This window comes from Lygodium microphyllum, chromosome 3 (assembly GCF_053477565.2).
Source record: "Lygodium microphyllum isolate KBCC chromosome 3, Lygodium_microphyllum_v1.1.10, whole genome shotgun sequence".
Taxonomy (NCBI): Eukaryota; Viridiplantae; Streptophyta; class Polypodiopsida; order Schizaeales; family Lygodiaceae; genus Lygodium; species Lygodium microphyllum.
This window is the reverse complement of record NC_141137.1, coordinates 184,155,453-184,443,810: the sequence shown is the minus strand read 5'-3', so window position 1 is coordinate 184,443,810 and position 288,358 is coordinate 184,155,453.

Here is a 288,358-nt window from a genome sequence, read left to right as displayed (position 1 = left end):
TGGGATGCTTAATATTGGTAAATGAGTGATTGGGAGCATCAAAACCTTACCTCGGAGGGGGTTTAAGAGCCAAGAGGCCAAGGGAGAGCTCATTTGCAACCATTGCACAGAGAGAGAGAGAGAGAGAGAGAGAGAGCCCTTGCAAAGATTCGATTCGATCTCGTCATCACAGAACCTACCGCTCACCTCAGGTATACCAATCACTTCCCTTGGCACCTTAGTTAGGATCTGGAAGTTTGTGCTTGGAATGATTGTCTAAATCGTGAGATTTGATCAAAATTGTCGTAGCATGGCATTCATCGCGCTGCGTTCGGCCCGTTCGAGCGGCCGTTTTTGAGCCGAGTCCCAGACTCGGCCCTCAGCCCTTTCCATTCGGTCGACTCGGCCCAGAAACCCTAATTGGCCCTTGGCCCAAAGTCCACTCGGCCCCATTTACCAATTCGGCCCTCGGCCCAAGACCCAATTCGGCCCTTGGTCCAAGACCTGACTCAGCCCACGATCTGACTCGGCCCGTTCGAGTGACGCCACTCGACCCTCGGGTGAAAAGTTCGGTCTTCGGACCAGTGTGATTCGGCCCGTCTGAGTCACCCACTCGGCCCCTGCAATTCGGACCAGTTGGATCGAGTGTGAATTTGTCTCAAACTTTCAGAAGTTTGACCTGACTTGGCTAGGGCTTAGTAGTGCAAACTGTCGCAGGTCCTCCTGACACTCAGAACTTGATTCTGGCACACGGAATAGACAAAATCGTAAGGCACAGCCGCTTAGCAGCTTGAGTGGGTTGTCGCTGTTGAGATATCGAGCTCCACTCGTGATATGCCAGGGTGACCATTGTGCATTTATGTCACCGACTTGTTAGTTGCAGATGCGGTTGGTACACCGCCCATGAATAATAGCTAGATGACAGCTATCCTTATCTACTCTAGTTCGTGGTTCAGTTAGTATGCCACCTTAGTTAGTTGAGTTTTGTTTGAGACCCATATATAGGGTTCTTCTATTTCTCTATATAAGAGTTTTTTTGGCTTACACAACTAAGAAGAGGAAAACTGTTTTCAGCCTCCACCTCTGTGTGTATTCCCCCATTGTGCAAGCAAGAAAGCTACAAGTGAGACTCCTTCCTTCTCTCCCACAATCTTGACATGGTATCAGAGCCTTGTTTGTGGTAATAAGCTCAAGAAAGCAAGGCAAGTTTGCAGTGTTTTGGTAAGAAGATCGGTGTTGCTTTCATTTTTCTAGTGTGGGAGTAAGTCTCTGCAGGTAGCACAGCCGGAAAGTGCAGGAGTGCATTGTCTCAGGTTGAGACGCCCTTCGCGGTGAAGCAAGAGGGCAGTATGTGCTGCGGGAGATGGCTTTAGCCCTTGGTGACCTTGTTTTTTTTATTTGAGGCCATTTCGGGGCCTGTTTTGGAGGCAGAAGTTTTTTGCACGCACTCAGGAAAAGGCCCTGTTTTATGCTGTGCGACCACTGTTCTATAGGTTGGTGAAAAGTTACCACAAAAATTGCATCGTATGCTTGTGTGTAGAGACATTGGGAGTTACAAAATCATCCTTGGTTCCTGTTAATGCAAAATCGTCTCTAGGAAGTGACTGTGTGGTCAAATACCACTTTCACCAGTTTTGCAGATTTGCCCTTGTGAGGGTGAAGTTGTGTTTTTTGCAGTGACAGAATTTTTTGCAGTGTTCTGTAATGGCATCTGATTATCTTTCACAGATTGTCACTGAAAAGCTTGACAAGAACAACTTCCTGTAAAATATTACACGGCGCAGCGAACAGAATCTGAGAAAGAGATAGAGAGTACACAACAGATAAGAGGAGAATCAGTAAATTCTTTAACTCCAAACAACTGATACAAAGATGGCTTTGTCCACCCGTGCGCTTCCACTGTGTGAAGCTTAGATAGCGATCTAGACAGAAGATAGGTGAAGAGCTTAAGGCTAGCTGGAATAACAACTCTGACTGGGTGAAAGATGAGTGTGAGATGGCTGCGAAAGGGTTTAGCTTTTATAGCCCGCGAAGGTCGTTAGGTTGGCCTACTGACCGACCTACCATATGAGCCTCCACTAGTCGGCCAGGGAATATTCCAGGGAATATTCCCTTTACCATCGAGCCGGGGGCGCTACCCCCGGACCCCACAATAGGGGCCCCTTTTAACTCCCTTATACTGCAACTCGATGCAATGCGCCTCGAGTTGCTACCAGCTTAACCACTCCGTCTAACCCAAAGATTAGACCCACAATGGTCACCTTTTTGCCATCCGGTCACATAGACCTCATCTGATATACAAGTCAGGAGTCCACCAATGTCCGGGCTCACACTTGGCTTCTCCTCATAATGGGGGCCTTACAACTTTGAGCACCATGGATCATTGGTAGCACCTAATGAGGGTGGGGCATTGATCATATCTAACACTTCCAAGCATGGAAGTTTAGAATGACGAATTTCCTTATGGGAAAAGGATATTGGGAATTTGTTGCAAGAAATGAAGAAGAACCAGTTCTTCCTTATGTTCCCAATCAACAGCAAATGCAGGCATTTAAAGCATGGCATGAGAGAGCCAGAAAAGTTATGTATTGGCTGTCTATCAGCATTTCAGACTCTATGATTGTGCATATTCAGGATGCAAGTACGCCAAAGGAGGCATGGGATACTTTGTCAAAAATGTATAGCACAAATACGCAAGCCAGGAAAATGCAGCTCAAGCAAGAGTTGCACAATGTGCAAAGAGAAAGTATGAGGATCAATGACTACCACATGAAGGTGAAGAAGATTGCAGATGCACTTGCTTCCATTGGGTCGCCAGTGAAAGATGATGATTTAGTCTCGGTGACCTTGAATGGTCTAGGAAAGGATTATGTACAGTTCCGAACATCCATTTCCGTCCGTGAAAGATTTCCTAATTTTGAGGAGTTGATTGCTCTTCTAATTTTTGAGGAGCAGAGAAATGGTGGTGCATCTTCTTCAGGAGGAACTTCAAAAGAAGCTGTATTCTACTCAAATGCTGGAAGAGGTAGAGGCAGAGGTAGAGGAGGCCGATTTGGAGGCCATGGTAGAAATCAAAATATGCAGCAAACTCAAGAAAACCAGTCCTATGGAGGAGGACGTGGTAACTCTAGAGGCAGGGGGAGCCAAAGAGATCGTGGTGGATGGCAAAGAGGGAAAAATGCAAACAGTAATGTTGAATGCTACTACTATGGTAAAATGGGTCATATGGCTAAAGACTGCTATCAAAAGCAGAATGACATCATGAATGGAAAACTACAACAAGGAAATTATGCATCTTCTAGTAGACAGGGTGATGACAGAAATGAGCATTTGTTTATGGTGCAACACATGAACAATTCTGTGACAAGTGTAGAAGAAAGCAACGAAGTGTGGTATGTTGACTCAGGTGCTTCAAACCACATGACAGGTCATGCAGAATGGATGGAGGATGCAAGGAAAATGGAAAAACCAGGATTTGTGGAGACTGGTGATGATACTGCACATCCTATTGTGTAGATTGGAAAAATTCCTTTGTCTATGCAGGATGGGAAAAAGAAATACCTGTCTGATGTATTTCATGTCCCGAATATCACCAACAATTTTCTTTTTGTTGGTCAAATGGTTGAGCAGGGCTTGCAGGTCAGATTTAATCCTCATGGATGCTTTGTTGAGGATATGAAAAATAAAGGTCACTTGATAGCAAAAGGAAAGAAGAAGGGCAGAATGTTTACGTTGGATGAAGACATGCCTGAATTGAGTGCAACAATGTTTGCACATGGGACCGGTGTTATTGCAGATATTGATATCTGGCATAAACGCATTGGTCATGTTAATGTACAATGACTTAAATCAATGCAGACCCAAAATATTGTTGCAGGATTGCCTAAATTCAAGGTTGCAGAAATGCATAAGGTATGTGAAGCCTGCCAATTTGGAAAACAGGCAAGGAAACCATTTCCTAGACATGTTCAAGAGAGTAAGAAGCCATTTGAATTAATCCACTCTGATGTGTGGACTACTAAAGCTGCATCTCTTGGAGGCTGTCATTATTTTGTCACTTTTATTGATGACTATAGCAGAAAAGTTTGGATGTATTTTATGAAAAAGAAAAGTGAAGTTTTTGGGCATTTCAAAACTCTTAAAGCTATGGTTGAAAAAGAAACAGGCCTGCAAATAAAATGCCTAAGGTCAGATGGAGGGGGAGAGTACCTCTCAAATGAGTTTGCAAGGTTCCTACAAGAGCATGGCATAAAGCAATAATATTCATACAGTCATACCCCACAACAAAATGGAATTGCAGAAAGGAAAAACTGGCATATTGGAGAGGTATCTCGTGCCATGCTCAACGAAAAAGACTTGCCAGATTTTTACTAGGCTGAAGCAGTTGCTACAGCAGTCTACATAATGAACAGGACTCCCATTGCAGCAATACATGGGACAATTTATGGGATTAATTAGGAAATATGTAATTTTCAAAAATTTTAGGGTAGGCAATTTCCAGCGGACACACTCCCAAAAATTGGAAAAAAAAAAGGAATTTTTAGATATTTTTTTGAATTTTTTTATGGAAAAATTAAGTTAGAAATTAATTAAGTCACATAAATCATATTAATCAAATAAGTCATGTAGGAATAAGTCAATTAAGTCTGGTTAGTGGGGGTAAGTCATGTTAGTCATAGGAAGTCAAGTCAGGTAGGTTAGGCAGGTTAGGTTAAGTTAACTAGGTTAGTCAACTAGGTTAGGTTAGTTAGGTTAGGTTAACTAGGTAGGGGTTAGTCAACTAGGTTAGGTTAGTTAGGTTAGGTTAACTAGGTAGGGGTTAGGTTAGTTAACCTAACTAAGGTTAATTTAGGGTTAGGGGGTGGGGCTAGGGTTAGTTAACTAGGGTTAGGGTTAGTAAACCTAGTTAGGGTTAGTTTAGGGTTAGTTGAACCTAGTTAGGTTTAGGTAACTAACTAGGTTAATTTAGGGTTAATTTTAGGTTAAACGAGTTAGGGTTAATTAGGTTAGTGATTAACTAGCCAGGGTTAGTGACTAACCGTAGTAGGGTTAGTGGAGGAGGTGGTTAGGGGAAGTGGTGGTGGTGGTGAGAGGAGGTGGTGGTGGCGGCGGGGAGGGAGGCTGTAGGCGGTGGCGCTGCGGACGTCGCGGCGGCGACGGCGGGGGACTCCACGTGCGGCGGGGACGGCTGCTGAGGCGCGACAGCCTGCGGCTGGGGGCGGCGATGACGGGTGAAGAAGGGCGGTGCACGACGGCTGCTGGGGGGCACACGACAGGGGAGGGCGAGGCGGCGTCGGCTGCAACGGGGGGCGGCACAGACGGAAGAAGAGAGGGAGAGGAGGGGGAGACAGGCGGCAGAAGAAGAAGGTAGAGGAGGGAAGAAGAAGGTGGGAGGAGAAGAAGGTAGAGGAGGGGGGAGAGGGAGAAGGTGACGATGGAGGAGAGGGAGAGGGAGGGAGGGAAGGAGGGAAGGGGTGGGCGGTTGGGGGGAAGGGGTGGACAGTTGGGGAGAAGAGGTTGACAGTTGGGGGGCAATGGGCGGGCGGGGTGGTTGGGCAGGGACAAGGGTAGGGTAGGGTAGGGGGTGGACAGGGTAGGGGAGGGACCAAGGGGGGGTAGAGGTTGGGCCAAGGGGGGGTAGAGGTTGGGCCAAGGGGGTGAGGCAGGGCCCAAGGGCACATACCCCCGTCCCGCGCACATGCGCGGGGCGGGGTAAAAAAATTTGCCGTGACGGGATTGAAATGGCACTGGGATGACGGGGCGGGTCATACGGGCACGACCGGGGCGCGTGGAGACGCGTAAAATCGAAAAACGGCGCGTTCACGCGCAAAATGGGCGCATGAATACACGTAAAAATAAAGAAAAATTAATAACGCCTAATCCGGACGTCAAAACGAAATAGCGTAAAAACAAAAAGTGGGCAGGACGGCAGGCGGAAAACAAGAAAAATATATGACGGAGATTCCGGGAGGGGTAAAGGGCGGTCACGTGCAAAAAACCCAAAAAACGAACCAAAAAACGCAATTAAAAATTAATATCAAAAAATCCGTGCATCGGAATGAGGTGCAAAAAAAAGGAAAACTGTGCAGAAAGATGTTCCCGACAATCCTATCACATCAAAATATAATTTTGACGGAGATAAGATGCGTTCACATGGAAAAAACCCAAAAAACAAACCCAAAAATGGAATCGGAAATTAATATCGGACTAAGCGTTCACCGGAATGACATGCAGTATGAAGGAAAAATGTCCGCAAAAAGGAGTGGCACAGGGGTATCATGTTAAAACGTAGTTTCGGTGGAAATAGGAGGGGTTCCTATGCAAAAAACTCCAAAAATACGCCCGAAAACTCATTTAAAAATTAATAATAATAAATCCGAAAGTCGAAAAAGGGTGGAGGAATAAGGAAAAAGGTAGGGGAAGGCATAGGGGACACGGCTGTCAAATCAAATTGGAATTCCGATGCAAATAGGGCAGATTCACATGGAAAAATGTCAAAAATACGCATGAAAAAGTCTTAAAAAATCGGAAAATTAATAACGGACAAACCGTGTAGCGGAATGATGCGGAATAAAAAGGAAAAATGTCAGGGGAAAAGTGGTGGTCAGGGCTATGAACGTCAGAGCATGGTTCCGAAGCAAGAAAAGTGCGTTCACATGGAAAACCGGCTAAATTACGCAAAATGCTTCAAAAATTAATAACTCAAAAACCATGCACCGGAACAAAGGTAGGTAAAAAGGAAAAATGATCAGTTCAAAGGGAGGAACAGGGCTATAAAGTTGGATTTGGACTTCAGTGAACATAGGGTGCATTCACATGGAAAGACCTCAAAATCAGGGAATGAAGGAAAACTGTAGGGGAACAGCCCCAAGGGTGGGTGGAATATAAACGGGTGGGTGGGAAGGGATCCCATTAGGGTAAAAGCAAGGCAAGGCATACATGCAGGAGCAGGGTAAGGCATATGCAGAGGATATGCAATGTAGACGCCCAGGGACGCGTCCCCACACTTAAGACCTCAATGGATAGGGTTAACCAAACAACAGGGACCTAGGACCACGCCACAGACCATCCACTAACGTCCCCACACTTAAAACATGAACGTCACGAAGAACCCAAAGTGTAGGGTTAGAAAAACTTGGCCTGTTTTGTTGAGGATCAAAGTAAGGGTGAGTGTCGATGGCACGTCCAGTGTTGTTGTCGGTGCTGGAGGGACTAAGGCATCTTTTCGGCACACGTGCGTCATGGTAGGGACCACGTGGCAACACCTAGGGAGGTAGCTGATGGAAGGAGTCGCAGGAAATGCGTCGATGATGAGGGATATTTCACTCAACTCGCAATCACTCAATTGCAATGAAAGAACAGTCACTCGCCCCATGACTAATATCACTTAAGGAAAAAGGATTGAAACCCATATCGCATACCCGGTTGAGGAATCGACAAGGGGGGAATGGTGCAGAAGGAGTATGCCAGGGTGCACAGTTGATGGTGCAGTAGTGCGTCCAACCCGTTTGGCATAGGTGCAAGGAGGAAGGCAAGGGAGCCTTACAGTGCAGTGTACAGAACAGGGTGATGTGTCTTGTGATGACGGCAAAAACCCATCCCGTGGGTGCATAGGGAAACGGGAACATACCTAACTCCAAGTGTCGTAACGTCCCTCAATCTCACCTCTCGGTAATGGATTGAAGAAACTCCAGTCAAACTCAACCCACCCTCTGTCTCACGCTCTATTGATAAATACAGGAGGGCAGCCTTTTCCTGAAACCCATTGATGTAATCCTCACAGCCACTTGTGCAAAGATTGTATGCCTTGTGCGCATTTGATGGTGCAACTATGTATCCCGCCCTGTGCCGGCATACGGTGCGAGAAGGAAGGCCAGGGAGCCTTATGGTGCAGTGCACAGAAACAAATTGTGTGTTGTGCATTGAGAGGCCCATCCCGTGCGTGCAACACTTCATTCACACTACTCACCTCTCATTTGATTTGAAGGGAAAAGACTGGTCTCTCGGCCCACCCTCTGTCTCACTCATTGTTGATAGATACAGAGGGCAACCATACTCACTTCCCCATCCGGTTAGGATGAAAGCTCACATCACTCGATCGTTTGTCGATGAAGATCGCGTCATCAGTTGTTGAAGAGGCGTACCCCGGGGAGGTAGCCACCAAATCGAACGTTGTATTGGACAGGAACATGTCGTCTGCTAGAGGACAGGTAGACGCTTTGCAAAGAGTCCCAGGACACAGCGTACCAAGGGAGGTAGCGTCGGAATTGGATCCTAGGGATATCAATCAATCAATCCACTTTCTGGACTGTTGGGTGTTACCACCTTTTCCACAGCTAGCTTCTCGCCCAAGGGTGTTTATCACCTTTTCTCGGAACGAGGCCTGCTATGACATGGAATTGCTTCCTTTTCTCTCATAACAGACTTGTTTGTCTTGTTTTTTTTTCTTCTTTGGTTTTTTTTTCTTTTTCTTATTTTCCCCTATTCCCGAGAGTGTTTCCACCTTTTCTCAAAGAATAGGTCGGCATGACAGGGACCTAAGTCCTTTTCTCCCATGACCGATATGTTTTGTTTTGTTTTTTTTTTTTTTCTGCAAATTGAGCAAGGGAATGGTAGAAAGACCATGTATCAAGACCAACCTCACCACTGTCGCTGGTGGAAAATAGAGGATAAGAGATCAAGGCTGAAAGGGGGATTTGACAGGACAGAGGGTTGCGTCCACTTCATCAGGAGTGACTGAAGAACGACTATCAGAAGTAACATCATAAGAAGTACAATGCCGCGCCAACGAGGGAAAGGATCAAGTGTCCGTAATTGTCAAGATCCCCAAGGAGGGAAGTACTTCTTCAAGCGATATCCATTGATCAGAAAGGGATCATCAGAGGCATCAAGGGTCTGTACTTGGACAGAGCCATTAGGGTTGACTGCAAGTACCTTATAGGGGCCCATCCACCGCTGTTGGAGCTTGCCAGGAAACTTGCCAAAGCGTGAATCATAGGCTAGGACCAAATCACCTTCTTTGAACTCCTTATGCTTGATGAAACTGTCATGGTAAGCCTTACGTCGAGCTTGCGTGGCTTCCATGCATTGTAGAGCCATCCTACGAATTTCGTCCAAACATTCCAAGTGCAGGAGACAGCGTTGCAATGAATCATCCTCCCCCAAACGCTCTTTGATGGCCACTCTCAAAGAGGGTAGTTCCAATTCAACAGGAAAAACAGCTTCTGTACCATACACCAGCTGGAAGGGTGTTTGTTCTATTGCTGCTTTATGGGAGGTTCTGTACGCCCAGAGGGCCTCTGTAAGTCGATTGTCCCAATCACGACGATGTGCGGCAATCGTTCTTGTCAGAATCGAGCAGAGGATGCGATTGGTGACTTCGACTTGGCCGTTGGCTCTGGGGTAATAAGGAGTGGACTTGCAATGGCGGATCTTATACAACTCTGTCAACTCTTCCATGACTTTGTTGAGGAAATGAGTGCCTCTGTCACTTACCAGCTCTAAGGGACTACCAAAACGGGTGATGATATTCTCGTACATGAACAGGGCCACGCTGTTACCATCATCCCGCTTGAGGGCTTTAGCTTCACACCACTTTGTGACATAATCCGTACATACGAGGATGTATCGGTTCTGTTTCCTTCTGGTAGGAGGGTCGATCGGACATACGAAGTCAATGCCCCACTTCTCAAATGGCTTCAAAGGAAGGATAGGTTGCAGTGGCATGGCACTTGTCTTGGTGGGTTTCCCCATTCTTTGACAAGCATCACATCTTTTACAGTAATCATAGGCATCCTTGTGAATGGTAGGCCACCAATATCCTGCTAGCAGAGCCTTCCTAGCTGTAGCTTCTCCTGCAAAGTGACCTCCACATGGCTCGTCATGGCAAGCCTTCAGAACAATCCCAATCTCTTCTCCTGCAACACATCTTCGGAGCACTTCATCTTTGCCTTTCTTGTACAGTGCACCACCTAGCAGGGTGTATGGGGCTGATTCTAGCATGAGCTTCTTCCTTTCCCGACTAGAAATACCAGGAGGGTACTATTGGGTTGCCAGCAGATTAGCAATGTCTGCATACCAGGGAGTTACAGTTTCTACCAAGAATAGGGAAGCATCAGGGAGGTCTGGATCATCCTGCTCCTCGTCTGCAGTTTGTGGGATACGCGACAGATGATCAACCAGAACATGGGAACAGCCAGGCTTAGTAATCACCTCAAAGTCGAACTCCTGGAATAGAAGGAGCCATCTCATCATTCGTTCTTTCACATCTGCTTTGTTCATCAGGAAGGATAGGGCCTCATGATCCACATAAAATTTAAAGTGGGTAGATAGGAGGTAATGGCGGAACTTCTCTAGGGCAAACACCATTGCCAAGCACTCCAGCTCTATCACTGTATAGTTCCGTTCCCTATCAGTGACTTTTCAGCTTGCATAATAGATCGGTTGATCTAACTTCGAGGAGCCCTTTTGGCAGAGGACTGCGCCTAAGCCTTCAATAGATGCATCAGTGTGTACATGGAACTCTTTCGTCCAATCAGGAGGTTGCAGAATGGGTGCTTCTATCAAACACTGCTTCAGAGTGTGGAAGGCTTTGTCACATTCTTCTGTCCAAGTAAACTCTGCATCTTTCCTCAGAAGCTTGTGCAAGGAAGTTGCCTTTGTCGCAAAATGGGCTATAAACCTTCTGTAGTAACCCACATGGCCTAGGAATCCCCTCAACTGTTTGAGGTTGGTGGGTGCTGCCAGAGCTACGATCTTTTCAATCTTTGCAGGGTCTGTGGATATTCCTTGTGCAGAGACAATGTGGCCCAACAGAACTCCAGAAGAAACCCCAAAGATGCATTTGTCGGGGTTTAGGGAAATCCCATACTCCCGGCATCAGTCAAAACATTGTTCCAGGTGTTCCCAGTGTTCACGGATCAAACTATAGACACAGAAGTCATCCAAATATACTTCAATAAAGTCATGCAGATGATTTTGAAATGCAGCCATCATGACTCGTTGGAAAGTAGCAGGGGCATTGCAGAGCCCAAATGGCATCACTCGGTAAGCATAGGTCCCCCATTCTGTGGTGAAGGTTGTTTTGGATTGGTCTTCTTCTGCGATCTGCACTTGGTTGTATCCGCTGAATCCATCCAAAAGAGAATAAAGCTCATGTCCTGCCACTGTGTCCAACAGTTGGTCTGTGAAAGGGATAGGAAAATGATCCTTCTTCGTTTTGGAATTAAGCTTTCTGAAATCCACACATATTCGCAATTTGCCATTCTTCTTGGGTACAACCACGATGGGTGAAACCCACTCACTATTTGCCATTGGATAGATGAACTCGGCTTCCAGAAGCTTCAGCAGCTCCGCCTTCACCAATGTGGAATAATTCGGGTTCATTCGCCTCTGTCGTTGCCATACTGGCTTGGCATCAGGCTCCAAGTCAATATGATGTTGACATATTGTGGGATCAATCCCCTTTAGGTCTTTGTAAGACCATGCAAACACGTCCAAATTTTCTTTCAACAAGTTGTACAAGGTTGACAACTCCTCTTCTGGGAGGCTGCTACCCACCTTCAAGTAGCGTTCAGTGCCTTCTGCATTCACAAAGGTTAACTGCCTTTCACCTTCTACTTCACGGATAAAGGTCCCGCGGACTGATTCTGGGTAGAGATCCGACTCCTTCAAGGGAGTGGTGTCCTCTTCTGATGTCCCACTAGAACCAACTTCTTCTTTTGGTGGAGACTTAGGTTGCTCCTTAAGACGTTGGAATGGGATTAGAGCTGTTTCGGGTTTGGTGTCAAAATTAATTACCTCTTGGCTTGAGGACTCCTCTTCTGAAGATGACACATCCAGGAACGTCACATAACAGGGACCTTCTGATGCCTGTTGGGTTTGTGGGACTGGTGCTTGTTGGCACGGTGCATCATCATCATCTTTCTTTGGCAAGGATGGGTTAGGACGGCAGGAGCCACTCTTGAAAGACGGCTTGTTCTTCTTAATCCATTCCTTATAAAGGTTTTGCATATGAGAAGATCCATTTACCAGACCAAATGGTATCATCACCATTCTGTCCCATAGCATGAGCTCATCGGCTTCTGATGCTTCTGGAACTTCTTCCTCAAATGTATCCTCTTCAGGTGGGATAGACTCTTCCGGATCAAACCCGTCCATATCAAACCCAACCTCTTCTGTCTCTGTTTTTGCTTCTGCTTCTGTCTCTGTTTCTGTTTCTGCTTCTGCTTCTGCTTCTGCTTCTGTTTCTGTAGGAGCTCTGTAACAGAAGAACAGATTCTCTGTTTCCTCTCCTGCCTCTGTCTCTGCTGTGGCCATGTAACAGGGAGAGCAGTACATCCATGCTTCTATCTCACTGTCAGAAGTGATTTCAGAAGTCATTCCCGGTTCAGGCAGAAAGTATTCACCCATTGATAATGGCTTTGCCTCTTTTGGAAGTCGGCTTACAGTATCCACTGTTAAGGAATGTGCCACTGTTTTCTTGGGAAGGATCTGTTTGACAGCATCCTCGTCTACTGACGTTCCATCCGTAACCTCATTAGGGGAGTCAGAAGATAATTCCAAGGAGGTGGATCCATGTCCTTTTTGAGAACCATACAGTTTCAGCACCACTTTATTGGGTCCTCTGCCCAAGGTCAAGGTTCCTTTGAACCAATCCGTCCTTGCTCTAGCTTCAAAAAGCCATGGTCTGCCCAGTAACAGAGGATAGGATGTACCATAAGAGTTTGGCTTCACCACCAAATAGGTCAACCAATAATCTTTTCCAGCCACTATAGTCTTCACATATGGAAGAATGCCCAAAGGCTTGATTCTACTCTGATCCGCCAGTCTGATGAGCCATTGGGTGGGTTGCACACCTTGTAGGCCTAGATCCTTCATTGTCACATCCGTCATAATGTTCACTGACGAACCACCATCAATCAGTGCGTTTGAAATGAAGCAACCTTCTATCCATACACCAGTCTCTGCAGTACCCGGATCTAGGAAAGCATTAGCCACATCCACTTCTTTTACAGGCTCTGGAGCCTTATTGGGATTTGTTGCTGTTGAGGGAGCAATCCTTAAACCACGTCTTCTTGTCAGTATACTTTTGAACCTTTTTCGGCAACTGGGAGACAACATCAATAATTGTCAGAATGTGAGGTTTGGTTTAAAGGTATCTAGATCTCTACCCAGATCGTATTCCTTAATAGGATCCACTGGCTTCTCTAACCGATTAGGGAATGGGGCAACACCCATTTTCATTTTCCCTCTTTCTTCCATCAGAGGAATCATGGGAACTTCTTCTGCCACTTGTGGCACTACCTCCTCTTCTGTATCCTGGACCTCTGGTCCTGTCTCTGTAACTGTCTCTGTAACTCTCTGTGGCACTGTAGGGCTCTGTACGGCACTGTTAGGCTCTGTTCTGTTCTGTTCTTTTGGTGGAAGATTGAACTTCACTGTTCTGGCAGGAGGGTTATTTTCTTTCTGGATAGGTGGTTCCTTCTGCTTTGCACGCGTGATGGCAGCAACTTCCAATTCCACTAATTTGGAGGTAGGCTCTTGGGCCTTGGCTGGACTATCAGTAGCACTGTTTTTCACTGGGGCTGGGCTTGGACAATCTTTTGCAGTGTGGCCTTCTCCTTTGCATCGACTGCATAAGGGCTTGTAATCCACTGACCTTCAAGGATTTGGACAATTTGGTGAGATGTGTCCCTTTTCTCTGCATGTGTAACATTCCACTTCTGATCTCTGACCACCGCCAGACTGTCTTCCTCTGTAACTTTGGGAAGGAGATCTTCTGGGTCTGAAATTAGGACCAAACTCTCTAGGCTTGGGTCCAATATCTTGTGTTGTCATTTTGGATTCCAGCAAGTTAAATCTTGCGTCTTCTTCCTTCCTTCTCCTATCATGCATCTCCTTCAGAGAGCAAATGTCCTCTGTATGATTCTTCCGCAAACAGTAGGAACAGAAGGCTCCAGGGATGGTTGGTTTTCGTGTACATTCAGTGGCTAAATGGCCTGCTTGATGACACTTACCACACCAAGTATTTGACCGCATCACATCTCTTCCTGCTCCTGCAACATTGGATATGCTAGCGGTATTCACTTTCAACGTCTGTAGCTGCTCTGTAATCACATCCATCAACTCCTTTTTGATGTTTGCAACTGAGTTGGATAAATAATCCTTCAAGCTTTCTCCTCCTGACGTACTAGCAGGAGGGTTTTGAGGAGTTTGTGTAATCACTGCATAAACTGGTTGGGCTGGTACAGAGGGATCTCTGTTCTGGTTCTGATTCAGTGCTCCTGTTTGAACTGTTGGCTGTTGACTCCAATTGGTAGGGTTCCACTGTTGCTGCTGATTTTGCATTGAGGAAATTGATTGGGACCATTGTTGTTGTGGTTGAGCCATCATTTGAGGCATGGATTGTGGCCACTGTGGATTTGGTGCACTGTACTGTGAGACCGGGGGCATCTGTTGGTAGGGGTAGGGAACAGTCCCTGGGACTGCATTTGGTGGATACATCATTCTTGGCATCAGAGAAGGCAGGACTCCTCTTCCCGAATTCATCGCTAATCGAGCTTCCACTTCATCGTACAGTCTTGCACCTTCTCTTGCAGCTTGCAGGGTGGCTGGTCTTTGCAGCTCCACAAACTTACGGACTTCTGGTTGTAATCCTCTGAGAAACACTCCCTTCTGAATGCCATCATCTAGATTATGATTAGTCCATCTCTTCAGGATGGATTCCATTCGTGAGACATAGGCTTCCACTCTTTCTCCAGAGGACTGACTTAGGTTCATAAATTCCTCTCTCATCCGCTCTTCAAAACCTTCACGCCTGAATTTAGTGAGGAAGGCCAACTTCAGGTCGTCCCATGTGCCAAAAGTTCCTGCTGCTTGTCTCTCATACCACTAAAACGCCGCGCCCTTGAAAGTGGCGGGGAATATTGCTAACCAATGCTCAGGGGTTCTGGCATTGTTAGCCACACACGCTACCATAAACTCTGCTACATGAAGATCGGGGTCTTCATTGTACTCTCCCTTAAAAACTGGCAATGGGACTACATTCGCTGGTCTGTCATCAATATTTCCAGGATGGATCTGGCTTGGAAGTGGACCTCCAGCAGGAGGAGGAAGGGCTTGATGTGCCATTGGGACTTCTATAAAGAGTTCCGCAAGGGCGTCAAAGGCGACTTCTGCTGCTAGCTCGTTCTCAGCCTTGATTTTTGCTTTCTCTCTTCTCACGTACCTCTGGACTCGTTCTAACGCTTGCCTCTTTATTGCGTCATTCATCAGGGGGTTGGCTCCACTATGTTGTTAGTGCTCCACAGAGGGTTAACAGAAGGCCTCAGTCTCTGTAGGACTCTCTTGCCAACATTTCTTCTACTTCTTTCTTTTCAACGTCCCTGAATTCTGCTTTCATGCCACTACACAGGGGAAGGTATTCGGTTCTGAAGGTGTCAAAATGCATACGTCTGAGCATTGTGGTGGTGCCATCATCATAGTAATGCCAGCTTCTGATGGTTTCAACAGTGTATGTTGTGAAAAACACTCTGTCTACCAACTTCCAGTGGGTTAACAGAAGGCCTCAGTCTCTGTAGGACTCTCTTGCCAACATTTCTTCTACTTCTTTCTTTTCAACGTCCCTGAATTCTGCTTTCATGCCACTACACAGGGGAAGGTATTCGGTTCTGAAGGTGTCAAAATGCATACGTCTGAGCATTGTGGTGGTGCCATCATCATAGTAATGCCAGCTTCTGATGGTTTCAATAGTGTATGTTGTGAAAAACACTCTGTCTACCAACTTCCAGTGGGTTGCTAATTGAACAAACAGAAGATTATCAGTACACCAAGCATCCCATGTATCTTGCTGTTGAGCATCCACGAATAAATTCCAACTCTTTTCCTTCTTGTCCCTGTGAACCTCTACAGACCAAGACTCCTGAAGCTTCTTCACAATCTCCCACTTGATATTGTCTGGAAACTTTTCAATGAATGCCAAATCTTCCATGGATGGTCATTCTCTCTATTTCTGCTCTTCTGTTTGTTCCCAAACAGTTTGCCACCAAGATGCAAGTTTCTGCTGCTTCAACAGGAAGAGGAAACTGTCCACCACATAGAGCATGCATCATGATGGTGATGTGTTTCCGCCATTGTGGGATGAACTTCTTGTGGAAAGTGGCTTTGATTATGAGAAATTCCAACTCTTCAGTGTAAGAAGGAATTTTACAAACATCCATTGAATTCTTCTCTTCTTGGCAACGCCATTTCCTTCATTTTCAGCCTCTTTTGGTGCTTGTTGATGGCAAGTTTCCCCGGCTGCGCACCAAAAACATGGAGCCCGAGAGGAACACCAAGGAAAAAGGGAATTCTCTTGCAAGAAAATCTATCTTGTAACATCAACAAGCTTGTTTATCATGTTTCATATTATCACAATGAAGAAAAGAACACCAGGCACAACAAATCTTCATGCAGCATCATGTAGATCTCCCACGGTTTTTAATAGAATCAACCATATGCTTCAATATCTTCATAAAATCCATCAATAGAACAAAGAAAGCAAAGGAATACACCATCTTTGAATGGAAATACATCACATAGTATTCAACTTCAATATCTTCATAGTCTTCTCTCTCAATCTCTCATATACAATCACTTTGTTTGAGTAGAATTGGCTATCTCTGACTCTCTCTCTCTCTCTCCATCAATAATACATCATATCCTTACTACAATCTCTCAAAATCACCCTCAATAATCACTCTTAGGTCGTGGATACCCCTCCCAAGAGGTATGTCTGATATGAAGAGTCACCAGAGCCACTACAGTGTCTTTTCATAGCTCACTACTGTCACTTCACTCTAGTCTTCACTTGAGTCTTCAGCAGCTACTTCTTCCACTTCTTTCAGCTCTTTTGCACTTGTATTCACCTCTTTCCAAGGCTAGAAAACTTTTCCAAAGTCACACATACATTCCACAGAACACTTACAGAAGCATACAGAACAATCTACAGAACAGTACCAGAACAGCTACAGTACAGAACAGAACAGAAGCAGAAGCTCTACAGAAGACCTACAGAAGGTTACAGAAGGTCATCAAAACTACATAACTCATTCTCAAATCATTCCAAACTCTCACAAACCATTCAATAAGCTTTCACAATATCTCATTCTTCATCAATCAATACTCTATCCCTCTTCACAGAAGACAATCAGAACAAAACAGACCAAAACAGAGCAAAACAGAAGGTATACATAACCAATCAGAACCCATCAGAACATCACAGAACCACCAACAAACATCATGATCTTCCAAAACACAATCAATATCATCTAAAACACTCTCAAACCACTTCTAAATCAATCAATCATATCATAAAATCAACCATTCAGCTCTCAAAAACAACAAAAATCAGCCAAAAAATAAGTCATTTCAACACTCAACATACTGCATAACAAATAGATGCTCATTTTTGTCTTTATTCTATCGTGAAGACGATGCATAGTTTCCTTGCTGCAATTTACCACTGCAAATATCATCCTTCTTAGCATAACAATTGGCTACAATATGTCCTATTTTGCCACAATAATGGTAAACAACAGCAAAATTTCTAGAGCCTCTATTCTGCCATCCACCTCTTCCTCTAGAGCTCCCCCTACCTGTAAAGTTTCCTCGGCCTCTTAAAACCTACATTTCACCAAATTGTTGATTGAACCTGTTTTGCTAGTTATCGCCAGCACGCCCCATAACAGGGCCTCTCGAAGAGGATCTACCATGTCCCCTTCCTGAACTCGAGTAAAATCCTTGGACTTGTTCACCATTTCTTTCAGACGAATCACCCTGTATATTGATCTCTTTAGTAATCATGAGAGAGATCAGCTCATCAAAATCTAGAAATGGCTTTCGTACATATACTGAAGTAACAAATGATTTCCATGCCTTCTCATTGTTAAGGCCACTCAGAGTGGATAAAACCAAATCATCATCATCTGGCATTGCATCAATCGTTGCTAAAGCATCTGCAATGCTCCTCACCTTCAACCCATTCTCATTAACAGACATTTTCCCTTTCTTCAAGGCATTGAACTCTTGCTTGAGTTGAATCTTTTGTGCCTTTGTATTTACTAAAAACATGCTCTCAAAAATTGTCCAAGCTACATGTGAAGTTTCTGCATTCCTGATATGTCCCAGCATAGTATTATCAATGACTGTAGATAGCAAGTACATCACCTTTTTGTCTTTCGCATTCCACTCTTTACATACTTTTAACTTATCTTCAGTCGGGAGAGATACCCAGCTCTGGCTCCTTTTCTTCACCAAAAACAAACTCATAAAGGAACTTTCCAATGAGGAAGTTTGTCACATGAAACTTCCATGAAGGGTAGTAGTTCTTGCCAAGCTTCTCAATAATGGGATTTCCACTGTTCTCTGCCATTATCACAAACAAGGATACAACACAGCAAGCTAGTCTTCTACAGTCTTTCACAACACGTGCACAACAATACATCAAGCAACCTTTTTCACTGATTGCTCAATAGTACATGTAATTTGCAACTTGTTTGCAGATAAACCTTATGTTTTCTTCCTGCAAACACCTCAGAAATTACAAATTCGCAATCTGTAACCTATGCACCCACTTACGGTCAATACAGCCGAAATCATAGTGTATCCTGAAACTGCTGTCCGCAACCTTGCGGCTCTAAAACGGGGCTTGAAATGGCCTCGGATGCCCAAAATAATTGCGAAAAAATCCTAAAGGGCCAATCTGCAGAATATACAGTGATCTGATCACACACTAAATCTCACAGCAATCTGAGATTTTTGCTCGACCCTGCTTCCGGTGCCTCCACATGCACTATCCAAGAGAGAGAGTGGAAGAATGGGAGAGCTTCTTACCTATTACTTGCTTGCTCAAACCTTGCTTCTTATCCTTCACTTCAGCCTTCAAAATCAGCCTCTCTCAGTGGTACCGCTTTGATACCATGTCAAGAATCGTGTGATGGGGGGATTTGCTTGACTTGTTGTGCCAGACACACACTATATACACAAGAGGAAGCTCACTCAAGAACACAAGAAGAGAGATGGAGGCCAAAACGTTTTCTTGTTGGTTTCTTCTTCTTCTTCCACACACTGTACAATGTGCACAAAGTATAGATAAGATACAACATAAAGGAAAGTGGCCTTCTAAGTCAAACAGTGCATACCCGACTATACTAATCGGCTGGCGTTATATCTTTGCCAGCTATAGGTAAGTGTAATAAACTAAATATAATAAGTGATAAGTCAGTGGCCATGTGAGTATCATAATGACCACCAACTAAAACCTTGACTTGTAAGGGAGAGAATGACCCCAAATGAATGCAATGCTCATTACACACAAGTAAACGTTCCCATGCACCCTTAGATGCACACATAAATGCATATACACAATGCTAATGCACTTCCTCTTCTTAAAATGTAATCCATCTTCATTTATATGTAACTCCTTGGTTCTTATTTACACTCTTATACTTGGCAAACATTCCTTCCCCCTTCATAACTTGTATTGCATGTACCAAATATCCTATCATAGTACTCTGATCACCCCATTAAGTGATGCAGTAGAAATACTGGTCTCTAAATGGTCTCATGGCCATGCTAGATCATCATCAACACTCAAAGAAAAGTGAGTCAATATTTTTATTGATATAAATTTACTAAATAGAGAATGCATAATAAGCAATCGATTTACTGACAGTTGGTGTGATTGCCAAACTCTCAACAGCTTCCTCATTGGAAAGGGCCTTTATGAATTCATTTCAGGAAGAAAATGATCCAAAGCTCAGTATCCATGCAATTGAAAATGAATTAAGGGTGTGGAAAGAATGGAATGCAAAAAGACAAAAATGTGATGTATTGGCTATTTGCAATCATTGATAATACTATGCTAGGATATATTAAGAATGTACAAACTTCACATGCATCTTGGAAAATTTTTGAGAATATGCTTTCAGTAAATACAAACAAAGGCACAAAAGATTCAACTCAAGCAAGAGTTGAATACCTTGAGGAAAGGAAATTTTTCTATCACCAATGAGTATGTTTTAAAGGTGAGAAACATTGCAAATGCTTTAGCAATGATTGATTCAATGCCTGATGATGATGATTTGGTTTTATCTACTTTGGATGGCCTTAATAATAAGAAGGCTTGGAAATCATTTGTCACATCTGTATATGTACAAAAGCCATTTCTAGACTTTGATGAGTTGTTCTCTCAAATTATCGAAGAGATCAATATGTAGGGTGACTCATCTGACAAAAATAGTGAATAGGTCAAAGCATTTTACTCAAGTTCAAGAAGGGGATGTGGCAAATTCTCTTTGAGAGGCTGTGGTATGGGATGTGTTGGTGATAACCGACAAAAAATGTTAAATCAGCAGTTTGGTAAAATGCATGTTTCAAGAGGCCATGGAAACTTTAAAGGCAATGGGAGCTCTAAAGGAAGAGGTGGATAGCAAAACACAGCTTTTAGAAATTCTGCTATTGTTTTTCATTACTATGACAAAATAGGTCATATTACAACCCATTGTTATGCTAAGGAGGATGATATTTGAAGTGGTAGATCTCGTCATTTTTTATAACCCTTGCGGGCCATTTTTAGAGATCGGCTTTCTATCACAATATATTTTAAAAATGGATTCACCGTATCTATTTTAAGAAAAATATATTTTTAAACTGTACTCTTAACTTGTGGTCCATGCAACCACCTTGAGCCATAGATAAGGAGGGTTCATTAGATTGCCTTGGGCCTCAACCTTAAGATTGACTTCCACACAAAAGCTTGTGTCATTTTAGACCTTAGAAAGGGAAAATCACTTCTCTCCTCACTTCGAGAGGATCACGTCTCTCATCTTTCTTAGTGAGAGAATTATCTCTCTCATATTTCTTAATGAAAGACCTTAAAACCTTGACTTGTAAGGGAGAGGATGACCCCAAATGAATGCAATGCTCATTACACACAAGTAAACATTCCCAGGCATCCTTGGATGCACATATAAATACATATACACAATGCTAATACACTTCCTCTTCTAAGAACTTAATCCATCTTCATTTATGTGTAGCTCCTTGGTTCTTGTGTACACTCTTATACTTGGCAGACACTTCCTTCCCCCTTCATAACTTGTACTGCCTATACCAGATATCCCCGTCATAGTGCTCTGATCACCCCATTAAGTGATGCAGTAGGAATACTGGTCTCTAAATGGTCTCATGGCCATGCTAGATCATCATCAACACTTAAAGAAAAGTGAGTCATTAGTTTATTTATATAAATTTACTAAATAGAGGATACGTAATAAGCAATCAATTTAGTGACATCCCTCTGGCTTCTAAACAGTTGACCTTAATTGTAGAGGGGGATACATAGTCCTTAAGAAAATCTAGAAAGTCTTGTAGTTCTCTCTCAGTCATAAATTGAGCATCCAATGGGGGATAATTATTAAACTTAACCAAATACTTCCATAATACCTTACCTGATCTTAGAGTATTATCCTGATGGTGTAAGAACTCTTATGTTTCTTGTATGTTGTCAGGTAAATCTTCCTTGATTGGTTCCATTGGAGGTTCTCCAATGGAACCAATATAGGGACGTAGCAAACCTATATGGAAAGCATTATGAATGTTCCAATGACTTGGTAGATCCAAACAAAAAATCACATCGTTTTTCTTATTGGTGATCTTGAAAGGGCCATAATAGCGATTAGAAATCTTAACCACTTTACCTTTTTGACCTTTCTACTTCTTTAAGAGAGCCTTTTCAAACTTAAGAAGAACATGATGTTCCAACTTGAGATCTAACTTACGACGATGCATATCAACTTCATGTTTATGCTTCTCTTGAGTCCTTTGGATAGCATCTTTTACTTGAGTGAAAGATGTATCAATGTCTCTAACAAACTCATCTACTACAAAGATCTTATCCTTCGTAAGAAGAATGGGTGGTAAATGAGGCTTACCATAGATGATCACAAAGGGTGCCTTACCAATACTAGAGTGCACCATATTATTGATCACAAAGGGTGCCTTACCAATACTAGAGTGCACCATACTAGAGTTCAAGAATTGCAAAGTTAACACTTTCACTCTGCCCATCTATTTGAGGATGATAAGAGGATGAAAACTTTAATTGAGTCCCGAGGTTCTCAAAGAGAGCTTGCCAAAAGAGGCTGGTCATGTAGGGATCTCGATCACTTATAAAGGACTTAGGCATGCCATGATACTTGAAAATATGAGCAATGAATAGCTTAGCCATATGATCAGCTTTGATTGTCTTTTGCATAGGTATAATGTGAGCTTTCTTACTGAATCTATCAATGATAGTCCAGACTGCATCGTTGCCTGCTTGTGTGCAAGGAAGCTCCATGATAAGTTCCATGGCTATACTTTCCCAAGGCTCATTGGGAATAGCTAATGGCTTCAGTAGACCAGGTAAACAAATTTCTTGATGATGATACAAGTAACCATCTCAAATCGAGTAAGGTGTAATCGATTGACTTGAGCTAAGCTAATCCCATATGGTGGAGAAGTCAGAATCATCTGCATACATTTTGGGTAAATCCATGAACTCGTTATGGTAAGCAGTTGTGATTACATTCACTCGAGGTCACCATGATGGAGCATCTGCTACCACACTCTTAGTTCCAGCTGTATGAAGGATTTGAAAATGAAACGTAGATAAGAAATTTGCCCAGCATATTTGTTTCTCTAAGAGCTTCTTTTGAGTGAGGAAGTATCTTAGACTTTGGTGATCTATTTTAATAACAAAATTTGCACCAAGTAAATAGTGTTTCCATACTTGAAGAGCATGTACCACCTCCATAATCTCTTTCTCATATATGATCCTTGAGGCGTCAGCTCTCAAATGCTACTACATGATGCTCTTGGTTAAGCACAACTACAATGCAATCCCCAGAAGCATCATAGTGAGCTTCAAATGATTTTTGAAGACCCGAAACTATGAGAACTGGTTCTTGAGTCACAAGAAACTTAATTCTTTCAAAGGCTTGTAGTTTCTTTGATCCCTAGTGAAAAGGCATTCACTTCTTAGTAAGGTCATGTAGAGGAGATGCAACATACACAAAACCTCGTATAAACGTCCTGTAGTATGAATATAGACCCAAGAAACTTCTAACTTCATGTACAGAAGTAGGTGTAGGCCAATCAACAATGGCTCAAATCTTCTTAGGATCCATTCTCACCAGATTGTGAGAAAAAATATGGCCCAAGTAATAAATTTTCGAAATGAAAAAATCACTCTTCTTAGCATTGACCTATAGTCTATGCTTGCGAAGTTCTTGAAAAATAATAGATAGATGTTTTCTATGCTCTTCTTCATACCGTGAAAATATTAGAATGTCATCAAAGAAGACACCTATGAACTTTGAGTGAGGTTTGAAAATTCTCTCCATCATTTTATTGAATGTGGCGGGTGCATTAGTAAAATCTTTCTTATGAACTTCTTCAAGTGCTATCCATATCTGGTGATAGCCGCTCTTGAGATCAATGCAACTAAAGATACTAGCCCCTTGCAACTTATCCAAGATATCATCTATCCTTGGGATAGGAAAATGATTCTTGATTGTGATCTTGTTCAAAGATCTGTAGTCTATGCACATACGGAAAGAACCGTCTTTCTTTTGAACAAGTAAGACTGGGGAGCAATATGGAGAAGATCTAGGTTGAACTAACCCCTTTTCCAATAGTTCATTTACTTTTTTTAGGATCTCCTCTTACTAACGTGCACTTATTCAGTAAGGCAGTTGGTAAGGTCATGAATTGCCTAGGATAAGATCAATTGTGTGATCTTCCGGGTGCTTAGGAAGTAACTCTCCTGGGAGCGAATCACTAAAACAATCTTCATATTGTTTAACAAAATCATGTCTGGCTTGATCAATTAAAGAGAGAGGTTCTTTTAAAGTCTGAGACTTGGAAGCTGTGGGAGCTTTCGCTCAACCGCCAAGACCCACGGACCGCTTATTGTTTCAAGCGTTCTAAGTGAGCTCTAATGGCTATCTCTCACCTAGCCGACGCGCCATCGATCCTACGAGTGTAGCGAGCTTACCTTAGTGCCGATATTGGTTGCCTCATCTCTCCCACACACGGGTAGCTCCACGATCCTAGATGCTAGCTCAAGCATCCTCAAGCCTCCTCCACCTCCAAGCTCCATTCTCCATAGCCGCGCGTGCAAGAAGAGATAAGGGAAGAGAAGAAGAGAAGAGAAGATGGTGAAGAGCTTCACCCTCTTGATCCCTCACTCTCACACACACTCACTCCCTCACACTTTCACACTCCCTCTCTCAAGAGCACACACAAGCAAGAAGGTGAGGAGAGAAGAAGAAGAAGACTCCTTTTGCCACACGCCAAAGAATGATCTCTTATTCACTTTTTGAACTTTATATATACAAACCCTAAAATCCCATGGACACCCATCCCTTTTTTACATGACCAGCCATTATGGCAAGGTCCTTTTTCCGTTTCCCTCTTCTAGCCTTGTGCCTCTAGCCTACACTCATCTAATATTTTACAATTGGCACAGAAGGGAGCCTGGCGCTCTTTTACAATAATTTTCTGAGTTTTTTTTTTTTGAGGTGCCTTTTCTTTTAAGGTTGTAGGTTGCGCTTTTTGCCCCGGTTCATCTTTAGAGGTCGCCTACATGTCTTTGCTCTTTTCTCATCTTCCTTTTGCTTTTTCCTCCATTCTTCCACCATCTCGACTTAGGGTTAACATTACCCCCCTCCTAGACGGGTGCCAGTCCCATGGAACTTTGGCATGGGGGTAAGGGTGAGGGCCACATGTAGACTCAGGTGCTTGTGGAAGCTCAAGAATGATGTTTGTCGAAGCAGCTCACTGGATTGCATGGGTGGACGAGGGCCTCCGAAGTTGGTGGTTGGGCGTTTCTGGTGTACCTAAAGAAGAAGGTGCAGTGCTCTACCTAAGGGGAGTGCTGTCCTCAACGTGTTGGTGCAGTGTGCTCGTGCTAGTGGAATGGGGAGGTGGGTCTACCCGCAAGAGCCAAGGTGATGTCCCACACTTGAGGATCCCATTTGTGCCAAGGGGGTGTGGTGCCAGTGGCTTAGGGTGACAGGTCTAACCATAGGTGAGTGTTACCTCCCTAGGTGTGTCCTATCATTGATGTGCCCTAAGCGTGATGTGGGGGATCAAAAAGGGCTAGGGGGTTAGGAGCGAAGCCGACCGACCGAAGCCACTGGACACGCCTAACTTAAGGACCCCTAGGTGCAGTGATTGTGCGCTTCTTTGCTTCGTTTCTTGTCTTTTCTTTGCTTTTCTTTTCTTCTTCTCTTTTTTTTTGGATACATTTAGGGATAGTATTACATCAGGAGTAGGACAGCCAAGTCTAATTCTCATTGTCGGAATGAGGGGGGAGGGAAGGATGGATGGATTTGCATAAAAATTGATGGCTTTGCATGTACCCTTTCAGGTTCATGCAGACGTGGAGAGAGGTGATGGATAGGAAGGGGTGATTACACCTAGTGAATTGGATGTCGCTCATATCCTCTAGGAGAGCTAGGCAAAAGGAAGGTAGTAGGCTAGCTCTCATCATTAAGCAGGTCATAGCGCAGCTATCAATAGCATTAGGATCAAAAAAGAGGGGAGGTAAGCCATTTTCTTGCGGTGCCAAATCTTGCTTAAGTAGGAGCTTAAGGAGCCTAAGGTAATTACAGGTGGTTATGAAAGTGGGATCTGGATAGGAGGAGAGCTCAGCGAGGAAGCGCGTCATGGAGGCAGGTAGGCTTCCTAGATCAAAAAGTAGAGCGTCCTCAAAGGAGGTGGCATTGGAATTGTAGATGACGGGGAAGTCATGCCTCCCATGGAGGATGGTGACAAAATCCATGCCTACCCTACGGGGATACACCATGAATGTGGGGTCGTTCCGCTCATAGGGTAGGGTGTTACAAAATGCCATCCAGGCGAGCATGTTGGTATTACATATTCGCCTTCTCCAGAGGGGTTGGCATTCATAGCCCCTTACTGTGTGTGGCACTTCGTATACTTTGTCTTGCCAAAATTCGGCCTCCTCCGTGCCCCACAAAGTGGGGGTCCTTGCCCTGTCATCCAGCCATCTTTGGCCTAGTTGGCTGCCAGCCGCGATCACCTCCTCCATCACTTTGATTAGCAGGACCCTTCTCAAGCTGTCAGGAATAAGAAAGCTGAAAGAGAAAGGGTCCTTTTCGATTTTCTGCCATTCCCAAACCACTAGTTTTGCGTGGAATTGCATTGGGAGGTCTTTGTGGCATGGTGGGAGGGATGCGGATGGCCACATAACTGGCTTGGCCTGCAGCCTTTTTCTGGCTTCTTCCACCAGCTTTTTCCGTCGCTCCTTGAGGGTGGCCTGTCTGTTTAGGGGTGGGTCGGGTTGTTGCTGATGATCTTGATCGTGCGGGAGGGGGGCTGCAGGATTACATCTTCTCTAAATCTGTTCATGTCAACTTCGAGTTCGACTTCCTCCCCCTGTCGGTTTTCTTGTGGTGCTCTTTCTTCAAAGCCGAGGGCATCTACCTCCTGGGGGGCTAGGCCGGCCAGTAGTAGATACTTTCGCTACTCTTCTAATCCCAGCCTAACCTCCGCAAGTTGGGGTGGCATCTGCAGCCCCGCATGTGATGCTTAATTTCTTCTTCACCACCTCCAACGGCTCCTTTCCCTCTGGTTGAGTTGTATCCAGTAGTGTATTGAGGAAGGCCTGTTGTTGGGCAGTGAAGGATGTCTGGGTAGCGTCCGCTTTGCTTTCTGCCAAGATTTTTTCCTTCTCCACCAAGGCAAGGTGCCATGCCAGTGCCTTCACCCATGTCTCGTTCTGTGTAGCCCATTTCTCAGCCCTTTTGCACATTCCTTCCATGCTCTCCCCCTGCTTTTGAGCTAGGGTTACGAGCTTCTGCTCCTGGGCCATGAGCTCTTTGCTCATGTTGTCTTGCTCTTTCTTCCCGAGGCATAGGTGATCGGTCATGGACTTGATCTCCTTTTGTTGTTGCTCCCTCTCTTGTCTTCCCTCCTCTTCTTTGGCACTCAGCTCCTCCATCATCTGCTCAATGGTGGCAGTCTTTGACTCCAGTTCCTTATATTGCATCAGGAGAAGCTTGTACTCCTGCTGCATCTGCACAAGTTCCTGATTCTCGTCCTCCAGCCGTTGCTTGTAGCTTTCTTCCCTGTCCTCCTTGGCTTTCAACTCTTGCTTGAGTTTGAATATCTGGCATTGCTGCATGGCGATGATGCGGGTTTTCTCCTGTTGGAAAGCCGCCACTGACTCTTTTTCTGTCACCAACTCAGCCATCACCATTCTTTTTTCCTCCTTCACTCTCTCTAGTTGGGAGAGCAGCTCAGCGACGTATTCATTGTAACTGGCTGGTGGCATCATTATTGTGTGGGTGGGGGTGGTTGAGGCCTCCATACACAGACACTTTTGGTCCTGCCTCGATTCTGCATTTGCAGCTGGCCTTTTTGGCCCCATGGTCATGGTTTCCGTGCTTTTCCCTTGGGCCATTTCCTTGCTGATGAAGTATTGCATCCAGGCCACCAGGTTGGACACTTCCAAGCTGGTGGGGATGCTAGGGGTGAGCATAGTGGCAGGGGGTGCCATGACGGTGGGGATAGGAAGGAGGGGTGCTTTGCCTTTTCCTTCTGGAAGTGCGGGGGGCGCGGGTTCTGGTGCCTGCATGTTGGGGCTAGGCCTCTCTTCCCTTGGCTGATTCCAGGCTTCTGGGTCGTCTGCCCTGCACTGCTACTCGATGGACCGGCGTATAGCCTCAGCCAGGTCCTCCTCCTCCTTTCTTCTTAACTCCTCTTCCTCCTCCGCAACTCTTCTTTTCCTTTCCTCTTCGGCCCTTTTGTATTCTTCCTCTAGTTTTTCTTTTTCCTCCTGCTCTTCTCTTCTTCTCCTTTCAGCCTCTTGCTTGGACGCCTTTTTAGCCTGCCTGACTTGCTTCGTTGTTTCTTCCTCTTCATGCTTCCTCTTCCTTTCTCTCTCCTCTGCCTCCCTGAGGGATTATTGTTTCGCTTTCTCCAAGTCTTCCCTCTCCTTTCTACGGCCTTCATCTTGTTTCTTTTTCTTTTGCGCTGCTTTTTTCTTGGTCTCCTTGACCTGCTTTTTGCTTTTTTGTTATTCCCCTTCTTCCTCGGTCTCCGTCCTATCACTGGACCTCTCCTGGTGTTGATGAGGAGGTGATCTGTCGGGTGTTTCCCCCTCCCCCTCTTCTACTTCCTTCATGGCCTCTTGGATAAGTGCCGTTAAGATGCCCCCATATGCGATGAACGAGGCTTTGGAGGAGGCCCTCTTTCTTTCTGCGGCCTTCGACATCGGGGATTCTCCTCCTACTGGCATGCTTCCTAAGGCTAGCGCTCGAGCTACTTGGTCAATAGTCTTGTGCAGTAGCCATTCCAGTCGACTTCGTGCAGGGTATGGACCACTACACTTTCCAGTATTAGTATGCTGATCCGGTGCATCAATGCGTTGAAGCGCTGGTTGGAAAAGAGCGCATGTATGAGTTTCACATGTAGCCTGGTCTCTGCATTGGGGATGTCCTGGATACTGATGCCGTCGTTTGTCAGCACATCCTCCTTTCTCATCCCCAGCATGGCGTATATGTCCCTCTTCTGCTTCTTTTCCACCTTTGGTTCTAGTCCCAGTGCCTTCTCCACCAAGGCCAGGGTTAGACGAACCAATACTTGCTTAGCATTCTGTCCTCTTCCCACTGTGATAGTGCCGCATTCATTGTCGGGGTTGTAGGACCTGAGAAATTCCACACAGCTCGTGTGGTTGGGTTCTTGCACGAAACTTTCCAAGTACTTCTTGAGGTTGCAACTTTCCACGACGCTCCTGGCCACCTCTTCCTTGGCCACTAATTCTTCCAAATTGTGAATAGTTCAAAATTTCAATTGATTGTAGACGCGGCTCTCCAGGTTGATGCTGTACCGCGTTCTCTCCTCCTCCGTGAAGGGGAGTCGGTGGACTTGGTCCTACTGCGACATTTTTTGTTCCTGTCATAAACCATAATTTTCATTAATGCTTGCGACATAATAATTGCTAAAAAAGAAAAAACTCTATGCTTTTGAATGAATTCATTAAGGTCTAATGCAGACTCCCTTTTTCAAACTTTGACTTTTTTCCCTTTAATTCAAGGTTTTCATGCCCTTTTCCTACCCCATCCGTTTTTCACAATGTATGTCTACGTGCTTCACTGACTTTGATTTGATTTACTGATTCTGATCTGATTCACCTTACCCCTCCCCTTCCAGTTTGAGAAGAATCCTTCCTAGGATTGAGGGTTAGAAGGTGAAGGGCTTTCGGCATGGAGGTATAGGGGCTACTTGTGAAGGAGCCAAGTATAGAAATTGGGGTTGTATTTCAAATGGGCTTCGCGGTCCAAGTCGGAGGGTTTAATCCCCACTTGGGTGATGTATGTAAGAACATCAGTTAGGAAGTCGCCCGAGTTGACTCGGCTAGCAATGTGTAATTCCTCCTCGGTCAACAAGCGGTCGAGGTAGGGATGTCCCTTGATGTGTTCTTTTATAGGATGGCCCCACAGCATGGTTAACACTCGATATGAGGTGGGCGTGACGTATGTGGGGTCGTACTCTGCTATTTTGATAGCGTGTCACTGCTCAGTATTGGTCATTATTCGGCATCCTTCAACTTCCCATTGCAGCCTAAGCTCGTACCAATGCCTTAAGAACTGGGATTTCGTCTCAGCAAGTTTTGACAGCTCTTCCACTTCTTGATCGGTGATGGCAGAAGTGGTTCATTGATCATACGACGTGATGAGGCATTGTTTGATTGCTTGCTCTTTTGCGATCTCACTGCTGAGCAACTTAGCAACGGAGGTAGTACCTTTTGCAAATGCGAATTCAAACGTTTTCAAAGAACAAGGCATCGTTTGAACTTCGACTACGAAGGATTCATCCAATAGGCCTAAGTCGAGGCGATCGTAGCTCAGAGCTAGCGACACAAAAGTGGTGTCCAATCTCTTAATGCAATCCACCACATCATCCCCTGTTTCTTTAGCTAAATCAACTGCTAGTGAGAGAAAGGATTTCCTCTCATAAGAGGGCCTAAGGCCTGTGGGTGGTTGAGGTTTGGTGGGACTTGAGCCTTTGGTGATGGAAAGTTGCAGTGATGAGTGTTCTTGAGCTTACGATTGGGTCGCTGGGAGGGAGGCTGGGTTAGCAGCGGCCTCGAGTGATGGCCTGTTGCTTTCAAGATGGATTTAGAAAGTCAGATAGTTTTTAGCGGGTGATGATTCTTGAGCTACCGGTTGTTGCTTGGGTTGATAGGCTTGGGCGATTCGCGTAGGTTCGCACGTGGATGAACTTGATGGTTGTAGGTCAAGGAAGCTCCGCAGCTTGTGGTTTTGAGATTCTATGATTTTTGGGATGATCAAGCCTGAGGGTGACGTACGAGTGGTGCCTCTGGCCGTATGGGTCTTAGGTATCCATAGCCAAGAATTGCCCTCATAGTAGCCTTGTGTGCGCAAGAGGGCCTTGGGGACCCATCTTTAACTGATTACACGTCTATTCCTATAACTACGTTTGGGCCTCCTAGGTTTAGAGTTTCTAGTCTTATGAGGGAAGAAGCGTCGACTCCTAGGCGGCTATTGTGGTTGTTTAGGCATCCATTGAAGGCGAGGATGTGGGGCCTTAGCTTTGGCTACTATGGGCTACGGTCTGTGAGACTCAAGGAGTGGCGGCCACGTACTACCCCCTCCTTAGACTTGCCTACAGGTGTTTCTATCGGTGGCTTGGTGGCTTGTGATGAGGTTGCGCAACCCTTGCTGAAAGCTGTAACAATGCTAATGTCACCTATTGCAAGGTGGATGCGTTGTGACGCGTAGTCAACATTCAGTGGCTCTACTTTTTGAAGGTTCACCCCAGCAGTGACTCTGTGCCTGCATTTTTAGCATTTGGCAACATGTAAAAAATCATTGGAACAGTCTCAAACTCGATAGAAACAGTTGCTCTGCACTTGTCGAGTAGTGCATAGGAATGGGCCCCGTATGGGCTTAATTTTGCAGTGGTGGGTTAAAGTTGTGGTTGGCCAAGTTGAGTCCAATGATTGTAGGTCAAGATGTTGAAGTCTGCTCCCTCGTCGATCAAGGCGGTGAAAGCACATGTTTGTTTTGTCGTGACCATGATACGGAGGTATGCGGGTTCCACGGCTTCCTTGTCATCGTCGTCGATTTCAATGATTGTGGCTACTCGTACTTTGACAAGTGGTTCTAACATCGGTGGCTCGTGCAAAGGATGCGTAGGAGGGTAGTACTTCTTGACACGACTGCCGTTGAAGAAGCCTATTCCTTCACCGTTTAGGGTCTCAAGTTCGACATTGCCTATTTGGCTGATCGCACGAACTTTGAAGGGTCCAAAACCTCTAAATTTCATCTTTTGCTTATGCCCCTTAACCGAGTAGAGGAGCACTAAGTCACCCTGTTCGAACTCGCGCTACTTGATGTGCTAGTCAAACCAGCTCTTGCATCGAGCTTTCTCATAGATCAATGCATGTGTGGCGAGAAGACTAGTCTCTGAGAGGCGTTCGAGCTCAACTAGTCGTTGCGCCCATGCCTCCTTCCCTTCCCATCACTCTTGAAGCGCTATTCTCAGGCTAGGAACAAAGAACTCTAATGGTAGAATCGCTTATGTTCCATATGTTAGTCTAAAGGGGGTTTGATCGACAACTATTTTATAAGCGGTTTGGTAATCCCATAAGGCTGCCATCAACTTGTTGTCCCAGTTGCTGCGTGAAGCATAGACAACTTTGGTTAGGACATTGACAAGAATCTTATTCGTTAATTCAGCCTGGCCATTTTCCTGAGGGTAGGATGGCGAGGATTTGCGATGGATGATGAGGAAGGTGGACATGAGATGCGCGATCACTTCATTGATGAAGTGTGTGCCTTGGTCATTGTGTCTCTACTAAAGTGCCCTCTGGCAATGCCGCCGTGTGCTTCTGAGAGCACATCGTGCATCTCATATTCACACACGCATCTACGCAACAATCTATCTTGCCCTAGCCTATAGAGTTGGCCTGCAAATCAACTGATAGGGTTGGATCTTAAGGATTAATTGCTTGAGTCGGGATTTTTCTATTGGTCGGTCAGGCAGCCCGTGCTCAAGCACTTGGACTATGTCATATGCCCAATACGGTAATAGATCTCTCTCACTATAAAGGTTAAACAGATGGGCGTCGGGTAGTTCATCAATAACACCTTGTCCAGCAGCTTCTCTGGTGGGAATGCGCAACATGTGATCAGCCATGTAATGCTATTTTCCCTTTTGTACCACTACGGAGAAGTCAAACTCTAAAAGCAGAAGGAGCCATCAAGCTATGCGTCCTGTAGCACAAGGTTTGTTTACTAGATAGAGCAAGGCTTGATGGTCCACAAAGAGGTGAAGGGCGTGGCCAAAAGATAATGTCAGAATTTCTTCACTGCGAATACCATGGCTAATCCCTCTCTTTCGATCGTCAAGTAATTCATTTCCATCTCAATGAATTGTATGCTAGCAAAGCTCACTGGATAGTCTAAATTGTGTTCACCAGGCTGGCACAACACTACCATCAGGGCAAACTTAGAAGCATCGATATGCACGTGGAAGGTGATGGTCCAATCTAGGGCTCGTAGGATTGGTGTTGTAGTAGAACCTTCTTCAACTCTTCGTATGCCCGTTGGCGTGCTTCAGTCTATTCGAAGACAATAAGCAGCTTGTACAATGGTCTAGCGATCAACGCATAATTGAGTACAAACCGTCGGTAGTACCCAGTATGGCCTAGGAACCATTGAACTCCCCTGTAGTTGGTTGGGGGTGGAAGGTCAACAATGACCCTGACCTTCGAGAAGTCAGTGGAAATGCCGTTCTTCGACACCACATGCCCTAGGATGCATCCATGCTTCACCCAAAACTAGCATTTTAAGGGGTTCAAGGAGAGACGGTATAAATGACACAGCTTGAAGACTGCTCGGAGTTTGTCTAAGTGTTCGCGATCCAGGTCGAGTGGACACAGAGATCGTTGACAAAGACTTCTAACTCCTTGTGAAGCATGTCCTTAACGATGGTGCACATGAGGTGTTGGAAAGTGGCAGGGGCATTAGTCAACCCAAAGGGCATGTCTATATAAGCAAAGACGCCCCACTCAGTGGCAAAGGCAGTCTTATGCATGTCCGTAGGATGCACTTGCACCTGGTTGTACCCTAAGAAGTCATCCAAAAAACTGTAGGCTTCCTTGCCTGCCACTCTCTCAAGCATGTGCTCGGTGTACGGCAACGGATAGTTGTCCCTCTTAGTGGCAGCATTTACCTTCTTGTAATTGACGCACACTTGGATTTTTTCATTCTTCTTCATCACAATGACTATGGGTGATACCCAGTCTGTGTGCTCAATTTCATAAATGAATCCTGCTCTCATCAGCTTATCAATCTCTTCCTTGACAGCATGAGCATGTTTTGGATTCATAGGGTACGGTCACTGCTTGACCGGTATTGCGTCTGGCATCATGGGTATGTTGTGAGTCACGATACTCGGATCTACCCCCTTAGTCAAGTCATCAGCAATGAAGACTGGTCGGGGTGGTTCCCCTTCTTGGGCTAGGTCCACCTCCTTGACCTTGGCTAGTCCCTCCATTGGTTTGCTTGTCTTGATGTTTGGCACCTAACAGAACTATCACCCTATCCCCTTTTTTGAATTTTGTAAATCATTTAGGGAGGTCCTACGGTTTTTGATGTTCTTCCATTCGAGTATCCCTGGGCTGTTTTGCATTTTCCTGTCTTAATTGTTTGCACCTCAAGTGGACAGGTAGGTCCCCCTTGGTGCGTCTGGTTGTGGGTGGCCTAGGGATCTCTAGATCACTATCCGAACTAACCTCCGATTCAGAGTCGAATCCCCCACCTTCGCTAGAAGAGGTGGTCTCCCCTGGTGGGCGCAGTTCAGATGGTGATTCAGTTCTAAATACTGATGTCATTCCTGGCTGGGCTAGTCTTGCTTGCTCAAGGTCTATGGCTCCTACGTGTTCCAACCAAGCGCGGTCACATTCCACGCGCATGACTCCTCACTCCATCCTGAAGATACTCTTTCTTTGTGGCTTGGAGTCTCCTCGTATTTGCTCTATTTCTTGTCCTTCAGTGTCATATTCCATGGTATCTACCTCACCCTCACTTTCATCACTGAAGGATTGGCAGTCTCTGTATTCATCGTTAGAATTCCCTTCATCGGACTGCTCGTCGTCTCCTAGGACTAGGTCTACCTCTGGTCGTTGATCAGGAACCAGGGCCCAGCTATACATGAGGTTTAAGTCATGCACTCTGGTCCATTGCCACTTGGATTCATCTAAGAGATCCTGGAGTGGTTTGAGATTTGCAGCTGGATTTCTAGCTAGCTTGTCCGATAGATATTCTAGTACCTCCTGGAGTTCCCTTTTATTGGCTGGGACGTGGGAGTTGACGGGCTTTAGTTTCCCAAGAAGGCTTCCTGCCATCATGCAGACTAGTACGGAGGGTGTGTCATTAGCCTTGCCAATTGTTTGGATGGCTTGCTCATATGCCTCGTGATCAGATAACGGTAGGTCGATTGTAGCAAGGACATGTATCCAATCCCGCTCATCCTCTGGGCATGGGATATACTTGGTCAAGGGCCCATAGGACTTCTTGACCTGAGCATTACCCTTGAGCATAGCAGAGATGGCATCTAAGTCGACTGGTGAGGTCTTCCAGGTGTCCATCTCTACTCTCGCGGCGTCCGTCCTATTGCCAAGGAAGATTAAGCCGTTACCCCAATCTTCGATGACTCTAGCATTGAGCATCTAGGGGCGGCCTAATAGGATGTCGTAGTCCACTCCCTTCATGACTATAAAGTCAACAGAGAACTGGACACCTGCGATCTTCACTAGCCAATTCTTAAGCACCTCGAATGGCTTGACTCTCATACCATTTGCTAGTGTGACATTAAACCTAGCAGTCTCAATAGGTGGGTTTCCCCAAGTCTGAAGCACTGCGTGGCTAAGCACACTAACCCTAGCCCTAGTGTCTACAATTCCCTTCCTCGTCATATCGCCTAGGGCTAAGACCAGTAACACTGCATGCATCTCGGAGCCTTCCCAGAAGGCATTGATGTGCAAGGATTTAGGCATAGAGTACAGCATCAAACTCGGTATTTGCGTTTCTACCTCATAGTCATGAGGGTTTGTCGTGACTTGCTCTTGCGACCCTTCAACTCACTGCTTAAGATCTTTCCATAGGGTGGGGTGCCGCCTAAGCAGATCTCCCAGGCCAAGTGTTACAGGGGTAGTCACCAAGGTGGTTAGGAGATCATTGGGTGTCCGTCTCTCTCCTGACCTGGATTGTCCTGGACAGTGGTTGTGACTGAACCGCGGCCCTATAGCAGTGCCGAGGCTTGGCCTTAGCGGCACCACTTGTGGTGCAGTTGCTCTCTTGACTTTGGTTGTAGGGGCAACATTGGTGTACTTATGATGGAGAGATCATCGATCCCATCCTCTATGATGGGCTCAACGTCTTTTAGATGTTCTTGGGCTTCCTTCACCCATTCTTTCACCTTTTCTATGGCCTCTAATTGTCGCTTAGGGTGTGGGTATTCCCCTACCTTAGCGCTTCCCTTTTCGGTCATCTTAGGGGCTGACATCTCTGCTTCTGCGTCAGAGACCTTGGGGCAGAGTTGTAGCACTCTCCGTTTTTAGTGCGATTTTAGCTTCCGACTTCCTCCTCCACTGTATACGGCTCTTCTTCCCTATCGAGGCTGCATCGAGATTGCTAGGTCCTGGCAGAGATATGCCGGCCTGCTTCGTTTGGGTCATGACCCGCAATGGGATAGGCGTGGCCTCCCCATCGTGGTTCTCAACACCAAACAGCCCCAATGGGACAGATGGCTTGTTGGCTGAGCTAGATGATGGCTTTCGCCTTGGGCAATCGACAAAGAGATGGGTGATTCCGCATTCAACACACTTTTGGTCAACCTTGTCTCTGTTTTGCTACTTCCTTTTAGGGCAACGTGATGAGACATGACCTGGGTGCCAACAGGTGATTGGATCATGCATCTGCCCTCCTAGGCCTTTACCTCGTCCTCTTCCTAATACCATTACCAGTACGGGGCGATAATCCATGAGGACAGCGTTGCCCTCGTCGTCATGCGAGACGTAAGGGTATATATAAGATTCATCCTTGTTTGGTTCTTCCACATAGTGGACCAGGAGTGTCACTCGGTGGGTGGATTACATAAGCACCAGGCGGTCTAGGAATGCTTGTAGGATTTATTTCCATCCTAGGAATGGCTGGCTTAATGTCGTTAGGCGCAAAAAGGGCCAATGGGGCTCCCCTTGTGAAAAATGGCTACGGTCTGTTCACTAGGTAAGGTTGGCCGTATGGTTGTGAGTATGGAAGTCTCCTTGGCAATCTACAATGTGTGATGATGACTGAACCTACCACAGTTAGCACAAGGTCTTGACCTAGGGTCTTGACACTCGGCTGGCAAGTGGTTTCCACCACAGTCACGCATTGGATGTGTGGCCGCATTGGTTGTCTCAACATATCTTGCAACTTGGCTAGTTCCATCCTAACGTCAACCAAGTCTTGGCTCGTTTCGATGGTTTTCCCTTTATCCTGGGATGATGGGGCTGATCGCTCACTCGAAGCTGACGTTCTCTTTGAGCTTCATGAGTTGGTCTCCTCTAGGTTGGCGCTTCTGGAGCTCCGCTCCTTCAGCTGATCGTCAACTCAGATGGCTTCCTCAAAGACCCTGGCTAGCATGTCTTGCTGCAAGCTCGAGATGCCTGCCAAAGCCTTGTATAGTTCCTCATTTTGAATCCCGCTGATGAATACAGTTGATACTACTCTTTCAGTCGATCGCTCTCCAGTAGGGATTCTCTTGAAGAGACTCTGAACATGGGTCATGTAATCACAAATGTCCTCCTTCTCTTTCTACTTGACGTTCATCAAGTGCACTAGTTGACTGGCCAAAGACCAAGCCATTTTTACCCAGGTTAACAAGCCAACTCCTAAGAGTTGTTGCACTAAACAAGTGATTATTTGCACTAATGGTTTTAATTTAACTTAGCCTTCCCTAAAATCTACAACGTTGTTTGTAGTAGTCCAACAGCAAAGATTCTAACCTTCGATTAATTATACTGGGCACTAAATTACTAAACCTAAGATAACTATGGTTTCTCCCCATCTCTCAGAGGCAGCTCCTCATAATATTCTCCTGCCATGCTAGTGGCAGTTTATCCAGGAAAGGTTTTTAATGTTTGACTTTGGAAAGGTTGTTTCAGGGATATAGATCTCTTAGATCTATTTGTATCTCTCCGTTTAAAATTCATTTTTATGTTTTTCTCCACCTGATTAAAATTAGTTCTTTTTATTTGTTTAATTTTAAACAAACATTCAAATCAAATTTTCTGACGTACCATAAACCCCTAAATTTTAATCTCCCTTGGTAGACGTTTCCCACTCCGTATATAAATTTCGTCGTTGCTTTTAATTTTTAAATAACTTTTTCGTTCTGCGAAAATCACGTCCTTTCTTTTCCTCTTCTATAACCAGTATCAAGCATGATAAAACAAGTTCTTTCCACACTCTTATGGTTCACATACCACGTTCATTTTAAATCCCGTATATCCCCTTAGTTTTCTTTAAATTATCCTAGTGGCCCTCCACTCCATATATTTAAGAAATTGGTTTTAAAATGAATAACATATAAAAATTTAATATAGATGCTGAGGTTTTTTTCCCCATGCCATCCAATCGTTAAATTATTTGATTTTATTTTGGTTTTAATTTAAACTAAATTTTATAACTGCAACCTAACATTATTAATCATTATAAAGTGTTGTCAAACTTTTTATTTGTAATTTCCCATGTTTCCTAAATGCTCACACCGCGTATAATCTCTCCTTTCAAAACCAGAACACCATATCTTTATACGAGCATTTCTTAAGTAAAATATTATTAAATTATTATTTCTTTTCTTTAACCCTTACAACAAAAATGCACTAACAAATCAAAGATTTTGTTTCCAATACTTCACTAAGAATCCATAGTTTATATCAATAAATAACACATTTTACGTAAAGGAAAACTATGCTTTTTCCCTAAATATAACTCTTTTCTAATTTTTAAATATAACAAAACATATTTAAAAAGTATGATAGAAATTCAGTAAATTCCTTGACTCATAAGCTTTATAGGAAAAATATCAAAACTTATAGATTTTCAGTCAGTAATTTTATAAAATTTTATTTATGATAATTTTGAGTCATTTTTTAGTGTTTTCGACTATTTTTGATTTTTAATAAATAAAAACCAGTTCAGATAAATGCAAACAACCATGGAGCATGAGAAAAAAGGTTTAAAGACATATTTTAAAAATTATAAACTAGAGAAATTTTCATACCATATCATTTATTTTAGATAAATCAGTTAGACACTTACTTGCAAAACCGCGGGTCGTCGTCACGTCCTTGGAGACCGTGTCCTCTTTCTGTCTAGCCACTATCCAGCCATTGTGCATCGCAAGCTCAACATTTCTCGTCTCTTGAGAGATCTTATCACTTCAGATTAGATAAGTATATTGAAACTCCAGTTTAGCGTCAAGAAAAGGACATGGTGATGATCTTCAACAACAAAGTATTGATTTCAATTCTCCGCTCTTATTCTCCTCTTACATTCTTTTGCAAATTTTTTCTTTCATTGTGCTCTCCAAACCCTCCTATCTCTCCCTCTCTCCAATTCGTTCAAAAATATGGCACCCTCTTTCTCACGACTATTTCTTTCTCTCTCTCTCTAGTCTCTAGATGCTCTTCTGCCTATGACTCCCACAATTATTCTTCAAACTCCATGTTAGATAGAACACAAGAAGGATCTCCCATTCGCCTTTGGTCCACAAAAGAACATATCCCACAACAAAAGAAGAATGACTTGAGCACCATAATCCCCCCCGTGCAAATATGGCTCCATAAATCAATTTTATACCATAGCACGCCCTTGCTTCGCCAACCACGGAGAACTTGCAGAGCCTATGGCTGTTCAATTAGACATGCCCATGGCCATTGGATGCCTGGTCGATTACTTGCTTTGACGTCTGGTGGAAACGGGTGACTTTGGAGCGGAAAGAAGAGCAGGCCTGCAGCATTTCACGAGTCTTTGATAAGTCGAAAGGGTGCAAGAGGCGCATGATACCGGAATCATCCACGATCACAGACGTAGTGGTGGCTGCCATAACCACCCCTTCTGCTGGTGTTTCTGCTTCTTCTTCTTCTTCTTTGGTAGTTACAGGCTCACCCGGACAGCCATTCGTTTTACGGACTCAGGAGAGAGAATGTAAGCAACAGCCAGGAGATGGCCAACATAGATCAGCCGGACAGAACTCGCCTTCAACGGACATTTTCATGGATTAATCATATCTCGGCGAGTCAGCAAACACTCCTGCGAGAGACACCCATCCCATCCCCCCAAGATGGTTTTCCATCTAGAAGCTCTTCATGCCCTGAAGCTTCGAGTGAGAGCCGCTCCACTGGCAATGGCGTTTGCTTCGTCCTGCTTCAACCAAGCCTTTCTGCTGTGTCCTCAAAGGTTGCCCCTCCTGGACCGCCAGGAGTGCTGCTACTCCGACGCCAAGCCTTTGCAAAGCAAATGGCAGTGCAGCACCTGTGTCCTCCAATGCAGGCTTGCCTTGTCACATTCCATCGTCCGAAGTACGACGGGAGATAATGATAGTGATGGTGATGGTGATGGTGATGATGATGAAGATGACGATGGAGAAGAGCTTCTACCAAGGATCAGCCGCAGGAAAATGCATGCCTTGTCTGAACACCGCCAAGCATAGGCATTTCACTCTCTTCTCTTCGATGATCAACAGGCAATGGGCGCCTTCCCATCCTTCTCCCTCTCTCTCCCTGTGATAGGCGCATTCCGTTTCTCACGATGGTTTTTTTCCAACTGCTCTCTCACACTTAATATCCTTTTTTTCTTTTTCTTTTTTTTCTCCTCTCATGACATTTCCAAAGAAATAATGACGTTCCCCCAAGCTTGCAATACCATTGAAAGCACTTGTAAGAAAGCTTGTTATTGATGACAATATACTTGATATAAAGCTTGTACTCTCTATTGGATCTATGTCCTTATTTGCAAACTTTGATACAATGATGTATGTTGTTGTTGTAACCATGACCATTGTTGATACCTTGTCCAAAACTTCACCCCCTGAGTCCTTTAACCTAGCTACACATTCTATTGAACTAGCTTATCACTTGTGGTGGTTAAAGCAAACTCATAAGTTTCTGGTTTGTTAGGTTGTAAGCTAAGTATCAACTTTGGGGAAGCCCTTATTCCAATTGAACAATTCATACTTAGATTAAAAAAACAGCTACAAGCTCCCCAACGTTAGACACCACCAGCTTTGCAATTCCATCTCGTGAGAGTGCTTCAAATTTTTACGAGACCCCTGATATGATTTTCCTTGGACTCCTATTTATAATAAATTTGACATCATCTGCATTGAGTTCCAATGTGATAACAAATTTTGTGACATCTTAAAAAGGTAGAGGTAAACGTGTAAAAGCACCTTCATCCTTGAAACCAAACTCTACACCATACTATATCACTGCATAACGAGGTTTTAGTCCCTTTAACACTCTTTCATAATCCTCCTCTATATAGTCTTGAATTTGAAATCTTAAATAGTTGAAGCCTTATGTACATCGATTTAACTGATCACAAAAGGCATAGTATAATGTTCCAACGTGATCACACAATTGCCCATTGAAGGAATATTTTAGCTTATCAATCAAAAGCCCTTTTGATTCATTCAAAAGTCGTCTCACGTAATTAACTGGTTTTGACAGATACACACTTGGAAAAAACTAGAAATTGTGTATAGAACACAAGATCTCCATGTAGCCTCGCAATTACTGTTCTGTTTTCAGTTGTAGCAATAATATCTGATGGAGTTACTGTTATGCTGGACAGTAGAGTGTCAAAGCCAACAAATACTCCGATTGTGATATTGAACTCTATTGTTCCCAGTCCTATTGCATATGTTGAAAGCCACTGTGGATCCAAACCCAAACAGTGTCGAGTTCCAACAACCTTCTTGCTAAATTGACTTTTTGCAGTCTCAATAAATAGACAATAATCACAATCATGATGCTATGTGTTCTTCATAAGTAATTTAATCCTTGGGAGGTAGGAGGTAGTATAACTGGTGAAATCCCTCATCCCTTAAATTAATACTAAGATATCCTATCAACTTGTCCAGACCTTGCCAAGTCTAAAATTCCCCCGAAAACCCCTAATTTATAACAAGGTCTTATCTCCTCTAAGTGATAATAATCCCTACAGGAAAATTTTAAATAGTCATAGCTGAGATTCACTAAGTAAACCTATCAAATTTTGTCTAAAACTCCACCTTCCTCTCGTACAAGAACTTCCTTGTACCACATCTCCTAGCTAGACTGCAAGGACACGGCCTCCAAAGACAGCAACAACGAACACTGCATCTGCATTGAATTCATGTAAAATTTTAGTAATAAGGTGTCAATTGTATACAATTTTGCCAAAAAATTGTTGCAATAAATGGCATGTTTTTAGGTGTTGTCATTTCTCCCCCACTTAAATGCGAAGCGTCCTCGCGAGCACAGCTACATCACGAACCTTCAGCATCACGAACACTGCTACCACGAGCACTGCTACGCAACTTTGAAAGAAAAATATACTCTCCTCCACTTAATTGCGAAGCATCCTCGCGAGCACAGCTACATCACCTGCAAAACCGCACATGGACAACTAGTAGACACTAAAAAAAATAGGAAAAAATACTTGTTGGTGTTCGATTAAAACACAAACCATACAAACATTCCAAGTAAATTGTATAAAAACTTATGCAAACTAACATTCTCCCTTACTCACTCTCCCCACTTAAATGCATAACAGAGCTTCATCCATTGCATAGAATATACCAACTAGGAAGCTGTCTAGAGCCGCTAAACAACAATAATCCCTCTAGGCAATAAATTGCCACACTACTATCCTACTAAAAATATTGCTTCTGAAATAGCATCACCGATAAGGTCGTTACTTAGCAAAGAACCCAAAGAAGGTAAACTAATACTACAACACTAAATAGGACTCCTAGGGTTTAGCTGCTAACCCTCCATGTTCTACTAGAACAACCAGCCAATGGTTCATAACTTCTAATTGTCCAAGGCTCTTCTTTTAAGTTTATGTTTAATTGGCATTTTTTTTTTAAATGTCAAAAGAGTATATACATTGATTCTCTTTCCCAAAAGGTCCCACCCCAAAGAGATACAAGGCATCGGATGCAGGGCACCCGTCAAGGAAATCCCTACAGCCTACCAGGACCTCAGAGGCGATGGTTATCTTCTTTTGGTTGTTTTTTTTCAAACCCTGCAGTCTCAGGGTGTTTTTTCTTTCTTTTCTTTTCTTTTTCTTCTTGCTTTCTTTCTTTAAAAGAATAAATATATAGACTCTTCCGAACTTTTAATATTTGGATTGGATTTTAAGGATTGTTTTGTTGTTGTTTTTTTTAAAGGATCAACTAAAAAGCTAAGAATACATCACTTAATTGAACGATCAAACATTTCAACTCAACAACTTTGCTCGAGGAATCTAATCTAGCGCATAATACTAGTCACTCTGCCTAGGCAAATGATAAGCAAAGAATACTCACCAGCTTAGCATCTTTCTTCCATGCTACTCCTAGTCAAAATTTCGTGGAGAGAACCTTGTTATTCAGCTATCCCACATATCGCTAGAAAAGCGACCAAAAGATAGGGAAAAACTCTATAGGATTCCTAATCGGACACCTATACAATGAAATTCACTATGTTATGCACACATGTCACCCCCCTTTTAATCACTCCCTAATGCTAAGTCCCATCCCTTGTGAGTGGACTTCATATAGAGAGAATTGTATATATATATCATTTATATTTGTTTAAAATATTTATTTATAATTCCTCTGTAATTTACTTAAGTGTTTTTTCCTTTTTTTCTTCTTCTTCGACATCTCTAATTTCATTCCATCAATTTTTTTATTCATGTATTTTTTCAAAATGAATATGAAATAAAAAGTTTAGGTATGAAACAACCTTGTATGTTCGTGGATATTGCAACTCCAAGAATCAATCAGAAACATACAACAGTGTGTAACGCAAAATCATAGTCAAATCTGCACATGAAACATACACTAGCCAGTACAATGTTAAAGGGTTAGATAAATAATAAAACTTTTCCCGGTACAAAAGAATTGTCAAATATTCATGTCACAATCGCGATCAACTAGACTGTCGTAACGCTCCCACTGCTTGGTTGTTTAAGAAGCAGTATATTTCTCCACTTGATAACCATTCTTGCATATAGAACTGTCCATCTTACTAACTTAAATATCCCAAACTCCAGCACTGAGAGGAATATCCTGACCGTGCGTGCAACTAACTACCTAACTACGTGGAAAATAAAACTAAAGTGCATGAAAACCTACAGGATATCAATATCTCAAAGCATTTTATGTTTTTTTTAAAAACGATATATTTGTTTGTTTGTTTGTTTTTTTTTTTCAAAATGTAGAATAAAAGAAAAACATAAAAGACTAAGAAAACAAAATATCTAGACTAAAATCTTCAAAATCTCTGAGATCTTCTAGTAAAAACAATAATCCTAATCCGAAATCATCAACTCCATCTAAGTCAAACCTATTAACTAAACTATCATCTATAGGATGCTCAAGAATAGCCTCTAGGGTAGACATATCAGAAGTCACAGATCCGCTATCAGGTGCATCACTAAGAACCTCCATCACATCATGGAGCGAAGCCGAAGCTGCATCATCATAGTAGGTCATAGGGGCCACTGGTAAAGCATCTAAGGAATGCCCCTCGGTCGCATCCATGTACCAACAAATATAATCCCAACATGGACATGGAACGCTAGTCTGCAAATCATGGTAAGATGGAGTAAGGCGGTAGACAGTGGAACGATATCTCGCAAATTCTGCTTGCTCTCGGCCTACCCTAGACTGACCAGCTCCGCGCTTAGGAGAAAAAACACTATTATAATCATGACGCTGGTAGGTATAACCAATCATTTCCTGCATGGCAGTGGTACCATAGCGTCGAAAGTATGTGCGACACTGCCAACACAAGAGCTGAGCACGCACAAATAAATGCCGCTGACAGGACCTACAACCAAAAGGTGGATGATACTGTAAACAAAAAATAATCACAAAAGAAGAACCACAACAGGCCTCCCCTCTCGGTGCATATAAAAACTTGTCATGCGTCTGAAAACGTGGAATATCGTAAGGTCCAGCATGAACAGGATCAGTACTATCGGCATCAATACGAGGGTAAAGCGCATCCATCCACAAAAAGGCCATACCTGCATCCCATTTAAAAACCCCCCAAGAAAGAAAAGATATCCAAGGGTGGATTAGACAAAATATTATTGTAACTACTAACCTAACTATACCTAGCTAACCTAAGTCACAAAATGTTTAAGGCGCAGGCCATTAACCCTAAATATCTCATTTTCAGCATTAATATCCTGCACATCAAGAGAACCATTATCATAAACATTAATCACCTTAAAAGGTCCCAACCAACGAATTTTAAGCTTCCCAGGAAATTTATAATAACGACTGTCATAAAGTAAAACTAAATCGCCTTCTTTAAACTCCCGTACTTTAATATTCTGGTCGTGCCATGCTTTACGACGTTTTTGCATTGCTTCTAGACTTTGTAGAGCTAATAGTCTTTCCTCATCCAACTTTACCAATTGTAAAATCCGTTGTTTCAAAGATTCAACCTCACCTAGTTGTAATGATAGAGCTACTCGTAAAGTGGGCAACTCTTGCTCAATAGGGAATATAGCATTAGTGCCATAAACTAAATTGAAGGGTGTATTTTGCACTGTCACCTTATAAGTAGTTCTATAGGCCCATAACGCTTCATATAAACGTTCATCCCAATCTCGCCTGTGGGAAGCAACCGTTTTAGTTAAAATCCCACATATAATGCGATTGGTTACTTCAACCTGACCGTTAGCTCTGGGATAATAAGGTGTTGATTTGCGATGTTTAATTTTATAGATTTCCATTAGCTCGCTGATAAGACCATTCAAGAAATGGGAACCTCGGTCACTTACTAATTCCAGTGGGCAACCAAAACGTGTAATAATATTCTCATACATAAACTTAGCCACATCAATGGCTTTATCCGTTTTAAGCGCTTTCGCTTCCACCCACTTTGTAATATAATCAGTACAGACTAAGATATAACGATTCGATCGATATCTAGTAGGCGGATCGATTGGGCCTACAAAATCAATTCCCCATTTCTCAAAAGGTGCTAATGCTAATATAGGTGTCAAAGGCGTAGCAAAACTCTTAGAAGGACGACCAGTTCTTTGACATACATCGCATTTGCGACAATAATAATAAGTATCTTTAAATAGAGTAGGCCACCAATAACCAGCTAATAGAACTTTTCTTGCAGTCAATTCACCGGCAAAATGGCCACCACACGGCTCATCATGCAATGCCTTAAGAACCACTGGTACTTCATCTTCCCTTACACAACGTCGATAGATACCTTCGCGTGAAATTTTTTTATAAAGGTAACCCCCTAATAATCCGTAGGAGCGTGATTGCATTAATATCTGACGTTTCCTACGCTTATCAGCACCAGGTGGATATCGAGCAGTACTAAGAAAATTCGCAATATCAGCATACCATGGAACTTGTGTCTCCACAGTAAAAAGTGATGCATCCGGCAAATCATCTTCCACACCTTCCTCTTTGTCTGATGTTAATAATCGTGATAGATGATCTGCTAGCACATGAGCTCTACCAGGACGAGTAACTATTTGAAAATCAAACTCTTGGAATAACAACATCCAACGAATCACACGTCCTGAAAGTTCTGCTTTATTAAGCAAATACTTTAACGCCTCATGATCAACATATATAGTAAACTTATTCCCTAATAAATAATGACGAAATTTCTCCACCGCAAATACCATTGATAGGCATTCTTTCTCAGTGGTGGTATAATTCCTTTCTGCATCACTTAAATTTCGACTCGCATAATAAATTGGATGATCCACCTTATTATCATCTGCTTGGCACAAAACAGCTCCTACAGCATACATAGATGCATCAGCATGAATATGGAATTCTTTTGTCCAATCTGGAGGTGCGAGTACTGGTCCTTCAATTAACTTATGTTTAAGAAATTCAAATGCTTTCTGGCAAACATTATCCCAAATAAAAGGAGTATCCTTTCGTAGTAGATTTGTCAAAGGTGATGCCACCTTTGCAAAATCGGAAATAAATCTCCGATAATAATTTAGATGTCCTAAAAATCCACGCAATTGCTTAAGATTTGTTGGAGGAGGAAGTGCAGAAATCTTAATAATTTTAGCTGGATCCATGGCAATACCTTCTTTAGAAACGATATGCCCCAATAAGGTTCCTTTTGGTACTCCAAAAACACATTTATCAGGATTCAAGGATATACCTACTTCATCACTACGTTCAAATACTTGCGTTAGTAGCTCAGGCATTTCTTTTGCCGTACCATAGACACAAAAGTCATCTAAGAAAACTTCCATCCACTGACGTAGAAAATCTTGATAGGCTGCAATCATAACCCTCTGAAATGTTGCGGGTGCATTGCACAAACCAAAAGGCATTACTCTATAAGCAAATGTACCCCATTCAGTAGTAAATGTAGTTTTGGATTGATCTTCAGGATGAATTAGTACTTGGTTGTAACCGCTAAATCCATCCATGAAAGAATACAGCTCATGACCAGCAACCTTATCAAGTACCTGATCAGTAAATGGCAAAGGAAAATGATCTTTACGTGTTTTGCTATTTAGCTTTCTATAATCGACACAAATGCGAATCTTCTTACTATTCTTCTTGGGTACTACCACAATAGGAGATACCCATTCACTGTATGCAACAGGATAAATGAATCCAGCATCTAAAAGCTTAGTAATTTCAGCTTTCACTAACTCTGCATACACAGGGTTTGTTCGTCGTTGACGTTGACATACAGGTTTTGTGCCTGGTTCTAGATCAATAAAATGCTGACATAATTCAGCTTTGATACCCTTAAGGTCCCTATATGACCAAGCAAAAGCGTCAACATACACTCGTAAGACTTCTTCGAATCTTTCACGATGTGGCGATTCCAATTGGTCTCCTAAATTTAAATATTTTCCTTCTGCCATTTTAAGCTTAACTACTTCAACTTCAGGCTCTTCAATAAATAGAGAGTCTATTCTTCGTGGCTTAATTGTGGGCACATCTTCAGATATCTGCATCAATACGTTTTCAAGCAGGTTATTCTTAGTACTTGATTCCAGTGCTTCTTCTCCTGCACTCACAGAATTTACTAAGGGTAAAGCCCTATAAGGAATAATAGCCAGGTTATCTTGCATAGCACCATCAACTTCTACTCCATAGACATTTACTAACTCAGGAAAGGATTTTTCAGTATATCTCTTCCCATATTTATCTAAACCGCCATTACTGACATTTACATTTTTACGAGATTTCATGGTAAATGAGGTTCTTACAGAGTCAATTACGCTAGGTATCTACTCTGAAGTACATGGATATTGAGCATGTAACCTACGGCGATATCGACGTAAAATTTCGTTATTCTTTTCTAGACATTCCTGATCATCTAAACTCCAAAACCATTGATTATCTTTAAGCTTGAAAATTAATGAATGTAGATTCTCATCCTCCTCGCCCTGAATTCGACAGCCCAAATAATGTATAACTTGTTTCAGTTCCACAAAATTCCTAGGTGCTGCAGGTTCAAACCATCTAAGTTGTGGCTCTTGCCCATCCCCATAAATAGTAAAATCCATTACTCTTTCTTTTGGATGAGGCAACACCACCGCTTGCATATTGTGCAATTTAACCTTAGTAGGTTCAGATTGGACTCGTTGATAACCAATTATCGGTCCCCTAGAACAGCGATAAATCTTCTGCGCAATACCGGTCGAACGCCTAAAAGAATGACACAACCAGGGAACATTTGTAGGGTTTTTCTCTTGAGTCTCTGGTTCAAAAGTATTCTTAGATTTATTTTTTTCCAAAAACCTATCAGTGTTTTCATGTTCTTCCCAATAATTTGTATCCATAGATAACGCTTGGTCCATCTGTAACTCACCCCTACTGAATTTAGATTTCTCTTCTTCTAAATAAAATTCTAAAAGCGAGATTTCATCTAGATATCGCCTTTCTCTAAACTGAAACTCTGCCTTTTCCTTTTGCAACTCAGTAATCTTCTTCATTGCTTCATTTACAGCAGTCAACGCTGCCTCACGCTCTACTTCCAATGCCTCTTCCAATTCTCTAATAATCCTAGCGTAATTATCATGATGTTCACGAGAAGTCTGTGAAAACCTGTTAAAAGCCGAAGCTGAATCATCCTCATCCTCACGAGATAGTGGTCTTTGTAAGGGTTTGCACCTATGCCTACTTCTCCTTTCTCTTTCCTTTGCTTCTAGCTGGTAGTAATAAATCCTTTTAGCTCTATCTGGCAATTGTCCAAATCCAAAGGATAAAGCAGCTTCTAAAATCCTACTCTCAAGCATACTATTATGATTATCAGTAACATCATCTTCTCCCATACCTTCTGAAGAGGTTATTGAAATGTCAACCTCATCAGATATCATTAACTCGAGCATTTCTTCCTCCTCTAATTCATCCATAGAAATCACTTCCGACCTGTTGTAAGCAGAAAATACATCTTCTTGATCATTTCCTTCTTGATCCGTAGATAATTGAAAACATGTTTCAAGCGAATCATCAAGATATTCTGCTTCTTCTGCTGAAAGCATTAAGCAATCGAGAGTTGTATCTTCGGATGTGGATAACCACTGAGTAATATCACTATCCGAATCATTGTCAGATGAAAACGCTACAGCATATTCACCAATACCCATCTGTTCTACCTTGTGAGGCTGATGTACTATATTGACCTCCACTTTCTCTGCTGTTGCTGGGTATGGTGTTTTAAATAACCAGGCATAAGGCCCTTCATGATCAGTCCCCTCCATACCCGAATCATAAAACTCACTGTTGGATTTCTCATCCATTTCACTAACTGCTTCATCTCCTGAATCTTTCAAAAATCCTTTTGAAATAACTTGTATTTTAACCCTATCATTTCGAGGACCAATCACAATTGCACCTTTATACCAGTCTTGAATGCATCTTGCTTGGTATAACCAAGGTCTTCCCAATAGCACAGAATATGATGAAATATTTGTTTGCGAACGAACGATCAAATAGTTCACATGAAATTCTAATCCAGCTACTACAGATTTCACATTCCGCAGTAACCCCAAAGGAGTTACTTTTCTTTGATCAGCCACACGTAAAACAATATGAGTAGGTTCTAGATCCTTCAACCCTAATTCTTGCATTGCCTGTTCTGTCATCAAATTAACTGCTGAACCGCCATCCAACTGCACTTCATGTAGCAAGTGGCCATTAATAGTAGTATCGATAACTGGAGCTCCTGGGTCCACAAATAAGTCTACTATTTTTACATCCTTAGTTGTTTTTCCTTTGGAAGAATTTTCACTGACTTTAGAAGCGTTTATCTCAATCCTCTTCCTTCGACGCCGAACTAATTTATGGTAAAGTTGTTTCCGACAAACAGGCGCTATTTCTAGCAATTGCCGAAGGTTAATAGTCAATGATATTTCTTCTAATGCAGCCCAAAGATCATAGGTCTTATTTACGGATTCTACATAATCTTTACTTCCTTCCTTAGAAGGAACCAATCTTTCGGGAAAAGGAGCTACTCCCACTTGAATCTTAGGATTTACTAAAGGCACAGGTAATAATGGATGGTCAGAGGAATGCTGCGGAGAATCCGATTCAGGTAGTTCTATATTAGGATCTATGTCCTTAGACTTATCCTTCACTGCTCCGTTTAATTGTGGACTCTCTTCCTCTAAACCTTACTCCTTTTGCTGTTGCTTTTGTGCCCGAGTAATAACACCAATCATAGGGTCAGCCCTAAAGGTCACCTTACGAGGTATAAATTTTGACTTAATTCCAATATCTTTCCTTATTGTTTCTACTTCAACTAAATTTGCAGCAGACGTTGAAGGTTCGTTAGAGGTTTGTTTCCCTTTGTCAGACATTTTATTATCCTCTCGCTTAGGACAATTCTCTTCATAGTGTCCTTCACCACTGCACCTCCTGCAAAGAGGAGTATAGTCTTGATTTTTACGCGCATTTGGACAATATGTGGCTATGTGACCTTCTTGTTGGCATCGATAACAAATTACTGGTCCCCTAGGTCTTTGTTGACCACCTTGTCCCATTGGATTATGAAAATTTCCATCATTTCTTCTAAAAGGAGAATTTCTCCCTCGATTACCATCACTGTTGTAATTGTTTCGAGGCACTGGGGGTCTACCCTGAGTGGGCAATCCTCGTGGCCTAAAAGGTTGATTGGGTGGTCCAATCTCATAAGTCCTATTATTACGATCCATGTAATTGTAATTCGTTTGCATTGAACGAGCTTGTTGTTGCTCTTGACCTAATTTATGCCAACAATTTGTGTCTAAATGACCAGTCTTGTGGCAAAAAGAGCAAAACGGTGGATGATCGGGCATTAACCTTGAAGGTGTCGGACACTCTGTAGCCACATGGCCGTAACCATGACACTTGCCACACCAGATATTAGATCGAGGTGGGTTTGAAGTCGAATTTCCCGACGATTGTTGAGCACTAGATCCTTGCGTCGTTATCGAATAAATTTCCTTCAAAGACACTTGAACTGCAGTCATAATTTCTTCCTTTAATTTTCCTAGAGATTTCGCAATAATATCTGGTACTTTTGCTTCATCCAGAGGAGATTGAGATTGCGGCATAGAAGGCATTCCTGTCTGCATCATATAGGCTGGAATTGAAGTGTACGGATTTAGAGGTACACTCGACATGTTTGAACTTGCGGTTACCGAGGGATTTAAAGGAACGGTCACATAAGACACGTTCTTAGGTACCCCACCTGAAGTGCTTGGGTATTCTGTCCGAGATTCTTTGAATAGATCTCTCCGTCGTTGTTGACTAAGCTGCACTTCTTCCCACCATCTAGCATGTGTTTTAGCATCTGCCAACGTAGCTGGTCGTTGTAAACTAACATGCTGATGAACTTCAGGATTAAGTCCATCAATAAACTTACGTTTTTGCGTGGGATCGTCAGGAGCAGGATTCATCTTACGAATGATCGTCTCCATGCGCTCAATATAATGTTCAACACTTTCAGTTGCTCCTTGGGACAGATAATCCAGTTGAAGAGCCAATCTATCTTGAAAACCTTGTCGTCTAAATTTTTCTAGAAAAGCTCTTGATAAGGCATCATAGGTCCCTTTATGTTGAGCATCTAAATTCCCATACCATTTCGCTGCTTCATCTTTTAATGTTGCAGGGAAGATATGAAGCTTTTGGTCGTCATCTATTATCTCATTGGCGACGCAAGTCACCTCAAATCTTTGCGAATGGGCATCGGGATCTTCGTCCCATAGCCCCCCGAATTGTGTGAAATCAGCTAATCTGACTGGGTTGCGAGCCATTGTTTCTCTAAATAGTAGCCCTAACCCTAAATCGTTGATAGTATCAAACCACGGAGGTTCCTGAGGTTCCTTAAATAATTGACGCAATCCGAAATTTGACTCTAAATCCCAGTCAAAGAGCAGTTCAATACTCCCGACCGTAACATTAGCTTCACTCTCCCTATTTTCACTATTTTGCCTACCTCTTTCCCCAGTGACACTGCTAGTACTGGAGACAACTTGATCCCATTGATATGAAGCTGCTTCACTTTCTTTCGATGGTGTTCTATCAGTTGATAAGCTAGGCTGAAGAGGTTCTACCGTTGAGTCTGACACAGCGTCTACTCCCAAATTCAGCAATGCGTTGACCCTCTCTAGCCTTTCTAATAGCCAAGCCTCTTGTCGCACTGCTCGTTCTCTAACTCACTGATCCCTAGCTTCATTTTGCTGCTTCCGTCTCTCTTCTGAATTCATCCACGAGTACAAAACTAGCTGTTACTGTCATACTCCAAAATTACGCTCGTTCTATTTGAAGCTATAAAATTAGGTTGTCGCTTGTATGCACACTTAGAAGGTTCAAAATAGTCGGCAGCTCTGGGTCTATCTCCCCAAAAGGTAACTTTTCTTCTTGCTCGGGGATTAAACCTAGAATTTCAGCAACCTCTCTAACGTCTTTCGTGTCGAAAGTAATTTTTAAACCTCTGGATACACGTATCCAAGGCAACACATCATCCCACACTACTCTTCTAAACGTCCGATAAGCTGTGCGGTGATACCAATCAAAGTGGTACGATACACTGATTGTATTTATCTCTACCGCGTCTATTAACCCAAAGTGTGTCGCTAGTAGAACTATGGTTTGCGCACAGTCGTTATAACCCCAGCTCCAAGAAGATAATTGTTCAACGTCCACAGTTAATTGTGGCCCAAAATATGTGCCTCCCTCTACTAACTCTGTATCTCTCGCCCAGTCTAGCACTTTTCTTTGGCACTCTTGGGGCAAATTAGGAAAATAGTCCCTTAGAAAAGAGACTGCGTATTCACTCATAAATAACACTTAGGAACTAAAATACCCTCTGAAGATTTATCACTCGTTCGAGCGCACTTGGCTCCCGGCAGACGCACCAAAAAATGACTGGCCAAAGACCAAGCCACTTTTACCCAGGTTAACAAGCCAACTCCTAAGAGTTGTTGCACTAAACAAGTGATTATTTGCACTAATGGTTTTAATTTAACTTAGCCTTCCCTAAAATCTACAACGTTGTTTGTAGTAGTCCAACAGCAAAGATTCTAAACTTCGATTAATTATACTGGGCACTAAATTACTAAACCTAAGATAACTATGGTTTCTCCCCATCTCTCAGAGGCAACTCCTCATAATATTCTCCTGCCATGCTAGTGGCAGTTTATCCAGGAAAGGTTTTTAATGTTTGACTTTGGAAAGGTTGTTTCAGGGATATAGATCTCTTAGATCTATTTGTATCTCTCCGTTTAAAATTCATTTTTATGTTTTTCTCCACCTGATTAAAATTAGTTCTTTTTATTTGTTTAATTTTAAACAAACATTCAAATCAAATTTTCTGACGTACCATAAACCCCTAAATTTTAATCTCCCTTGGTAGACGTTTCCCACTCCGTATATAAATTTCGTCGTTGCTTTTAATTTTTAAATAACTTTTTCGTTCTGCGAAAATCACGTCCTTTCTTTTCCTCTTCTATAACCAGTATCAAGCATGATAAAACAAGTTCTTTCCACACTCTTATGGTTCACATACCACGTTCATTTTAAATCCCGTATATCCCCTTAGTTTTCTTTAAATTATCCTAGTGGCCCTCCACTCCATATATTTAAGAAATTGGTTTTAAAATGAATAACATATAAAAATTTAATATAGATGCTGAGGTTTTTTCCCCCATGCCATCCAATCGTTAAATTATTTGATTTTATTTTGGTTTTAATTTAAACTAAATTTTATAACTGCAACCTAACATTATTAATCATTATAAAGTGTTGTCAAACTTTTTATTTGTAATTTCCCATGTTTCCTAAATGCTCACACCGCGTATAATCTCTCCTTTCAAAACCAGAACACCATATCTTTATACGAGCATTTCTTAAGTAAAATATTATTAAATTATTATTTCTTTTCTTTAACCCTTACAACAAAAATGCACTAACAAATCAAAGATTTTGTTTCCAATACTTCACTAAGAATCCATAGTTTATATCAATAAATAACACATTTTACGTAAAGGAAAACTATGCTTTTTCCCTAAATATAACTCTTTTCTAATTTTTAAATATAACAAAACATATTTAAAAAGTATGATAGAAATTCAGTAAATTCCTTGACTCATAAGCTTTATAGGAAAAATATCAAAACTTATAGATTTTCAGTTAGTAATTTTATAAAATTTTATTTATGATAATTTTGAGTCATTTTTTAGTGTTTTCGACTATTTTTGATTTTTAATAAATAAAAACCAGTTCAGATAAATGCAAACAACCATGGAGCATGAGAAAACAGGTTTAAAGACATATTTTAAAAATTATAAACTAGAGAAATTTTCATACCATATCATTTATTTTAGATAAATCAGTTAGACACTTACTTGCAAAACCGCGGGTCGTCGTCACGTCCTTGGAGACCGTGTCCTCTTTCTGTCTAGCCACTATCCAGCCATTGTGCATCGCAAGCTCAACATTTCTCGTCTCTTGAGAGATCTTATCACTTCAGATTAGATAAGTATATTGAAACTCCAGTTTAGCGTCAAGAAAAGGACATGGTGATGATCTTCAACAACAAAGTATTGATTTCAATTCTCCGCTCTTATTCTCCCCTTACATTCTTTTGCAAATTTTTTCTTTCATTGTGCTCTCCAAACCCTCCTATCTCTCCCTCTCTCCAATTCGTTCAAAAATATGGCACCCTCTTTCTCACGACTATTTCTTTCTCTCTCTCTCTAGTCTCTAGATGCTCTTCTGCCTATGACTCCCACAATTATTCTTCAAACTCCATGTTAGATAGAACACAAGAAGGATCTCCCATTCGCCTTTGGTCCACAAAAGAACATATCCCACAACAAAAGAAGAATGACTTGAGCACCATAATCCCCCCCGTGCAAATATGGCTCCATAAATCAATTTTATACCATAGCACGCCCTTGCTTCGCCAACCACGGAGAACTTGCAGAGCCTATGGCTGTTCAATTAGACATGCCCATGGCCATTGGATGCCTGTTCGATTACTTGCTTTGACGTCTGGTGGAAACGGGTGACTTTGGAGCGGAAAGAAGAGTAGGCCTGCAGCATTTCACGAGTCTTTGACAAGTCGAAAGGGTGCAAGAGGCGCATGATACCGGAATCATCCACGATCACAGACGTAGTGGTGGCTGCCATAACCACCCCTTCTGCTGGTGCTTCTGCTTCTTCTTCTTCTTCTTTGGTAGTTACAGGCTCACCCGGACAGCCATTCGTTTTACGGACTCATGAGAGAGAATGTCAGCAACAGCCAGGAGATGGCCAACATAGATCAGCCGGACAGAACTCGCCTTCAACGGACATTTTCATGGATTAATCATATCTCGACGAGTCAGCAAACACTCCTGCGAGAGACACCCATCCCATCCCCCCAAGATGGTTTGCCATCTAGAAGCTCTTCATGCCCTGAAGCTTCGAGTGAGAGCCGCTCCACCAGCAATGGCGTTTGCTTCGTCCTGCTTCAACCAAGCCTTTCTGCTGTGTCCTCAAAGGTTGCCCCTCCTGGACCGCCAGGAGTGCTGCTACTCCGACGCCAAGCCTTTGCAAAGCAAATGGCAGTGCAGCACCTGCGTCCTCCCACGCAGGCTTGCCTTGTCACATTCCATCGTCCGAAGTACGACGGGAGATAATGATAGTGATGGTGATGATGATGAAGATGACGATGGAGAAGAGCTTCTACCAAGGATCAGCCGCAGGAAAATGCATGCCTTGTCTGAACACCGCCAAGCATAGGCATTTCACTCTCTTCTCTTCGATGATCAACAGGCAATGGGCGCCTTCCCATCCTTCTCCCTCTCTCTCCCTGTGATAGGCACATTCCGTTTCTCACGATGGTTTTTTTCCAACTCCTCTCTCACACTTAATATCCTTTTTTTCTTTTTCTTTTTTTTCTCCTCTCATGACATTTCCAAAGAAATAATGACGTTCCCCCAAGCTTGCAATACCATTGAAAGCACTTGTAAGAAAGCTTGTTATTGATGACAATATACTTGATATAAAGCTTGTACTCTCTATTGGATCTATGTCCTTATTTGCAAACTTTGATACAATGATGTATGTTGTTGCTATAACCATGACCATTGTTGATACCTTGTCCAAAACTTCACCCCCTGAGTCCTTTAACCTAGCTACACATTCTATTGAACTAGCTTTATCACTTGTGGTGGTTAAAGCAAACTCATAAGTTTCTGGTTTGTTAGGTTGTAAGCTAAGTATCAACTTTGGGGAAGCCCTTATTCCAATTGAACAATTCATACTTAGATTAAAAAAACAGCTACAAGCTCCCCAACGTTAGACACCACCAGCTTTGCAATTCCATCTCGTGAGAGTGCTTCAAATTTTTACGAGACCCCTGATATGATTTTCCTTGGACTCCTATTTATAATAAATTTGACATCATCTGCATTGAGTTCCAATGTGATAACAAATTTTGTGACATCTTAAAAAGGTAGAGGTAAACGTGTAAAAGCACCTTCATCCTTGAAACCAAACTCTACACCATACTATATCACTGCATAACGAGGTTTTAGTCCCTTTAACACTCTTTCATAATCCTCCTCTATATAGTCTTGAATTTGAAATCTTAAATAGTTGAAGCCTTATGTACATCGATTTAACTGATCACAAAAGGCATAGTATAATGTTCCAATGTGATCACACAATTGCCCATTGAAGGAATATTTTAGCTTATCAATCAAAAGCCCTTCTGATCCATTCAAAAGTCGTCTCACGTAATTAACTGGTTTTGACAGATACACACTTGGAAAAAACTGGAAATTGTGTATAGAACACAAGATCTCCATGTAGCCTTGCAATTACTGTTCTGTTTTCAGTTGTAGCAATAATATCTGATGGAGTTACTGTTATGCTGGACAGTAGAGTGTCAAAGCCAACAAATACTCCGATTGTGATATTGAACTCTATTGTTCCCAGTCCTATTGCATATGTTGAAAGCTACTGTGGATCCAAACCCAAACAGTGTCGAGTTCCAACAACCTTCTTGCTAAATTGACTTTTTGCAGTCTCAATAAATAGACAATAATCACAATCATGATGCTATGTGTTCTTCATAAGTAATTTAATCCTTGGGAGGTAGGAGGTAGTATAACTGGTGAAATCCCTCATCCCTTAAATTAATACTAAGATATCCTATCAACTTGTCCAGACCTTGCCAAGTCTAAAATTCCCCCGAAAACCCCTAATTTATAACAAGGTCTTATCTCCTCTAAGTGATAATAATCCCTACAGGAAAATTTTAAATAGTCATAGCTGAGATTCACTAAGTAAACCTATCAAATTTTGTCTAAAACTCCACCTTCCTCTCGTACAAGAACTTCCTTGTACCACATCTCCTAGCTAGACTGCAAGGACACGGCCTCCAAAGACAGCAACAACGAACACCGCATCTGCATTGAATTCATGTAAAAATTTAGTAATAAGGTGTCAATTGTATACAATTTTGCCAAAAAATTGTTGCAATAAATGGCATGTTTTTAGGTGTTGTCACTAGTAGATTATTGGAGTACCCGAGCTCAGCAAATCTCTTAATGAAGAGATCCTTGAGGCCATCGAAGTTGGCACGCTCGACGTTATCTAAGCTCGTATACCACGACCTACCCTTGTCACCCAAGCAAAGCCCAAACGCTTGAGAGCGTTGAGTCAGGTCGTTGAGGCCGTTGGCTTTGCAGACTTGCTCAAACTGCTCAACAAAGCTGTATGGATCGTCATGGGGTTGGTACTTATCGAGTTGCTTGGCAACAATAGGGATTTTGGCTTGGCTCTTTGAGCCCTGGTTTGCTCCTAATCCTACGAGTAGCGATGTCGCTAGAGCCGTGGCACTTTGCTCTGCAGAGCCGTGTTATCGAGTAGCTGCTTCATGAGAAGCTCACTCAGCGTTAAGTCTCCTTCTATTGCTCTCTCATGGTCCGTTCGATTCCTACCAGCCAAGTTCAGTACCCGCTGCACCTCTCGCAACTCCATGCCTTGCCTTTAGCTCCTAGCCTGTTGATCCCTATTGTACTCAACCACGCTTTGCAATGCTTTGTGAGCCAGCTTTCTCTCCTCTTCTAGATCTGCGATGATAGCGTCTGTTATCCTACCGCGGTGCTCGTACCGAGCATGAGCGTCGTAACTGCTGACCAGCTACTAAACAGCATCTGGAAAGGCTTCTAAGTCGAATTCCTCGTTAGATCTGTGGTCTAAACTTTCTTCTGCCATTGTCGAGTTGTCGTGCTCCACCAAGCTATCGATCAGGTTCAGTAGGGTCGTCAGATCCACTTCGTCGGTGTCCCTTGCTTAGTCCTACTTCTGCGCGTTGATGGTTTGTATTGGGTTCTCTCCTACTGGTGGGTTCCTTGAGTGGTTTATTTGGGTGAGTTTCTTCTGTTATTTAATACAGTCCTCAATTTATGGCCACTCAATGTGTCTTTCCTTGTGTACTTGTGCTCAATCAGGCTTTTAGTTTCCTTAAGTGTACTTCAAGTGTGAAAATTCAGGGTGAGTGCAGCAGCCAATTCCTAGACGTCTTATGCACTCTCGCGTTGTTTTGGGCCGAATAGGCTTGTTGGTCAATTTCCTGGCCGTCTTGTCAGGGTTTAGGGTTTCTCTAAGGTGTTGCCTCGTTCGTTTTTGGTCCAATCAGGCCTTACAACTCAGCGGTTCGCGTCTAAGCCTCCGAGTCTCGCAACTGCCCACTTCTAGCTGCTAAGCAGCAGAGCGCCCTACGATTTTGCCTATGCCACATTCCAGAATCAAGTTCTGAGCGCCCTACGGGCTTTCGACAATTTGCGCTACTGAGTTCTAGCCGGGTCAGGTCAAATTCCTAAAAATTTGGTAAAAATCTACACTCGGCCCAACTGGTCCGAGTGGGTTACTTGGACCCGAATTTGGGACTTGGATAGGGTGGACTCGGACAGAGTTACTCGGATGGATTGGCTCGGACGGGCTGAGTGGTTGATTCGGACAAGGTTGATCAGACGGGCCGAGGCAAGTGGGTCGAGGGCCGAATTTGACACGTGATAGAGGGCTGAATTTGTCCACGGTCCAAATATAGACTCGGACGGGCCGATTAGGGTTTTGGTCGGATGGGCCGAATGGCAAGGGGCCGAGGGCCAATTCTGGGACTCAGTCCAGAAGTGGCCATTCGGACGGGCCGAGCACGACGCACGTAAACAGCGCGAGCTCGATTTCAATCGTTTCTTGTGCTTCACTCAATCATACCAGGCACAATCCTCCAGATCCTACCTAAGGGGATAAGAAAAGGGATTCATATACCTGGATGGAGTGGCGGGCTCCTCGTTGGTGCGATCGAATCGAATCGGGTGGTAGCTCTCTCTCTTTCTCTCTCTCTCTCTCTCTCTCTCTCTCTCTCTCTCTCTCTCTCTCTCTCTCTTTCACACTGAAATGGTTGCAAATGAGTGCTTCCTTGGCCCCTTGGTCTTATACCCCTTCCTGGGTATGGTGTTGATGCCCCCAATCGCTCACTTGCTGATCTTAAGCATCGCAATCGAGTTTTTTGCCATTTTTGCACAATTTTTTGCCATGTTTTGCAACAATAAATCCTACCCTTCTCCGGTGTGATTTCCTAATCCTATCCTACTCTAAATGCAACAAGAATCGAAAGCAAAATACTGAACTGGTTTCTCCATGTTTCCTAATCATCAAACAAATAAAATAACCCAAAATACTTACTTGTTTTGAAGATCAAAAACACCCAAACTTCCTACCTATCTCAAGCTCCGATTCGGGGATGAATCCCTTACTTCGATGCTCGATATGAGGTGCACAAGTGCTCAAGCTTGAGTCCGTTGGTCCCGGCAATGGAACCAAAATGTGAAAGCTTTCGCTCAACCGCCAAGACCCACAGACTGCTTATTGTTTCAAGCATTCCAAGCAAGCTCTAATGGCTATCTCTCACCTAGCCGACGTGTCGTTGATCCTACGAGTGTAGTGAGCTTACCTTAGTGCCGATATGGGTTGCCTCCTCTCTCCCACACGTCGGTAGCTCCACGATCCTAGATGCTAGCTCAAGCCTCCTCCACCTCCAAGCTCCATCCTCCATAGCTGCGCGCACAAGAAGAGAGAAGGGAAGAGAAGAAGAGAAGAGGAGATGGTGAAGAGCTTCACCCTCTTGATCCCTCACTCTCTCCCTCACACTCTCACACTCCCTCTCTCAAGAGCACACACAAGCAAGAAGGTGAGAAGGAGAGAAGAAGAAGAAGACTCCTTTTTCCACACACCAAAGAGTGATCTCTTACTCACTTTTTGAACTTTATATATACAAACCCTAAAATCCCATGGGCACCCATCCCTTTTTTACATGATCGGCCATTGTGGCAAGGTCCTTTTTCCGTTTCCCTCTTCTAGTCTTGTGCCTCTAGCCTACACCCATCTAATATTTTAAAATTGGCACAGGAGGGAGCCTAGCGCTCTTTTACAAGAAATTTTCAAGTTTTTTTTTTGAGGCGCCTTTTCTTTTAAGGTTTCAGGTTGCGCTTTTTGCCCCGGGTCGCCTGCGTGTCTTTGCTCTTTTCCCATCTTCCTTTTGCTTTTTCCTCCATTCTTCCACCATCTCGACTTGGGGTTAACAGAAGCATTAGTTGGTATTGTGTGTTTATTAGAGGCATCAAGTGCCCTTGAGTCATTAGCTTCTTTTGACTCTCTCACAAAAATCATGTACGCAAAAATAACTTTCTTCATTTCTTTAGAAATGCTAAGATGACTAACCATTGGCACATGCCAATCTCTAGCATACATCAGCAATGCATACTATGTTCTGACCCTTGAATTGAAATGCAAGGGTCTTCTTAACAAAATCAAGAAGAGGTATAATCTTGAAATGCCAAGGCATACCTAAGATAACATCACAGTTACCAATGGGTGCAAGTAGAAAATATTCTTGGGCATGGTAATCTCCAATTCTACGATTCAACTTCCCTTGGATAGGAGTAAAATTGGTTGTAAGTCCTTCAAATGCCAAACCTAATCCAATTGGTGTTCCCAATCGATCCAGTGGAATTTGTAGCCTTTCAACAGTATCTGTTGACACTGCTAACACAAAAATATATGTGGACCCTGGATCAAAGAGTATCAAAACTCGTTGATTGTTGAGTGTCTCCCAACCCTTTAAGAGTTGTCTTTTCTTCTCATTTGAATGTGTTAGCTTGCACATCCGAAATATAATTTGAGGATGGTGGAGGAGGATCTCTAACCACATTAGCTTCCTTCCTTTTGTGAGGACAATCATGCTTCATATGCCCTAACTCACCACAAAGAAAGCACCTTCCTTCCTCTTTGTACTTTTGTATCTCAGAGGGCGAGAGATACTTGCACTTCTTCTTCTTACCCTCTGGCTTTGAATATTGGTCATGGGTAAAGATATGTATTGTTTGATTAGTCCTATCTCTTGGTTGATCATAGAGCTTCTCTTGTCTAGCTCTATTAGAACTCATCTCCAACTTTTGAGATGTACCAGGTGTATGAAAACTTTCAGCTATGATGGCAGACTCCATCATGCGAGATAAGGTTTCATTTGGATACACCTTCATAGTTCTATGTAAATGAGGGAGTAAACTAGCTTTAAACTTCATTTTCTTCTCTTCATCAATGATCTCCATTAAAGGAGTAACCTTGAGAAGAGTAGACCAAAACTTGTCCACATAACTAATGACCTTCTCATGCTCTTTCTGGCCTAGCCAATTCCACTCCTTCTTAACATCATTCTCAAAATCATGAGGAAAGAATTGAGCATAAAACTTCTTCTTGAACTTTTCCCAAGTCGTAGGTTTCCTTCCCTCCAAAATGAGAGTCAACCACCAATTGCTAGTGGTGTCTTTCAAGTGCATGCCTATATGCTTGAGCTTGGAATTTTCTGAGAAATTACCATCAGAAAAAGCAACTTCAAATTACCTGACAAAGGCTAATGCCTTAGCAGTATCTCTCTTACCGAAGTAAGAGTCAAACTTTATGTCCTTAACCCTAGACTTGAAATTCTTAGTCTTCTTAAGCTTGCTCCTCTTATGGTCCCTCTTTGTCCATTTGCGGATATCTCGAGACTTAGAACCAAGAGATTAGGAACTAGAAGATAATGAGGAGGAGAAGGAACTTGAGTAATCAGGGGAGTAGCTGGTTGCTAAGGGAGATGACTCCCTCCTTATTCACCTCACTCGAGGTGAGGTCTTTTGACTCTTCATGACCCAAAAGTCCTTCATTCTAGGAAGCTTCTCAGCACAATTGGATGCTTTGCATCTTCACCATCAATTGGTGCAATGGTGTTTCCTCCAGTGTCACCATCTTTTGGAGGATTCGATCCTTCATAAGTAGCTTCTTCCATTGCCCTTAAGCTGTCAATCAATTGATATAGGATCGCCTTTACTTTGAGAAAAGTAAAGAGACCTGCTCTAATACAACTGCTATAAGATCCGAGATACACGCTCGACCTTCTTATATACTTAAAAAGATATATGGTGAATATTATACTAGCCAAGAGAGAGAATAGATGAGACAAAAGAAAGATGTAGAGAGATAGAGATATTGACCACACACTATGGACTAGGGAAGATGGGCGAGTCCCCCCCTTGTGGAGTTATATTATTCACAAGGAGCAAGCTCCTCTGTTACACATAAACTAGTTCTTAACTTGTAGATCTTGGGAACAAGATCACGGTTCCTTGCATGGTATACAACCGGCTAACACTTGCACAACTTGAAAGTTGGCACCTTTTGATCCTTCTTGAGTCTCTCCTTCTCTACTACACAATATGTGTAGGGCTTTCCTCGTGGAGCTTGATTTCAACAAAGTTTCCGCAGCACTTGCACCTTCTCTTCTCCTCTTGGAACTTGATTTTAGTGACATTTCACAACACTTGTACCTTCTCTTCCCCTCTTGGAACTTGATTTCAGCAAAGCTTCCACAACACTTGCTGCTTCTCTTCTTCTCTTGGATGCATGCAAACTGATGCTTCCTTCAACTCTCCCACACCCAATGAGAGCCTCCTCTTTTATAGGCTTCAAGTGCTTCTCTTCTTGGAGAGAGACTTGAGCACCAAGATTGGAAAGGTTGTTCTTCATGCAAGACGTAGCTGTTCCATGACCTACTCTGCACAGTACCAATTTTGAAATATCTCTCTATGCATTGTTTGGATGAAAAAACATCCCCAACATGAAAGTTGTAGATCTCACCATTTATGATAACCCTCGTGGACCATTTTTAGAGATCGTCTTTCTTGTCAAGAATCGCGTGATGGGGGGATTTTCTTGAGTTGTTGCGCCAAACACACACTATATACACAAGAGGAAGCTCACGCAAGAACACAAGAAGAGAGATGGAGGCCAAAACATTTTCTTGCTGGTTTCTTCTTCTTCTTCCACACACTGTACAATGTACACAAAGTATAAATAAGATACAGCATAAAGGAAAGTGGCCTTCTAAGTCAAACAGTGCATAACCGACTACACTAATCGACTAGCATTAAATCTTTGCCAGCTGTAGGTAGGTGTAACAAAATAAATATAATAAGTGATAAGTCAATGGCCATGTGAGTATCATAATGACCACCAACGTGCTAAGTGTAGACGTGCGGACTCATCTAGCCAAGCGGTCCATCATCAATGTCCACACATGTTGAGCTTGCCATCTCAACACTCCCCCTCAAGCTCAATTCTATCTCTGCAACTCCAAGTAAGATTTGAAACTTTCGAAGCTTCTCTGCACCCAATGCCTTTGTGAAAATGTCAACTATTTGATCTTGTGTGCTAACATATACCAAGTCAATATCTCCTGCAAGTACCTTCTTTCTCACAAAGTGGTAGTGCACCTCAATGTGTTTTGTCCTAGCATGGAACATTGGATTCCTAGCTAACTGTGTGATGCTCATGTTCTCACAATGAATGACAACTGGACCATCTCCTTGCACATCCAAATCACCTAATAACTTTTGTAGTCATACCACCTCACATGCTACCATAGCAGCACCTCTATACTCAGCCTATGTACACTCGATAAAGCAATTGTAGGTTGATTTTTGCTGCTCCATGTAGTTGCTACACTACCAAGGAAAAACATGAATCCACTTGTAGATCTTCTGTCTGACATGCTACCAGCCCAATCTGCATCTGTGTATCCAAAGACTTGTATGTCCTTACCTGCCTCATAAAAAAGTCCATAATGTAAAGTGGACTTCACATACCTCAATATACGTCTAACTGCATCCAAATGGGGCTTTTTAGGCATCTGCATAAACTGACTGACAAGGCCAATAGCATAGCTCAAATATGGCCTTGTGATAGTCATGTAAATCAAACTCCCTACTATCCTCTTGAACATAGTAGGGTCTTCTATCTCATCCCCAACGTCAACACTCAACTTCACATTTTGCTCCAATGGTACTGAAAGAGGCTTACATGCTATCATACCATACTTGGATAACATATCCAAGCCATACTGCCTTTGGGACAGCCATATACCATCATCACATCTTATTACCTCAATACCAATAAAGTATCTCAAGTCACCCAAATCTTTTATCTCAAACTTCTTCTTCAAGAATTCCTTAACTTCAACAATCCCATTGTCACTGTCACATGTAATAATCAAGTCATCCACATAGATGACTATGATGACCAAACCTGTATCTCCCTTTCTCACATAAAGTGAGTGATCAGCATTAAAAATACAAAATCCAATATTGATAAGATACTTTCCAATCTTGTCAGACCATACTCTAGGTGCTTGCTTCAGCCCATAGAGCACCTTCTTTAACCTGCACACATATGTGGGATGCTCTAATCCTCATAACCTACTGGCTGCTCCGTATACACTTCTTCGTGCAATTCACCATGCAAGAAGGCATTCTTAACATCCTTTTGCTGCAAACTCCAACCTTTGGCTACTACCAAGGCAATCACACACCTAATAGTTTCTATCCTAGCAACTGGAGTGAATGTCTCTTCATAATCTATGCCATATGTTTGAGCATAGCCTTTTGCAACTAGCCTAGCCTTATACCTGCTAACTGAACCATCTACATTATGCTTGACTTTGTAAACCCACTTACAAAAAATAGCTTTCTCACCCTTAGGTAAGGGTATCGAATCCCAAGTCTTATTGGCTTCTAATGCAGCTATCTCCTCATCCATTGCTGCATCCCAATGAGCATGACCAACAGCATCCTCAAAACAAGTGGGCTCAACATCCTCAACTAGTTTCACCATATAAGCATAATGGTGAGCTGCATAACCTTCAAAACCAAATCTTTTAATAGGGTATCTGACCGTGCTAGATCTACGTACCATCGGATCACTCAATGGAGCCTTTACATTACTATGAGCTCTCTGTACACCTGGTGTCCTGACTGAAGGAATACCAAGCTCATCATCCAAACTCTCTGAACCACTGGAATCTCTGTCAAATCCCAAATGACTGGTAGATGCATCATTACCATCCAGCACTTTCTTCTTTCCTTTGTCCTTCCCTGCAACACTTATAGATCCACCTGAAGATGCGGGGCTACTCCTTAGTCTCCCAGACCAAGTGCTCACTATAGGTGTAGTACCAGATGATGTTTTTGGTCCACTAAGACTCCGTAATTCTTGTTTTTCTTTCTGCACATAATTGTCATGATCATTATCATCATCTAATACATCACCAGTAGGTGTATATCAGTTGCCCATCTCATCAAAGATAACATCCATGCTCACTCTGAACTCACCTGTGACAGGGTCATAACATTGATACCCTTTCTGCTCTAAAGAGTACGCAATAAAAATACATTTTTCAGTCTTTGGATCAAGCTTCTTCCGTAGCTCATCTGGCACATGAACATATGTAACACATCCAAATACCTTCAAGTGCGATACATCGGGCTTCTTGCCACTAAAGCACTCTTCAGGAGTCATCCCATGAATTGCAACTGTGGGAGTTCTATTCATAATGTAGACAGCAATATGGATAGCCTTAGACCAAAAATATTTGGGCATATTCTTTTCAGCCATTAATGCCCATGCGACTTCTGTAATATGCCTATTTTTTCTTTCTGCAACCCCATTTTGCTGTGGGGTATACCTACAAGTAAATTACCTCTTTATCCCATAAGTCCTCAAGAAGCCAGTAAACTCATTAGAGAGGTACTCTCCCCCTCCATCTGATCTCAAGCACTTCACTTTTAAGCATGTTTCTGTTTCAACAGCTACCTTAAAAGATTTGAGGTGCTCAAACACATCACTCTTTTCCTTCATGAAGTATACCCATAACTTCCTTGAATAGTCATCAATAAATGTGACAAAGTATTTGCTGCCACCAAGAGATACATTCTGTGTAGGCCCCTTAACATTTGTATACACTACATCAAGTATTTTTCTACTCACTTCTCTGTCATACGAGAAGGGTTGTCTTGCCTGCTTACCAAACTGGCATGCTTCACAAACTTTATGCAATCCTCCAACTCTAAAAGAAGGCAAACATGTAACCAATCCTCTGGACTGCATTAAATTCAACCTTTGCATATTTTCATGTCCAATATATTTATGCCATATTTCAATATCTGCAACTACTCCTTTTCCTTTAGCATACATAGCAGCATCCATTGCAGGAATTCTAGCATCTAAAGTAAACATTCGACCAACTCTACTTCCTTTTGCAACCAACCTGCACTTATCATTAAAGTCTTCTACAAAACAACATTTTGTATTAAATCGGACCTGCAACCCCTGCTCTACCATTTGGCCAACAGACACTAGATTCTTTGTAATTGATGGCACACATAATACATCTGTCAGACTCTTTGTCTGGCCATCATACAAGGACAAGGGAACCTTTCCAATGTGTGAAATTGGGTGGCATGAATCATCACCCGTCTACACATAACCTGCATTTTGTAAGTCCTACATCTCTCCAAACCATTCAACATGACAAGTCATATGATTAGATACACCTGAATCGACATACCATACATCATCATGTGTCCCCTTTCCTATAACTGCATTCATCATATACTGTGGAGCCCGAGAGGAACACCAAGGAAAAAGGGAATTCTCTTGCAAGAAAATCTATCTTGTAACATCAACAAGCTTGTTTATCATGTTTCATATTATCACAATGAAGAAAAGAACACCAGGCACAACAAATCTTCATGCAGCATCATGTAGATCTCCCACGGTTTTTAATAGAATCAACCATATGCTTCAATATCTTCATAAAATCCATCAATAGAACAAAGAAAGCAAAGGAATACACCATCTTTGAATGGAAATACATCACATAGTATTCAACTTCAATATCTTCATAGTCTTCTCTCTCAATCTCTCATATACAATCACTTTGTTTGAGTAGAATTGGCTATCTCTGACTCTCTCTCTCTCTCTCCATCAATAATACATCATATCCTTACTACAATCTCTCAAAATCACCCTCAATAATCACTCTTAGGTCGTGGATACCCCTCCCAAGAGGTATGTCTGATATGAAGAGTCACCAGAGCCACTACAGTGTCTTTTCATAGCTCACTACTGTCACTTCACTCTAGTCTTCACTTGAGTCTTCAGCAGCTACTTCTTCCACTTCTTTCAGCTCTTTTGCACTTGTATTCACCTCTTTCCAAGGCTAGAAAACTTTTCCAAAGTCACACATACATTCCACAGAACACTTACAGAAGCATACAGAACAATCTACAGAACAGTACCAGAACAGCTACAGTACAGAACAGAACAGAAGCAGAAGCTCTACAGAAGACCTACAGAAGGTTACAGAAGGTCATCAAAACTACATAACTCATTCTCAAATCATTCCAAACTCTCACAAACCATTCAATAAGCTTTCACAATATCTCATTCTTCATCAATCAATACTCTATCCCTCTTCACAGAAGACAATCAGAACAAAACAGACCAAAACAGAGCAAAACAGAAGGTATACAGAACCAATCAGAACCTATCAGAACATCACAGAACCACCAACAAACATCATGATCTTCCAAAACACAATCAATATCATCTAAAACACTCTCAAACCACTTCTAAATCAATCAATCATCTCATAAAATCAACCATTCAACTCTCAAAAACAACAAAAATCAGCCAAAAAACAAGTCATTTCAACACTCAACATATCCCCACACTTAATAAGGAAGCGTCCTCGCGACCCAGGAAAAAGGGAATACAAGTTCATGGAAAAGCTCAACTTTGATCTTCAATAGCTTTTCACAAAGAATCCATCCACCACGACCCCAACTTAGAACCTGTTTCTGATATAAAAATACAAAGAAAGGAAAACCCTTTATACATTAACACCTCTTATCAAACTAAAAATCACAACAAATTTGTAAAGGATATAAGAGTTTTCTTCTTCTTCATCTGCATCATCTTCAATTCTCCAACCACGACCCCATCACCACAAATCTCCAAAACGTAGCTCGTACATGAAATTCCATAGGAAACCACCACATTCGTTTGACATAAATGAACTCACAACACAAACACTAATACACAACACAACCATCTGAATGACTCCTTCAAAAAGAGAGTTTTTCATTAAAAAGCTTCCACCATACATTGGAAAGGTATCAATGAAGATGATCCCTCTTAAAGGATTGATGTTGGCGGAATCGATCCATAGATAAGGATTCATCTACAAAGTTTTTAGGAGGATTTTGAAAAAATTGGAGACAGCACATCCTTTCCAACAGGACCAGGTATCTGCTAGGCAAACAGAGGGCATGAAAATACAGTATCTCCAACTGTTGGGAATCAATGCTAACATTGACATTCATGCACAACTTTGGAATAGGCTTGGAATCATTATGAGAGTGCCTATGCATATACGCCAGGTACCAAGCAAAGTGAGCAGTTAATCTCACTGAGGGATCTGCAGACTGTGAATACTGCTGGGCAAAATGAACATACTTTTGATAAGCTTGACTGGAAGCTGTCCATTCTCCTGGAATTACTGGCCAATTAATCTGCGGTCCTGTAAGGCAATCATCCGAACTCCATCCCCTTCTTCTGGAAATCTGATTATCAAACCCGTCACAGTCACTGACCAACTGAGGTGGATGAGATATGGAAGTGTTAGGAGAGGGTAGTGAAATAAGGTAAAGTGGATGAAGGGAAGGATAGGAAAAATCATAAAAGGAAGAAAAGGTTAAAGAAGGAGTGGTAGAAATTTGTAAGGAATCACTAAGGAATGGTGTTAACTGATAAATAGGAAATGTGGAGGGTACATTAATGAGGGGTGAAGGACAGGGTGGAGAAGGGGAAAATACCCTATCCTCAATAAAGGAACAGTATGTGAAAATGGAAATTTGAGGGAAAGATGAAGGTTGGAAAAGATGGGGTAAAATTATTGTGGAATTAGACTGACAAAGGGAAAGATATATAGCATAGCGGTGAGCCATTTGTTGATAATAGAGGAGGGTAGGAACAGAAGGTCCTAAAAGAGATCGTCTATGATAAGCATCAAAGAAGGGAGCATCAAATGGATTATGTTTGGAAAGATAGGTTAAGAGATCCATCCTCAGTTGGGTAGTACTCTGGGCAAAGGTAGGAGCTGTGTTTTGTCTTTGATTTAGGACCACCGAATCAATCATGGGATGCCACGAATTATCATGACAATCAGCTACTTTGGAGGAATAACTCTGGAACATGTCAGCTATGCGCAACTCCAAATGATTGACATATAAAACAGCCTGTAAGACCACATCCCCCACATACCATGCCATATCTACCTCATCTGGAATTAACAAATCTCCTCGGAGATACATGTATGACATCAACATGGTATCTGGTGTGACAGAATCTTCAAAGACCATTCTGACTACCTCTGTCAACAACTCAGCAGACCAAGCCCCACTCCAACCATCCTCTGGAAAAGGTAAATCCATCGTGGAAAGCTTCATATAGAAGACCAACTTCTGTAAGTGGTAGTGGACAAAGAAAGAATGGTCTGGTAAGACATATTCCTGAAACTGCTCAAAGGTAGACCATAACAAGTCCATTCTGGACTGCAATCTTTCCACTTTTTCTTGGAATAAAGGGCACAAAGTAGCCTGTCTCTGAAGAGCAGCCAAGTCCTGCTGTGAAAGAGAAGGAATTAATGGAACAGGAGGGCTTGGAGGAACAGAGCGGGACTTCGCAAGCTGATCTTGCAACTGCTGGAGTTGGGAGGCTTGGTTGGCCACTGTGTCATTAGCCATCTGTAAAGCTGAAAGCTTGTCATCTAAGATAGCGTGGAATTCTTTCGCTTCTCTGGACATCCTCTCCTTCTCTGCTGAAAGGTTAGTAACTTGTGACTGAGCCTCGAATAACTGGGTCTTTAATGAAGAAATCTCATCGCTTTGGGTGGCAACCAGTTGGGTTTGCTGTTCCATTTGCTTAAATAAATCTGCTAGGGTATCCTTAGCAGAAGCTAACTCAGATATTGCCTTATGCAACTAGTCTTTGGACTGCATGAGTTCTTCATAGAAAGATACATACAGCTGTTGAACACAGGTTGTCACTGACAACTCAATGGAACTTTGAATATCCTTGCAGAGGAAAGAAATGGCATCTCCTGAGACAAGACTGTTCAGGGAAGGAACTGAGATCTCCAAGGATCCTTCTCGATGTGCTCGGAACAAGTTATTACAAGTGAGATACCCAGGGAGGTCACTACCAGAAGTAGCAGGGATAGGCATTGAGGGAAGTACAGAAGGGGCTTTATCCGCTACCCTCTTCAAGTGTTTGCGCTGTATGACCAGGGGAGGCGGAGAATCATCATCCTCTATGTCAATGGGTGCTGACTCTTCTGAAGGTGAAGGAGGAGGTACTGGATCTGATGGAGGAGGTGGAGGCACAGTCTTCTGTAAACCTGAATAGGTCAAGAAGGCAGACAAATATGATCCGTATGTAACATTGGTAACATTACCCCTGGTGACTTTAACAAAATGCTGATCCATTTTAGTAAGGAGGTATGTGCTCCAATCAATAGCAACTCCTTTCAGCACCATCGTGGAAGCTGTAAAAAGCTCTTTGGACAAATAGTGGGATGGCGTTTTGGCAGGCATAAACCTGTCCTGAAGAAACTGACACATCGTCTTCCATACGGGATCAGTAATCATAGAAAAGGAAACTCCTGAAGAGTTTATCACCTTCTTAACATCAAGGATTTCCCTTGTCTGCTTCTGCAACAGCTTGAGAATCTCTTCATTAGAGAAGAGCTAACGAGTGGTCACAAAAGGTTCTCCTTTGGAGGGAAGAGACAGAGCCTTCCCTAAGCCTCGAGATGTCAAAGTCATAGACATGCCCTGGACTACGCCTGTCTTCTTGCTGTAAGAGGCCAGGAACTCATCACATAACGACGGATCCTCTGGAAGTAATGGAAAAGGAGTGGCCACAAAAGCAGCAAGTCCCGCCTTCATGAGGGGCTCAAAAGTAAGTAGGGAAGAGTAATCCCTACTAACTAATGGGACGTACTGGATAGGGGGACGAGCATGAGAAGGCGCCATTCAGATGGTTACACACACACCACAAACACAGACAATCAAGGAGAATGCCTGCAAAGCAACAGACAAAAAACCAAGGATAAGAGAATTACCAAATAAGACGTGACATGACCAACTAACCCCAAGCAAACCACATCCTAGAAAAAATTTGACATGACCTTGAGACAAATGCGACTGAAAGCTTCATGCGATGCATCAGACAAACACCCGAAACCCCGTAGCAGGCAACAAAAGAAAAAAAAACTGCATACCGTACCCGTAACCGTAACTAAGACAGGAAACCAAAATAAGACCACATCCGACACATATCAAGACCATATCTGTGATAAACCAAGACTGGACCATGGAAAACAACTCGAATGACTGCGCAAACCCATCCCACGAAACGGTTCATTGAAAAGGGGAAGTAAGTGCAGTGAGGGGGGATTAATTTAATGAAGGGTTGATTTGAATAAATTAATAAGAATGGGTGAATTTTTATTAGGTGATAAACCTTAGTAAGAAAACGGTGGTTCCTTATTATAAATTTAATTACCAATTATTAGGTGAAAACGGTGCTTTTATTCGATTCCCGGACTTCGATTCCCGACTACGTCTCTAAATGCAATTCATTGATTACAAATTAAGGTGATGTGGAGCGCTTTTTTGCCAGCGCGTGCTCATGTGACGGCTGGTTTATTTTATTTTAAAAAATTAAAGTGCCTCTGTAGCGCACGTAGCACGTGCTAAGTGAACGGTTGGTTTATTTTATTTTAAAAGTATGTGTGTATAGCGCGAATGCGCGTGGAAACTGTGAGTGAATTAAAGGGTTCATTTTAACAATTAATTTGTGATTAAGGGGGAAATGAAAATAAATAAAGCACATAAAATAAATACCTGGAAGGGGTGTATATGTAATGCAGAAATGGGCACGAAAGAGTCTCCCAAAAGAAGCGAATCCAGTAAAGGAAAAGTAAAGATTACTGATGAAACAACAATAACAACACCTTAGCGGATGTGTGGATTTGGTTTATGGGATGACTCCAGAGGAGAGGTATACTCGTAGGAAACCAGATATTTCTCATTTGAAAATTTTTGGTTGCATTGCCTATGTTCATGTGCCAGATGAGTTGAGATCCAAGTTGGATCCAAAAGCTGAGAAGTGCATCTTTATTGGTTACTCTTTGCAGTAAAAAGGGTATAGATGCTATAACCCTTCTACTCGTAAGTTTACAGTGAGCAGATATGTTTTTGATGAGATGAGTAGCTAGTATAAACCAGTAAATGTGATTGATGATGTAGATGCACAAAATGGTAATGCTGCACAGAATTCACAGCAGCAGTCACAAAATATTAGTGGACTTGGAGTGTCCTCTAGCAGTGGTTCACATTCTTTGCCATGGATAGGAAGATTGAGATTAGGAGAATCTTCTCAAAGCAATGTAGATAGTGGTATGCAGGTATCACGAAAAGGAAAAGAGAAGGTAGATCATCCCATGTTTGATGTGAATGCAGGTCACTCTTATGTGGATGGTGAATCCAGTGGCTCAGAATAGAGCATTGATGATGAGTTGGGTATTCCTTCTATTGTTACACCTAGAGTAAGGAAGACCAGGGATGTTTTGAGAGGACCCGGGAGTGAACCTACTTTGCGCAGGTCTACCAGAGCTAGGTATCCTGTGGATAGGGTGAAATATGATGTATTTACAGCCATTTACTATGCCTATATGGTCAAAGTGATACATGAACCAGAACCCACTTCTTTTGAGCAAGCCATGGGAAAAGAAAAATGGGAGAAAGCCATGGATGAAGAAATGGATGCTTTGGAAGCAAATGCTACATGGGAATTGGTACCTTTGCCTAAAGGTAAGAATGCAATTGGTTGTAAGTGGGTTTATAAGGTGAAGCACAATGCAGATGGTTCTGCAGATACAAGGCAAGATTAGTAGTCAAGGGGTATGCACAAACATATGGCATTGATTATGAAGAAACATTCAGTCCGGTTGCAAGGATGGAAACTGTAAGAGCAGTCATTGCTATGGTCGCATCAAAGGGATGGTCTTTACATCAGATGGATGTAAAGAATGCCTTCTTGCATGGTGATTTGCAAGAAGAGGTCTATATGGAGCAGCCACCAGGTTATGTGCATACTATTCATCCTGAGTTTGTTTGCAGGTTGAAGAAAGCCTTGTATGGCTTGAAGCAAGCACCTAGAGCATGGTCTGACAAGATAGGACAGTATCTTATCACTATTGGCTTTCAGATTTCCAATGCAGATTTCTCACTTTATGTGAGAAAAATAGAGAAAGGTATTATGCTACTTGTCATTTATATTGATGATTTGATTATGACAGGTGACAGTGATGAAGATATCCTTCATGTGAAAATGCTATTGAAGCAGAAGTTTGAGATGAAGGATTTGGGAGAGCTGCGTTATTTCTTGGGCATTGAGGTGATTAGATCACCAAGTGGGATACAGCTCTTACAGAGGCAGTATGGATTGGACATGCTGTCCAAATATGGGATGACAGGCTGTAAGCCCATTTCAGTTCCTTTGGAGCAGAATGTGAAGCTGAGCGCAGATGCAGGTGAGCTTCTGGAAGACCCTACTATGTCCACATGCATAGTAGGAAGTTTGATTTATATGACTATTACCAGACCGGATTTGAGCTATGTTGTTGGATTGGTAAGTCACTTTATGTAGGCTCCAAGGAAACCACATTTGGCTAGACGAATACTCAGATATGTGAAGTCCACATTGCAGTATGGACTATTTTATGAGACTAGGGTTCAGATACAGTTGCATGGATACGATGATGCTGATTGGGCTGGTAGTATTTCTGATAGACGATCTACCACTGGATATGTGTTCTCTTTTGGGAGTGCTGCAATCACTTGGAGCAGCAAGAAACAGCCTACAGTTGCCTTGTCGAGCACAGAGGTTGAGTACAGGGGTGCAGCAATGGCTGCATGTGAGGTAGCTTGGTTACATAAGCTACTTTATGATATGCATCAGCTTACAGATGGGCCAGTTGTCATTTATTGTGACAACATGAGTAGTATACACTTGGCAAATAGCCCAGTCTATCATGCTAGAACAAAGCACATTGAGGTGCATTATCACTATGTGCGGGAGAGGGTTTTACTAGGTCTTATTGATCTAGTTTATGTCAGCACAGAGGATCAGGTAGTTGACATATTTACGAAGGCATTGGGCGCAGAAAAGCTGCACAAGTTCAGAGACCTGCTTGGTGTGCAAGAATTGGGATTGAGCTCGAGAGGGAGTGTTGAGATATCGAGCTCCACTCGTGATATGCCAGGGTGATTGTTGTGCATTTATGTCACCGACTTGTTAGTTGCAGATGCGGTTGGTACACCGCTCATGAATAATAGCTAGATGACAGCTATCCTTATCTACTCTAGTTCGTGGCTCAGTTAGTATGCCACCTTAGTTAGTTGAGTTTGGTTTGAGACCCATATATAGGGTTTTTCTATTTCTTTGTATAAGAGTTCTTTTGGCTTACACAACTAAGAAGAGGAAAACTGTTTTCAGCCTCCACCTCTGTGCGTATTCCCCCATTGTGCAAGCAAGAAAGCTACAAGTGAGACTCCTTCCTTCTCTCCCACAATCTTGACAGTCACAAGACCTAGAGATTTAGAGGCAACCTGTTGAGCCATAAAACCCTGATTGGACCAAAAAAAATGAGCAAGGCAACGTAACAAAAAAACCCTAAACCCCATCAAGATGGCTAGAGAATTGATCGACAAAGCCTATCAGGCCCAAAATGAAGCGAGAATGCACAAGACGGTTAGAGATTGGTTGCCACACTCACCTTGAATTTCCACACTTAAAGTACACTTAAGGAAAACTAAAAGCCTAATTAAGCACAAGTGCACTAAAAAGAACTCACACTGAGTGGAGATAAATTGAGGGTTGTATTTAACAAGTCAAGGAACTCACTCAGATAAACCACTCAAGGAACCCACCAATAGGAGAGGACCCAAAAACATAGACAAACCATCAACACGCGAAGTAGGACCAAGCAAGCGGCGCCAACGAAGTGGATTTGACAAACCTACTCAATTTGATCAATAGCTCACGGGAACTCGACTGTGGCAGAAAAAAGCTGAGACCGCAGGTCTAACGACGAACTTGACTCAAGTGTCTTCCTAGAGGCCATTTAGTAGCTGGTCAGTAGCTACGATGAGCACGCCAGGTATAAGCACCATGACAGGATAGCAGATGTTATCATTGCAGACTTAGAAGAAGAGAGAAAGCTAGCCCACAAGGCACTGCAAAGCATAGTTGAATACAATAGAGATCAGCAGGCCAGGAGCCAAAGGCAAAGCATGGAGTTGTGTGAGGTCCCTAGAAGGGGACTTAACGCTGAGCGAGCTTCTCATGAAGCGACTGCTAGACAACACCGCAGCAAAGCAAAGTGCCGCAGCATTGGCGACATCAATACTGTTAGGATTAGGAGCAACCCAAGGTTCTAAGAGCTAGTTTAAAATCCCAATAGTCACAAAGTAGCTCGACAAGTACCAACCCTGTTAGAATATTAAGCTCCCATTACTCTCCTATCATTATGTATGACCGACATTAGCTATGTCCAGCTGTATCAGCAAAGTGTGGGACATTAAATAAGTCGGTGGTCTTAGACCCAGTGTGAATGGTCCTACGGACCTTAGTACTATTGTATACACTTATGTCATGCTAGTAGTCTATGAAATAATGGAAGATGATGAACGACCTGAAGGTGAGGTTGTTGCTCCATTACATTGTCTCTCTCCCTCTCTCTTCCAATATGGTATCAGAGCTATCATGGATGGGATCTTGAAGGCATGAAGCTGTGAGAAAGACCTACAGCCTGAAGACTCAGGGCAGTGGTTGAAGAGAAGCAGGCTGTCATTGTATCTGTGAAGGTATGCATTTTGTCATTTTGGGTTGTCATTATACAAGAGGGTTGTCCTAGCCTATTTTAAGCATTGTAGAGGCTTCATTGAGCACTCAAGAGCAATCATCAACTATCCTTGTGGAGTATACCTACTACTGAAACCCCCAAGGCTGCTGCCGTGTTTGCGCCTGATCTTGAATGGTCATTTTTTGCTGCTAATGAAGATATCAATCACTATCTAGTTGATCTCCAGCTTGAAAATGCTTCTTGGAAGGTCCTTTGATGCCTTGATAAGCCATTGCTTGGTCTGGATCTGATGTATAAGCTAGAATAGTGAGCTTCAGATCTAAAATACATTCCAGGTCTGTTACAAACAGGGAATACACAGCATATATGTATCTCCGACATGAGATTTGAGCATAGATATGCTTATGCAGACATATGTATTGGTTGGTATGCTTATGAGCTGAAGTCTTGGTGGCAAAAATATTCAAATATGGAATTTTTTAATGGCTGGAAACTATCATTGAACAGAGCAGCATACACTAGAGTCCTCCTGAAGATTTGAAGCCATTTGATGAGCATTTTGAGCTCTACTGAAGTGAGGGTTCATTCAGGAAGCATATCTACTGAGTTTGATGCATTTGGGTTGCATTTTACTGATAAAATATTCAGATCTAAAATTTTATGATAGGCTAAAAACGGTCATAAAGCTGTCATCATTATACTCATTGCCTTGAAGAAGTACATGCCTTTTGTTACCTACAGGGAGTTGTATGGTACGGGATATGATTGTTGAATGCTATGATCATTGAGATGAGCATTGAAGGCTCTTAAAAACTGAAATCTGAATCTAGAAACAAGTGTATTCACAGGGTATTGGTTGGTCGTAAATAGTGAATGCATTATATGATATTGCCTCTTATTACAGATAGAGTGTCTGCGGATGCTTGTTTGGTCATGTATTGACCTGTACACATAGTGGCATATGTATGAAGTGGCTTGAGGATCTCTTGGGCTGAAATACATCTTGGTTTGACAGTTTATTGGCTGTATACAATCTGTGAGTAGATTTATGTCACTTGTACTTGCTGGATATGCATTGTTTTGTGCTCGTATGACTATGTCTAGTTGCCTACATATACTAGCAAATGTTTGGGAAAGTTTGGAGCATGTATAACATGTTTAAAAGTGGTTTTTGACAGTAAATTCACTGTTGGTTTGAAAAATTACAGGTTTCAGACTGCGTATTCTCTTTACTACAATAAGCTTGCATGACACAGAGTTACAATACCTACAAAGTCTATGTACTGACTGATGTACCTACGGGTTATACCACATGTTTGTGGATGTTTTTGAGGTTGTAAAGGGCTGAAATACCCTGGTTTTCTGTAGAGAATAGTTGCAAAAAACTATCATAAATAGTCAAGGACTGAGGTTGGTTAGAGTGACTTGTTGGCTTGCAGGAAGTCAGGCAGTGACTAAATAGTGTCTGATACAACATGGCAAATGCAGAAAGGACTGACAACATAACCCAGATAGTGGGGGAAAATCTTGATAGTAACAATTATGCCATATGGAAGTTCCGCATGGAGAACTTCTTAATAGGGGAAGGCTATTGGGAGTTGGTGACTGGAGCGGAAGTTGAACCTGAGCTCCCAGATCGACCTACGGCTCTGATCAGAGATGATCACACCGAGCTTGGACAGAAAGAGCTCATAGAGTCTTGCACTGGCTCTCTTTATGTATCTGAGATGCAATGGCAATGCAGATAATGAACTGCAGCTCTCCTAAGGATGCACGGGACATTTTGGTCAAGTATTATGGCACAACCACAAGTGCCAGGAAGATACAGTTGAGGCAGAAGTTCAACAACATGGAGAGGAAGAGCAAATCTATACAGGATTATGTCACGGAGGTTAAGACCATTGCGGATCAGTTGGCATCTGTTGGTTCACAGGTTGAAGATGAAGACATGGTTGCTATGACCTTGAATGGCTTGGGGCATGAGTATAATTCTTTTGACACTTCTGTGTCTGTGCGGGCTGAAATGCCTAATTTCAATGAGTTGGTTGCATTGCTTATCCATGAAGAGGTTAAGCTTGGTTTGGCTGCAGGATCTAACAGTTATAAAAACAAGGATGCAGTTTTCTATTCCAATCAATGTGGCCGTGGAAACTGTGGTAGAGGCTATGGATTTGGCAGAGGAGGCCAGCAAAATGCATCCTATGGCAATAACAATCAGCAAATATCAAATGTAAGAGGTGGTGGAAACTTTAGAGGCAGGGGGAGATCTAGCCCTAGAGGTAGAGGCTCCTTGCAACAGCAACATCCATCTGTCAATCCGAACAAGGATAAGGATTGTCATTACTGTGGAAAGTATGGGCATATTGCCAAGGACTGTTGGAAGAAGCACGGCAATCAGAAAGGCAAACAACATGGGCATTTTGCTACATCTAGTCAAGCAGATGATACTTCAGGAGATAGATTGTTTGCCATGCAGTATGTAAAAGACAGAGTTGCTGAAAAATCCACTGATGATGTAGTTTGGTATATTGATTCAAGGGCATCAAACCATATGACTCCTCATGGTGATTGGTTCACTGATATGGTGGCTGGAAAAAATGGCTATGTTTGTACAGGTGATGACACGTAGCATAGCATTGAGTATAAAGGCAAAGTGCCTCTTGTGGTTCATGATGGAAAAAAGAAAAATTTGCATGATGTATTGCATGTTCCTTCGATTGCAAAGAACCTACTGTCTGTTGGTCAGGAGCAGAACTTGTAGGTTAGATTCAACAAGCATGGTTGCTTTATTGAAGAGTTTGGTAATGGATGCAAGTTAATAGCTCGTGGTCACAGGAATGGCATAATGTTGACTCTTGATGCTACCTTGCCAGAGCTGAATTCAACCATGTTTGCCCATGGTTCTGGCACTATCAGAGATTTGGAAATTTGGCACAAGAGAGTGGGGCATGTAAATTTGCAAAGGCTACAAATTATGCAAAAAAACAGCTTGTTACAACTTTACCCAAGTTCCAATATTCAGATATTGGTCATGTATGGGATGCTTGCCAGTTTGGTAACCAGTCAAGGTTGCCATTTGTCAGGCATGTAAGGTAGAGTACATGTCCATTGCAGTTAGTGCACTCTGATGTTTGGGGGCCAGCCCATAATGCATCCATGGGAGGCTTGAAGTATTATGTTACATTCATTGATGATTACAGTCGCTATACTTGGGTTTACCTTCTGAAGACAAAGGATGAAGTGTTTGCTATTTTTCAGCAATTTAAAAAGCAGGTTGAAAAGGAATTTGACTGCTATATCTCTTGCTTGAGATCATATAGCGGTGGGGAGTATGTGTCAAATGAGTTTGACAACTTTCTGGCTGAAAATGGCATACGTAGGTAGCTTACCTGCAGCTACACTCCTCAGTAGAATGGGGTAGCTGAAAGAAAGAACAAGATCTTGATGGAAGCTACTCGTGCCATGATGAATGAGAAGAAGATGCCGCTCTATTATTGGGCCGAGGCTGTTATGACAGCCATGTATATCTTGAATCGGACTCCCACTGTAGGTATTCATGAGATGACACCGTTTGAGAAGCTGTATGGCTATAAGCCGGATGTAAGTTACATGAAAGTCTTTGGCTGTCTTGCTTATGTGCATATTCCAGATGAAAAAAGAAAGAAGCTGGATCCAAAAGTGCATAAGTGTGTTTTCATTGGATATTCGCAAGAGAAGAAGGCATACAAATGCTATGATCCCTCTACCAGGGAGACCTTGGTGAGCAGGGATGTTATTTTTTATGAGTTGGGTTCTTGATATGTATCACCGGCAACAGTGCCATTGGATATGCCTTCCACTCATGTATCTATAGTTTATATGTAGCAAAGCACTGCTATGACAAGACCTAGTAGTCAGACAGTATCTCCATGGACAAGGAGATTGAGGAGCTCACCGTCCACTGACACTAGTATGTCAGTGAGGGGGAGATATGATGTCGTGGACAAAGGAAAATAGAAAGTTACTGAGGATGTATCTGGGATGATGACACCTGGTAGGATGACTTCTGGATATGAGTCTACTGACACTTTAGACAGTGAACTTGGTATTCCGACTGTCTATACGCCTGGCGCAAGGCAGAGCAGGTACATTCCGCCTCATGAGAGAGGGGAATCGAGTAGTGCACCACAGCTTAGACACTCACAGAGGATTAGATACCCTGTTGATAGGTTGACATATAGTGGCTATACTACAAAGCATGATGCTTACATGACAAAAGTGATGGAGGTCAAAGAACCAAGTACATATGTTGAAGCAGTGGAAAATGAGAACTGGTGTACAGCTATGGATGAAGAAATGAATGCCTTGGCTGAAAATAAGACATGGGATCTTGTGCCATTGCCTGAAGGAAAAAAGACCATTGGCTGCAAATGGGTCTACAAAATCAAATGCAAGTCAGATGGCAGTGTGGAAAGGTACAAAGCCAGACTGGTTGCTAAGGGGTATGCCCAGCAATATGGACTTGATTATGAGGAAACATTCAGCCCTGTTGCCAAAATGGCAACCATACGCAGTGTGATTGCTTTGGCTGCTGCTAGAGGATGAAAATTACAGCAAATGGACATTAAGAATGCATTTCTTACGGTGACTTAGCAGAGGATGTCTATGTGGCTCAGCCAGAAGTGTATGTTCACCCTGATTTTCAGCATTATGTATGTAAGCTGAAAAAGGCACGATATGGGCTGAAGTAGGCTTCGAGAGCTTGGCATACTAGGATCAGTAACTACTTGTAGAGGTTGGGTTTTACTGTTGGTAGGGCTGATCATAGCCTATTTACAAAGAAGATTGACAGTGGCTTGATAGTGCTGGTCATATATGTTGATGATTTGATAATCACTGGTGATGATGACTTGGGCATAAGGCATGTAATGAAGATGCTGAAATCTGAATTTGACATGAAAGATCTAGGCAAATTGAAGTACTTTTGGGGTATTGAGGTAATCAAGGATGAAAATGGTTTATGGCTGATGCAAAAACATTATGCCATGGAAATGCTGAAAAAGTATGGCATGGCTGAATGTAAACCATTGGATACACCCCTTGATTAGAATGTCAAGCTGGACATCAACATTGGAGCTGAAATTCAAGATGTGACTATGTACAGGTAGATGGTTGGAAGTCTGATCTACTTGACCATCACTAGGCCGGATTTGAGTTATGTAGTTGGGCTCATAAGTTAGTTTATGTAGAAGCCCAGGAAGTTACATTTGGATGCTATTAGGCAGATTATGAGATATGTTAAGTCCACTGTAGATGATGGGCTGTTCTATATGAGAGATAAGCCCTTGAAACTAGTTTGATACATAGATGCGGATTGGGTAGGATGCTCATATGATCGTAGATCTACGAGTGGTTATGCTTTTGGCCTTGGAAATGGCATGATCAGTTGGAGCAGCAAGAAGCAACCAATGGTTGCATTGTCTAGCACAGAGGCAGAGTATAGGGGTGCTGCATTGGCAGCATGTGAGGTTTCATGACTGCTCAAGATTATGGCTAATTTGGATATTCAGGTGGATGCTCCAGTGACCTTATTATGTGACAATCTCAGTAGTGTACTCCTGGCAATGAATCCAATATACCATGCCAGGAAAAAACACATAGAGGTACACTACCATTTTATTAGAGAGATGGTTCTTGCAGGGAGAGTAGATCTTATGCATGTGAAGACTGATGAACAGATTGCATATATTTTTACCAAGTCTTTGGGTAAATATAAGTTTAGTAGTTTTAGACAACTACTTGGAGTTCATCAGATGATTTGAGCTTGAGGGGGAGTGTTAGAATATCAAGCTCCCATTACTCTCCTATCAGTATGTATGACTGACATTAGCTGTGTCAAGCTATATCAGCAAGTGTGGGACATTAAATAAGTCGGTGGTCTTAGACCCGGTGTGAATGGTCCTATGGACCTTAGTACTATTATATACACTTATGTTATGTTAGTAGTCTATGAAATAATGGAAGATGATGAATGACCTGAAGGTGAGGTTACTGCTCCATTACACTATCTCTCTCCCTCTCTCTTCCAATAAACCCCACGACGATCCACACAGCTTTGTAGAGCAGTTCGAGCAAGTCTACGAAGTAGCCAACGGCCTCAGCTGTCAAGATTGTGGAAGAGAAGGAAGGAGTCTCACTTGTAGCTTTCTTGCTTGCACAATGGGGGAATACACACAAGGGTGGAGGCTGAAAACAGTTTTCCTCTTCTTAGTTGTGTAAGCCAAGAGAACTCAAGTACAAAGAAATAGAAAAACCCTATATATGGGTCTCAAACCAAACTCAACTAACTAAGGTGGCATACTAACTGAGCCACGAACTAGAATAGATTATATATGGGTCTAGCTATTATTCATGGGCGGCGTACCAACCACATCTGCACTGACAAGTCGGTGACATAAATGCACAACGGTCACCCTGGCATATCACGAGTGGAGCTCGATATCTCAACACTCCCCCTTGAGCTCAATCCAAATTCTTGCACACCAAGCAGGTCTCTGAACTTGCGCAGCTTCTCTGCGCACAATGCCTTCGTGAATATGTTAGCTACCTGATCCTTTGTGCTGACATAAACTAGATCAATAAGACCTAGTAAAACCCTCTCCTGCACATAGTGATAATGCACCTCAATGTGCTTTGTTCTAGCATGATAGACTGGGTTATTTGCCAAGTGTATACTGCTCATGTTGTCACAATAAATGACAGCTGGCCCATCTGTAGACTGATGCATATCATAAAGTAGCTTACGCAACCAAGCTACCTCACATGTAGCCATTGCTGCGCCCCTGTACTCAGCCTCTGTGCTAGATAAGGCAACTGTAGGCTGTTTCTTGCTGCTCCAAGTGATTGCAGCACTCCCAAAAGAGAACACATATCCACTGGTAGATCATCTATCAGAAATGCTACCAGCTCAATCAGCATCAGTGTATCCATGCAACTGTATCTGAACCCCAGTCTCATAAAATAGTCCATATTGCAATGTGGACTTCACATACCTGAGTATGCATCTAGCCACATCCAAATGTGGTTTCCTTGGAGCCTGCATAAACTAACTTACCAATCCAACAGCATAGCTCAAATCTGGCCTGGTAATAGTCATATAAATCAAACTTCCTACTATGCATCTTTACATAGTAGGGTCTTCCAGAAGCTCACTTGCATCTGTGCTCAGCTTCACATTCTGCTCCAAAGGAACTGAAATAGGCTTACAGCCTGTCATCCCATATTTGGATAGCATGTCCAATCCATATTGCCTTTGCAAGAGCTATATCCCACTTGGTGATCTAATCACCTCAATGCCCAAGAAATAACGCAGCTCTCCCAAATCCTTCATCTCAAACTTCTGCTTCAATAGCATTTTCACATGAAGGATATCTTCATCACTGTCGCCTGTCATAATCAAATCATCAACATAAATGACAAGTAGCATAATACCTTTCTCTATTTTTCTCACATAAAGTGAGAAATCTGCCTTGGAAATCTGAAAGCCAATAGTGACAAGATACTATCCTATCTTGTCAGACCATGCCCTAGGTGCTTGCTTCAAGCCATACAAGGCTTTCTTCAACCTGCAAACAAACTCAGGATGAACAGCATGCACATAACCTTGTGGCTGCTCCATATAGACCTCTTCTTGCAAATCACCATGCAAGAAGGTATTCTTTACATCCATCTGATGTAAAGACCATCCCTTTGATGCAGCCATAGCAATGACTGCTCTTACGGTTGCCATCCTTGCAACCGAACTGAATGTTTCTTCATAGTCAATGCCATATGTTTGTGCATACCCCTTGACTACTAATCTTGCCTTGTATCTGTTCACAGAACCATCTACATTGTGCTTCACCTTATAAACCCACTTACAGCCAATTGCATTCTTACCTTTAGGCAAAGGTACCAATTCCCATGTAGCATTTGCTTCCAAGGCATCCATTTCTTCATCCATGGCTTTCTCCCATTTTTCTTTTCCCATGGCTTGCTCAAAAGAAGTGGGTTCTGGTTCCTGTATCACTTTGACCATATATGCATAGTGAATGGCTGTAAATCCATCATATTTCAGCCTATCCATAGGATACCTAGCTCTTGTAGACCTGCGCAAAATAGGTTCACTCCCACGTGCTCTCAAAACATCCCTGGTCTTCCTTAATCCAGGTGTAACAATAGAAGGAATACCCAACTCATCATCAATGCTCTGTTCTAAGCCACTGGATTCACCATCCACATAAGAGTGACCTGCATTCACATCAAACATGGGCTGATCAACCTTCTCTTTTCCTTTTCGTGATACCTGCATACCACTATCTGCATTGCTTTGAGAAGATTCTCTTGATCTCAATCTACCTGTCCATGGTGAAGAATGTGAACCACTGCTAGAGGACACTCTAGGTCCACTAATATTTTGTGACTGCTGCTGTGAATTCTGTGCAGCATTACCATTTTGTGCATCGACATCATCAATCACATATACTGGTTTATACCAGCTACTCATCTCATAAAAAACAACATCTCTGCTCACTGTAAACTTACGAGTAGAAGGGTTATAGCATCTATACCCTTTTTGCTGCAGAGAGTAACCAATAAAGATGCACTTCTCAGCTTTTGGATCCAACTTGGATCTCAACTCATCTAGCACATGTACATAGGCAATGCAACCAAAAAAATTTAAATGAGAAATATCTGGTTTCTTACCAGTATACCTCTCCTTTGGAGTCATCCCATGTATTGCTACAGTGGGAGTCCTATTCATTATGTAGACTGCTGTAGCAACTGCCTCAGCCCAGTAAAAATCTGGCATGTCTTTTTCATTGAGCATGGCACGAGATACCTCTCCAATATGCCTGTTTTTCCTTTCTGCAATTCCATTTTGTTGTGGGGTATGACTGCATGAATATTGCTACTTTATGCCATGCTCCTGTAGGAACCTTGCAAAATCATTTGAGAGGTACTCTCCCCCTCCATCTGACCTTAGGCATTTTATTTGCAGGCCTGTTTCTTTTTCAACCATAGCTTTAAGAGTTTTGAAATGCCCAAAAACTTCACTTTTCTTTTTCATAAAATATACCCAAACTTTTCGCTATATTCATCAATAAAAGTGACAAAATAATGACAACCTCCAAGAGATGCAGCTTTAGTAGTCCACACATTAGAGTGGATTAATTCCAATAGCTTCTCACTCTCTTAAACATGTCTAGGAAATGGTTTCCTTGCCTGTTTTCCAAACTGACAGGCTTCACATATCTTATGCATTTCTGAAACCTTGAATTTAGGCAATCCTGCAACAATATTTTGGGCCTGCATTGATTTAAGTCGCTGTACATTAACATGACCAATGTGTTTATGCCAGATATCAATATTTGCAACTACACCGGTCCCGTGCACAAACATTGCTGCACTCAATTCAAACATGGCTGCATCCAACGTAAACATTCTGCCCTTCTTCTTTCCTTTTGCTATCAAGCGACCTTTATTTTTCATATCCTCAACAAAGCATCCATGAGGATTAAATCTGACCTGCAAGCCCTACTCAACCATTTGACCCCAACAGAAACCAGATTCTTGGTGATATTCGGGACATGAAATACATTGGACATGTATTTCTTTTTCCCATCCTGCATAGACAAAGGAAATTTTCCAATCTGCACAATAGGATGTGCAATATCATCACCAGTCTCCACAAATCCTCGTTTTTCCATTTTCCTTGCATCCTCCATCCATTCTGCATGACTTGTCATGTGGTTTGATGCACCTGAGTCAACATACCATACATCATTACTTTCTTCTGCACTTGTCACAGAATTGTTCATGTGTTGCACCATAAACAAATGCTCATTTTTGTCATCACCCTATCTACTAGAATTGCATAATTTCCTTGTTGCAAATTCCCATTTATGATGTCATTCTACTTTTTATAGCAGTCTTTAGCCATATGACCCATTTTACCACAGTGGTAGCATTCAACATTGTTGTTTGCATTTTGGACTCTTTGTCATCCACCACGACCTCTTTGGCTTCCCCTGCCTCTAGAGTTACCACGTCCTCCTCCATAGGACTGGTTTTCTTGAGTTTGCTGTATATTCTGATTTCTACCACGGCCTCCAGATCAGCCTCCTCTACCTCTGCCTCTACCTCTTCCAGCATTTGAGTAGAAGACAGCTTCTTTTGAAGTTCCTCCTGAAGAAGATGCACCACCATTTCTCTGCTCCTCAGAAATTAGAAGAGCAATCAACTCCTCAAAATCAGTAAATCTTTCACGGACGGAAATGGATCTTCGGAACTGTGTATAATCCTTTCCTAGACCATTCAAGGTCACAGAAACTAAATCATCATCTTCCACTGGCGACCCAATGGAAGCAAGTGCATCTGCAATCTTCTTCACCTTCATGTGGTAGTCATTGATGCTCATATTTTCTCTTTGCACATTATGCAACTCTTGCTTGAGCTGCATTTTCCTGGCTTGCGTATTTGTGCTATACATTTTTGACAAAGTATCCCATGCCTCCTTTGGCGTACTTGCATCTTGAATATGCACAATCATAGAGTCTGAAATGTTGATAGACAGCCAGTACATAACTTTCCTGGCTCTCTCATGCCATGCTTTAAATGCCTGCATTTGTTGTTGATTGGGAACATCAGGAAGAACTGGTTCTTCTTCATTTCCTGCAACAAATTCCCAATATCCTTTTTTAATAAGGAAATTCGTCATTCTAAACTTCCATGCTTGAAAGTTGTTCTTGTTAAGCTTTTCAGTGACAATCTGTGAGAGAGAATCAGACGCCATTACAGAACACTACAAAAAAAATTCTGTCACTGCAAAGAACACAGCTTTAGCCTCACAAGGGCTAATTTGCAAAACTGACGAAAGTGGTATTTGACCACACAGTCACTTCCTAGTGACAATTTTGCATCAACAGGCAACAAGGATGATTCTGTAACTCCCAATGTCTCTGCGCACAGGCATACGATGCAATTTCTACAGTAACTTTTCACCGACCTATAGAACAGTGGTCGCACAGCATAAAACAAGGCCTTTTCCTAAGTGCATGCATGAAACTTCCGCCTCCAAAACAGGCCCCGAAATGGCCTCAAATAAAAAAAACAGGGTCGCCAAGGGCTAAAGCCCTTGCCCGCAACATATACTGCCCTCTTGCTTCACCGCGAAGGGCGTCTCAACCTGAGACAATGCACTCTACCTGCAGAGATCTGCTCCCAAAACAGAAAATGAAAGCAACACTGCTCCTCTTACCAGAGAACCGCGAGCTTGGCTTGCTTTCTTGAGCTCCTTACCACGAACAAGGCTCTGATACCATGTCAAGATTGTGGGAGAGAAGGAAGGAGTCTCACTTGTAGCTTTCTTGCTTGCACAATGGGGGAATACACACAAGGGTGGAGGCTGAAAATAGTTTTCCACTTCTTAGTTGTGTAAGCCAAAAGAACTCAAGTACAAAGAAATAGAAGAACCCTATATATGGGTCTCAAACCAAACTCAACTAACTAAGGTGGCATACTAACTGAGCCACGAACTAGAGTAGATAAGGATAGCTGTCGTCTAGCTATTATTCATGGGCGGTGTACCAACCACATCTGCAAACAACTGACAAGTCGGTGACATAAATGCACAACGGTCACCCTGGCATATCACGAGTGGAGCTCGATATCTCAACATCAGCGACCTGACTCAGTGCTCTCAAGCGTTTGGGCTCTACTTAGGTGATAAGGGTAGGGCTTGGTATACAAGTTTAGATGCTGCAGAGCAAGCCAATTTCAATGGCCTCAAGAATCTCTTCATCAAGAGATTTACCGAGCCTGGATACTTCCACAATCAACTAGTACAATTGATGAATGTCAAGTAGAAAGAGAAGGAGGACATTTGCGATTATGTGACCCACGTGAGGAGTCTCTTCACGAGAATCCCTACGGGCAAATGACTGACTAAAAGAGCAGTTTCGACTGTATTCATCAGCGGAATTTGAAACGAGGAATTGTATAAGGATTTAGCAGGAAACTCGAGCTTGCAGCGAGATGTGCTAGCTAGGGTTTTTGAGGAAGCCATCAGAGTTGACGATCAGTTGAAAAAGCGGAGCTCCAGGAGCTCCAACTCAGAAGAAACCAACTCGTGAAGTTCAAAGAGAGTGTCAACCTCTAGTGAACGACTAGCCCCATCATCTCAAGTTAAGGGGAAAGCCACCGAGACAAAGGCTCATGTCAAGATGGAGATAGCCAAGCTTCAAGACATGTTGAGATGACCAACGTGCCCACACGTCCAATGCATGTATTGTGGCGGAAACCACTTGCTAGCCAAGTGTCAAGACCCTAGGTCGAGACCTTGTGCTAACTGTGGCAGGTTCGATCACATGTCGTGCATTGTAGATTTTCGAGAAGATTCCCATACTCGCAACCATATGGCCAACCTTAGCTAGCAAACAGGCCGCAACCACTCTTCGAAAGGGGAGCCCCATTGGCCCTTCCTGTGCCTAATGACATTAAGCCGGCTGTTCCTAGGATGGACATAAACCCTACAGGCATACCTAGACTGCTTGGTCCCTACGTGACCCATCCACCAAGTGACGCTCCACTCCACTACGTGGAAGAGCCAAATGAGGAAGAGACTTACATATATCATTATGTCTCTCACAACGATGAGGGCAATGCAGTCCTTATGGACTATCGACCAGTACTGGTGATGGTGTTAGGGAGAGGATGAGGTAGAGGCCTAGGAGGGCAGATGCAGGATCCAATCATCTGTTGGACTTGTGGTCACCCAAGGCATGTCTCATCACGTTTTCAGAGGGAGCAGTAGAACAGAGACAAAGCTGAACTAAGGTGCATTGAGTGCGGAATCACCCATCTCTTCATCGATTGCCCAAAGCGAAAACCTTCTTCAAGTTCAGCCAACGTACCATTTGTCCCATTGGGGTTGTTTGGTGTCGAGAATCTCAATGGGGAGGCCACACCTATCCCATTGCGGGTCATGACCCGGGCCCAAACGAGGCAGGTCGGCATATCACTACCAAGACCTAGCAACCTCAATGCAGCCTCGATAGGGAAGAAGAGCTGTAGGCGGAGAAAGAAGAGGTCAGAAGCTAAGATTGCACTAAAAACTAAGAGTGCTACAACTCTGCCTGTTGGAAAGAAGGTCAGGACGTAGAGGCAGAAACTTTAGCCCCCAAGATGGCCAGAAAGGGAAGTGCCAAGGTAGGGGAATACTGGCATCCGAAGCGCCAACTCGAGGCCATAGAGAAAGTGAAGGATTGGGTGAAAGAGTCACAAGAGCACTTAAAGGACACTGAGCCCATCCTAGAGGACGAGATCAATGATCCCCCTAGCATAAGTACGCCAGTCTCACCCCCTTGACCAAAGTCAAGAGATGCGACCGCACCACAAGCAGCACCGCTCTTAGGCCAAGCCTTGATGCTGTAGGCTTGCAAATCAGTCATGGCCATTGGCCAGGACAATCCAGTTTAGGAGAAAGACGAGCAGCCAACAACCTTCTTACCATGCTAGTGACCACCCTTGTGACGTTAACCCTGGGAGACTTGCTTAAGCAGCATCCCACCCTATGGCAAGACCTCAAGCAGTGGGTTGAGGGGTCACGAGAACAAGCTACTAATCTGCATGACCATGATGCACAAACACAAATACCGAGTCTAACGCTATACTCTGTGCCAAAATCCTTGCACGTTAATGCTTTCTGGGAAGGCACCGAGATGCATGCAGTATTACCGATTCTAGCCTTAGGCGACACAACGAGAAAAGGGGATCGTAGACATGGGAGACGAGGTTAGTGTGCTGAGCCATGTAGTACTTCAGACTTGGGAAAATCCACCTATCTAGACTACTCGGTTTAATGCACATTAGCAAACAGCATGAGAGTGAAGCCATTCAGGGCACTTAAAAATTGGCCAATGAAAATTGCAGGTGTCCAGTTCTCTGTCGACTTTATAGTCATGAAGGGGGTGGACTACGATATCCTATTAGGCCGACCCTAGATGCACAATGCCAGAGTTATCGAAGATTGGGGTAACGGCTTGATCTTTCTAGGCAACAGAATGGAAGCTGTGAGGGTAGAGATGGACACTTGAAAGACTTCACCAATCGACTTGGATGCCATCTGTGCAATGCTCAAAGGTAACGCTCAAGTCAGGAAGTCTTATGGGCCCTTGACCAAGTATATCCCATGCCCAGAGGATGAGCGAGATTGGATGCACATCCTTGCTACAGTCAACCTGCCGTTCTCGGATCATGAGGCATATGAGCAAGCCATCAAGATGAGGGGCAAGTCTAGCGGGGCACCTTCCGTACCAGTTTGCATGATGGCAGGAACCCTTCATGGGAGACCATAGCCCGTCACCTTCCAAGTGCCAAACAACAACAGAGAACTCCAGCAGGTTCTGCAATGCTTAACGGACAAGCTAGCTGACAATCCAGCAACAAACTTCAAACCACTCTAGGATCTCTTAGATGAATCCAATTGGCAATGGACTAGGGTGCATGACTTAAATCTTATGTACAACTAGGCCCTGGTCCCGAATCAATGACAAGAGATATACCAAGCCCGAGGAGACGACGAGCAATTTGGTGTAGAGGACTCTAATGACGAGTACGAAGACAGACCGCCAATCCTTCAGTGACGAAAGTGAGGGTGAGATAGATACCGTAGAATAAAACACTGAGGGACATGAGATAGAACAAATACGGGCAAAATCCAAGCCACAGAAAAAAGTATCTTTAGGATAGAACGGGGGGTCATGCGCATGGAGTGTGATCACGCCTGGTTAGAACACATAGGAGACATAGACTTGGAGCAAGCAGGCCTAGCCCAACTAGGAATGACACCAGTGCTTAGGACAGAATCACCATCTGAGCTACAACCACTAGGGGAGACCACCTCTTCTAGCAAAGATAGGGAGTTTGACTCTGAGTCGAAGGTCAGTTTGGATAGTGATCTAGAAATACCTAGGCCCCCCCAAGACCCAAAGCACCAAGGGGGACCTACCCATTCACTTGAGGCGCAGTCGATTGAAGCAGGAAAGGGCGAAACAATCCAGGGACACATGAACAGACGAACAACAAAAACCATGGGACCTCCATAAAAGATTTATGAAATTCAAGAAAGGAGATAGGGTAGTGATCCTGTTGGGTGCCAAATGGCACGGGCAGACGAGCGAACCAATCGAGGGACCAGCCAAGGTCAAGGAGGTGAACCTAGCCCAAGAAGGGGAGACACCCCAACCAGCCTTCATTGCTAATGACTTGACCGAGGAAGAAGAAACAAGTCTTGTCATTCTCTTGCAAGAGTATGTAGACATATTTGCTTGGTTCTTGGAAGAGCTTAAAGGGGTAGATCCGAGTGCAGTGACTCATAATATATCCATGACACTAGATGCTACGCCAGTGAAGCAGTGACCATACCCAATGAATCCAAAACACGCTCATGCTATTGAGGAAGAGATTGATAAGCTGATGAGAGCGAGATTCATTTACAAAATTGAGCACACGGACTAGGTATCACCCACAATCATCGTGATGAAGAAAAACGAAAAAATTAGAGTGTGCATTAATTACAAGAAGGTGAACGCTACTACTAAAAGGGACAATTTACCCATTGCCATACACCGAGCACATGCTTGAAAGAATGGCAGGCAAGGAGGCCTACAGTTTTCTGGATGGCTTCTCACGATACAATTAGGTGCAAGTGCATCCTGCTGACAGCAAAAGACTTCCTTCGCCACCGAGTGGATGTCTTTGCTTACATAGTCATGCCTTTTGGGTTGACTAATGCCCCTGCCACCTTCCAACGCCTCGTGTGTACCATATTTAAAGACATGCTTTGCAAATAATTGGAAGTTTTTTTCAATGATCTCTGTGTTCACTCGACCTGGATGGAACACTTAAACAAACTCCAAGCAGTCTTTGAGTGGTGTCACCTATATCATCTCTCCTTGAACCCCTTGAAATGCCAGTTTTGGGTGAAGCATGGATGCATCCTGGGCCACATGGTGTTGAAGAATGGCATTGCCACTGACTTCTCGAAAGTCAGGGTTATTGTTGACCTTCCACCCCCAATCAACTATAAGGGAGTCCAATGCTTCTTAGGCCATATGGGATACTATCAGTGGTTTGTGTTGAATTATGCATTGATAACTAGACCTTTATATAAGCTGCTGATTGTCTTTGAATGGACTGAAGCATGCCAACGAGCATATGAAGAGTTGAAGAAGGCTCTAACCACAGCATCAATTCTACGAGCCCTAGATTGGACCATTACCTTCCACGTGCATGTCGATGCTTTTAAATTTGTTGTGGGGGCAGTGTTGTGCCAACTTGGCGAGCACAACCTAGACTATCCAGTGAGCTTTGCTAGCAGACAACTCACTGAGATGGAAATGAACTACTCGACGATAGAAAGAGAGGGCTTGGCCATGGTGTTTGCTGTGAAGAAGTTCTGGCATTATCTATTGGCTACACCCTTTACCTTTTTTTTGGACCATCAAGCCTTGCTATATCTAGTGAATAAACCTTGCACTATAGGACACATAGCTCGATGGCTCCTTCTACTTTTGGATTTTGACTTCTCCATGGTTTTACGGAAGGGAAAAAAACACTACATGGCTGACCATATGTCATGCATCCCCATAGGAAAAGCTGCTAGAGAAGGCATTGTCGATGAATTGCCAGCAGACGCCCTCCCTTTAACCTTTCCAGTGAGAGAGATTTATTCAAGGCCGATCTAATGCTGTATTGGGCAGATGACATAGTCCAAGTGCTTGAGCATAGACTACCTGAACGCCCGATAGAGAAGGCAAGACTAAGGAGACTCATTCTCAAGATCCAACCCTACCAGTTGATAGCAGGCCAACTGTATTGCCTAGGGCAAGATGGATTGCTGCGTAGATGCATGTGCGTGCATGAGATGCACGACGTGCTCTTAGAGGCACACAACAAAATTTTTGGTGGATAATTTAGCGGAGACATGATGGCCCACAAGATGCTGAAGTCTCAACTATGGTGGCCAACAATGTTTCGTAATGTAGCATGATTTGTTAAGAATTTTGACAAGTGTTGGCAGACAAAGGTCCCAATTCGCAAGGATCAAATGGAGTTGACCCCAATCATTGCACGACAACCCTTTAAAAAATAGGGAATCAACTTCATAGGACCCATCAGCCCCACTGCATAGTATTTGCAAGCCAAATACATTATTGTGGCCACAGACTACCTAACGAAATGGGCAGAGGCGAGAGCAACACAAAAGAACGATGCTCGAATGATTGCCAAGTTCTTGTGGGAGCAAGTGATCTCACGATTCGGCTTCCCCATCGAACTAGTTAGTGACCAGGGCACACACTTCATCAATGAAGTGATAGCACACCTCCTATCCACCTTCCTAATTATCCATTGGAAATCCTCTCCATACTACCCTCAAGCAAACAGGCAGGAAGATTCCACGAATAAGATTCTTGTCAATGTCTTAACCAAGGTAGTCTCAGCCTCGCGCAAGGACTAGGATAATAAGCTGATGGCAGCCTTGTGGGCTTACCACACAAGCTGATGGCAACCTTGTGGGCTTACCCCCTTTAGGTTGACCTACGGAATTGAAGCAATTCTCCCTGTAGAATTCTTCGTGCCTAGCTTGAGAATTGCACTTCAGGAATGATGGGAAGGAAAGGAGGCATGGATGCAACGCCTAGTTGAACTCGAATGCCTCTTGAAGACTCGCCTTCTAGCCAGTCATGTGCTCATATGTGAGAAGGCACAATGCAAGAGATAGTTTAACAAGCACGTCAAGCAACACAACTTCAAACAGGGTGACTCAATGCTCATATACTTAGTTAAGGGGCATAAGCAAAAAATGAAGTTTAGGGGTCTTGGACCTTTTAAAGTTCGTGCAATCAGTCAAACGGGCAACGCCAAGCTCGAGACTCTAGACGTTGAGGGAATAGGCTTCTTCAATGGCAGTCATATCAAGAAGTACTATCCTCCCACGCATCCTTTGCATGAGCCACCAATGTTGGAACCGCCTATCAAAGTGTGGGTAGCCACAATTACTAAAGTTGATGAGGCGGATGAGGAAGCCGTAGAGCCTGCATACCTGCACATCATTGTCACTGCCAAGCAAACATGCACCTTCAATGCCTTGATTGATGAGGGAGAAGACTTTAGTGTCTTGACTCATGATCATTGGACCCAACTTGGCAAACCACCATTACAACCCACTAATGCCAAATTAAGCCCATATGGGGGCCGCTCATACGCACTTCTCGGCAAGTGCAGGGCCGCCGTTTCTATCGAGTCTAAGACTGTACCAATGATCTTCTACGTGTTGACAAACGCCAAAGATGTAGGCATGGAGTCGCTGCTAGGGCGAACCTTCAAAAAGCAAACTCGTTGCAACATTGATTATGAGTTGCAGCGCATCCACCTTGCCATAGGCAATGTTTGTTGGGGGTAAAGGCACCTTCACCTAGCCACCCGTGTATTACTACACTGACAGTCATTGCCACTGCACACTGCAGGTGGCGAGTGCCCGTCATCGTCACTTTATTCTTTATTCTTTTAGTGACAGTTTGAATAAAGGAAGGCCCGGTCACACATTGTGACTATTGGAGTTCCCATTTCTTGTCTCTCTCTTTCTTGATCTTGCTCTCTCGCCATAGCTCTCAAGTGCAAACTTCGATCCTTCTCACCTTTCAACTCGTATCAGAGCTCGGCTTCCCGACTCTTGAGCTTGGTTCATGGCATTCTCAGCTTCCCATCAACTCCCCACTTGCATTAGGTCTCCTTCCCGGCAGCCATATCCAACTCCTTCGAGCTCCCATTACTCCCCGGCTTCCCGAGCACCTTCTCGGCCCCTTTGGGCACCCTCAAGGCATTACATCAGAGGTATTGCTTCATTCTCCACATGGTTTTGTATTATTTTCCAATTACACAGGCTATGAACAATTTGGGGCAGCCACCATTGAAGCTCCCTTGCTTCATATCTACATTGCCCTTGATCAAGACCTCTTGAGGCTTGTTGTGTGCCCCCTTGGGCACCTACTTGAGCCCCTCCTCAACCCAATTTATGCCACATGGGCTGCAGGGCACCCAAGATAGAAGCACACTATTTGGGCCTAATTCCAGGCTGGTCTCCATCTACATCACAGGGTACTACTCAAGCTCCAGGCCATTGGGCACTTACAGACTTCATTTGAGGATTTTGCACATGCTTTGATGCTTGGTATCGAGGGTTTGAGCTTTGACATTGCTTATGGTCTAATTTAGCACTATTTTGGGACTATCATAATAGTCCACAGGTAGTTCATAACAGTGCTACAATAACATTTGATGTTTATGCTTGCCCGGCATTGTCATTTGATGCCCAGTTGGTCCCGTATGATGCCTACATGTTAAGGGAATGTATGCCTATTGACCATTTGGAGCTGATTTTGCATGCTGAAATTTCTTATTTTGACAGTCATTCTTGGTTGTAATAAAAGCGGGCTGAAGCTATTACACATGCCTTGGGTTATGCCTATTGGTTCCGGCCTATGTCTTGGATATATGCCATGAAGTATTGATCTTCGGGGTATGACTTCAAGCTTGGGTTCCATTCTAGATGCTTTTGGAAGAGCTTTGACATTACACACTCATTGACATGGTTCATGCTTGACAGTGGTATATGCTTTGATAGTGACGCTCCTTGGATTTATGCATACCCATTGCCTACGGCTTGATGCTCATGTCCCAGTTGATTACCCTATGCATATGTTGAGCTTGAGTGCTCATTGAAGCTCTACCTTGGATGCATTTTGGATTACCTGGAGTTGTCTTGGATGTTTTTTGGCTTGTTAGAGTTTGGATTGGGATGTACTTGATGTCTTACATGCTTATGGATGCTACATACGGATGCTATACCACCTACATGTTTGGGATGTACTATTGATGTATTGTCTTGGACTTATGTCATTGGCACTGTGTCTTGCCTTGGTTTGAGCTCTTGAGCTTGTATATACGGCTTTTGTGCCAGTGGGAGCATTCTTGAATGCTTATCAGACATTGAGCAGGTGGTGCTTTTATGCATTGAGCAGTTACATGCTATTGAGCAGTTTATAGACACTTGAGACTTTGGGATTTCTTACCCTTTGGGATGATGGATGGTTTATATGTCTTCGTTCACTGTATGCTTATGAGCTGAGTCTCAGATTTGGATCCGTATCTTTGTGAGCTGATACCTACTTGTGTCAAGTTTTGGTAGTGGTAGGAACACTTTGCCCCGTTGACTGGGGGTGTGCCTACTCATTGGCAGATGTTTGTATGACATGTTTGGGTGTTGGATTCATGCTTATCGACTGTCATATGCTTATGTTATGCCCACATGATGTCGGCTTTGGTCTTGGCAGTATCTGATTGACTTGGGATCTGCTTTTGGAGCTGTTAGCTCTCATTTACTCAAATTTGTAATTTATTACAGCAAGCATATATGTATGGATTGACATGGATCTTTCATACTGAAATATTCTAAAATGATGTAAGTACACTAGTACTTGGTGGGCAGCAGCTTGGGTTACACTTTTCTCGCCATTTTCTCTCGATTTTGGTGATTTTTTTGTCATTTTCTACAGTAAACAGCAAGCAGTTTTGAACTGTTTGCAATGTTCCAACCTGCATTATGGTGAGTTTGTCCACTAATCATGCTATTTTCAACATTACTAGGCTTGATGGTACGAATTACTCTTACTGAAAGAGCCAGATTTGGTAGGTGTTGGTGCCAAAATTGCTGATAAAACCATTGAGGTTGAGCGAGCATCCGCCTGCAACTATGCCAGATGAGGAATGGCTTGAGCTTGATGAGTTATGCAAGTCTACTATTGTATTGTCTCTCACAAAACAGGTTCATTACAATGTCTTTGAGGAAGAACAGAGTGCATGGCAGTTGTGGGATAAAATCAAGAATCTCTATGACAAGAAAAGTCCAGTGAGTCAAATGTATTGGCTGAAGTAGCTTATGGATCTGCGCATGAAGGAGAATGTGAATATGTTTGCTCACTTGAGCCAGTTCCATGCTATACTCAAGAACTTAACTTCACAGGGCATCACTTTTGCAGAGGATGTCACTCCTCTTTTCTTGCTTGGTACTCTTAATGAGTCATGGGATGTATTCCGCACTGCATTATGTGCCTCTACTGCTACCTTGAAATTATCTGATGTTGAGAGTGCTCTTCTGCAGGAAGAGGTTAACCGTAAGAATTTGGATGCCTCTCGTGTGTCGCATGCTATGACAGTTAGAGGCAGGAATGATAGATATGGAAAGCATGGCAGTGGCCGTGGATGGGATTCTTAGAAATCTTGGTCCAAGTCTCGTGGGAAGTCACATAGCAAATCCTGTGGTAGGAATGCAGATGTTACTTGTCACCATTGTGGGAAAAAGGGTCATATTAGGCCATAATGCCATGAACTGCGCAATGAAAGGCGCAAAGATAAGGGGAAAGACAAAGTTTAGGATAAGTCTTCTGATTGCAGCATAGTGCCGGCAAAGTCCAGTGTTAAAATTGAAGAGATCAATGTTATGTAGCATGAGGATATTGATGATGATGATTATATCCTTGTAGCTTCTTCTAGTGCTTCGCAGATGATAGAGATACACTCTATGTATGCACAATGTTGGCTCTTGGACTCAGGTGCATCCTTTAATGTGACACCTTGCCAAGAGTGGTTTCATTTATACCGTACTATTTCGGGTTCTGTGCACTTGGGTGATGACAACTCTCTTGATATTGTGGGCATTGGTGATGTTAGGCTACAGTTTCCTTCTGGCAGCAGTTTTGTTATGCAGGATGTACGTCATGTACTTGCTTTGACATGCAGTCTCCTGTCAGCTGGACAGCTTGATGACACAGGATATCATGTATGTTTTGGAGACTCTGCATGGAAGATCACTCATGGCAGACTTGTGATGTCGAGAGGTGCCAAGGCTAGCAGCCTCTATCCCTTGATTGTATTAGCTTCTTCCCTTGATCATGTTTTTTCTGTGGGTTCTATCCCACATGTATCTCTTTGGCATGCCCGTTATGTCTTTGAAGGGAATGAAAATGCTTTCTGGTTTACAGTACTTACCGCCCCTTGATTATGCATGTTTTGATTCATGTGAGCATTGTCTTTATGGGGGCATGCAGACTAGGTCTACGCATAAGAAGTCTGGTAAGCCACACATGAGTGAGCCCTTGGCATTGGTACATTTGGATGTTTGTGGGCCCATGCGTTGTCAATCTATGGGTGGTGCAAAGTATTTTGTTATGTTCATAGATGATTTTTCATGAAAAGTTTTGGCTTATCCCATTAAGCTGAAATCCAATGTCTTGGCTGTGTTTCAGAGATGGCTTGCATTGGTTGAGAACCAGTCTAGTTTGGGTTTATCCCATTAAGATGAAATCCGATGTCTTGGGCTGTGTTTCAGAGATGGCTTGCATTGGTTGAGAACCAACCTAGGTATAGGCTAAAATGCCTTAGGACAGATAATGGGGGTGAATATGTCTCATGTGCTTTTGAGCAGTTATGTGATGAGAGGGGTATTAAGCATCAGTTGACCGCCCCCTACACCCCCCCAGAATGGTTTGGCTGAGCGGATGAATAGAACCATCTAAGAGTGTGTACGTAGTATGCTTAGCCACACAGGCCTACCACAGAGCTTTTGGGCTGGGGCAGTTAGTACAGCTGTGCATGTCATAAACAGATCACCTTCTAGTGGTTTGGATTTCTAGGTTGTAGAGGAGGTATGGATTGGAAAACCTCCCTCTTATATGCATCTCTGCGTCTTTGGATGTGAGGCATTTTGCCATGTGCCCAGGGACAAGAGAAGTAAGTTGAATCTTAAGAGTGTCAAATGCATTTTCCATGGTTATGGGGATGCAGGCGAGATGGGTTACCGTCTCTGGGATCTGTAGGTGTGCACAGTCATCCGTAGTCGTGATGTAGTCTTCCATGAAGACAAGATGCATTGGCAGCCTGAGAGAGTTGTTGAGATCCGTAGGGTCATATTTCAGGAGGAGCGGAGAGCTCCCACACAGCTAGTTGGACAGCCTACAACTGCAGTAGATGCTCATGGTCAGGGTGTTGGATAGGCAGCTGGGCAGGCAGCAGAGCCTACCGTGAGGCGGTCTACTAGAGAGAGACATCCACCTGATAGATTTCAGCCCTCGATGCATTATGTCTTGGTTATAGATGTAGGAGATCCTTTCACTTATGATGAGGCTATGCACAGGGGTGACAGTCACTCCTGGGAGAGGGCTATGCAGTCTGAGATAGACTCCTTGCATAAGAATGAGACTTGGTATTTGGTTTCCTTGCCTAAGGGCAAGAACGCTTTGCCATGCAAGTGGTTGTACAAGTTGAAAAGTACCCCTGGACACCCCAAGCCGGCATATAAGGCTAGATTGGTAGCAAAGGGTTTTAAGTAGGAACATGGTGTGAACTTTGATGAGGTATTTTCTCATGTGGTTAAGATGACCACATTGTGCTTAGTCTTGGCTTTCGTTGCTCAGCTTGACTTGGATTTATACCAGATAGATGTCAAGACGGCTTTCTTACATGGGGACTTGCATGATGAGATTTATATGGAGCAACCTAAGGGCTTTGCAGAACCTGGCAGGGAGCACCTAGTGTGCAAATTGAAGAAAAGTCTTTATGTCTTGAAATAGGCACCTAGGGAGTGGTATCATAAGTTTGATGCCTTTATGCAGTCACAGGGCTATAGCAGGAGTGCTATGGATCTGTGTCTTTACACGAAGAAAGCCCGTGATGGTTCTTTACTGATTTTGGTACTCTATGTGGATGATATGTTGATATCAGGGAAAGCTCATGATGAGCTAGATTCTCTTAAGGCTCAGCTCAAGAAGAGCTTTGAGATGAAAGATTTGGGACAGGCCGCTCACATACTTGGTATGTGCATTAGAAACAACAGGCATCAGGAACTCCTCTACTTGTCACAGAGGGAGTACATTCATAAAGTCCTTGAGCGCTTCTACATGCAAGACGTAAAGCCTATTGGTTGTCCATTGCCTTCTTATGTGAAGGTATCACAGGCTGATTGTCTGTAGACAGATGAGCAGAGGACGGAGATGGCCTAGATTCCCTATGCATCCACAGTGGGTAGTCTTATGTATGCCATGATAGTCACTCGTCTAGATATTGCCTTTGCAGTTGGTGTTGTGGCATGCTATATGGCTACACCTGGCAAGAAGCATTCGGATGTCGTGAAGGATATCATGAGGTACCTGAAGGGCACTGCAGATATGTGCATATGCTATGGTAGCCAGGATACAAGAGTCGTGGGGTACACTAACTCTAATTATGCAGGACATGCAGATAGTAGGAAGTCCACTTTTGGCTATGTATTCACATATGCTGGAGGTGTTGTTTCTTGGATGTCCAGGGTGCAGAAATGCATGACCCTTTCTACTACAGAGGCCAAGTATGTTGCAACCACCACTGAGGCTTGCAAGGAGGCCATTTGGTTGGGTCGTTTGGTTGCTGACCTTGGTATTGATGCTATCCCTACACTGCATTCGGATTCTATGAGTGCTATTCAGTTAGCCAAGAATACGGTCTTCCATGCGAAGATGAAACACATTGAGGTGAGGTATCCCTTCATATGTGGGGTCATTGAGGATAAGTCTGTTGATCTTGTCAAGATCTCGACTGACCAGAATCCTATAGATCTGCTCACAAAAATCCTCTCTACATAGCCCTTTGCCTTCCTCAGGAGGTTGATGGGCATGGGATGAGATGACATCTTTCCTCATCCTGTTGTATATGTGTACATGTTGTATTGTCTTTTTTTTCTTTTTCTTTTTACTCCTCACTAGGAAAGATTCGCCTTTAAGTGGGAGTTTGTTGGGGGTAAAGGTGCCTCCGCCTTGCCGCGCGTGTATTACTACACTGATAGTCACCGCCACTACACACTACAGGTGGCGGGCGCCCATCACCATCACTTTATTCTTTATTCTTTTAGTGACAGTTTGAATAAAGGAAGGCCCGGTCACACATTGTGACTGTTGGAGTTCCCATTTCTTGTCTCTATCTTTCTTGCTCTTGCTCTCCCGCCATAGCTCTCGAGTGCAAACTTTGATCCTTCTCATGTTTCAACGTTCGCATTGTTACGTCTTTCATCAAGGGCTGCGCGATCTCATCATAGTCCGCAATACCACCGGTAGAATTATTAGCAACAAAATCTAAGGAGGGGATAAAGATACAGGGGATGACATGGTTGATTGCATTAGACGACTAGAAGCTACTTTCAGAGAGCTAACTCTGAGCTATGACCGCTTGGACTTAGGCTTGTTGCCCGAACCTTTTGCAACCAAAGTTTGCACGATGCCTTGTTTTTGGGAGATGTTTGAACTTGCCTTCACAAAAGTAGCTAACTCCACTATTGAATTACTCAACAGTGACATCTTTAAAGAGCAAGCCCTCAAACAGCACCTCATCACGTCATATGATCAGCGAACCACTTATGCCATCACCGACCAAGAAATTACAGAATTATCAAAACTTGCTGATATTGAATCCCTGTTCTTGAGGCACTGGTACACTCTTAGGTTGCAATGGGAAGTTGAAGGGTGCCAAGTCATGACAAATGCTAAGCAGCACCGCCCAATCAAAACAGCGGAGTACGATCCCACTTACGTCACGCCAACCTCGTATAGAGTGTTAACCACTCTCCGTGGCCGATCCTTGGAAGAGCACATCAAAGGACACCCTTACCTCGATTGCCTATTGATTGAGGAAGAGCTACATATTGCTAGCCGCATCACTTCCAGTGACTTTCTAACAGATTCTCACTTACATCACACATGTGGGCACTTGACCTTTTGATCTAGACTGCGAAGCTCAATTAGAGTACAACCCCGATTTCTACACTTGGTTCCTTCTCTGGTAACTCCTAGACCCATGGAAAATTTCCCCTGACCCCCTAACCTTCAATCCTAGGAAGAATTCTTCTCGAGCTGGGAGGGGAGGGGGGTGAGGTGAAACGCATAAACACGTAAATAATGAACGAGGTAGGAAAAATGGCACGAGAACTTTGAAATAAAGGGAAAAAAGTTAAATTCTGAAGGGAAGATTCTACATTGGATGGGATTCTAATGCTTTCATTCAATAAACATATAAAGTATTTCTTTTTAATTATGACTTTTCCAAAGAATTATTAACTTGGAAGCACTAATGGAAACTTGGGATCATGACAGGAACAAAAAATGTCATAGCAAGACCACGCCCACCGACTTTCGCTCACAGAGGAGGAAAGAACGCAACATCGCATCACCCTTGAAAGCCGTACCTACTACCAGCTCAAGTTTCGAACCATTTATAATGTAGAGGGTGTGGTGGCCAAGGAGGAAGTGGCCAAGAGAGTCATCGAGCAATGCAACCTCACCAAGTACCTCAATAAATTTGTGCAAGAGCCTGACCACACAAAGTGTGTGGAGTTTCTCAGGACATACGACCGTGACCATGAGTGCGGCATCGTGATGGTGGGAAGGGGAGAAAATGCTAAACAGGTGCAGGTTCACTTAAACCCAGCCTTGGCAGAGAGGGCGTTGGGATTGGAGTTGAAGATAGAGAAAAATCAAAAGAGATCCGTGTATGCCATGCTGAAAATGAAAAAGGAGGATGTGCTAACTAATGACAGCATCAACATCCAAGACATTCCTGATGCGAAAGCCAGACTACAAGCGAGGCTAGTGCACGTGCTCTTCTCCAACCAGCGTTACAATGCCTTAATGCATCAAATCAGCATGCATGTGCTGGAGAATGTAGCAGCTCACACCTTGCATGAAGTCGACTGGAACGAATATGTATGCAAAACCATTGACCAGGCGGCTAAAGCACTAGCTTTAGGAAGTACACCAGTAGGTGGGGAGTCCCCAGCTTCCAAGGCCACAAAAAGAAAGAAGGCCTCATCCAAGGCCTCATTCATTGCCTATGGAAGCATTTTGATTGCTCATCTAGAAGGTAGTGAAGGAGACACAAGGTGCAGAAGAAGGAGAAGGAGAAACACTTGATAGGTCATCCCCTCACCAGGATCGAGAGAGGTCCAGTGACAGGATCGAGAGTGATAAGAAAGGGCAGGAATAAGAAGAACAATGGGGCAAAAAGCAGGCCAAGAAACCTAAGAAGAAGATGGCACAAAAGAAAAAGAAGCAGGATGGAGGCTGTGAGAAGGAGAAAGAGGATTTGAAGAAGGAAAAAAGAGAATCCCTCAAGGAGGCCGAGGAGAGGAAAAGAAAATAACAGAAAGAAAAAGAGAAATTGGAGGAAGAGTACAGGAAAACTAAAGAAGAAAGGCAAATAAGAGCTGCTGAGGAAGAATGGGAACTGAGAAGGAAGGAGGAGGAGGACTTGGTCGAAGCTACACGCCGGTCAATCGAGCAGCAAAGTAGGGCCAATGATCTGGGAGCCTAGAGCCCACTGAGGGAAGAAGGGACTGGTTCCAGCATGCAGGTACCAAAAATCATGCCGCCCGCTGTCCCTAAAGGCAAGGGCAAGGCCCTTATCCATCCTATCCCTACCCTCATGGTTCCTCCCACCGAACCAACCACCCTTACCCCTAGCATCCCCACCAGTGCAGAGGTCTCCAACTTTGTGGCATGGATGCAGTATTTTATTAATAAAGAAATGGCCCAAGAAAAGAGCACGGAGACCATGGCACGGGGCAAAAGAGACCAGCCGCAGATGCTGAGTCAAGACAAGACCAGAAACATCAGAAGGTGGAGACCTCGACCACTCCAATCCACACAACAGTGACACCACCAGCCAATTACAATGAGTACCTCGCCAAGCTGCTCTCCCAACTGGAGAAGGCTAAGGAGGAAAAGAAGATGGCGGTGGCTGAGTTGGTGGTGGAAAAGGAGTCGGTAGTTGCATTCCAGCTCGAAAAGACCCGCACAATAGCCATGCAGCAACGATAGATCTTTGATCTCAAGCAGGAATTAAAGGCCAAGGAGGACATGGAGGAGAGCTACAACTGGAGGATGAAAATCAAGAATTGGTGCAAATGCAGAGAGAGTATAAGCTCCTCCTAATGCAACATGGGGAATTGGAGGCGAAAACTGCCAACATTGAGAAAATGATGGAGGAATTGAATGCCAAAGAAGAGGAGAGGAGATCGAGTCTATGATCGATCAGCTATACTTGCGAAGGAAAGAGCAAGAGAACATGAGCATGGAATTGAAAGACCAAGAGCAGAAGCTCGTAACCCTGGTACAAAAGTAGAAAGAGACCATGGAAGAAATGAACAAGAGAGCAGAGGAATGGGCAGTGCAGAACAAAAAAAAGGGTGAAAACACTAGCACGACGCCTCGCTTTGGTGGAGAAAGAAAAAATCCTCGTAGAGAGTAAAGTAGAAGCCGCCCAGACAGCCTTTAGTGCCCAGCAAAAGGCCTTCATTAACACATTAATGGACACCACCCACCCAGAGGAAAAGGAGTCAATGGAGGTGGTACAGAAAAAACTCAGCATTGCACGCAGAGCTCTGCACGCAGGGCTGCAGTTGCCACCCCAACCTGTGGAGGTTAAGCTAAGCCTAAAAGAGCAACAAAAGTACCTGCTCTACTGGCCAGCCTAACCCCCAAGGAAATTGTTGCAATGGGCTTTGAAGAAGGAGCAGAACAAGAAGACTGGAAGGGGGAGGAGGCTAAGCTTGAATTCGATATGGGGAGATTCAGAGAAGAGGTGATCCCACAACCCCCCTCGCTGCATTTCCAAGAGCAACAATAGGTTGGTCCATCTACGGAGAGACAAGCCACACTAAGGAAAAGACAGAGAAAGTTAGTCAAAGAAACTAGGAAGCAACTAAGAGCCAAACCAGTCGTGCAGACGTTCACACCCCTCCCACCGTGCCCTGATGGCATCCCCGCTAGATTCCACGCAGAGCTGGTAATTTGGGAGCGGCAAGAAAGAGAAAAAGACCCATTCACCTTCAGCTTCCTCATGCCGAATAGCCTATGGAGGGTCCTACCGCTCAAGGTGATGGAAGAGGTGATAGCGATTGGCAGCCAACTGGGATAGAAGTGGCTGGAGGAAAGGGAGAGGACCCCCACTCTTTGGGGAAATGAAGAAGCTGAGTTTTGGCAAAACAAGGTGTTTGAAGTATCACATACTGTACACGGATATAACTGCCAACCCCTATGGAGAAGGCGGGTATGCGACATCAGCATGCTCATTGGGATGGCTTTTTCCAACACCCTACCCTACGAGAGGAACAACCCCACATTCATGGCATACCCTCGTAGGGTAGGTGTGGATTTTGTTGCCACCCTCCATGGGCGTTATGATTTTTCTATCATCTACAACTCTAATGCTGCCTCCTTCAAACATGCCCTCCTCTTCGACTCGGGAAGCCTGGATGATTCCATGACGTGTTTCCTTGCGGAATTCTCTTCATGCCTCGATCCAGCCTTTGTAACTACATGTAATTATTTTAGGTTACTTAAGTTATTACTTAAGCATGACCCGATCCCACAAGAACTTGGCCTACCTCCCCTCTTCTTTGACCCTAACACCATCGACATCTGTGCCATGGTGCGTTTGATGATGAGGGCTAGCCTCCTCCCCTCTTTTTGCCTAGCTCTCCTAGAAGATATGAATGACAGCCAGTTCACTAGATGCAATCATCCTTTCCTACCACCACCTCCCTCCACGTCCGCATGAATATGAAAGGATACATGCAAAACTATCAATTTTTTAGCAAATCCATCCGACCCCCTTCTTCACTTAAATCAGACGAGGAGAATTAGGCACTGGCTGTCATTCTACTAGTGTAATACTATTTATATTTTTTTAAAAGAAGAAGAAGAAGAAGAAGAGAAAAAGCATGAAAGGAAAAGCAAGAAGAACATTAGACACGGAATGGACAAAAAAACTCACTTGCAGAAGCACTTAGCACCACATAAAGCACGATCACAGCACCTAGGGGTCCTCAAGTTAGGTGTATCCAGTGGCTTCAGTCAGCTGGCTCTGCTCTTAACCCCCTAGCCCCTTTTTTCTCCCCCACTTCATGCTTAGGGTCCGTCAAGGGCAAGACATACCTAGGGAGGTAACACTCGCCTATGGTTAGACCTGTCACCCTAAGCTACTGGCACCACACCTCTCTTTGCACAAATGGGGTCCTCAGGTGTGGGACATCACCCAGGCTAAACCCAACTCCCCATTCCACCAGCACGAGCACAATACACTACACAATAAGGTAGACACCCCCCTTAGATAGAGCACCACACCTTTTCCTTCTAGGCATCACAAAGGCGACAAACCACTGACTTCGCAGGCCCCCGTCATCCACTTGCTATCCATTTGGCATCTCCAACAAACCTCACACAACTACTTTGCCAATTGCCTATTAAACCCCAACAGCAGCCAAGAGTGCCAACGGACTGGTACTTGTCTCGGAGGGGGGTAATGTTAACCCCAAGTCAAGAAGGTGGAAAAATGAATGAAAAAGTAGGAAGAGGATTGAAAAAGAGCAAACACATGCATGTGGCCTCTAAAGCTAAGCCAGGGCCAAAAGCATAATTTTAAATGAAAGGCGCCTCAAAAAACTCCAAAAGCTCATGTAAAAGAGCACCAGGCTCCCTCCTGTGCCAATTGTAAAGTATTAGACAGGTGTAGGCTAGAGGCATAAGGCTAGAAGAGGGAAATAGAGAAAGAACCTTGCCACAATGGCCGGTCATGTAAAAAAAGGGATGGGTGCCCATGGGATTTTAGGGCTTGTATATAAAGTTCAAAAAGTGTATGGAAGCTCATTCTTTGGTGTGTGGCTAACAAGAGTTCTCTTTTTCTTCTCTTCTTTTCTTCTCCTTACTTGTGTGTGCTCTTGAGAGAGGGAGTGTGAGAGTGAGAGTGTGGGAGTGAGGGATCAAGAGGGTGAAGCTCTTCACCATCTCTTCTTCTCTTCTTCTCTTCTCTTCTCTTGTGCACGCGGCTATGGTGGATGGAGCTTGGAGATGGAGGAGGCTTGAGGATGCTTGAGCTAGCATCTAGGATCATGGAGCTACCGGTGTGTGCCAAGGAGGATGCAACTCATATCGGCATCAAGGTAAGCTCACTACACTCTTACAATCGACGGCGCACCGGCTAGGTGAGAGATAGCCATTAGTGCTCGACTTGGAACGCTTGAAACAATAAGTGATCCGTGGGTCTTGGCGATTGAGCATGAGCTCCCACAGAGAGAAGAGAGAGAGAGAGAGAGAGAGAGAGAGAGAGAGAGAGAGAGAGAGAGAGAGAGAGAGAGTGAGTGAGAGAAAAGAGAGAGAGAGAGAGAGAGAGAGAGAGAGAGAGAGAGAGAGAGAGAGGGAAACTCCCCTTGGATACTTCTGAGCTTCCCCTTTCTTTTTCCCCCTCCTTGAGAGGGTTTTTACAAACGAATTCCTTCCATGAGGAGTCATCTCTCTCGTAACCTGGGTGCGTAGCCACGAAGAAAAAGTCGAGTTGTACGATGCCTCCCAAGCGAAGTAAGGTTCAATCAAGCACGAATCTCGCTTCAACCAATGAGCTGCGGGGTCAAGGAACCGCGACGCTTGGTAACTAGGTGCATCCCATAAATCCTACCTTGATGGAATCCCTTAAGAACATAGATCTATTTCATTGGGAAGGGAGAAGTATTTGGGAAAAAGTCTATGAAAACTAACCACCATTTAGGTTCCATTATTCAATCATGTTGGAAATTGTGTTTTATTGAACTTTGGCATGTTTTGAACGAATAAATTGCACAAAAGATTTTGCATTCATGCACACAAAAAAATTCAACGACTTCATTGATTGTGTTCGTAATGCTTTAGATTATGCACTAGCATTGGCATGCTTGAAGGGTACTGAAAAAAAATGGGTTGTTAGGATGCTTAAGTATATTCTTCATTAAGCAAAAGTCGTATTTTTTTGCATCGTGAAAATTGTGAAATTGGAAAGGTAGGAGTAAAGGCTTGAGTGAAGTACATGAGGATCGTGAGTTGCTATGATGACGGTTAAGTATATTTAGGTCATTGCAATGCTAGGCCAGGTATTAGGCTTCTATAACCCGTTAGAGGGATGTAGCTCGCACATGCATTAGACCTGATGACTTCGTGTTCCTCGCACAAAATGAAAATACAAGCCTCTATTTATGATTTGCGTAAGTACATTGAAAAGAAATTCCCAAGAGTAGAAATCCACATTGCATCATCGATCTAAGAAGGACTCCTATTTCGATTACGTGGTATCACAGATGGTTTCAGCTACATTGCTCAATGATTCATCTTAAAGATAGTTATAAGACTCGCATATGAAGCATTAACCTCAATTGCTTAGGCAGTTCAATGAGATAAATCCTATATAAAGCTTAACTCAACTTATTTAGGGAATAAAGGTAATTGAGCCAATCTATTGTTACAAGGGGACCTTGGGACAAGTAAAATACTCACTAGTCTCTATTCTACATCTGGCCTCGATAAAGCTGAAATAACCATGAAGATATTACCTTTAACCATGACACAATTCGACCTTAATACAAGAGAGTTCGAGTGTCATTTTTTCCAAGACAAGAACCTTGGATTAAAGGCTAGCAAGCTAGGACAAATACCATCTGTGGATATAGATCCAATTGCATAATTGCTTGCTTGCTCCTATATCACACAGGAGCGGGGTTAGAAAGAAGGGATTCCCTATTCCCCAGAGGATATTGAAAATTGCCACCAAGGCAAGAAGGACAATCTCTAAGTGTCAAAGATAGGGATCCCACCTTAGCATATGTCCCGAGCACTTGCCTGCACGATTGTTTGTGCTTGTAAGTTTAGGAACACCGCTTGTAAAAGATTGTATAATCCCAAACTCATAAAAGAAATGGGAATAATTAATCAGATTGAACTTTTGGAGGGCATGCCAAACCACCCCCAGCTAGCCGCCAACCCTAGCCAAGGGGATTCTAGATAGCTGTGACAGGAACGTGGACCGAACTCGCACGAGAGGTCTCTCTGCGGGTTGGTTTGATTGTAGGAGGACGCTTGGATGCAAGGGGGGGCTCTGGCTGTAAATTCCCTACCTCCAGGTCGTCCTACTCAAATGATATGCGTGACTCGAGATAGATTCTTGAGGGCCCTTGTCACTAATGCAAGGCAAAATCTTGGAGGAAATAAAGTGCATCCTCACGGATTGTGAATATTATTCCTTTTGAACAAGACTTGTATCTTTGATAAAATGCTAATGTTAATTTTACTTCCAATGAACCTATTTGAATTTGTTTTTGTGTGAGTGCCATAAGATTACGTGAATGAACCCTGTTCCCTAAAAGGCTTAATTAAAAAAGCTGCTTTTACATGTCCCACATAAATTTGATAGGGCTAATTAGATAACTAAAGTATGCCTATTGAGTGAAGCGGTTGGGCAGAACCCTCAACGAGTCTGTCCTATGGCAGGGTGGTCCTAAAGAACTGGGAGGCTTTTCACAAGATTTACCATCATTTGACCTTCGGGCAATGCGGGTTAATACCCGAATTCAATTGAATTCATTGGACCGATCAATCCTGTAGCATAATACTCACAGGCTAAGTACATTATAGTTGCCACACAGATTATCTCACGAAGTAGATAAAAGCATGAGCCACTAGATAAAAATGATGCTAGAACCATTGCTAAGTTCCTTTGGGAGCAAGTGATCTCATCATTCAGCTACCCCATTGAACTCATTGGTGATCAAGGCACACACTTATTAATGGAGTGATTGCTCACCTCCTGTCGACCTTTCTAATCATCCATCGAAAATCCTCACCCTACTACCCTCAAACGAATGGCAAGGCCGAGTCTACTAATAAGATCCTAGTGAACATCATGACCAAAGTAGTCTCTGCCTCACATAGTGACTGGGACAACAAACTAATGGCAGCCTTATGGGCCTATCAAACAGCCTATAAAATGATGGTAGGACAGACTCCCTTCAAGTTAACCTATAGGATTGAAGCTATTCTAGCTATAGAGTTCTTTATCCCAAGTCGGAGAGTAGCCATTCGAGAAAGATGGGACAAAAAGGAGGCATGGACGGAGTGCTTAATCGATCTAGAACGCTTATCAGAGGCTCAACTTCTAGCCACCCATGCACTGCTTTGTGAAAAGGCACCATGCAAGAGCTAGTTTGACAAGCAATGATGATGTTCTCGTACAGGAACAAGGCCATGCTATTACCATCATTCCACTTCAGAGCTTTAGCGTCACATCACTTGGTTACATAGTCAATACAGACCAAGATGTATCTATTCTATTTCCTTCGGGTTTGCAGGCCAATGGGACCCATGAAATCAATTCCCTACGTCTCAAACGATTTTAGGGGAAGAATGGGTTGCAAGGGCATGGCATTGGATTTGGTAGGTTTTCCCATTCACTAACAGGCATCACACCATTTGCAATAATCATAGGCATTCTTGTGGAGGATTGGCCACCAATATCCTGCAAGTAAGGTCTTTCTAGCTGTCACTTCTCCTGCAAAGTGTCCACCACAAGGCTCGTCATGGTATACTTTCAATACTATGCCAATCTCTTCCCTTGCAACACATCTTCGCAAGACTTCATCCTTGCCTTTCTTGTACAGAGCATCCCCTAACAGGGTGTAGGGGGCTGATTCCAACAATAGCTTCTTCCTCTCATGGCTCGAGATACCAGGGGGATACTGTTGGGCTGCCAAGAGGTTGGATATGTCTACGTACCATGGGGTAACTGTTTTGACTAGAAACAAGGAAGCATCAGGAAGGCCTGGATCATCTTGCTTATCTTTATCATCACTTTGAGGGATTCGCGACAAATAATCAGCCAAGATATGAGAGCAATCGGGTTTGGTAACCACTTCAAAGTCAAACTCTTGAAACAAAAGAAGCCATCTCATCATTCTTCCCTTCACATCAACCTTGTTCATCAAGAAGGACAGGGCTTCATGGTCCACATAGAATTTGAAATGTTTCAATAGCAAATAATGTTGGAACTTCTCCAAAGCAAACACCATTGCTAGACATTCAAGCTCCGTCATTGTGTCATTCCGCTCTCTATCGATTACTTTTCGGCTTACATAATAGATTGGTTGATCTAACTTAGAGGGGCACTTTTGGCATAAGACTACACTTAGGCCTTCAACTGATGCATCAATGTGCACATGAAACTCCTTCGTCCAATCAAGAGGTTGTAAGATAGGTGCTTCAATCAAACACTACCTCAGGGTGTTGAACGCCTCATCACAATCAATAGTCCATGTAATCTCGGCATCTTTTCTCAAGAGTTTATGCAAAGGGACTATCTTTGTCACAAAGTGTGCAATGAATCTTCTGTAATAGCCCACATGGCCAAGAAATCCCCTCAATTGTTTGAGGTTGGTTGGGGCTGTCAAGGTGGCAATCTTCTCAATCTTAGCAGAATCTATTGCAATGGACTGAAGGCACACTGAGTAGTCTCCCAAATGCAAGGAATCCAGTAAAAAAAACAAACACAGCTGACTAGAAAAAATAAAGCACATTAGTATTTTGATTGATTTTTATTTTATTTTTATTATTTTATTTTTTTGTGGTTTTTTTTTTCATCTTTGAATTTTAAGTGTGTTTGTATGTTTAAAAAAACACAGCTGATTAGAAAAAATAAAGCACCTTAGTATTTTGGTTTATTTTTATTTTATTTTTATTATTCTTATTATTATTTTTTATTTGTGTTTTTTTTTCAGCTTTGAATTTTAAGTGTGTTTCTAGTTTGTATATTTTTTTATTTTTTATTATTTTTTCCTTTTTTTAAATAATTAAATCAAAATATATAACACATGAATATGTTATGAAGTGTAAGAGTAGAATTTCAGCAATTTAGCAAGTTTCAACAGTGTGTTTGAATTTATTCATGATTTTTCAGCTAATTTTTGAAATTTAAAATGAATTTTTATGAGGAAAAGTATCAAAATTAGGGTTTTTGACTTCAATTAATATTTTGGCCTTTTATGGAAGCATTTCCAATTAAAAAATTAGTAGCAAAATGGAAAAGGGGGTTTGTGGAATTTTTTGGATTTATTTGTGAATTTTTACTAATTTTTAATGAATTGTACTCATTTTACATGTATTTTGAAGTAATTTTTAGATTTTGAATTTTCTAGAATTTATTTTTTTCAATTTTATCTTTTTAAAAATATTCCAAATAATTTTAATAATGTTGGTAAATTTTTAGAAATTGTTATGTAATTTTTTTGAATTTGAAATGAATTTTAATTAATTTTTGGAGTTTTTATGTATTTTATGTGTATTTTTATGTATTTTGCGGGCTGGAAAATAAAAGGTAGTAGCCGGGCTACGTGTGAACATCGGAGGATGACTGCGTGTGAACGGCTGACAGCCTGACTGCAATACCCCACCGCACGGACAAGTCGGAAGCGCGTCCTCGCGCGTGAACGTCTGCTAGCACACCCGTACATAGCGGAAAAACAATTGAGGAAAAAGGGCAGGAATGGGGGCTGACTGAGTAGGTTAAGTTAATGAAGTTAGCTTAGTCTGAGAAAGTCAATTAAGTTAGTTTAGTGTGTTAAAGCAAGTAGGTTAGTTTGTTAAGTTAGGTTAGTTAGGTCAGTCTGATTAATTAGGTCTGTCTGGTTAAGTTAAGCAAGTTAAGTAATGTTAGTTAGTGTAAGTAATATAAGTTATTTAAGCTAGGGTTAGTCAGGTTAACTATAGGTTAAGTAAGTCTAACTAGGGTTAGTTGTCTAACTAAGGTAAAGTTAATCTAACTAGGGTTAGCGAGGCTAACTATGGTTAGGTTAGACTAACTATGGATAGGTTAATCTAACTAGTGTTAAGTTAGGCTAACTGTGGTTAGGTTAGTTTAACTAAGGCTGAGTTAATTAACTAGGGGTGATTTAAATTAACTAGGGTTAATTTAAGTGAACTAGGGTTAGTGTAAATTAATTGACCAGAGGGGGAAAGGGGAGATGGCCCGCCGCACGGCGGAGGAGGAATGGGCGGCGGGCGTTGGCGGCACTGTCGAGGCAGCGGGCGCAAAGGACGGCAATCACAGCGGGGGGCGGCAGTGACGAAGGCGATGGAGAGGAGGAAGGGCCACCACGCACTACAAGGATTTGAGCTAGCAGCGACGCTGATTAGCGACGACGGATAGCGGCGTCGCTACTAGCTCAAATCCTTGTAGTGCGTGGTGGCCCTTCCTCCTATAGCGGCGTCGCTATTGGCGTCGCTATTTGCGACGCAAATGGCGACGCTCCACAGGGAAAAAAAGCGGCCGAAACCGAGCGCGGTTTTCATTTCGCGTATGCGGCTTGTGAGTTTTGAGAGCGAGAGCAAGGGAGAGAGCGACCGTCGTGAGAGAAGGAGAGGAAGAGGACTTGCCGCCGCCGCCGCCGCCGCCGTTGTTTGCGAAGGAGAGGAGGAGCCTTCATCGCAAAGAGGAGTCACCCTACGCTCGCCATATCTCATCAGTGAGTCTCCCTCTCTCTTTCTTTTGCTTGTTTAAGGTTTAAATCACTTTCTCTTTTGCTTGTTTAGGAGAGGAAATGAGAGAGAAAGAGAGGGGGAGGGAGAGGGAGAGAGAGAAAGAGAAAGAGAGGGAGAGGGAGAGGGAGAGGGAGAGGGAGAGAAAGAGAAAGAGAAAGAGAAAGAGAAAGAGAAAGAGAGGGAGAGGGAGAGGGAGGGGAAGGAAATGAGAGAGGGAGAGAAAGAGAAAGAGAGTGAGAGGGAGGGAGAGTGCATTCTCTCTCTCCTTCTCCCTTTTGCTTGTTTAATGTTTAAATCACTTTATTTTTTGCTTGTTTAGGAGAGGAAATGAGAGAGAAAGAGAGGGACGGAAAGAGAGGGAGAGGGAGAGGGAGGGGAAGGAAATGAGAGAGGGAGAGAAAGAGAAAGAGAGGGAGGGAGAGTGCATTGTCTCTCTCCCTCTCCCTTTTGCTTGTTTAATGTTTACATCACTTTATTTTTTGCTTGTTTAGGAAATGAGAGAGAAAGAGAGAAAGAGAGAGAGAGAAAGAGAGGGAGAGGGAGAGGGAGAGGGAGAGGGAGAGGGAGGGAGAGTGCATTCTCTCTCTCACTCTCCCTCTTGCTTGTTTAATGTTTGAATCACTTTCTTTTTTGCTTGTTTAGGAGAGGAAATGAGAGAGAAAGAGAGAAAGAGAGGGAGAGAAAGAGAAAGAGAGGGAGAGGGAGGGGAAGGAAATGAGAGAGGGAGAGAAAGAGAAAGAGAGCGAGAGGGAGAGGGAGAGGGAGAGGGAGAGGGAGGGAGAGTGCATTCTCTCTCTCCCTCTCCCTTTTGCTTTTGGAGAGTGTTAAGATATATTGTGAGAGGGAGAGGAAATACGAGAGAAAGAGAAAGAGAGGGAGAGAAAGAGAAAGATAACATATATTGGAATGATAGCATATCCATGATTATGGTAATGGTATCCACTTTACTTTTTTTATGGGTACCATTACATCGACTCCTTAAGGGGGCTAAAAATTAGTCATACTGTTTATAAAGTCTAATTAGGAGATTTAAGATGCACGATAATATACTTATCGATAATGGTATGCAATGTGCTTTGCCATGGGCCACGTACATTGGTGACTCTTTAAGATGGCTTAAAATTGGTCATGTCCTTCATAATGTCCAAGTAGGGGATCTAATTGTGATGTGTATAATTCATTGTTTTTGTATTAACTTTATAGGCATAACAAATTAGAAATCATGCTAACTAGTCAACGGAAGGACTAAAAGAAGATGATACCCTAGCTAATGGCCATTACGGTACTTCATCAAAATGAACCCAAAAGTATTCTTATAGAAGAAGAATCCCTTAAATTGAGTATAGGATATTTTCTCTCAGGTCTTATGACTATGAGTATAATTGATTGAAATAAATTTTATTACTATAGTTGATAAAATTCATAGATGGCATTAATTTTAATACGCGATCCTAGGATAAAAAAACCACATTTCTAAGATGCTTTTTGTTGAGACTGATTTATTATTAGACTAAGAGATCCTCAATGATGCTCATAAATGGATTATTTATACTCAAAGCCCTCTAGTGTAGTTTTTTGCAATAACGAATAATTATCTACCGGGACAAACAAATCCTTGAGCATGATACAAGGCCGAGATATAACATCAATAAATCTCTCAACTACTATGTACAATGCAAGATTTATGGTCAACTTGCAACTTGACGTACATCTCCATAAAGCTATCCATTTAAGCCTCGTTTGCTGTAATGTAGATAAGATGGAAAATGAAGAAGGTCTTATTGTTCAAGATTGCGAGACGTATCTTAATCAGTGTGTCCCATGTCCTTGCTCTCAATGCAAGTTGGCAATTAGACGAAAACGTCGATTGTCTATAGAACATGTACGACGATTTGGCGAGTTTCAATCTAAGATCATTGATCAGGCGATTGCGGATTTTCAGCAAACGGTAATTTGAAGTTAATATTAATCATGCATTGTACTCGCAAGCTAATTGAAAACCATACACAATAAGATTGGGTCTTGTTGGCAAATTTTCTATCCAAGGGGGTGATGTCTCGACCCAAGGGGGAGTGCACCCTTTGCGGACAATTAGAAGAGTTCGTGGATGTGCGATGGATGGATTGCAGAAGCCAATCCACCATTCGCAAGGCCCATCTATACCGTCAATGCCAGAGGAGACAGACAACCTTCCCCTACAATCTTGGAGCCTGAGATGGAGGCAATGATCGATGCATTGATTCCCATGGATATTGAGACATCTGACCTGCTTAGAGAGGAAGCATCCATACCATTATATGATGGGTGCCGAGTATCTCGGTTGAAGACATTGCTTGCACTCTTAAGTGTGCAAGCAAAATACGGTTGGAGCGATACGAGTGTGACCGAGTTATTCAAGTACCTTGCACATAGGCTTCATTGATTTTTTTTAAACTAGTATTATTGCAAACATTTGTGCTTTTTCAAGGTGTTTTATGATTTTTTTCAGGTTATTGAAATATCATATATTACCACCTGCAAATACCATGCCTGAGTCTCATGATGATGCACGACATGTTTTACGGAAGCTTGGCATGGACTACAATAACATCCATGCATGTATCAACGACTGCATACTGTTTCGAGATAAATACGAGACTATGGAGACATGTCCAAAGTGTGGTGCTCACAGATATCGACAGGACTTGCAAGGGCAAACCATCCCTCAAAAAGTTCTCAGACACTTTCCGCTCATCCCCCGCATAAACCACATGTTTCGCATGTCTGGCATAGCAAGCTTGACAACGTGGCATGTGCAGAATAGGTCCACGGATGGAGTTCAACGAATATCAGTGGTTTCGTGCGCATGGAGCCACATTGACTCTACCTTCCCAGGATTTGCGTGAGAGCTAAGGAATCTTCGGCTCGGTCTTCCCATGGATGGTGTGAACCCATTCGGTCTGCGCTCGACTTCTTCTAGTGTGTGGCCTATAGTGCTTGTCAACTACAACATCTCTCCATGGCTTTCTACGAAGAAAGGACATCTCATCCTTAGCTTGCTCGTCCTGGGCCGCTACAAAGTAAAAAATATGGATGTGTATCTTCGTCCATTAGTCGATGAGCTTAAGATTTTGTGGGAGGAGGGGTTCACTGTGCAAGATATGAGCAGGCGTGATGGTCGGCGGTCTAGCCAACATTCGAGCCATTCTCATGTGGACGATGCATGACTTTTCGGGATTGGGAAAGTGCTCTGGTGAGCAGACCTCCGTTCTCGCTGGTAATATCTATATTTTATTTCATTCAATCAAGTATTCACTAGGTTGTGGCTCGCCTTACAGGTCTGGTTACCTCAGGTTATCATGCATGTCCATTGTGTGGGCCACAGTTAGACTCCCAAAGGTCACGAACCATGAAGAAGATGGTATATCAAGGACACGCCGCTTTCTTGCCGGAGGATCATGAACTCAGGGAAGGTTTTCTTGGATGACCTCCAACACGTATGAACGCTACAAGCTGGTACGAGCTGAAAATGGTAAACCCGAAATCACATCCAAATGGAATGCGACGGTTCTCAGTTTTCTACGAGTTGCCATATTGGACCCACTTACAGGTCAACCACTTGTTGGATCCCATGCATATTTTCAAGAATGTAGGCAGCTTGCTATGGGACCATATCACAGGAAAGAGAGACACTATAGGGTCACGAATGGATTTGAAGGAGGTAGGTAAGATGGAGGCGCTTTGGCCGCAGTTGAGTGCTGAAGGGGGAGTGCAGCTTCCTCGCGCTCCTTGGGTTTTGTCCACCAAAGAAGAGCGCATTGTGAAGCAAGTAATCAAGTCTATCCGCACTCCGACGGGTATGATGCGTTCTCTCAGGTCCGCATTTTCTAAAGATGACCAATTGTCGGGGCTAAAATCCCATGATTGGCATAAGATATGTCAGGTTTGTGAACAGAATGGATTGTAATTAGCGTGGGCATCTTGCAATTTGAAAAGTTATCATTATTCATAATGCTTTCTCATTTGTGGCAGTTTGTCCTACCGATCGCGATCGCAGGATGCCTTACTCCATAAGTTCGCGGGGTCATTTACAAGTTGTCGACTTTGGTGCAATGGATCTCATAAAAAGAGATTAAGACGTCCTCTATTGAATCTGCAAGGCGGGGAGCAGTGGAGACGGTCTGTCTCTGATGCCAGGAGGCATATTTCACAGTGGATTCCGTGCCACGGTGGATTCCGTGAGGTTTTACGGTAGATTCCGTAAACTTTGATGACCGGGGCTCATACACAAAGTGGATTCTTTGTACGAGAAGTTGATGGGGATGCCTGTCCTTTTCGGACATTTCATTAATTTAGTGTGTACATGGGTGATTCCATAGCGGGTGATTCCACAAAATGCATATTAAATTAATAAACGTTTATGAGTTTAGAGTGCGCACTCGTAATAAATTAAGGTTAGGATTTATTTCTAACCAGTTGATCTATTTATGTAGCTGAAGACTGCTAGGTATTCACTTTTGTCGATTTAATTGTATTATTTTACTAACGATTGTGAATGCTTCAGTTGATGTGTAGAGATAGCAATAGTGGCAGAGGAAAGCATTGGAGTCTACCGAGTATTCGACCTATGGATTATATTTTGATAGGCGCCACGCCTATATTTTGTTATGTCTATTGAGGCATCGATTATTTATCATTATTTTGTATGCGTCTATGCGTATGGATATGTTATTTCTATTTGGACATTGTATTGGGCGTGCTAGACTCTTTGGGCACCGTCCATTAGCTTTATTCCTATTTTTGTAAAAGCAAACTCAAAAGCTAAAAGCTTGAAATATTTTTGTAAATTGGGCTATTATTGAGCACGAAGAAGAAATATACATAAAATACATGCTTTGTGAAGCGCTCACACAAGACATGGGGGGAGATTGAATCCAATTGGTCTCTTGTTCTTGTCGTTCATGCTTTTTACCTTGTAACTTGTGCAAAAAGTAGAGTTCATTGTTCTTGGGGACCTTTTGGGATTCACTACGTGAGCATAGATACAGCGACCGATCTGCGCACCAGTGGTATCAAGCGGAGCTGAGATCAAGAGCTTCCAATCGCTACCCATCTCGTACGAAGGCGGAGCTCCTGGAACGATCGGGCTCTACGGTCAATCTCGTGGTGAACTGTTGATACAGGCAGACTTCTGGCGATCAAGAACCCCTGTTTTTGTCATCAGATCGAGAAGGATCGGGCTGTACAGGCGGAGGACCACTCCTTCATCTCCATTATCAAGTCGTGGGCAAACAATGAGAAACTCCATATCTTATCTCTTCAAAAGTTTAATCCTAAAGCTTATAAGCTTTAAAAGAAGCTTAAAAGCTTCATAAATTCTCATTGAGGTCTCAGAGGGACCTCCGATTTTTTCGAGTGGCGAAAAAAACGGCCCCTCCCCCCACGAATTTGCCGTTTTCTACCATAGCCCCCCCCCCCCCCCCCCCCACTAAGCTTAAGCTATTAAGCTTAATCAAACTAAGCTTAACTCTGCAAGCCACCTCTGGTCAATAACTCCAGGTCACGCACCTCAGAAATCAAGTTCTGCAAGTAATCTGTGATCAAGTTCTACAAGTTCACTAAGTCGGCTAAGTTCTGCAAGTCTGCAACTCTGCAAGTCACATAAGTCTGCAACTCTGCAAGTCAGACTAATCAACTGGAGTCAGAACTGACTTGTGCTCAAAACTCCTAGAAGGGCTGTTCTTGCGCAGAAACTCCGAACTGCAAATTTGTTCGTTGGAAGGTACTCTACCCATACGCAGGTTTGCTGAAGCATTTTCAGCATACGAAGAAGGAAAAATCGCAGATTTTCTGAAGATTGAGAAAGAAATACCCAAAAACACATAAGCCTTGTAACCCCGAATTTGAGCTACGCTCATCTCGCTAACCTGATTTTGAGTGAGAAAGGTCTTTTGAGTTTTACAGGATGACGGAACCACATATGGATGGTCTTATGGCTGAAGACGACCTACTTGAGCCTACGATGGAGCAAAAGCTGAACTTAATCATGATGCAATTGGAAGAAGAACGAAGGGCTAGCCAAGCATTGCAAGCGCAATTGGCAAAATTACAAAGAGCGTCTACTGACAAAGAAGAACCTCAAGCTAAAGATTTGATTCGACGTACCATCGACGCCACTCTTGAAGCTCAAACCATTCGCAGGGAATCAAAGATAAGTAAACGAAGTTTCAAATTTCGTACTTTCAATGGCATACGAGAAGGAAAGACTGTTCTAGCATTCATTAGTTAGTTTGATGACTATTTCCATGAGGAAACCTATGCAGAAAAAGATAAAATCAAGTGTGTTACTAATCATTTGGTAGACAGAGCATCACTTTGGTGGACTGTAGTACACAAGAGCATAGAATGTCCTGCTACTTGGAAAAAATTTCAAGAAGAAGTTCATGCAGAATTTCCTTCCACCGCAATTTCATGAGAAAGCTATTAAGCAATGGGATCTTCTCCAACAACGGGATCGTGAGCCTATGCCTCAGTATACAGAGCGTTTTTGGAATGCACTCCTCCAGCTACGCATGCTTGAAGACGTACCAGAGGCGACACATAAGCGGAAGTATATGTCTGGACTCCTTGGCATTACTACGCTGAAGTTAACATGTTCAAGCCTGCTACTCTTGAAGACGCCATTTCACTAGCTCACGACACTGAAGATAAGCTACGTGGTAAAGACAGACGACCACAGCAATTCCAAGCCAATGGTAATTATGGATCTAAACAATTCAATTCCAATTTTAGAAGATTTAATCCAGGTCGTTTCTCTTCATCATCTTTCCGTAAGAATTGGGCAAAACCACCTGCATTACCATCCAATGTCAATCAAAACCCTAAGCCTATTCCACAACCAAATCCTAATGTACCTAGACTTCCCGCCATTGCAAATAATGTAACCAAAGCCAAGCCAATAGTATTCTATAAATGCCACCAGCCTGGACATCTAGCAGCAAATTGTCATTCAAAGAAGCCACCAGCTCATATAAACTATCTTGGAGCCATGGACGAAGACGAACATGAGGATATGCCTGATTTCACTGAAGATGAGGACGACACTACTACTACTTCGGATACTTTACCAGGTATTCCTACTCCACATTCATTATTGACTATGAAATGTTTGGTGCATGGAAAGGAAAAGACTATTTTGCATGATGACGGTAGTACTCATGATTTTATTTCAGCAAAATTGGTAAAGGAATTGAAATTACACACAGTACCTACGCATTGTCGCATAAAAGCTGCATTTTTAGGCACTAGGTATAATGGTACATAGGAAGTGCAAGACTTAGAGATTCAAATTGGTTCATACACTGAAAGAAGAACTTTCTTAGTTGTTCCATTACAATCGAGTGACATTATTTTAGGTATGCCTTGGCGACACCAGCATAACCCAGATATAGATTATTCCACACACACAATGAATATTAATTTTCAAGGAAAATCTATTATATTATATGGTATGCATGCATCTAATGTTTTTCCACTGCTTTCGCATACTCAAGCTAAACGTGCATTACACAAGAGTAGTAAATCCTATCTCATTTGGGTGAATGAATTGCAAGTAAAGGAAAATCATATGCACCCTAGGCATAAGGAATTTCTTGCATATTTTAAGGACTATTTTGCAGAAGACCTACCACCAGGTTTACCTCCTTCACGTCCAGAAGACCATAAGATAGATTTGATCCCTGGCACACAACCACCTTGCAAAGCACCATATAGGCATAACTAGATAGAGCAAAAAGAAGTCCAGAGTCAAGTTGAGGAATTACTAAATAGAGGTTTAATTCGAGCTAGCAGTTCTCCATTCAGTGCACCTGTATTGTTAGTCAAGAAAAAGAATAATACCTATCGTATGTGTATTGACTATCAAGCTTTAAATAAGATCATTGTAAAGAATAGGTATCCTATTCCTAGAGTTGATGACCTTATGGACAAACTGCAAGGATCTACTATATTTAGTAAAATTGACCTTAAGTCTGGTTATCATCAGGTGAGGCTAGATAAGTCTGACATATTCAAGACTGCATTCAGAACATAGTTTGGTCATTACGAATTTTTAGTCATGCCATTCGGATTGACTAATGCACCTGCTACCTTTAGTAGAATGATGAACCGTATCTTTTTGAAATATCAGTATTGTGTAATTGTTTTCTTTGATGATATTTTGGTGTTTAGTCTAAATGAGAAAGAACATTATGAGCATTTGTCATTGGTTTTTTAGTTATTGAAAGAAAATCAACTGTATGCAAATCCTGAAAAGAGTGAATTCCTTAAAACAAAAATTGAGTATTTAGGTCATATTGCATCATCTGATGGAATTAAAGTTGATCCTAAGAAAATTGATGCAATATTGAATTGGCATGTTCCTAAAAACGTGCATGAGTTACGCTCATTCCTTGGTCTTGCTAGTTTCTATAGGAAGTTTGTACGTAATTTTTCATTACTTGCTTTACCATTAACCAAACTTCTGAAGAAAGAAATTGCTTATCAATGGATTGAAAATCAACAGAAATCCTTTGACTTACTGAAACATGCATTAACCAATGCCCCTGTTTTACAGTTGCCTGACTTTAATAGACCATTCTTTCTAGTAGTGACCGATGCTAGTGGATCACGAATAGGAGCCGTACTTATGCAAGACAATCATCCTATAGCATATTCTAGTTGTAAGCTGAAACCCTCTGAGCTGAAATATTCCACATATGACAAAGAACTATTAGCAGTTGTACAAGCATTAAGACTGTGGAAACACTACTTAATGGGTTCAGAATTTATGATAAAGACCGATTAGCAAAGTATTAGACATTTACTTAGCCAACCTCAAATTTTTGACCGTCATATCAAATGGGTTCCTTTATTCAAAGTTTTCATCCTATCATTCAATACCAACCTGGAAAAGAAAATGTAGTGGCTGATGCATTGAGTAGAAGACCTGCCATTCATAATATTTCTATCATATCTTTTGATTCTTTGATTGCTATGAAAGATACATATCACCAGGATATTACTTTTCATTCTGATTGGAATAAATTAGTTCAAAATAATTTCATTCATATTGATTCATTGTCATATAATGATGGATTTATGTTTTATGAAAAGAGATTGTGTGTTACAATTCCATTCCGATCTTTTGTTTTGAATAAAATTCATTGTCCCCCATATCAAGGTCATAGAGGTATCATATCTACCTTACGTATGTTAACTGAAGATTTTTATTGGCCGCATATGGATGCTGATGTATCTAACTTTGTTTCTAAATGTTTGATTTGTCAAAGAATTAAAAGACATCATGGTAAACAGTATGGATTACTTATGCCTTTGTCTATTCCATCTAAACATTGGGAACAAATTTCTATGGATTTCATTACTGGTTTACCAAATACTAAATCTAACCATGATATGATTTGGATAGTTGTAGATAGATTTAGTAAACAAGCATATTTCATTCCATGTAAGAAAACTTTAACAGCATCACAAGCAGCACAATTGTTTTTGAAAACTGTTTTTACTAACCATGGATTGCCAAAAGTTATTATTTCAAATTGTGATTCTAGATTTTGTAACAACTTTTGGATTACTCTATTTGCTAACCTAGGCACAAAGATTGATTTCTCATCTGCATTTCATCTAGAAACTAATGGACAAACAGAAGCCACAAACAGCACCATTCTAGATCTTTTACGTGCATATACTATCTCTAAACCTCAGACATGGGACACTCATTTGCATTTATTACAGTTTGCATATAACAATACACCGCACACATCTACAAAGAAAGCACCGTTTGGAGTCATTTATGGATATAGATTATCTACACCTGTTGCATCTTTGTCTAATAGAATTCAGAGTGCTGATGATATTGCTAGTATGCATAACAGTATATTTGATGAAGTTAAAGATATGATTGCTAAAGCCCAGCAATCATATACCAAACAAGCCAACAAGAAAAGATAAGCCATGAATTTCAAAGTTGATGATTATGTTTGGCTGAGAATAGAAAAATGTAGATTGCAAAGTGTAGATAGACATCCAGTTGTCAAATTAGCTCACAGATTCTATGGACCATTTAGAATCATTCATATAGTTAATGACAATGCATTCAAGTTAGAATTACCAACTCATTGGAAAATTCACAATACATTTCACATTAGTTTATTGAGACCATTTAGAGGCCAATTACCTGTCCACCCTGTTTATGAAAACCCACCTTTATTAGAGGAAGAGACTGAAATACTTGAACCAGAAGCTATCATAGACACTGATTTTATGACCACTAGAATTGCCCAGATATCTAGTTAAATTTAAGAACCATCCTGTAGAAGAAGCACAATGGATGCACACTAGAGACTTAAATGCTTTCCCCACTCTATTAGCTCCACATTGAGCTAATAGCAATTGAGGTCAATTGCTATCCCACCCTGGGGGTATGATGCCAGGAGGCATATTTCACGATGGATTCCGTGCCACGATGGATTCTGTGAGGTTTTACGGTGGATTCCGTAAACTTTGATGACCGGGGCTCATACACAAAGTGGATTCTTTGTGCAAGAAGTTGATGGGGACGCCTGTCCTTTTCGGACGTTCCATTAATTTAGTGTGTACATGGGTGATTCCATAGCGGGTGATTCCGCAAAATGCATATTAAATTAATAAACGTTTATGAGTTTAGAGTGCGCACTCATAATAAATTAAGGTTAGGATTTATTTCTAACCAGTTGATTTATTTATGTAGCTGAAGACTGCTAGGTATTCACTTTTGTCGGTTTAATTGTATTATTTTACTAACGATTGTGAATGCTTTAGTTGATGTGTAGAGATAGTAGCAGTGGCGGAGGAAAGCATTGGAGTCTAGCAAGTATTCGACCTATGGATTATATTTTGATAGGCGCCACGCCTATATTTTGTTATGTCTATTGAGGCATCGATTATTTATCATTATTTTGTATACGTCTATGCGCACGGATATGTTATTTCTATTTGGACATTGTATTGGGCATGCGAGACTCTTTGGGCACCGTCCATTAGCTTTATTCCTATTTTTGTAAAAGCAAACTCAAAAGCTAAAAGCTTGAAATATTTTTGTAAATTGGGCTATTATTGAGCATGAAGAAGAAATATACATAAAATACATGCGTTGTGAAGCGCTCACACAAGGCATGGGGGAGATTGAACCCAATTGGTCTCTTGTTCTTGTCGTTCATGCTTTTTACCTTGTAACTTGTGCAAAAAGTAGAGTTCATTGTTCTTGGGGACCTTTCGGGATTCACTACGTGAGCATACAGTGACCGATTTGCGCACCAGTCTCTTTGAGAAATACCTGCCCACTAGCATGCTCACGATACAAGTTCACCTTCTTATGCATCTTGTGGACGAAGTGGAGATTGCTGGACCTGTCCATACGCGATGGATGTTCTTCCTCGAGTGCTTCATGAAAGCCCTGAAAGGCTTTGTGCGACAACGAGCTCGTCCAGAAGGTAGCATGGCGGAAGGTTGGTTGGTGTCAGAGGCGTTAGTACATATCTCACAATGGCTACCAACGGTGGAACCAGACAATGAAATGCTATGGACGCTGAAGGACGATGATAGACTGACTGGAGATGTGGTGGTTGGAAATGGGGTAGAAAAAAGAATGGATGCTTCAATGGAAGAGAAGGTGAATCACTTTTGTATGTTGCACCATGCCTCCATGTAGACGTGGCTTGCCAAGTACCAGATTGCAAGGCAAGATCGAGAGGAAGCGCGAGTTGAATTCCGACGCAGTACGCGTCATCGACCGATTCGATATCCCGAAGGCATGGAGGAGATGCCGCGGTTTATGTCAACACAATGGTTGCATGGAGCCTTGACCGCAGCATCCAGCGAAGGGACAGAGGTCTCAATGGAGGAGTGGGAGTTCTCGAGGGGATGTAGTCCAAAGGTGATGAGGGGTTTAGAATATGTTGTATCTAAATTTTATATGCGACATCTAATTTGAGTGTTTCAATGTATAGTACAAAATATATAGTGCAGCGTGGTCGTGCGGACGGCATTTTCATGTGGAGCGTATTGACAAAATGCGCTCCACAATGGACTGTGGTGTCATGGCAAGGTTTGAGCAAGAGATCCGAGCAATGGATCCAAACACGGTTGTGGATGAGATGGAGTATTTTGGGAACTTGCAAAGTATTATTACGGTGGATTACCGTAGCTTCTCCATGATACTATTCGATGTACAGTGGTTCAAAGTGGTACTTGGAGGAGCTGGAGCAACAGTTCGACGAGGTCCATCTGGATTTCTCGAAATAGATTCCGAAAAAAAATGGACAGATTTACGCGAGACATTTGTGTTGCCGGCCCATTGTGAACAGGTGCATAGAGTCATTTGCTTGCTAATTGAAATACGACATGGTTTATGTCACAATGGTTTGAACTCGCTTTGTACGTGTTTGTGAACAAAAAAACTTCTATCCAAACCCCCGACAACCTCGATGGTGGTATGTTATACCTTCAACTCCTCGAAGTGCGAGAGTATATGATCAAAGCGATGTTCTGGACATGGATGAAGATAATATACAAATAGAGGGGTCGATATTACAAGGGGTGGAGGCCACCGTAAGCTTGGAGCCCGTATCGGCTAACAATGATGAAAATACAGGAGTCCGAGAATTTTTTGAGAACGAGGTAAACTCATTCTTTTGTGGTGACATGTCTATCGACCTTCAAGTGTATGCAGAGTTGTGTTAGGAGATTAACATGGGACCATAGGATACTTCATTCTTGGAGAATTGTATTACTCAATTCGTTGTTTAGATCTTCCATAAAGGTACATAAGATATGCATTTTAAGAGGGATATTTCAAAAATGATTTATATTACTGTGCTTTGTATAGTTTAAATTGATTATTCTAACACCATTTTTTATCTGTGCAGGTGACATTTTCAGGATAAGTCAAGGGATGAGCGATGAGGAGTTTCAGGACATGATGGCATGCATGTCTCTAGACCAGCTCACGAGATTCAGAGAGATGGTAGACCAGGAGTTGTCTCGTTCTTCGTCAGGGCGCTCTGCTAGATCTGCTTTAGTGCAATCAGATGCTTCGGCTTCGAGCAGACGATCTTGACGCTCACGACTTGGGCCAGAGGGAAGGACTGCATTGGGATCAGGGGGATGTTGCTGTGGAGACACGGATGTGGTGTCTCCGTCTCGTCGTTCAGCTAGAGCTGCGTCACCTCCAGGATTTGTCACACCTGTGGGGACGTCTACTCCAGTTACTCCGGCTTTTGCGTAGCCGTCAGCAGGTGGCACCCCTTTTGGTGGCACCCCCTTTGGTGGCACCCCTTTGAGTGCCACTCCGAGAGAGGTTACCCCCGTCGGTACACCGGATGTAGAGGGGTCTCCTGGATATGCCCAGGAGCGTGAACGGAGATGGGAGAGGACCCATCTTAGGCAGACTCCTAGGGGTTATGGATACCTGGTTGATAGTAGGTCAGGAGCCATCATCATGAATGATGAGGGGAGGAGGGTGATGGCTCGCATGAGAGAGTTGTGCCAACAAGTTTTTCGGCACAACGTCCTGGATCATTGGAAGAACATACCAGAGGGGAGCAAGGACTACATAGTAGCATCCTTGCACGAGGAGTTTCCGGTGCCAGCCGCAGTAGATAGATTCTCTACGGGCTGGATGATAGATTGCATGCATGCATACATGTCACATAGACGATCCGACGCACGCAAGGCAATCAAGAGTGGGGCTGCAAACCCCGAGTGGTTAGATGCAGACGACTGGCGCCGACTGAGGGAGGAGGCTACAGATTTGCCAGGACGTTGGAGTCAGCAGTGGGAGGTGGCGAGGGCACGACTCGAGGCTGGAGTGGTCCATCATCTTGGGAGTGGCGGCCACATGACATATTTGGAGTACTTTGTAAGTTTCTCTTTTGTTTTGCTTGTTTGTTTTTTTGAAATATTCTTTGTACTGACAATCATGTTTCTAACAGTTAGCATTTTGTTTTCTTTGCAGTACTCCATTACAAATCGCGATCCGCAAGGCCTTGAGACTCTATATGCAGAGAGGCACGGTCTCAATGCATCGATCGACAGATTGTATAGACGCGGCGGCCCTGTAAGTCACTCATCTTTTTTGTCCATAGTTACCATGAGATATTTGAATGCATTATTGTATGGTGGATTGATGTGTTGTTTCTTTTTCTGCAGAATCCGTTCGATGCTTCTTTGCGGCGGGACGAGCTTTCGGGGGACGAGGATTTGTAGCTCGCCCTTGGATCCTTGGAGCTCACACACCTTTAGTTTTTAGTCACCTAATCTATGTAGACATTTTCTATGTATTAATGATATCCTTTCATGATTGTACGAATCGCATTTTATGCGATCATGTATTTATTTCATATATCAGTTTTATCATTTCAATATACATTCTTTTTGTTTGCAAGCACTTTGTATGCAGTAGTGCAGAAACTATTTTGTATGGCTCTCATACGACACACGGTGCCCTGCCACAAATTTTTTTTTCCCCTATTACCGTTGCTATTTGCGTCGCAAATTTACTGCTTGCATCACTATTGGCGTCGCTATGTGCATTGCAAATTTATTGGTTGTGTCGCTATATGTGTCGCTATGTGCATTGCAAATTTACTGGTTGCGTCGCTATATGAGATGCATATAGCGACACATATAGCGACACAAATAGCGACGATTCTATGGCATCATCAATAATGACGCTTTTTGCGACGACGGGGGCAAATTTTGTTGTTTGTATTTTCGTCGCTTTAAACGTCGGTATAAGGTTTATATCTTGTAGTGACGACGGCGGCAGTGACAAAGGCGAGGAAGAGGAGGAAGGAGGAGAAAGGAGGAGGAGGAAGAGGAAGATAGTGACGAGAGGACGGGCGCGACTGTCGAGGCGGCGTGCATCCACGACGTAGGAGAGGAGAGAGGGGGAGGATGATGATGACGACGGCGAGGAGGGACAGGGGCGGCTGCATCAAGCGCGAGGGAAGAAAGAGAAGGGGAGAAGGAGGTGGGCGGAAATGACAAGCAAGTACGTTTTTTCTTTTTCTTTCTCTTTTTTCTTCTTTTGTGTTTTTTCTCTCTTGTTTTTTTCTTCTTTTTTTATCTCTCTCTTTGGTTTTCCTTTTTGTTTGTTTTTTTTTGTCTTTTTTTTTCTCTCTCTTTTTTTAGTATTATTACTCTATGTTTTGTCTTTGTGTTCTTTGGTTGTTTGTTATAATTTTTTGCTTTTTTTTGTTTTAGTATTATTATTATTATGTTATTTGTTATTATTATGTATTTTTTAATGTTTATTTTTATTGTGTATATTTGATTTGTGGTGTGTTTGATTTTATTATTTGGTTTTTTTAAATAATAAAAAGAAATTGAATAGGGGTATGCAAAAGAATGCACCCCCTTTGTCCCGCACGCATGTGCGAGGTGGGAGTAAAAAAAAAATTGTAGTGACGAGACCAAATGGGGCAGAGACGGCAATGCACAAACCATAGATGCCAGGGGGCGTCCCAAGGCGTGTAAAACCAGAAATAGGCGCATTTACGCGCGACACGAGAAACACGGCCACACGGCAAAAAGGAATAAAAATTAATAAAATCCAAAACCGTTCATCGGATCAAAAAACCATAAGAAGGAAAAATGTACCAGGAGATGAGGGGGAAATGATGGAAACATGCAACACTGGTTTCGGGACCAAATCAGGGTGTTCACATGGGAAAAACACAAAAAACAAGCCCAAAAACACATACATGTATTAATATCGAAAAATCCGCACATCGAAACGAAGTGCGAAAAGAAGAAAAATTGCGCAAAACAATGTGTCCAACAACCTATCATGGCAAAACACAGTTCCGAGTAAGACAGGACGCGTTCACATAGGAGAAACCGCAAAAATGGGCTTGAAAATAGACTCAAAAATTAATACGGGAAGAATCGGGCACCAGAATAGAGGATGGTAAAAATAAAAAATGTCCTAAAGAAAGGGATTCATAGGGCTCCCACATCAAAACTTAGTTTGGGGGAAATTAGGAGTGGTTCACATGGAAAAAACACGAAAAACACATTCGAAAACACTCAGAAAAATTAATAACTAAAAATCTGACAGTTGGAAGAGGGGGGAGGAAAAATGAAAAAGTGGAAGAAAGGCTGGCAAGACATGGCTGTCAAATTAAACTGAAATTCGGATGAAAATAGGGTAGGTTCACATGGAAAAATGTAAAAAATAGACACGAAAAGGGCCCAAAAACCCGCAGAAATTAATAACAGATGAATCGTGCATCAAAATGATAGGGAGTAAAAAAGAAAAATGTTAGGGGGAAGGGGGAGGACAGGGTTGGTATATCAGATCAAGGTTCCGAAGCAATAAAGATGCGTTCACATGGAAAATCGTCCAAGTTACGAGAATTGCTTCAAAAATTAATAACTCAAAAACCGTCTGTCGAAATAGGGGTTGCTAAAAAGAAAAAATAAGAAGTTCAAAGGGACGAGCATGATGTAAGGTTGGATTGAGATTCCAGTGAACATAGGGTGTGTTCGTATGGAAAAATCATAAAACAAAGAATAAATGTAAACGGTTAAGAAAAGCCCCGAGGACAGGATGAAATAGAACAAAAGAGTGGGAAAAGGACCCTAGCAGAGTAAAATAAAGTCACGGCAGAGATGCATGATCATAACAGGGTATATGCATGGGGGTATGCAACATAGACGCACACGGACACGTCCCCACACTTAGTACCTTGGCAGGAAGGGTAAGGCAAGCATCAAGGACCGAATACTACACATCAGACTAACCACAAACGTCCCCACACTTAAGACATGACCGTCACTGAGAAGCAGAAGGTGTAGGGTTAGAAAAAATTGGCTCATATTGCCGAGGAGGAATGTCGACTATCGAGGCTGCAGGAGGTACCTAGGTGTCGTCACAGTACACATTCTTCGTCCTTCATAGCAGGGACCACGCGGCAGCACCTAGGGAGGTAGCTGGTTAAAGGAATAGTAGGAAATTGGTCGATGGCGAGGGATATTGCACTCAACTCACGATCACTCAAATGGAATGATAGAACAGTCACTTGCCCCATGACTAACATCACTGAAGGAAATAATGATGAAACCCATAGCTCACACCCAGTTTAGGAATCGACAAGGGGATGGTGCAGAGAGAGAGTATATCAAGGTGCACAATTGATGGTGCATCAGTGCATGCAACCCGTCTGGCATAGGTGCAAGGAAAAAGGCCAAGGAGGCTTATAGTGCAGTGTATAGAACAAAATGATGTGTCCTGTGCTAATGGCAGAGACCCATCCCCTGGGTGCATAGGGAAACAGAAACATACCTAACTCCAATGGTCGTAACGTCTCTCAATCCTCATCTCTCAATAATTGATTGAAGAAACACCAGTCACACTCAGCCCACCCTCTGTCTCACGCTCGGTTGAAAGATATAGAGGGCAGCCCATTCCTGAAACCCATTGATGTAATCCTCACTGTCACTTGTGCAGAGGTTGTATGCCTTGTGTGCTTTGATGGTGCAAATGTGCATCCCGCCCTGTGCCAGCATACAGTGCAAGAAGGAAGGCCAGGGAGCCTTATGGTGCAGTGCACACAGGAACAAATCGTGCATTGTGCATTGAGAGGCCCATCCCATGCATGCAACACTCTATTCACACATCTCACCTCTCATTTGATTTGAAGGGAAAGATTGGTCACTCACCCCACCCTCTGTCTCACGCTCTATTGGTAGATACAGAGGGCAGCCCATACTCACATCCCCATCCTGTTAGGATGAAAGCTCACATCACTCAAGGGGTTGGTGATGAAGATCATGTCGGCTGTTGTTGTTATGAGGATCTTGAAGAGGAGGCATACCCAAGGAAGCAACCTACAAATCTTGTACTTCAATGACTTGTAAGAAGAGTCGTCTGTTAAGAAGGACAGACGAACTAATATTGCAGAAACAACGCACCAAGGGAGGTGGCTTCAAATTACTTGCTGGAAAGATTCTGCTGGTGAGTCAGCTATCTTGAACAGTAGGGTGTTACCATTTTTTCCACAATCAGCTTCTCTCCCTAGGGTGTTTTCACCTTTCTTGGAATGAGGCCTGTTATGACAGGGAATTCCTTCCTTTTCTCCCATAACAATTTTTTTTTCTTTTTTTAAATTTTCCTATTTTTTCATTTAAGAAAGAAAATGGTAGAAATACCATGTGTCAGGACCAACCTCGCCACCGTTGTTGGATCAGACGAGAAGAGAACAAGGTCGTGTTGAGATGTTTTTGTGAGGGATTAATAGAACGAGATCGCCTCATGAGGAGAATCATAAGGACTATCAGAAGCACAATGAGAAGAACAGTGCGACACCCAAAAGGGAAAGGGTAGATCGATTGCGATTGTCAAGGTCCCCAGGGAGGAAAGTACATCTTCAAGCGATAGCCATTGATCAGGAAGGGATCATCAAAGGCATCAAAGGTCTGCACCTAAACAGAGCCATTAGGATTGACAGCAAGTACCTTGTATGGACCCATCCACCATTGTTGAAGCTTGCCAGGAAACTTGCCAAATCTCAAATCATAGGCTAGGACAAGATCATCTTCTTTGAACTCCTTGTGCTTGATGAAACTGTCATGATAGGCCTTGCTTCATGCTTGAGTGGTTTCCATGCACTCTAGGGCCATCCTCGTATCTCATCCAAGCATTCCAAGTGCAGGAGACGGCATTGCAGTGACTCAGCATCATCCAAGCGTTCTTTAACTGCCACTCGCAAAGAGGGCGATTCCAATTCAACAGGGAAGATGGCTTCTATACCATAAACTAATTGGAAAGGGGTCTGTCCTGTAGCTGCCTTATGGGAGGTTCTGTATGCCGAGAGGGCCTCTATAAGTCAATCAACCCAGTCGCGACGATGTGCTGCAATCATTCTTATCAGAATCGAGTAGAGGATGTGATTTCTGACTTCAACTTGACCGTTGGCTCTGGGATAATAGGGAGTGGACTTGCGATGGCAGATCTTATATAGCTCTGTCAACTCCTCCATGATTTTGTTAAGGAAACGAGTACCTCTATCACTTACCAGCTCAAGGGGACTGCCAAAATGGGTGATAATATTCTCATACATGAATAGGGCTATGTTGTTACCATCATCCCGCTTCAGAGCTTTAGCTTCACACCACTTTGTGACATAATCCGTACATACTAAGATGTATCTGTTCTGCATCCATCTAGTGGGTGGATCAATGGGACCCACAAAATCAATCCCCCACTTCTCAAACGGCTTTAGGGGAAGAATGGGTTGTAGTGGCATGGCACTTGTTTTGGTGGGTTTCCCCATTCAGTGATAAGCATCACATCTTTCGCACTAATCATATGCATCTTTGTGGAGGGTCGGCCACCAGTATCCTACTAATAAAGCCTTCCTGGCTGTGGCTTCTCCTGCGAAGTGTCCACCACATGGTTCGTCATGGCATGCTTTCAATACTATGCCGATTTCATCCCTTGCAACGCATCTTCGCAATACTTCATCTTTGCCTCTCTTGTACAATGCACCGCCTAGCAAGGTGTAGGGGGATGATTCTAATATAAGCTTCTTCTTCTCATGGCTTGAGATGCCAGGAGGATACTTTTGAGTTGCCAGAAGGTTGGCTATGTTTGCATACCAGGGAGTAACTATTTCAACTAGAAACAAGGAAGCATCAAGAAGTTCAGGATCACATTGTTCCTCTTTTTCTATTTGAGGGATCTGTGATAAATGATCGGCTAGGACATGGGAACAGCCAGGCTTGGTGACCACTTCAAAGTCGAACTCCTAGAATAGGAGCAACCATCTCATCAATCGTCCTTTAACATCTACTTTGTTCATCAGGAAGAACAAGGCTTCATGATCCACGTAGAACTTGAAATGTGCTGACAATAGATAGTGTCAAAACTTCTCCAATGCAAACACCATTGCCAAGCACTCAAGCTCTGTCACTGTGTAGTTCCGTTCCCTATCAATGACCTTTCAGCTTGCATAATAAATTGGTTGATCTAATTTAGAGGGGCTCTTTTGACATAGAACAGCACCTAGCCCTTCAACTAATGCATCTGTGTACACATGGAACTCCTTCGTCTAGTCAGGAGGCTGTAAGATAAGTGCTTGGATAAGGCACTATTTTAGGATATTAAAGACCTCTTCATGTGAGAAATGCGGGATCTAGAGCATGGCAGTGAGTTATGGTGGATGAAAGAAGAAGTGTGGACTCATGATGAAGAAGATAAAGACACTGTTTGTTACACAAGTGAATTAGGTTCCAAGATTGAGACTTGGACTCATAAACACAATCTTGTGTATGTGGACAATGACATTGACACTTCACTGAAATGAAAAGAGTACTATCATTGCATTAAGAAAAGGAAGCAAGTACAATGCTTTATAGGAAAGTAGGAAACTGCAGTAGGCACCATTGTGCATATGGGATAGGTTAGCCTGCATGTCCTTGACCTTGAAGCTCCATACAAAGAGGCTATTTAGTGAGTGTGATTGCTGAATCTCAACACCCTTCCTCAATCACAACTAGAAAGGCACAAAGTGTGTAGAGGCTGTAATGAGAACCACCTGCAAAGTGTGGGCACACCACAAACATGGTAGACACTAGAGGCTGTTGCAGAAAAGGCTAAGTGTGGGCACCAAAACATGATGGACATCCAGAGGCTTTAACAGGGGCCTCACAAAGTGTACAGGGACTGTAATGCCAAGTTACATAAGGAGTTTACAAAGCTTATGGCAGGAAGCATTAGGGCAAGGAAGTACAAGGCTTTTAAAACAGTATATCAGAGTTATGAGAGTAGAAGGACTGATGAGTCTTGTCCTTCCGATCCTAGCGGTCTTCATCTTCATCTTCTTCTTCCTTTGCTCCATTTTCTTCTTCTTCTTTGACTGTGACTAGATAGGCCTTTTGGGATCTCTTTCTTGCGTGGCAGAACTTCTCAGTGTGTTCGGTCCTTTTGCAGAAGTCACAGAAGAGCTGATCCTTCTTGCCTTTGTACCTGTTGCCAACATATAATGCATCCTCATCTCTAGAAGTACTTAGTTCTTCCTTAGTTTTTAGCTTCTTTTCCTCTTCTAATAGTGATGCCTGGATATCAACAAGTTCAGGATTTGGCATGTTGATTAAAGTTGTTGATACATTATTATATTCAGGAGGCAAACTCTTAAGTAGAACACCGATGCAAACATCTTCATCCATTTTAATGTTGATTCCTACAAGTTGGGTTAGGAGTCCTTCCATGTAATTGAGATGTGTGGCAATTGATGTGCTGGACTTCATTTCAAGCTTGGAAGAACTCAATTAGGAGACCATACTTTGATGATTTAGATTCTGCACCGAACAGGGTGTCAAGTCTTTTCCATGTATCCTGTGAGGTCTCATAGTTATCCACATGGTGGATATAACTGTCGTCTAGCTCCAGTTTGATAATGGCATGGGCTCTGTCATTATTCTTTTGCCAAGTAGTTGCAAGGTCCGCGTCCCAAGGTTTCTTCTCTTTGCCATTTGTGATGGCCCAGAGACCCTTTTTCATCAAGATAAGCTTGATGCGAGTTTGCCAGGTGTGAAACCCGACTCCTTTGAATCGAGCATTTGGAGAGTCTTTTCCCATGTTGAGGTTGCAAGATCAGCAGCAGCAAATCAACACCAGAATTCTGAGATTTTATCAGTAGAAGAGCAGAATGCAGTGTGTCAAGAGACACATTTAATGACAGTGTGAAAACACACTATGTCAGTGTTGATGTTGAGCTTGATTCTTCTTGTTCATTTGGTCGTTCTTCAATCTTCTCAGGTCCTTCCCCTCCTTGATTTGATGCTGGGTTAATGGATTAGAGTGGGCTTTAGCTTGGTTTAGTGTCAGGAGTGAGAAAAACTGAGGAAAAAAAAGCTTGAGAAATTTTGGCTATGGTGGAATTAGGGTTTCTGAGACAGGGGCCTGGTTTTTCTCAAATTGCAGGAGCTATACTTGATCATTTTCAAAAATTTTTACATGCCTAGGAAGCTGACTTCATGGGCTATCAAATCCCTATGAAAATCGTCCAGATCGTGGACTGTATGAAGCACGCAGGGCACTCGATCAGATTCAGCGCAGTTCAGGATAGGTTTCCGCGATTTCTGTAATGCCAAGGTCAGAGCGCAGAAATGTGGTCGATTTATGTGCTAGGATGAAGCGCCTTGAGTAGAAGAATAATCCCCTAGAAGGAATCAAGAGCTGAAGTGGCCTGGTTGAGAAGTTCTTGAAGCTCCAAGTGAGGTAGGTCCTATTTGGCTATGGCAGACACAAAGCAGAGATTGAGAATTTTCACAATGTTGAGCTTCAGATAGCTCAATGTCAGCTCATGACTTCATCTCCCAACTCTACTCTCACTGAAGCTTCCATGGCAGCCATAGCCAGCAGCACCCTGTCAGATTGAGCTGCTTATATCTCACTCCACAGGTCAAATCTCTTGGAGCTTCCTTTTGGAAAAGTATTCCCCAACTCACAAAGCTTCCCTGTATCACATCAATCCATGACAGTGAGAAATGCGGGATCTAGAGCATGGCAGTGAGTTAGATTGAGGTTGAGAGGAATCAAGAGAGGCTGGAGAAGCAATGCCATGCCCAACTGGGCTCTGATAGCATGTGAGAAATGCGGGATCTAGAGCATGGCAGTGAGTTATGGTGGATGAAAGAAGAAGTGTGGACTCATGATGAAGAAGATAAAGACACTGTTTGTTACACAAGTGAATTAGGTTCCAAGATTGAGACTTGGACTCATAAACACAATCTTGTGTATGTGGACAATGACATTGACACTTCACTGAAATGAAAAGAGTATTATCATTGCATTGAGAAAAGGAAGCAAGTACAATGCTTTATAGGAAAGTAGGAAACTACAATAGGCACCATTGTGCATATGGGATAGATTAGCCTGCATGTCCTTGACCCTGAAGCTCCATACAAAGAGGCTGTTTAGTGAGTGTGATTGCTGAATCTCAACACTTCATAGTCATCAGTCCAAAGGAAATCGGCATCTTTCCTTAGGAGCTTGTGCAGAGAGGCTGCCTTGGTTGAAAAATGTGCAATAAATCTCATGTAGTAGCCCACATGGCCAAGAAATCCTCTCAATTGCTTGAGGTTTGTTGGAGCTATTAAAGCAGCAATCTTCTCAATCTTTGTTGAGTGTTGAAATGACTTGTTTTTTGGCTGATTTTTGTTGTTTTGAAGAGCTGAATGGTTGATTTTATGGGATGATTGATTGATTTGGAAGTGGTTTGAGAGTGTTTTAGATGATATTGATTGTGTTTTGGAAGTTCATGATGTTTGTTGATGGTTCTGTGATGTTTTGATAGGTTCTGAATGGTTCTGTATACCTTGTGTTTTGTTCTGTTTTGGTCTGTTTTGTTCTGATTGTCTTCTGTAAGGAGGGAAGGAGTATTGATTGATGAAGAATGAGATATTGTGAAAGTTTATTGAATGGTTTGTGAGAGTTTGAAATGGTTTGAGAGTGAGTTATGAGGTTTTGATAACCTTCTGTAGGTCTTCTGTAGACTGTTCTGCTTCTGTTCTGTTCTGTACTGTAGCTGTTCTGGTACTGTTCTGTAGACTGTTCTGTATGCTTCTGTAAGTGTTCTGTGGAATGTATGTGTGACTTTGGGAAAGTTTTCTAGCCTTGGAAAGAGGTGAATACAAGTGTAAAAGAGCTGAAAGAAGTGGAAAAAGTAGCTGCTGAAGACTCAAGAGAAGACTAGAGTGAAGTGACAGTAGTGAGCTGTGAAGAGACACTGTAGTGGCTCTGGTGACCCTTCATATCAGACATACCTCTTGGGAGGGGTATCCACGACTTAAGAGTGATTATTGAGAGTGATTTTGAGAGATTGTAGTGAGGATATGATGTATTATTGATGGAGTGAGATAGAGAGAGAGTTAGAGATAGCCAATTCTACTCAAACAGAGTGATTGTATATGAGAGATTGAGAGAGAAGACTATGAAGATATTGAAGATGAATACTATGTGATGTATTTCCATTCAAAGATGGTGTATTATTTTGCTTTCTTTGTTCCATTGATGGATTTTGTGAAGATGTTGAAGAATATGGTTGATTCTATTAAAATCCGTGGGAGATCTACATGATGCTGTATGAAGATTTGTTGTGCCTGGTGTTCTTTTCTTCATTGTGATCATATGAAACATGATAAACAAGCTTGTTAATGTTACAAGATAGATTTTCTTGCAAGAGAATTCCCTTTTCCTTGGTGTTCCTCTCGGGGCTCCATGTTTTTGGTGCGCAGCCGGGGAAACTTGCCATCAACAAGCACCAAAAGAGGCTGAAAATGAAGGAAAGGGCATTGCCAAGAAGAGAAGAATTCAATGGATGTTTGTAAAGTTCCTTCTTCCACTGAAGAGTTGGAATTTCTCATAATCAAAGCCACTTTCCACAAGAAGTTCATCCCACAATGGCGGAAACACATCACCATTATGATGCATGCTCTATGTGGTGGACAGTTTTCTCTTCCTGTTGAAGCAACAGAAACTTGCATCTTGGTGGCAAACTGTTTGGGAACAAACTGAAGAGCAGAAATAGAGAGAATGACCATCCATGGAAGATTTGGCATTCATTGAGAAGTTTCCAGACAACATCAAGTGGGAGATTGTGAAGAAGCTTCAGGAGTCTTGGTCTGTAGAGGTTCACAAAGACAAGAAGGAAAAGAGTTGGAATTTGTTCGTGGACGCTCAACAGCAAGATACATGGGATGCTTGGTGTACTGATAATCTTCTGTTTGTTCAATTAGCAACCCACTGGAAGTTGGTAGACAGAGTGTTTTTCACAACATACACTGTTGAAACCATCAGAAGTTGGCATTACTATGATGATGGCACCACCACAATGCTCAGACGTATGCATTTTGACACCTTCCGAACCGAATACCTTCCCCTGTGCAGTGGCATGAAAGCAGAATTCAGGGACGTTGAAAAGAAAGAAGTAGAAGAAATGTTGGCAAGAGAGTCCTCCAGAGACTGAAGTCTTCTATTAACCCTCTGTGGAGCACTAACAACATAGTGGAGCCACACCCCTGATGAATGACGCAATAAAAAGGCAAGCGTTAGAACGAGTCCAGAGGTATGTGAGAAGAGAGAAATCAAAAATCAAGGCTGAGAACGAGCTCGCAGCAGAAGCCGCCTTTGACGCCCTTGCGGAACTCTTTACAGAAGTCCCAATGGCACATCAAGCCCTTCCTCCTCCTGCTGGAGGTCCACTTCCAAGCTAGATCCGTCCTGGAAATATTGATGACAGGTCAGCGAATGTAGTCCCATTGCCAGTTTTTAAGGGAGAGTACAATGAAGACCCCGATCTTCATGTAGCAGAGTTTATGGTAGTGTGTGTGGCTAACAATGCCAGAACCCCTGAGCATTGGTTGGCAATATTCCCCGCCACTTTCAAGGGCGCGGCGTTTCAGTGGTATGAGAGACAAGCAGCAGGAACTTTTGGCACATGGGACGACCTGAAGTTGGCCTTCCTCACTAAATTCAGGCGTGAAGGTTTTGAAGAGCGGATGAGAGAGGAATTTATGAACCTAAGTCAGTCCTCTGGAGAAAGAGTGGAAGCCTATGTCTCACGAATGGAATCCATCCTGAAGAGATGGAGTAACCATAATCTAGATGATGGCATTCAGAAGGGAGTGTTTCTCAGAGGATTACAACCAGAAGTCCGTAAGTTTGTGGAGCTACAAAGACCAGCCACCCTGCAAGCTGCAACAGAAGGTGCAAGACTGTACGATGAAGTGGAAGCTAGATTGGCGATGAATACAGGAAGAGGAGTCCTACCTCCTCTGGTGCCAGGAATGATGTACCCACCAAATGCAGTTGCAGGGACTGTTCCCTATCCCTACCAACAGATGTCCCCAGTATCACAGTACAGTGCACCAAATCCACAGTGGCCACAATCCATGCCTCAAATGATGGTTCAACCACAACAACAATGGTCCCAACCAATTTCCTCAATGCCAAATCAACAGCAACAGTGGAACCCTACCAACTGGAGCCAACAGCCAACCGTTCAAATAGGAGTTCTGGATCAGAACCAGAACAGAGATCCCTCTGTACCAGCCCAACCCGTTTATGCAGTGATTGCCGAGACTCCTCAAAATCCTCCTGCCAGTGCCTCAGGAGGTGAAAGCTTGAAGGACTACCTATCCAACTCAGTTGCAAACATAAAAAAGGAGTTGATGGATGTGATTACAGAACAACTGCAGACACTGAAAGTGAATACTGCTAGCATATCCAACGTTGCAGGAGCAGGAAGAGATGTGATGCGGTCAAACACTTGGTGTGGTAAGTGTCATCAAGCAGGCCATTTAGCCACTGAATGTACACGAAAACCAACTATTCCTGGAGCCTTCTATTCCTACTGTTTGCGGAAGAACCATACAGAGGACATTTGCTCTCTGAAGGAGATGCATGATAGGAGAAGAAAGGAAGAAGACGCAAGATTCAACTTGCTGGAATCCAAAATGACAACACAAGATATTGGACCCAATGCCTAGAGAGTTTGGTCCTAATTTCGGACCCAGAAGATTTCCCTCTCAAAGTTACAGAGGAAGACAGTCTGGCGGTGGTCAGAGATCAGAAGTGGAATGTTACAGATGCGGAGAAAAGGGACACATCTCACCAAATTGTCAAAATCCTCGAAGGTCAGTGGATTACAAGCCCTTATGCAGTCGATGCAAAGGAGAAGGCCACACTGCAAAAGACTGTCCAAGCCCAGCCCCAGTGAAAAACAGTGCTACTGATAGTCCGTCCAAGGCTCAAGAGCCTACCTCCAATTTGGTGGAATTGGAAGTTGCTGCCATCACGCGTGCAAAGCAAAAGAAACCACCTATCCAGAAAGAAAATAACCCCCCTGCCAGAACAGTGAAGTTCAATCTTCCACCAGAAGAACAGAACAGAACAGAGCCTAACAGTGCCGTACAGAGCCCTACAGTGCCACAGAGAGTTACAGAGACAGTTACAGAGACAGGACCAGAGGTCCAGGATACAGAAGAGGAGGAAGTGCCACAAGAGGCAGAAGAAGTTCCTGTAATTCCTCTAATGGAAGAAAGAGGGAAAATGAAAATGGGTGTTGCCCCATTCCCTAATCGGTTAGAGAAGCGAGTGGATCCTATTAAGGAATACGATCTGGTCAGAGATCTAGATACCTTTAGACCAAACCTCACATTCCGACAATTATTGTTGTTGTCTCCCAGTTGCCGGAAAAGATTCAAAAGTATACTGACAAAAAGACATGGTTTAAGGATTGCTCCCTCAACAGTGACAAAGTCCAACAAGGCTCCAGAGCCTGTAAAAGAAGTGGATGTGGCAAATGCTTTCCTAGATCCGGGTACTCCAGAGACTGGCGTGTGGATAGAAGGCTGCTTCATTGCAAATGCACTGATTGATGGTGGTTCATCAGTGAACATTATGACGGATGTGACAATGAAGGATCTAGGCCTATAAGGTGTGAAACCCACCCAATGGCTCATCAGACTGGCGGATCAGAGTAGAATCAAGCCTTTGGGCATTCTTCCATATGTGAAGACTACAGTGGCTGGAAAAGATTATTGGCTAACCTATTTGGTGGTGAAGCCAAACTCTTATGGTACATCCTATCCTCTGTTACTGGGCAGACCATGGCTTTTTGAAGCCAGAGCAAGGACTGATTGGTTCAAAGGAACCTTGACCTTGGGCAAAGGACCCAATAAAGTGGTGCTGAAACTGTATGGTTCTCAAAAAGGACATGGATCCACCTCCTTGGAATTATCTTCTGACTCCCCTAATGAGGCTACAGATGGAACGTCAGCAGATGAAGATGCTGTCAAACAGATCCTTCCCAAGAAAACAGTGGCACATTCCTTAACAGTGGATACTGTAAGCCAACTTCCAAAAGATGCAAAGCCATTATCAATGGGTGAATACTTCCTGCCTGAACCAGGCATGACTTCTGAAATCACTTCTGACAGTGAGATAGAAACATGGATGTACTGCTCTCCCTGTTACATGGCCACAGCAGAGAGAGAAGCAGAAGCAGAGACAGAGGCAGAAGAGGAAACAGAGAATCTATTCTTCTGTTACAGAGCTCCTACAGAGACAGAAGCAGAGACAGAGACAGAAGCAGAAGCAGAAGCAGAGACAGAGACAGAAGAGGATGGATATGATATGGACGAAGAAGATTATGAAAGTGAAATGGAAGAGTCTATCCCACCTGAAGAGGATACATTTGAGGAAGAAGTTCCAGAAGCATCAGAAGCCGATGAGCTCATGCTATGGGACAGAATGGTGATGGTATCATTTGGTCTGGTAAATGGATCTTCTCATATGCAAAACCTTTATAAGAAATGGATTAAGAAGAACAAGCCGTCTTTCAGCAGTGGCTCATGCCATCCTAACCCATTTTTGCCAAAGAAAGATGATGATGATGCACCGTGCCAACAAGCACCAGTCCGACAAACCCAACATAAATTAGAGGGTCCCTGTTATGTGACGTTCCTGGATGTGTCATCTTCAGAAGATGAGTCTTCAAGCCAAGACGTAATTAATCTTGAAACCAAACCCGAAACAGCTCTAATTCCATTCCAACGTCTTAAGGAGCAACCTAAGTCTCCACCAAAAGAAGAAGTTGGTTCTAGTGGGACATCAGAAGAGGACATCACTCCCTTGAAGGAGTCGGATCTGTATCCAGAAGCGGTCCGCGGGACCTTCATCCGTGAAGTAGAAGGTGAAAGGCAGTTAACCTTTGTCGATTCAGAAGGCACTGAACGCCACTTGAAGGTGGGTAGCAGTCTCCCAGAAGAGGAGTGGTCAACTTTGTACAACTTGTTGAAAGAGAATTTGGACGTGTTTGCGTGGTCCTACAAAGACCTAAAAGGGATTGATCCCACAATATGTCAACATCATATTGACTTGGAGCCTGATGCCAAGCCAGTACGGCAACGACAGAGGCGAATGAACCCGAATTATTCCATATTGGTGAAAGCGGAGCTGCTCAAGCTTCTGGAAGACGAGTTCATCTATCCAGTGGCAAATAGTGAATGGGTTTCACCCATCGTGGTTGTATCCAAGAAGAATGGCAAATTGCGAATATGTGTGGATTTCCGAAAGCTTAATTCCAAGACAAAGAAGAATCACTTTCTAATCCCTTTCACAGACCAACTGTTGGACACAGTGGCAGGACATGAACTTTATTCTCTTTTGGATGGATTCAGCGGATACAACCAAGTCCAAATCGCAGAAGAAGACCAATCCAAAACAACCTTCACCACAGAATGGGGGACCTACGCTTACCGAGTGATGCCATTTGGGCTCTGCAATGCCCCTGCTACTTTCCAACGAGTCATGATGGCCGCATTTCAAAATCATCTGCACGACTTTATTGAGGTATATTTAGATGACTTCTGTGTCTATAGCTTGATCCGTGAACACTGGGAACATCTGGAACAATGTTTTGACCGATGCCGGGAGTATGGGATTTCCCTCAACCCCGACAAATGCATCTTTGGGGTCTCTTCTGGAGTTCTGTTGGGCCACATTGTCTCTGCACAAGGGATATCAACAGACCCTGCAAAGATCGAAAAGATTGCAGCTCTGGCAGCACCCACCAACCTCAAACAGTTGAGGGGATTCCTAGGCCATGTGGGTTACTACCGAAGGTTCATAGCCCATTTTGTGACAAAGGAAACTTCCTTGCACAAGCTCCTGAGGAAAGATGCAGAGTTTACTTGGACAGAAGAATGTGACAAAGCCTTCCACACTCTGAAGCAGTGTCTGATAGAGGCACCCATTCTGCAACCTCTTGATTGGACGAAAGAGTTCCAATTACACACTGATGCATCAATTGAAGGCTTAGGTGCTGTCCTCTGCCAAAAGGGCTCCTCGAAGTTGGATCAACCGATCTATTATGCAAGCCGAAAAGTCACTGATAGGGAACGGAACTATACAGTGACCGAGCTAGAGTGCTTGGCAATGGTGTTTGCCCTGGAGAAGTTTTGCCATTACCTCCTATCTACCCACTTTAAATTTTATGTGGATCATGAGGCCCTGTCCTTCTTGATGAACAAAGCAGATGTGAAAGGATGAATGATGAGATGGCTCCTTCTATTCGAGGAGTTTGACTTGGAGGTGATTACTAAGCCTGGTCGTTCCCATGTTCTGGCTGATCATCTGTCGCGTATCCCACAAACTGCAGACGAGGAGCAGGATGATCCAGACCTCCCTGATGCTTCCCTATTCTTGGTAGAGACTGTAACTCCCTGGTATGCAAACATTGCCAATCTGCTGGCAACCCAACAATACCCTCTTGGTATTTCTAGTCGGGAAAGGAAGAAGCTCATGCTAGAATCAGCCCCCTACACCCTGCTAGGCGGTGCACTGTACAAGAAAGGCAAAGATGAAGTGCTCCGAAGATGTGTTGCAGGAGACGAGATTGGGATTGTTCTGAAGGCTTGCCACGACGAGCCATGTGGAGGTCACTTTGCAGGAGAAGCTACAGCCAGGAAGGCTCTGCTAGCGGGATATTGGTGGCCTACCATCCACAAAGATTCCTATGATTACTGTAAAAGATGTGATGCTTGTCAAAGAATGGGGAAACCCACGAAGACAAGTGCCATGCCACTGCAACCTATCCTTCCCTTAAAGCCATTTGAGAAGTGGGGCATTGACTTCGTAGGTCCAATCGATCCTCCCACTAGAAGGAAACAGAACAGATACATCCTCGTATGTACAGATTATGTCACAAAGTGGTGTGAAGCTAAAGCCCTAAAGCGAGACGATGGTAACAGCGTGGCCCTGTTCATGTACGAGAATATCATCACCCGTTTTGGCAGTCCCTTAGAGATGGTAAGTGACAGAGGCACGCATTTCCTCAACAAAGTCATGGAAGAGTTGACGGAGTTGTATAAGATCCGCCATTGCAAGTCCACTCCTTATTACCCCAGAGCCAACGGCCAAGTCGAAGTCACGAATCGCATCCTCTGCTCGATTCTGACAAGAACAATTGCTGCACATCGTCGTGATTGGGATGATCGACTTACAGAGGCCCTCTGGGCGTACAGAACCTCCCATAAAGTAGCAACGGGACAGACACCCTTCCAGCTGGTGTATGGAATAGAAGCTGTTTTTCCGGTTGAACTGAAATTACCCTCTTTGAGAGTGGCTATCAAAGAGCGTTTGGGGGACGATGATTCACTGCAACGCCGTCTCCTGCACCTGGAATGTTTGGACGAAATTCGTAGGATGGCTCTACAGTGCATGGAAGCCACGCAAGCTCGACGCAAGGCTTACCATGACAGCTTCATCAAGCACAAGGAGTTCAAAGAAGGTGATTTGGTCCTAGCCTATGATTCACGCTTTGGCAAGTTTCCTAGCAAGCTCCAACAGCGGTGGATGGGCCCCTATAAAGTACTTGCCGTCAACCCTAATGGTTCTGTCCAAGTGCAGACCGTTGATGCCTCTGATGATCCCTTTCTGATCAATGGATATCGCTTGAAGAAGTACTTCCCTCCTTGGGGATCTTGACAATTACGGACACTTGATCCTTTCCCTCGTTGGCGCGGCACTGTACTTCTTATGATGCTACTTTTGATAGCCGTTCTTCAATCACTTCTGATGAAGAGGGCGCAACCCTCTGTCCCCTCAAAACCCCCTTCCAGCCTTGATCTCTTATCCTCTATTTTCCACCAGCATCAGTGGAGAGGTTGGTTTTGACAAATGGTCTTTCTACCATTCCCTTGCTCACTTTGCAGAAAAAAAAAAGAAGAAAAAAAAAACAAAACATATCGGTTATGGGAGAAAAGGACTTAGGTCCCTGTCATGCCGACCTCTTCTTCGAGAAAAGGTGGAAACACCCTCGGGAATAGGGGAAAACAAGAAAAAGAAAAAAGAAAGAAAAAAAAAACAACAAACAAACAAATCTATTATGAGAGAAAAGGAAGCAATTCCCTGTCATAGCAGGCCTCATTCCAAGAAAAGATGATAAACACCCTTGGGCGAGAAGCTGGCTGTGGAAAAGGTGGTAACACCCAGCAGTCCAAAAGGGGATTCATTAATTGATATTTCCAGGATCCAATTCCGAAGCTACCTCCCTTGGTACGCTGTGTCATGGGTCTCTCTACAAAGTGTCTAACTGTCCTCTAGCAGACAACATGTTCCTATCCAATACAATAATCGATTTGATGGCTACCTCCCTGGGTACGCCTCTTCAACAATTGATGGCGCGATCTTCATCGACAACCCCTTGAGTGACGTGAGCTTTCATCCTAACCGGATGGGGAGGTGAGTATGGGTTGCCCTCTGTAACTATCAATAGAGAGTGAGACAGAGGGTGGGTCGAGAGACCAGTCTTTTCCCTTCAAATCAAATGAGAGGTGAGTAGTGTGAATGAAGTGGTGCACGCACGGGATGGGCCTCTCAATGCACAAAGCACGATTTGTTTCTGTGCACTGCACCATAAGGCTCCCTTGCCTTCCTTCTTGCACTGTATGCTGGCACAGGGCGGGATGCACAGTTGCACCATCAAATGCGCACAAGGCATACAACCTTTGTACAAGTGACTGTGAGGATTACATCAATGGGTTTCAGGAAAAGGCTGCCCTCCTGTATTTATCAACAGAGAGTGAGACAGAGGGTGGGTTGAGTTTGACTGGAGTTTCTTTAATCACTTACCGAGAGGTGCGTTTGAGGGACGTTACGACACTTGGAGTCAGGTATGTTCCCATTTCCCTGTGCACCCACGGGATGGTTCTTTACCATCATCACAAGACCTATCACCCTGTTCTGTACACTGCACTGTAAGGCTCCCTTGCCTTCCTCCTTGCACTTATGCCAGACGGGTTAGACGCACTAATGCACCATCAACTGTGCACCCTGGCATTCTCCCTTTGCACTATTTCCCCCTTGTTGATTCCTCAACCGGGTATGAGTTATGGGTTTTAATCATTCTTCCGCGAGTGATATTAGTCATGGGGCGAGTGACTGTTCTTTCATTCCAATTGAGTGATTGTGAGTTGAGTGTAGTATCCCTCATCATCGACGAATTTCCTGCGATTCCTTCCATCAGCTACCTCCCTGGGTACTGCCGCATGGTCCCTGCCATGACGAACATGCGCTGTAAGATGCCTTGGTCCCTCCCGCGCCGACAACCACACTGGACGTGCCATCGATACTCAACCTTGCTTCTTGACGAAACGGGCCAAGTTTTTCTAACCCTACACTTTGGTTTCTTCGTGCCGGTCATGTTTTAAGTGTGGGGAAGTTAGTGGATGGTCTGTGGCGTGGTCCTAGGTCCCTATTGCTCGGTTAACCCTATCCGTTAAGGTCTTAAGTGTGGGGACGCGTCCCTGTGCGTCTATATTGTCTATCCCCTGCATATGCCTCAACTTGTTCCTGCATGTATGCCATGACTTGCTTTTACCCCCTTGGGATCCCTTCCCAACCACCCGGTTATGTTCCACCCACTCTTGGGGCTGTTCCCTTGCAGTTTTCCTTCATTCCCTGATTTTGAGGTTTTTCCATGTGAATGTACCCTACGTTCACCAAAATCCAAATCCAACCTTATAGCCCTGTTCCTCCCATTGAACTGACCATTTTTTTTTACCTACCCCTGTTCCGGTGCACGGTTTTTGAGTTATTAATTTTTGAAGCATTTTGCGTAATTTAGCCGGTATTCCATGTGAACGCGCTTTTCTTGCTTCGAAACTAGGATCTGACATCCTAGCCCTGCCAACCACTTTTCCCCTGACATTTTTCCTTTTTATTCCGCATCATTCCGATACACGGTTTGTCCATTATTAATTTTCCGGGTTTTTACGACTTTTTCATGCGTATTTTTGACATTTTTCCATGTGAACCTGCCCTATTTGCACCGGAATTCCAATTTGATTTGACAGCCGTGTCTCCTGTGCCTTCCCCTACCTTTTTTCTTTTTCCTCCACCCTTTTTTGACTTCCGGATTTTTACTTATTAATTTTTAAATGAGTTTTCGGGAGTATTTTTGGCATTTTTTGCATGTGAACCCTTCCTACTTCCACCGGAACTGTGGTTTAACATGATAACCCTGTGCCACCCCTTCCTACGGATATTTTTCCTTCTTACTTCATGTCATTCCGGTGAATGGGTTGTCAGATATTAATTTCCGATCCCATTTTCGGGTTTGTTTTTTGGGTTTTTCCCATGTGAACGCGTCTTATCTCAGTCGGAATTATGTTTTGATGTGATAGGATTGTCGGGCACATCTTTCTGCACAGTTTTCCTTTTTTCTGCACCTCATTCCGATGCACGGATCTTTCGATATTAATTTTTAAATTGTGTTTTTGGTTCTTTTTTGTGTTTTTTGCACGTGACCGCCTTTACCCCTCCCGGAACCTCCTTCATATATTTTTCTTGTTTTCCCTCTGTCGTCCTGCCCACTTTTTGTTTTTACGCTATGTCGTTTTGACGTCCGGATTGGGAGTTATTAATTTTTCTTTATTTTTACGTTTTTCTCGCGCCCGTTTTGTGCGTGAACGCGCCCTTTTTCGATTTTACGAGTCTCCACGTGCCCCGGTCGTGTCCGCGTAACCCGTACCATCTTCCCCGCGTCATTTCAATCCCGTCACGGTAAATTTTGGACGGGGGTACGCGCCCTTGCCCCCCACCCCTTTCTCCTAACTGCCCACCCCATGGCCCCCCCATGGGCCCCCACCTCTTTCCCCTAACTCCCCACCCCTTCCCCCCAACCGCCCGTTTCTTCCTCTCTCTCTCTCTCTCTCTCTTTCTTTCTCTCTCTCTGTGCGTTTCTTTTTCTCTCTCTCTCTCTTCCTCCCTACCCCCCCGACCTCCTGCTCCTCCCCGTCTTCCCCCAGCCCGCAGCGCCTTCCTCCCAACCCCCCTCCGCCTTCCTCCCAACCCCCCCGACTTCCTCCTGCTCCTCCCCGTCTCCCCCCAGCCCGCCTCCGCCTTCCTCCCAACCCCCCCCCCCCCCCCCCCCCCGACTTCCTCCTGCTCCTCCCCTACCCCCCCGACCTCTTGTTCCTCCCAACCCCCCCGACTTCCTCCTGCTCCTCCCCGTCTCCCCCCAGCCCGCCTCCGCCTTCCTCCCAACCCCCCCGACTTCCTCCTGCTCCTCACCGTCTCCCCCCAGCCCGCCTCCGCCTTCCTCCCTACCCCCCCGACTTCCTCCCTCTCCTCCTCCCCCAGCCCGTTTCTTCCTCCGCCGCCGTCCGTCCTCCCCCCCGCTGCCTCCCTCCCCTTCCCCCAGCGCGACCGTCCCTCTCCCTCCTCCCGCCAGCCTCCCGCAGCGCTTCCCCCCCGCCCTTCTGTCTCCCGCCAGCGCCGCCCCCCCGCCCTTCTGCCTCCCTCCTCTACGCCTCTGCCCGCCCCCCTGTTGTAGTCGAGCCGCCGCGCCCGTGGAATTGCCGTCGCTGCCGCCTGGAGCCTGCCTCCGCCGTCGTCGCGCCGCCGACATCGCCACCCTGCCGCCGGGTCGCCGCCGACACCACCACCTCCTCCTCCTCCCCCTCTCTAACCCTCATTAGGTTAGTTAACTAACCTTTAATTTAGTTAACTAACCCTTAATTTAGTTAAACTAACCCCTAATTAAGTTAACCTAACCCTAACTTAATCTGAGTTAGGTTAACTAATCTAACCCCCACCCCTAACCCTAACTTAACCCTAGCTAGGTTAGTTTTAACCTAACCATAGTCAACCTAGCTAACCTAACCATAGTCAACTTACTTACCTAACCTCAACTTACCCTAGTTGACTAACCCCTACCTAGTTAACTTAACCTAGTTGACTAACCTAACTTAGTTGACTAACCTAGCCTAGTTGACTAACCTAAGCAACCTTGACTAACCTGACTTGATTTAGGTAGACTAACATGACTTACCCCCACTAACCAGACTTAACTGACTTATGCCTAACTGACTTATCTGATTAATGTGATTTAGGTGATTTAATTAATCACTACATTAATTTTTCCATAAAAAAAATTCATGAAAATTTCGAAAAATTCCTTTTGCCTTTTGCCAATTTTTGGGAGTTTGTCTGCTGGCAATTGCCTACCCTATAATTTCTGAAAATTCAATATTTCATAATTTCACCTCCAAATTGCCCATAAATATAGAAAATTCATTTAAAAATTCTACAAAATTCTAAAAAATTTCCCTCACCTCCCTTCATCATTTTCTCTTTATTCAAACATAAATAATCACAACTTAACACAAAAAAATAAAAAATAAAAAATATAAAAATAAAAAATAAAAAAATAAAAAATAAAAAATAAAAATCAACATAAACAACCAACACAAACCAAATCCACCCATCCGCTAAGGTGTTGTCATTGTTATTTCATTAGTGTTCTTTACTTTTCCTTTCCTGGATTCCCTTCTTTTGGTGGACTCTTCCGTGCGCATTCCTGCATTACATACACACCCCTTCCAGGTATTTATTTTATGTGCTTTATTTATTTTTCATTTCCCCCTTAATCACAATTTAATTGTTAAAATGAACCCTTTAATTCACCCACAGTTTCCACGCGCATTCGCGCTAAACACACATACTTTTTAAATTAAAATCAACCAGCCGTTCACTTAGCACGCGCTACGTACGCTACAGAGGCACTTTAATTTTTTTAATTCAAATAAACCAGCCGTCACATGAGCACGCGCTGGCAAAAAAGTGCTCCACATCACTTTAATTTGTAATCAATGAATTGCATTTAGAGACCCAGTCGGGAATCGAAGTCCGGGAATCGCATAACTACACCGTTTCACCTAATAATTGGTAATTAAATAACTAATAAGGAACCGCCGTTTTCTTGTTAAGGTTTATCACCTAATAAAAATTCACCCATTTTTAATAATTGATTAAAATCAACCCTTCATTAAATTAATTCCCCCCCTCACTGCACTTAATTCCCCTTTTTAATGAAGCGTTTCGTGGGATGGGTTTGCGCAGTTCTCAGTGTTATTTTCCTTGGTCCAGTCTTGGTTTATCACAGATGCAGTTTTGATATGTGTCGGATATGGTATGGTTTTGGTTTCATGTCTTTGTTACGGTTACGGGTACGGTATGCAGTTTTTTCTTTTATTGCCTGATACGGGGGTTCTGGGTGTTTGTCTGATGCATCGCATGAAGCTTTCGGTCGCATTTGTCTCAAGGTCATGTCAAATTTTTTCTAGGATGTGGTTTGCTTGGGGTTAGTAGGTCGTGTCACGTTTTGTTTGGCAATTCTCTTATCCTTGGTTTTTTGTCTGTTGCTTTGCAGGCATTCTCCTTGATTGTCTGTGTTTGTGGTGTGTGTGTAACCATCTGAATGGCGCCTTCTCATGCTCCTCCCCCTATCCAGTACGTCCCATTAGTTAGTAGGGATTACTCTTCCCTACTTACTTTTGAGCCTCTTACGAAGGCAGGACTTGCTGCTTTTGTGGCCACTCCTTTTCCATTGTTTCCGGAGGATCCGTCATTATGTGATGAGTTCCTGGCCTCTTACAGCAAGAAGACAGGAGTAGTCCAAGGCATGTCTATGACTTTGACATCTCGCGGCTTAGGGAAGGCTCTATCTTTACCCTTCAAAGGAGAACCTTTTGTGACCACTCGTCAGCTCTTCTCTAATGAAGAGATTCTAAAGCTATTGCAAAAGCAGACAAGGGAAGTCCTTGATGTTAAGAAGGTGATAAACTCTTCAGGAGTTTCTTTTTCTATGATCACTGATCCCGTATGGAAGACGATGTGTCAGTTCCTTCAGGACAGGTTTATGCCTGCTAAAAAGCCCTCCCACTATTTGTCCAAAGAGCTTTTCACAGCTTCCAGGATGGTGTTGAAAGGAGTTGCTATTGATTGGAGCACATACCTCCTTACTAAAATGGATCAGCATTTCGTTAAAGTCACTAGGGGTAATGTTACCAATGTTACATATGGATCATATTTGTCTGCCTTCTTGACCTATTCAGCTTTACAGAAGACTGTGCCTCCACCTCCTCCATCAGATCCAGTACCTCCTCCTCCACCTTCAGAAGAGTCAGCACCCATTGACATTGATAAAGCCCCTTCTGTACTTCCTTCAGTACCTATCCCTGCTACTTCTGGCAGTGACCTCCCTGGGTATCTCACTTGTAATAACCTGTTCAGAGCACATCGAGAAGGATCCTTGGAGATCTCAGTTCCTTCCCTGAACAGTCTCGTCTCAGGAGATGCCATTCCTTTCCTCTGCAAGGATATTCAAAGTTCCATTGAGTTGTCAGTGACAGCCTGTGTTCAACAGCTGTACGCGTCCTTTTATGAAGAGCTCATGTAGTCCAAAGACCAGTTGCATAAGGCAACATCTGAGTTAGCTTCTGCTAAGGATACCCTAGCAGATTTATTTAAGCAAATGGAACAACAAACCCAACTGGTTGCCCCTCAAAGCGATGAGATTTCTTCTTTGAAGACCCAGTTACTAGACGCTCAGTCACACGTTACTAACCTTTCAGCAGAGAAGGAGAGGATGTCCAGCGAAGCGAAAGAATTCCAAGTTCTTTTAGATGACAAGCTTTCAGCTTTACAGATGGCTAATGACACAGTGGCCAACCAAGCCTCCCAAATCCAGCAGTTGCAAGATCAGCTTGCAAAGTCCCGCTCTATTCCTCCAAGCCCTCCTGTTCCATTAATTTCTTCTCTTTCACAGCAGGATTTGGCTGCCCTACAGAGACAGGCTACTTTGTGCCCTCTATTCCAAGATAAAGTGGAGAGATTGCAGTCCAGAATGGACTTGTTATGGTCTACCTTTGAGCAGTTTCAGGGATATGTCTTACCCGACCATTCTTTCTTTGTCCACTACCACTTACAGAAGTTGGTTTTCTATTTGAAGCTTTCCACGATGGATTTACCTTTTCCAGAGGATGGTTGGAGTGGGGCTTGGTCTGCTGAGTTGTTGACAGAGGTAGTCAGAATGGTCTTTGAAGATTCTGTCACGCTAGATACCATGTTGATGTCATACATGTATCTACGAGGATATTTGTTAATCCCAGATGAGGTAGATATGGCATGGTTTGTGGGGGATGTGGTCTTACAGGCTGTTTTATATGTCAATCATTTGGAGTTGCGCATAGCTGATATGTTCCAGAGTTATTCCTCCAAAGTAGCTGATTGTCAGGATAGTTTGTGGCATCCCATGATTGATTCGGTGGTCCTAAATCAAAGACAAAACACAGCTCCTACCTTTGTCCAGAGTACTAACCAACTGAGGATGGATCTCTTAACCTATCTTTCCAAACATAATCCATTTGATGCTACCTTCTTTGATGCCTATCATAGACGATCTCTCTTGGGACCTTCTGTTCCTACCCTCCTCTATTACCAACAAATGGCTCACCGCTATGCTATATATATTTCCCTTTGTCAATCTAATTCCACTATTTTACCCCTTCTTTTCCAACCTTCATCTTTCCCTCAAATTCCTATTTTCACTTACTGTTCCTTTATTGAGGATAGGGTATTTTTCCCTTCTCCACCCTGTCCTTCACCCCTCATTAATGTACCCTCCACATTTCCTATTTATCAGTTAACACATTTCCTTAGTGATTCCTTACAAATTTCTGCCACTCCTTCTTTAACCTTTTCTTCTTTTTATGATTTTTCCTATCCTTCCCTACATCCACTTTCCCTTATTCCACTACCCTCTCCTAACACTTCCATATCTCAACCACCTCAGTTGGTTAGTGACTGTGACGGTTTTGATAATCAGATTTCCAGAAGAAGGGGATGGAGTTCGGATGATTGCCTTACAGGACCGCAGATTAATTGGCCAGTAATTCCAGGAGAATGGACAGCTTCTAGTCAAGCTTATCAAAACTATGTTCATTTTGCCCAACAATATTCACAGTCTGCAGATCCCTCAGTGAGATTAACTGCTCACTTTGCTTGGTACCTGGCGTATATGCATAGGCACTCTCATACTGATTCAAAGCCTATTCCAAAGTTGTGCATGAATGTCAATGTTAGCATTGATTCCCAACAGCTGGAGATACTGTATTTTCATGCCCTCTGTTTGCCTAGCAGATACTTGGTCCTGTTGGAAAGGATGTGCTGTCTCCAATTTTTCCAAAATCCTCCTAAAAACTTTGTAGATGAATCCTTATCTATGGATCGATTCTGAAAACATCAATCTTTTAAGAGGGATCATCTTCATTGATGCCTTTCCAATGTATGGTGGAAGCTTTTAATGAACACCTCTCTTTTTGAAGAAGTCATTCAGATGGTTGTGTTGTGTATTAGTGTTTGTGTTGTGAGTTCCTTTATGTCAAACGAACGTGGTGGTTTCCTATTGGATTTCGTGTACGAGCTATGTTTTGGAGATTTGTAGAGATGGGGTCATGGTTGGAGAGTTGAAGCTGATGCTGAAGAAGAAGAAGCAAACTCTTATATCCTTTACAAATTTGTGGTGATTTTTAGTTTGATAAGAGGTGTTAATGTATAAAGAGTTTTCCTTTCTTTATATTTTTTATATCAGAAACAGGTTATAAGTTGGGGTCGTGGTGGATGGATTCTTTGTGAAAAGATATTGAAGATCAAAGTTGAGATTTTAAATGAACTTGTATTCCCTTTTTCCTGGGTCGCGAGGACGCTTTCTTATTAAGTGTGGGGATATGTTGAGTGTTGAAATGACTTGTTTTTTGGCTGATTTTTGTTGTTTTGAAGAGCTGAATGGTTGATTTTATGGGATGATTGATTGATTTGGAAGTGGTTTGAGAGTGTTTTAGATGATATTGATTGTGTTTTGGAAGTTCATGATGTTTGTTGATGGTTCTGTGATGTTCTGATAGGTTATGAATGGTTCTGTATACCTTCTATTTTGTTCTGTTTTGGTCTGTTTTGTTCTGATTGTCTTCTGTAAGGAGGGAAGGAGTATTGATTGATGAAGAATGAGATATTGTGAAAGTTTATTGAATGGTTTGTGAGAGTTTGAAATGGTTTGAGAGTGAGTTATGAGGTTTTGATAACCTTCTGTAGGTCTTCTGTAGACTGTTCTGCTTCTGTTCTGTTCTGTACTGTAGCTGTTCTGGTACTGTTCTGTAGACTGTTCTGTATGCTTCTGTAAGTGTTCTGTGGAATGTATGTGTGACTTTGGGAAAGTTTTCTAGCCTTGGAAAGAGGTGAATACAAGTGTAAAAGAGCTGAAAGAAGTGGAAAAAGTAGCTGCTGAAGACTCAAGAGAAGACTAGAGTGAAGTGACAGTAGTGAGCTGTGAAGAGACACTGTAGTGGCTCTGGTGACCCTTCATATCAGACATACCTCTTGGGAGGGGTATCCACGACTTAAGAGTGATTATTGAGAGTGATTTTGAGAGATTGTAGTGAGGATATGATGTATTATTGATGGAGTGAGATAGAGAGAGAGTTAGAGATAGCCAATTCTACTCAAACAGAGTGATTGTATATGAGAGATTGAGAGAGAAGACTATGAAGATATTGAAGATGAATACTATGTGATGTATTTCCATTCAAAGATGGTGTATTATTTTGCTTTCTTTGTTCCATTGATGGATTTTGTGAAGATGTTGAAGAATATGGTTGATTCTATTAAAATCCGTGGGAGATCTACATGATGTTGTATGAAGATTTGTTGTGCCTGGTGTTCTTTTCTTCATTGTGATCATATGAAACATGATAAACAAGCTTGTTGATGTTACAAGATAGATTTTCTTGCAAGAGAATTCCCTTTTCCTCGGTGTTCCTCTCGGGGCTCCAATCTTCGCCAGGTCTGTTGCAATCCCTTGTGCCGAGACAATATGGCCAAGAAGAACTCTTGATGAGATGCCAAAGACACTTGTCGGGGTTGAGAGAAATCCCATACTCTCGACATCTGTCAAAACATTGCTCTAGGTGTCCCTAGTGCTCGCGGATTAAGCTATAGACACAAAAGTCATCAAGATACACCTCAATGAAATCATGCAAATGATTCTGGAAGGCAACCATCATTACTCATTGGAGGGTGGTAGGAGCATTACAAAGCCTGAATGGCATCACTCTGTAGGCATAGGTCTCCCATTCTGTGGTGAAGGTTGTTTTAGATTGGTCCTCTTCTGCAATTTGGACTTGGTTATATCCAGTGAATCCATCTAAGAGGGAATACAGATCATGGCCTACCACTATGTCCAATAGTTGGTCTGTAAAAGGGATAGGAAAATGATCCTTCTTTGTCTTCGAGTTGAGCTTTTGAAAGTCGACACATATTCAAAGTTTCCCGTTCTTCTTGGGTACAACCACAATGGGCGAAACCCATTCACTATTAGTCACGAGATAAATGAACTCTGCTTCAAGAAGTTTTAATCATTCAGCCTTCACCAAAGCAGAGTAATTAGGATTCATACACCTTTGCCTTTGCCTTACAGGTTAGGCATCAGGCTCTAGGTCAATGTGATGTTGGCATACTGTGGGATCAATCCCCTTTAGATCTTTATATGACCAAGCAAACACATCTAATTTCTCTTTGAGTAGGTCTCATAGGACCACTAATTCTTCTTCTAGAAGATTGAGATCCACTTTCAAGTGACATTCAGTAACGTCAATATCCAGGAATGTTACTTGTCTTTCACCTTCCACTTCACAAATAAATGTCCCACGGATTGCTTCTGGATAGAGGTATGACTCTTTCAAGAGAGTAGTGTCCTCGTCTAATGCTCCGCTAAAACCAGTGTCCTCCTTCTGAATAGATGAATCATTCATCTGTTGAGGTTTTTGGAAGGGTATCAGAGCTTTGTCTGCTTCTATGTAAGTTGTAATTTCTTCTGGACTTAGGTATTTATCTTCCGAGGATATGTCTAGGAATGTCACATAGCAGGGTTCTTCTAGGGGCCGTGGCTCTGAGGGCTTTGGCTTCTGTTGACAGGTAGTATCATTATCATCTTTTCTCTAGACTGAACGGTCAGGGCGACAGGAACCATTGATGAACTTAATTTTTATGCTTTTAATCCATTGCTTATACAGATTCTGCATACTTTGTGGTCCATTAATCAACCCAAATGGAAGCATGGTCATTTCATCCAGCATCTTGAGATCTTCGGTCTTTGAGGTCTCTGTTGGGACATCAACAAGATCATCCACTATCAGAGGAAATTCTTCATCTACGCTTTCATAACCAACTTCATTTTCTTCCTCATCATTTTCATCCTCTTCCTCTGGAAGCTCTGTCTCTGCTTCTGTAGAGGCTCTGTAGGAGAAGAACAAATCTTCTACCTCTACATCTGCCTCTGCTTTTGTCACAGCTTTTGACTCTGCTTTTGCCTCTGGCTCTGGCTCTAACTCTGGCTCTGTGACTGCTTACTGTCTCTGTAACTATCTCTGTTTTGTCTCTGCTTCTGTTCTACCTCTGCCCTATATCTGCTCTGTATCTGTATTGTATCTGTCAAGAATTGCGTGGTGGAGGGGGTTGCTCAAGATGATGCGCCAAACACACACAGAATGCACAAAGAGAAGCTCACTCAAGAGACAAGAAGAGAGATGGAGGCCAAAACATTTTCTTGCTAGTTCCTTCTTCTTCTTTCACACTCTTTACAATGTACACCAAGTATAGATAAGATACAACATAAAAGGAAAGTGGCCTACTAAGTCAAACAATGCATAACCGACTACACTAGTCGACTGGCGCTATAACTATGCCAGCTGTAAATAGGTGTAACAACTTGAATATAATAAGTAATGAGTCAGTGGCCATGTGAGAGTCATAATGACCACCGACGTGCTAAGTGTAGATGTGTGGACCCATCCAACCAGGCGGTCCATCATCAATGTCCACATGTGTTGAGCTTGCCATCTCAACAGTATCTACTCTATCTCTGTATCTCTCTCTGCTCTGTATCTGTTCTGCCTCTGTTCTGTCTATGCGGCTGTCATGTAACATGGAGAACAGTACATCCATGCTTCTATTTCACTGTCAGAGGTGATTTTAGAAGTTAATTCTAGTTGATGCAGGAGGTATTCTCCCATGGACAAGGATTTTGCTTCCCTTGGCAGTTGGCTTACAGTGCCCACTGTTAGGGATTGTGTCTCTGTTTTCTTAGGAAAGATCTGCTTAATAGCCTCTTCGTCTCTTGATATGCCATCTGTTACCTCGTTGGAGGAGTCAGTTATGACTTCGATGGATGTGGATCCATTGCCTTTTTGTGATCCATACAACTTCAACACCACTTTATTGGGTCCTCTGCCTAGGGTTAGAGTTCCTTTGAACCAGTCCGTCCTGGCTCTTACTTCAAAAAGCCAAGGTCTTCCCAATAGCAAAGGGTATGAGGTCCCATAAGAATTTGGTTTGACCACCGGATATGTCAGCCAATAGTCTCTTCGTGCAAGGGTTGTTTTTACATATGGGAGGATGCCCATGGTTTGATTCTACTTTGGTTTGCCAATCTGATAAGCCACTATGTAGGTTGAATTCCTTGCAACCCTAAGTTCTTCATTGTCACATCCCTCATTATGTTTACTGATGAGCCTCCATCAATCAATGCATCTGAAATAAAGCATCCTTCAATCCATATACTTATCTCTGGGGTTCCAGGATCTAGGAAGGCGTTAGCCACATCTACTTCCTTTACAGGCTCTGAGGCCTTATTGGTCTTGGTCGTTGTTGAAGGGGCGATCCTTAGTCCACGTCATCTTGTCAATATGCTTTTGAATTTCTTTCGGAAACTCGAAGACAACATCAATAACTGTTGAAATGTTAGGTTTGGTTTAAAGGTGTCTAGGTCTTTAACCAAGTCATAATCTTTGATAGGATCCACATGCTTCTCCAGTTGCCTGGGGAATGGGGCTACACCCATTTTCATCTTTCCTTTTTCTTCTAATAATTGCAGCATCGGCACTTCTTCTATTTCTGGAAGTGCTTCTGGCTCTTCTATCTCCTAGGCCGCTGGTCCTGTTTCTTGGACTCTCTGTGACTCTATGTGGCACTGCAGTTCTCTATACTGCACTATTCTGTTCTGTACTGCTATGTCCCTATGTTGGTAGGTTGAACTTCACAGTCTTGACAGGAGAGTTATTTTCGTTCTGAACAACTAGTTCCTTCTTCTTGGTGCGCGTAACAACGGCAACTTCCAACTCTACTAAATTGGAGGTAGTCTCTTGTACCTTCTGTTGGTTATTAGGGCCATTGGCCTTTACAGGGGCTGGACTCGGACAGTCCTTTGCAGTGTGGCCTTCTCCATTGCATCAGCTATATAAGGGCTTGTAATCCATATATCGTCTAGGATTTGGACAATTTAGGGACATATGACCCTTTTCTCCACACCTATAACATTTCACCTCCGATCTTTAACCATCTCCAGACTGTTGTCCTCTGTAACTTTGAGAGGGAAACCTCCTTGGACCGAAATTAGGACCAAACTCCCTATTGAGATACTTGCAATCACACCTACTCTAGTCCCTTTGTATAGGATAGCTAGGCTAGGAAGATGCAGTCCATTCTAGGAAGAGAGACAAAATCCCATATGCACAGTGGATGTTAAGTACTACCAAAGAACTCTATATAATGATGTACTTGAACTATCACTTTTATATGATGATAATGCAATAGTACTTGTCTCTTATGTCAAGTGTCTATGTCATTATTGTCCATACATAAGATTTTGTTTATGAGTTCAAGTCTCAATCTTGAAACCTAATTCACTTGTGTAACAGTTGTCTACATTATCATGTCAATATGAGTGATAACCAGGAAATCAGTGCAAACATAGGCACGAAAATGTGCTCACATGGAAACAACTTTTTGTAAATTGATACTTTGCAAATGTACCCCTTTGTCAAAAATTTCAAATATGAAGCAATGTAAAATGTCTAGTCCAAAAGGCTCACATTAAAAAAAATGTTGAAAGGAAAAGGAAAGGTCAAAAATCCTTTTGTCTCATTCCAAAAATTGAAAGGTCTTTAGACCTTAGCCAATGTATGCAACTTGATTTTATAATATTAAGAAAGGAAAAGGAGGAGGCTTGTCGGGTGATTTGGGGAGGTGGGAGGTTGAGGTGGTTACAACCTCTCTCTTCCTTTCTTTATCTTCTCCTCTCACGCTTCATTCCTCTCTCTCCCTCATTTTGGCACAACACTTGCCTTCTTGTTCTTGCTTTCCTCTCTTGTGCTTCTTTGCCAAATCTAATGGAGATTGAGGAAGAGGAAGAGGGTGAGGATGGAAGAATTGTCAAATTTCTTGTGTGCCTTCCTCTTGTGTGTCTTGAGGATATGGATTCTTGATGAGAAGAAAGAGAGTTTTCTTGCAGGTTTTCATGGCCAGCAATGTATTTGCAACCTCTACCTAGCCGGTTCGTGGTTCGATTTGTGTCGTGGCAGGGTGCTGTTCAATGAGTTGTGTCTTTATCTTCCATCCTCCATAGCTACCACCTTTGTCATGCTCTAGATCCCACATCATTAACATGGTATCAGAGCTCAGCTGAGCATGGCTTAGCTCTCCTCTACTCTCTCTCAGCTCATCTTAACCTCAGCTCAGCTCATGGCTCCATTTCTCACCTCCATCTCTACTTGACCTTCCTTGGCAGCCATAGCCAACCTGCACCTTGCCTGACTCAAGCTCTTGAGAAGTCATATCTCAACCTGCTCTCTTTTGGATATTTGTTCCTTAACTCCCAAGGCTTCTATGTATCACTTAAGAGCTCTACATTGGCCACTCCATAACTCAGCATTGACAATTTTCTCAATCTCTGCCCTGTGTCTGCCATAGCCTAACTAGACCTGCAGTACTTGGAGCCTCCATATCTTTCTCTACAGTCCTTATCTCTTCACGCTTTCTTCTGAGAATATCTTCTACATTCTTAGGCGCAACTGCCCAACACAAAAAGCACCAACATTGTGCGTTGTACTACTCACCATTGCTGATCTCCCCAAACTGGAATTTTTTTTCGTAGATATCTAAATGACCTATTGTAGCTCGGCATAGGGGCAGCCATTGAAGGGGCTTTTATGGGGCTTTAGTAGACCATATAGTGGGCCAACTCCATCTAAGAGGGCTCTCAAAAATTTTACTTCTACGAGCTGCTACAGTGGAAAGAACAGTCGGGTCTAGGAACCCTAAACTCAGGAAGCCATAGCTTTGAGCTTCAAGCTCAAAAATCCATCAGTTTCTCTCTCCTCAGGACTCAAACAAAGCACTTGCCACTCTGATTTGATCAACCTTCCCATCAAATCATCAAGGAGGGGAGATCTTGAACATTTGGAAGAATTGAAGACCAAGCCACCATATCCACTTTAATTCAAGCTTCTTCCTTCACTTATCAATTGAAGCATTTGTTACTCAGATCTATTGTCCCAGCATCAAATCAAGGAGGAGAAGGACCTAGAAAGATCAACAAAGGATCGAAGACCCGAACAGGAAGATTTAAGCTCAACATCAAGTCAGACATAGTGTGCTTTTCACACTACCATTACTTGTGTCTCTTGACACATTGTAATCTACTCTTTCACTTGTAAAATTTGAGAATCTTGAAACTGATTTGCTGCTGCTCCAGCTCTCCAGCATGGGAAAAGACTCACTGACAGCTCGGTTCAAGGGAGTTGGGTTTCACACCTAGCAAACCCGCATCAAGCTCATCTTGATGAAGAAGGGTCTCTGGGCCATCACAAATGGCAAAGAGAAGAAACCTCGGTGTGCGGACCTTGCAGCTACTTGGCAAAAGAATGATGACAAAGCCCAGGCCATTATCAAATTGGAGCTAGAAGACAGTTACATCCACTATGTGGATAATTGTGAGACCTCACAGGATACATGGAAGACGCTTGACACCTTCTTCGGTGCACAGTCTAAATCATCAAAGTATGGTCTCCTGATTGATTTTTACGAGCTTGAAATGAAGTCCAGCACATCATTGCCACACATCTAAATTACATGAAAGGATTTCTAACCCAACTTGCAGGAATCAACATTAAAATGGAAGAAGATGTTTGCATCGATGTTCTACTTAAGAGTTTGCATCCTGAATATAATAATGTATCAACAACTTTAATCAACATGCCAAATCCTGAACTTGTTGATATCTAGGCATCACTGTTAAAAGAGGAAAAGAAGCTAAAAGGAAGAACCAAGTACCTCTAGAGATGAGCATGCATTATATATTGGCAATAGGTACAAAGGCAAGAAGGATCAGCTCTTCTGTGACTTCTACAAAAGGACTGGACACACCGAGAATTTCTGCCACGCAAGAAAGAGGTCCCAAAAGGCATATCTAGTTGCAATCCAAGAAGAAAAATAAAACAGAGCAAAGGAAGAAGAAGAAGAAGAAGACCACCAGGAGAAGGAAAAACCTCATCAGACCTTCTATTCAGATAGACTTTTTTAGTTTTGTGTTTCCTAGTCCTAATGTCTCAAACATAAACTTGTAAAACTCCTCAGTTATCCTTATGCTACAGCCTCTGTACACTTTGTAAGGCCCTTGCTATAGCCTATGGATGTCCATTATATTTGTGGTACCCACACTTAGCTTTTTCTGCGACAACCTCCTCTGGTGTTTTGCAATGTTTATGGTGTGTCCACACTTTGCAGGTGTTGCTTTTACTAAAGCCTCTACACACTTTGTACTTTTGGTTATGATTGAGGAGGGGTATTGAGATACTTGCAATCACACCTACTCTAGTCCCTTTGTGTAGGACAGCTAGGCTAGGAAGATGCAATCCATTCTAGGAAGACAGACAAAATCCCATATGCACAGTGGATGTTAAGTGCTACCAAAGATGTACTTGAACTATCACTTTCATATGATGATAATGCAATAGTACTTGAACTCTATATAATGATGTACTTGAACTATCACTTTTATATGATGATAATGCAATAGTACTTGTCTCTTACGTCAAGTGTCTGTGTCATTGTTGTCCATGCACAAGATTGTGTTTATGAGTTCAAGTATTAATCTTGAAACCTAATTCACTTGTGTAACAGTTTTCTACATTGTCATGTCAACATGAGTTGTGTCTTTATCTTCCATCCTCCATAGCTATCGCCTTTGTCATGCTCTAGATCCCGCATCATTAACACTCCCTAGTCTTTGGTCCAATATCCTGTGTTGTCATTTTAGATTCCAGCAAGTTAAATCTTGCATTTTCATCCTTCTATCTTCATTCATGCATCTCTTTCAGAGAGCAAATATCCTCTGTATGGTTCTTTCACAAACAGTAGGAATAGAAGGCTCTAAGAATGGTTGGTTTTTGGGTACATTTAGTGGCTAAATGTCCCGCTTGATGATACTTTTCGCACCATATATTAGAGCGCATCGCATCTCTTCCAGCTCCCACAAGAGTGGATATATTGGTGGTATTCACCTTCAGTGTCTGTAGCTGCTCTGTAATCACATCCATAAGCCCTTTCTTGATACTTGCAATTGAGTTGGATAAGTAGTCCTTCAAATTTTCACCTTCTAAAGCGCTTGTAGTAGGGTTTTGGAAAGCTTATGTAATTACTGCATACACTTGTTGGGTCGATCCAGAAGGTCCTTTGTTCTGGCTCTGATTTAGAGCTTCTGCTGAGACTTAGGGTTGTTGATGCCAGTTGGTAGGGTGCCACTGTTGTTGAGTCGCCATTGGAGGAACTGTTTGGGCCACTGTTGTTGTGGTTGAACCATTAGTTAAGGCAATGTCGTCTGCGGGGACCATAGTGGGTTAGGTGTATTATATTGTGGCACTGTTTGCATCTAGGGATAGGAGTAGGAAATTGTCCCTGGGACTGCATTTGGTGGGTATACCATTCCTGGCATGGGAGGAGGTAAGACTCCTCTTCCTGGAGTCATTGATAGCCTTGCTTCAACTTCATCATACAATCTTGCACCTTCCACTGCAGCTTGTAGATTGACTGGTCTTCTCAATTCCACGAACTTGCGAACTTCTGGTTGTAGGCCTTTGAGAAACACTCCTTTCTGAATGCCTTCGTCTAGATGATGGTTAGTCCATCTCTTCAAGATGGATTCCATTCGCGAGACATAAGCTTCTACTCTTTCTCCAGAGGATTGACTTAGGTTCATGAACTCCTCTCGCATCCGCTCTTCAAAACCTTCACGTTTGAATTTAGTGAGGAAGGCCAACTTCAAATCTCCCACGTGCCAAAAGTTCCTACTGCTTGTCTCTCATACCAATGAAACGCCGCGCCTTTGAAAGTGGCAAGGAATATTGCTAACCAATGCTCAGGGGTTCTGGCATTGTTAGCCACACATGCTACCATAAATTCTGCTACATGAAGATCAGGGTCTTCATTGTACTCTCCCTTTAAAACTGGCAATGGGACTACATTTGCTGGCCTGTCATCAATATTTCTAGGACAAATCTAACAAAGGAGGGGACCTTGAGTTTCCATGGGGACTTCTGTAAAGAGTGCTTTTAGGGAGTCAAAGGAAGCTTCTGCTGCTGCAAACTCATTCTCAGCTTTTATTTTTGCCTTTTCTCTTCTCATGTATCTCTGGACTCGTTCTTTCATATACAATTACACTGTTTTGATAGAATTGACTATCTCTAGCTCTCCTTCTCTCTCTCTCTCTCTCTCTCTCTATCTCTCTCTATCTCTATCAATAATACATCATCTCCTCACTACAATACTCTCATAATAACTCTCAATAATCCTTCTTAGGTCGTGGACCTCCCAAGAGGTATGTCTAAAATGAAGAGTCACCAGAGCCACTACAGTGTCTCTTCCCAGCTCACTACTATCACTGTCACTCAGACTTCTCTTTAGTCTTCAATAGCTACTTCTTCCATTTGTTTTAACTCTTTTGAACTTAGATTCATCCTTTCCAAAAGTTAGAAAAATTTCCCAAATTCACATATACATTCTACAGAACACTTACAGAAGGTCTACAGAATAGTACAGTATAGTACCAGAGCAGCTACAGAACAGTTACAGAGATAGAGACAGAGCAGAGATAGAGCATCTACAGAACAGTTACAGAGCAGAGACAGAGCAGAGATAGAGTAAAGACAGAGGCTCTACAAAAGGTTTATAGAGGGTTACAGAAGGTCATCAAAACCTCATAACTCATACTCAAACCATTCCAAATTATCAAAAAATAGGCTTCCAAAAGATCTCAATCCTCATCAATCATCAATCCATGCTTCATACAGAAGAAAATCATAACAGAACAGAAGCTATACAGAAGGTATACAGAATCAATCAGAACCTATCAGAACATCACAAGGCTTCACATTTCTACTAAGAATCATCATGATATTCCAAAACATAATCAATATCATCCAAAACACTCTCAAACACTTCCATTATCAACCATACATCACTCTAAATCCATCAAAAATCAATCATTCAAACCTCAAAAACAACAAAAATCAGTCAAAAATTCAGTCTTTTTTCACTCTCAACATCTATTGCTATCCCTTGTGCATAGACAATGTGGCCTAGAATAACTCCTGATGAGATGTCAAAGACACACTTGTCAGGGTTGAGAGAAATCCCACACCCTCAACATCTATCAAAACATTGCTCTAAGTGCCCCCAATGTTCACAGATGAGGCTATAGACATAGAAGTCATCAAGATACACCTCAATGAAATCATGTAGATGGTTTTGAAAGGTAGCCATCATCACTCATTGGAAAGTAGCATAAGCGTGTTAGAAATCAAGCTCACCGTGTGTCTTCATCTATGACCGACATCTATGACAGCTAGTGTGTACAGCTGTCTACATGTGACTACATTAAATAAGTCGGGTTAGTAGTCAACTAGAGTTAGTCAGTCTAGTCTACATTTACACTAGGTCACTTTATCTTGTAGTGTGTATGTGCTTTTCAGTTTAGTGTGTGGAAATGAAGGAATAAGCTTGAGAGCCTAAAGGCTCATGGATATGGAGTCTTTCCCTTTCTCTCTCTCTACTCTTTGAACATGGTATCAGAGCTTCATCCATGAGGCTGTGGGAGAATGGGCATGACAACTTGAAAATGAAGCCATAGTCAAAGGAAGGAATCAGCGTGGACTGCCTTCTGAAAATCGTGGACTGCCTCCTGAAAATCAGCAACCTGTGTTTGAAAATTGTGGACTGCCTCCTGAAAATCAGCAACCTGTATCTAAAAATCTGCGCCTACTGATCTGAGTGGACAGCAACCTGTCAATCTTCAGTGGGGCACTTGGACAAGGTTCATAGCGCATGTATGCTCACTATTGAAGGTATTTGAAGTGTGCAAGGAGTAAATGCTTGTGTGGGAGCTCTGTTATGAGCTGGAGTGACAAACACAGACCTGTAATCATTTCTGAACTGCTGTAAACATGAATGGACAGCATGCATTCAGTCATCATTACTGATACAGAGGAGCCTTGTACTACACTCAGAAGGCATCTTTGGAGCACAAGAATGTGTCAAAGCATGTATACATTGGATCAAATGTCTTGGAGCTGAGATCTCTTGCTCAGAATACTTAGATTTGAAAATCAATGACAGGCTGAAAACTGTCATACACAGTTGCTCAGAATACTCAGATCTGAAAATCAATGACAGGTTGAAAACTGTCATACATAGTTGCTCAGAATACTCAGATCTGAAAATCAATGACAGGCTGAAAACTGTCATACATAGTTGCTCAGAATACTCAGATCTGAAAATCAATGACAGGCTGAAAACTGTCATATACAGTCAATGACAAGTACTGTGCATTACTGAAGCAATACAGGTCATCTTGGGGGTTCCATCATCTATATGAACTAGCCTATACATGCTAAATGCATGGAGAATTGAAGCAAGCAATGAGCATCATTGAAAACTGAATTTTGAAGCTGAAATAAATGCAGTTACACTGTCCTGGTTAATTACAAACAACTCATGAGGTTTATGCCATTGGTCAATGAAGACAGGTTGTCTATGCCTACTCAGATGTTCATGTATTGAACTTGCCACTACAAAGTAAATGTATGACATGGTCAAAAGACATTTTGGAGCTGCTTGGAGCTTGGTATGCTGAATTCTGGTTGACTGCAACCTGAAACTGAATTTGTTGACACACTCAGTTTTGGACTTGAAATTGCTATTGGTTACTCACAGTTTACAGTTTTCAGACTGCATGTATGTACCCTGGCAGTGAGGTTACATAAGCTTAAGCTGAAGCAAACACATAGCTTATGTATTGACAGTTATATCTACAGTTGAGACCACTTGTTTGTGGGTTGTTTTGGGGTGTCATTGGGCTGAAATACCTTGGTTTTTTCTGCAATTTAGTGCAGAAAACTGTCATAAACTGTTATGGACTGAACTTAGTCAGTCATACTTATTGGACTGCAGGGAGTCAGGCACTTGATAGACAATCTATTGCATCATGGCTAATGCACATGGGACTGACGATATCACTCAGATAGTTGGAGAGAAGTTGGATAATAAGAACTTTACATTATGGAAATTCAGAATGAAAAACTTTCTGGTTGGCAGAGGTTATTGGGATTTATGTATAGGAGATGAAGTTGCTCCTAAGTTGCCTGCACACAATCCAACAAATGAACAGAAAAGAGCCTACAGGCTATGGAATGAAAGAGCATGCAAGGTGCTGCATTGGTTTTCCTTATTTATATCTGATGCTATGGTAATTCAAATCACTGGATGTGAGACTCCGAAGGATGCTTGGGACATACTGATGAAAAATTATGGAACCATGACACATGCAAGAAAGATCTAGTTGAAACAGCAGTTCAACAACATGTCTAGGAATGGCAAGAGCATCCAGACGTATACCACGGAGATTAAGACCATAGCTGATCAACTTGCTACTATTGGCTCAAGTGTATCAAAAGATGATATGATTGCTGTTGCTTTGAATGGCTTAGGCAAAGAGTACAAAGCTTTTGACACTTCCATTTTTGTCAGAGAAGAGCCCCCTAGCTGGGAAGAGCTAGTTGCTTTGTTGCTGCATGAGGAAGTCAAACTTGGTTTGAATACAGGTTCTAGTGCATCTCAGAGTAGAGACACTGTGTTGTACTCTAGCCAACGTGGCAGAGGATCTAGAGGTCATGGTTCATTTCGAGGTCATGGTGACACTTGTAATACTTATGGACAACAGCAGCAGCAGAGTAATTGGCATGGTGCAAATACACAAGGCCAACGTGGATCTGGTGGGTTTAGAGGCAGGGGGAGATCACCCCGAGGTAGAGGTGGTGGTTCTGGTTCATGGCAGTCATCTGATCAGTCCAATAGGGACAAGGATTGCCATTATTGTGGCCGGTATGGGCATATTACAAAGGATTGTTACAAGAAGCAAGGATATATGAAGGCAAAGGGTAGACAACATGGGCACTATGCATCTTCCAGTGGTGCTCATGATGAGTCAGTTGATAGACTCTTTGCCATGCAGCATGTATCTAAAAATGCATCAAGACATGATAGAGATGACAGATGGTACATTGACTCTGGAGCGTCAAACCACATGACCCCGCATGGAGAGTGGTTTGATGAGATGGTTGCAGGTACACATGGTCATGTATGTACTGGGGATGATACCCAACATGACATAAAGCATAAAGGGATTGTTCCATTTATGATGCCTGATGGCAAGAAGAAAGGCCTGCATGATGTCTTACATGTACCGACCATAACAAAGAATTTGTTGTATGTGGGTCAAATGGCAGAACAAAATCTACAAGTGAGGTTTAACAAGGATGGATGTTTCATTGAGGAGTATGGAAATGGCTGCAAGCTAATTGCCAAGGGCAGAAGGGATGGCTGGATGTTTACTTTGGAAGCAACCATTCCTGAACTTAAAGCAGTTATGTTTGCTCATGATGAGAGTGCCATCAGAGATGTAGAGATCTGGCACAAGAGAATCAGACATGTCAATGTACAAAAGCTGAAATCTATGCAGCAGAAAGAAGTAGTACTTGGATTACCTAAATTCAAGTATAATGATTTTGGTCATGTATGCCCTGCATGTCAGTTTGGGAAGCAGGCACGGTTTCCTTTCATGAGACATGTAAAAAACAGCACTAGGCCTTTACAGTTGGTACACTCTGATGTATGGGGTCCTTCACATAATGCTTCCTTTGGCGGTGCACGATATTATGTCTCATTTATTGATGATTTCAGCAGGTACACTTGGCTTTATATCTTGAAACATAAGGATGATGTGTTTGATGCATTCAAAGACTTCAAGAAACATGCTGAAAATGAATTGGGCTGTTACATATCATGTTTGAGATCAGAAGGAGGAGGTGAATATGTCTCAAACTACTTTGATAGGTATCTTGCTAAACATGGGATCAGAAGACAGCTCACATGCAGTTATACACCGCAGCAAAACGGTGTTGTAGAGAGGAAAAATAGGGTTTTGATGGAGTCAGCTAGAGCTATGCTGAATGAAAAATGTCTGCCAAATGGTTATTGGGCTGAAGCAGTGATGACTGTTGTATATGTGCTGAATCGAACCCCTACAGCAGGGATTCATGATGTCACTCCGTATGAACGGCTGTATGGTCATAAACCTGATATTTCACACTTGAAGGTATTTGGCAGCATTGCATATGTGCATATACCGGATGAGAAGAGGAAGAAATTGGATCCTAAGGCAGTGAAAAGTGTGTTTATTGGATATGCACAGAAACGGAAAGCTTATAAGTGTTATGTACCTTCTACGCATGAGACACTCATAAGCAGAGATGTGGTATTTGATGAGTTAGCATCTTGGTATGGGAATCCTGTTGCAGTGCCTACTGATGGCTCACCTAGTATGAGTCATGCTGAAAATACTCCTGCAGAGAGTACTTCCATGACTGGTCAGATAGGTGATGTATCATCTACAGTGAGTCCTTGGACAGGATGATTACGGAGTCGCACTACTGCATCCATTGACACGGATATGTCAGTGAGGGGGAGAACATATAAGGGAAAAGAAAAGTTTTTTGAAGATGTAATAGGTCCACTCACTGCAGGTTATGATTCATCTAGCAGTGACAGCTTAGATAGTGAATTGGGGATTCCGTCTGTTATGACGACAGGTGCTAGATAGTGCCATTATGTGCCGCCTCATGAGAGGCAAGCTCACAGTGAGCCACAGCTCAGGAGATCAGAGAGGGTCAGACGACCTGTTGACAGGTATACTTACACTGGATATTCAGCCCGTCATTATGCTTATATGACAAAAGTAACAGGTTTTAGAGAACCAAGTAAGTTTGATGAGGCAACTTCAGATGAGAATTGGCGTGCTGCTATGGATGAGGAATATTCAGCTTTGGCTGAAAATTGTACATGGGATTTGGTATAGTTGCCTGAGGGAAAAACACCTATTGGATGCAAGTGGGTGTATAAGGTAAAATGTAAATCAGATGGATCATTGGAAAGATATAAGGCCAGGCTGGTTGCAAAAGGGTATGCGCAGCAGTATGGTCTTGATTATGAGGAGACTTTTAGTCTTGTAGCAAAGATGGCTGCAGTTAGAATTGTGATTGCTTTGGCAGCAGCTAGAGGCTGGAAACTATGGCAGATGGATGTAAAGAATGCATTTCTCAATGGAGAATTACAGGAAGAGGTTTAGATGGAACAGCCTGAAGGCTATGTACATCCAAAATTTCCAGCACATGTATGTCAACTGAAAAAGGCATTATATGGGTTGAAACAGGCACCCAGAGCATGGAATGCTCGCATCAGCAGTTATTTACAGCAACATGGTTTCCGATTGGGAGATGCTGATCATAGTCTGTTTGCGAAGAAGACATATAGTGGCTATGTTTTTCTAGTTGTCTATGTTGATGAATTAATCATTACAGGAGATGATGAAAATGGGATTGCAGAAATAAAGACATGTTTACAGGCCGAGTTTAAGGTCAAGGATCTTGGAGAGCTGAAATATTTTTTGGGGATTGAGATTGTCTCTACACCTCGAGGCATATGGCTACTACAGAAGCAGTATGCTCATGACATGTTACAGAAATATGGTATGGCTGATTGCAAGCCTATGGATACGCCTTTGGAGCAAAATGTCAAGCTGCAGATTGATGTTGAGACAGAGATTGAGAATGTTACTATGTACAGACAGATGGTAGGCAGCTTGATCTATCTCACAATCACTAGACCTGACTTGAGTTATGCTGCGGGGCTGATCAGTCAGTTCATGCAGAAGCCTCGCAAACCACACTTGGATGCAGTCAGAAGAATTCTGAGATATGTAAAGAGTACCACAGATCATGGGCTGTTTTATGCATATGGGAAAACCCTTGACTTGATGGGGTGCACTGATGCTGACTGGGCTGGTTGCACATATGACAGGAGGTCAACCAGTGGCTATGCATTTGGATTGGGTAGTAGCATGATCAGTTGGCAGAGTAAGAAACAGCCTACAGTTGCATTGTCCAGTACGGAAGCAGAGTATCGTGGTGCGGCCTTAGCGGCCTGTGAAGCTAAGTGTTACAGAAGTTGCTGAATGACTTGGGAGTACACTTGGACAGCAAAGTCAAGCTGTATTGTGACAATTTGAGCAGTGTTATGTTAGCAAGCAATCCTGTTTATCATGCAAGATCAAAACACCTTGAGGTTCACTACCATTTCATCAAGGAAATGGTTTTAGCAGATTAGATTGACTTGGAGCATGTGAAGACTGAAGACCAGGTAGCAGACATCTTTACCAAATCACTTGGTAAAGATAAGTTCATTCACTTTAGACAGCTACTTGGAGTGATGCAGATGATATGAGTTTTGTTTTTTAGCTTGAGGGGGAGTGTTAGAAATCAAGCTCACCATCAGTGTGTCTTCATCTACGACCGACATCTATGACAGCTAGAGTGTACAGCTGTCTACATGTGACTACATTAAATAAGTCGGGTTAGTAGTCAGAGTCTAGTCTACATTTACACTAGGTCACTTTATCTTGTAGTGTGTATGTGCTTTTCAGTTTAGTGTGTGGAAATGAAGGAATGAGCTTGAGAGCCTGAAGGCTCATGGATATGGAGTCTTTCCCTTTCTCTCTCTCTACTCTTTGAACAAAGTGTTATACAGCTCGAATGGCATCACTCTGTAAGCATAGGTTCCCCATTCGGTTGTGAAGTGAAAGGAGAGAAGGATCGAAGCTTGCACTCCATAGCTATGGCGGGAGAGCAAGAGCAAGAAAGAGCGAGACAAGAAATGGGAACTCCAACAGTCACAATGTGTGACTGGGCCTTCCTTTATTCAAAATGTCACTAAAAGAATAAAGAATAAAGTGACAGTGATGGGCACCCGCTACTTGCAGTGTGCAGTGGCGGTGAATGTCAGTGTAGTAATACACAAGCGGCTAGGCGGAGGCGCCTTTACCCCCAACAACCTCCCACTTAAAGGAGAATCTGCCCTAGTGAGAAGTGAAAAGAAAAAGAAAAAAGACTATACAACATGTACAACAGGATGAGGAAAGAATATGTCATCTCATCCCACGCCCATCAACCTCTTGAGGAAGGCAAAGCGCTCTGTAGAGAGGCTTTTTGTGAGCAAATTTATAGGATTCTGGTCACTTGAGATCTTGATAAGGTCAACAGACTCGACCCCACGTATGAAGTGATACCTCACCTCAATGTGTTTTGTCTTTTCATGGAAGACCGACGGATTCATGGCTAAGTGAATAGCACTCATAGAATCCGAATGCAAGGCAGGGATATTATCAATACCAAGGTCAGCAAACCAAATGGCCTCCTTGCAAGCCTCAGTAGTTGCAACATACTCAATCTCTGTAGTAGAAATGGCCGTGTATTTCTGCACCCTGGACATCCAAGAAACAGCACCTCCAGCATAGGTGAATACATAGCCGGAAGTAGACTTCCTACTATCTGCATGTCCTGTATAATCAGAGTCAGTGTACCCCACGACTCCTATATCCTGGCTGCCATAGCATATGCACATATCTGCAGTGCCCTTCAAGTACCTTATGATACCCTTGATGGCATCCCAATGCTTCTTGCCAAGTGTAGCCATATAGCGTGCCACAACACCAATTGCAAAGGCAATATCTAGACGAGTGGCTATCATGGCATACATAAGACTGCCCACTGCGGATGCATAGGGAAACTTGGCCATCTTGGCCCTTTTCTCATTTGTCTGCAGACAATCATCCTATGATACCTTCACATAAGAAGGGAATGGACAGCCAATAGGCTTTACGTCCTGCATGCGGAAGCGCTCAAGGACTTTATGAATGTACTCCCTCTCTGACAAGTAGAGGAGTCCCTGATGCTTGTCGCGTCTAATGTGCATACCAAGAATGTGAGCGGCCTATCCCAGATCTTTCATCTCAAAGCTCTTCTTGAGCTGAGCCTTAAGAGCATCTAGCTCATCATGAGCTTTCCCTATGATCAACATCTCATCCACATAGAGTACCAAAATCAATAAAGAATCATCACGGGCTTTCTTCGTGTAAAGACACAGATCCATAGCACTCCTGTTGTAGCCCTGTGACTGCATAAAGGCATCAAACTTATGATACCACTCCCTAAGTGCCTACTTCAAGCCATAAAGACTTTTCTTCAATTTGCACACTAGGTGCTCCCTGCCAAGTTCTGCAAAGCCCTTAGGCTGCTCCATATAAATCTCATCATGCAAGTCCCCATGTAAGAAAGTCGTCTTGACATCCATTTGGCATAAATCCAAGTCAAGCTAAGCAACCAAAGCCAAGACTAAGCACAAGGTGGTCATCTTAACCACAGGAGAGAAGACCTCATCAAAGTACACACCATGCTCCTGCTTAAAACCCTTTGCTATCAATCTAGCCTTGTATGTCGGCTTGGGGTATCTAGGGGTACTTTTCAGCTTGTACACCCACTTGCATGGCAAAGCCTTCTTGCCCTCAAGCAAGGAAACTAAATCCCAAGTCTCATTCTTATGCAAGGAGTCTATCTCAAACTGCATAGCCCTCTCCCAGGAGTGATTATCACCCATGCGCATAGCCTCATCATAGGTGAAAGGCTCTCCTGCATCTGTAACCAAGACATAATGCATCAAGGGCTGAAATCTATCAGGTGGATGTTTGTCTCTAGTAGACCGGCTTTGCTATTTGCCCAGCTGCCTGTCCAACACCCTGACCACAAGCATTTGCTGCAACTGTAGGCTTTCCAACTGGCTGTGTGTGAGCTCTTGGCTCCTCCTAAAATATGACCCTGCGTATCTCAATAACTCTCTCAGGCTGCCAATGCATCTTGTCTTCATGGAAGACTATATCATGACTATGGATGACTTTCTGTGCATGCGGATCCCAGAGATGGTAAGCCATATCGCCTTCATCCCCATAAGCAAGGAAAATTCATTTGACACTCTTAGGATCCAGCTTACTTCTCTTGTCCCTGGGCACGTGGCAAAATGCCTCACATCCAAAGACACGAATATGCGCATAAGAGGGAGGTTTTCCAATCCATACCTCCTCTGCAACCTGGGCATCCAAACCACTAGAAGGTGATCTGTTTATGACATGCATAGCTGTACTAACTGCCTCATCCCAAAAGCTCTATGGTAGGCCTGCATGGCTAAGCATACTGTGTACACACTCCTAGATGGTTCTATTCATCCGCTCAGCCAAACCATTTTGGGGGGGGCGTAGGGGGTGGTCAACTGACGCTTAATATCCCGCTCATTACATAATTACTCAAAAGCATGTGAAACATACTCACCCCCATTATCTGTTCTTAGGCATTTTAGCCTATACCCAGACTCGTTCTCAACCAACGCAAACCATCTTTGAAACACAGCCACCAAGACATCAGATTTTAGCTTAATGGGATAAGCCCAAACTTTCCATGAAAAATCATCTATGAACGTAACAAAATACTTTGCACCACCCATAGACTGACAAGGCATGGGCCCACAGACATCCGAATGTATCAATGCCAAGGGCTCACTCATGCATAGCCTACCAGACTTCTTATGGGCAGACATAGTCTGTCTGCCATAAAGACAATGCTCACATGAATCAAAACATGCATAATCAAGGGGCGATAAGTACTACAAACCAAAAAGCATTGTCATTCCCTTCAAAGACATATGGCCCAAAAACGGGCATGGTAAAGAGATACATGTGGGATAGAACCCACAGACAAAACATGATCAAGGGAAGAAGCAAATACAATCAAGGGATAGAGGCTGCCAGCCTTGGCACCTCTCGCAATCACAAGTCTGCCACGAGTGATATTCCACATAGAGTCTCCAAAAGATACATGATAACCTACGTCATCAAGCTGTCCACTGACATGAGACTGCGTGTCAAAGCATGTGCATGACATATATCATGCATAACAAATCTGCTGCCAGAAGGAAACTGCAGCCTAACATCACCAATGCCCACAATATCAAGAGAGTTGTCATCACCCAAGCACAAAGAACCCAATATGAATGAAACCACTCTTGGCAAAGTGTCACATGAAAGGACGCACCTAAGTCGAAGAGCCAACACTGTGCATACATAGAGTGTATCTCTATCATCTACAAAGCACTAGAAGAAACTGCAAGGATGTAATCATCATCAACATCCTTAGGCTGCATAACATTGATCTCTTCAATTTTAACACTGGACTTTGCAAGCACTATGCTGTGATCAGAAGACTTATCCTGCACTTTGTCTTTCCCCTTATCTTTGCGCCTTTCATTGTGCAATTCATGGCATTGTGGCCTAATATGGCCCTTTTTCCCACAATGGTGACAAGTAACATCTACATTCCTGCCACAGGATTTGCTACGTGACTTCCCACAAGACTTGGACCGAGATTTTTGAGAATCCCATCCACAGTCACTGCCACTGCCATGCTTTCCATATCCATCATTCCTGCCTCTAACTAACATAGCATGTGACACATGAGAGACATCCAAATTCTTACGGTTAACCTCTTCCTACAAAAGAGCACTCTCAATATATAATTTCAAGGTAGCAGTAGAGGCACATAATGCAGTGTGGAATACATCCCATGACTCATTAAGAGTACCAAGCAAGAAAAGAGGAGTGACATCCTCTACAAAAGTGATGTCCTGCAAAGTCAAGTTCTTGAGTATAGCATGGAACTGGCTCAAGTGAGCAGACATATTCACATTCTCCTTCATGCGCAGATCCATAAGCTACTTCAGCCAATACATCTGACTCGCTAGACTTTTCTTGTCATAGAGATTATTGATTTTATCCCACAACTGCCATGCACTCTGTTCTCCCTTAAATATATTGTAATGAACCTATTCTGTGAGAGATAATACAATAGTGGACTTGCATAACTCATCAAGCTCAAGCCATTCCTCATTTGGCATAGTTGTAGGCGGATGCCCACTCAACCTCAATGGTTTGATCTACGATTTTTGCACCAACACTTGCCAAATCTAGCTCTTTCAATAAGATTAATTCATACCATAGCTTAGTGATGTTGAAAATACCATGACCAGTGGACGAACTCGCCATAATCCAAGCTAGAAGACTGTAGACAGTTCAAAACTGCTTGTTGTTTACTGCAGAAAATGACCAAAAAATCACCAAAATCAAGAGAAAATGGCAAGAAAAGTGTAACCAAAGCTATTGCCCACCAAGTACTAGTGAAAGTACAACATTTTAGAATATTTCAACATGAAAAATCCATGTCATTCCGGAGTTATATGCTTGCTATAATAAATGACAACAGGGTACTATGAGAGTCAATTTCTGACCAAATCACTGCACCAAGTCAATAAATGACAACCAAGACATGACCAGCCATAAATGGGCATAAATCAACACCAAACAGTCATCAAGGCCCTGAGCAAACACCCAAATATGTCACCAAAGCATCCGTCAGTGAGAGTAGGCATACCCCCTGGACAGTAGGGCAAAGTATACATAACACTGGCAAGACCTGACACCAATAGGTGTATGCTCACTAGAGTGCAAAGCCCAAGCTCAGGTCAAAAGCAACTCCAAGATATCAATACATGAACCATGCAACATTTAAGTGTAAGAGATCCCAAAGTCTCAAGTATTTGCAAAATGCTCAAAATAGCATAAACCTCCCGCTCAATGTCAGTCAAGCATACAAGATGCTCCCACTGGCTCAAAAGGCAAATAAACGAGCTCAACAACTCAAGCAAACCAAGTCAAAGTACAAAAGACAGGCAACCAAGACAATTCCTCAATAGCATCCAAGGTCATAATGGAAAAAGCCAAGTCATAACGGAAAATCCAAGTCAATGTCCAATTGCTCAAGGGAATACTCAAATGAATGTCGAGACGAGCTCAAACAACTGCCATCCGCAGCCAAAGCATAAAGCATTCACCAAGACATCGTAACCCATACTGGGTAGCCTAAGCATAAACCATGTCATAGATGAAATGCCAGCTGCAAAGAAGTGATAGTCAAACCCAAATCGAGCTCTAATCTCAGCTCAAAAGCATTCTGGAGCATAAACAAGACAAGTGGCATAGTCCAAATACATCATGACATCATACCGAGTAGCTGAGAGCACCCCATGACCAATAGGCATAACCCAACTGTAGGATAAATAGCTTCGGCCCTGAAGTTTTCAGCAACATATAACCTCTGTAAACTAAGCAAATCAGTGCTCAATCCAAGCTCAAATCCATAGGCAAACCATAAGCATACATTCTCGTATGTATAGGCACCAACCAGGCATAATCGGGCATCAAATGCCAAGACCTGTAAGCATAAAATTGAAATAACAGGTGGCTGCCCTATTTTGGACAAATCTAGGATTGTTCAAAATAGTTAATGGCTGAGGTAAATCAGATCCAAATGCGTCTCACATAAGAGGCATAACATTCACAAGTGATCTGGTATCAATAGACATCAGTCGAAGCATCACATAAGCCATAGGCATACAAATACATGCTATATCAGACCTGAAATCTATTGCAAAATATTCTGCAATCAGAATTTGGCAAATCCAACATCACCATCGCATCCGAGTGTGACGAAATCCCAACTTAGACTCTTACCTTGCCTGAATCGGGTTTCGAATACCTAAGATATGACAAAAAGAGTGATTTTTGGGCCAGATTTTGAAACAGGCGCAAAAAAAACGTGAGCTAGTTGGAGGGTCTGCTATCTCACGTGTCAACAATGGGGCCCTAAGGGGGCACAAATGAGGGCCAATGAGGCCTACACCAAGCCTCAGCAAGCCTTGATAGGCTAGAAGCAAGATCTAGGTGAAGGAAGCTCCAAGAGATGTGAGCTATGGCTACCCACAACCTGTGAAAACCCTGTTTACCTAGACTGATGGGACCTGAAATGGGCTGTCACTGGCTATAGTACTAGCCGTACCTCATGCTCATGACACACAAACACCCTCACGGCCTCGCGGACCAAGAGCATCAATCTAATGCTAAAGGACAAACTACCCTAATGCTTAATCTATGCGTTTATAGTTTATAGTCCAACATTTCCCTTTTTTATAAACTCCTCAAAGGGAGAACCCTTACACATTGGCAATGCCACGATCACACACATGGAGGCAACCTCTCGATAGAAACACCGCAGCCCCACTGCAGCTCTCCTACATCGCAGGGATTAGCCCTTTGATGCGCTGCTAAACATATAAAACAAATGAACACAAACTCCTCTCTTTTATATTTCTCGTATTTCCAGGAGATATACCATGTGTCCTTACTTAACAGTCCTTAGGAAACCGACCCTCTATCCTACGGCAAGGGATAACCTCACACTCTCAATCGTGGGTCAAATTCCTAAGAAAACAATTGCTATGCAGTCTAGGAGATTTTCCTTTGATACCATGAACCATGTATATTGCATAATGTGAATGGTTTAGTGCACAAACAGAAGAAAATCAACATTGTGCATCGTGCAAAACCAATCTTTTCATGATTTCCATGCTAACGTTTATGTACTAAAACGAGGAGAGACACCGAGCCTTACACTCATGCTGCCTTTTCCTTTATTTTAAAACAACGGCCTATAGGCATGATATAATACATAAATCAGATTTTAATTCATATTTTGATGCTCAACCTCCCCTCTCACCCTACCGTTTAATGTTTTGCATTCGTTGATGGGTGAAAAGGTCGTTTTATGTGTATTTCTTTATAAAAAAAGCGATAAACACGGACAGAAACATAGAAATGAGGGTAAATCGAGGCAACCTCGTGCTTTACCTTCATTATACATTACAGAAACACACATGTAATTTTTTGAAAATTTCCTTTTACCGTTTCCTAATTTTCTCCCATTTAAAATCCATTTTCCACCATTTTTGGTATTTTTTCTCTATTTTCTTCAATAAAAAATGACTAAAAATTAAGATTGATTGTGGGTTGTGGCCCTTAGGTTCTTTGATAGCAAAATTTCAAGTTTTGTTGATGTTATGTCTCATATTTTCCATTTATTTGGTAAAAAATCCCATTTTACCCCTTAAACGCATGTTTTACAGGTTTTATACCATTAATTTCTGCCATATCACTTATGATTTTCTGATTTTTTTATCATAAACTGATAAAACTCATAGAAAACAACATCATGATGCATAATTAGCCCATGGGAACAATGTTTCATCAATCAAATAGCATAAAAACTCATTTTTACTTCATAAAAAATGAATTAGTGCTTAGGCTTCATGTCTCGGGATCTCAGTTTTGCTACGGGACTGCGGGTCAGCCCACATTCAATGTCCAGCATCTTCACAATCAGAAATCTTCATGTCTATGCCGATCCGGAAGCAATCTGGTTCCAACCGGACAAGCTTTCCTTCACCATTCTTCATTTTCCTCTTGCGCACAAAAACATCCCCTTAGGGGAGAGAGAGGGAGGAGAGAGAAATATAGATCTGGTTCTTCTCATTCCCACAGCCATTTCACGGGTGAAGACAGGCGATAAGATCGGCAAAGAGGGAGAAGGTCAGGGGTATCATCGATTGGATAGGATGTTTGTAACCTGCCATCACCCCCATCATGAGAGAGGGCGCAAATTTCGGCGTGATGTTGGCGCCTCCATCTCCACCTTCTTCATCTTCTCTCTCCATGTTTTTTGCTTCATAAGGTGCATAAAAATTTTTTTCGGGGGGGGGGGGGGGGGGGGGGATCCAAACTCAAAAGGCATGCCCAAATTTGGCCTCCTAAGTGTCCACCTTTTCATATCTTGACCATTTTGTGGCCATTTTCTCGTCTTGGCTACGATTTGAGCTCTGAAAAATCCTGGGCATCTGGCTTGACATCCCGGACTGCCTCAACTCTTGACTTCCTGCACGACAGTCTGAAAAAGTATAAAAAATCAACAAGTGTCGCTCGGGCGCCTTTTAAAAGTCGTATTTCACTTGGTGCTTAAAATCGTCCTAGCTAGAGCCGCCACCTTCGATGTTGAATATTTTTCCCCTAAATTCCAGATTTTTTGGCAAATTTTTGGCACATCCCGAGCTCAAAACTCTGCTCTCATTGGCGACCACGGGATAGGGTGACTTAGCCCGTCGAATCCCATAATAGATCTGCACAAAACAACCAAAGGAAGCATCAAACTGATACAAAATAGACATATAACTAAAAACACAGCACAATGCTCACCCTACCCCTTGACAAAACCAAGGCATGACATCCACAAGGAGTAGGCCTAACATAATCTGATAGAAGGTCCGAAGCTAGTCACTAACCAACTACTCCAACACGGCCAGACTAAAAATAACTATCAAAGAGGTTGCCCTAAGTGGTGGTCTGAACCACCTACCTAACTAAGGACAACACAACCAGGAGCTCCTACTACGCGAGGACTCCTATAGCCTGATCAAGAAGTATTTTCTTTCAGCACATTTCTTCTTTTAGGATTTTATGTTTCCATATTCGGGCATGTAAAAAGGAGGGAGCTGAGCGTAGTGACCCAAGGAGAACAGGGCATCGGCCTCAGGTCCTGTTTGGGTACCCAAGAACCTACCAAGCCCTCGCAAGGCGACACTTAATCCTTTTTTGATGCTCACTTTTATTTCCGCTCCAACCTTCCTTACTTTGTTCTTTTCTAGCAAGACGCCACCCCTAGGAAGACAAGGCATTGGCCCCGGGTCTGACTCATCCCCAAGAACCTGCCAGACCTTCACAAGGCGATGATCGACTGCTTATAATTTTTTTTTCTTTCTTTTCTTTTCTACTTTGATAGGGGTTAGAACCACTTTTTACACACCTTTGTATATATTTAGTTCTTTTAAGATATTCAGGGTTTCTTTTCATCATCATTATTTTCTTCTTCCGGCAGGCTTCTCTAACTGCCTCACAACTAACAAGAACTCCTAGAACGGCTGCCTAGCAGGCTAGCAGAACAGGGTCACTAGGACTTCCTTCTAAAACAGGTCTTTAGATGCCTGGCAATGTCTTTACAGGAGGCAACGACTACTGAAACCTCCCTCAGAAATACCCAACCTAAACCTTGGACTTCATGCCTTGGACTCCGGTCCCCAAAAAGAAAAGAAAAATCCCCCAACAAGTAGATAGACACATAAAGCATAAAAACCATGGTACTCGTAAAGGAGAGATATCACCTGGATAGGGCCACGAGAAGCTTGCGCACAACAAAAGGCTCATTCCAAGCTCTTCTTCCGAACCTGTCTAGCACAAAACTAAAACAAGAAACCATTAACCACACCTGCACTAAACAGACAACTGGCCCTCTTGGCCTAATGAAATAAAGCACTTCACTACAAAACTTGATCGGTCCTCTTAGCCTAATGAAATAAAACATTCAAAACCTCGCAAAACGTGCCCTCTTGGCCTAATGAGATCAAACAGAATAGCACCTACACATCCCTCCCCGAAAGAGTATAGATATACAATAATAGACTCCTTTCCAAGGAGGAAAAACCAGGGCTCCCAGCCCTAAACTAAATGCATAAGGTTATGACCCATCCCTCCTGCATATACAGCAAGAGGCGTACACATAACATGTTGTCTAATCAACCTATGGGTCCAGGATAATAACGGTAGATTGGTCTCGGCTACTCTTTGCATCACCCATATCAACCATCATCTGCCATATATTGCATGCTCTGATAACATTCCCCACAAGCGACCGGGTCCTGTTTCATCATTGATAACAATATCCAAACTAGGACCACAGTTAAAGAAAATGTCTTCTTCATAAGCAAGATTTTCCAATGAATCCGCAAACTGATTCCAGTAACGTGGAATCAGCTGAAAATACACTCTCTCAAACTCCTCAAGTAGGGTCATCGCAGTTCGATGATACATGCAAAGAATGGGATTCCGCACGGTGTATGTCCCATCTAGCTGATTCAGGATCAACTGCGAATCCCCTTTTACTAACAACCACCGAATACCACCTTGTTTGGTAATATGCAGTCCCATAATCAAGGCTTTATACTCTGCCATATTGTTAGTGAATCCTATCCCAAGATAAGCAGTTAACTTCATCATAACTCTACGTCGGGGATCTCAGATTACTACTCCAACACTCCATTTTTTATTAGGGCCCCTGGACGCTCTGTCAAAATATAATGTATATGTCCACAATGGATTTACACAGCCTGCCATCATGAACTCGTCTATTCGTAATTATGGTAATCAAAGTTTAGCATGTTGAGAGAATGAACTGACGGCTCCATCCCACCTTCTTCATTGAACTCAACAGGGATACTTGTCAATAGTCTTAAGCAATGATGGCAAAAGACTTTGATCTCCCACACAAAGGTTCCATCTTCTTGCTCAATCACTTTGTATCCTTTGCTCCACCAGATAAGTTTCCCCTGATGGTATCTCAGCTCCAGATATGGGTGCTCCAAATAAGGAATTAACAGACCCATCAATGAGCTTTAAGCTCGTTTGCAGGTCTCAAATCAGCCCCAGCATGGACCTGCAATGCATTATTAAGATTAACCTTATTTTTAAACTCTACTCCCTGCAGATCAGCTAGTAAAGCCGTAGACCTATTTTTCCCTATCCTGACAATCTTGTAGGGGCCATCCCATCTAGGTTCCAGCTTCCTTGGAAACAGCTCCCTACGCGCATCGTAGTACAGAACTAATTTCCCTTTTTTAAAGGTATACTTCTTTGCTCTAAGGTTGTGCAATTGCTTCATCCAATGTTTAGCTACCTCCTAGTGTAATAAGCTCTGTAACTTCAATTCATCTAGATGGGCTATGGTTGTAAAACGTTCAAAGAGCGAATCCTCATCTCCCAAAGAGTGGTTAATTGCAAACCGTATGGTTGGCAACTCAATTTCAAGGGGTAACACACACTCTTCCCCATAAACTAATTTAAATGGAGTATGGCCGATAGCTCGCTTGAACGTTGTACTGTACGCCCATATTGCCACATACAACTTCCTGTCCCAGTCTCGTTTCTTCTCAAATACTATTTTAGACAAGATCCCCACAAGCTGCTTATTAGTACTTTCGATGCCCATTTGCCTGCGGATTATAGGGGGTGGTTTTATTATGCTTGATTTGCCAAGCTTAAGCTTTTAATCACTTTATTCAAAAAATGGGTTCCACGGTCCAACACTAATTCCTTTGGTGGACCGAAACAGTAGATAATCTGCTCTAAAAGAAAACTTGCAGGTATGTATTGGGTGCCAAAAACAATATTGAAAGATCTCCCGACTTTCAAAAAACTCATTATTAATTTCATCACATCTCTGTCATGTATTTTGTCAGATTTGTAAGTAAATAACGTCTTTGGGACTCCAAAACATGTCAGACTTTAGGGGTTTTGGCTAAAAAAGAAGAGAGAATCACGAAATGGACTCGACTATCTCTAAAAAAGAGGAGACAAGAATACCATATTCTTGCACACGTGCCGAACTCTCTTTGGCCCTTTCCTTAATCCCGTGATTAACAAAAGTGCATTTTTTGAAGCGTTTTTGGCCCTAATGAGTAATAAAAGTTATTTTCAACTTGTCCTCTTCTACAATTGCCATTTGGTTATATCCTGCAAAGCAATCCATAAACGAATATATTTTCCTACCCGCTAATTGATCCAAAATCTGGTCAATAAATGGCAACGGGTAGTAATCCTTAACCGTCTGCTTATTCAGCTCTCTAAAATCTACACATAGTCGGATCTGGTTGTTTTTCTTCTTCATGATGACAACTAGTGAACACCATTCTGTGTGTTGTATAGGGAAGATTAAACCAACTTTTCTTAACTTCTGTAATTCCTCAAATATCCCATCCCACATACGTCTTACCTTCTGACGCACAGGATGACAGCCTTCTTTTACAAGAATAGTATGAACAGCCAAGTTGGGAGGAATGCCTCTCAGCTCATCATAACTCCAAGCAAAGATGTCGCGGAATTCTTGAATCAAGGACACATAGTCCTCCCTTTCTCTTGAACTGAGCATGGAACCTAATTTAATTGGCCGCGAATCATTCGGCGTGCCAAGGTCTAACTCAATCACATCTGCATCTCTTATCCTATCTTGCGGCTCTATTGGCTCATTTAGAGTTATCTAATAAATATCCTCTGTAGTGAACCCCTCTTTGGATTCGTCACACTGGTGAATGATGTCTCACTACCAGATGGATCATTTGCTATTTCTAATTCAGTAGAGGATAAAGGAGCTCTCTCACTCTGAGGAGACTCAGGGTAAGCATAGACTATTACTCGATTAGCACCTCTACCTAGAACCACTCAACCGGCAGGTATATCGACTTGACAGTCTGTTCGTAAGATCCAATGCCTACCTAGCAAGACTCGATAGCTAGGACATCCTGCGAATCTTATCACCCTAAAGTCCAAGAAGCATTCTACACTTGCCACTGTAACATGGACCTTAGTAACGCAACCTTCTGGTTGCCTTAGACTATCATCAGCCATTCTAAGAAGGGTGGAGCTATCTTTTTGGATGCCTAGACCTAGCCTCTCCATCAACTCTGAACTCATGATATTGATGGAGGACCCAGTGTCTACAATAGCATGTTCCACTAATATTCCATCTACATATGCTGGAACCCTAGGGCAATTCTTTTCAGCATGATCAAACCAATCTTCCCCTACTCGTGCTATGCCTAAAGGTTCTACAATATACCCAATACGCAGGATCTTCTTAAATTCCTTGCGTACTCCTGGAGATAATTTGATCAACTGTAGAAGTTTTACATCTAGTTTGACTTCGCAAAGAGAACTTGCTAAATCAAAATCATGATAGGTAGCCAAAGCTCTCTTTTCTCGCCAAACCATTCTTTCTTTTGGTCTCGGGACCGGCTTTGGTGCTTCTTTTTTAGCTCTTGCTATGGGAGCTTTCACTCAACCGCCAAGACCCACGGACCGCTTATTATTTCAAGCGTTCCAAGCGAGCACGAATGGCTATCTCTCACCTAGCCGACGTGCCGTTGATCCTACAAGTGTAGTGAGCTTACCGTGATGCTTCATCGAGTACCTTCCTCTCTCTCTCTCCCTCCGGTAGCTCCACAATCCTAGATGCTAGCACTAGCATCCTCAAGCCTCCTCCATCTCCAAGCTCCATCCTCCATAGCCGCATGCGCAAGAAAAGAGAAGGGAAGAGAAGAGAAGAAGAGGAGAGGAGATGGTGAAGAGCTTCACCCTCTAGATCCCTCACCCTCACACACACTCACTCCCCCATACTCTCACACTCCCTCTCTCAAGAGCACACACAAGCAAGAAGGAGAGAAGAAGAGAAGAAGAAGAGGACTCCTTTTGCCACACACCAAAGAATGAGCTTCACATTCATTTTTCAACTTTATATACAAAACCCTAAACCTTTTCCGGGCGGTCATCCCCTTTTCCTCTTTTACATGGCCGGCTGGAGCCTAGGCCCTCTTTCCCATTTCCCACCATCCTAGCTTACCCTCTTCATTCTAATGCATACACTTTGCACAGGAGCGAGCCTGGCACTCTTTTACACAGGTTTGGGGGCACTCCCCTATTTTAATGGTGCGCCTTTCCTCTTTTATTGCCGTGGCCCCATACCGAAGCCTTTTGAGGGTCCTGTCTGAATATTTGAATTTTTCAGGGATTGGTTGCCAGTCGAGGCGCCTTTTTGCTCTTGCGCCTTTTTTGCTCTTTTTTCCTTCTCCCAGTTTCTGCTTTTCTGTGCTGTGGTAACGCGGTCGGAAACACGGTAACATTACCCCCCTCCTAGCCAAGTGCCAGTCCCATGGCACTACGGTGGGACAAGGGGTACGTTAGGTCGGCCAGTCCGGCGGAACAGGTAGGTGGGTGGTTAGGGATGATGACCCGGAGCGAGTTCGGCGTATAGTAAGCTGCAGGGAGACACTCGGCATCAGTCACATTGTTGGAGCCGGTCGACTTGTGGGTAGGAGAAGCGCTGAAAGCAATGCAATGGTGGTGTGGGGGATTTTATTCTGGTAAAACACCCCTTGAGCTCGGTTTGGCTTTATCCCCATGGCTGTGATTGAAGATATGTGCCTTGGATTTGAAGGTCCTCAGGCCGATGGGAGCAATAAGCTATCCGCGGATCTTGAGATGTAGGGCATGGATTGTGGACGATACATATCCAAGATCTATGACAATGGTGGAGTCACCTTGAGCTGGTTTGATCATAGTGGCCATCAGCACCAGGCGGGTGGCTGGAGGTCGGCGCGCTCTGGGTCTTCAAGGGGTGCTGGTTGACGGTCTTTCGCGGGTAGCAGGCCTTTGAGAGTCGATAGAACCTGCAAAAAAGATTGTGCACTCCCTAAGGGATGTGCTGCTTATCGTGTAGGGTGTCATGCGCGTGGCAGTGAAACTGGGAGATGGGTCTAACCTTGGGCAAGCCCTTGGTAACGTCCCACACTTGAGGACCCAGCTTGTGCTTTGTTGGTGGTGCGGTGCGAGCCTTAGGGTGACAGGTCGGGAAGTCCTGCCCTTGATGTGCCCTAGGCGTGAAGTGGGGAAGGGGGCTAGGGAGACCCCTAGGTGCCCTTTTTTTTTTTTTTTTGGGAGACATAGGCCCAAGTATCTTAGTCGGAATGAGGAGGAGAAGGTGGGTGGAGAGACTTGCTCAAGAATTGGTGACTCTGCATGTAATTCTGTAGATTCATACGGACATGTAGGGATGTAGTGGAGAGGAAGGGGTGGTTGCATCTGGTGAACTGGCTATCGTTCATGTCCTCTAGGAGGGCTAGGCAAAAAGAAGGGAGGAGAGTAGCCCTCATCATGAGACGAGCCATGGCACAATTATCTATAGCATTAGGGTCAAAGAATAGGGGAGGAAAGCCACGCTCTTGTGGAGTCGAGTCCTGCTTAAGGAGTAGCCTAAGTAGCCTAAGATAGTTACAGGTGGTTATGAAGGCGGGGTCAGGGCATGAGGAAAAATCCACAAGGAAGCGTACCATGGATTCGTCTAGGCTTTCTGCGGTAAAAAGAAGGGCATTGTCGTAGGATGTTACAGTGGAGTTATAAATGACGGGGAAGTCATAGTGCCCATGGAGGTTGGCATCAAAATTGACTCCTACCCTTCGAGGATATGCCATATAAGTAGGGTCGTTCCGCTCGAATGGTAGGGTATTACAAAAAGCCATCCAGGCAAGCACGCTTATGTCGCATACTCGCCTCCTCCATAGGGGTTGGTCCCTATAGTTTTGTATAGTGTAGGGGATTTCAACAACTTTATCGTGCCAGTAGTCGTCTGCTTCAGTGCCCCAAGAGGTTGGGGTCTTTTCCCGCTCTTCCAGCCACCTTTTCCCCAGCCGACCACCGGCCGCGATCACCTCGTCCATCACTTTGAGGGGCAGGACCCTGTGTAGATTGTTGGGTAGGATGAAACTGAAGGAAAATGGCTCCTTTGCTAGTTCCTGCACCTCCCACACCACCAGTTTTGCATGGAATCCTGTCGGGAGATTATCTGGGCACGGGGGGAGAGGCGCGGATGGTAGTATGGCTGGTTTGGCTCTTAGCTTATGTCTGCCCTCCTCTACCAGCTTTTTTGCCTTTCCTTAGAGATGGCTTTCCTTTCTACAGCTGGGTCTGCTTGCGGTGGATCTTGGGCCTGTGGCGAGGGGGGTTGTGGGACCACCCCTTCCCTGAAGCGATTCACATCAATTTCTGGCTCAGCTTTTTCCCCCTACCATTCTGCAAGTACTGATTCTTCCTGGAACCCAAGGGCATCTATTTCTTGGGGGGTGAGGCCAGCTCTCGTCAGATATTTCCGTTGTTCCTCCAGACTCAGCCTCACCTCCGCCGGCAGTGACGGCATCTGCAATCCAGCATGTAGAGCTCTTCTCGCCATGCCAAGCTTCCTCTACACTGCTTCCAGCAATTCTCCTTGTACTGTGTGGGTGGCGTCCAAGATGGTGTCGAGAAAGATCTTCTGTTGAGCACTCAAGGCCACTTGGGCTGCCTATGTCTTGCTTTCCACCATGATTTTCTCTTTTTCCGTTAAGCAAGGCGGCGCACCAATCTTGTTCATCACTTCCAAGCCTTCCCCTTGTCTCAAGGTCAACATCATGATTTTCTGTCCATAATCCTCTAGTTCCCTGACCAGCATCTCTTGTTCTTGTCACTCATAGATCAGCTGATCTGTTAGGCGATTGAGCTCCTCCTCCTGCTTCTCCATGCCTCGTTGCCATTCTTCGTCTTTAGCATTCAGCTCTTCCCTAAGTGCATCCAACTTAGCGGCTTTTGCAGCAAGCTCCTCGTATTGGCCTATGAGAAGCTTGTGCCCTCTTTGCATATTCACCAACTCTTGCGTCTCATCCTCAAGTAACTGCCTCCAATGTTCCTCTCTTTCATCCTTAGCCTTCAGTTCCTGTTTCAGCTCTACAATTTCGCGCTGCTGCAAGGCCACCATTCTTGTCTTGTCCAACTGGAAGGCGGCCATGGTTTCCTTCTCGGCTGCCAACTCCGCCATGGCCATTTTGCATTCCTCCTTCGGTCTCTCAACTAGGAGAACAGCTCAGCAATGTATTCGTCGTAATTAGTCGGTGGCATCATCATTGCGTGCGTAGGTGAGGTGGAGGCTTCAACTTTTTGCTTTTTGGGTTCCTGCCTGGATTCTGCATCTACAGCTGGCCTTTTTTGTCCTGTGGCCATAGTTTTCGTGCTCCGCCCCTGGCCCATTTCTTTGTTGATAAAATATTGCATCCACGCCACGAAATTTGACACATCAGCGCTAGTGGGGATGCTGGGGGTGACGGTGGTGAGTTCCATGGGAGGTACCAGGAGGGTAGGGATTGGATGAAGTAGGGCCTTGCCTTTGCCTTCAGAGACTGGGGGTGGCACGAATTCTGGCACCTGTGTGCTGGATCCAAGACCCTCCTCTCTGCATGGGCTTAGGTTCCTCAGTTCGTCCACCCAGCACTGTTGTTCGATGGACCGTCGTGTGGCCTCTGTCAGGTCCTCCTCCTCTCTCCTTCGCAGCTCCTCCTCTTCTTCCTCCGCTTTCCTCTTCCTTTCCTCCTGCCTTTTCTTTTACTCTTCCTGCTATCTTCCTTTTTGTTCCTTTTCCCTCCTTTTCTCTGCTTCCGCTTCTTGTTTGGATGCTTCCTTGGCTTTTTGCAACTCCTCTCTTTCCCTCTGCTCCTCCTACTTTTTCATCCTTTCTCTTTCTTTTGCTTCTTTCAGGGACTCCTTCCTTGCCTTTTCCAATTCCTCCCTTTCTTTCTTTCTACCTTCATCACCCTTTCTCTTTTCCTGTGCCGCCTTTTTCCTTGTTGTCCTGATTGTCCTCTTACTAGTTGGTCCTCCCCCCTCTTCTTCTGTTTCTGTTCTGTCAGTGGACCTATCTTTGTCCTGTCGAGGGGGCGACTTCTCCTATGTTTCTCCTTCTCCCTCCTCCGGCTCTTGTGCTGCCTTTACTGCCTCCTGAATTAATGCAGTTAAGACTCCTCCGTAGCCTATGAAAGAGGCCTTGGAGAATCTGCTCCTGTTGGTGCGCTTTGCAAGGCTAGTGCTTTGGCCGCTTGATCAATAGTCTTCCGCACATAGCCATTCCAATCCACCTCATCTAGAGTGTGGATTGCTATATTCTCCAGCATGGGTACACTCATCCGATGCATTAAAGAGTTGTATCGCTAGGTGGAGAAGAGCACGTGCACCAACTTGGCCTGCAGCCTGGCATCAGTGTCGGGGATGTCTTGGATGCTTATGCCGTCATCTGTAAGTACCTCTTCCTTCTTCATTTTTAGCAAGGCGTAAACATCCCTTTTTTGCCACTTTTCTTTCCTCTGTGCTAATCCCAGAGCTTTTTCCACCAAGTCTGGGCCAATCGGACCAGTACTTTCTTTGCGCCCTCTCCTCGGCCCACTGTTATAGTGCCCGCTTCCTGGTCCGAATCGTATGTCCTGAGGAATTCCACGCATTTGAAGTGATCAGGCTCCTGCGAGAATTTTTCAATATATTTTGTCAAGTTGCACTGTTCCACCACTCTTCTGGCTGCCTCCTCCTTTGCCACCACGACTCCGTTGTTGTGGATGGTTCGGAACTTCAGCTGGCGGAAGGCGCGGTTTTCCAATGGGATGCAATATAGCTCCCTTTCCTCGTCAGTGAATGGGAGTCGATGAGCGCGGTCTTGTTGCGACATTTTCTACTCCTGCCACAATTCATAACTTCCATTAGTGTTTTCCATATAGCACTTTGCTGTTTTTAAACTATTAACTGAATTTTTTAGAAGCCATTTTTCTCATGCTAATGCTTATGCCTGTCGCTACTTTTACTTTACCATACCCCCATTTTGTTCATTTCCTATCTAATTCCTTCCATTGTATTTCCCTCTTTTCTTTTCACCGGGTTTTTGTACGTACATACATACCACCTTCTTCCGGCTGAGAGAAGAATCCTTCCTAGGATTTAAGGGGTGGCGTTGGTGCAGTTGGGGAAGGAGGTTACGGGTGAAGGAGCCACGTGTAGAATTGTGGGTTGTATTCCAGTTGCGCATGGCAATCGAGAGCAGCCGGTTGGATAGAGACTTGGGAGATATAGGTCAAGACATCATGAAAGAGATCCCCAGTATTAAGGCGGCTAGCGACATGTAATTCCTCCTTGGTGAGGAGTTGGTCAATATAGGGGTGGGCAAGCACATGGTCATCCAAGTGCTGATTGCGGGTGATGGCCAAAACCCTAAATGAGATGGGTGCCACATAAGTGGGGTCATATTCAATGGTCTTAATTGCCCTGCGTTGTTCAGCATTGGTCATTATTCGGCAACCTTTTTTCTCCCATTGGATTCGCAGAGCAAACCACTACTGTAAGAACATGGAGGGTGAGCTTGCCCACTGCATGAGCTCGTACATTTCGTTTTCAGGAGCAGAGCGGGGAGGCTTTCAATATGAAGTGACTAGGCATCTAAGCGCCGCTTGCTCCCTTGAGATTTCATCGTTTGCTATGACTTCTGCAGTGACCTTGGGGAACTTAGTAGTTATGAGTTCGTATTGCTCCCATGTGCAGAGTAATGCACGAACCTTCGAAGCAAGGGTTCTATCAAGGAGGCCTAGGTCTAGCCTCTCATAGCTTCTAGCGAATGTGGTGAAAGTGTCGTCCAATATCCTGATGCAGGTTATTAAGTCATCCCCAGAGGTCGTGGCAAGGTCGTGGCAAGGTCGTTACCCAAGGAAAGGAAAGGTCGTACTGCATACGAGGGTCTAAGACCTGCTGATGGGATTGGTGCAGCTAGACTGGAGAGTGGTGACTCCCTCATCGGTGTCACAGGTTGGGTTTTATTCGCAGAAGCACATTGAGGTGCTGCAGGGAGCTCTGGGGGCCCAGGGGTTGGGCTGGGTTTCGAGTGAGCAGTCATAGGTTCTTTTAAGCCCTCTGGATTAAGCAGGTTTAAGGCTTGTGGCGGTTGCTTTGGTCGATAGATAAGTTGAGGCTTACTAGCCGTTTTGCTGGCAATGGTGTGCTGATCATATGCTGGTTACCCCATGTGCAAGCCTTCCTTTCTAGGGCGATATCACAAGTAGATGATCTTTTTTTCTGGCCATTTTTAGGCACCCAGACCCAGGGGTTTCCCTCGTAGTATCCTTGTGTCCGCAAGAGATCCTTACGAATCCATCGCAACACGGTTGTTTGGCTATGGCAATAGCATCTATACTACCTTCTAAGCTGGGGCGGCTGACGTTTCTGGCAGTTAGGATCCCGTTTGGGTGGTGTACCCAAATGCGGTTCCTGCCATTTTGGCACCCACATAAGTCTGGACTGCTTGGCCTTGTTAGCACTCCTGGTGGATTTGGGCCGTGGGTCGAGTGCGTGACACGAAGCCATAGGTTTCACCCGTTTAGTCTGGGTATGGGGCATGGTTTTAGGGGTTTCTACCGGTGGCGTCGTGATGGTGGAGGGATCATGACAGTCCTTGCTGAAGGTTGTTACTATATGGGTGTTGCCAATGGCAAGATGAATGCGGTTTAGGTTGTAATCCACATTACAATGTGTTAGCTTTTTGAAGGTGCGACCCAATAGTGACACATTACGGGCTTCTTTAGTGTTAGGCAACACATGGAAGAAGGCTGGTAAACTTTCAGTCTCAATGGAAACAAGTGCCTTGCACTTCCCCAGGAGTGGATAGGCGGCGGGGGTGAGGTTGGCATTAGTGGGCTGTAGCGTCCGTTGACCAATACGTCTCCAATGGTCATGCGTCAAGATGTTGTAGTCAGCCCCTTCATCAATCAGGGCGTCAAAAGAATACGCCACGCCTACTGTGACTGTGATTCGTAGGTACGCCGGTGCTACGGCTTCCTCGTCCTGATCCATAAGATCGATTACAGTTGCCATTCGAACGTTCAACGGGGCTTCTAGCATGGGTGGCTCATGTGATGGATGGAAAGGAGGATAGTACTTCTTTACGCGGCTTCCGTTAAAAAAGCCTACTCCTTCGCCGTCAAGTGTCTCCAACTCAACATTCCCGGTTCTACCAATCGTGCGTACTCTAAAAGGGCCTAGTCCTCGGAACTTCATCTTCTGTTTGTGTCCCTTCACTGAGTATAGCAAAACAATATCTCCTTGTCCGAAGTCTCGCTGCTTGACATGCTTGTCAAACCACGTCTTTCGTCGAGCCTTCTCACAGATGAGTGCGTGGGTGGCTAGAAGACGAGTCTCTGACAGGCGTTCTAGCTCAGTTAGGCGTTGCGTCTATGCTTCCTTTCCTTCCCATCATTCTTGGAGTGCTATTCTCAGGCTAGGAACAAAGAATTCTACCGGTAGAATTGCTTCTGTCCCATAGGTCAGCCTAAAGGGGGTTTGACCGACATCTGTTTTATAAGTTGTGCGGTAGGCCCACAAGGCTGCCATCAACTTGTTGTCCCAGTCGCTTCTCAAGGCGGAGACCACTTTAGTCAGGATGTTAATAAGAATCTTGTTAGTCGATTCTGCCTGGCCATTAGCCTAAGGGTAGTATGGCGAGGACTTGCGATGGATGATAAGAAAGGTGGATAAGAGATGTGCTATCACTTCATTGATGAAGTGTATGCCTTGGTCACTGACGAGTTCGATGGGGCAACCAAAGCGCGAGATCACTTGTTCCCATAAGAACTTGGCAGTCGTTCTAGCGTCATTTTTTCATGTTGCTCTTGCCTCTGTCCATTTTGTGAGGTAATCCGTGGCCACCATGATGTACTTGGCTTGCGAGTACTGCGCCGCGGGGCTTATTGGTCCTATGAAGTCAATTCCCCATTTTTTGAAGGGTTGGCGAGCAATGATTGGGGTTAACTCCATTTGATGCTTACGAATTGGAACTTTTGCCCGCTGGCACTCGTCACAATGCTTGACGAATCGCTTGGCGTCGTGGAAAAGTGTGGGCCACCATAGTTGGGACTACAACACCTTCCGTGCCGTCGTGTCTCCGCTAAAGTGTCCCCCTGCAATGTCATTGTGCGCTTCTGAGAGCACATCGTGCATCTCATGTTCACACACACACCTTCGCAGCAATCCGTCTTGCCCCAACCTATAGAGTTGGCCTACAACTAGTTGGTAGGGCTGGAGCTTCAATATCAAGCGCCTAAGTCGTGCCCTTTCTATTGGTCGCTCAGGCGGTCCGTGCTCGAGCACTTGGACTATGTCATCTGCCCAGTATGGCGTCAAATCAGCCTTAAATAGGTCTCTCTCTCTGGACAGGTGGAATAAGTGGACGTCAGGTAACTCGTCCTTGATGCCTTGTCCATCTGCCTCTCCTGTGGGTGGAGCCATGGAGGAATGACTCTCCCAGGAACACGATCAAAGCAAAATCTATGCCGAGATTTCATCTCTCTTGCTCATGGAACATAAAGAAAAGAACACATATCTGCATCATCGTCCTCTTCATCCTCATCGCTTTCCATTATTATCTTTTTTTAAAAACACACGAGAGAGAGAACTTCTTGTTTGACACACAATGGGGGGGGATATGCATGAGAGAGAGAAGGGGTGTATATGGAAAGAAGCACACCCCTTCATCCCCCACATCCACCCCTTCGTATAAAATTTATTAATGAATAATATTTTCTTTTACATTGGCCTTAGCCATTGTTTCCTTGGGGATCTCAAAACTTATAGGCTTGCTTTATGAATACACCATTTTTAAAACCGTAATAAGACTTCATTGATATGTGATATTATTAATGTAGATGCGATAGGGTGCTAGATTTTGAGCATATTTAGGCTTCATCATTCTCCCTGGACACAATTGCGAAGCCGTCCTCGGCAAGCACGAAGAAAAAGAACCAGAACACTGTTGAACATGTCTTTAGCGTCGATGACGAAGCCGAGCCATAGGAGACCACCTAGGGACCACCACACCAAGGATGCTATCCCCTGCTTTGTCATGAGCTTGCACACTCAAAAATCTCAAAGGGATGACCATCTTCTTCATGCTCATGAGGATTCTTCAATTGAACCATGTGTTGAGGATGTGTCGAATAGAAACACTAGTATCAATGGCCCTTCTTAAATATGTATATAACATAAAATATTGTGATTTGATATTTCATAATAGAAAAGTTGTTACGCATGATGATCAAATAGTGCAATAGAACTTCTGATGGAACACGAAACTGCACATCCCAGATGTCGACAAAAAGAAAATAGACCCGTCGCAGATTGGCGGCCTTGTTGCGATGATTAGGGAGGGAGATGAACACTTCGAATAGGACGTCGATGGGGATGCCCGTCGAAGTGACGCTGCTAGATAGTAGTACAAGCCTCCGAACAGGACAGTTGCTGCGATGATTCTTGATCACATTAGAGGAGACCTGATGATGGCGAACTGATGCACCCAATTTTCTGAATCGCCTTTTTGTAGTCAAATCGAATAGTACCCTGCCATTAATGTCTTGAATCTCTTCCCCATGAGCAATTGATTTCCCGGCCAGTGCACCAAAAATGGAGCCATGGAGGAATGACTCTCCCAGGAACACGATCAAAGCAAAATCTATGCCGAGATTTCATCTCTCTTGCTCATGGAACATAAAGAAAAGAACACATATCTGCATCATCGTCCTCTTCATCCTCATCGCTTTCCATTATTATCTTTTTTTAAAAACACACGAGAGAGAGAACTTCTTGTTTGACACACAATGGGGGGGGATATGCATGAGAGAGAGAAGGGGTGTATATGGAAAGAAGCACACCCCTTCATCCCCCACATGCACCCCTTCGTATAAAATTTATTAATGAATAATATTTTCTTTTACATTGGCCTTAGCCATTGTTTCCTTGGGGATCTCAAAACTTATAGGCTTGCTTTATGAATACACCATTTTTAAAACCGTAATAAGACTTCATTGATATGTGATATTATTAATGTAGATGCGATAGGGTGCTAGATTTTGAGCATATTTAGGCTTCATCAGTGGGTATACGGGACATGTGATCAGCCATGTAATGTTGTTTTCCCTTTCGTACCACCACGGAGAAATCAAACTCTAGGAGCAGGAGGATCCATCGAGCTATGAATCCTATAGCACAAGGTTTGTTTACCAAGTAGAGCAGGGCTTGATGGTCCACGAAGAAGGTGAAAGGTGTGGCCAGTAGATAGTGCCGGAATTTCTTCACGGCAAACACCATGGCTAGTCCCTCCCTTTCCGTCGTTGAATAATTCATCTCCGTCTCAATGAGTTGCCTGCTAGCGAAGCTCACTGGGTAGTCCAAGTTATGCTCACCCGGTTGGCACAACACTGCTCCTACGGCAGACTTAGAGGCGTCAATGTGGACGTGGAAGGTAGCCTACGGCAGACTTAGAGGCGTCAATGTGGACGTGGAAGGTAGTGGTCCAGTCTGGGGCTCGTAGAATTGGTGCCATTGTTAGAGCCTGTTTCAATTGTTCGTATGCCCGTTGGCATGCTTTGGTCCACTCAAAGACGATCAGTAGCTTGTACAATGGCCTAGCAATTAGTGCGTAGTTCAGTACAAACCGCCGATAGTATCCTGTGTGACCTAAGAAGCATTGAACTCCCTTGTAATTACTTGGGGGTGAGAGGTCAACAATAACCCTGACCTTCGAGAAGTCCGTGGCAATGCCATTCTTTGACACCACGTGTCCCAAGATGCATCCGTGCTTCACCCAAAACTGACATTTCAAGGGATTCAGGGAAAGGCGGTATAAGCGACACCATTCAAAGACCGTGCGGAGTTTGTCTAGATGTTCAATCCAGGTCGAATGGACACATAAGGCATCCACAAAGACCTCCAACTCCTTGCGAAGCATGTCCTTGAATATGGTGCACATAAGGCGTTGGAAGGTGGTGTGGGCATTGGTTAACCCAAAGGGCATGACTACATACGCAAAGACGCCCCACTCAGTGGCGAAGGCGGTCTTTTACAGGATGCACTTGCACCTGATTGTACCCCGAGAAGCCATCTAGGAAACTGTAGGCTTCCTTACCTGCCACTCTCTCAAGCATGTGCTCGGTGTACGGCAAGGGGTAGTTGTCTCTCTTTGTAGCAGCGTTCACCTTCTTATAATTGATGCACACTCGAATCTTGCCATTTTTCTTCATCACAATGACTATGGATGACACCCAGTCTGTGTGCTCAATTTTGTAAATGAATCCAGCTCTCATCAGCTTGTCGATTTCCTCCTTGACAACATGAGCGTGCTTTGGATTCATGGGGTACGATCGCTGCTTGACCGGCATTGCATCCAACGTCATAGGTATGTTGTGAGTCACAACACTCGGATCTGCCCCTTGTAGCTCATCTAAGGACCAAGCAAATACTTCTATGTACTCCCGCAAAAGAGTGACAAGACTGGACTCTTCTTCAATAGTCAAGTCCTCGGCAATGAACACTGGTCGGGGCACTTCCCCTTCCAGGGCTAGGTTTACCTCCTTGACCTTGGCTAGCCCTTCGATTGGTTCGCTAGTTTGCCCTTGGCACTTGGCACTTAGCAGAACCACTACGATGTCCCCTTTTTTGAATTTAGAGAAGTGTTTAGGGAGGTCTTGCAGCTTCCTTTATTCCTCTAATCGTGCATCCTTGGGACGCTTTGCCTCATCCTGCCGCAACCGTCTGCGCCTCAGGTGGACAGGTAAGTCCCCCTTGGTGCGTCTGGTCATGGGTGGCCTAGGGATTTCTGGGTCACTATCCGAAGTAACTTCCGATTCAGAGTTAAACCCCCCATTTTCACTAGAGGAGGTGGTCTCCCCTGGTGGCTGCAGTTCAAATGGCGATTTGGTTCTAAGCAGTGCTGTCGTTCCTGGTTGGGCTAGGCCGGCTTGCTCAAGGTCTACTGCTCCTATCCGTTCCAACCAAGCACGATCACATTTCGTACACATAACTCCTTGGTCCATTCTAAGGGCATGTCTCTTCTGCGGCTTGGCATCTGCCCGTATCTGCTCAATTTCTTGCCCTTCAATGTCGTATTCTATGGTATCCACCTCACCCTCACTTTCATCACCGAAGGATTGGCAATCTTCGTATTCATCACAGGAATCTTTATCGCTCAACTGCTCATCGTCTCCCAAGGCTTGCTTTGCCTCATCTTGTTGGTCGGGAACCAAAGCCCAGCTATACCTGAGGTTCAGTTCGTGTACCCTAGTCCACTTCCACTCGGACTCCTCCAAGAGGTCCTGGAGTGGCTTGAGGTTGGCAGCTGCGTTGCTTGCCAGTTGGTCCGTTAAGTGCTCTAGTATTCCCTGGAGTTTCCTCTTGTTGGAAGGCACTTGGAAGGTAACAGGCTCCGGCCCTCCATGGAGGCTTGCTGCCATCATGTAGAGTGGTGCAGGAAGTGTTTCGTTTACCTTGTCGACCACTTTGATGGCTTGCTCGTATGCCTCCTGGTCGAAGAACAGCATGTCAATTGTAGCGAGGACGTGCACCCAATCCCGCTCATCTTCTGGGTATGGAGTATATTTGGTCAAGGAGTCATAGGGCTTCCTGACCTGAGTATTCCCTTTGAGCACAACAGAGATGGCATCCAGGTCAACTGGTGAGGCCTTCCAAGTGTCCATTTCTATTCGTACGGCGTTAGTTCTATTGCCAAGGAAGATCAAGCCGTTACCCCAATCTTCGATGACTCTAGCGTTGCGCATCCAGGGTCGGCCTAACAAGACATCGTAGTCCACTCCCTTCATGACTATAAAGTCAATGGAGAATTGGACTCCTGCGATCTTCACTGGCCAATTTTTCAGGACCCCGAATGGTTTCACTCTCATACCGTTTGCTAGCGTAACGTTAAATCTAGCAGCTTCAGCAGGAGGGTTTCCCCAGGTTTGCAGCACTGCGTGGCTAAGCACACTAACCCCAGCTCCCGTGTCTACCATTCCCTTCCTTGTTGAGTCACCCAGGGCTAGGATCGGCAGGACTGCATGCATCTCAGAGCCTTTCCAAAAGGTGTTGATGTGCAAGGATTTAGATACAGAGTGTAGCGTGAGGCTGGGCAATTGTGTTTCTGCATCTTGGTCTTGCGGGTCTACCGTGACCTGCTCTTGTGAGTCCTCAACCCACTGCTTAAGGTCTTGCCATAGGGTAGAGTGCTGCTTAAGCAGATCTCCCAGGCCAAATGTTACAAGGGTGGTCACTAGTGTGGTCAGGAGATTGCTAAATACTCGTCCTTCCCTTATCCCAGGCTGTCCGGGCCAACGGCCGCGGCTGATCTACGACTCTGTTGTGTCCAGGCTTGGTCTTAGTGGCACTGATTGTGGCACAGTAGCCTCGGCCGACTTAAGTGAAGGTTGTGACCTTGGCATGCTTATGCTGGAGAGATCATCAATCTCGTCCTCTGTGATGGGTTTCGCATCTTTGAGGTGCTGTTGAACCTCCCTCACCCATTCCTTCACCTTTTCTATGGTCTCCAATTGTCGCTTGGGGTGCGGGTATTCCCCTATCTTAGCGCTTCCCTTTTCGGCTGTCTTAGGGGCTGAAGTCTCTGCCTCTACATCTGAGACTTTCTTCCCAGCGGTTAAAGTCATAGCACCCTCGGTCTTCAATGCAACCTTAGCATCCCACCTCTTCTTCTTCCGCCTACGGCTTTTCTTCCCTACTGAGGCCGTGTCCAGGTTGCTAGGTTCTGGTAGAGAGATGCCGGCCTACTTGGTCTGGGCTCGGGTCATAACTCGTAAGGGAATAGGTGTGGCCTCCCCATCGGGGTTTTCGACACCAAACAACCCTAATGGGACGGGTGGCAAATTAACCACGCTAAAGGACTGCTTCCGCTTTGGGCAATCAACGAAAAGATGGGTGATTCCACACTCTGCATACCTTTGATCAGCCTTGTCCCTATTTTGCTGCTCTCTTTTAGGGCAACGTGATGATACATGTCTGAGGTGTCCGCAAGTCCAACAAGTGACTGGATCCTGTGGCTGCCCTCCTAGGCCTCTACCCCATCCTCTTCCCAACGCCATCACTGGCATGGGTCGATAATCCATGAGGACCGCATTACCCTCGTCGTCATGCGAGGCGTAAGGGTAGATGTAGGTCTCTTCATCGTTTGGCTCCTCCACATAATGAACTAGAGTGTCTCTTGGTGGGTGGGTCACATAGGGATCAGGCGGTCTAGGAATGCCGGTGGGATTTATGTCCATTCTAAGGGCGGCGGGTCTCACATCATTAGGCGCGGGTAGAGCCAATGGAGCTCCCCTTCCGAAGAATGGTTGTGGCCTGTTAGCTAGATAAGGTTGGCCGTAGGGTTGCGAGTATGGAATGTCAAGAATCGCGTGGTGGAGGGGGTTGCTCAAGATGTTGCGCCGAACACACACAGAATGCACAAGGAGAAGCTCACTCAAGAGACAAGAAGAGAGATGGAGGCCAAAACGTTTTCTTGCTGATTTCTTCTTCTTCTTCCACACTCTTTACCATGTACTCAAAGTATAGATAAGATACAACATAAAAGGAAAGTGGCCTACTAAGTCAAACAATGCATAACCGACTACACTAGTCAACTGGCGCTATAACTATGCCAGCTGTAAATAGGTGTAACGACCTGAATATAATAAGTAATGAGTCAATGGCCATGTGAGATGTATAATGACCAACGATGTGCTAGATGTAGACGTGTGGACCCATCTAACTAGGCGGTCCATCATAAATGTCCGCATGTGTTGAGCTTGTCATCTCAACACTCCCCCTCAAGCTCAACTGCATCTCTGCAACTCCAAGTAAGCTTCGAAACTTTTGAAGCTTCTCTATACCCAATGCCTTCGTGAAGATGTCAGCTATCTGATCCTGTGTGCTGACATACACCAAGTCAATCTCACCTGCTAGTACCTTCTCTCTCACAAAGTGGTAGTGTACCTCAATATGTTTTGTCCTGGCATGGAACACAGGGTTCCTAGCCAACTGTATACTGCTCATGTTGTCACAATAAATGACAACTGGACCTTCCACCTGCACATCCAAATCAGCCAATAGCTTTTGCAGCCATACTACCTCACATGCTGCAACAGCAGCACCTCTATACTCAGCCTCTGTACTCGACAAAGCAACTCTAGATTGCTTTTTGCTGCTCCATGCAACTGATGCACTACCAAGAGAGAACATGTATCCGCTGGTAGATCTTCTATCAGACATACTACCAGCCCAATCTGCATCTGTGTATCCAAACACCTGTACATCTGTACCTGCCTCATAGAAAAGTCCGTAATGTAATGTGGACTTCACATATCTCAATATGTGTCTGACTGCATCCAAATGTGGCTTTCTAGGTACTTGCATAAACTGACTCACAAGACCAACAGTGTAGCTCAAGTCTGGCCTTGTAATGGTCATGTAGATCAAACTCCCCACTATCCTCCTGAGCATAGTAGGGTCTTCTATCTCATCCCCAACATCAGCACTCAACTTTACATTCTGCTCCAACGGGACTGAAAGTGGTTTGCATGTAGTCATACCATACTTGGACAACATATCCAAGCTATACTGTCTTTGGGACAGCCATATACCATCATCACATCTGATCACCTCAATGCCAAGGAAGTACCTTAGCACACCTAAATCCTTCATCTTAAACTTCATCTTCAAATAGCCCTTGACTTCAGCAATCCCACTATCACTATCACCTGTAATAATCAAGTCATCCACATAGATGACTATGATGACCAAACCTGCTTCTCCCTTTCTCAAATAAAGTGAGTGATCAGCATCAGAAACATAAAAGCCAATATTGACAAGATACTCTCTGATCTTGTCAGACCATGCTCTAGGTGCTTGCTTGAGCCCATAGAGTGCCTTCTTCAACCTGCACACATACGTGGGATGCTCTAAATCTTCATAACCTGCTGGCTGATCCATATACACTTCTTCCTGCAAATCACCATGCAAGAAGGCATTCTTTACATCCATTTGCTGCAACCTCCAACCTTTGGTTGCTGCCAAAGCAATCACACATCTGACAGTTGCCATCCTAGCAACTAGACTAAAGGTTTCATCATAATCTATGCCATATGTCTGGGCATAGCCTTTTGCAACCAGCCTAGCTTTGTACCTGCTAATAGAACCATCTGCATTGTGCTTAATCTTATAAACCCACTTACATCCAATAGCTTTCTTTCCCTTCAGAAATGATACTAGATCCCAAGTCTTATTGGCCTCTAATGCAGCCATCTCCTCATCCATTGCTGCATCCCAATGAGCATGACCAATAGCCTCCTCAAAACATGTGGGCTCAACATCCTCAACTAGTTTCACCATATAAGCATAATGGTGAGCTGCATAACCTTCAAAACCAAATCTTTTAACAAGTATCTCACCCTGCTAGACCTACATACCACTGGATCACTCAATGGAGTCTTTGCATTAACGCGTGCTCTCTGCACACCTGGAGTCCTGACTGAAGGAATGCCAAGCTCATCATCTAAGCTCTCTGAGCCACTAGAGTCTCCATCAAGAACTGCATCAATGCCTTCTGACACTTTATTCTTTCCTTTGTCTTTACCTGTAGTGCTACTAGATGCACCTGAAGATGTAGAGGTACTCCTTAGTCTCCCAGACCAAGGACTACTAGATGATGTCTCTGGTCCACTAAGAGTCTGTGATTCTTGCTTTTCAGCCTGCACATGAGTATCATGATCATCATCAACATCCAATGCACCACCACTGGATGCATACCAACTGCTCATTTCATCAAAGATGACATCCCTGCTCACTCTGAACTTACATGTGACAGGGTTGTAACAGCAATACCCTTTCTGCTCTAAAGAGTATCCAATAAAGATACACTTTTCAGCCTTTGGATCCAGTTTTCTCCGCAACTCATTTGACACATGAACATACGCAATGCAGCCAAACACTTTCAAGTGTGAAACATCAGGCTTCTTACCTGTAAAACATTCTTCGGGGGTCATACCATGAACTGCAGCTGTGGGAGTTCTGTTCATAATATGAACAGCAGTATGAACAGCCTCAGACCAAAAATGCTTAGGCATATTCTTTTCAGCCATCAAGGCACGTGCAACTTCTGCAATATGCCTGTTTTTCCTTTCTACAACCCCATTTTGCTGTGGGGTATACCTGCATGTGAACTGTCTCTTTATCCCATGAGACCTCAGAAAATCACTGAACTCATTTGAGAGGTACTCTCCCCCTCCATCTGACCTCAAGCACTTTACTTTCAAGCCTGTTTCTCTTTCAACTGCAGCCTTGAAAGTTCTAAAGTGCTCAAATGCTTCACTCTTTTCCTTCATAAAATATACCCACAGCATTCTAGAACAATCATCAATGAATGTGACAAAGTATGAACTGCCTCCAAGAGATACATTTTGTGTAGGCCCCCAAATGTCTGTATGCACAACATCAAGGATATTTCTGCTTACATCTCTGTCATGTGAAAAGGGTTGTCTTGCCTGCTTACCAAACTGACATGCTTCACATACCTTCTAAAATTCTGCAACTTTAAAAGTAGGCAAACCTGTAACCAACCCTTTGGACTGCATTAATTTCAGCCTTTGTACATTTGCATGTCCAATGCGTTTGTGCCAAATTTCAATGTCTGCAACAACACATTTTCCTTTGGCATACATAGCAGCATTCATAGTAGGAATTCCAGCATCCAGAGTAAACATACATCCAACTCTACTTCCCTTTGCTACCAACCTGCACTTGTCATTGAAATCTTCTACAAAGCAGCCCTTTGCATTAAATCTGACTTGCAGCCCTTGCTCTACCATTTGACCGACTGACACCAAGTTCTTTGTAATAGATGGCACATGTAATACATCTGAAAGACTCTTTGTCTTACCATCATGCAAGGACAAGGGAACTTTTCCAATGTGTGAAATTGGGTGGCATGAGTCATCACCCGTCTGCACATAACCTGCATTCTGTAAATTCTGCATCTCTCCAAACCATTCTGCATGGTTGGTCATATGATTGGATGCACCTGAATCAACATACCAAACATCATCATGTGCTCCCTTTCCTGTAACAGCATTCAGCATATGATGCATAACAAACAGACGTTCATTTTTGTCTTCATTCTGTCGTGAAGACGATGCATAGTTTCCTTGCTGCAACTTACCACTGCGGATATCATCTCTCTTAGCATAACATTGGGCTACAATATGACCTGTTTTGCCACAGTAGTGGCACACAATACCAGAGTTGTTAGAACCTCTGTTCTGCCATCCACCTCTTCCTCTAAAGCTCCCCCTACCTCTAAAGTTACCACGACCTCCTGAAACCTGCATATCGCCAAATTGCTGATTCAATCTATTTTGCTGGTTGTCATTACCACGTCCTGTACCACGGCCTCTTGAAGAGAACCTACCACGTCCCCTTCCTGAACTGGAGTAGAAAGCTTGGACCTGTTCACAGCTTCTTTCAGATGTCTCACTCTGCATGTTGATCTCTTCAGTGATCATAAGGGAGACCAACTCATCGAAATCTGGAAATGGCTTTCTGACATATACGGAAGTTACAAAAGACTTCCAAGCCTTTTCATTATTAAGTCCACCCAAGGTAGATGACACCAAATCATCATCATCGGGCATTGCATCAATTGCTGCCAAGGCATCTGCAATGCTCCTTACCTTCAATGCATACTCATTGATAGACATCTTCCCTTTCTTCAATGTATTCAACTCTTGCTTGAGTTGAATCTTTCGTGCCTTTGTATTTACAGAAAATATACTTTCAAGTATGGTCCAAGCTGCATATGCATTCTCTGCATTTCTAATGTGTCCCAACATATTATTGTCAATTACTGCAGACAACCAATACATGACCTTCTTGTCTTTTGCATTCCATTCCTTTCGTGCCTTTGTCTCTTCTGCAGTTGGAGGATCACTCACCTCCGGCTCCTTTTCTTCACCTGAAACGAACTCATAGAGGCCTTTTCCAATAAGAAAGTTCGTGACACGGAACTTCCATGAAGGGTAGTTGTTCTTGTCGAGCTTCTCAATGATGGGGCTTCCACTATTCTCTGCCATTATCACAAGAATAATACCAAACAGCAAGCAAATCTTCTGCAACCCTCGACCTCTAGTGCACAGCAATACACCAGACAGCCTTTTTCACTGTCTGCTCAACAATACATGCAATCTGCAACCACTTTGGAGATAAACCTTGTGTTTACTCACTGATAAACACCTTTGATCTTACAGATCTGAAATCTGTAACCTGCGCACCCACTTTCGGTCGATACAGCCAAAGTCACAGCGTACCCTGAACCTGTTGTCCGCAACCTTGCGGCTCTAAAACGGGCCCTGAAACGGCCTCAAATGCCCAAAATAACTGCGGGCAAGCCGTAAAGGGCTTATCTACAGAATATACAGCGCTCTTCGCGCACACCAAATCTCACAGCAATCTGAGATTTTTGCTCTGCCCTGCTTCCGGTGCCTCCACAGGCACTATCCAAGAGAAAGAGTGGAAGGATGGGAGAGCTTCTTACCCATGGCTTGCTTGCTCGAACCTTGCTTCTTCTCCTTTGCTTCAACCTTCGAAATCAGCCTCTCTCAGTGGTGCAGCTCTGATACCATGTCAAGAATCGCGTAGTGGAGGGGGTTGCTCAAGATGTTGCGCCGAACACACACAGAATGCACAAGGAGAAGCTCACTCAAGAGACAAGAAGAGAGATGGAGGCCAAAACGTTTTCTTGCTGATTTCTTCTTCTTCTTCCACACTCTTTACCATGTACTCAAAGTATAGATAAGATACAACATAAAAGGAAAGTGGCCTACTAAGTCAAACAATGCATAACTGACTACACTAGTCGACTGGCGCTATAACTATGCCAGCTGTAAATAGGTGTAACGACCTGAATATAATAAGTAATGAGTCAGTGGCCATGTGAGATGCATAATGACCACCGACGTGCTAGGTGTAGACGTGTGGACCCATCTAACCAGGTGGTCCATCATCAATGTCCGCATGTGTTGAGCTTGTCATCTCAACATGGAAACCTTCTTGGGAGTCTAGATTGTGCGGTATCGTGGCCGAACCTCCCGCAGTTGGCACAAGGTCTTGACCTATGGTCTTGACACTCGGCCGGCAAGTGGTTTCCCCCACAGTACACGCATTGGATGTGCGGGCGCGTTGGTCGTCTCAACAGGTCCTATATCTTGCTTAACTCCATCCTGACCTCTGTCAGGCCTTGGTTTGCCTCGGTGGCTTTCCCCTTGTCTTGGGGTGATGGGCTCAACCACTCACTAGAGGCTGGCATTCTCTCTAAACTCCACGGGTTGGTTTCCTCTAGGTTTGAGATCCTGGAGCTCCGCTCTTTCAGCTGGTCATCGACTCTGATGGCTTCCTCAAAAACCCTAGCCACCACGTCTCGCTGCAAGCTTGAGTTGCTTGCCAGTGCCTTATACAATTCCTCATCTCGAATTCCGCTGATGAATACAATCGATACTACCCTGTCAGTCGGTCGCTCGCCTAAGGGGATTCTTTTAAGGAGGCTTCTCACATGGGTCACATAGTCGCGGATGCCCTCCTTCTCCTTCTGCTTGACGTTCATCAGGTGTACTAGCAGGTTGTCAGAGTATCTGGGTTCGGCAAACCTCTTGACAAAAAGGTCCTTGAGGTTATTGAAGTTGGCTCGTTCTATGGCGTCCAGGCTTGTATACCACGTCCTACCCTTATCGCTTAAGCAAAGTCCGAATGCTTGCAAATGTTGAGCCTGGTCGTTGAGGCCATTGGCTTCGCAGACTTGCTCAAACTGCTCGACAAAGCTATACAGGTCATCAAGTGGCTGGTACTTGTCGAGTTGCTTGGTGACAATAGGTATTTTGGCTTGGCTCTTTGAGCCCTGGTTTGCCCCCAACCCTGCAAGCAGTGACGTTACTAGCGCAATGGCACTCTGCTCTACCGCGGTGTTATCGAGCAGCTATTTCATGGGGAGCTCGCTCAGTGTCAGGTCTCCCTCTAGTGCTTTCTCCTGGTCCGTACGGTTCCGGCCAGCCAAGTTTAGCACTCGCTGCACCTCATGTAGCTCTATACTTTGCCTCAGGCTCTTGGCTTGTTGATCCCTATTATACTCGGCTATGCCCTGCAATGCCTTGCGGGGTAGCCTTCTCTCCTCCTCCAGGTCTGCAATGATTGCATCTGTCATTCTGCCATGGTGCTCGTACCGGGCATGCGCATCGTAACTGCTCACCATTTGCTGTATAGCATCTGGGTATGCGCTCACGTCGAGCTCCTCGGTAAATCGATGGTCCGAGCCTTCCTCCGTCATGGTCGAAGCCTTGCGCCTCACTGCGCTGTCAACCAGGTCACTAGTAATGATAGGCCTGTGTTGTTGGCGCTCCTTGCTTGGTTCTTCTTCTACATTCTGCATGTTCGTCTACGTCTTGGGTCTTCTCCTATTGGCGGGTTCCTTGAGCGATTTATCTGAGTGAGTTCTCTTAACCTCTGATTACAATTCTTATTTTACCGCCACTCGATGAGTGTGTTGTTCCTTGTGCACTTTTTCCCAATCAGGCTTTTAGTTTCCTTAAGTGTACTTCAAGTGCAGAATTCAAGGCGAGTGCAGCAGGCAATTCCTCAGCGCCCCACTCACTCTCGCTTGCTTCTGGCTTGATAGGCTCGCGGGTCCATTTTCCAGCCATTTAGTCAGGGTTTAGGGTTCCTTGGTTGTTTCCTTGTTCACTTGTGATTGATCGGGTCTTTGTGGTTCAGCGGCTTGCGTTCTAGTCCGTGGACCCCTCACCTGTCTACTGCCCACCACTAAGCGGCTGCGTACTATGATTTCTCTTATCATGGGTGCCAGAATCAAGTTCTGAACGTCAAAAGGGTTTCGACAAGTTGTGCTAATACGTGTTTGTCGGTCGGGTAAAATTTCTGACAACTTTGGCAAAAGGCTGCATTCGAACCAAGTGGTCCGAATTGCAGGGTCCGAGTGGATCACTTGGATGGGTCGAATGGCATGGGGTCAAAAATTCGAAGACAAAAACCTGGAACAACCAAAATATCCAAAATACTTACTTGTTCCGAAGATTAAAAGCACCCAACTTCCTACCTATCTCAAGCTCCGTTTTGGGGATGAATATCCTACTTCAATGCTCGATGTAAGGCATGCAAGTGCTCAAGCTTGAATCCATGGCCCCGACAACGAAACCAAAATGTGGGAGCTTTCACTCAACCGCCAAGACCCACGGACCGCTTATTTTTTCAAGCATTCCAAGCGAGCACGAATGGCTCTCTCTCACCTAGCCGATGCACCGTCGATCCTACAAGTGTAGTGAGCTTACCTTGATGCTTGATCAAGTACCCTCCTCTCTCTCTCCCTCCGGTAGCTCCACGATCCTAGATGCTAGCACTAGCATCCTCAAGCCTCCTCCATCTCCAAGCTCCATCCTTCATAGCCCCGTGTGCAAGAAAAGAGAAGGGAAGAGAAGAGAATAAGAGGAGAGGAGATGGTGAAGAGCTTCACCCCCTAGATCCCTCACCCTCACACACACTCACTCCCCCACACTCTCACACTCCCTCTCTCAAGAGCACACACAAGCAAGAAGGAGAGAAGAAGAGAAGATGAAGAGGACTCCTTTTGCCACACACCAAAGAATGAGCTTCACATTCATTTTTCAACTTTATATACAAAACCCTAAACCTTTTCCGGGCGGTCATCCCCTTTTCCTCTTTTACATGGCCGACCGACGGAGCCTAGGCCCTCTTTCCCATTTCCCACCATCCTAGCTTACCCTCTTCCTTCTAATGCATACACTTTGCACAGGAGCAAGCCTGGCACTCTTTTACACAGGTTTGGGGGCACTCCCCTATTTTAATGGTGTGCCTTTCCTCTTTTATTGCCGTGGCCCCATACTGAAGCCTTTTGAGGGTCGTGTCCGAATATTTGAATTTTTCAGGGATTGATTGCCAGTCAAGGCACCTTTTTGCTCTTGCGCCTTTTTTGCTCTTTTTTCCTTCTCCCAGTTTCCACTTTTCTGTGCTGCGATAACGTGGTCAGAAACACAGTAACACTTGCCTTCTTTCTTGGCACTTCCTCATCCTTCTTAGGATCGACTTTTTTGTCAACAGGCCTTAGAGGTTCACCTTCCACGCCAGGATTCATAACTTGCGTCCCCTTATCCCCTTGCTTAGAGTTTCCCTCAACTAATTTTTCATTATCTTTATCCCCCTCTTTAGCCTTTTGGCCTCTTGTCACGACTCTTAAGTTAGAGCTTTCAGCGTCATTGACGCGTACAGCCTCAATAAGGCTGACTCCATTGCCTTGTGGCAACTCTTATATGGTAGTCTTTTCCCTTTGCAGTATTTGTATTGGTCCATCATTTTGTTGCAAGTTATTATCTTGCACTCTATGATTAACTGAACCTGGCTGTTTACTCCCTTGTTGGAGAAAACTAATCTTACTCCAACAGGTAGCAGCTAAGTGACCCGACTTTCCACAAATATCACATTTAACATTTGGACAGTTTCTAGGGAAATGTTGTCCACCACACCACTTATAACTGAATCTAGAGGGTCCACCCTCTTCAAGGCGTCGACTCCCTATCGGATTCTGCTGCTTCTTCAAGAAATTGATGTCGACAGCTATTTGCCAATATTGTTCGAAAATCATATCGGTATAATGCTTCATCATATCCTTAACTTCTCCAAGGACATTAGATGCACTCGACTCATAGCCTCGATCGTCTACCCGTCGTTCCATTGGCCTAACAATTTTATTTGGCATTGGTTGTTGACTCACAGGAACAACATTAGGGTTCAAAACTTAGCCTCCAACATTTGGTGGAGCCAACTAACTTGCCAAAGGCATAGTCACACTGGGAGGGGCTCGTAACAAATGTACATTTTGAACCATGCTTCCTCTCCTATTAGGGTTAGTCATAGGCATCCCTTGACTTCCATTTGTCAATGGTAGATTGCTTCCATGTACTAACTAAACCCGCATTAACATTTATTCAAGAGGAGTAGGCCGTTTGTAATCGTGCTTCTACTCCCTCTGTCAACGTAATAGCAGTGTCTATATCAGCCAAAGACACACTGCTCAATTGCACCTGAATATTGAAATCCAATCCATGCAAGAAGTATTGCAATTAGGCAGCCGACGGAATAGGAATGTAAGTTTGTAACTTATAAAACACTTCCTTAAGCTTCTTGGCATAGGCTTTCACATTCTCATGGGGGTCTTGGTGTGTTACATTCAAGACACGCAACCAGTATTGACCACCTCTTTCAGGGGCATATTCTCCTCAAAAAGATGCATAGAATTGATCGATTGTGGTTACGGTTCCAAACTCTATGTTATGATACCATACCGCAGCCCTTCCTTTTAACGTCATGTTAAAGAACATCATGAGATGTCCCTCATCTTGGATGCGATAATTAAACATTAATCTTTGGAATTCACAAATATGAAACTCCACATCTTCTTCAGCTAACCCATTAAAAATGGGCAAAGGAACTCCTAAAGCTGGTAAATCTGGCATCCCTGCAGGAATTGCAATGGGTTGTACCATGGCGACAATCGGATTGACACTAGGAGTTTGAACTCATGGAGTCACACCCCCACTTGAAGTGGGTTGACTTTGTGGAAGAGAGGAAGAACTTACGCTTCCTCCTACACCTAAAGGACTATGTGTAGCAGTTGGGTTACTAAGACCACTGCATCTTATGCGTATCGGGCTACTCCTTTGAGGAGAATAACGAAATACGATCTCCAACCACTGTCTAGCCCTCTCAGCACGTTCTGCTTTTTGTATTTCAGCTTGATGGTCCTTATCAGAGGACATAAACCAACTTTTGGCTCCCTGAAAACCCTAGATTTGAGAGCCACTACTTACTGGTAGCTCCCGGCAGATGCACCACTGATGGGATCTAAAATAGGCTGGCACTGGCTATAGCACTAGCCGGACCTCATGCTCATGACACACAAACACCCTCACGGCCTCGTGGACCAGGAGCGTCAATCTAATGCTAAAGGACAAACTGCCCTAATGCTTAATCTATGCGTTTATAGTTTATAGTCCAATGTTTCCCTTTTTTATAAACTCCTCAAAGGGAGAACCCTTACACATTGGCAATGCCATGATCACACACATGGAGGCAACCTCTCAATAGAAACACTGCGGCCCCATTGCAGCTCTCCTACATCGCAGGGATTAGCCCTTTGATGCGCTGCTAAACATATAAAACAAACGAACATAAACTCCTCTCTTTTATATTTCTCGTATTTCCAAGAGATACACCATGTGTCCTTACTTAACAGTCCCTTAGGAAACCGACCCTCTATCCTACAGTAAGGGATAACCTCACACTCTCAATCGTGGGTCAAATTCCTAAGAAAACAATTGCTATGCAGTCCAGGAGATTTTCCTTTGATACCATGAACCATGCATAGTGCATAATGTGAATGGTTTAGTGCACAAACAGAAGAAAATCATTATTGTGCATCATGCGAAACCAATCTTTTCATGATTTCCATGCTAACGTTTATGTACTGAAACGAGAAGAGACACCGAGCCTTACGCTCATGCTACCTTTTCCTTTATTTTAAAACAACGGCCTATAGGCATGATGCAACACATAAATCAGATTTTAATTCATATTTTGACGCTCAACCTCCCCTCTCACCCTACCATTTAATGTTTTGTATTCGTTGACGGGTGAAAAGGTCGTTTTATGTGCATTTCTTAATAAAGAAAGCGATAAACACAGATAGAAACATAGAAACGAGGGTAAACCGAGGCCAACCTCGTGCTTTACCTTCATTATAAATTATACAAACACACATGTAATTTTTTGTAAATTTCCTTTTACCGTTTTCTAATTTTCTCCCATTTAAAATCCATTTTTCACCATTTTTTGGTATTTTTTCTCTATTTTCTTCAATAAAAAATGACTAAAATTTAAGATTGATTGTGGGCTGTGGCCCTTAGGTTCTTTGACAGCAAAATTTCAGGTTTTGTTGATGTTATGTCTCATATTTCCCATTTATTTTGCAAAAATTTCCATTTTACCCCTTAAACGCATGTTTTACGGGTTTTATACCATTAATTTCAGCCATATTACTTATGATTTTCTGATTTTTTTATCATAAACTATTAAAACTCATAGAAAACAATATCATGATGCATAATTAGCCCATGGGAACAATGTTTCATCAATCAAATAGCATAAAAACTCATTTTTCCTTCATAAAAATTGAATTACTGCTTAGGCTTCATGTCTTGGGATTTTGGTTTTGCTACAGGACTGTGGGTCAGCCCATATTCAATGTCTAGCATCTTCACAATCAGCAATCTTCATGTCTACACCGATCCGAAAGAAATCCGGTTCCAACCGGATAAGCTTTCCTTCACCATTCTTCATTTTCCTCTTGCACACAAGAACATCCCCTTAGGGGAGAGAGAGGGAGGAGAGAGGGAAAAGAGAGAAAGACTAGATCTAGTTCTTCTCATTCCCACAGCCATTTCACGGGCAAAGACAGGTGATAAGACTGGCAAAGAGGGAGAAGATCGGGGATATCATCGGTTGGATAAGGTGTTTGTAACTGCCATCACCCCCATCATGAGAGAGGGCGCAAATTTTGGTGTGATGTTGGCGCCTCCACCTCCACCTTCTTCATCTTCTCTCTCCACGTTTTTTGCTTCATAAGGTGCATAAATTCTTTTGGGAAGGGGGGGAGGGGGGTGGGGGGGGTGGGGTTTTCAAACTCAAAAGGCATGCCCAATTTTGGGCTCCCAACTATCCACCTTTTCATATCTTGACCATTTTGTGGCCATTTTCTCATCCTAGCTCCAATTCGAGCTCTGAAAAATCCTGGGCGTTCGGCTTGACATCCCGCACTGCCTGGCAACTCTTGACTATCCACACGGCAGTCTAAAAAATTATCAAAAATCAACAAGTGTCACTCGGGCACCTTTTAAAAGTCGTATTTCACTTGGTGCTTAAAATCGTCCTAGTTGGAGCTGCCGCCTTCGATATTGAATATTTTTCCCCTAAATTTCGGATTTTTTGGCAAATTTTAGGCACATCCCGGGCTCAAAACTCCTCTCTCATAGACCTGTGGACTGAGATAAATCTCTGAAATAATGGAGCAATACCTCAATGTCAATGCCCTGATGGTGCCTCAATAGGCTGGAAAGAAGCTCAGGAAGCCGAGGAGTGGCGGTAGCTCAAGAGAATGAGCTATGGCTATCGAGAAGGAGATCCAATGCGAGTGGGGAGTCGATGGGAAGCTGATAATGCCACGAGCCAAGCTCAAGAGTCAGGAAACCGTACTTTGATACCAGTTGAAAGGAGAGAAGGATCGAAGCTTGCACTCAAGAGCTATGGTAGGAGAGCAAGAGCAAGAAAGAGAGAGATAAGAAATGGGAACTCCAACAATCACAATGTGTGATCGGGCCTTCCTTTATTCAAATTGTCACTAAAAGAATAAAGAATAAAGTGATGATGATGGGCACCCACCACCTGCAGTGTGCAGTGGTGGTGACTGTCAGTGTAGTAATATACAGGCGGCTAGGCGGAGGCGCCTTTACCCCCAACATGAAGGTTGTTTTGGATTGGTCCTCTTCTGCGATTTGGACTTGGTTGTATCCGCTGAATCTATCCAAGAGAGAATAGAGCTCGTGGCCTGCCACTATGTCCAAGAGTTAGTTTGTAAAAGGCATAGGGAAATAATCCTTATTCGTCTTGGAATTCAACTTTTGGAAGTCCACACATATTTGAAGTTTCCCATTCTTCTTGGATATGATCACAATAGGTGAAACCCATTCACTATTAGCCACTAGATAAATGAACTCAACTTTAAGGAGCTTCAATAATTCGGCCTTCACCAGAGCAAAATAATTAGGATTCATACGCCTCTGTCTTTGCCTCACAGGTTTGGTATCAAGCTCTAGGTCGATGTGGTGTTGGCATACTGTGGATCAATCCCCTTTACATCTTTGTACGACCATGCAAACACGTCTAAGTTCACCTTTAGTAGGTCTCGCATGACCACTAGTTCCTCTTCTAGAAGATTTAGACCCACCTTTAGGTGACGTTCAATACCGTCAGCATCCACGAATGTCACTTGCTTTTCACCTTCCACTTCACGGATAAATGTCCCGTAGACTGCCTCTAGGTAAAGATCCAACTCCTTCAAGGGAGTGGTCTCATCTTTTGATGATGCACTAAAATTGACGTCCTCTTTTAATGGAGGCCTAGCTCGCTCTTTGGCAGGTTGAAAGGGTATCATTGAGGTTTTGAGTTTGGGTTGGGGAAGAGTTACTTCTTGGCTCGAGGATTCGTCTTTTGAAGATTCATCCAAGAACATCATATAACAAGAACTTTCTGCATTCTGTTTGAGCTACAGGGCTAGGGGTTATTAGCAAGGTGCATTTTCATCATCTTCTTTAAGGAAGGCTAACTTTGAATGACAAGAGCCACTACCAAAGGAAGGCCTATTCTTCTTAATCCATTTCATATAAAGGCTTTGCTAATGACGTGACTCATTAATCAGTCCAAAAGGTACCATACTCATTCTGCCGATCAGAGAGGAATCTTCTACTTCTAAGGCTTCAAGAACTTCTTTCTCATCTTTACCTTCTGTGAGTAGGATATATCCTTCTAGCTCACTTTCATAATCTTCTTCTGCATTATCACTTTTGTCTACTTGAGGTTCTATTTCTACATCGGTGAGTGCTCTATAAGAGAAGAACAAAATCTCTGTGATGTCCTCTACTTCTGCTTTTGCTTCTGTCTCTGTCTCTATTTTTGCTCCTATCTTTGTCTCTGTGACGACTGCCATATAACAGGGAGAATAGTACATCCATGCTTCTATTTCACTATCAGAGGTGATTTCAAAAGTCAATTCGGGTTCAAGCAGGAGGTACCCTCCCATGGACAAGGACTTTGCTTCTTTTGGTAGTTGGCTTATAGTGCCCACTGTTAGGGGCCGTGCCTCTGTTTTCTTGGAAAATATATATTTAACAGCCTCTTCGTCTCCTAATGTACCATTTGTTACTTCATTAAAGGAGTTAGCTATGACCTCAATGGATGTGGATCCATTTCCTTTTTACGATCCATACAACTTCAATACTACTTTATTGGGTCCTCTGCCTAGGGTTAGGGTCCCTTTGAACCAATCAGTCCTTGCTCTTGCTTCAAAAAGCCAAGGTCTTCCCAACAGCAGCAAAGGGTATGAGGTCCCGTAGGAATTTGGTTTGACCACCCAATATGTCAGCCAATAGTCTCTTCCTGCGAGGGTTGTCTTTAAGTATGGGAGAATGCCCAATGGTTTGATTCTACTTTGGACTGCCAACCCTTGATAAGCCACTATGTAGGCTGCATTCCTTGCAAGCCTAGATCCTTCATTGTCACATCCATCATTATGTTTACGGATGAGTCTCCATCAATCAATGCATCTGAAATAAAGCACCCTTCAATCCACATGCCAATCTCTGGGGTTCCAGGATCCAAGAAGGTGTTAGCCACATCTGCTTCCTTCACGGGTTCTAAGGGTCTATTGGACTTGGTCACCATAGAGAGAACAATTCTTAAGCTTCTTCTTCTAGTCAGTATGCTTTTGAATTTCTTTCAACGGCTAGGAGACAATATCAATAACTGTCAAAATGTTAAGTTTGGTTTCAAAGTGTCTAGATCTTTGACCAAATCATACTCTTTGATAGGATCCACAAGCTTTTCCAATAGGTTGGGAAATGGAGCCACTACCCACTTTTATCTTCCATTTTTCTTCTAGGAGCAGCAACACATACGCTTCTTCTCCATGAGGAGGTACTTCTGCATCCTCTATCTCCTAGGCCTCTAGTCCTGTCTTTGTGGCTCTCTGTGGCTCTGTAGTACTCTGTACTTCATTATTCTGGACTGCATTATTCTGCTTTTCCCGTGGAAGGTTGAACTTCACAGTCTTGGTAGAGGTAATGTTCTCTTTTGGAACTACATGTTCTCCTTTCTTTGCATGTGTTATTGCGGCCACTTCCAATTCCACTAAATCGGAAGCGGGTTCTTGGGTCTTCTATTGTGTATCAGAAGTAGAGTTCACAGGGGCTAGACTTGGACAATCTTTTGCAGTGTGGTCTTCTCCTTTGCATTGATTTCATAAGGGCTTGTAATCCATAAACCTTCTAGGGTTTGGACAATTTGGTGAAATATGACCCTTTTCTTCACATCTATAACACCACTTCTAATCTTTGACCACCACTAGACTGTTGTTCTCTATAACTCTGAGAGGGAAACCTTGTCGGACCAAAATTAGGACCAAATTCCCTAGGCTTTTGTCCAATGTCCTACATTGTCATTTTGGATTCTAGCAAGTTAAATCTTGCATCTTCATCTTTCTTTCTTCGTTCGTACATCTATTTTAGAGAGCAGATATCCTCTGTATGGTTCTTCCTCAAATAGTATGAATAGAAGGCTCTAGGAATGGCTGGTTTTCGAGTACATTCAATGACTAAATATCCCGCTTGATGGCACTTTCCACAACATGTATTAGAACACATCACATCTCTCCCACCTCCCGCCGCAAGAGTGGATATATTGGCAGTATTCACCTTCAATGTCTATAGCTGCTCTGTAATCACATTCATAAGCTCTTTCTTGATACTTGCCACTGAATTGGACAGGTAGTCTTTCAGATTTTCACCTCCTGAAGTACTTGTAGTAGGGTTTTGGGAAGCTTCTATAATTACTACATACACTGGTTGGATTGACCTAGGAGGTCCTCTATTCTAGTTCTAATTCAGAGATCTTGTTGAGACTTGGGGTTGTTGATTCCAATGGGTAGGATTCCACTATTGTTGAGTCGCTATTTGAGAAACTATTTGAGACCACTTGGGGTTATTGATTCTAGTGGGTAGGATTCCACTGTTGTTGAGTCACTATTTGAGAAACTATTTGAGACCACTGCTATTGTGGTTGAACCATCATTTGAGGCATTGTCATCTATGGACACTGTGGATTAGGTTCATTGTACTACGGCATTGTTTGCATCTGGGGATAGGGATAGGGAACTGTTCCTAGGACTATATTTGGTGGGTATACCATTCCTGGCATGGGAGGAGGTAAGACTCCTCTTCCTGAGATCATTGACAACCTTGCTTCAACTTCATCATACAGTCTTGCACTTTTCATTGCAGCTTGCAAATTAACTGGTTTCTCAATTCCATGAACTTGCAAACTTCTAGTTGTAGGCCTCTACGTCAAGAATCGTGTGGTGGGGGGACTTGCTCAAGATGCTGCACCGAACACACACAGAATGCACAAGGAGAAGCTCACTCAAGAGACAAGAAGAGAGATGGAGGCCAAAACGTTTTCTTGCTAGTTTCTTCTTCTTCTTCCACACTCTTTACAATGTACACAAAGTATAGATAAGATACAACATAAAAGGAAAGTGGCCTACTAAGTCAAACAATGCATAATCGACTACACTAGTTGGTTGGCGCTATGACTATGCTAGTTGTAAATAGGTGTAACAACCTGAATATAATAAGTAATGAGTTAGTGGCCATGTGAGAGTCATAATGACCACTGACGTGCTAAGTGTAGACATGTGGACCCATCTAACCAGGTGGTCCATCATCAATGTCCTCATGTGTTGAGCTTGTCATCTCAGCACTCCCCCTCAAGCTCAACTGCATCTCTGCAACTCCAAGTAAGATTCAAAACTTTTGAAGCTTCTCTGTACCCAATGCCTTCATGAAGATGTCAGCTATTTGATCCTATGTGCTGACATACGCCAAGTCAATCTCACCTGCTAGTACCAAAGTGGTAGTGTACCTCAATATGTTTTGTCCTGGTATGGAACACAAGGTTCCTAGCCAACTATATACTGCTCATGTTGTCACAATAAATGACAACTGGACCTTCCACCTACACATCTAAATCATCCAATAACTTTTGTAGTCATACTACCTCACATGCTACTACAACAGCACCTCTATACTCAGCCTTTGTACTCGACAAAGCAACTGTAGGTTGCTTTTTGCTGCTCCAAGTAACTACTGCATTACCAAGAGAGAATATGTACCGCTGGTAGATCTTCTATCAGACATACTACCAGCCCAATCTGCATCTGTATATCCAAACACATGTACATCTGTACCTGCCTCATAGAAAATTCCATAATGTATTGTGGACTTCACATATCTCAATATGCATCTAATTGTATCCAAATGTGGCTTTCTAGGTACTTGCATAAACTGACTCACAAGACCAACAAAGTAGCTCAAGTCTGGCCTTGTAATGGTCATGTAGATCAAACTCCCCACTATCCTCCTGAACATAGTAGGGTCTTCTATCTCATCCCCAACATTAGCACTCAACTTTACATTCTGCTCCAATGGGACTAAAAGTGGTTTGCATGATGTCATACCATACTTGGAGAACATATCCAAGCCATATTGTCTTTGGGACAGCCATATACCATCATCACATCCGATCATCTCAATGCCAAGGAAGTACCTTAGCTCACCTAAATCCTTCATCTCAAACTTCTTCTTCAAAAAATCCTTGACTTCAATAATCCCACTATCACTATCACATGTAATAATCAAGTCATCCACATAGATGACTATAATGACCAAACCTACATCTCCCTTTCTCACATAAAGTGAGTGATCATCATCAGAAACATAAAAGCTAATATTGACAAGATACTCTCTAATCTTGTCAGACCATGCTCTAGGTGCTTGCTTGAGCCCATAGAGCGCCTTCTTCAACCTGCACACATACGTGGGGAATGCTCTAAATCTTCATAACCTGCTGGTTGATCCATATACACTTCTTCCTACAAATCACCATGCAAGAAGGAATTCTTCACATCCATTTTCTACAACCTTCAACCTTTGGTTGCTACCAAAGAAATCACACATCTGACAGTTGCCATCTTAGCAACTGGACTGAAGGTTTCTTCATAATCTATGCCATATGTCTGGGCATAGCCTTTTGCAACCAGCCTAGCATTGTACCTACTAATAGAACCATCTACATTGTGCTTAATCTTATAAACCCACCTACATCCAATAGCTTTCTTGCCCTTTGGTAATGGTACTAGATCCCAAGTCTTATTGGCCTCTAATGCAACCATCTCCTCATCCATTGCTGCATCCCAATGGGTATGACCAACAGCATCCTCAAAACAAGTGGACTCAACATCCTCAACTAGTTTCACCATATAAGCATAATGGTGAGCTGCATAACCTTCAAAACCAAATCTTTTAATAGGGTATCTCACCCTGCTAGATCTACGTACCACCGGATCACTCAATGGAGCCTTTACATTACTATGAGCTCTCTGTATACCTGGTGTCCTGACAGAAGAAATGCCAAGCTCATCATCCAAGCTCTCTAAGCCACTAGAGTCTCCATCAAGAACTGCATCAATGTCATCTGACACTTTATTCTTTCCTTTGTCTTTACCTGTAGTGCTACTAGATGCACCTAAAGATGTAGAGCTACTCCTTAGTCTCCCACACCAAGGACTACTAGATGATGTCTCTGGTCCACTAAGAGTCTTGCTTTTCAGCCTGCACATGAGTGTCATGATCATCATCATCATCCAATGGATCACCACTAGATGCATACCAACTGCTCATTTCATCAAAGATGACATCCTTGCTCACTCTGAACTTACATGTGACAGGGTTATAATAGCGATACCCTTTCTACTCTAAAGAGTATCCAATAAAGACACATTTTTTTGCCTTTGGATCAAGCTTCTTCCGTAGCTCATCTAGCACATGAACATATGCAACATGGCCAAATACCTTCAAGTGCCATACACCAGGCTTCTTGCCAGTAAAGCATTCTTCAGGAGTCATCCCATGAACTACAGTTGTGGGAGTTCTATTCATAATATAAACAGCAATATGAACAGCCTTAGACCAAAAATTCTTAGGCATATTCTTTTCAGCCATCAAGGCGCGTGCAACTTCTGCAATATGCACGTTTTTCCTTTCTGCAACCCCATTTTGTTGTGGGGTATACCTGCATGTGAACTATCTTTTTATCCCATGAGACCTCAGAAAATCACTGAACTCATTCGAGAAGTACTCTCCCCCTCCATCTGACCTCAAGCACTTTACTTTCAAGCCTGTTTCTCTTTCAACTGCAGCCTTGAAAGTTCTAAAGTGCTCAAATGCTTCACTCTTTTCCTTCATAAAATATACCCACAGCTTTCTAGAACAATCATCAATGAATGTGACAAAGTATGAACTGTCTCCAAGAGATATATTTTGTGTACGCCCCCAAATGTCTGTATGCACAACATCAAGGATATTTCCACTTACATCGCTGTCATGTGAAAAGGGTTGTCTTGCCTACTTACCAAACTGACATGCTTTGCATACCTTATGAAATTCTGCAACTCTAAATGTAGGCAAACATGTAACCAACCCTTTGGACTGCATTAATTTCAGCCTTTGTACATTTGCATGTTCAATGTGTTTGTGCCAAATTTCAATATCTGCAACAACACCTTTTCCTTTAGCATACATAGCAGCATTCATAGTAGGAATTCCAGCATCCAACGTAAACATACGTCCAACTCTACTTTCCTTTGCTACCAACCTTCACTTGTCATTGAAGTCTTCTACAAAGCAGACCTTTACATTAAATCTGACTTGCAGCCCTTGCTCTACCATTTGACCGACTGACACCAAGTTCTTTGTAATAGATGGCACATGTAATACATCTGAAAGACTCTTTGTCTTACCATCATGCAAGGACAAGGAAACTTTTTTAATGTGTGAAATTGGGTGGCATGAATCATCACCCGTCTGCACATAACCTATATTTTGCAAATCCTCCATCTCTCCAAACCATTCTGCATGGCTAGTCATCTGATTGGATGCACCTGACTCAATTTACCAAACATCATCATGTGTTCCCTTTCCTGTAACAGCATTCAACATATGTTGCATAACAAACAGACATTCATTTTTGTCTTCATTCTGTCGTGAAGACGATGCATAGTTTCCTTGCTGCAACTTACCACTATGAATATCATCTTTCTTAGCATAACATTGGGCTGCAATATGGCCTATTTTTCCATAGTAGTGACACACAATACCAGAGTTGTTAGAACCTCTATTTTGCCATCCACCTCTTCCTCTAAAGCTTCCCCTGCCTCTAAAGTTACCATGACCTCCTGAAACTTGCATATCGCCAAATTGCTGATTCAATCTGTTTTGCTGGTTGTCACTACCACGTCTTGTACCACGGCCTCTTGAAGAGAACCTGCCACGTCCCCTTCCTGAACTGGAGTAGAAATCTTGGACCTATTCACCACTTCTTTCAGATGTCTCACTCTGCATTCAGTGATCATAAGGGAGACCAACTCATCGAAATTTGGAAATCGCTTTTTGACATATACGGAAGTTACAAAAGACTTCCAAGCATTTTCATTGTTATGTCCACCCAAGGTAGACGACACCAAATCATCATCATCGGGCATTGCATCAATCGCTACCAAGGCATCTGCAATGCTCCTTACCTTCAGTGCATACTCATTGATAGACATCTTCCCTTTCTTCAATGTATTCAACTCTTGCTTGAGTTGAATCTTTTGTGCCTTTGTATTTACAAAAAACATACTTTCAAGTATGGTCCAAGCTGCATATGAATTCTCTGCATTTCTAATATGTCCCAGCATATTATTGTCAATTATTGTAGAGAGCCAATACATGACCTTTTTGTCTTTTGCATTCCATTCCTTTCGTGCCTTTGTCTCTTCTACAGTTGGAGGATCACTCACCTCCGGCTCCTTTTCTTCACCTGAAACAAACTCATAGAGGCCTTTTCCAATAAGGAAGTTCGTGACACGGAACTTCCATGAAGGGTAGTTGTTCTTGTCGAGCTTCTCAATGATGGGGTTTCCAATGTTCTCTGCCATTATCACAAAACTAATACCAAACAGCAAGCAAATCTTCTGCAACCCTCGACCTGTAGTGCACAACAATACACCAGACAACCTTTTCCACTGTCTGCTCAACAATACATGCAATCCGCAACCAGTTTATAGATAAACCTTGTGTTTATTTCCTGATAAACACCTTTGAACTTACAGACCTGAAATATGTAACCTATGCACCTGTATACGGCAAACACAATTGAAATTGCAGGGTATCTCGAACTACTGTCCACAACCTTGCGGCTCTAAAATGGGGCCTGAAACGGCCTCAGATGCCCAAAATAACTGTGGGAGACCTGCCGTTCTCTTTGCATGCACTACGTGCGCTTCATAGGCACTTTAATTTTTTAATAAAAATGAACCAGCCATCACAAAAATGCACGCGCTGAAAAAGAAGAGCACTTCAGACACATTAAAATTTTAATCAATGAATATGCATTTAGAGACCTAAGTCTGGGGATCTTAGTCTGAGTTTCATTAAAAGCACCATTTCATATTAATAAATTATAACTAACAATTTAAAAATGAATCGTCGTTTTCTTATTAAGGTTTACAACTTAATAAATTTTCAACCATTGATAATAATTTCTTAAAATGAATCCTTCAGTAAAATCATTCCCCTCACTATAGTTTTTTCCCTTTTTAATAAATACGCTTCATGGGATGGGTACGTATAGTCCTTTAAGCTAACATTGTTTATCAAAGTTTTGGTTATGTCCGAATTAGGTTTCTGAAGTATTATGGTTTGATTATGTGATACGATTACGAGTGCAGTCTGTAGTTTTCTCTTTTTTGCCAGATACGAGATCTTGGGTGCCTGCTTGTTGCATAGCATGAAGCTTTCGATTGCATATGTGTAGGGGTCATGCCGAATTTTTTCTAGGATGTGGGTTGTTTGGGGTAGTCAATTGGTTAGTTACGTCTGTGCTTATTTTGATCAATTTCTTTTTTATAGATATTTTGTTGTTTTGCAAGCATTCTTTATGATTTTTCGTGTTTGTGATGTGTGTATATTCCATCTGAATGGCACCTCAAGCTCCTCCTCCTGTTCAATATGTCCCATTAAACAGTAGGGATTATTCTTCCCTACTGACTTTTGAGCCTATCGCGAAATCAAGCCTTGCATCTTTCGTGGCTGCTTCACTCCCTTTGATTCCAAACGATCCAACCCTATGTGATGAGTTTCTTGCGTCATACAATAAGAAATCGGGCTTGGTTCGTGGTACTTCCATGGTTTTGACGCCTAGAGGATTAGGGAAGGCTTTGTCTCTTCCCTACAAAGGAAAACCCTTTGTTATAGCCAGACAGTTATTCTTAAATGACGAGATTCTCAAGCTATTACAGAAGCAGACCAAAGAGGTCCTCAATGTCAAGAAGGTGATTAACACTTCAAGAGTGTCTTTCTCAATAATCAGTGATCCTCTTTGGAAGCTAGTTTTCCAATTTCTCTAGGACAGGTTCATGCCTGCCAGGACACCATCCCACTATTTGTCCAAGGAGCTCTTCACAGCTTCTAGGATGGTGTTAAAAGGGGTTGCCATTGATTGGAGTACTTACCTTCTTACGAAGATGGACTAACATTTTGTCAAAGTGAGTAGAGGGAATATTACCAATGTAACCTATGGTTCATATTTATATGCTTTCTTGATATATTCAGGCCTTAAGAAGGGTGTCCTTCCTCCTCCTCCATCTGATCAAGTTCCTCCCCCTCCACCTTTAGAGGATTCAGAACCCATTGACATAGAGGATCTTGATTCCCCTCCTCCATTGGTCATTCAGCGGAAGCGGTTGAAGCATGTAGCAAAGAAAATTCTACTAGTCATTCCTTCACTAATAGTTCTTGCTACCTTTCGAAGTGACATTCCTACCTATCTCACATGCAACAACTTATTCAGGACACATCGAGAGGGTTCTTTGAAAATATCAGTTCCTTCCAGAACAGTTTAGTATCAGGGGATGCCATTCCATTCCTTTGTAATGACATCCAGAGTTCTATTGAACTCTGAGTGACAGCTTGTGTTCAACAGTTACATGCTTCTTTCTATGAAGAATTGATGCAATCCAAAGACCAGATGCATAAGGCAACCACAGAGTTAGCCTCTGCTAAAGACACTCTTGCTGATCTGTTTAAGCAGATGGAGTAGCAGACACAAATGATTGAGATCCATAGAGAAGAAACATCTTCTTTGAAAATTCATTTAGTAGAGGCTGAGTCAGAGGTCACTAGAGTTTTGTAAGAGAAAGAGAAAATGTCCAACGAAGCTTAAGAGTTTAAGACTCTTTTGGACACGAAACTGTCAGCTTTGCAGACTTCTCACAATACATTGGAATCCCAAGCTTCCTAGATTAAGTAGTTGAAGGACCAACTAGCGCAGTCACGGCCATTCCTCCAAGCCCCAATGTTTCTATGATTCCTTCTATATCTCAGCAGGATTTGGTAGTCCTCTAGAGACATGCCACATTATGTCCATTGATTCAAGATAAAGTGGAAAGATTGCAGTCCATGATGGATTTATTATGGTCTACATTTGAGCAATTTCAGGAGTATGTTCCTCCGGACAATTCCTTTTTTGTCCACTATCAGCTGTAGAAGTTGGCCTTCTATATTAAGTTTTCAAAGATAAAACTCCCTCTTCCAGAGGATGGTTCGAGTGGAGCTTCATATTTTGATTTGCTGATAGAAGTTGTTAGGATGGTCTTTGAAGATTCTGTGACCACGGATACCATGTTGTTGTCTTATATGTACCTACAAGGTGATCTGTTAATGTGCAGAGCACTAACCAACTGAGGGTGGATCTCCTATCTTACCTTTCCAAGAACCATCTATTTGATTCATCTTTCTTTGATGCCTACCATCGACGATCTGTTTTAGGTCCCTCTGTTCCTAGCTTATTGTACTATCAACAAGTAGCCCATCGCTATGATGCTTATTTTTCCCTTTATCAATCCAACTCAGCAACTATCTTACCTCTCCTTTTCCAACCTCAGGGTTTTCCTCAAATTCCAATCTTTATCTATTGTTCTTTCATTGAAGATCAAGTATTTTCCCCTTCTCCGCCATGTCCTTCTCCATCTATCCATATACCTTCTACTTTTTCTGCTTATCAATAGACACCTTTCCTAACTGATTCGCTTAAATTTTCAGCCACTCCTTCTTTAGCTTATTCCTCATTTTATGATTTTGCCTATCCATCTCTTCATCCTCTTTTACTTATTCCACTTCCATCTCCTGCCACTTCTATTTCTCAACCCCCTCAATTGGTTAGTGGGTACGAAGGATTTGATCAACAGATTTTGAGAAGAAGAGGATGGAGCTCAACTAATTCTCTCACGGGACCATAGATTAATTGGCCATTAATTCCAGGGGACTGGACAACTGCTAGTCAAGCATACCAAAATTACCTCCATTTATCTCAACAATATTCACAATCTCTAGATCCTTCAGTGAGATTGACAGCCCATTTTGCTTGGTACTTAGCATATATGCATAGGCATTCCCATGATGATCAAAAGGCCATTCCAAAGCTTTGTATGAATATCAATGTGAACATTGATTCCCAACAATTGGTTGTCCTATATTTTCATGCCCTTTGTCTACCTAGCAGATACCTTGTTTTGCTAGAATGGATGCCTTTAGTTCTTTCAAAATCCTCCAAAATCCTTTGTAGATGAGTCTTTATCCCTGGATTGCTTTTGTAATCATCAAGCCTTCAAGAGGGATCATCTTCATTCATACCCTTGGATGTATCTTTTGTGCTTCTTAATGAGACATCTTTTGGAGGTGCCATTCAGATGGTTGTATTTGTGTGTGTGTTGTATTAATTTGTATGTGATGAGTTCGTGCTGGTTCAATAATTTGTTCAAGAGCTCTCTTTTCAACTATTGATGGTGATGGTGGATGGCAAGCCTACGATGGAAATATGAACAACCTCTTATATCCTTTACAAATTTGTCATGACTTTTTATTGTTTATCAGATATGTTAATGAATAATGAAGTTTTCCTTTAGTAGTATTCTTTTTTAGAGATACAAGTGAGAAATTGGAGTCGTGGTGGAGTGATTGTTGAAGATACTCAAGAAGATCAAATTGAGCTCTTTAGTAGCTTATATTCTTCTTTTCTTTAGGTCGCGAGGACGCTTCCTTTCTAAGTGTGGGAATATGTTGAGAGTGGAAAAAGATTGAATTTTTTATTGATTTTTGTTGTTTTTGAGGTCTGAATGGTTGATTTTTGATGGATTTAGAGTGATGTATGGCTGTTAATGGAAGTGTTTGAGAGTGTTTTGGAAGTTCATGATGATTTTTGGTGGAAATATGAAGCTCTGTGGTGACCTGATAGGATCTGTTGAGGTTCTAATACCTTCTATATAGCTTTTGTTTTGTTTTGATTTTCTTCTATATGAAGCATGGATTGATGATTGATGAAGATTGAAATCTTTTGAAAGCTTATTGAATAGTTTTTTATAGTTTGGAATGGTTTTATTATGAGTTATGAGGATTTGATGTTCTCTGATGACCTTCTGTAACCCTCTGATGACCTTCTGTAGAGCCTCTATCTCTGTTCTGCCTCTGCTCTGCTCTGTAAGTATTCTGTGGAATGTATGTGTGACTTTGGAAAAGTTTTCTAAATTTTGGAAAGGATGAATCTAAGTTCAAAAGAGCTAAAACAAATGGAAGAAGTAGTTGTTGAAGACTGAAGAGAAGACTGAAGTGACAGTGACAATAGTGAGCTATGAAGAGACACTGTAGTGGCTCTGGTGCCTCTTTGACCATACCTCTTGGGAGTTGTATCCACAAACTAAGAAGGAGTATTGAGAGTCATTATTGAGTATTGTAGTGAGGAGATGATGTACTATTGAGAGAGAGAGAGAGAGAGAGAGAGAGAGAGAGAGAGAGAGAGAGCTAGAGATAGCCAATTCTATCAAAACAGTATATCTATATATGAGAGTTTGAGAGAGAAAACTATGAAGACATTGAAGATGAATACTATGTGACTGTTTTCCATTCAAAAATGGTGTATTCTTTTATGTTTCTTGTTCTATTGATGGATTCTATGAAGATGTTGAAGATTATGGTTGATTCTATTAAATTCGTGGGAGATATCTATTATGATGTTGTGTGAAGATTTGTTGTTTTCTTTGTTTTGGTCATCGAAAGAATGAAATAAAAGTTTGTTGATGTTACAAGATAGATTTTCTTGCAGTAGAATTCCCTTTTCCTTGGTGTTCCTCTTGGGGCTCCATGTTTTTGGTGCACAGCCGGGAAAACTTGCCATCAACAACATAAGAAGAGGCTGAAAATAAAGGAAATGGCATTGTCAAGAAGAGAAGAATTCAATGGATGTTTGCAAAGTTCCTTCTTGCCACTTTCCACAAGAAGTTTATCCCACATTGCCGGAAACATATTACCATCATGATGCAAGCTCTATGCGGTGGACTGTTTCCTCCTGTTGAAGCAGCAGAAACTTGCATCTTAGTGGAAAATTATTTGAAACAAACTGAAGAGCAGAAGCAGAGAGAATGACTATCCATGGAAGATTTGGTATTCATTGAGAAGTTTCCAGACATCATCAAGTGGGAGATTGTGAAGAAGCTTCAGGAGTCATGGTCTATGGAGGTTCATGAAAATAAGAAGGAAAAGAGTTGGAATTTGTTCATGGATGCTTAACAGTAAGATACATGGGATGCTTGGTGCACTGACGTCCAATTAGCAACCCACTGGAAGTTGGTAGACAAAGTGTTTTTCACAACATACACTGTTGAAACCCTAAGAAGCTAGAATTATTATAATGGCACAACAACGATCCTAAGAAGAATGAGTTTTGATACTTTCAAAACGAAATATCTCCCCCTCTGTAGTGGTTTGAAAGCTGAATTGAGAGATGTTGAAAATAAGGAAGTAGAGGAGATGTTAGCTAGAGAATCCCCCAGAGACTGAAGCCCCTCTCTGATTCTATTCTATTGAGTACTGAACAACTGGTTGGAGCCAAGCCCTTGATGAATGACACAATCAAGAGGCAAGCGTTAGAATGAGTCTAGAGGTACATAAGAAGAGAGAAGGCAAGAATCAAGGCTAAGAATGAGCTTGCATCAGAAGCCTCCTTTGATGCCCTAAAAGCACTCTTTACAGAAGTCCCCATGGCGACTTAAGGTTCCCTTTCTAGTCAGATTCATCCTGGAAATATCGATGACAGGCCAGCAAATGTAGTCCCATTGCCAATTTTTAAGGGAGAGTACAATGAAGACCCTGATTTTCATGTAGCAGAGTTTATGGTAGCATGTGTGGCTAACGATGCCAGAACCCCTGAGCATTGGTAAGCAATATTCCCCGCCACTTTCAAGGGCATGGCATTTCACTGATATGAGAGACAAGCAGCATGAACTTTTGGCACTTGGGACGACCTAAAGTTGGCCTTCCTCACTAAATCAAGCATGAAGATTTTGAAGAGCGGATGTGAGAGGAGTTCATGAACACGGTCCTCTGGAGTAAGAGTAGAAGCTTATGTCTCACGAATGGAATCCATCCTGAATAGATGGACTAACCATCATTTGAATGAAGGCATTCAAAAAGGAGTGTTCCTTAGAGGCCTACAATCAGAAGTTCACAAGTTTGTGGAATTGAGAAGACTAGTCAATCTACAAGCTGCAGTGGAAGGTGCAAGATTGTATGACAAAGTTGAAGGAAGGTTGTCAATGACTCCAGGAAGAGGAGTCTTATATTCTCCCATGCCACGAGTGATATATCCACCAAATACAATCCCATGGACAATTCCCTACCCCTATCCCTAGATGCAAACATTTGTTGACCGTAGCACAAAGGAATGAAAAATGGAGTCGAAGTGCAGGAGAAATGGAAGAAGGAGACAACCAAGAAGACACAGGACAAAGAAAGGAAAAGGCATCGTGGATGGAGGTCAAACTCTGAAAATCTGAACGACGGTGTCGCCTCGAGAAAAGAAAAGAGTAAAAGTGTGCCATTAAATATGAAGGCACTCCAGAATCCTTGTAAAAAGAGCGACGGGCTCACTCCCGTGCCAATTGTATGCATTAGTGGGAACGGGATAAGTTAGAATGGTGGGAAATAGAAAAAGAGGGCCTAGGCTAATGAGGCTAATGGCCGGCCATGTAAAAAGTGGGGATCACCGCCCAAAAAGTAGGGCATGTATATAAAGTTCAAAAGTGAATGAGAAGTTCATTCTTGGGTGTGGCTAAAGCTTCTTCTTTTTCTTCTCTTGCTTCTTACCTTCTTTCTTGTTCTTGAATGAGGGATTGAGGGAGTGTGAGGGAGTGAGGGAGTGAGGGAGTGAGTGTGTGTGAGTGAGGGATCGTGGAGAAGAAGCTCCCCATCTTCTGTCTTCATCTTTCCTTCCCCTTCTTCTCTTCTCTTGTCTCGCGCGGCTATGGAGGATGGAGCTTGACGGAGAGGGATTGAGGTTGCTTGAGCTTGCCACAAGGATCATGGAGCTACCGGAGTGTGAGAGAGAGGAGGGAACTCGATCGAGCATCAAGGTAAGCTCACTACACCCACAAGGTAGGTGTAAACGCCCCGAACAATGTAGTATGCTTAACAATTATGATATTTGCTTGTTTTCGAGATTTAATAGAAAAGAGAATGAACACTTAAAGCTGAAAATGAAAATTACTCGCAAAATTACAGCCATAAAAATGTAAAAGTAATGGAGACAAGATTGAGGGTTGAAGATGGGCAACCCCCCCCCCTGAAGGAATGTATTTCTGCTCAACCCAAGTCCCTTAGGGAAGAGCTCAGTTACAATCAACCTGAGAGTGAGAAGAAGTAATTCTCACTCTCACAAGATCATGCAAAGATGTACAAACACACATGCATTATCTATTATGCAATGATAAGAACTGATTTCTTTACAGTATGAGAGAAGAAAAAGGGGAATTCAGCCTTTCTCCATCGTTGATCAGCAGTACATGGATAGAGCTTGCTTCTTGTAGCTAAAATGGAAGAAAGAGCTCAAGAAGGAGGTGCTATAATGAATTTACAGGCTTGCTGTCTTGTAAAACAGCAGTGATAGAAGAGGGAATATGGAGGAATTTGATAATGGAGAAGTGGGGGATGATGATGGGGATGGATGGGGCCAGTTTCTGGCTATCTGTGGGTGCTGTACATGAGTTTACAGCAAAGAAAAATGATGCTCAATGAAGAAAAACGAGCTCTTATTTATAGGAGAGGGGAGAGCTAGTACAAAAGGGGAAAGTGGAGTAGCACAAGACAAGTGTCCAGCCACATGTCATGAGATGTGACAAGTGGTGGGACACTTGGAAACTTGTGTGACAAGTGTCTTGACACTTGTCTCTTCTTTATGGCCTTCCTTTTTGGGTTGAATACTGTCAAGAATAGAAACAACCAAATTTAGTAAGCACAGTCAGAGTACAGAACTTACTATTTTTAGAATGACATCCCTATTTTTTAGGACTAGCATTTTTAGGCTAATTCGAGGCTCCTAAAATTTAGGGACCTCCTAAAATTTAGGGATCTCCTAGAATTTAGGGACCCCCCCAATATAGGTATCATATGAAAGCTTTTTCCGTGTACATCGCAAAAATGGTATCCGAATCTTCATGTGACTTTCCTATGCAAAGAAATGTGCATTTCAAGCTTTCAGCCCACACATGCACATTATACAAGCATTTCATGATCATGCCATCTTGTTGATTGTAACTGTCTGTTCTGGTGGATCTAGCCCACACTTCAAGGCATCAATCCTTTCTGTGTGCGAGTCTAACCCTGATATGCGTGAGTTCTAGTCACAGGCGCCCAATCGGGTCATATAGGTGGAAGTGTGAACTATCTTTTCTCTAACCCACCGTGTGGGTCCACCATAACCTGTGACCACTCATCAGTGACCAGCTCCAATGCACTTTTCTTTATATCTAATTAGTGCAAAGGAAATAAATTTAATAAATCACTATATAGATAAATTAATGAAAAAGGATACAAATTCTGTTTCTATAGAGTTGTGACAGCCCTATGGCTTTTATTCAGTTGTCCTCAGCTGAAAATCTTCTTGATATTGTTGTAGAATATTTGGGTAATCCTTCATGAATTTTTCATCTACCCACTGTGCATCTGTGGTGGGTAGATTCTTGAATTTTAGCAAGAATTTTCGTGTCACAAGGCCACTTCTCGTGGTTCGATCCTTGAGAAACAAAATCTTTTCAGGTTCCAAGAGTTGCTCTGTTTCTTCAACTTCTGGGGGATCTTCAGTAATGGGTTCCTTTGGTTCTGGTCCTATGTAAGGTTTTAGCAAACTTACATGAAAAGCATTGTGTATTTTCCAATGAGTAGGAAGCTCAAGTCGATAAGAAACTTCATTTATTTTCTCAATCACTTTGAAGGGTCCAAAGTATCTACTGGAGAGCTTTGGAAAAGATGAATTTTGACCAGAACCTTGTTTGAGCCTGCTTTTATCAAACTTTAGCAAGACATATTGACCTTTTTCAAAAGCCAAAGGTCTTCTTCGTTTATCTGCTTGCTTCTTTTGTCGCTCTTGCGCAACTTTGATAGTGGCTCAAACTTGATCCATTGTTGTTTTTAAATCTGAAGCAAACTCATCAGCAGCAAAAATCTTATCTTTAGTGCGAATAATTGGAGGAGGAATCACTTTACCCTGTACTATTTCATTTGGAGCTTTCCCTGTGGATGAGTGCACTGTATTGTTGTAAGCAAACTCCAATAATGGAAGATATTTCTCCCATTGTGACTTATGTTCACTAACATAAGCTTTCAACATATCCAAAAGAGTGAGATTCATCACCTCTGTTTGGCCGTTAGTTTGAGGATGAAAAGCTGAGGAGAACTTTAAAGTGGTTCCCAAATTCTCAAATAAAGCACGCCAAAAGTTACTTGTGAATTTGGAGTCTCTATCTGAAATGATCTCAGAAGGCATACCATGTAATCTGAAGATATGTTGAATGAAAAGTCTTGCAGCTTGTGCGGATTTCAATCTTTTATGACATGGAATAAAATGTGATTGTTTGCTGAATCTATCAATTATGACCCAAATCATATCATGACCTTGAGGTGTTCTTGGAATACCTGAGATGAAATCCATTGTGATAGATTCCCATAGATCTTTGGGCACTGGAAGAGGTTGCAACAATCCTGGAATCTTCTGCCTATCATATTTGGATTTTTGGCATACCAGACAAGCCTCGATGAAGTTATGTGTATCTTTTCGTAATGTTGGCCAATAAAAGTAGCGCTCAATTGCACTTAGAGTGGCTGCCCTCCCTCTATGCCCTGCATAAGGGGGTTCATGACTTTCTTTAAGCACCTTTTGTCGAACAGGAAGAGTGACACAAAGGCGATTGTTCATGAGAAGGTAACCGCCTTTGATGGAATAATCTGGATGAGAACCTCCTTGCTGTAAATTTGACCAAATTGCTGCAAAATCAGTATCTTCATCATAAGTATTCTTCATCGTTTGAAAATCTTCATGATGAGCCACTGTAATAGTTGCAATGCGAGGCACTCTAGAAAGTGCATCAGCAACTACATTTTGTTTCCCTGGAGTGTACATAATTTGAAAATGAAACATAGACAAGAAATTTTCCCATCTTGCATGTTTCTCCTGCAAACGCTTTTGAGTCTTGAAATACTTCAAGCTTTGATGATCGATTTTAATAAGGAATTCATTGCCTAAAAGATAATGTTTCCATATCTTTAAAGCATGAACCACTGCTAAGAGCTCCTTTTCATAAATGTCATACCTTTTCTCCACATCATTTAGACGGTGGCTTTCAAAGGCTGCGGCATGGCCTTCTTGATTTAGCACTGCACCAATACAATCACCGCAAGCATCTGCTTCCACCACAAATGGTTTTACCAGATCTGGAATGATAAGAACAGGTCCAGAAGTAAGAGCTGTTTTCAGCCTTGTGAAGGCTGCCTTCTCTTTTTCCTTCATTGGAAAGAGATCTTCTTCTTTGTAAGGTCATGAAGTGGAGAAGCCATATGTGCAAAATGCTTGATGAAGCGGCGGTAATAAGAACATAAGCCAAGAAACGATCGCACCTCATGTACATCACGAAGATGAGGCCATTCTTGGATTATCCTGATCTTTTCAGGATCCATCTGAATCCCTTCAAAAGAGATGACATGCCCAAGGTAATTTATTTTATGCATGAAAAATTCACTCTTTTTACCATTTACCAAGAGTTGATTTTGTTGTAGTAATTGTAGAACAATTTCCAAGTGTTGATGATGATCCTCTTCATTCTTGCTAAAGACAAGAATATCATCAAAGAAAGTACCGACATATTGTCGATGCTCTCTAAAGATGCGCTCCATCATTTGATTAAAGGTGGCTGGTGCATTGGTTAATCCGAAAGGAACCACCAAGAATTCATAAAGACCGTATGAAGTGCGGAAAGCAGTTTTGTGTACATCTTGTGGTATTACCCTAATTTGATGATAACCACTCTTTAGATCAATGCGACTGAAAACCTTTGAGCCTCCTAAACGATCCAAAATGTCGTCAATTCTGGGAATAGGAAACCGATTCTTCACAGTGATTTTGTTGAGGGCTCAATAATCAATGCACATCCTGAATGTGCCATCTTTCTTTTGAACGAGAAGAACCGGTGAACAAAATGGTGAGCTACTTGGCCTAATTAGCCCACGATTGAGTAGGTCTTCGACTTGCTTTCTGATTTCTTCTTGTTGAGGACGGCTCACACGGTATGGCGCTATATTAGGAGGAGAACTACCCGGAATAATATCAATATGATGGTCTTCTGGCCTTTCTGGGGGAAGCTGATAAGGAAGATCTTCCAAAAAACAATCTTTATACTTTTCCAAGAGCTGAAGTTGCTCTTGGTTTTCAGCATTCATATTATCTTTTACATCAGTGACATAAAGCAGACAACATTGAACACAATCCTTAATTGCTCTAGAGACTTGCATATGGCTTACCATAGGTATGGTGTCTCCAGAAACTCCAGCTTGGATCTCGTACTTCTTGCCTTTGTTGGTGAGTTCTCCATTCTTTTTCTAAGAGAAGATGGTTGAATCTATTCTATGATTCCAGGGCATGCCAAGAATCACATCGCAACCATCAAGGTCTCCGATACAGAAGGTATCTTCGTCACTGTAGCCTTGAATTTGAAACTTGAGCTTGCCAATGTAGGGTATCACAGTCTTCATTGTGTCACCTTCATCAACATTTAAAGCTTGGCGAACTTCTACCGGAGTGTCCATCTCTTCATTCTTTAATCCAAGCTCTTTAGCTAATTGCAAGGAAATAATATTTTCATTCGCCCCAAGATCTATCGAGAATAGTGCTTGCTTACCTTGCAACTGTCCCCAAGCTTTTAATAATTTGCGCGTCTCTGGAGTGTGAGTTGTGTTTGCAACTACATCACTGATAGCATTGATTTTCACTGGCGACTTAGGCTTGTTGTCAGAAACCTTGCTTTGTCCCTTGTTTGGACATTGCTTCGCTATGTGGCCTGTTTGTCCACATTTAAAGCACTTCCCTTCTTTCATGAAGCGTTGCTTTTCTTCTTCGGAAAATTGCTTTGCTTGTGGGTATAGATTGGAGCGAAATTGAGGAGCATTAGGAGGTGCATAGGGCTTCATCTTCTTTTGATTTGATGGCTGCTTTTGCCACTGTTTTTGTCCTTCATTTGGGGCTGAATACTCCTCATCATCAGCTACTCTCTTCTTATCATTCTTTTGGAATGATTTGTTGCCATTGTGCTCCATTTCCCATGTCTCAGCATGGTCAATGAGTTCCCTGAGACTAGAACAATGATAATGATTAAGAGCAGTACGAAGTTTAAAATGCAAACCTCCTTGAAACTTCCTAAGCTTTTCCGAACTGCTGATCTTCTTGAAATGTTGGACCTTCAAAAGTAGCTCCCAAAATCTCTTGGTATAGTCACCAAGTGACTCATTTTTCCTTTGCCAAAGCCGATCCCATTCCATTTTTACATCTCTTTTGAAATGAACAGGAAGAAATTGGCTTTGTATCAAGCGAACAAAGGACTGCCATGATTTTGGGGCACCATGATCATATTCCAACCCCGTCCACCAAGTATGGGCTAAGTCGATTAAATGTAAAGCTGCAAACTTAATCTTTTCTTTTTCTTTATACTTGTCACGACCATACAAAATTTGAAATTGACGAATAAACTTCAGAAGAAGATCAGGATTTCGGGAACCATCATACATACTGAACTTGATCTTCTTTTCAAGTTGAGATAGTGACTTAGTTTTCTTCTTCTTCTTATGCCTTCGTCCATGCTCGAATATTGAGGTTGAAGATGATGAAGTGCTTGATGGGGATGAAGATGGAGACGAGGGTGAAGAATGTCGACGCCTTTGACGATGATGAGGTCTTCCATGAGAAGGGTGTGACTCTTCATTACTAGAAGAGGATCCATCAGAATAGGCGCCAGATGACTTTGAAGAAGAGGATGAGCTTCGACGCGATCTCTTTCTTGAAGTAGAATGGGACTGCCTCTTAGAAGTAGTTGGACTTCTTGATCGGCTCCTTTCATTGGTATGGCTTTGTTTCCTTGAAGTAGATGGGCTTCTTTCCTTGAATTCTTTGGGATTCTCAACTTTTTCTAGTTTGAGAAGTTGCTCACGAATTTGATGATTCTCCTCTCTAAGACTTTGAATGGCTTGAAGGATAGCACTCGATTGATCCATTGAGACTAAAGAAAAAAAATATGCTCAAGCACTCAATGCAAGGGCTGAAAACAAACAAACTTATAGTTGTAAGCACTACCAATGTTGGGGGTGAGGACCGAGCCAAAGCTCTGATACCACTGTAAACGCCCCGAACAACGTAGTATGCTTAACAATTATGATATTTGCTTGTTTTCGAGATTTAATAGAAAAGAGAATGAACACTTAAAGCTGAAAATGAAAATTACTCACAAAATTACAGCCATAAAAATGTAAAAGTAATGGAGACAAGATTGAGGGTTGAAGATGGGCAACCCCCCCCCGAAGGAATGTATTTCTGCTCAACCCAAGTCCCTTAGGGAAGAGCTCAGTTACAATCAACCTGAGAGTGAGAAGAAGTAATTCTCACTCTCACAACATCATGCAAAGATGTACAAACACACATGCATTATCTATTATGCAATGATAAGAACTGATTTCTTTACAGTATGAGAGAAGAAAAAGGGGAATTCAGCCTTTCTCCATCGTTGATCAGCAGTACATGGATAGAGCTTGCTTCTTGTAGCTAAAATGGAAGAAAGAGCTCAAGAAGGAGGTGCTGTAATGAATTTACAGGCTTGTTGTCTTGTAAAACAGCAGTGATAGAAGAGGGAATATGGAGGAATTTGATAATGGAGAAGTGGGGGATGATGATGGGGATGGATGGGGCCAGTTTCTGGCTATCTGTGGGTGCTGTACATGAGTTTACAGCAAAGAAAAATGATGCTCAATGAAGAAAAATGAGCTCTTATTTATAGGAGAGGGGAGAGCTAGTACAAAAGGGGAAAGTGGAGTAGCACAAGACAAGTGTCCAGCCACATGTCATGAGATGTGACAAGTGGTGGGACACTTGGAAACTTGTGTGACAAGTGTCTTGACACTTGTCTCTTCTTTATGGCCTTCCTTTTTGGGTTGAATACTGTCAAGAATAGAAACAACCAAATTTAGTAAGCACAGTCAGAGTACAGAACTTACTATTTTTAGAATGACATCCCTATTTTTTAGGACTAGCATTTTTAGGCTAATTCAAGGCTCCTAAAATTTAGGGACCTCCTAAAATTTAGGGATCTCCTAGAATTTAGGGACCCCCCCAAGGAACTCAGTTTGACCTTGAAAGTTGGATACCAGACAAGGTGACCGAAGATTCACCCCAAATAGTTAGACACCGAGCTGACATAATTGGAATTGGATGCAACGTTCGGCAACCAGCCAACCAACTAACCAACCTTGAAGCAGGATAGGGAATGCAGCAGGGTCTTTCTGTAAGACTTTAGAGTGGCCATGACCTACATCGAAAGCCACATCAGGCCACAACCGGAGGCAGTGAGGTGGAGCCTGCATCAGGCATTTAGTGCATCCTCACCTCACCTTCTAATTTCATCACCTAGGGTGCACTACAAGGAAAGGAAAAGCCTGCTTCCACACTTAGCACTAGAAAGCACTAAGCACAAGTTGTGGATAAGATTAACGGTGATTTTTAGTAACAAGGAGCTTAACATGAAACATAATAATATCAAGGAACCCACTACTAGGAGAGGATCCCAAGGCATAGCGGGCTACTAGGGAATTCCATCTGTAGGGCCCTGAGAGGATACAAAGATCCGGAGGACCGCAACATAGAGAATCGGACACTGCCAGAGCTACTCAAGTTGATCAATGACCCAGTGAGACGAGAAGCAAAAGCAATGTCAGGATCCCAAGGCAGATCAGGAGAGGACAGACTGGACTTGGGAGAATTCCCGTTCCTAGAGTAGGAGTTGGTCAACGAGTATGACTTGCTGGCCAGGACCGTAGTTCAAGCTAGGCTAGTAGAGGAAGTGGTAGCGACCCTAGAAGAGAAATGAAAGGAAATCAGAAGGGCGCTAGAAAGCATGATTGCCTATAACCACGAGCAAAGGGATAGGAAACTTCAATAAGACGTGGATATGTACGAGGCCTGGCACATGCTAGCCCTGGCTGGAGCAGCAAAGGCAGGACCAAATATGGAGAGAGAGCAGGCAGTGGAGGCTGACTTGTCATTAAGTGAACTTGTAGCCAGGTGGCTCATGGACAACACGTTTGCCGCTGAGCAGGGCACGGCAGCCTTAGCCACAACCTTACTCTCAGGATTAGGGGTCACACAAGGGGCAAAGGGGCAATCTAGGATCCCTATAATGGGGAAAAAAATGGACAAGTACAAACCTAGCAACGACCCATATAGCTTTGTGGAGCAGTTCGAACAAGTTTGTGAAGCAAACGGCCTCACAGGCCCTACACAATGCTCCCAAGCTTTTGGGATGTGCTTGGGTGACAAAGGGAGGGTGTGGTACACCAACCTGGATGCAACCGAGCATGGGAACTTTGCCCATCTTAAGGATCACTTTATCAAGAGGTTCTCTAAGGTAGGATACTCCGACAACCTCATCGTCCGCTTGATGAATGTCAGTCAGAGAGAAAAAGAGGACGTAAGAGACTACGTCACACATGTACGTAGCCTCTTCAAGAGGATCCTGACCAATGAGCGACCTAACGAAAAGGTCTCTATGCCCTCCGTGCCCTTGGGGCTATTTGGCATAGAGACCTTTGGCGGAGACGACACACCCATCCCACTGCATGTCATGATGCAAGCGCAAATAAGACAAGCAGGCATCTCACTACCTGGGCCAAGTAATCTGGACGCACCCCATTGGGAAAGAAAAGCCAGAGGAGAAGGCGAAAGAGAGCAGGCACAAGGATCACTCCTAAGATCGAGGAAGCTACAACCTTAGTGGTGGGAAGAGGGGTCATAGACGCCAAGGCAGAGCCCTCCACCCCCAAGACGGCCGAACTAGGTAGTGCCAAGGTGGGGGAATACCCTCATCCCAGGCAGCAACTCGAGGCTATCGTCAAGGTGAAGGAGTGGGTCAAGGATGCCCAAGAACACCTTCAAAGATGTAGAACCCATATTGAAGAATCGGATGGAGGACCTTTCTAGTACAAGCACACCTGATTCGCCATCGCGACCTCAATCGGGGAATAACACCACCAGAGATGCCACAAAGGCAAGACCAGGAAGAAGCTTATCAACAAGCTAGCCATGACATGTGGCCGAAGAGTGGTAACTGAGGAGAAAGCCAACTACCCAGCAATCTCCTCACCGCCGACCACCCCAGTGACCATTAATTTGGGAAACCTACTTCCGCAGCACCCTCCATTGTGGCGAGAATTGAGGCACTAGGTGGAGGGAAAGGGAGAGCATACAGTCGTGCTGACTTGCGTGAGCAGGACACAGTCACGCAAATTCCAAGCCTAACGCTACACTCGGCTCCAAGGTCACTGCACATCAACACTTTCTGGGAAGGCATAGAGATGCATGTAGTCCTACCTGTCTTAGCCTTAGGGGACGTAACCCAGAAAGGAATTGTGGACACCGACGTAGGGGTCAGTGTCTTGAGCCACGCAATTCTACAGGCCTGGGGAAACCCACCTGTGGAAGCGGCTAGGTTCAATGTTACATTGGCCAATGGAATAAAGGTCATCAAACCATTCGGGGTCTTAAAAAACTAGCCAATGAAGATCGCAGGAGTGCAGTTTTCCGTAAACTTCATTGTCATGAAGGGGGTGGACTATGACATACTGCTAGGCCGGCCATGGATGAGAAATTCAAGAGTGGTCGAAGACTGGGAAACAACCTCATATTCTTGGGGAACAGGACGGAGATGGTGAGAGTTGACATGGACACATGGAAGACTACCCCAGCCGACCTCGATGCCATCTCAACCATGCTCAAAGGTGATGCCCAGGCACGCAAGCACTATGGAACATTGACCAAGTATATTCCCTGCCCTCAGGATGAAAGGGATTGGATGCACGTCTTGGCAACCATTGACCTACCATTCTCAAATGAGGAAGAGTTATATAAGCAAGTGGCTAAGTCACCAAGCATGCCAGCAGGGGAGCCCATTGTGCCACTCTGCATGATGGCGAGGAGCTCGCAAGATCCAGGGAGATCGGTCCCGCTCCATACCCCCACAAACAAGCTCGAGCTTCAAGAAATCGTAGGGTACCTAACCACTGAATTGAAAGGCAGCAAAGCGGCTTATCTAAAGCCCCTAAGTGATGATCTCTTGGCTCGGCCTGAATGGAAATGGACCAAAGTGCACGATCTTGACCTATCATACAACTGGGCTTTAATCACCAACGAGGAGGAGATCGGAGAGGAGAACCTAGGGGATGATGAGTAGTTGAATGGGCAAGATCCCAGTGATGAGGAGTATGAGCACTATCGCTCTGAGATGGATGAGAGCGAGGAAGGGTTTAGCATGATAGATTATGAAACTAAGGGAGAGCAATCGAGCAGATTGAGGCAGACTCTAGGCAAAAATAGGAAAGGGATGGAAAAGGAGTCGTGCGAATGGAATGCGATAGAATCTGGCTGGAGTATGTGGGAGCTATGGATTACGAGCAGGCAGGAGTCCCAATATTGAGGACGGAATCACCTACTAAACTACAACCCTCGGGCAAAACCCCTTCCTCAAGTGAGGGATGCGAGTTTAACTCAAAGTCTGAAGTCAGTACAGAGAGTGATCCCGAAATACCCCAACCCTCTAATGTCTGGTGCGCAGATCGGTCGCAGGTAGCTCACGTAGTGAATTCCCAAAGGTCCCCCAAGAACAAAGCACTCTACTTTTTAGCACAAAAACCAATGTAAAAACAAGCACGACATGAGACAAGAGACAAATTGGGTTGAATCTCCCCCATGCCTTGTGTGAGCGCTTCACAAAGCATGTATTTAATGTATATTTCCAATCTTTTTGCTCAAAAATAGCCCAATTACAAAAATATGACAAGCTTTTAGCTTTTGAGTTTGCTTTCTACCAAAAATAGGAAAATAAAGCTAATGGACGGTGCCCAAAGAGTCTGGCACGCCCAATCTCAATGTCCAAATAAAAATAACATATCCAGGCGCATAAGCGCATACAAAATAATAATAAATAATCGATGTCTCTATAGACGTAATCAAAATATAGGCGTGGCGCCTATCAAAATATAGTCCAAAGATCGAAAAACCCGCTAGACTCCAATGCTTTCCTCCGCCACTGCTGCTATCTCTACACATCAACTGAAGCATTCACAATCGTTAGTAAAATAACACAATTAAACCGACAAAAGTGAATACCTAGCAGTCTTCAGCTACATAAATAAATCAACTGGTTAGAAATAAATCCTAACCTTAATTTATTACGAGTGCGCACTCTAAACTCATAAACGTTTATTAATTTAATATGCATTTTGCGGAATCACCCGCTATGGAATCACCCATGTACACACTAAATTAATGAAACGCCCGAAAAGGACAGGCGTCCCCATCAACTTCTCGCACAAAGAATCCTCTTTGCGTATGAGCCCCGGTCATCTAAGTTTACGGAATCCACCGTAAAACCTCACGGAATCCACCGTGGAATATGCCTCCTGGCATCATACCCCCGGGGTGGGATAGCAATTGACCTCAATTGCTATTAGCTCAATGTGGAGCTAACAGAGTGGGGAAAGCATTTAGGTCTCTAGCGTGCATCCATTGTGCTTCTTCTACAGGATGGTTCTTAAATTTCACGAGATATCTAGAGTACTTTCGGCCAGTTCTAGTGGTCATGTAATCAGTGTCTATGATGGCTTCTGGTTCAAGGATTTCAGTCTCTTCTTCTAGTAAAGGTGGGTTTTCATAGACAGGGTGGATAGGTAATTGTCCTCTAAATGGTCTCAATAAACTAATATGAAATGTATTATGAATTTTCCAATGGGATGGCAGTTCTAACTTGAATGCATTGTCATTAATCTTATGAATGATTCTAAATGGTACGTAGAATCTAGGGGCTAATTTAACAACTGGATGTCTATCTACACTTTGCAGTCTACGCTTTTCTATTCTAAGCCAAACATAATCATCAACTTTGAAATTCATGGCTTGTCTTTTCTTGTTGGCTTGTTTGGTATATGATTGTTGGGCTTTAGCAATCATATCCTTTACTTCATCAAAAATAGTGTTATGCATAACAGCAATATCATCGGCACTTTGTATTCTATTAGACAAAGAAGCAACAGGTGTAGATAATCTATGTCCATAAATAACTTCAAAAGGTGCTTTCTTTGTAGATGTATGCGGTGTATTATTGTAAGCAAACTGTAATAAATGCAAATGAGTATCCCATGTCTGAGGTTTAGAGATAGTGTATGCACGTAAAAGATCTAAAATAGTGCTATTTGTGGCTTCTGTTTGTCCATTTGTTTCTGGATGAAATGCAGATGAAAAATCAATCTTTGTGCCTAGATTTGCAAACAGTGTAATCCAGAAATTATTACAAAATCTAGAATCTCTATCTGAAATAATCACTTTCGGCAATCCATGGTTAGTAAAAATAGTTTTCAAAAATAACTGTGCTGCTTGTGATGCTGTTAGAGTTTTCTTACATGCAATGAAATATGCTTGCTTACTAAATCTATCTACAATTGTCCAAATCATGTCATGGTTAGATTTAGTATTTGGTAAGCCAGTAATGAAATCCATAGATATATGTTCCCAAGGTTTAGATGGAATAGATAAAGGCATTAATAACCCATACTGTTTACCATGATGTCTTTTTATTCTTTGACAAATCAGACATTCAGAAACAAAATTAGACACATCTGCATCCATATGCGGCCAATAAAAATCTTCAGTTAACATGCGTAATGTAGAAATGATACCTCTATGACCTTGATATGGGGGACAATGAATTTCATTCAAAACAAAAGATCGGAATGGAATAGTAACACACAGTCTCTTTTCAAAGAACATGAATCCATCATTATATGATAATGAATCAACAGGAATGAAATTATTTTGAACTAATTTTTGCCAATCAGAATGAAAAGTAATATCCTGGTGATATGTGTCTTTCATAGCAATCAAAGAATCAAAAGATATGATAGAAATGTTATGAATTGCAGGTCTTCTACTTAATGCATCGGCAACTACATTTTCTTTTCCAGGTTGGTATTGAATGATAGGATGGAAACTTTGAATGAATGAAGCCCATTTGATATGACGGTCAGAAATTTGGGGTTGGCTAAGTAGATGTCTAATGCTTTGCTGGTCGGTCTTTATCATGAATTCTGAACCCATTAAATAATGCTTCCATTGTTTCAATGCTTGAACAACTGCTAAGAGTTCCTTGTCATAGGTGGAATATTTGAGCTCAGAGGGTTTCAGCTTAGAACTAGAATATGCCATTAGATGGTTGTCTTGCATTAGCACGGCTCCTATTCCTGATCCGCTAGCATCGGTCACAACTAAAAAGAATGGTCTATTAAAGTCAGGCAATTGTAGGACAGGGGCATTGGTCAATGCACGTTTAAGTAAATCAAAGGATTTCTTTTGGTTTTCAGTCCATTGATAAACAATGCCTTTCTTAAGAAGTTTGCTCAGTGGTAAAGCAAGTAATGAGAAATTACGTACAAACTTCCTATAGAAACTAGCAAGACCAAGGAATGAGCGTAATTCATGTACATTTTTAGGAATAGGCCAATGCAATATTGCGTCAATTTTCTTAGGATCAACTTTTATTCCTTCTTCTGATACAATATGACCTAGATATTCTATTTCTGTCTTAAAGAATTCACTCTTGTCAGGATTTGCAAACAATTGATTTTCTTTCAGTAATTGAAAAACTAATGATAAATGCTCATAATGCTCTTTTTCACTTTGACTGAACACTAAAATATCATCAAAGAAAACAATCACACAATATTGATATTTTAGAAAAATACGATTCATCATTCTACTGAAAGTAGTAGGTGCATTAGTTAATCCGAATGGCATAACTAAGAATTCGTAATGGCCAAACTGTGTCCTGAATGCAGTCTTAAATATGTCGGATCTATCTAGCCTCACCTGATGATATCCAGATTTAAGGTCAATTTTACTAAATATAGAAGATCCTTGCAGTTTGTCCATAAGGTCATCAACTCTAGGTATAGGATACCTATTCTTTACAGTGATCTTGTTTAATGCTCGGTAGTCAATACACATCCGATAAGTATTATTCTTTTTCTTGACTAAGAGCACAGGTGCACCGAATGGAGAACTGCTAGGTCGAATTAAACCTCTATTTAGTAATTCTTCTACTTGACTCTGGATTTCTTTTTGCTCTATTTGATTGTGCCTATATGGGGCTTTGCAAGGTGGTTGTGTGCCAGGTATTAGGTCAATCTTATGGTCTTCTGGACGTGATGGAGGTAAACCTGGTGGTAAGTCTTCTGCAAAACAATCCTTAAAATATGCAAGAAATTCCTTATGCCTAGGGTGCATATGAGTTTCTTTTGCGTGTAATTCATTCACCCAAATGAGATATGATTTAGTGTTCTTGCGTAGTGCACGTTTTGCTTGAGTATGCGAAAGCAGTGGAAAAATATGTGATGCATGCATACCAAATAATGTAATAGATTTTCCTTGAAAATTAATATTCATTGTGTGTGTGGAATAATCTATATTGGGATTATGTTGGTGTCTCCATGGCATTCCTAGGATAATGTTACTAGACTGTAATGGGACAACTAAGAAATTTCTTCTTTCAATATATGGACCAATTTGAATTTCTAAATTTTGAACTTCTTGTGTGCCATTGTACCTAGTGCCTAAAAATGCAGCTTTTATGCGATAGTGCGTAGGTACAGTATGCAATTTCAATTCCTTTACCAATTTTGCTAAAATAAAATCATGCGTACTACCGTCATCATGCAATATAATTCTTTCTTTTCCATGCACCATACATTTCATAGTCAACAATGAATGTAAAGTAAGCATACCTGGTAAAGTGTCGGAAGTAGTAGTAGGATCATCTTCTTCTTCAGTGAAGTCCGGTATATCCTCATGCTCGTCTTCGTCCATAGCTCCAAGGTAGTTGATATGTGCTGATGGCTTCTTTGAATGACAATTTGCTGCGAGATGGCCTGGCTGGTGACACTTGTAGCATACGATAGGCTTGGCTTTGGTCACATTATTTGCAATGGCTGGGAGTCTGGGTATATTTGGATTTTCTTGTTGGATAGGCTTAGGATTTGGATTGACAGTGGATGGTAATGCAGGTGGTTTAGGCCAATTCTTGCGGAAAGATGGTGATGAAAAACGACCTGGATTAAACCTTTTGAAATTTGAATTGAATTGTTTAGATCCATAATTACCGTTTGCTTGGAATGGCTGTGGTCGTCGATCTCTTCCGCGTAACTTATCTTCAGTGTCGTGAGCTAAGGAGATGGCATCTTCAAGGGTAGCAGGCTTGAACATATTCACCTCAGCGTAGTAATGTCCAAGAAGTCCAGACATGTACTTCCGCTTATGTGTCGTCTCTGGTACGTCTTCAAGCATGCGTAGCTGTAGGAGTGCATTCCAAAAACGCTCTGTATACTGTGGAATAGGCTCATGGTCGCGTTGTTGAAGTAAATCCCATTGCTTGATAGCCTTCTCATGAAATTGCGGTGGAAGGAAATTTTGCATGAACTTCTTCTTGAAATCTTCCCATGTAGCAGGACATTCTATGCTCTTGCGGACGACAGTCCACAAAAGTGATGCTCTATCTATCAGATGATTAGTAACACACTTGATTTTATCTTTCTCAGGATAAGTTTCCTCATGGAAATAGTCATCAAATTGGCTAATGAATGATAAAACAGTCTTTCCTTCTCTTATGCCATTGAAAGTGCGAAACTTGAAACTTCGTTTACTTATCTTGGATTCCTTGCGAATGGTTTGTGCTTCAAGAGTGGCGTCGATGGTACGGCGTATCAAATCTTCAGCTTGAGGTTCTTCTTTGTCAGTGGACGCTCCTTGTAGCTTTGTCAATTGCGCTTGCAAGGCTTGCCTAGCTCTTCGCTCTTCTTCCAATTGTAACATGATAAGATCCAGCTTTTGTTCCATGGTAGGCTCAGGTAGGTCGTCTTCAGCCATAGGATCATCCATATGTGGGGTAGTCATCCTGTAAAACTCAACAAACCTTTCTCACTCAAAATCAGTTAGCGGGATGAGCGTAGCTCAAATTTGGGGTTACAAGGCTATGTATTTTTGGGTATTTTCTTCTTCAATTTTCAGAAATTCTGAAATATTTCTGTCTCCGTTTGCTGAAAGTACTTCAACGAACTTGTAGATAGGTAAAACAGCTTGCTCCGAACAACTTTCCAGTTCTGAGTTTTTGCAAACGAACAAGTCTTCTAGGAGTTTCGAGCGTTAATCAGTTCTGATTTAGTCTGACTTGCAGAGTTGCAGACTTAGCAGACTTGCAGGGTTGTTGACTTGCTGGACTTAGCCGACTTGCAGAACTTGCAGGACTTGATTAGTGTCGACTTGCGAAACTTGTCTTCTGGAGTGCGTGACCGAGAGTTTGCAGACTTGTCTGCCCAGTAGAACTTGCAGAGTATAGTAGGATTTAAGCTTAATTAGTTAAGCTTAAAGCTTAATAAGCTTAAGTAAGAAGCTACAGTCCGCCGTTTTTTTCGTGAAGAGGGGGGGGGCCGTTTTTTTTTCCGCGTGATTTTCGGACCTCCCAGGATGCATCGATTTGTTGATTTGAAGCTAATAAAGCTTCTTAAGCTTTGTAATTAAGCTTTTTAATGAAGGAGATTAGAGCTTTCTCACTGTTTTATCACGACTTGATGATGGAGTTGAGGGAGTGGTCCTCCGCCGACAGAGAGTGGTCCTTTGCGATCTGAGAGTGGAAACAGGGGTTCTTGATCGCCAGAAGTCTGCCTGTATCGACGGTTCGCGACGAGATTGACTGTAGAGGCCGTTTGTTCCTGGAGCTCCGCCTTCGCCCGAGATTGGTAGCGATTGGAAGCCCTTGATCTCTGCTCCGCTCTGATACCACTGGTGCGCAGATCGGTCGCAGGTAGCTCACGTAGTGAATTCCCAAATGTCCCCCAAGAACAAAGCACTCTACTTTTTAGCACAAAAACCAATGTAAAAACAAGCACGACATGAGACAAGAGACAAATTGGGTTGAATCTCCCCCATGCCTTGTGTGAGCGCTTCACAAAGCATGTATTTAATGTATATTTCCAATCTTTTTGCTCAAAAATAGCCCAATTACAAAAATATGACAAGCTTTTAGCTTTTGAGTTTGCTTTCTACCAAAAATAGGAAAATAAAGCTAATGGACGGTGCCCAAAGAGTCTGGCACGCCCAATCTCAATGTCCAAATAAAAATAACATATCCAGGCGCATAAGCGCATACAAAATAATAATAAATAATCGATGTCTCTATAGACGTAATCAAAATATAGGCGTGGCGCCTATCAAAATATAGTCCAAAGATCGAAAAACCCGCTAGACTCCAATGCTTTCCTCCGCCACTGCTGCTATCTCTACACATCAACTGAAGCATTCACAATCGTTAGTAAAATAACACAATTAAACCGACAAAAAGTGAATACCTAGCAGTCTTCAGCTACATAAATAAATCAACTGGTTAGAAATAAATCCTAACCTTAATTTATTACGAGTGCGCACTCTAAACTCATAAACGTTTAATAATTTAATATGCATTTTGCGGAATCACCCGCTATGGAATCACCCATGTACACACTAAATTAATGAAACGCCCGAAAAGGACAGGCGTCCCCATCAACTTCTCGCACAAAGAATCCTCTTTGCGTATGAGCCCCGGTCATCTAAGTTTACAGAATCCACCGTAAAACCTCACGGAATCCACCGTGGAATATGCCTCCTGGCATCAATGTCAGACGCACTAAAGGGGACTTTCCAGTCCACTTAAGGTGCAAGCGGATTAAGGAGGGGACCAGGAAGCAAACTAGAGACTCAAAATTAGAGAGGCAAAGGAAACCACAGGACCTACCCAAATGCTTCACAAAGTTTAAGAAGGGTGATAGAGTGGTGGTTCTGCTAGGAGCAAAGAGACAAGGGCAAGCCAGGGAACCAATTAAGGGACCCACCAAGGTCAAGGAAGTTGACCTGATAGAGGAGGGCAAGAAACCACGACCCGTGTTCATTGCTGACGACCTGACCAAGGAGGAGGAGGCTAGGCTAGTTGCCCTCCTGCGGGAGTATGTCGATGTGTTCACCTGGTCCTTGGAGGAACTGAGAGGAGTCGATCCTAGGGTTGTGACCCATAACATTCCCATGGTCCCAAAAGCGGTGCCAACAAAGTAGCGACCTTACCCTATGAATCCCAAACACGCTCATGCAGTGAAGGAAGAGATCGATAAGCTTATGAAGGTGGGATTAATATATGAGATCAAGAGCACACAGATTGGGTATCACCCATAGTGATAGTTATGAAAAAGAACATCAAGATTTGAGTGTGCATAAATTACAAGAAGGTGAATGCCGCTATGAAGAGAGACAACTACCCTTTGCCATATATCGAGCACATGCTGGAGAGAGTAGCAGGCAAAGAAGCTTACAGCTTTCTGGATGGATTCTCAGGCTACAATCAATTGTAAGTGCATCCTGACAACAACCACAAGATGTCCTTCGCCATGGAGTGGGGTGTCTTTGCCTACATCGTTATGCCCTTTGGGCTAAAGAATGCTCCTGCAACCTTCCAATGATTAATGTGCACGATCTTCAAGGATATGCTGCGATGCAAGTTGGAGGTGTTTGTGGATGACCTATGCGTACACTCCAGTTGGACCGAACACTTAGAGAGGCTGGGAGCCATCTTCGAACTGTGCCGAATATACAAACTCTCGCTGAAGCACGGATGCACCCTAGGGCATGTAGTGTCACGGAATGGCATTGCCACTGACTTTTCAAAAGTCAAGGCCATTATCGACCTCCCACCGCCCACCAATTACAAGGGCGTCTAGTGCTTCCTAGGCCACACAGGATACTACCGATGCTTTGTACTAAACTATGCACTGATTGCTAGACCATTGTACAAGCTACTGATTGTATTCAAGTGGATTGAGGAGTGCCAACGCACGTATGAACAGTTAAAGAATGCCCTCACCACTGCACCCATCTTACGAGCCCCAGACTGGAGTGTAGCATTCCATGTACACATAGATGCCTCCAAATTTGCCATCGAAACCATTCTTTGCCAACCTGGTGAACATAGTCTTGATTACCCCGTGAGCTTTGCTAGCAAGCAGCTCACCGAAATAGAAATGAACTACTCCACTACAGAAAGGGAAGGGCTAGCCATGGTGTTCGCCGTGAAGAAATTTAGGCATTACCTATTGGCCACACCCTTTGTCTTTTACGTGGACCATCAAGCCCTATTGTATCTCGTAAACAAGCCATGCGCCATAGCCCGTATAGCAAGGTGGTTACTTCTCCTGCTAGAGTTCGATTTCTCAGTGATTGTGCGTAAAGGGAAGCAGCACTACATGGTAGATCACATATCCCGCATACCCACCAAGGAAGCTACTGGCCAAGGATTCCCTGACGATTTACCGAACGCGCACCTCTTTGGCCTGTCTAGAGAAGGGGACTTGTTTAGAGCTGATTTGACACCTTACTAAGCAGACAATGTTGTCCAAGTGTTAGAAAATGGCCTGCCAGAGAGACCTTTTGAGAAAGCTAGGCTAAGGAGACTCATCTTAAAAATTCAGCCATACCAATTAATTGCTAGCCAACTCTATAGGTTGGGACGGGACAGGCTGTTACGTAGATGTGTGTGTGAGCACGAGATGCACGATGTATTGAGAGAGGTGCACAACGGGATAGCTGGCGGGCATTTTAGTGGGGATACGACTGCCTGTAAGGTGTTACAATCCCAACTTTGGTGGCCCACCCTATTCCGCGACGCCACTAAGTTCGTCAAACACTGCGGCGAATGCCAGAGGACTAAGATACCTATGCACAAAGATAAGATGGAGTTAACCCCCATAGTAGCTCGATAGCCCTTCGAGAAATGGGGCATTGACTTCATCGGACCTATTAGTCCAGCAACTCAATACTCCCAGGTGCACTATATCATTGTGGCAACGGACTACCTGACAAAGTGGGCGGAGGCACGAGCCACCAGAAGGAATGACGCTAGGACTACTGCGAAGTTCCTATGGGAACAGGTCTTTTCATGGTTTGGGTGTCCAATCGAACTAGTGAGTGATCAAGGTGCACACTTCATTAACTAAGTAATATCCCACCTGCTCTCAACCTTCTTGATCATTCATAGAAGGTCTTCCCCCCACTACCCATAAGCAAATGGCCAAGCGCAGTCCACAAATAAAATCCTGGTCAACATGCTTACTAAGGTAGTATCCACATCACGAAGAGACTAGGATAATAAGCTGATGGCTGCCTTGTGGGCTTATCGGACAGCTTATAAAATGGCTGTCAAGCAAACACCCTTTAGGCTGACCTACGAGACGGAGGCCATTCTACCTCTAGAATTTTTCGTCCCTAGCTTCAGAATAGTAGCGCAGGAGCATTGGGAGGGGAGAGAGGCTTGGACTAATCGCTTAGAGGAACTAGTGCGTCTCACAGAAACTCAGCTTTTAGCCACCCACACTCTAATCTGCGAAAAGGCATGACGAAAGCTGTGGTATGACAAGCACGTCAACCAGCGTAACTTTGATCATGGGGACCTCGTGTTACTCTACTAGTGAAAGGCCACATACAGAAAATGAAATTTCGAGGGTTAGGGCCTTTCCGGGTGCGTGCAATTAGCTGAACAGGCAATGTCGAGTTGGAGATACTCGAAGGGAAAGGAATAGGCTTCTTCAATGGCAGTCGCATGAAAAAGTACTATCCCCCTTCCCATCCGCTGCATGAACCACCGATGTGCGAACCCCCCATTGCTGTCTACGTGGCCACAATCACTGAACTTATCGATCACGATGAAGAAGTAGTGGCACCCGCCTACCTTCAAATCACGGTCACCGCAAAGTGGACATATTCTTTTGATGCTCTGATCAACGAAGCGGCCGACCGGAATGACTTGACACATGACCATTGGACACGCATTGGTCAGCCCAAATTACAGCCCATGAACGCGAAACTTAGCCCATTTGGGGGCAACACTTACCCTCTCTTAGGGAAATGCCAAGCGACTGTCTCCGTCGAGTCTGGGAGTATCCCAATCATCTTTTATGTGTTACCAAACACTAAAGGGGCCGGTGATAAATCAGTACTAGGGCACATGAGAGCGGAGTTTTGATGCTGAGAAGTGCTTAAAAATAGCTAAAAATTACGAATATTGAGGGAAAAATATTCAACGTCGAAGGTGGCGGCTCCAGCTAGGACGATTTTAAGCACCAAGTGAAATACGACTTTTAAAAGGCACCCGAGTGACACTTGTTGATCTTTGATAATTTTTCAGACTGTCGTGCGGGTTGTCAGGAGTTGCCAGCCAATGCCGGATGTCAAGCCGGATGCCCAAGATTTTTCAGAGCTCGATTTGGAGCCCGGACGGGGAAATGGCCACAAAATGGTCAAGATATGAAAAGGTGGACACTTGGGAGGCCAAAATTGGGCATGTCTTTTGAGTTTGGACCCTCCCCCCCAAAATTTTATGCACCTCTTAATCAAAAAACGTGGAGAGAGAAGGAAGACATGGTGTGATCAAGAAACAGCGCATTTTTTGCTCTCTCTCCTCTCTCATCATGATTGTGGGCTGTGAGTACCCCATGGAACAGACATTGGGGCTGATCTTCTCCTTCTTGGCCGATCTTATCACCGCCCTTCGCCCGTAGAATGGTGGACTGAATGAAGAGAGCCAATTCTAGTCTTTCTTTCTCCTCCCTCTCTCTCTCCCTTAAGGGACTGTTCTTGTGTGGAAGAAGACAATGAAGAATGATGGAGGAAAGCTTGTCCGAATGAGACCAGATTGCTTCCGGATGGATAAAGATATGAAGAGTGCTATTCTTGAAGATGCTGAACATTAAATGCATGCTGAAAATGAGTCATGTAATCAAGACCAAGAAATCGAGACCTGAAAATAAGCGGTAATGCTATTTTTTATTAAGAAAAATAATTTTTTAATGCTATTTGCTTTATGAAATCTTGTTCATATGGGATGAAAGTTCATTATGACATTGTTTGCCATGATTTTCAACTATTTGCAACCTGAAAATCAGAAAATATAAGGCTACATGGCCGGAATTAGTGTTAAAATACATGGAAAACACGCGTTTTAAGGGTAAAATTTGGTTTTTTTGCTATATAAATGAGAAATATGATATGTCACACCAACTAAATTTGAGTTTTTGCTGTCAATGAACCTAAGGGACACATCCCATAATCAATTTTCATTTGCAATCATTATTTATTTTTAAAAAATTGGAAAATGCCCAAAAATGGAAAAAATGGGTTTAAAATTAGGGAAAAATGAAAAACGGACCGAGGAAAATTAGGAAAAATTATATCTATATTTTTGCAATGTATAACGATGGCAAAGCACGAGGTTGGCCTTGGTTTGTCCCCATTTCTATGTTTTGTGCGTATTTAGCAGGTTTTTAAGAGGGAAAAATGCATAGAAACCCTATCTAATCGATCAATAATGCAAAATGCTAAGAGTTGGATGAAGAGGGGCTGAAATGCTGAAAGATAAAGAAAAGATTTGATTTATGCATTGTACTTGGCATATAGGAATGGTTTGAATAAAGAGAGGATGGTAGCATGAGTATATGGCTCGGTGCCTCCTTTCAACACAGCACGCATTAGTAAAATTCATGGAAAGAATGTTTTATGCACTATGCACAATGCTGATCTTTCTTTTGTCTGAGCACATAGCCATACATGATTTGCATTAAGCATAATAATTAAAAGATATCAGAAAAACCTCCTGGATGCATGGCACATGTCTTCCTTAGCTTGTGACCAACGATGAGCGTGAGAGGACGTCCCAAGCTGTAGGTTAGTCGTTGGGTCCTAAAGGGAAAGTGTAGTGAGGAATGCTGCATCCTAGAACGTAAAATATTGGTACCTTGAGAGGAGTTTGTGTTCGTTTGTGTTATATGTTTAGCAGCGCATCAAAGGGCCAATCCCTGCGATGTAGGAGAGCTGCAGTGGGGCTCTGACTATTAGTCGATGGAGTGCCTTCATATATATGTGTGACGAGGCGTTATGCCTACGTACTTTGGGTTCTCCCTTTGAGGAGTTTAAGGGAAACGTTGGACTATAAACTATAAATGCAGGAATTAAGCTTTAGGCAGTTTGTCCCTTAGCATTAGATTGACGCTCCTGGCCACGAGACCGTGAGGGTGTTTGTGTGTCATGAGCATGAGGTCCGGCTAGTGCCATAGCCAGTGCCGGCCCATTTCAGGTCCCATCAGCGCACTTTCAAAAAGCAAACAAGCTGTAATGTGGACTACAACCTAGACCGCATTCACCTGACCATGGGCAGTGTGCGTATAGTGACTCCTTTCAGCAAGGGCCATCTTGCGCCTTCTACAACTGCAGAGCCATCGATGGAGACCCACACAGCTAAGCCTAAGGAAAAGGGTAGGGATGCCTTACCCCATACCCCAACCGCCGCTAGAGGAAAACCCACCCAAGCCATCCACATGGCCAGGTAGCCCACGCACATATGGGTGCCGAAACAGCGAGCATCGCCTCCTGCTAGACTACAGAAACACGCTCCTAAACGCAAAAATTATCAGTTGCGGCCTAACAGGCAGCCCAGGCGCCATCGACATGGGTGCACCACCACGCCACGATGGATGTCGAAAGACCTCCTGCGAGCACAGGGATACTATGAGGGAAACCCCTAGATATGGATGCCTAAGATCAAAGAGACCAAAAGAGTCAACTTTGGGCAGCCCCACTCCAGCTGGGCAGACTGGCACAGGCAAAGCACAAGTCGCACGGAACGTCAAACCAACAACGATGACAGTTAAAGCTACCCAACACCTTCAATATCCCAAATCGGATAATCCAGCACCATCCAGGTCAGACAAGGTGCACGCCCCCATGCCCGCTCAAATGAATTGCAGCATGCTCCCTAGGGCATGGGAGCTCGCCGCAGCGTTTTCAAATGATCCAAAGTGCACAAGTCCATTAACGACCCCTGCAATGGAGTCACTACTCTCCATCCCAACTACTCCATTGCCACCAGCGGATTTGAACCCTTCATACGAAAGACGATCCTTCCTGTCAGCGGGGCCAAGGATCTCGCTGAGACCTCCGGGAATGACGTAGTGACGTGCATCAAGGAGTTGGACAACACCTTCACTACATTCTCTAGAAGCTATGAGAGACTTGACCTAGGACTTCTTGACGAACCCCTCGCGTCCGATGTTTGCTCTCATTGCCATGCACTTGAGAGGACTATGAGTTCATGACCATCAAGTTTCCCAAAATTGCGGCTGAGATAATCGCTAATGTAGAGATCTCAAAGGAAGAGGCTGTTCTCAGACGACTAGTCACCTCATACTGCAAGCCCGCTTGCTTTATGGCAAAACATGAATTAGAGGAGCTTGTGTAGCTTGGCAGCTCTGTTTCTCCATTCCTACAACTGTGGTATGCCTTACGACTCCAATGGGAGAAAAAAGGCCGCCGGATCATGACTAATGCTGAGCAAAGGAGGGAAATCAAAGCAATTGAACGCAACCCTATGTACGTGGCATCTCTTTCATTCAAATTTCTAGCCATTACACGCAACTTACACTTAGATGATCAGCTCTACTGGCCCACCCGTATATCGACCAATTCCTCACAAAGGAGGAGTTGCACATTGCTAGTCGCCTCAACTCGGGAGACATATTCCATGACGTCTTAACCTACATCACTCAAGCTTCCCTGCAACCAGGCGAACTTGATCGCCATGCCCAATTTGAATACAACCCTAACCTGTATACCTGGTTTATGGCCAAATAGCCCACCCCACACAGCCCTACAAGCCTTCCCTCCCCCGTGCCACTTAGAAAAGAGGGAAGAAGAGCCAGTGATGATCAAGGGACTGACCGAGTGAGGTAACAAAACGGTGAAGGCTAACAACGCTCTACTAAATTCAAAAGAGGAAAGGAAGGAGGAAAATATGTTGGTTCTTAATTGTTTCTAAAAAAAATTTATCTCCTTAAGTCTACCCAGTAAACTAGCGCACATGTTTTTTCTTGGTATATGCTAGGAATGAAGCAAATCGTAACTCTAACATTGACTGGGGTAATGACAGGCACATACCTGTCAAGCTTGTGGGAGAGAAGGAAGGAGTCTCACTTGTAGCTTTCTTGCTTGCACAATGGGGGAATACACACAAGGGTGAAGGCTGAAAACAGTTTTCCTCTTCGTAGTTTTGTAAGCTAAAAGAACTCTAGTACAAGGAAATAGAAGAACCCTATATATGGGTCTCAAACCAAACTCAACTAACTAAGGTGGCATACTAACTGAGCCACGAACTAGAGTAGATAAGGATAGATATCATGTAGCTATTATTCATGGGCGGTGTACCAACCGCATCTGCAACTGACAAGTCGGTGACATAAATGCACAACGGTCACCCTGGCATATCACGAGTGGAGCTCGATATCTCAACACTCCCCCTCGAGCTCAATCCCAATTCCTGCACATCAAGCAGGTCTCTGAACTTGCATAGCTTCTCTGCGCCCAATGCCTTCGTGAATATGTCAGCTAGTTGATCCTCTGTGATGACATAAACTAGATCAATAAGACCTAGTAAAACCCTCTCCCGCAAATAGTGATAATGCACCTCAATGTGCTTTGTTCTAGCATGATAGACTGGGTTATTTGCCAAGTGTATACTACTCATGTTGTCACAATAAATGACAACTGGCCCATCTGTAGGCTGATGCATATCATAAAGTAGCTTATGCAACCAAGCTACCTCACATGCAGCCATTGCTGCGCCCCTGTACTCAGCCTCTGTGCTGGATAAGGCAACTGTAGGCTATTTCTTGCTGCTCCAAGTAACTGTAGCACTCCCAAAAGAGAACACATATCCACTGGTAGATCTTCTATCAAAAATGCTACCAGTCCAATCAGCATCAATGTATCCATGCAACTGTATCTGAACCCCAATCTCATAAAATAGTCCATACTGCAATGTGGACTTCAGATACCTGAGTATGCGTCTAGCCACATCCAAATGCGATTTCCTTGGAGCCTGCATAAACTGACTTACCAATCCAATAGCATAGCTCAAATCTGGCCTGGTAATAGTCATATAAATCAAGCTTCCTACTATGCGTCTGTACATAGTAGGGTCTTCCAGAAGCTCACATGCATCTGCGCCATGCTTCACATTCTGCTCCAAAGGAACTGAAATAGGCTTACAACCTGTCATCCCATATTTGGACAGCATGTCCAATCCATACTGCCTCTGCAAGAGCTGTATCCCACTTGGTGATCTAATCACCTCAATGCCCAAGAAATAACGCAGCTCTCCCAAATCCTTCATCTCAAACTTCTGCTTCAATAGCATTTTCACATGAAGGATATCTTCATCACTGTCACCTGTCATAATCAAATCATCAACATAAATGACAAGTAGCATAATACCTTTCTCTGTTTTTCTCACATAAAGTGAGAAATCTGCCTTGAAAATTTGAAAGCCAATAGTGACAAGATACTGTCCTATCTTGTCAGACCATGCTCTAGGTGCTTACTTCAAGCCATACAAAGCTTTCTTCAACCTGCAAACAAACTCAGGATGAACAACATGCACATAACCTGGGGGCTGCTCCATATAGACCTCTTCTTGCAAATCACCATGCAAGAAGGCATTCTTTACATCCATCTGATGTAAAGACCATCCCTTTGATGCAGCCATAGCAATGACTGCTCTTACGGTTGCCATCCTTGCAACCGAACTGAATGTTTCTTCATAGTCAATGCCATATGTTTGTGCATACCCCTTGACTACTAATCTTGCCTTGTATCTGTTCACAGAACCATCTGCATTGTGCTTCACCTTATAAACCCACTTACAACCAATTGCATTCTTACCTTTAGGCAAAAGTACCAATTCCCATGTAGCATTTGCTTCCAAGGCATCCATTTCTTCATCCATGGCTTTCTCCCATTTTTCTTTTCCCATGGCTTGCTCAAAAGAAGTGGGTTCTGGTTCATGTATCACTTTGACCATATATGCATAGTGAATGGCTGTAAATCCATCATATTTCAGCCTATCCACAGGATACCTAACTCTGGTAGACCTGCGCAAAGTAGGTTCACTCCCAGGTGCTCTCAAAACATCCCTGGTCTTCCTTACTCCAGGTGTAACAATAGAAGGAATACCCAACTCATCATCAATGCTCTGTTCTGAGCCACTGGATTCACCATCCACATAAGAGTGACCTGCATTCACATCAAACATGGGCTGATCTACCTTCTCTTTTCCTTTTCGTGATACCTGCATACCACTATCTACATTGCTTTGAGAAGATTCTCCTAATCTCAATCTGCCTGTCCATGGCGAAGAATGTGAACCATTGCTAGAGGACGCTCCAGGTCCACTAATATTTTGTGACTGCTGCTGTGAATTCTGTGCAGCATTACTACTTTGTGCATCTACATCATCAATCACATTTATTGGTTTATACCAGCTGCTCATCTCATCAAAAACAACATCTCTGCTCACTGTAAACTTACGAGTAGAAGGGTTATAGCATCTATACCCTTTCTGCTGTAGAGAGTAACCAATAAAGATGCACTTCTCAGCTTTTGGATCCAACTTGGATCTCAACTCTTCTGACACATGTACATAGGCAATGCAACCAAAAATTTTCAAATGAGAAATATCTGGTTTCCTACCAGTATACCTCTCCTCTGGAGTCATCCCATGTATTGCTGCAGTGGGAGTCCTATTCATTATATAGGCTGTTGTAGCAACTGCTTCAACCCAGTAAAAATCTGGCAAGTCTTTTTCATTGAGCATGGCACGAGATACCTCTCTAATATGCCTATTTTTCCTTTCTGCAATTCCATTTTGTTGTGGGGTATGACTGCATGAATATTGCTGCCTTATGCCATGCTCCTACAGGAACCTTGCAAACTCATTTGAGAGGTACTCTCCCCCTCCATCTGACCTTAGGCATTTTATTTGCAGGCTTGTTTCTTTTTCAACCATAGCTTTAAGAGTTTTGAAATGGCCAAAAACTTCACTTTTCTTTTTCATAAAATACACCCAAACTTTTCTGTTATAGTCATCAATAAAAGTGACAAAATAATGACAGCCTCCAAGAGATGTAGCTTTAGTAGTCCACACATCAGAGTGGATTAATTCCAATGGATTCTTACTCTCTTGAACATGTCTAGCAAATGGTTTCCTTGCCTATTTTCCAAACTGACAGGCTTCACATACCTTATGCATTTCTGCAACATTGAATTTAGGAAATCCTGCAACAATGTTTTGGGCCTGCATTGATTTAAGTCGTTGTACATTAACATGACCAATGCATTTATGCCAGATATCAATATCTGCAACTACATCGGTCCCATGTGCAAACATTGCTGCACTCAATTCAGGCATGTCTGCATCCAATGTAAACATTCTGCCCTTCTTCTTTCCTTTTGCTATCAAGCGACCTTTATTTTTCATATCCTCAACAAGGCATCCATGAGGATTAAATCTGACCTGCAAGCCCTGCTCAACCATTTGACTAACAGAAACCAGATTCTTGGTGATATTCGGGACATGAAATACATCGGACAGGTATTTCTTTTTCCCATCCTGCATAGACAAAAGAATTTTTCCAATCTGCACAATAGGATGTGCAGTATCATCACCAGTCTCCACAAATCCTGGTTTTTCCATTTTTCTTGCATCCTCCATCCATTCTACATGACCTATCATGTGGTTTGATGCACCTGAGTCAACATAGCATACATCGTTGCTTTCTTCTGCACTTGTCACAAAATTGTTCATGTGCTGCACCATAAACAAATGCTCATTTTTGTCATCACCCTGTCTACTAGAAGATACATAATTCCCTTGTTGCAATTTTCCATTCATGATGTCATTCTGCTTTTTATAGCAATCTTTATCCATATGACCCATTTTACCATTGTAGTAGCATTCAACATTGCTGTTTACATTTTGGCCTCTTTGCCATCCACCACGACCTCTTTGGCTCCCCCTGCCTCTAGAGTTACCACGTCCTCCTCCATAGGACTGGTTTTCTTGAGTTTGCTGCATATTCTGATTTCTACCACGGCCTCCAAATCGGCCTCCTCTACCTCTGCCTCTACCTCTTCCAGCATTTGAGTAGAAGACAACTTCTTTTGAAGTTCCTCCTGAAGAAGATGCACCACCATTTCTTTGCTCCTCAGAAATTAGAAGAGCAATCAGCTCCTCAAAATCAGGAAATCTTTCACAAACTGAAATGGATGTTTGAAACTGTGCATAATCCTTTCCTAGACCATTCAAGGTCACAGAAACTAAATCATCATCTTCCACTGGCGACCCAATGGAAGTAAGTGCATCTGCAATCTTCATCACCTTCATGTGGTAGTCATTGATGCTCATACTTTCTCTTTCCACATTATGCAACTCTTGCTTGAGCTGTATTTTCCTAGCTTGCGTATTTGTGCTATACATTTTTGACAAAGTATCCCATGCCTCCTTTAGCGTACTTGTATCCTGAATATGCACAATCATAGAGTCTGAAATACTAATAGACAGCCAGTACATAACTTTCCTGGCTCTCTCATGCCACGCTTTGAATGCCTGCATTTGCTGTTGATTGGGAACATCAGGAAGAACTGGTTCTTCTTCATTTCTTACAACAAATTTCCAATATCATTTTCCCATAAGGAAATTCGTCATTCTAAACTTCCATGCTTGGAAGTTGTTCTTGTCAAGCTTTTCAGTTACAATCCGTGAAAGAGAATCAGACGCCATTACAGAATATTGCAAAAAATTGTGTCACTGCAGAGAACACAGCTTCAGCCTCACAAGGGCAAATCTGCAAAACTGACGAAAGTGGTATTTAACCACATAGTAACTTCCTAGTGACGATTTTGCATCAACAGGCAACAAGGATGATTCTGTAACTCCCAATGTCTCTGCGCACAGGCATACAATGCAATTTCTATAGTAACTTTTCACCGACCTGTAGAACAGTGGCTGCACAACATAAAACTGGGCCTTTTCCTGAGTGCGTACAGAAAACTTCCGCCTCCAAAACAGGCCCCGAAATGGCCTCAAATCAAAAAAACAGGGCCGCCATGGGCTAGAGCCCTCTCCCGCAGCATATACTGCCCTCTTGCTTCACCGCAAAGGGTGTCTCAACCTAAGACAATGCACTCTTGCAATTTTCGGCTGTGCTGCTTGCAGAGATCTGCTCCCAAAACAGAAAATGAAAGCAACACTGCTCCTCTTACCAGAACACCGCGAGCTTGGCTTGCTTTCATGAGCTCCTTACCACGAACAAGGCTCTGATACCATGTCAAGCTTGTGGGAGAGAAGGAAGGAGTCTCACTTGTAACTTTCTTGCTTGCACAATGGGGGAATACACACAAGGGTGGAGGCTGAAAACAGTTTTCCTCTTCTTAGTTGTGTAAGCCAAAAGAACTCTAGTACAAGGAAATAGAAGAACCCTATATATGGGTCTCAAACCAAACTCAACTAACTAAGGTGGCATACTAACTAAGGATAGCTATCATGTAGCTATTATTCATGGGCGGTGTACCAACCGCATCTGCAACTGACAAGTTGGTGACATAAATTGCACAATGGTCACCTTGGCATATCACGAGTGGAGCTCGATATCTCAACAATACCATGGCAGGAAAAGGCAGACTTCCATTTACAAAAGCAGAAATGACGAAATATGGGATCAACATTGAAACATGGGGCTTCAGCCAATTTACTTTCAAGCATACCATGAACATGGATGAGACTATCTCGGAGGACCTGGCCGTAAGAGAGCTAGTGAACAAATGCAGCCTCCAAAAGCACGTAGAGAAAGTCCGGCAAGCTGTCGACTACAGATGTGCACATAGTTCTTGATAAATTTCAATGAAGAATGAAGCTCTAGCATAATCACAGTAAGGGAAGGTAATCAAGAAAGACGGGTACAGGTGCCCCTTGATGCCGCCACTGTCAAAAGAGCCCTGGGACTCATACCCAAAAAGGAAAGATGCCCAAAAAGGGACGTATATGCCATGCTGGGAGTCAAAAAGGAAGATATACACACAATCGATGGAATTAGTCTAGCGGACATTCCAGACCCAGTGACAAGGATGCAGGCTAAAATGTTCCATTCTCTCTTCTCTAGCCATAGGTACAATGCCCTTATGAACAGGATCAACATACCACCGCTGGAAAGCATTGCGACAGAGGCCCCAAAGGAGGTAGACTCGTCCAGAAGACTATAAAGAGTTCCACCGCCCTTCTAGCTCCAGCCGCAACACCAGCTAGTGGGGACTCCCCATCCTTCACCGCGCGATCCACGAGGAAAAAACCTACCATCAAGGCCTCCACGATTATGTACGGAGGCATACTTACGGCAATCATTGACAAGGCCATCAAGGGTGCTAGTGTGGAAGGAGAGCAGATTGAGCACCAAGACTCACCACGTCGAGGGGAGGAAGTCTCAAGTGAAAGGACAGCTAGCGATGTAGGGGACCCTAAAGTACTACCCCCACAAAAGGCCAGGCCTCAAATGCAAACAAAGGACAACAAGGGACAAAAGAGGGCAAAGACACTAAGCAAAAGGGAGCGAGTCGAGGTGAAGGGGGCTCGAAAAGAGCCATGTGGGTTGGAAGAACAACTGCAGGAGGAGGAGGAAGAACTCTCAAGAATTAAAGAGGAATCAAAAAGGGCAGAAGAGGAACAGAGAGAAGGGCGGAAGAGGAAACCTATGAACTGAGCATGAAGGAACTGGCTGAGTTGGCTGAAGCCACTCTCGCAGGTCTATTGAAGAAGCTCACAGACCAGAAGAAATCCACCCCTATGATCCTCATCATGAAGCCAAAGTGAGTGGCAATGCGAGGGCAGCCCCGATGACCGCAGGCAAGGGAAAGTCACCGCTACATCCCCTACCTCCCTCCTTCGTGCCAACGCCAACAGACACCCCAAATGCCCCACAGCCCGCACCTTCTCTGAGACACAGCCCAACTGATGAGCAAGATGCAGATGCCCATCTGTAATATGGCAGAGATTATCCCAGAACCCGGCACGAAAAGACCTACCACCGCTGATGTTGAATCCAGGAAAGACCCTAAACGTCAAAAACTCGAAGCATCTACCACCACAGTCCCCCATCTCCCTGTCACCGGGAGTAGACTACGATGCCTACGTGGCCGAGCTCTTAGCGCAGCTGGAAGCAGCAAAGGAGGAAAAGAAGGTGGCCATACTGGAGCTGGAGAAAGAAAGGGAAACCTTGACGGCCCTAAAGCTCAAAGTTTCAAAGCACAAGGCTAACCGGCGAAGGGAGGTCAAGGCGTTACAAGACCAGCTGGAGGCAAAGAAAAAGGAGGCCCATGACAATGAGAACCGCCTACGATAGAGACTGGAGGATGAAGAACAGAACCTGGTGGCTGAGCAACGGAGTTTAAAGTTGCTGGTGCAGCAATATGCTGACCTAGAGCAAAGAACGGCCAGACTAGAGGGGTATGGCCTATTGGCAACTCAAGAAGGTGAACCGAGCGAGGGGCAGGGGGATGCCATGGCAAAGCTTTAGTATGAGCTCGAGGAGAAAAATAGGCTAGAAAGAGAGATAGAATTCCTGGCACAGGGCCAGTCCACAACCCTCGCAACGGAACTGCAAGAACAACAACAGGAGGTGCAACGGTTGCAAGGGGCGTTGGAAGTTGCCAATGAAGACACTGAGGCCCTCATGGCCATGGTCTTCATGCAACGAAGACTGCACCTTGCTAAAATCCAGAGCCATGAGCAACTGGCACTGGAGAGATCAGAATGAATTAATGAGGTAGAGCATAAATTCAGTATCACAACTCAAGAAAGGAAATCGCCAAAGCGCAGCTGGCTCGAAAGTCCAGGGAGTGGCACCAACTCTGGGCTTTAACGAACGAACAACAACAGATGATGACCACACTGGCGAGTACAATGGAAGAGGAAAGACAAAAGATGGATGAAAGGGCCAACACTTGGGAACCAAGTAACTTTGACAGAATCAAGAGCGCTTGGCGATGGCAGAGTGCGAGAGGGTGCTTGCTGAATCTAGAGCTGAAGCAGCCAATGTATGCACCCACGCCCAAAGGCAAGCCTTCCTCAGCACTATGCTCCATGTCACCTAAGCACAGAGCGATGATTGAGTGGAGAGGGTGAGAAGAAAACTGGAACTGACTACCCGAGTGCTAAGGTATAGTCTTCAAGAACGGGAGCTCCTCACCAGCACGGCACTCACCAAGGAACAACAATTCAGTTACCTGCGTAGTGCTGGCCTCTTCGCTGTTGAGCTCAAGGACCTAGGATTCGAAGAGCCGAAGCCGTGCGGACCACCATTGCAAACAATTCGATCCAAACAAGATACCGAGGAAGGCCTGGATTCAGACCAAGAGGCCGATGAAGAACTACACAAAGCGCCCAGTCCTCCTCTACCAGACCTCCCACTAGACAAGACTGAAGATGCCCACATGCCGAAGCGCATCGTGGCAGCCACAAGAAGGAGACAGGAGCTGGCAGAGGATGCACAACGCAGAGCCCGATCACTGCCAAGACAATTCTCTGACGAGCCAGTACCACTACAAAGTGACCCCAACCCCATTAATTGGCCGTAGGAATTGGTCATTTGGCGTGACCGAGAGTTTTAGACGAGGCCTTTTGAGATGTCCTTCTCCTGCCCACGCTCGTTGGACCGGGCGCTGCTGCTCACTATCCTATCCAAAATCAAGGAGCTAGCCAATGAGCGAACCGTTGGGTGGAAGAAAGGAGCCTAATTATGACATGATGGAGGCAGGAGCCTGTATACTACTGGCAGGACAAGGTGAACCGGATTCCCAAATCCGTCCAAGGCTACGAGGTGCAACCAAAGTGGTGGTGGAGGATTTGGGACACCAATTTTGATGCCTAGACCACCTTCTGCAGCTCACTCCATGAGGAGCGCAATGACCCCTCCCACATGCCCTACCCCCGCGCCAGCATGGAGTGGACTATGACCGTGCCATTCACGGGGATTTTGACTTCCCTAAAATATATAATGTAAATGCCCAAACTCCCGAGGAATGCTTAGTCTTTAGATAGTAGGATATTCTTCCATTCATCACCCGCTTCCTCGTAGACTTCTCCTCTTGCCCGGATCCTGCCTTCCTAACCACCTGCAACTATCTTAGGTTGCTCAAATTCCTATTACTACAAAAGCCTATCGCTGAAGAAGCTCACCTCCCCCCCCCCCCCTCTTTTTTGACATCAATCTAGGCATCGATAGTAGAGCCATGACTCGGTTAATGATGAGGGCATCCCTCCTCTCCTCCTTTTGCTTGGAGCTCTTAGAAAACATGAATGGCACCCGCTTCACAAGGTGTAACCACCCATTTTTGTCATCCACCCCTCTGAAGGCCCAAGCTACACTTAAAGAATATCTCCAAAGCCATGCCTTTCTATCCCAATACCTGCGACCTCCCCGCGCTTCAACTGATGGTGATCGGCACTAGCCAAATGCCTTCCAAAAAAAGAGAGAGAGAGAGAGAAGCACACACTTTGCTCACAACACCTAGGGATCACCCCTAGCCCCTCTCCCCACTCTACACTTAGGGCACATCAAGGGCAGGACTTTCAAACCTGTCACCCTAAGCTCTGCACTGCACTACACCTCCAACAACGCACAAACTGGGTCCTCAAGTGTGAGATATTACAAAGGGCTTGCCCAAGGTTAGCCCAAGGTTAGACCCACCTCCCAGTTCCACTGCACATGCACTTACACCTCATCGTGAGACAAATACCCCCTTAGGGAGCGCACAACTTTCTCTTGCAGGCTATTCGTAACTCAGTCAAGCTGCCATTAGCTACATCTAGGCACCATGTGTTCTTCAACTGATAACGGAACCCCGGTTTTGGCAGTCATCGCCGACGACAAATTCCAACTGTGTAAACAAGGCCGAGCATCTTCATGTAGATCAAAGCAAGCCGAAACCTCTCCAAATCACCAGGAACCAACACCCCACCATCCCTCATCGCAGCGCCCCCTTTTCGATAGTGGTCATATACCTACCATTTCCACTTAGCACCAATCCCAACTACCCTGCTGCTCCCCACCCCAGTGCCATGGGACTGGCACTCCACTAGGAGGGGGTAATATTTACCGCAGCACAGAGGAATGAAAAATGGAGCAAAAGTGCAAGAGAAATGGAAGAAGGAGACAACCAAGAAGGCACAGGACAAAGAAAGGAAAAGGCATCCTAGATGGAGGTCAGACTCTGAAAATCTGAACGACGGTGTCACCTCGAGAAAAGAAAAGAGTAAAAGCACGCCATTAAATATGAAGGCGCTCCCAAATCCTTGTAAAAAGAGCACCGAGCTCACTCCCGTGCCAATTTTATGCATTAGTGGGAACGAGATAAGTTAGAATGCTAGAAAATAGGAAAAGAGGGCCTAGGCTAATGAGGCTAATGGCTGGCCATGTAAAAAGTGGGGATGACCGCCCAAAAAGTAGGGCATGTATATAAAGTTCAAAAGTGAATGAGAAGTTCATTCTTGGGTGTGGCTAAAGCTTATTCTTCTTCTTCTCTTTCCTCTTACCTTCTTTCTTGTGCTTGAGTGAGGGATTGAGGGAGTGTGAGGGAGTGAGTGTGTGTGAGTGAGGGATCATGGAGAAGAAGCTCCCCATCTTCTCTAGACTTCATCTTTCCTTCCCTTCTTCTCTTCTCTCATCTCGCACGACTATGGAGGATGGAGCTTGACGGAGAGGGATTGAGGTTGCTTGAGCTTGCCACAAGGATCGTGGAGCTACCGGAGTGTGAGAGAGAGGAGGAAACTCGATTGAGCATCAAGGTAAGCTCACTACACCCACAAGGTAGGCATTGCGCGTCGGCTATGTGAGAGGTAGCCATGGCCGCTCGGCTTGAAACACTTGATCAATAAGTGGTCCGTAGGTCTCGGGGTAGAGCTTCGTAGCTCCCCTACAATAGTGCCGCAGTATAATGCACCTAATCCACTGTGGTCATCACAGACGAAAGTGCCTCAAATGATGGTTCAACCACAACAACAGTGGCCTCAAATAGTTCCTCCAATGGTGACTCAACAATAGTGGAACCCTACCAACTAGAATCAACAACCCAAAGTCTCAACAGGAGCTCTGAATCAGAACCAGAACAGAGGACCCTCTGGATCGACCCAACCAATGTATGCAGTAATTACAGAAGCTTCCCAAAACCCTACTACAAGTACTTCAGGAGGTGAAAATCTAAAGGACTACTTATCCAACTCAATTGCAAGTATCAAGAAAGAGCTTATGGATGTGATTACAGAGCAAGTACAGACGTTAAAGGTGAATATTGCTAATATATCCACCCCTATGGGAGCTGGGAGAGATGTGATGTGTTCTAATACATGGTGCGGAAAGTGTCATCAAGTAGGAAATTTAGCCACTGAATGTACCCGAAAACCAACCATCAAGTAGGATATGTTCCTTCTGTTTGTGGAAGAACCATACATAGGATATTTGCTCTCTAAAAGAGATGCACGAATGAAAACAGAAGGATGAAAATGCAAGATTCAAATTGTTGGAATCCAAATGAAAAACACAAGATATTGGACCAAAGCCTAGGGAATTTGGTCCTAATTTTGGTCCAATGAGGTTTTCCTCTCAAAGTTACAGAGAGGACGACACTTTGGTGGTGGTCAGAGATCAGAGATGGAATATTATAGGTGTGGGAAAAAGGGTCATATCTCCCTGAATTGTCCAAACCCTAGACGATCTGTGGGTTACAAGCCCTTATGCAGCCAATGCAAAGGAGAAGGCCACACTGCAAAGGACAGTCCAAGTCCAGCCCCTGTAAAGGCCAATGGGGCTGATAGTCAACAGAAGGTACAAGAGCCTGCCTCCAATTTGGTAGAGTTGGAAGTTTTTGTTGTCACGCGCACCAAGAAGAATGAACCAGTTGTCCAAGAAGAGAACAACTTCCTTGCCAAGACTGTGAAGTTCAACCCGCCAATAGAGGAACAGAGTAATACAGGACAGAACAATGCAGTACAGAGAGCGTTGTAGTGCCATAGAGAGTCATAGAGATACTCCCAGAAATAAGAACAGACATCCAGGAGATAGATGATGCAGAAGCACCTCCAGAAATAGAAGGTGTCGATGATGCAATTGCTAGAAGAAAAAGAAAAGATGAAAATGGGTGTAGCCCCATTCCCCAGCAAGCTGGAGAAACCTGTGCATCCTATCAAAGATTATGACTTGGTAAAAGACCTAGACACTTTTAAACCTAACTTAACATTCCGAAAGTTGCTGATGTTTTCTCCTAGCTACCGAAAGAAATTCAAAAGCATCTTGATAAGAAGATGCGGACTAAGGATTGCTCCCCCAACAACAATGAAGTCCAACAGAAATGTAGAATCTGCAAAGGAAGTAGATGTGGCTAATGCCTTCCTAGATCCTGGAACCCCAAATATTAGTGTATGGATTGAAGGATGCTTTATCTCAGATGCATTGATTGATGGAGGTTCATAAGTAAACATAATGACGGATGTGACAATGAAGGACTTAGGATTGCAAGGAATTCAACCTACACAATGGCTTATCAGATTGGCAGACCAAAGCAGAATTAAACTGTTGGGCATCCTCCCATACATAAAAACAACCCTTGCAGGAAAAGATTATTGGCTGACCTATCTAGTGGTTAAACCAAATTCTTATGGGACCTCATACCCTCTGTTGTTGGGAAGACCTTGGTTTTTTGAAGCGAGAGCCCCAGACTGATTCAAAGAAACCCTAACCCTAGGTAGAGGACCCGACAAAGTGGTGTTGAAATTATATGGATCGCAAAAAGGCAATGGATCCACATCCATCGAAGTCATAAATGACTCCTTCAATGAAGTAACAAATGGTACATCAGGAGATGAAGAGGCTGTTAAGTAGATCTTTCCCAAGAAAACAGAGACACAGTCCCTAACAGTGGGCACTGTAAGCCAACTACCAAGGAAAGCAAAGTCCTTGTCCATGGGAGAATACCTCTTGTCTCAACTAGAATTGACTTTTGAAATCACCTCTATTAGTGAAATAGAAGCATGGAAGTACTGTTCTCCCTGTTACATGGCAGTCGTCGCAGAGACAGTAGTAGAGACAAGGCCAGAGACAGAAGCAGAAGTAAAAATAGACACAGAGACAGAGGATATGTTCTTCTTTTACAGAGCCTCTACAGAAGCAGAGATAGAGCCTCCAAAGGAAGAGGATGAAAATGATGAGGAAGAAAATAAAGCAGGTTACGAAAGTGCAGTTGAATAAGATCCTCTGATAGTAGATGATCTTGTTGAAGTCCTTACAGAGACCTCAGAGGCCAAAAATCTCGGGGTGTTGAAGGGAATGACCATGGTTCCATTTGGGTTTACCAATGGACCACAAATTATCTAGAATCTGCATAAGCAATGGATCAAAGGCATAAAAATTAAGTTCACCAGTGGCTCTTGTCACCCTGACCATTCAATCCAAAGAAAAGATGATGATGATGCCCCCTGCCAATAGAAGCCAGAGCTATCAAAGCCCCGACTTCTAGAAGGTCCGTGCTATGTGACATTCATAGACGCATTCTTTGAAGATGAATCCCTAAGTCCAGAAGAAATCACCACTCACACAGAAGCAAACAAAGCTTTGATACCCTTTCAGCAATCTCAACAGAAAAATGAATCATCTGTTCAGAAGGAGGATACTGGTTCTAGTGGAACATCAGACGAGGACATTACCTCTATCTAGAAGCAATCCATGGGACGTTCATCCGCGAAGTGGAAGGTGAAAGGCAAGTGATGTTCCTGGATACTGACGATATTGAACGTCACCTAAAAGTCGGTCTCAATATTCTAGAAGAGGAACTAGCAGTCTTGCGAAATCTACCAAAGGAAAACTTAGACGTATTTGCTTGGTCATATAAAGATCTAAAGGGGATTGATCCCATAGTACGCCAACATCACATTGACCTAGAGCGTGATGCCAAACCTGTAAGGCAAAGACAAAGGCGTATGAATCCTAATTATTATGCTCTGGTGAAGGCTAAATTATTGAAACTTCTTGAAGCCGAGTTCATTTATCACGTGGCTAACAATGAATGGGTTTCTCCCATTGGGTAGTACCCAAGAAGAACGGAAAACTTTGAATATGTGTAGACTTTCGAAAGCTCAATTCGAAGATGAAGAAGGATCATTTCCCTATTCCTTTTACAAACCAATTGTTGGATACAGTGGTAGGTCATGAGTTGTATTCGCTCTTAGATGGATTAAAAGGATATAACCAAGTCCAAATCGCAGAAGATGACCAATCCAAAACAACCTTCACCATAGAATGGGGGACCTATGCCTATAGAGTGATGCCATTTGGGCTATGTAATGCTCCTGCCACCTTCCAACGAGTAATGATGGCTACTTTCTAGAATCATTTGCATGATTTCATTTAGGTGTATTCTTTTATGTTCCTTATTCTATTGAAGGATTCTGTGAAGATGTTGAAGATTGTGGTTGATTCTATCAAATTCATGGGAGATATCTACTATGATGCTGCGTGAAGATTTACTATTTTCTTTGTTTTGGTCATCAAAAGAATGAAATAAAAGCTCGTTGATGTTACAAGATAGATTTTCTTGCAATAGAATTCCCTTTTCTTTGGTGTCTCTCTTGGGGCTCCATGGAGAAAAGGGTCATATCTCCCTGAATTGTCCAAACCCTAGACGGATCTGTGGATTACAAGCCCTTATGTAGCCGACGCAAAGGAGAAGGCCACACTGCAAAGGACTGTCCAAATCTAGCCCTTGTCAAGGCCAATGCTAGTGATAGCCAACAGAAGGTACAAGAGCCTGCCTCTAATTTGGTAGAGTTGGAAGTTGCCGCTATCACGTGTGTCAAGAAGAAGAAACCAGTTGTTCAGAACGAAAATAATTCTCCTACTAAGACTGTGAAGTTCAACCTACCAAACAGAGGAATAGAGCAATACAGGACAGAACAGTGCAGTACAAAGCACTCTAGTGCCACAGAGAGTCACAGAGACAGTCCCAAAAACAAGACCAGAGCTCCAGGAGATAGATGATGCAGAAGCACCTCCAGAAACAGAAGAAGTGCCAATGCTTTAATTATTAAAGGAAAAAGAAAAGATGAAAATGGGTGTAGCCCCATTCCCCAGCAGGCTGGAGAAGCCTGTGGATCCTATCAAAGATTATGACTTGGTAAAAGACCTAGACACTTTTAAACCTAACTTAACATTCCATCAGTTGCTGATGTTGTCTCCCAACTGCCGAAAGAAATTCAAAAGCATCTTGAAAAGAAGATGCGGACTAAGGATTGCTCCCCCAACAATAATAAAGTCCAACAGAAACGCAGAACCTGCGAAGGAAGTAGATGTGGCTAACGCCTTCCTAGATCCTGGAACCCCAAATATTAGTGTATGGATTGAAGGATGCTTTATCTCAGATGCATTGATTGATGGAGGTTCATCAGTAAATATAATGACGGATGTGACAATGAAGGACTTAGGATTGCAAGGAATTCAACCTACACAATGGCTTATCAGATTGGCAGACCAAAGCAGAATTAAACCATTGGGCATCCTCCCATACGTAAAAACAACCCTTGCAGGAAAAGATTATTGGCTGACCTATCTAGTGGTTAAACCAAATTCTTATGGGACCTCATACCCTCTGTTGTTGGGAAGACCTTGGCTTTTTGAAGCGAGAGCCAAGACAGACTGATTCAAAGAAACCCTAACCCTAGGTAGAGGACCCGACAAAGTGGTGTTGAAATTATATGGATCGCAAAAAGGCAATGGATCCACATCCATCGAAGTCATAAATGACTCCTCCAACGAAGTAACAGATGGTACATCAGGAGATGAAGAGGCTGTTAAGTAGATCTTTCCTAAGAAATCAGAGGCATAGTCCCTAACAGTGGGCACTGTAAGCCAACTACCAAGGAAAGCAAAGTCCTTGTCCATGGGAGAATACCTCTTGTCTCAACTAGAATTGACTTTTGAAATCACCTCTGTTAGTGAAATAGAAGCATGGAAGTACTGTTCTCCCTATTACATGGCAGTCATCGCAGAGACAGTAGTAGAGACAAGGCCAGAGACAGAGGCAAAAGCAAAAACAGACACAGAGGCAAAAGATATGTTCTTCTCCTATAGAGCCTCTACAGAAGTAGAGACAGAGCCGCCAGAGGAAGAGAATGAACATGATGAGGAAGAAAAAGAAGCAAGTTATGAAAGTGCAGTTGAAGAATATCCTCTAATAGTGGATGATCTTGTTGAAGTCCCTACAGAGACCTCAGAGGCCGAAGATCTCGGGGTGTTGGAGGGAATGACCATGGTTCCATTTGGGTTGACCAATGGACCACAAAGTATGCAGAATCTGCATAAGCAATGGATCAAAGGTATAAAAATTAAGCTCACTAGTGGCTCTTGTCACCCTAACCGTTCAGTCCAAAGAAAAGATGATGATGATGCCCCCTGCCAACAGAAGCCAGAGCTATCAAAGCTTCAACTTCTGGAAGGCCCGTGCTATGTGACATTCCTGGACGCATCCTCTGAAGATGAATCCCTAAGTCCAAAAGAAATCACTACTCACATAGAAGCAAACAAAGCTCTAATACCCTTCCAGCAACCTCAATAGACAAATGAGTCATCTGTTCAGAATGAGGACACTGGTTCTAGTGGACCATCAAACCATGACACTAGTCAGACCTCTATCCAGAAGCAATCCATGGGACATTCATCCGCGAAGTGGAAGGTGAAAGGCAAGTAACATTCCTGGATATTAATGGTACTGAACGTCACCTAAAAGTGGGTCTCAATCTTCCAGAAGAAGAACTAGTAGTCCTACGAGACCTACTCAAAGAGAACTTAGACGTGTTTGCTTGGTCATATAAAGCTCTAAAGGGGATTGATCCCACAGTATGCCAACATCACATTGACCTAGAGCCCGATGCCAAACCTGTAAGGCAAAGACAAAGGCATATGAATTGTAATTATTGTGCTCTGGTGAAGCCTGAATTATTGAAACTTCTTGAAGCCGAGTTCATTTATCCCATGGCTAACAGTGAATGGGTTTCGCCCATTGTGGTAGTACCCAAGAAGAACAGGAAACTTCGAATATGTGTAGACTTTTGAAAGCTGAACTCGAAGATGAAGAATGATCATTTCCCTATCTCTTTTACAAACCGACTATTGGACATAGTGGCAGGTCATGAGTTGTATTCCCTCTTGGATGGATTCAGCAGATATAACCAATTCCAAATTGCAAAAGAGGACCAATCCAAAACAACCTTCACCATAGAATGGGGGACCTATGCCTATAGAGTGATGCCATTTGGGCTCTGTAATGCTCCTGCCACCTTTCAATGAGTAATGATGGTTGCCTTCCAGAATCATTTGCATGATTTTATTGATGTGTATCTTGATAACTTTTGTGTCTATAGCTTAATCAGTGAGCATCTTTCCTTAGGAGCACTATTTTCTTTCCAAAACCCTAAAACAGTGCATTATCCAAGCACCTATCTTACAGGCTCCTGGTTGGACGAAGGAGTTTCACGTGCACACAGATGCATCAGTTGAAGGGCTAGGTGTTGTCCTATGTCAAAAGGGCCCTCTAAATTATATCAACCAATATATTATGCAAACCGGAAGGTCACTGATAAGGAACGGAACTACAAAGTGACAGAGCTTGAGTGTTTGGCAATGGTGTTTGCACTGGAGAAGTTTCGACACTATCTAATGTCAACGCATTTTGAGTTCTACGTGGATCATGAAGCCTTGTCCTTCCTAATGAACAAAGCAGATGTTAAAGGATGACTAATGAGATGGTTGCTCCTATTTCAGGATTTTTATTTTGAAGTGGTTACTAAGCTTGGCCGTTCCCATGTCCTAGCCGATCATCTGTCACACAAATCCCTCAAACTGCAAAAGAGGAACAGGATGATCTAGACCTTCCTAATGCTTCCTTGTTTCTAGTTGAAACAGTTACTCCCTGGTATGCAATCATAGCCAACCTCCTGGTAACTCAACAATATTCTCATGGCATCTCAAGCTGTGAGAAGAAGAAGCTTCTATTGGAATCAGCCCCCTACACCTTGCTAGGCGGTGCACTGTACAAGAGAGGCAAAGATGAAGTGCTGCGAAGATGTGTTGTAGGGGATGAAATCGGCATAGTATTGAAAGCATGCTATGACGGACCATGTGGTGGACACTTCGCAGGAGAAGCAAAAGCTAGGAAGGCTCTGTTAGCAGGATACTAGTGGCCAACCCTCCACAAGGATGCACATGACTACTATAAAAGATGTGATGCTTGTCAGCGAATGGGGAAACCCACCAAAACAAGTGCCATGCCACTGCAACCTATTCTTCCCCTAAAGCCGTTCGAGAAGTGGGGGATTGATTTTGTGGGTGCCATTGATCCACCCACTAGATGAAAACAGAACAGATACAGCTTAGTATGTACGGATTATGTCACAAAGTGGTGTGAAGCTAAAGCTCTGAAGCGGGACAATGGTAATAGCATAGCTCTGTTCATGTACAAAAATATTATCACCCATTTTGGCAGTCCCCTCGAGCTAGTAAGTGACAGAGACATCCATTTCCTTAACAAAATCATGGAGGAGCTGACGGAGCTGTATAAGATCCACCACCACAAGTCCACTCCTTACTACCCTAGAGCCAACGACCAAGTTGAAGTCATCAATCGCATCCTTTGCTCGATCTTAACAAGAACGATTGTTGCACATCGTCATGACTGGGATGATCGACTTACAGAGGCCCTCTGGGCATACAGAACCTCCCGTAAGGCAGTTAGAGAACAGACCCCTTTCCAGCTAGTGTATAGTACAAAAACTGTCTTCCCCGTTGAATTGGAATTGCCTTCTTTGCGAGTGGCAGTTAAAGAACACTTGGGAGATCATGAGTCACTGCAATGCCACCTCCTGCACTTGGAATGCTTGGATGAAATATGGCAAATGGCCCTACAGTGTATGGAAACCACTCAAGCGCGACACAAGGCCTATCATGATAGTTTCATCAAGCATAAGGAGTTCAAAGAAGGTGATCTTGTCCTAGCCTATGATTTGAGATTTTGCAAGTTTCCTAGGATGCTTCAACAATGGTGGATGGGCCGGTACAAGGTACTTGCTGTCAATCCTAATGGCTCTGTTTAGGTGCAGACCGTTGATGCCTCTAAAGATCCTTTCCTGATCAATGGCTATCGTCTGAAGAAGTACTTCCCTCCTTGGGGATCTTGATAATCACAATCGACCTACCCTTCCCCTTTTGGGTGTCGCATTATCCTTCTCTTTGTGCTTCTGATAGCCCTTATGATTCTCCTCATGAGGCGATCTCGTTCTATTAGCCCCTCACAGATACCTCTCAATCCAACCTTGTTCTCTTCTCGTCTGATCCAACAACGGTGGTGAGATTGGTCCTGACACATGGTATTTCTACCATTCTATTTTTTAATGAAAAAAAAAAGAAAAATAAAAAAAAACAAACAAAACTGTTATGGGAGAAAAGGAAGAAATTCCCTGTCATAACAGGCCTCGTTCCAAGAAAAGGTGGCAACACCCTTGGGCGGGAAGCTGACTATGGAAAAGGTAGTAACACTCTACAGTTCAGGATAGCTAACTCACCAACTGCACCTTTTCAGCAAGTAATTTAAAGCCATCTCCCTGGGCGCGCTGTCTCTGCAATATCAGTCCGTCTGTCCTTCTTTAATAGACGATCTTTCTTATAAATCATTGAAGTACGAGACTTATTAGCTACCTCCCTGGATACACCTCATCTTCAAGATCCTGATGACAACAACCGCCGACATGATCTTCATCACCAACCCCTTGAGTGATGTGAGCTTTCATCCTCACGGGATGGGGACGTGAGTATGGGCTGCCCTTTGTATCTATCAATGAGTATGAGACAAAGGGTGGGGTGAGTGACCAGTTTTTTCCTTCAAATCAAATGAGAGGTGAGATGTGTAAATAGAGTGTTGCACGCACGAGATGGGCCTCTCAATGCACAACACACGATCTGTTCTTGTGCACTACACCAGAAGGCTTCCTGGCCTTCCTTCTTGCACTGTATGTCGGCACAGGGCGGGATGCACAGTTACACCATCAAAAACACACAAGGCATACAAGATCTACACAAGTGACAGTGAGGATTACATTAATGGGTTTCAGGAATGGGCTACCCTCTGTATCTTGCAACAGAGCGTGAGACAAAGGGTAGGCTGAGTGTGATAGATGTTTCTTCAATCAAGTATTGAGAGGTCAGGATTGAGGGACGTTACGACAATTGGAGTCCATTGTTTCCCTCTGCACCTACCGGATGGGTCTCTACCATCAGCACAGGACACGTCACTCTGTTCTGTACACGGTACTGCAAGGCTCCCTAGCCTTCTTGCTTGCACATGTGCCAGACGGGGTTGGATATAAATAAATAATATCTAAAAACACTTAAAAACATTAAAAAATCATAAAATTTTAATTAAACAATAAAAAATTTACTGAAAAGTTCCTTACTAAATTGGATAATTTTTTGGTTGATCTTGCTGATTATAATATAAATAATTAATTGTAAAAAATAACAATATTTAAAATCCTTTTAAAATTCAATAAAAATTGAGAAATATTCACTAAAAATCCTTAAAAATAAAAATTAAATTCAAAAAATCACAAAAAATTCCATTAATGCATTTGAATGCTTTTGGAATATTTTCTATGCTAAAAACACCTTGGCACATGATCATCCTATTATTTTTTAATCTAAATGATAAACTTTTAATCTAAATTCATTAAAAAACTATTTTAACTTCCAAAAATAAGCTGTCAAATTATAAAATATTTTTTTTTAATTACAAATCCATTTTTGAAGCCTGATGGTTTCATTTTCAATTAGGTTTGATTGATACTCTAATAAATCAAACATTTTAAAAATAAAAATATACAAAAAACACAAAATATAAAATCAAAACACACCTAAATTACAATTTTTAAAAACAATACTAATAATAATCTCACCCAAACACTCATGAATATTACTTAAACCAAATGTGATCCCACTAACATTGCCTTGATTTTTATTTTTTATTTTTTTTCTCAAATACTAAGGTGTTTTATTTTTTTCAATGAGTAGTTTTTACTTTTTTATTGGATTCCTTGCATTTTGGACTACTCAGTGCGTCGTCAGTCTCTTGCATACACACCCGTACCAGGTATCTATTTTTCGTGCTTTATTTATTTTGGTCATCCCTTAACCACATTTAATTTTTAAAATGAACTTTATTCACCCACTTTTCCACGCACGCTCGCACTAAACACAAATTTTTCTAATAACTTAAAATCAACCCGCCGTTCACTTTGCACATGCTATGTACGCTTCAGAGGCATTTTAATTTTTTAATAAAAAGGAACCAGCCATCACAAAAATACACGCGCTAAAAAAGAAGAGCACTTCAGACACATTGAATTTTTAATCAATGAATATGCATTTAGAGACCTGAGTCTGGGGATCGCAGTCCGGGTTTCGTTAAAAGCATCATTTCATATTAATAAATTGTAATTAACAATTTAAAAATGAATCGTTGTTTTCTTATTAAGGTTTACAACCTAATAAAATTTCAACCAATGTTAAGAATTTCTTAAAATGAACCCTTCACTAAAATCATTCCTCTCACTGCACTTTTTTTCCTTTTTAATAAATATGCTTCGTGGGATGGGTACGTATAATCCTTTAAGCTAGCATTGTTTATCAAAGTTCTGGTTATGTCCTGATTAGGTTTTGCGGTATTATGGTTTGATTGTGTGATACGATTACGGGTGCAGTCTGTAGTTTTCCCTTTTTTGCCAGATACGGGGTCTTAGGTGCCTACTTGTTGCATAGCATGAAGCTTTCGGTCGCATATGTGTAGGGGTCATGTCGAATTTTTTCTAGGATGTGGGTTGTTTGGGGTGGTCAATTGGTTAGTTACATCTATGTGTGCTTATTTTGATCAATTTCTTTTTTATAGCTATTTTGTTATTTTGCAGGCATTCTCTGTGATTGTCTATGTTTGTGGTGTGTGTATATTCCATCTGAATGGCTCCTCAAGCTCCTCCTCCTGTTCAGTATGTCCCATTAATCAATAGAGATTATTATTCTTTACTGACTTTTGAGCCTATCTCAAAAGCAAGCCTTGCATCTTTTGTAGTTTCTTCACTCCCTTTGATTCCAGACGATCTAGCCCTATATGATGAGTTTCTTGCATCATACAGTAAGAAATCAAGCTTGGTTCGTGGTACTTCCATGGTTTTGATACCTAGAGGATTAGGGAAGGCTTTGTCTCTTCCCTACAAAAGAGAACCCTTTGTTACAGCTAGACAGTTATTCTCAAATGATGAGATTCTCAAGCTGTACAGAAGCAGACCAAAGAGGTCCTCGATGTCAAGAAGGTGATTAACACTTCAAGAGTGTCTTTCTCAATGATCACTGATCCTCTCTAGAAGCTAGTCTGCCAATTTCTCCAGGACACGTTCATGCCTACCAAGACACCATCCCACTATTTTTCCAAGGAGCTCTTCACAGCTTCTAGGATGGTGTTAAAAGGGGTTGCCATTGATTGGAGTACTTACCTTCTTACGAAGATTGACCAACATTTTGTCAAAGTGACTAGAGGGAATGTTACCAATGTAACATATGGTTCATATTTATATGCTTTCTTGACATATTCAAGCCTTAAGAAGGGTATGCTTCCTCCTCCTCCATCTGATCAAGTTTCTCCCCCTCCATCTTCAGAGGATTCAGAACCCATTGACATAGAGGATCTTGATTCCCCTTCTCCATTGGTCATTCAGCGGAAGTGCTTGAAGCATGTGGCAGAGAAAATTCCCCCAGTCATTCCTTCAGTAACAATTCTTGCTACCTCTAGAAGTGACCTTCCTGCCTATCTCACATGCAACAACTTATTCAGGGCACATCGAGAGGGTTCTTTGGAAATATCAGTTCCTTCGATGAACAGTTTAGTGTCAGGGGATGCCATTCCATTCCTTTGTAACGACATCCAGAGTTCTATTGAACTCTCAGACAACTTGTGTTCAACGGTTATATACTTCTTTCTATGAAGAATTGATGCAATCCAAAGACCAGATGCATAAGGCAACCACTGGGTTAGCCTTTGCTAAAGACACTCTTGCTGATCTGTTTAAGCAGATGGAGCAGCAGACACAAATGATTGAGACCCAAAGAGAAGAAATATCTTCTTTGAAAATTCAGTTAGCAGAGGCTCAGTCAGAGGTCACTAGAGTTTCGGAAGAGAAAGAGAAAATGTCCAACGAAGCTCAAGAGTCTAAGACTCTTTTGGATACGAAACTGTCAGCTTTGCAGACTACTCACAATACATTGGAATCCCAAGCTTCCCAGATTAAGCAGTTGAAGGACCAACTGGCGCAATCATGGTCCATTTCTCCAAGCCCCAATGTTCCTATGATTCCTTCTATATCTCAATAGGATTTGGCAGTCCTCCAGAGACAGGCCACATTATGTCCGTTGTTTCAAGATAAAGTGGAAAGATTGTAGTCCATGATGGATTTATTATGGTCTACATTTGAGCAATTTCAGGAGTATGTTCCTTCGAACCATTCCTTTTTTGTCCACTATCAGCTCAGAAGTTGGCCTTCTATATTAAGCTCTCAACGATGGATCTCCCTCTTCCACAGGATGGTTGGAGTGGGGTTTGGTCTTCTAATTTGCTGACAGAAGTTGTTCGTATGGTCTTTGAAGATTCTGTGATCACGGATACCATGTTATTGTCTTATATGTATCTACGAGGTAATCTATTAATTTCAGATGATGTAGATCTAGCTTGGTATGTGGGGGATGTGGTCTTACAAGCTGCCTTATATGTCAACCATTTGGAGTTGAGGATAGATGACATGTTCCAATGCTTTTCTTCTAAAGTGGCTACTTTCCCTGGCACTTCATGGCATTCAATGATTGTTCATGTAGTCCTGAACCAACGCCACAATATAGCTTCTACTTATGTGCAAAGCACTAACCAACTGAGGGTGGATCTCCTAGCTTATCTTTCCAAGAACCATCCATTTGATTCATCCTTCTTTGATGCCTACCATCGACGATCTATTTTAGCTCCCTCTATTCCTAGCTTATTGTACTATCAACAAATGGCCCATCGTTATGATGCTTATTTTTTCCTTTATTAATCCAACTTAGCAACTATCTTACCTCTCATTTTCCAACTTAGGGTTTTTCTCAAATTCCAATCTTTACCTATTGTTCTTTCATTGAAGATCGAGTCTTTTCCCCTTCTCCGCCATGTCCTTCTCCATCTATCCATATACCTTCTACTTTTCATGCTTATCAATTGATACATTTCCTAACTAATTCGCTTAAATTTTCAGCCACTCCTTCTTTAGCTTATTCCTCATTTTATGATTTTTCCTATCTATCTCTTCATCCTCTTTTACTTATTCTATTTCCATCTCCTGCCACTTCTATTTATTAACCCCCTCAATTGGTTAGTGGGTACGAAGGATTTGATCAGCAGATTCCGAGAAGAAGAGGATGGAGCTCAACTAATTCTCTTACGAGACCACAGATTAATTGGCCATTAATTCCAAGGGACTGGACAACTGCTAGTCAAGCATACCAAAATTACCTCCATTTTTCTCAACAATATTTACAATCTCTAAATCCTTCAGTGAGATTGACAGCCCATTTTGCTTGGTACTTAGCATATATGCATAGACATTCCCATAATGATCAAAAGGCCATTCCAAAGCTTTGTATGAATGTCAATGTGAACATTGATTCCCAACAATTGGATGTCCTATATTTTCATGCCCCTTGTCTACCTAGCAGATACCTTGTTTTGCTAGAACGGACGCCTTCAATTCTTTCTGAATCCTCCAAAATCCTTTGTAGATGAGTCTTTATCCCTGGATTGCTTTTGTAATCATCAAGCCTTCAAGAGGGATCATCTTCATTGATACCCCTAGATATATCTTCTATGCTTCTTAATGAGACATCTTTTGGAGGTGCCATCCAGATGGTTGTGTTTGTGTGTGTGTTGTATTAATTTGTATGTGATGAGTTCGTGTTGATTGAATAATTTGTTCGAGAGCTCTCTTTTCAACTATTGATGGTAATGGTGGATGGCAAGCCTACAATGGAAAGCTGAAGAACCTCTTATATCCTTTACAAATTTGTCATGACTTTTTATTGTTTATCAGATGTGTTAATGAATAACGAAGTTTTCCTTTAGTAGTATTCTTTTCTAGAGATACAGGTGATAAGTTGGGGTCGTGGTGGAGTGATTGTTGAAGATACTCAATAATATCAAATTGAGCTCTTTAGTAAACTTATATTCTTCTTTTCCTTAGGTTGCGAGGACACTTCCTTTCTAAGTGTAGGGATATGTTGAGAGTGGAAAAAGACTGAATTTTTGATTGATTTTTGTTGTTTTTTAGGTCTGAATGATTGATTTTTGATGGATTTAGAGTGATGTATGGTTGTTAATGGAAGTGTTTGAGAGTGTTTTGGATGATATTGATTATGTTTTTGAAGTTCATGATGATTTTTAGTGAAAATATTAAGCCCTATGATGATCTGATAGGTTCTGTTGAGGTTCTAATTGATTCTAATACCTTCCGTATAGCTTTTGTTTTGTTCTGATTTTCTTCTGTATGAAGCATGGATTGATTATTGATGAAGGTTGAAATCTTTTGAAAGCTTATTGAATAGTTTTTATAGTTTGGAATGATTTTAGTATGAGTTATGAGGATTTGATGTTCTCTGATGACCTGCTTCTGTAACCCTCTTATGACCTTCTGTAGAGCCTCTGTCTCTATTCTATCTCTGCTCTACTCTGTTTCTATTCTATTCTGTTCTTTAGATCTTCTGTAAGTGTTCTCTGGAATGTATGTGTGAATTTGGAAAATTTTTCTAAATTTTGGAACGGATGAATCTAAGTTCAAAATAGCTAAAACAAATGGAAGAAGCAGCTGTTGAAGACTGAAGTGACAGTGACAGTAGTGAGCTATGAAGAGACACTGTAGTGGCTCTGGTGCCTCTTTGACACATACCTCTTGGGAGGTGTATCCACGACCTAAGAAGGATTATTGAGAGTCATTATTAAATATTGTAGTGAGGAGATGATGTACTATTGAGAGAGAGAGAGAGAGAGAGAGAGAGAGAGCCAGAGATAGCCAAATTCTATCAAAACAATGTATCTATATATGAGAGATTGAGAGAGAAAACTATGAAGACATTGAAGATGAATACTATGTGATTGTTTTCCGTTCAAAAATGGATATTTCTTTATGTTCCTTATTCTATTGATGGATTCTATGAAGATGTTGAAGATTATGGTTGATTCTATCAAATCCATGGGAGATATCTACTATGATGCTGCGTGAAGATTTGCTGTTTTCATTGTTTTGGTCATCAAAAGAATGAAATAAAAGCTTGTTGATGTTACAATATAGATTTTCTTGCAGTAGAATTCCTTTTTCCTTGGTGTTTCTCTTGGGGCTCCAATGGATTATGTCATGGTGACACACTCTGCTAAGCCACTTACCTATGAGGAGGCTATGCACAAAGGTGATTCTCATTCTTAGGGGAGGGCTATGCAATCTGAGTTTGATTCATTGCAAAAGAACCATATATGGGACTTACTTTCCTTGTGTGATGGAAACCGTGCATTGCCTTGCAAGTGGAGTATACAAGTTAAAGAGTACCCCTAGTTACCCTAAGCTAGTAGATAAGCCAAATCGGTTGCTAAGGGCTTTAAGTAGGAAAATGGAGTTGATTTTGATGAGATATTGTCTCTTGTGCTCAAGATGAATAGTCTTGGCCTTGGTTTCTCAATTGGATTTAGATCTTATTAGATGGATTTTAAGACAACCTTTTTACGTAGGAATCTGTATTAGGACATTTATATGTAGTAGTCTAAGGGCTTTATGGAAAGAGGTAGGAAAATCCTAGTGTGTAAATTGAAATGAGACTTTATGGACTCAAGCAAGTTCTTAGGGAGTGGTATCATAAGTTTGATGCCTTCATGTATTCACAAGGTATTCTCGTAGTGATATGGATCAATGTCCCCACAAAGAAGGCTCGTGGTGATAGCCTAATTATCTTGGTGCTCTATATTGATGATATGTTTATTTCTAGGAGTGCTCATGTTGAGCTGGATGCTTTAAAGACTAAGGTAAGAAGAGATTTGAGATAAAAGACATGAGGCAAGCCTCACACATACAGGATATGTGCATTATGCACAATCACTCTAAGGGACTTCTCTACTTGTCCTAGAAGGAATACATGTATAGGGTACTTGAGCAATTCCATGTGCAGGATGGTAAGCCTATTGGTTGTTCTTTACCTTCTCATGTGAAGGCTAGTTAGGCCAGCTCTTTACTCCTCCACTTCTATGCTAGTGCTAGGTTTCGGTGCCTTGGTATGGAGTCCATATTGAAGCGCTCTCCTTGCCAGCTCTAATTTCCTTTTGACTTCCTCAATTGTCTCTTCCTCTCTTGACTATGTTACATTTAGTATTGTGTTTAAAAAGGCATTTTTCTACTCCAACATCCTTGTCTCTACCATTACAGCTTTGCTTTCTGCCATCACAACCCTGCTGCCCATAATAATGACATGTCAAAGAGGACTTATGACAGTGGGACTAACTATGATTCCCCACAAGATTGAGACTTGCCCCTATTGGGCTATGAGTCTCTACCACAATTATTATTACCATTTCCACCATTTCTACCTCTAACAGCCAGTAAGTGCACGTGTGCATTGTATCAATATTCTCTCTATTTACTTCTTCTATGAGTAAAGCACTCTTTATATATCATTGCATTTAAAGCCATCTTCAAGAGAATTGGCACTCATAGCAATACAAAATATATCCCATATCCCATGGCTCTCGTAGTGTGACAAGCAAGAACAAAGACTTTATGTTATCCTTAAACTTGATGCCTTGCAAGATAAGCTAGCTGAAAATAGAGTGAAACTCATTCAAATGAGTAGACGTAGGGGTGCACTCCTTCATACAAAGGTCCACAAGCTTCTTCAACCAATACAACTAAGGTGCAAGACTTTGATTGTCATAAAGATCATAGCTTCTATAAATCATATGCACTGTTAATAGTAACGAAAGCATTGAAATACACATGCTTAGACAAAGAGAGTATAATTGTAGACTTATATAACTCATCCAGTTCATCCCAATCTTATCTATCTCAATTTTTTTGGCTTTATACCTCTTTATTTCAATGGCCTAATCTTCTTCTTCTGCACCATGACGTGCCATATTTGAATCTTCCAATACTAAAAGTTGTTCCCGTCAAGTTGTTCATTGTTGAAAATAGCTCTATCAGTTGATGCATTAGAAGTACCTACCATAATGACTACAAATGACTACAAAATACAAAGTATGGGCAACTATAATTACAACAAAATAGCCCTAAAATTGAACTAAAAGGTCAACAAGCAAGAGGTGGTCCAGAACAAAAGGGGATATGACTATCCACAAACACTATGTCGTAGATCGCCCGAACAATGCATCTGTACTCAAAGAAATTGCTCGTAAATAATATTCAACATTGCTATCCATAAAACTATAGTAAATAACAATACATCAGTAATGCAAATGACCAATGGAGTAAGCTTCCACTACTAGGAACATTCAAGAAGCAATCTAGGATATATAGTATGCAACTAGCAATGTAGCAACCTAGTACCAACAACTATCAAAGCATACTGAGTGTTAAATACATAGATATATACAATCAATGCGTGTCAAGCATCCACCATTGACAACTACTGAGAATTATAGGTATCAGGTATCCAAATGCTCAAAAGTGAATCATCCCACAAGAGTCAGTATCTGCAAGAATAGTGTATGCATATATCAATTGATCATATACATGAGCAAGAGACTCCCGCTATCTCTAAAGAACCAAGATTTGCCAAGTAAATATAAGTGTGAATTTGGAATGTAAAGTGAGCAAGCAAAGCTCAAGACATAAAGTGGCAACTCATTCAAGAAGTTGAAGTACACCATAAATACATTTGGGAGTATATATATCCAATATGCCTTTAGCTTGCAAGTGAATAAACACTAAAGCAAATGTCCAAAGCCCAAATAGTGTTGAGAAATAAGCATGTGAACTCTCCTTATACTGGAGAGGATAAGGGTAGCTAGGTGTAAATGAACTGGAGGACAGGGGAGCAAGGAAAAACCCTAACCCTAACTTCTCCAGAGGCTATATAAACTGCCTAAAGGTCACTCTCACAGTTGAGGAGAGTGTACTAGTTGTACCTTTGAACAACTTACTAAACAAGATCTTCTTCTTGTACTTGAGCTCTATCTCTCCCTCTTGTGCACACTCTCATGCTTCTAACTCTGATTTTCCACATGGTATCAGAGCCATCTATGATCCTTCAACTTCCCTCAGCCTCCTTACATCATTAAGTGCACATGAGCTTTCAACTTCTACCTCTTGCCTCTTGACCACCATAGCCACAGCCTGACCCACCTCTGTTGGAGGACTTGGGAAGAGCAAAGGAGAGCATTTCAGCTCAATGTTCCTTCTAGAGACTTCATCCCTACCACAAGGCGCTTCAACGTGGCACAAAAAACACTGACATTGGGTGACGTGGAGAGTAGCATTACAAAAAACACAAAAATAGGTGCAGATCTGCAAGTGACTTGTCTCGAGCTGGTGGACCATGACCAGTAGAGGGCACAATAAAGGCAACTATCATAGGGCTTAGTTAGCCGCCCTAATGGGCCATCTCCCTCTAAGAGGGTTTGAAGAAATTCCTCCTCTATTGGTTGCTGTGAACAAAACTCTAACTGTGGGTTTCTGGTAGTCATGGCCAAGAAGCCCCAAGCTTCTTCTTTTTCCACTTTTTTCAATTTGTAATCATTAACAATTATTCTAATCACTGAAGCATATGCTCTAAAGTATGTTCCTGTTTTGTGAGTAGCTCAAACACTCGAGGGACATCATAAGTTCACCGAGAAGCGTGACTTCAATACTGGTAATAAGTCAAGTGTCCCACCAAGCTTGACAAGGTAATACCTAAACATCTCAATCTTGAGATGAGTGCTTCTAAGCATTGAAAAGGCATTTAGTGACATCAATACTACTGCCCTATGGATACTGATGTAATTGAAATCTCCTCGGCAAGTGTCGAGGTCATTAGTTGACTTTAGTCAACCAAATGCCTGTATACTAAACCGCAAGGAGGGGAGGAGTCTGAAGTCCCACCTCATTGAAACCTAGGAAAATAGTAAAACTTAAATCAAGGGTTGTTCGTAGAATAGGACCACCAAAATCTTATCTTGAGATATTACATATGTATGATTTTCAACCTTTTTCATCTTTGCAGCTTTAAAGTTGGTTATCATTTGTAGGGCTATCAATTCTGTTATTTGGTTCGTACTTGGCCACCTGAAAAGGACTAGACACTACCATTGCCTAAAGCAATAGGTAAGACCTTCCTATAATGGCCATGGCCTATGCATATGTAAGGCCTCAAATTCGCAAGTTCAATGGAAAATATTTCCATCCATGGTAAGTCCTGGTAAAATATAAAATGATGGAACGAGGCTACTGCCCCTTCATAAAAGGGACCAAAGTTATTGACCCATCAAATCCCCTGGATGTAGAAGATGATGAAAGAGCTCAAGCCATCATCATGCTTCATTTGGATGAATCTTTAATTCATCATATTGACCAACTCTCCAATGCCAAGGAGAGCTACAGGAAAGAACTCCAACATTTTTCTAAAGATTGAGTTTTTTAGCTTGGAGTATAAACAGGAAGAATATCTAATCAAGTTTATTTCACATATGAAGGGGCTCATGGCAACTGGCCTCCGTTCAAGCACCAATCCATGATGAAGATGCCATTGCCATCCTTCTGAAGTCTATAAAGAAGGTCTTTGCAACCCTTGTTACTACCCTTACTCATATCCCAAACCCAACCTTGGCGAGTACCATCCACTCATGCTCGGATGAAGAGAAGAGGAACCATAATGAAAGTACTTCAGCATTTACTTCCCGTGAGCAAGTGTTAGTCCATACAGCTTCTACAAAGTGCTCCTTTTGTCATAAAAAAGGGCATATGTAAGTAATTGTTGGAAGAAATATCTTGACAAAATGAAGTGCAATAAATGCAAAAAGACTAGGCATATCACGAGTAAGTGTCCCAGTGTTTCTGAGATACCTAAGGAATTGGAGGCCAACTTTGCCTCCCAATCCACAAATGATCGACTCTTTTGAGTCTTGTAAAACTCTCTACCTATAGCCATCTTTTGTAGCCTGATTTATAAAGGCATCTCATTGTGGATTAAGGGGGGAATCCTCTCATGCTTTATCCAATGCCACTTGGCATTGAGGGGGGGTGTTGAGAAATAAGCATGTGAACTCTCCTTATATTGGAGAGGATAAGGGTAGCTAGGTGTAAACGAACTGGAGAACAAGGGAGCAAGGGTCCCTAACTTCTCCAGAGGCTATATAAACTACCTAGAGGTCACTCTCACAGTTGAGAAGAGCGTACTAGTTGTACCTTTGAACAACTTACTAAGCAAGATCTTCTTCTTGTACTTGAGCTCTCTCTCCCCCTCTTGTGCACACTCTCATGCTTCCAACTCTTTTTTCCACAAATACATCCAATGGAGTTCAATGCAAAGCTCGAAATTTCTCATTAGCATATCTAGGTATATACAATAATGCCAAGCATCCATATAAGCATGCAAAGTACTTGAAGGACTTTGTAAACATTCAAAACATGAAGCTCATTTTTGTATGCGTGCTATTCAAATTGTTATTACAGTAATAAACCCCTTCAAAACTAAGCTAAATGGGCTCTATCCAAGTCAAATAGCATCTCAAAGCGTTACCATAACATCTCGGCACCAAGATAGCATCACCAAAGTATCAAACATGCATTATGAAACTCGTTCTTTGCTATCCACAAGGTATACAACAAACTTATCCTGAAAAAACAATCAATGGCTGAAGGTATTCAGCTCCAATGCATACCCAAATGCAAGTTCTTAATGTGGGAGAGGTTACCCAAGCAACCAATCATTGTAGGAACAAGTTGAGAGCTAGAGACTAGTGTTAGGAGCTGAATGGTCGATAGCCAAGATAGCTAGTGCAAATCATACTAGCTGTCTTGAGGCTTCTATTGCATGTTGATCAACCAAAGCAGCACAATAGAGTTCTTAGCAAAGCTCAAGCACTCCCTCCAGGTATGGCTGCCTTGAATGCTTGAAGTGAAGTTCTTTTTCTCAAGCTAAAGAAAATGATGAAGAAGCTCCTCGAATGCCCACTCTGATACCAATTGAAAGGTGTGCAAAAGGTGAAAGCATGAGCAAAAGTAAGAAGGTAGCAAGAGCTATGGAGGTTCAAGCAAGAAAAGAAACCAATATGTGAAAACTCTAATAGTCACAGTGTGGCCAACCTCCCCTTATTCTATTGCTACTAAAAGAATAAAGCATAAAGTGATAATGATGGGCACTTGCCACACCTGCAATGCACATTTGTGCGGATATAGTATACAAGTAAATGTAGGTGACTAGGCGTATGCGGTCTTTAAACCCCAACAAAATTTATATAACTTGCAGTAATGTTACACCACCTCTATGACTAGTATCTTGCATCCACACTAAATCCTTAACCACCCCCCACCAATGTTGGATGAAAGCTTGAGTTATAGAGATTACATCTTTAACCTGCAAGCCATAGTTACAAGTGTATCCTCTCCCACAAGATTGCTCCACATCCCTTCAAGCAACCTTGTGTTGTTGAAGCAATTTTAATCATTACCACCCATGTTTGTGAGGTTTCCCAATGCTACAGAAGTTTGAAAAACCAAGCATTAGGCTTTGGCTTCTAGTCATTTGAGGCCAATGCCACTATAGTTTTTAGATAAGTCCGTCATTTTTCAAGATATTGAGTTGGTCATATTTTGTGTATTGAGTTGCATTGATGCACAAGTCCATCAATAGTAATGAGTTGTAGGTGAAAACCTAATGATTTGCTATAATGGAGTTTCATGAGGCTTTATTTTTTCCTCTTAGTGGCATCATATTCTACCACATTCATTATTACACTATTCTAACATCACATAATCATTGCATATCATCTCAGATCACTCATTCCTTCAAAATAATATTTGTTAATTGCATAGAAAGACTCTCTCTCTCTCTCTCCAACATTGAGTAGAGAAGCTAAGAAATGGATGGCCTTCCCCTACTTATATTTTCTTTCTTCTTTCCCTTATTAAACTCTTGTTGCAAGAAGCCAAGGCTACTTTTAGGTTTTGTGAAGTTAGATTTGTGAATGATTGTTGTGATGAGACAAATAGACATTGATTGTTGTGATTAGGCAAATAATTAAATCCCTTATCATACCAATCAATCTCATACACCACAACATAAAAAAGTGGCATATGTGTAAACCACGTGTAAAGTGACTAGATATAAGGATACATGCATACAAACACTTTGCATAAATACAGATTTATGTATTATATGCAACCAATTATTCAATAAGTAATAAAGGAATGTGTTTCACTTCACACATTATTGACAATGCACTTAGCACACATTTGCCTCAAGTTCATCACCTTAGCCTTTCCAGGTATATGTTGTCTACGTAGCAAGTAGATCTTGCATAGACAACTAGCTCTTAATATAACTTATGGTTTCATTACATTTCATATTATTATGCTACCCAATGCTATATTCATATAATTGTATGGTTTATAGTTTACAACCAAAGTTTCCCCTCTGCATAGAATTTGATATAAGATCAGTTACATCAAGTAGAATTATAGAGTCATGAAATTGCCAAAGTCATCCTTAGTAATAATCACTAGATATTATTTTAGATAGTGAATAGTATTTTTAACCGTTAGTTACATCACGTATAATATCTACTAACATGTCAAGCATTTAGTTGAGTATTGCATGCACCCATTATTTGTTTTTAGTACTAGCTATACCCCATTAAATACATTGACTTAACTATGATGTTTATGGCAAGGGACATAAACAGCTTGATTATGATCCTCATGATAAGAGACATTATCAAGAGATGTCTATGGCTAAAATTAATTTATGAAAGTGATGAAAGCATGTATGCCATTGGAGGAATGCGTATGTACACATCATACAATTTTTGTACATGCACACTGTGCAAATATGGCTTCATATGTACGTTTAATAAATGCTTTTCAATTTACAAGTTTTACAAAGCAAAGTCTACAATTTTATAACAAGGCAATAATAGGATGCGATTCAAAATTGGTTCTACTTTTGTATATGGGTAATTTTGCAAAGCTTCATTCTTCATAAGAGAGGGAGGTGGTAAAGTGGATTGGATGTGCCACCCATGGGCTTCATCTTAACACTTATTGGTATACAATCATTGTG